The sequence below is a fragment of the Rhyacophila brunnea genome, unplaced genomic scaffold (genome assembly GCF_057557595.1).
Source record: "Rhyacophila brunnea isolate RB1 unplaced genomic scaffold, BYU_Rbru_1.0 scaffold_6, whole genome shotgun sequence".
NCBI classification, from domain to species: Eukaryota; Metazoa; Arthropoda; class Insecta; order Trichoptera; family Rhyacophilidae; genus Rhyacophila; species Rhyacophila brunnea.
The window spans coordinates 45,985,075-46,228,867 of record NW_028233276.1 but is presented as its reverse complement, the minus strand read 5'-3'; the positions used below and the strand labels follow the sequence as shown (position 1 = coordinate 46,228,867).

Here is a 243,793-nt window from a genome sequence, read left to right as displayed (position 1 = left end):
CGATAGATGGCTCTCATTTATATATATTTTTTAAATATTAATTATTATTCTGACGATATATTCAATTGGTTCCCGCACATAATTATTTAAGTATTTAAATTTAAATACTTTCTATCTATTTTTCTTAGAAAGCAGGCTTCAAATAATCGCCTACTATGGAGCCTTCACCACTGATACAAACCTCCACTGTGTGGAGGACCAGGTGATATTAGGATCGGACATGGTAAAAAAACTACTTTACCAATGATTGACTCAATCATGTCTATTCCAGATCAAGAAACACCTCGTCAGCTGAATTTGAATTTTTTTAGAAGGGAGTTTTTTGAAACAATCTACTTTTAATTATTTATCATTTATATAAATAAATGTACCTATACAGTATAAGTACATCATAATTTAGTAAAACTGTTGATGAAAAAAATGTGGTATAAATTTATAAATATAAGTAATAAATAACTCGACTATGTTATTTCAAAAAACCTTTTTGTAAAATATTTCATAATAAATGTGAGTTAGAATAGTCTGCATTCAGCGAAGACCTGTTCGTGAACAAATTATACAAATGTCTCTAAGCACCAGTCTTTCGATAACTATGATATTATAATGATAACACCTTTAATCAATAGAATAATAATTGATGACTGCTTTATTATTTCATAATAAATTATATTATTCGATGAAGTATGTATCTTAAATAATTAATGGTCTGTATTAATAATATTGGTAATAGTAGGCATGGATTCCACTATCGTCATCCCCAGATGGTGTCATGATGGTTTCGATCATTTTTCACATTCAATCAGCTTCTGGGCTTCACTCTGAAAATAGTAAAAAAAAAATGAATATTAATATACTTAGGGATGCAGTGCTATTAAGGACATCTAGACACATAATTACAAAACATTTAACTAAGTATTATAATAATACCTATGTAAGAAGAAAAAAAAATCAAAATTAAATTTACAATAGTCAATGAAATGTATTATAAACGCTTTCAGCTTAAACATATTTTTATCATTGAAATAATATGTTCCCCTTGAACGTGTGGGAGAGATTTTTTTTAAATAATCGAGATGCTGAGGATTAAACGAGTAGGTAGGTAGGGGAAAGGTGTAGAAAATGGCATAGTGGGGGAAAATGAACTTTTGCTCTACTGCCGAAATGGTGCAGTCGAATATGATGCAACTTGCACATGAACAACCCACGACACGTCTTTTAAATATTCAGCTATATTTAGTTCACTCAAAACAGCCGTCAACGAAGGTCATGTAGTGGAAAGATTTTTGAACCATACAAATATTTTTGTAGCTTGTAGTCAAAAGGATACAATATAAAAAGCAGATTTCGTAGCCGTTATTTTAGTGTTCATGTTCGATGTAAGTTTATTACGATTACTGAAGTATAAACTGCTTTTCTTTAATGAATTTCCAAAATCCGCTGTTTGGGGTCAAGTGGCATACACGATGGTGGGGTAAAACGGCATAGTGTTATTAACACATACATAAAGGGTATTGCTCAAGAAATATGCTAGATGACCAGGCCAGTATTTGTCAAATGGGTCTCGCATTTTCAAAATTATGTAAAATCGTCACCGAATGAGAAGGACCTACTTATTGTGGACGGGCACTGAGGTGTACACAAAATCTCAACCTGGTTGGCCAAGAAAGTGGGCTCATGCTGATTGTGCTGGTTTAGATATAAAAGCAAAACTATTTTTCTGCGAAGTTTGTTTTTCGTAAAGCATATTGTCATTTTTATTTGAAATTATACTTTTTTTCTATTTTTATATTTATATTGTATGCCATTTTCTACACCCTGTGGGATAAAATGGTTTTAAGCTACTCATTTTTTTTTTTACTATCACGTATGTAATATTTTGTTATTAAAAATATGCAAATATGTTAAAAATACGTCCCTAGGCAAAGTGCTGCTCTTGGCAGACTTGAATGCCAAATTATGTGCAATTTTTAAAAATACATGGGTACCCACCATATACTAAAAATTAGAGTATTTTCACGAAACCTACTTTCAAACAGCGGTGATTTTAGGTACGTGTATAAGGCCCCCTTGTGATTTTTATAAAACCAGCGCTCGAAATGGAAAAATTTACGCACCGGAGCGCTTGATAATTTTATGAAAATATTAACATAATTACATATTTAATTTTATATGTATTTTATAAAAATAAATGATTTTTTGTTATATGAGCTATCTAGCTCAGACCGTCAAATAATTTGTTCCAAGAGACGGAGCGATAGTTTCGGAGATTTTATGAACCAGAACAGCGCTCCGGTCCATTTCGAGCCCTGTATAAAACTAAGATCCCGGTACTTTATAATTAATATAATACACACCGTACGCTTCACAGAAAACCGCCACTGCTTTCAAAAGTTTAAACGATCGTATTCATGTCTTCATGTGCCTCCCCCTAAGCAACGCATCACATGCCTAGCCCCACAGGACGTCACTGGATATACGGATTTTATGTTGGAATTGGAGTAGGTGCTTCTCATGGAAATGATGTATAAATTAATGTCAACAGTATTTTCAATTTCCTTAGCAACCGTAGGTAACTATCAAACTTAGATGATTTGGTTCGATTTGTCATCCTTCAAACATTAATAAACATAGATTTACATCAATTTCTAGCAATAAAAGATTATTTGGGAACGAGAACTCATTTTCAGAATGCTGAGAACAGTTATCTATAATCATAATATATTTAAATTTAAACATAGTTTCCGATGTACTTTTATTACCGTCAATTCAGAATAATTTAGCTTCAATATTGACAATATTGGTGGTTGATTAGATATAAATTAAAAATATTTCAATTTAAAATAAAAAAAACGTCTTTATTTCCTAGAAAAATCATTATTTCAGCATGTGAATATGGGTAAAATATAGATAAGTTACCTATATTAAATTTTGCAGATAGCTATTTATAATAACGATTTTAAAATCAAAATAGTTATTGACTGATAAATCAATTTTCTGGAACTGAATTCAATAAAGTTTACCGAACGGTGATTTGTATTTTTATTATTAGTCGATTCAACAGCTTAACGCTGATTAAAGCATTTCCGGACTATGATTCCTCCATTATCTCAATCATATAAAAAAGAACCTACCTGTATTAATTTGTAAATCAGCATCAGCGAATCCACGGAAGTCTTGCAGGCTTGGTCGACGTTTCCAGATCCTGGTCCAGTAGCAGGTGCTCCTCTTTTCCCCCAGTTAGGAGTGAATGTCAACTGGGCAGAACACACTGCCAAAAGACAACACAGCAGGACTAAGCTGACAAAACGACCCATTTTTATTAATTAAAATAATTTTATTGTTCACAAGGACTAACTGAATCTTCGAACTGATTTTCCAGATCCCAACGGAGTCTTTTTATACGATTTTTCTTACTCCATTGCGTAAAATAAATACAGTGCATTTCAAAAGAAGCTTAGATATTGATAACTTTTTAATTTAACGTAGACATTCAAATTCTTCCTAAACTTCTTTTTGATCGTACCTTCATGGCTGAGGATCGTGACCACGTTTGAATTTTGTCATCCTTTGAGCGACCAAGTTTTTCCATCCCTCTCGATCTTCCGCTTCTCTCAGAGCAGAATGAATGGTGAGCTCCTTCACTTGGTTATTCCAGCACGCCGACGCTCATCCTCTGCTTCGCTTTCTTTGAAGGCCATCCAAAGTCCTCCTAGTCTCTCCAGGTTGTCCAGTCCGCACCGGACAAAATGTAAAAAAAGCTGCAGAATACGTCTCAGACATATTGTCGAGAGCCGTTCCTTTATTTGCAGTCTCTGGATGATTTACTGGTACTTCCTGTGCTCTGTCCAAGAAAAACGAGGCATTCGGCGCCAACACCACATCTCGAAGGCATCAATTGCCTTCCGCTCCCTTGCCCTAAGTATCCATGACTATAGAGAACACTAATGTTTGCACAAGCATCATTTTTGTGGCAATCGAAATTCCCCGATCATTCCATATAGTGGTAAGACGTGTACCAATACAAATATCAACGTCTTCTTGCAATAGGTATCCATTGTAATACAATATTATAATGGCGGTTTATCGCACAGGGAATTTTTTCACAGTGGCCTTACAAACTTGTCGGCGCCACAGGCATCCACGTACTTAAAATCACCACTGTTTGAGAGTAGGGTCCGTGGAAATGCTCTAGTTCTCAGTAGAAAGGTGTGTATGCCAATTTAAAGATTTTTAGTGTACGTATTTGTCATTCTAAGATTGCCAAAAATAAATAATAAAATAAGAAAGTAGATACCTTACGAATTTGCATACAATTTTAAGCTAAAAATGAAAGGGGACGGTATTCTAAGTCTGCACAAGGACTTCACTGAATAAGGGGGCTATAACCCAAGCCTTCTAATTGGCAAAGCCATAGAACCTAAAAAAATAATAATTGGTAAATGGAAAAGTCTTTTTCCAGATTCCCATGAATTAGGTTAGGTAACATTATCAACATATTATTTGCCTGATCCGCCAAAAAGTCCGTTTCCAGAAACTTGTAAGTTGCAGTTCGCCGTATCACACTTCACCGTGAAATGTTGTATCTGAAATATATGGCCGTAGGTATATTAAAGACTGTCCAACCTCTTTGGGTCATATAGAACCTACTGACATAAAATTCATGTCTAAATAAAACACGGTTCTCGTTGGTTTACACTTTACAGGAAGCCAGCAGCAAACCAATTTTGAAAATAGCTGATATACTGGATTATTTGTTAGGTTAGGTTTTCATTCTTGAATCCATGAATTTTGGCAAAATCAGCTATGGAAATTGAATTAATGTTCATATTAAATCAGCGTTCGAAATGGAAAAGTTTACGAACCGGAGCGCTCGACAATTTTCTGAAGATATATATAGAAAGTTATCTAAATTTATGTGTATTTTATAAAAATAAGTGTGTTAAAAGGCTTATCTATTTCAGACGATCAACATATTTTTTCCACGAGACAAAACGATGATTTTCCCAATTTCACGAAACGGAACGGCGCTCCGGTGCGTTCCGGTCCATTTCGAGCCCTGTACTAAATCTAATAAAATTGGAGACCGTATGGTACAACAGTGCTACAGTGATCTCTTTCCGATAGAAAGCTCACGGTGAAATGTTTTACGTACAATTTACATGTAATCCAAAAATACACGGGCTGATATTGAATGGAAGAGTTTCGAAATAAATTTTGATATCACGTTAATATGGAGAAAGGAAACCCATCCTTTCAGTAGGTTTGGCGAGTCAACTTGCAGGTGCAAAAGGCACATGTACATAATAAAGAAGGCAGGTAATTCGGCATGATACAGTTTATAATATAAACTAAATACCTACAATATTAAAAAATATATATAATCTATGAATTCCCTATACTGAAATCAAAATACTGCTACAATATGACGTTAAAAATAATTAATTATTGACGCTGTTGCTACCGTCAAGCCATTGAAGGGTTTCTATTCAGGAAATGAAGCTGTAGGCGGTTCTTTCGTTGTTCCAGGCGTTGTTTTGTGCCAGTGTTGATTATTACATTTTGTCATTAAACTTATAAAACCATTGTTTTTCAACTCTTTTATGCATAGGTACCTAGTTAACACTGCCGGACTCCTCTGGCACACAAGGATCAACATGGCACTCCCTCAAATAAATAATCTATATCTATACTTATACATTTTTCGTAAATCACTTAAAAAGTTTTGATTGTAGTAAGTGGCTGTTAATATTACTCTCGCAAATACATACCCACAGAACAGCTGACGGTAAATAGAATTCCGATTGACTATAATTCAAAACGCTGCATTTTGATACAGGGTTTTGAATGTGTGAGTGTCCTACGAAAATAAAACACGCATTATGCACGTGCAATAGTGTGTGTAATACACCAATATTAAATGAGCGTCAATGCATAAACCGAGAGCAGTTGCCAGTATTCGACGTATGTTTAATAGTTACGTTTGTGTTATAATAACATGCATTAGGTACAGCATGCATTATTTAAAAAATCATTTAGGCGTGCTTTGTATTTGTAGTGTTTTATGGTCGGACCGTCATTCAGTCGTAAATGTAAACTGGCTTCTAAGACGTAGTCCATGGCAACTAGCTCTCAGTCATTGTCAGTAAGATTACTCCAAACGCGCCAGTCGCGGTGTTAGCACTAAATCAGTTATTAATCTGCTTTGTGGTCTTGGCCCTTATGTAAATCAAAAAGCATGGTTGTCCAGTAGTTTTTGAGTTATAATGAAACAAGACAGACAGATCAAGAAAAAAACTATATAATATACAATTACCGAACGTGGGTCGCGGGTTCAAATCCCGGTTGATTAGCTGTTATTTTTCAATATGTGTTTGGACCCAGAGTATAGACCTAATAGCTTGAGCAAATGGTTAACATCAATTTCTCATAAAAACCTTTTAATGCAATACAACCTCCTCTCCATGGAGGCCCATATTATGATCGAATATGGCGATGTAATATAGAAAAATATGAAATAGTTAAAAAATGCTGATTAAAAAGAAAATATCTTTATATTACTGACAATATTTTCAATTGTACTCGTATTATTAGTACAGATAATACGTCGTGTAATCTGGAAATATAAATTCATAAAAAAAATAAATAGGCAGGGCCATTAATTAATTCACTATAGGTATTCTGTTAAAAGAAGGACAGAAAATATAATTTTAAATTATGAAACATTGAATGAAAATGTAATCAAAAATAATTGTTCACCTTCTAAATTATTTTGTATGACGTTTATGTTTTCTTTTTGTATTTTGTCTATTACCTACTGGAAAATCACGCATAGGTTAATCACTATCATTTTTGAATCCGCCATTTTGTCCATATAAATTGATGCCTGGCCGTCATTTACTTTATTATGATAAAATGAATTTAAACATCTACATAATTGATCGCTCGGGTTTTTTTAAAAACTATTTCAATAAAATGCAGGTACCTACCTACCATTTTAATGTATGTTCAAATTGTGCACACACAATAACCTTCTATTAAAATGCAAAATAATGTGCGTAATCATTTTTTTTATAATATTACCTGATTTACAAAAAAAAACGTGTGTTGGTAGATGTTAAATAATATTTCTGAAATTTTCATCAATTTAATTCAATTAAGTCGATGTCCTGTTTCGCGCGAAATTAAATTCTATTTTCTGACCTATTTCAAATATAACAATGGAACATTATTATATGATCATAAATTAAATAGTTAAAAATCATTTTTTTTATAAATATTGTACGCCTACCTACCCATAGAGGCACTTAGCGGAAAAATAAGCTTGCAATTTGAGACAATTTTATTGATAACTTGCATTTTCCATTGTTTTAATTAATCAATGCGTACCTAAAACATTAACAAGATTTTGTAACGTCACAGATAAGCTTATAGTTATTAAAAATCTTCTAAAACGTGAATTCGTTAAAGGATCCAAACCATTCAGGGCTATTAATTGCCAGCTGCACAATCGTCAATCGTTTAAACATATTATTTTGTTATTTCTTCGATTTTCCCTTCACCCTTCGGCAGTAGGTATGCAATACACTTAGGTACTAAATGATATTATAACTCAACATACAATTCGGTGCAGGTATGTAATTTAATCGAACACAGGTAGGTATTATATTTTTAATAATAAATATTAGATACCTATCCACCTAAAATAATTTGACACACTCGGGTAAAAAGTACAGGTGTTTATACTTTTCGCAGTATTTCAAAATAGCATTACCTACTTAATCTAAGCAAGGCATTTTTTTACAAATAATAAAAATGTAATTTAATTTAACATGTGGGCCCCGACGTTCAGGGGTACAACGATGACAATAATTACAATAATTCGATTGTTATCACGAAGAGACGATTTACGTGGCTGGGACACGTATTCCGGATGCCGCCAAAGAGTGCGGCACTTCGTACCCTTGTGGCACAGCCTCGAGGGTTCCGTCGCCGTGGCCGGCCCTCCCTCACCCTGCAGCGGTGCTACAAAAGCGACCTACGTGCTGCAGGTCTAACATGGCGGGAAGCGCAGGAGTTGGCGATGGACCAAGGGAAGTGACGCCAACTTGTGCTTGCCCTATGCCCCAATGTTGGGACGTGACAGGGTGGAAGAAGACCCACCTATTATAAAATAATGTATTTTCTGTGTATTTTGCCGCCCCTAGAATTATGCCGCCCGGATGCTGCGCACTCCCAACACCCCCGCTTGGCTTGTTCTTATTTATGTATCATATAGATAGTAGGTACGTAGTTAAGTAAAATTACAGATTACTTTTGTGTTCGCCGAGTGATATGGTGCATGTATCTATAAGACATCCAAAATTTAAAAAAAAATCACAGTAACACGGTATTGAAAATGCATGTTGGCTATAGCGTGAAAAGACATCAAAAGAAAGACGTAAGATAGTCTGGAAGTACGTAGCAGATATATTTATTTACTACATTGCAATACAAGTATTACTCATCATAATGCCTAACTGATTAAATGGTTTGAATCAATAAACAATCAGTTAGTACTTCAGTAGTCATCTAGAATCCTGGTCAATGATCAATCTCCTTGAGATTTTCCTCGTAAGCCATGACACATGATCTTAAAAAAAAATCGTTTCGGGGTTAACAATATTGAAATCAATACCTTATACTAATGTGACTCACTCTCAACGGATGCATTCTCTTGGCAATGGATGTGATTATTTCTCAGAAAACGGTAGCTGAGAATAATCGCTGATATTTCATAAAATTAAACCTCGTACATATAAAAATAAATTAGGAAGGCCTTCAAATATATTTTTTTAATTTATACCGAATTCATCCGGGGTCGATCGACTGCTAGATATAAGCTTCTCCAGATGCTTCCATCCTTCTTTATCCCTAGTCATTTCAGAGCCAGTATATCGTATGTGTTATTTTGTAGAAAATGATTTACGTAACTACAGATTTCGAATCTACGTAAAGTATCATATTATTTTTCAAGGCGAAATCTTTTTTCATCTATTCATAACAGTAAACTAAAATAAAACCCGAACATCCATAGATAGCAATTAGGTAAAAAACAGGTGGGAGATTTTCTCCTTTGATGCGGATCGACAGTTCAAAAGACAAATGCACTAATACAAAGAGTAAAAGATGTGAAGTTCTATAGTAGTTCCACTTTGCCTACAGTTTTTCCAATAGGTATGTGATGTCACTAGTGTGTCAAAATTGTGTATTTTAAATTACCTATTTATGTTTAATTTGTTTATGGTTAAATAATATTTTATTACCTTTCTAATATACCTACAATACTTCAGAGATTGAAGAAAGCCGTTTTCTATAAATATAGACACTAAACTTAAGAAAGTGATGCAAACAATGACTCCAATCTTCTAATTCGTATTATACAAACACTGAAAACGAAGAAGTAACAGATAATAAATAAAATTCCAGTAGGCTATACAGTATACACTAAGGAATCCAATCCCGAGCCATAATTCTGATCCCGGGATTTCGGGATTACAATTTGACAATCCCGGGATTGGCATTTTTTCCATTGTTAATATAAAATTTTTATATTTACAAATGACATTGATAAAATCGGTCAAAAATAAATCTAGTATAATTTATACTATTTAAGACATTTATTGTTAATATTGTATACGTTCAATCTTGGAAATACAGAAGTTTAACGGAGTAAATAATATTGTAATTTAAATAATAATGTGAGTTTAATAGGAGATTGCTGTTTCTGATAGTAAAAACTTAATGAATGTATTAGCGAGATTTAAAATAGTAAAGCAAATAATCATGGCGTACTTATGGCCTTTCCGCTTCATAAATCTAATTAGTCAGACAAATATGAAACTGCCGTAAAACGTATGATATCATGGTGGAATTACTTTTTTAAAAGTGCGAAGCATTGTTTTTTCCAACCTTTCCATTTTTAATAATCTATGTGAAAAAATAAAATGAATCGGCAACCTACACATGGGTATAAATCAAACTTCATTCAAACTCAGTTTATTTCTAATGTAGTTATTTTTTATTAAAAGTATTTTTTCTGTTATATTTTCGCTTTTATTTTATTTTCCATAAAAATTGATAAAAAAAATCAATCCCGAAATCCCGGGATTATGTTAATCAATCCCGGGATTCATAGGTATCGAAAATAGCTCGGGATCCCTAGTATACACCAATACAGTCATTTTTGACGTATGATTTTGAATGTGTAAGTGTCCTACGAAAATGAAGCACCCATTATAGACGTGTAAAAGTGTGTGTAATATACCAATATTAAATGAGCGTCAATATAGTCTAAGGCGTCAATGCATAAACCGAGAGCAGTTGTAAGTATTCGACGTATGATGTATTCTTGACACGTGTTTAAATTTATCCCGTATTCTTCCTTACTCGAGATCGGTTGCCTGCTTCTCTGTACCCGTTAGGTATTTCAGTTCCCATTATTTCTGAGTTCCCTGCGATTATTAGACAGATAGAAAAATAGTAATACTTAGTTATAATAAACTGGAACTTGATTTTTTTATGGAAACCAAGGAAGATTCTATATTTTTCATAATTATTATACATCATCTCTTGTTATCGAGTTAAATAAGTTGGAAGATTAGTAATAATAATTATAAGTAGTAATTTTTAATCAAATTGATGTCATATTAATATTTCATTTTACATAGTTTGTAAAACAGCGAAGCCAACAAGCAATAGTGAAATGAAGTAGGGTAATAATAATTAACATAGATTAATCATACACTTATTAGTTAGAGAACATAGCGCTGTCGTCCGAGTTATCGCAAGTTCACGTAGGACAAGTACGAATGATGGAAATTTAGTCAGTAGTAGGAAAATCAGTATTCTTTGTATGGGCATTAGTGCTCCGCACAAAGCAAATATAGGAAATTCGGGTATCAGATTGTTTCGCACTGTTAAACAATCACCATCGTCATTTTGTCATAGCCTGGCCGGCGATGCATGCAGGAGCCATGGTTCTGAAATTATTTATCATTGCACGACAAAATGTTACTACAATTTCTGACATTATTTTTATCGTAAATGCAACGATTGCGTCTGGGATATATTATTTTCCAGCGCGCAAAATATAGATTTTACGAACCGGAGCGCTCGAAAAAATTCCGAAAATATTAATTAGGTATAGTTTAATAATTTAGTTTAATATCTAATTTTATAATAATTACAAGATAAAAAGAATTTTCTGTTGAATTATTATGCTCAATATGCTCAAACGTGTACTTGATATGAAGTAAATAAAAAACAAACAAATATCGAAATACTGAATACTGTAATATCATTTTGATTTCCATAGTAACGCACGTATATTTTAATATTTAATAATTTAATTGCTAGGACCACCCCCTTAGCAACCAATACTAGTGGATTGAATTACGGATTTCTTCCGAAATAACTTTTCATACAAAACAGAATTAACTGAAAATGTATTCAATTCTACTTAAATATGGCTAAAAGTATTAAAAGAATGCATTGGTATGGTGTTCTGATATACTCTAACAGTTTCAAATATCTAGCTAGTCGGGAAGTTAGTTAAAATCGATTGCAAGATTTGTACCGGATAAACAACCACCGGGCAAATAAGAATACGAGCTAATAACAACGTTGTAAAAAAAATAAGTGTGTTCGATTTATTGTTATATGTCATGCATGGGCGTAGATGAGGTCAATGAGAGCCACATTCTGGATTTTCATATATTATATAAAGAGCCATAACTGAGTCACGTTCTTACGTAGTGTTAATTACACATATTCAAATTTAATACGCGCATATTGTCACTTACAACAATTAGAAAGGAAAACTCGCAAAACCACAAGAATAGTGGGGTAAGAAAATACCTATATTTTATCAAGAGATATTGAGAGCCGCATTTGGCCTAGTCTGTTATATTATGGCCTATCTACCTCAGACGGTCAAATTGATTTTTCCACGACACAACACGGTGCGATAATTTTGCCGCTTGCATGAACCGGAACGGCGCTCTGGTCCATTTCGAGCCCTATTATTTGCAAAAAAGAAACAAATAACTATGTACATACATAATTTGAAAACACCTGTGAGAAATACACAACTATTAGAAAAAATGTTTTTGAAAAAAATACGACAGCGAGATTCAAACCCGCGGGATTCGTCAATCTAATACAATTTACATCTGACACATTTTGTCTCGTGAGAGAAAAACATCTCAATGTGAATAGTTTCAATTGTCTCGTGTAGAAAATGCCAGTTGAAGAACCACTGGCGTGAGTGACATCGACATCCTGTCATTGAAAGCCAGTCGAGTGAAAAAAACACTATTTTTGTACATTCGAATAAAATAAAATCTCAACTCAATGAATCAGTTGTTAAACATAACCCAACACATCGAACCGGTTGTTAAAATCCACATATTAATATGAAGTATAAAAAAAGATTTGTAATTCATTGCCACAATAACCTGACCACCATTAAGAATATTCTTCATTATCTACTATTCTGTGCTGGTATCCTCGAATTGGAAGTTCCGGCTGCTCTGGCATTATTGATTACGTCATCGTCCACCCAGATAAACTTCGGATTGCCGTTTCATCTGCGTCTAATAAACTCTCAAATGGCTGTATAATATTTATCCGTGAAATACTGATCTGATGAATGTTTAGATTGGTTTCAATGGAAAATAGCTTATAGCCTGGGACCAAGGACGGATTTATCATTAAGTATTTTTTTGCTACAAAATATTCCGACCATGTCCGATCCTAATAAGATCATATAGGCCTCCACAAAGTGGAGGTTTGTATTAACAGATTTTGTTTTTACGAGAAATGGATGTTAGCCACTTGCTCAAACTATAGGTACATACTCTGATTCATACTCAAATTGAAAAACAATATGTGCACTTGCCAGATCCAGGATTCGAATCTGGGACCCACGACGTTATAGGCCGACGTTTAAGCTGCGCGGCCATCGTGGGTGTAACATAATGTGGGATAACATATTGGGAACGAAAAACGTATTTGATTAATAATTAAATATTTGTTTTATTCCAGACTGAATATGTAATAATATATTTTTTATTGGTACACTTGATATCACTTTAAGAAGATCTGGTGCCGCTATATGGTCAATAGGACAACGGGGTGATTGACATATTGGCGCTAGTCAGGGGCGGCTCTACCTTAAGGGTTCGTAGGGACCATCCCCACATCGTTATCATGTCAAAAATACACGTGAGATATTTTTATAGAGATATTTATTATTATTATACAAATAAATAAAGCAATGATTTAAAATTATGTAATAACACAATGATGATTACGCGGTATTAAAATAATTAAATGAATTTAATACGCCCTATTTTACGGTGACACCACTATGTACAAATTAAGAAAACCATGGCGTCTATTTTTCTCAGTTCTATCCCGTCGCTGCGGTGCAAATCTCGTTCTACAAAGAATGTGAATGCATTAGCGTTAGTATACGCATACAGGGGAGCGAATCAAATGACCCATATGTGAGTAAAAACGCTCGCTGTATGTCGTTGTTCAAAACTGATATATATATATATATATAATTATTAGTATTAATTAATTAAGTTAATATTTTTAAGCACGTTTTTAGATGTAATTAAGCAATGATTCAGATAATCAAATTATTTATTCTGAAAAATTACTCTTTTCTTCATTAATAGAGTCATAATATTACAAGTAGCTTAGTACATAATGTATAATATGAGAAAGTAGGTAGGTATGTATATTTAATAATTAATGGCTAAGCCCCACCACATAGAAAGTCGTCAAGCCACTGGCGCTAGTAAAAATGAATTATTATACGTATGGAATATACATTTTTAATATCTACAGTGCGCTCGCAATGGACGGGTGGTGACATCTCAGATAATAACATTTATAATATGTTGTTTTTTAATGTGTATGTTTACATAGAGTGTGGACCTTACAGATTGAGAGTGTGGCTAACATCCATCTCTATTTAAAATAAATCTATTAGGAAACGTCTTCGTAAGGCGACCATGTCCACATCGGATTGTAAAGCCAATGATAAAAAGTACATAATATTTAAAGTTTACTAAGTAAGTAGGTTTTAACATCAAAGGTCAAGAGCAGTCTATCTGGGAGTAATGTTGTCCCGAGTCAAAGGAAAACTTCGCACTAAAGAACGACTTGATGTCCCCGTTATTATTTCGATGTTAAACAAAATATCTATGTTTATTCTTGTAATATATCTATATTTTTTAATATTTTTTTGGTTGAAAGTTATAACCGCTTGACCGTGACACAGTAACATATCAATGAACTTACAAGGTAGCACACGCATGCTAGTTTGTTTGGTTTTTTATCGCTCAAAAGAAAGTGATAACAAATCGTTCATTGATTAAAAGTGTTGTAAGTATATTAAATAAAGCAGTCGGGAAATATGTATGCGTCATGTGCAATGGCTAGTACATATTTTTAATAAAAATAAAGTGTGTCCAAGGATATTTATTTCATTGTTGACGTCATATTAAAATAATTTACTATATTCTGCACCCGAGAGGCAAAGTAGGTTAATTAATCTACTTTAAATTTTTTTTTATTGTCGATGCATAAACGAAATTTGTTATTATTTTTGTTAGCCATTCGTTTATTTTGCGGTAAATATTTGTATGTGCTATGTCTTTTTGCCTTGGTTGAAAACATCGGTTTTTATTACCATTTCACCATTCAGCGCATCTTATTCTATACACAAAACTGCTATCGGCGGCTATCGAGGGTAGTTTTTCATATGTTTGTATCGAAGTATTATAATTGTTACAATACGTGCTAATTCTTCGATAAAAAACTAACCTCGATAGCTGCCGATAGCGGCCGATAGCAGTCTTGTGTATAATATAATATATGCGCAGGTTCTTGATAGTATGTATTATACTACCATTCGACCACAACTTGTAAACGTGTGAAAAAATACATACCTATACTTACAGATGTTATTGGTTGTTCGATTTATAGGAACCTAATTCTCGGCCACGCTTTACCTCATATTGTTACAAAATGATAGAAATGATAGAAATGATAGAAAATGAGAGATAAAAATCTATTCGAAATCTCCCTACCTTAGAGCATAGGTTATCGTGTTGCGTTTGTGATTTATGTATAGTTCATCTAATCGAATCATAATTCGCACCATCGCAACTAAGCTGCCATAATCCAAAAAACGTCAAACAGAGAAAATCAGCTTTGAAGTTTTTACCTTTCGTATTTTTGTACTGTGTTTTTGAAATATGTTTAGATATTGAATGAAAGTCAAAAGACTTGAATTTGATGACTTAGAGATATGAAATTTTCGGTACATATACCTACTATGAACGATAGACATAGAATTTATCGTTTCTCAATTTATGGCTACGGCCGTATGTTGTAGCTTAGCCACTGGGAAATGCCAATAGAAATGGCGTATTTCAAAAAAACACCACCTTATTCTTAGGTCAATAATTATTATAAAGCAATCATTATTCGTAGGATGTTTATCACACTTGAATGGTCAAAGACATAGCTTATAATTAATATCTTTTCAATTATCTTCAAATGTGTTAATCTTGCCCATTTTTTGAATAATAAAATGCCTAATTCTTGTCAAATTTGGGATCACAGAGATTATCAATATAATTTTTTATCGTAAATATTTCACTATAATAATATCGATATAAATTATACTGATGGTTTTATAAATGCGTTTAAAAATTAATAAATGTAAAAAATCTTAATACCACTGCACATTTATGTACTGAAATATGACTATATTCTAAAACATTAGAGCGAGAGGTTTAAAAGAATACTATTTTATGTAATAAAAATACTTTATGTAGTCATCAAATGTTATTAACTCAAAACACGTAAATTTGGACTTGTGGCGGTTTAGTTGCGAGGGTGCGAATTCTTCTCCCACTTCTGTGATACTCGATAGCTCGTAATTCACCGTACCCTTCCAGTTGTTCACTAGTAGCAGATCCATGGTATCTTTCTCCATAGTACTTCCTTATGTCTTGCTATTTCAATCATCAACCGTCGTCTTTAGGATTCGTGAGATTTGTTTCTAATGTTGCCAACACCAATTAATAGATTAATAGACGATAATGATTTCAGTCTATGAATATTAAGTTTGAAAAAAATAGTAACCTCTCTCTTTTATGAATTGAATGTTTCTTATATGAAAATATTAACGATTATAATTAACTTAAAGTGGGATATAATGAAAAAAATAGTTAGGGGTAATTTTCACACTACCACATATCTTTATGCGTGTAACAGAAATCAAACATGCTACAGCTGTATATGAAAAATATACAAGCATTTGATTCTCAATAATGGAGCATGTATATCCCATAGACATACATGTATATAATTATGTTTTGGCTTGACCTGTCATTTCTTCAAACACTAAAAACAAAGTAATAAATGATTATTTAAGATGGGAATTCATTAAAAGAAGGCTGAAGAATGCATCTGATGTAGAAATGACAATTACATATTTAACTTTGAAGTCGATTAACTCAATTTAGTCACCAGTTCACTTATATTTGTTCAATCTTTAACACCTCAATTATTATACGATACAAATAGAGGAACATCAATTATTATAACCAAGGACCTCCAAGGTAGAATGCAAGAACTCGCGGATGTCAGTCAAACGGTCGGCCTAAAGATAAATGTCTCAAAGACAAAAGTGATGAGGAACTGCTTTTCGGACCCTGCGATTATCTGTATTAATGGCACCTAACTCGAGCAAGTCAGCAACTACGTCTATCTCAGACAGCAGGTGCCCATAGACGGAAGCATGCACGATGGAATTGCTGCCAGAACAAAGCTGAGATGGAGTGCTTTCGGACGTCTAAATAGTATCTTCAAGAATGACCTACCGTTATGTCTTAAGCGTAGGGTGTTCAACCAATGTGTGCTGCCCGTGCTCACGTATGGCTGCGAGACGTGGACCCTCAACACGAGAGATGTCCAAACGCTAAGAGTCGCACAGCGAGGCATGGAGAGGTGTATATTGGGCATCACGCGAAAGAACCGTAAGAGAAACGAATGGGTTAGGAGGCAGACAGGAGTACGTGATGTAATAGACGTTGCCAAACGGCTGAAATGGAGACAAATGCCGTCATCCAGTGGTACCCAAGGGGCACAAAACGGTAACAGGATCGCCCTAAAAGCCGCTGGATTGACGGACTGATAAAGTTCGGCGGAAATACGTGGCAGCGAACGACACAGGACCGAGAGAGTTGGAGGAAACTTGGGGAGGCCTTCATCGAGCAGTGGATTGACCCCGGCTGATGATGATGAATAGCAATAAAATGTCCAATGTCATGAAACCGTACCTAGATTAAAAAAACGGTTTACAAAGGAAGCATCTAATTATTGTTATTCATTATTTTTTGTTTGTGAATACGTACCGGTAATGCTATTCACCAGTAGCAGATCCTTGGTTACCCATAGTACCTCAGCGAAGTCTTGTAAATTAAATAGTTTTTCCCTTCTTAAGTATTCATCAAATATCTTATTTAGGATTCACTTCAAAAATATGTTATCAATAGCAAATATTTTCTTTTTGTAAAAAAATACAGCGTTTGCTAATAGTTATATATTTTTGAGAGGTGTTTTCAAATTAAGTATGATCAATAAAAGAGTGTTACTTGGTGATTCATCAGTGAAACGGCAAATAATTTTCAACCATAGGCGCGACAAAATTTTGCACTCGCTCCCATTCGGAGAGAGAATGTAGAGCTGGAAACACGTCATTTTGCTTCGTGATGGCGACGGCCGTAATAATTCTTAAATCGTGTAAAGATGACTTAAAACGTTACCCATTTACTTTGAAAAGAAAACATGTCAATGAATATATTATTATTGTTACTGATAAAACAATAAACAGAACATTAAATGGACACATGTTGGATTTATAAGACAAATTATATTTGGTTTGACATGCCTCATTTGCACCCGCGACCCGCAATCCGCGCATCGCCTAGCGACGATCTTTTTAGACCGTGTCTCAACTGAGGTATGGCCTAAAATCTTAAGAATAATTATTCGTTGAATAAAAATATTCTCATTTTCTGTTCTATCTTAGATTACTCATAACATGTATAAATTTCAATAATTATTAACACATAATATTAAATAATATATTTTTTTTCTATTTCTATCTTATTAGGCTTTACTATATTATAATAATTTATATATGGAAACTTTGCTGGTTTCAATATCTTCCCTTTAATCTATTTTTAAACATATTTATAATCAATGCAACTAACTCTTTGTTTTCATTAATAAATGAAATGAAATAAAAATAAATAAATAAAAATATTACTATATGTAGATACTTACCTGATAAAGTATTATTATCTTGTAGTAAATTTTCATGCAAATTTGTAGAACAGAATGACACTGTCACTTGAAGGTTTTCCAAATAATATTCACCTACAGATGAAAAATAAGAGGAAATATCTGTAAAATATTATGACCTAAGGATTATATTGTATAAACTAAAAATAGGAATTCCAGTAAAAATTGCATTAACCATGGAAACTCTACTATTAACATTTGCTGAAGGCCCAGAATCTTTACCAATTTGACAGATTGCGTAGATTGTGGCGCCCTCATCAATGGTACTAACATTAATATTGTATCATATAAGATTTATTTTGCTTACCTATGAAGCCTATCATTATTTTTATTATTAATTTATTCCGATGTCTCACTGCATTGCAGTCGTGCTTGACCGGTCACACCTCCCCCCCACCGTGGTAAATTATCCTCACACCTCCCCACCCGCTCGCGGTGTTAATTTACCAACATTTTATTTAAACTATAAATATTTCATAAGAGTTAAATTCGCCTCATTGATGTCCAGTGTTGGTACGAGCGTGGTCAGCTGATTAAAGCCTTGACAATAAAGAACGTGAATGTTTTTTCGCGGTTATTTTTTGTGATATTAGTGTGAATCCGTGAACTGTGTCTTGTGGATTTGTTTATTCAAAGCCTCGGTTTTGACCCCGATTTAAATAAACTAATATCGTGTGAGTATTGAAGTATGTTTATTTATTTGGCAGGATTATTAGGTATATTTTAACAATGTTGTAGAGTTGAGTTAGATAAACAAAGCAAATCTGTTTGTAATGATACTTATAGGAGCTTCACATACAATTATTAACCTTAGCTGATATTATATTTTAATTACAGAATATTTTGTGTCATTTATTTGTCACTCTATAATTGGTGAATAAAATTATTTAAGAATTAATAATAACGTAAAATAAAAAAACACGTATTTAACATTCCCGTTATTGCAATGTCACCTTAGGTTACCCAATCCATTCAACTACAAATATTTCAGTTTATATGCATATCGTCATCTTCATATTTGGCTATTTGTAGAATCGTCAATATTACACATAATAAATGTTTTTATTTTCAAAATCGATGGCATTATCCAGTTAATACATATACCTAATTGATAGATATTCTTCAGATTTAATTCAACTGTCATAAATTTAAAAAAAAATAAATATAAATACACTTTGCAAAGAGACATAATATAGGTACTCAATTGTGAGAAAGAGATATTATGGAAATTAGAGGAGAGATCAAGATAGTATTATGACTTGTACACTGTAAGAATATATACACATACTCGTATGATTTTAATTGAGTTTTGATGCCTATTTAATCACTTTATAGGTAAAATAAACAGTGAATAAGGACGATGAAACCCTATTAGTTTTATTTATGTTGCCAAAATAGTCATTTCATTTTAACCAATTGTAATATTGTCAATCTTATATGGTAACCTACGGTGACATTATCGGAACAGTCGGAATTTATTAGATTTGTATAGAGAAGGTTAATTGAGTTTAAAATCGAACTATTGAAAACGATTGACCAATATGAATTACTAATTGTTATTTGTGATGAAATAGGTTAATACATAATTTTTTAGCATCATGGAGGTAATTATTGATTTTTTTTTAAATATCTATTCTATACAATTAGCTTGTGAATCTATCCGCGTGTACAAATTGTTCGGATATGAATTTTTATCTATGCTGGAAATTTATGTAAACAAGTTTAAAATAAAAAAATAAAATCACCGACTATTACAGTTATAATAACTAAACATAACACAGCGTTGTCAGAGTTGGCGGTATATATGTGAATTAAAAATCATAGTTTACAATTTACAGTGTTGTAGATAAACCGAAGTGAATATCTGCTATTTAGGCATTGATATTTGAATATATTGACATCAATGTATTTAGGTAATATCGTCACTGTACAGGCCAATTGCCGTAACCCTTACTTTGTACCAAAGTGTCATTTTGATGGTAATGGACTTATTGACACAGGGTCGTATGCATGAGATTCCCAAAAACCTTATAGGCTATATACTGCACGTTTGTATGCATGAGTACAAATGTAATTCGTTGTTAAGTTACTAGTAGATAATGGCAATCTTATAAAATTACATTCCCCGGTCAATGATTCAAAATTTTGAAATTGTAAATGTGTCTGAAAATGTGCGAACGGTACCATATAAATTTAATAATTATAAATGAATAATTATTATGAACTTTAAATAATTTATCAGTTATTTTATAATTCTACTGTACGAAAGGATAAAATATTGCCAGTAAACATTTCCATTTGGTGGCAATACTGAATATTATTATGACTAACTTCACTTCAATTATGAGATGTCAAAACAGAATAAGAATAAATGACAGAAATGCAAATGGATTTATATAATAATATGTAACGATCTATGTATAATATTATCATTTATACCAATCACCGTATGACACTAATGATGTATCCAATGTATTTGAGAGTTGTGCCTTGTTTATTACAGTTATCTTACAATATTAACTAGATAGGTAGGTACCATAATATTTTGAAGAATGCTTCCAATTGCATATTTTAATGCTAGATACAGAAGTAGGTACCTATTTTTGCGGTCGTTAAGCGGAGATATTTTATCGTAATCTTATGTAAATCCATCTTATCTCTCCATGAGAAATATTGCGCTTTGTAATCGAAATAGGTACGAGGCATTGTATCAGTTACCTACTAAAATGACATTTGAAAGTGACTATGAACAGTGCTGTACGCTATATGATGGAAAATCGGTTAAATAGCTTATAAAGAATTTAGGAATCTCATACATACGGCCCACAAACTGGCCAAGTATCATAAATCCCAAAAAAATATTTCATGTCAAAATAATTCAAAATTATTTTTTAAGCCATTTGTAACTTGACAAAAAATATTCCTGCCAAATGCTATAACCTTCTCTAAACGTAAGCCATATGGTAGGTACAGAGCAAGCCACTCAATTTGTAATAAAATAATAAATAAATATTATATAATATAATAAGTAAATCCAACGCGCACAGTTTTTTTCACTTTCTGAACAATTTGATATTTGAGGGTTAGGCTACTTGGCCTGTACAGTGACGGTATGTATTTAGATAGAGCAGGTGTTTTCATATAAAGATTGTGAAGTCTTGTTTTATCATTGCACATGGAAAACGCTACTTACCGAAGTGGAGTAGGATCAACAGAAACACGGAAAATTAGCCGAACAGTATCGTCTGTCAGGTGGTACTTACTTATTTTACATTTCCTTTGCTTACTTTAGGGTTGCTGCATTATTCAGGAATAAATAAAATATCTACTAATAATTAATTGGCTGCTAACTAGAAATGTTCATGTAAAGGAAACACTCACATATACGTAGATACTCGTATACTTACACATACATATTATTAAATGTTGTGTGCAGCGAATGGAGATTATCAATTCACACTTAAAATTCTTTTGTAATGTCATGATAAATATAAATTTTTCTTCAATATAACAGTGAGTTTTTTTAAAATTATTAATAAACATGTCCTTGCTTTTTCGTACAAGGTGGTTGTATTTTGAACAATCACAAACATCCAGGCTTGTGAATCTTGCAAATCACATAAACATATTGTGTCCTCACCGGGATCGAAACCAAAACTCCCAGATGGAAGGTCAGTGCCTTTCGCACTGCACCACGAGAGCCGCCTACAACATTTATTAGGCAATAATTTTTTGAACTGGTTTGTGAATCTATTCACGGCTGCAATTATCCGCGTATTGTATACGATCATAAAGTAATGCTTAAAACCTATATTTAAATTAAAATTGATTCCATAAAACTTACGATATAGGTACCTACCTATTATACAAAGAAATTCAACTATTTTGTGAACCTTGTATTTAAAGAATATTACGACGGCCCCAGGAAAAACCATGATAAGTCTGAAAATAGCGTTTTAAGTTTTATTAGCTTTTTATAATATCATATTTTTTGTGCATGTCCTGTAAAAATTTCAGGTCTCTAGCATAAAAATTGAGAAAGTTAGGTTTTCGACAATGGTGCTCTATATCTACATATCGCATCGACCAAATTTGTGTTCACATAAATATCCGAGGAGTATAGTCATATATCAATAAAAAAAGTGTACTGCGTTTTATTTTACGAGTAAGAGGGTTGTTATACTTGCTATAACAGTCTTTAACGGAGATCCTAATATACGGCATGGCTTATATTGACGTATCACATTAGTTTCGAAAAATATATTGGTTTATCTTCGGAAAATATTGGAATTTGCAGTAGGTAAATGCAGTTTTAGATAAAAAGATACTCATTAGTCACTAGTACTAGTGTTTTATTATCAAAATATTATATTATTGAATATGAAACAAACAAAATAGAAAAGAATTATTTTGTACTAATATAGGTAGGTACTTATACTATACTAGGACACAGTAATAATGTTTAAATATTAATTTTGATTCATCAGCCAATTTCAATCCACCGCAAAATAAAGACCTCCACAAGCTTTCTTCGACTATTTTCGGTTAATTACTCTTCTACTTAGACACCCAAAAAACAATGTTGTAGGTAATGTTTAAGTTTGAAATTGTTATATTATTTGATATTAAACAAATATCCAATAGAAAACGATATGGATATATCATTATAATAATTCACTGTTTCAATTATTTAGATGAGTAAAAAAAGTATGTAATTATAAATAAACTTAATTTAAATAAATACCCAGCAAAAAACGATTAATATCTTGTTGAATATATTATACTTTTATTTTATATGTAATTATATTCTTTATCACATATGAAATACGTAATGTAAATAAGGGTGGAGGTAGGCTGTAAGATTCGACATAAATAGTTCACACTAATCTTTGTCACTTCAACGTATTTGTTTTCATTGAACTAAGACTACATTGTGTAGGTAGTGTTGGTTAGTTTTTAAAATTCAATTAAACAATGACTAATCCAAGCCATAGTAGACAATAGTAAAAACATAATTTATCTCCAAAATATTTTTTATCAATTATAGTTTCGTATAGGCAAGGTTTATTTGAATTTTAAAAACTAACCAGCACCATCTGCAAATTGTATTATTAGTTCAAAGAAAACAAATAAGTATAACAGACAAAGTTTAGTGTGAACTCTTTGTGTCGAATCTTAACAGCCTACCTCCACCCCTCGCCACTGGTAAATAATATCTCAAAATAGGTAGCAACGTTACAATGTTCGTGATAATATTACAAAACACTACAAATTTCGGCAAAGTATTATTTATTTAGAGATTAAATTAAATTACTTATACAATAGTAAAATTCAATTTGTTTTTTTAAATAGCTAATTAAGTACTCACCTCTTATACAATAAAATTGACATATTCTATTCGATATAATAATCATAGTGTTTTTCCATCTATAATATTATTATCATAAACAGTTGACAGCATTAAAATAATCCATTTATATACATATTTACAATGTTTATATATTAATATTTTTTATAATAATTATAATAAATAACTAATTCCGGGATGTTTATAATAGAGGTTAAGTGCTTTAAATACACTGTGCACTCACCATTTGACCTATTGGAAATACATATTATTGAAATTTAGTATACTGGAATTATTCTGCAATGGCACCATGGGGTATATAAAGAAATATTCGTAATTGTATGCTACAATGACTATTTTAATGCTAACCAACAATATCAATATAATATTTTTCCATATTCACGGTACCACTGTACACTAATTTCAGTTTATGAATATTAAATCTCTTTGATTTATAGATCAAGTATTCATTTTGTTAAATCAAAATATCAACGATTATAAATATTACATCAAATGTGAGATAAAATGAAAAAAAAAATCATTTTGAGCAATTTTCACACCACCACATATACTCATATATATGCGTAAAACAGGAATCAAACATATTTATATTAAAATATATAAAGCATTTTATTCACAAAATTGGAGTAGGTATATCGCATGGATATGTAGCTACGTTGTTGGCTTGATCTGTCATTCCTTCAGATACTAAAAACATTAATAAACAAAAAGAAATATCAATATTTTTCTTGGAATAGTAATAATGAATTATTTAAGAACGAGAATTCATTATAAGAATGTTGAAAACAGTAATATAGAATTTAACATTGCTTATTTAATTTTGGTCACAGGTTCATTTATATTCTTTCAATCGTCAACACCTCAATTATACGATACGAATAGGGAAACATCACACACAACCAAATAGTAATAACATTTTCAATGCCATGGAACCGTACCTATAATGTAAAAAAAATGGTTTACAAAGGAAGTAACTAATTGTTATGCATTGTTTTTGTTGATGAACACTTAGAGGTTAATAGTTAGTTTAGAGTCAAAAAATACTACGTTAGTATACATTTAGCGACGTTTTTCTTGTCGTAGGATGATTCCTCACCAACTTTATTTAATGAATCACGGCTAATGGTGTATAGCAGGGCATAGAATTATACAATAATTACGAATATTTATGTGGATAGTTGCAATTTTAATTTATTTAAAACGTAGTATTATGTAAGTATAAATAAAACTATTAATCCACGACGTTGAAAACATAAACTTTAGATTACAAGACAACAAAACAGAGAGAAATACGAAGCAAATATTAATATGAGTACTATAAAACATTAAAATAAATAAAAAAAAACACGATACATGGCTGTTTGAAATTTTCTTCCTCTCTGAGTAGAACATTGTTTTTTTCTCACAGTCTTCACTAGCGGTGATTGATGCATGAGGAAACAGTTGGATGGAGAAAAGATCACGATTGCTATCACGCAGAAATTGACAAAAGTGTATAAGTACAAATTTGTTTTTTTTTCTTCAAAAAAATCAGGATTGGAATCCATACCTCGTGACAGTATTATAGATAGAATACATTTTTGTAACATAAGTATATTATGATCTATCTACAATATAAATGACAGGTTACAAGAAGAAGAAATAAAAACGCGTACCTATCAAATATTAGCACAAATTCACTAGAAAAAAGCCAGGTTATACAATAATAATATTTTAAATTTATATGAGTAGCAGATATTTATAATTTTATTTGTTACAATTCCTAATTCAAATAATAATTTGACATATTTAAACGAGATTTAAAAAAAACAAACGAACATTCATCTTAAGTCACTTGCATTATAATCTACATTTATATGACAATTCTAAATTCAAACCAAATGTTTTTTTTTCTTCAATAAAATAGTGTGTGGAACGGAAAATCTGAATAACTTATCTACAAATTACTTTTTAAACCCACTTTAATATTATTATATATTAAAATTAAAATTTTTTTACAATACCAATTTTATTTTTCACTACCAAATAGCAAATCATACATCACATTTACTCCCATAGAGACTAGTTCCGAGAAGCTAGTAGTTTCGTATTTTCAGAAGCTGTGACCAAGTAATAAGTCGTAAGATAAATACGGAAAATTAATTTAAAACAAAGATTGTCATCAGTGTCACACCGAAATTTTATAATATAATAACGGTTTGAGTAATTGAAAATACAGCACGTGCTAAAACTAGCTTTATCACTAACTTTCTAGCATGAGCCACAAAACCATATCCGGAGAAATTTATCGATATCTAAGACTGAGCTATTATTTTATTTTTTAAGGAAAACCACAAAAATCTCACCTGATCTTGACCTCTCTGTAAAGGTCAGTGATTTACAATAATATGCAGGCATTTAAAGCGTTCATTGCATATTATTTAAGGCGATATTTCAGTGAAACGGCAAATAATTTTCAACTATAGGCGCGACGAAATTATGGACTCGCTGGCACTCGGAGACCGAACGTCGAAGTGTGAATACGTCAATTTTTTTCGTGATGGCGACGGAGGTATTAATTCTTAAATCAAGTAAAGATGACTAAAAACGTTACCCATTTACTTTAAAAAGAAAACATGTCAATGAATATATTATTATTGTTACTAATAGAACAATAAACAGAACATTAAATGGACGCATGTTGGATTTATATGACAAAATTTCGTTTGGCATGCGTCATTTGCACCCGCGACCCGCAATCCGCGTATCGCATAGCCACGATCTTTTTCGACCATGCCTCAACTGAGGTATAGCCTTAAGTAGAGTTCATAGAGATAGCTAGTGATCCAAGCTCTGTCGGTTTATCCAAAACATAATATGAAAGTGAAAAAAGAAACGATTCTTGCAAGGCTATTCTAACATAACGGAAATTTGACGTTGACATTGACTCTATCTGATCATTATTTTCTTTTCGAAATTATCGATGGTTTTGTTGACTCGCCAAATCTACTCGAAAGGGTGGGTTTCCATTGTCCATCAAGATTTACGTGAAACCAAACCATGTCAGTCGCAGTGATTCTAATTATACACAAAACTCTCTTATTCGGGGCTCTTGCTTGAATTACAATATGTATTTCTCCACCGTTGATCCTGTCAATAATTCACCTGTTTCGTTTAAATGCGCTATCTCCAAAATTTTGGATAATGGAAATTAATCGAATTTTAAATTTATGTTTTTTTTCCTTTATTATTATTCTTTTTTTCTGTTCTATCTTAGATCACTGATATTATGTATACGTTTCAATAATTCTTAACACACATATTATAATATATCTATTATAGGTACTTATATATTAAAAAAATGTTACTTTTTTGTAAATAAATATTCAATATTCTTCCTTATTTTACAACGTTTTTATTAGGTCGTATTCTTATTTGTCCGGTGGTGGTTTGTCCTGTAGAAATCTTGCAATCGATTTTTAACTAGCTTCCCGACTAGCTAGACATTGAAACTTTTAGAATATACCAGAACACGATGCCAATGCATTTTTTAAATACTTTTAGCCATTTTTAAGTAGAATTAAATTCATTTTCAGTTAATTTTGTTTTGTATGAAAAGTTATTTCGGAAGAAATCCGTAATCCAATCCATTATTATTGGTTGCTAGGTCCTAACAACTAAATTATTAATATATACGTGCGTTACTATGGAAATCAATATGAGTGTCAAAATGACATTTCAGTATTATTTCTATCAAGTACATTTTTTTTTTGATCGTTTAAGCAAGTCAAGTCAAGTTTATATGATTCAATAGAAAATTTAAAAACGTTGTATATAAAAAGTTCTTTTTATCTTGTAATTATTATTTAAACATATTTTTGTTTTAAAAATGTAATTGTTTGTTTTCTTAAAAAATAAAATAAAATAAAAAGCAATTAACTCAAAAAAAATAAAAAAGTGATAAATTAGTATGATAATAATATGTTGTATTCAAGCAGTTAATTATTCCGGGAAGTTAACTGTCAGGTGTGATGTTTTCAACACGGCTGGTCATGACTGCATTAACAGCGAGCTGTCCAATGTCGTTGGATAGCACAATTAACACCTTGATCCCAAAGGATAAAATAGTTCAATTTGAGATTCTAATCAGATCCGTTTGGAATCAAGTAAGAAGTGTTAACTGTGCCAACAATATTATCGTAGATAACCGCCTTGTTTATAGAATTGCTCCGAGTGATATGCGTATTATTTTGGAGCAATAAAAAACGGAAACGTGTCACCGTGTTAACTATTTAGAATATCTACTAATTTTTATACAAACGCGATTATAGGAATTAGAAAGGTCTGTGGTTGATGATGTATATAAAAATCGCACTTAAGTATATTTGGAACTTTCTGATACGATTTTGAAAAAGGAAATTACTAAGGGTTTCTTCAATATTTGATTATGTGGTAAATTGTATGATGTACAGTGTACATCATTCTCTGGGAGTGTCCTCGTAAGTCGGTTAAAAGGGAAGAAGGAAAGGTCTTAGATGGACCGGTCGGCCATTGCAATCTGATTTTTATGAGAGAAAATTTATAGCTTTCAAAAACTTTGTGGCGTTTAGGACGAGTGAGGAGGAATCTTCTTATGAAGGCTTGACATTGAGGGAATACCTATATAGTTTTCAGAACATTTCAAAAGCATCTAGTCTCTTCATTTCTCGTGCCATTAACGTTTAAATTTTATAGGCCTATATATTTTCGGAATATGATAACTAGACTGATTTAAGTATTAACTAGATATATTTTTTAACATACATAGTATTAGCAAGTTCAATTAAGTTACAAAAAAAAATCTTGAAGTGATTCGTGACGTCGGCTAGTAATTAAAGTAATATCTACTTTGATTTAAAATACAAAAGCTAATCGCCAATAGTAACTCAATTTAGAAAGCGCTTCAGAGAGTATTACGAGCAATTAGTTAAAATTTGTCGCAATTAAGTATGGCACCTATAGCATAGTGGTTTATGTGCATGGGCGCGAAACACGATAGATGGAGGTTCGATTCCTGCTAAGTGTCTTACTTTTTTCAAAAAAGATTTTCTCTATCGGCTATAATATATTTTCTCAGAAGTGTTTTCAAAATTTTGTATTTTAATAATTAGAATGTTATATTCTTAAATATTGTGAATTATTCCTTGAATAAAAAAAATCGGTGTGTGTACTTAAGTACGCGCGTTAGAAGTTATACTTCTTTGGCGTAACAAAACAAAAACAAAACTTGTGATAAACTAGATTCTTTGACTAGCTCTTAATTATTTTGTTAAATTACACACCCAAGAAAAAGGACCGCGTATTGGAACGCCGTTGGTTTATTTCTATACACTTTAACTTATATTACTAAATTATATAACGGTTTGTCGTTGTTTTTATTTTTAAAGTACCAAATGTCACTCTGACGTTTAATAGTTTGTTTACGCAAGGAATTGTAAATGGCCGACAATAATAAATTCGCTGCCTAGGCAAAGGAACAATTCTAAACTATAATACTATTATACTGTATAATCGTCACTTTTGCAGTATCATACTGTAGCGTAAAGGTAGAGCGTTCGGCTGATAATCAAACAATCGGTGGTTCGAATCCAATCGAGTGCGTTTTTTTCTGTGAAAAAATAAATTATATGTTACGTGTCACACGCCAAAAATACACTCTGATCTGATTTTCCAAACGCGCCTAAAGAAGTATAACTTCAAAAAATAGTTAAATATATTTTTTTAACTGACACGACTAATTTAATTATATTAAATAAGAGAATGTGTATTAAGTAGGTATATATTAACTACATCGTACTCACTTATAAACTCTCTCACAAGAAATAGATAAATACTTACAAGGTGAGATAAATATAAATTTATCCTTGCGGATTTAAAATCGGTTAAGTTGGTCTGATAATTTTAAATTGACGCCATTGTTATTTTTTTTCGCTAAAAGGTTAGCGGATAATGAAACTTGACCGTGACTCTTTGTGTTATTTTATTATGACTGTAGTGAAAAATAAAATACATACTGATTTATTTATTTGTGGCTTATAAAAATATAGCATAAAAAAGGATAGCCACAATGATTTAATATACAATAATAATATTTATTTAATACTACTTTGTCATTGGGTCCGGTGTGGGTGCCCACGATGACCGAGCGGCACGCGTCGGCTTATAACATCGTTGGTCCCAGGTTTGAATCCTGGTTATGGAAAATATACATATTGTTATTGTTTGGTATGGACCTGGAATTTGTAATCACAATGACAATTTTATATTAATCACTTTCATTCGTGATAAAAAAAACCTTTATTATATATGTCTTTTGCTTTTTGGTAGTTGTGGCTTTTGTTAAGGGTAAGGTTAAGGGCAGTGTGATGGTTTACATCAGTGTTCCCCAAATGGTATTTCGTGTATTTTAGCGATTTTTTATATTTTTAAATAAATCCCCCTGAATTATTGAATTGTCGGCCATCGGTATCATAATTATCATGAACCACTGATCGCGACTCCCTCTTGTGGTAGGTAGCCAAGTAACATTCGACCCTTCGATATTGGATGAATAGCCATTTTGAATATTCCGGAAACACTAAAAATGATTATAATATAAAATAATACACATGTAAATTATCACATAGATATATCGATAATCATATCACATCAAATTTTATTGCACAAAAGTAAAATAGCGCCGCAGGTGGTTTTTTTATAATATAACAAATTTCTGGTGTGTGTTTATCTCACAACTGGTCGACCCGCCACGCTGGGCCCCCAGGTTGGAGCCCTGTCAGCCCCCTCCTTATGGGGGCCATGATTCCTACACTATATTGAATAATATATAAAACTCAAACTATTTTTTGTTTGATTTCCTTTTTCTACTTAGCCTCAACTGTTATCTATAAAATATACAAAATAGAAAGTTTGTTTTCTCAAACCTTTCCTTCTTGACAATTCTAATTTTGAATTTTTACGACAGTTAAAGTTTCCATACTATTTTGGATCCGATTAAAATTTTGTTTTGTTTGGTAGGTACCTCTGGTTGTCAGAATTGTTTTTATTTTGACATGTTGTTTGCCTATAGTAGACACAGATATTTTAACATTGGAGAATATAATTATTATTGTAATGTTAAGTAATATAAATGTATATCAATGAATGAAGCGATCTCGTGCAAAGCCTTGTACTTTAGCTAGTAGAATATAAAATAGTTACATAATTAAAGTAGATTCGAAAACGCTGATGATAAGATGGAATTATTCACCTCTATAGACAGGGTTCAAGATATTAATTGTAGGTAGGCATTATTGCAAATTTGAAAAACCTTAGTCGTATGACTTTTTTTACACCGGAACTGCGGCAAATTAAATGATTGTTAGGCCACTAAAATGATGTAGAGTATAATTGAGGTCGCCATGTTTCTTATATTATTCGAAATTGTGACGTGAATTTCAACGAATTAATCAATTTTTGCAAAATCTGTCAATATTGCACTCACTAATTTGTTCCAGTTCTGATCCACCGTAAAAACATGCCCGTGAAGATTAACACCCCGTTTACACGTGCATGGATGTACTGTGCACAGTAAGAAAATGTATGGGGAAACATGTATTATTCTGCAGTTTTTCAATACGACCTGTCAGATAGTAGTATAATAATTACAAGATAAAAAGAACTTTGTATATAAGTACAACGTTTTTAAATTTTCTGTTGAATCATATAAACTTGACTTGACTTGACTTAACGATCAAAAAAAAATTGTACTTGATAGAAATACTGAATAATGAAATGTCATTTCATACTGATTTCCATAGTAACGCACGCATATATTATTTATTAATTTAGTTGCTAGGACCCAGGGGTTATGGTATGGCAGGTAATAATGGTATCGAAATAACTTTTCATACAAAACAGAATTAATTGAAAATGAATTCAATTCTACCTAAAGATGGCTAAAAGTATTTAAAAATGCATTGGCATCGTGTTCTGACATATTCTAAAAGTTTAAAATATCTAGCTAGTCGGCAAGTTAGTTAAAAATCGATTGCAAGATTTGTACCGGACAAACAACCACTGGACAAATAAGAATACGACATAAGAAAAACGTTGTAATAAAATGACAACATTGCGTCTCGCTTACTCTTGAAGAATGAGATTGGAGAGACAGTCAGCACTTTTACGTGTAAACAGTTATTGTCATGACAGTTTAAAATAAGCACAATTGCCGACAGTAATTCCATGCATGTGTACGGGCGCTATAATATTCATTGCGTTTTGAAAAATATTAAATACAGGGTGGGGCGTGGGAAATTCCTTTTTTGAAAATGAAACAAAAGACTGTACAGGTTTCAAATTTTTTTATTCTTATTTTTCGCCTGTCATTTGATTTTAAACCATTTAAAAAAATAATAATATCTTGTAAATGTCGCCCTTCATTGTTAATACAGGTCAAACCATGTTTAGTAAAATCGCTTCGGATGTTGATATATTCCATCTACGTGAGGATGAGTATAGGTTGACGTTGTTTTAAAAATTCTTAAAATGGGTTCTGCTTCACTCATACGGTGTACTTCCTTGTACTTATCTAATTAATATTTTTTGTATTTACACTTTTCAACTGTTTGATAACTTAATACTGATTTATCTCTTTTTTATGTAATACTGTGTTAATACGTTGTGAATGTCTTAAATTAATAATTTATAATGTTCACTTTATGTAAAAGTAAATAACATTTGATTTGATTTGATTTGATTTGAATACACTGATTCAGTCGAATTGGGAAGTTTCGGTTCACTCTTTCAAGCATTCCGACCGGTATATTGGCAATTTCGGCTCAGATGTTATTCTGTAGGTCTTCAAGGGTCTGTGAACGATCGTTATAAACCAGGTATTTGAGATAACCCCATAAGAAATAATCACAGGGGACTAAATCAGGCGAGCGCGCAGGCCAGTTTACTGCTCTGAACTGCTCCCGGTTTATGCATTTACGCTCATTTAAGATTGGTGTAGTAAACACACTATTGCACGCCTATAATTCTTGGTTCATTTTCGTAGGACGCTCACACATTCAAAACCCTTTGTCAAAATTTACTATGTTGGTATATAACCTATCGGAATTCTATTTATTATCTGTTCTGTGATCTACACGTTACTGCATTATTTTAGATGTCTAATGTAGCGCAACGAACGAGAGGTGTCCTTCAAAGTTGTGCTGGGAGTTTAACAGCAAGATCTTCCAATGATCCCTTCTGTTAAAACATACGGTTAAAACCAGAAATATTTCTTCTAATATGTATGTTTTCTTTTGATTACAGACGGTGGTTCAAAATGGCGACTGGAGTAGAGAACGGTGTGCGGTGGGCTATAACTGTATGGTTTTCCATTTCTGCTCTATTATGCGTCGTTTCGATAACGCACGCTCAAGGTACGAACGCAATATGTACGTAACTAAGTAAATTCGTAGGTTTGTCGAGTTGTTTTGACAATAAAACCTTTTATATATCAATACTTCCAACAACTAGATTTACACACAATTTCGAACGGTATATTACGTATTAATAAAATAATCTAAACGCCTGCAATTATCGATTGCATTTAGGTAAATTTGCTCGAAATATATTTTAAACTTAATTATATAATATCTATGAGTATGAGTGTTAATAAGTAAGTGGTTATTTTTTTCAAAACTGGACATGTCCACTATTCACTCAGAGATAAATGAACTTTTCAAATAAAAACACGCACGCGACAAAAACCAAACTATCAGATTGTATGACAACATACTTGGTCACGTGACTCAATACAGTCCCGCCATTAACTGAAAGTGTCATGTCTCATTTTGAATGTCAACAACGTTGGACGTGTCCCTATTTGAATGTCAACCTACTTTTTGAAACCTCTTTTCAATATTAAATTAGTGTTTTGTGGCTATTTTTGAAAGTCAACAAAGTGTGTATAAGGTTTTAGATAATAATAACTCATTTTCGGCACATATTGGACATGTCCAGTTTTGAAAGTTAACCACTGAAATAGATGGAGCGTTTTTAGTTACCTATTAACTTCGACCAAATTAAACTTGATGTTAACTGATTATATTATTATCGTTAATACCTAATCGAAGAGATTTGTTTGTATAGATTTTGTTAAAGTGCTTTAAATTTAAAAATGTAATAAGTATTATTGTATAGAGTGTAATAAGTATTTGAGGCATGGAATTAAACACGCTTTATTTCGTTAACTGAAGGGAATTATAAAAATTAATTTATATAAAAGCGTGTTATATCATTTTTTTTTTCACTATATAAATAAGCATAAGAAATTAGTAGTATTATTTATAAAAATATTCAACGGATACTAAAAAAAATTGTCATAATTAAATATTAACGTATAATTTCATTTTATTTTCTATAGAATTGATATTTCGTAAATTTAAAACGTAGGTAATGCCGATATTCTAAAAAGTATGATAATATAAGGAAAAGTTATTAAACTATTTTTTTTAATATAAGTACATAAATTATATAGAAATGATAATAAAACAACCGTTCAATGAATCGTTGTATTTTAGCATCGTTTATCATGTATTTTGATACAAAATTATGAATAATTATTATGACACATTTAAATATATTTTTTTAGTAAATGATATCTAACTCGTAATTTCGTCTCTAATACTTATTACACTGTTGTTTTAAGTTTGTTAAACTTTTTTGTATAAGAATCTAATGTAATTTTTTTACGTTACTTAAATTTCCAACCGTTTTCAAAATAAATATAATAACATATTATAGTATCTTAGTTGTTGTGAGTATTGATATTTGCACGTTTTTTGAGTGGTTTAGTTGAAATACACTCGTGACGTTTATGATTTTTTCATATTTTTAGAAAATGTTGTCATTACCGACTACTAAAAAAGTCATAAATACCATTTGCTTTTAAAACCTGTCGATATGTGAAGAAGTATGTAAACATATCCATGAAGTATATATTGAATCATCTTCATATTCCGTTTATCGTAATAAATTCTCGATTGATTGATAACATCACTTATTTATAATCAATTCAATGTAAATGAGACAGCATGACTTCTTTGAAAAGTGATTTATACCATAGACGGTGTGGAAAATCGTTCTTCTATGAAGATAGACCTTTATTTGGACATGAAGATATTGTAAAATGCTACGGTCACTACAATTTGATTAATTATGTAAATTTGATTATTGTTTTTAGATATATAATTTGAAACTATTCTGTCATCAACAAGACATAGAATAGAAATATTATAACTATTATAGTCACTTCAATGAAAACCCTTTTCAATAGAGAAGGAAATCATACTATTACAGTTATGCTGGAGAGAAGTTTATTGATTAGTTTAGCTGCAAACCATATAACATTGTGGATTAATTTGTATCAGTGTTCACATAATATTATGTGGCAGTGGCGAAGGGTGGAGGTAGGCAGTTGAAATCCGACACAAATAGTGCACACTAAACTTTATCTATCATAATTACGTATTTGTTTTCATTGAAATATGACTATAAATTGCGGATAGTGTTGGATAGTTTTTAAAAACAAATTAAACCATAATAATATGGTTTACATATTATGGAAACCAAGTCATAATAGAAAATAGTCAAAAATATTCATATATTTATAAATTATCTAAAATTATGCTATTAAATCACACATCATACACTTATTATGCTTTAGGGTTGAGAAGGGAATATGAATTTAAAAACTATTCAGCACCATCTGCAATTTGTACTCTAGATTCAATGAACATAATTTAGTATCAATGGCAAAGTGTACACTATTAATTGTTATCGAATCTCCACAGTTTACCTCCATTATAATGATTTGGTTTAGGCAGAGTTTAATTGAATTTCAAAAACTAACCAGCACCATTCGTAATTTGTATTTTTAGTTCAGTGAAAACAAATAAGTATAGCTGACAAAGTTCAGTGTGCACTATTTATATCCGATCTCCATAGCCTACCTCCACCCTTCGCCACTGATTATGTGGTATGAAATTTATCTGATAAAAACCAAGGAACAAGGAAAAAATATTGTTTAGGTAGAGACATGGTTCATATAAAAAATAATATAATATATTATTTTTATCTATATATGTATTCTTTTGAATAAAAAGAATTTTGATTTTTATATAAGTAGTGGCAAATATAATCATATTATTAACGTTATGAAATCGCATGTAGTAGTATGTACAAAAATATCGTATTATTTATAATTATTGAAGTACATAGTATAGACTAGGTATATAATACCCTCCATTACAGCAGCCCAACCTCCTTAGTATACACTAATAATTATTACTATATATAAATGTATATATAAATAATTATATACGACAATTATTGTGCTGATTTTATCCTTACAACAAACAAACAAGTAAGTCGGTAGAGCGCAGTGTACTTTCAATTCAGTCTCAAATGATTTAATAATAAAGCAATTAATCATGAAAATTATACGATTTAAACAAAATCACCATTCATATGAATATCATTAAAAAATATATAATTTGCTTATTTGCATTATTTCACTAATTTCATACATTTTTCATTTTAACTCAAGATTTTTGATTTATTTTTTTACTAACTAAATTCTAACATTTTGAAATTAGTATTTAATGGAAATGTTTGCATGATGAACTAAAAATAATAATGCGGAGTAGGTGCATTAATACTGCCGATTTAGGAAAATTGGTAAACATCGATTTTAAATCCAACATTATTGAAAATTTAAATATCCATTATAGCGACATAAACTTGTATGTATCTTTCAAAAATCGAAGACGCTATTAAAAACATATGAAAATGAAATTACAAATAGGTATGCTGTATTTAAAGACGATTATATTAAATAAAAATTAAACAAAATACCTATATAGTATGTCAACATAATTTAATAATGATTAAGACCAGTTTCGTGCACTTAGAAGGACATTATCAACGAATCAGTAGAGAGTATCGTCTAATAGGATAACCATGGTCCTGATAGTTTTTAATGCATGTACCATTCGTGGTACAACACCTCAAGGTATGCGCTGGCCTTATTCAGTCGTCGTTTCTATTCCGGTATCTCCTCCGCTATCCTACGGTTTCCGTATCCTAGGTCACACCATCGGATCACTACAACTAGAGTCTCCAAACATTCTCCCGAATAGATAACTTTCCATCAAAAGCTTTCTGGGTGACAATGAAAGTCCATTCATTGGTCATATCCATCCCATTTTTGTCGGGAAATGTTGATGTTTAGGATTATGGTGGGTTTCCCGAATTCCTCGTTGACTTTCATTCTTGGCTTCATACATCTCGCTTACTTTTTTTACTTTAAAACGTTAAAACTTTAACGTTACTTTATCATATTTATATTTATTACAAATGTGTCAGAACTGGCCTCAGCGGTGGTTTGAATATGCATTATAATGGATTTAAGTTTTGTATTATTCTATTTGAAAACTTAAATCCATTAAAATTTAAATTCAAACTCAATCAAGTACCCTCGGTCGGTAGTATTTAATATATGCTATATTGCTTAAATTAAATTAATATAAAATCATTTTCTTTGATTCGTACCTATGAAAAACTTGTGAAGTCATTGCGACGTAGTCACGTATTTATAGCAATCGATGATCATAGTTATTATAGATGTCACACCTAATATGGAGGTCACAATTAATATGCAATTTAACAAGAATCATACGAACTTGAGAATCATTTCAAGATTTCAATGAACACATCAAGCATTACAATTAACTGTTGGTAGGTACATATTATTTACTTACGCATGAAACATTAGAATTATTATTATCTACAATTTACAGTGCGAAACGAAATAAGGAATGTACGTACCATCAACATAAATGAGTTCAAGTCATTTTAGTTAAGGCTATACCTCAGTTGAGGCATGGTCTAAAAAGATCGTGGGTAAGCGATGCGTGGATTGCGGGTCGCGGGTGCAAATGACGCATGCCGAACGAAATAAAATTTGTCATATAAATCCAACATGCGTCCATTCAATTTTCTGTTTATTGTTCTATCAGTAACAATAATAATATATTCATTGACATGTTTTCTTTTTAAAGTAAATGGGTAACGTTTTTAGTAATCTTTACACGATTTAAGAATTAATACCCCCGTCGCCATCACGAAACAAATTGACGTATTCATACCTCGATGTTCACTCTCAGACTGCCAGCGAGTCCAAAATTTCGTCGCGCCTATAGTTTTTTTTTTAGAATTATTAATAACCATGTCCTTGTTTTTTCGTATAAGGTGGTTGTTAGTAATTTTTAACAATCACAAACACCCAGGCTTTGAGAAAAACACATAAATGCTTTTGTCATGACCGGGAATCGAACCCAGAACTTTCGGGTGAAAGGTCAGCGCCTTACCCACTGCACCACGAGAGCCGCCTTGCGCCTATAGTTGAAAATTATTTGTCGTTTCACTGAAGTATCGCCTTAATATAGTAGTATAGGAAGTAGGTTTTGATAAATATTTTTTTATAACTAGGCATTCAGAGTCTTTTTTTAATATTGCAATCGCTGTTAATAATGTATGTGACGTTTACATGATCTTATCCTGGTTAAAATGATTGCTTTTTTAATGTGTGTTTGATCGAGTAAAAACCAACGGTTTGAGCGAATATCTAACAAACGTTTCACGTATAAAATGTCTGTTATTTTAACCTCCATAACTTCTGCTCTTAGAAACGTCAAAGTAATGAACTTTTTTTTAAATATACAAATAAAGTTATATACTTAAATCTATTTAACCAATATACTGACAGTATTTAGTAAATTACCTGTATTAGATCAGATTGTAGCTTGACAGTTGAAATCATTATCAGTAGACAAAAATAGTTTGTAACTTTCACAATCAATAGGTTTTTTTTTGATCCAGGACATGAACTGAGAAAATCTTCTACGTAAATTTATTTTAAGGTATAATATTATAGCATACAAGTCAATGTTTTACCTTGGAACGTGAATGATGATTTTTTTGAAAATTGACAATGGGTATTTATCATACTGAGGCATTTAAAAGAAATTCTAAATTAATTAATTAATTTCATGAGTTTGAATTAATTGTTAGTAAGGTATTTTAATTACTATTAACGAATTAGTTTAATTGTAATTGCATATTTTTCTCTATTCTTATAATGATATGTTAGGTGGGTTTATTCATATTCAAATTTATTTATTTTACATATAATGAACATAACAAATTATAAATTCAAAGCGTTCACGACATGACATAAAATAAGTGTTAATAATTTTTAAAAATAAAAATACAGAGAATAAGAAATAAAATAAGAAAATAAATAAGAAAATAAATAAAATAAGTAACAAAATAAAAGTAGATGGAAGCACACAGAGTGAACTTTGATAGACCCTATCTTAAAAACTTATAATACAACGTCCACCTAAATTCACCCTCACGTAAGTGGAATATATCAATATCCGAAGCGATTTCATTAAACATGGTTACTGCCCTCCCAATTGGCATTACTAATGACAGGTTAGTTCTGCACCGTGGGAGAACAAACAACGGATGCCCTCGATTCCTAAGGTAATTATCAGAGACACACAAGCCAACACCACCAAGAATGGCAGAGTTCACATTTACGCCGCGTATAAGTCTGAAAAAATATGTAGCTAAATAAAGATCCCTTCTAAATTTTAAGCTACAGTATGTAAGCATCCCTAAGAGAAAATCAGTCGGATAGAGCCACGGATAATATCTATACAGCCGAAAGTAAAGGAGTCTTAAAAATTTCTTTTGGACTCTCTCCACCATAAGGCCGTACTTCTTTATGCCTGTACCTACTTATAGAAATGAGCAAAACGAATAATAATTGTCTTTTTAATATTACAGTTTCTCAGTAAAAGTAATTTGAATTGCAATATATATACGTACTTATAGTTTTATAGTCCGGTTGTGTGGTAAAATTAATACATTATCGTAGAAACGTAGCTCAGAAAAACTGTCCAGTGTTGGTCGCTAAAACATCTGTCAATATTTGATGAAGATTTTGCTAATGTAATTTACCAACAGTCCACAACGGCAATACAAACGATTCGACTGTTGTGTTTGATTGCTAGAGTTAAAAGCCATGTTTTATTGCCTAAACACACAATTAGGTAAAAGGAATGATTCACATCTTTCGCTTAATTAAAACCATTCAAAATCACTCAGATAAAATACGTTGACATCGGAAAAGTTAAATCGTTATATTCTTCGATTTTTTTCTCAGACTGCGAATCCCAACTGATAGAAATAGGTGTATACTATTTATTTTATAGTATTAATTGAGGAGTATAGAAGCAAAACAGCAATCTTGGAAAAATTGGCAAAATAACCTATGAATGCAGAAATATAGAGCTGCTCATTATGCACATGGTAAAACAATATCTGAGGCGCAAAAAATTCATACAAAAATCACTTTAAACATTCACATTAGAAGCAAAGGCTGCATTCATCTATATTCAATATTATTCCCGTACAAAAAAGTCACGTGACAAAATGGTCGCTTGGTACAATTTGGGAGCAAACACAGCAAACTTTCAAATAGTTAGACGCAAACACAGCAATCTTATATATTTGGAAGTAAATGTAGCAATATTGACTTTTACAATTAAAATATCTTAATAAGTGTAGCGAAATTACTGATTTTTATTATACAGATTATATTTTCAACCTTAATTCTACATTGAAAAAAAAAAACAAAAAGGTCTGCATTAAACTTTTCTGCATTCAATTAGTTTTTTAGCCTTTTCTCCAAAACACTGTTTTGGTAGAAAGCTGACTTTGCTTCTATACCCCTCAATTGTTGATTCTTAGTAAAAAATACGTGTCAATTTAGTTGATTTATTTTTGAAAAAAGAATTTTTGGTACTGTTTGGTTATCAGGAATACAGCGGAAAACACATTTTGAAAATACTCGATATACTGGATTATTTGTTAGTTTGGGTTAGTTTAGGCTAGGTTAGGTTGGGTTAGGTTAGGTTAGGTTAGGTTTGGTTAGGTTAACCTAACAAATAATCCAGTTTATCGGGTATTTTCAAAATGTGTTTTCCACTGTATTCCTGATAACCGAACAGTACCGAATTTTTAAATAATTTTGCCGTTAAAATTTGCTAGTATGAATACATTATAATTATGTTGTACTAGTTGACGATGTCTCCCTGAAGCTAATAAAATCGGTCATGGCTATTATTAAAACCAAGTGGAATGCGTACTATATATATATTGCTTTATATACGTATATATTGTTTTAATTATGGAAATATCTCATAAAATATTAAAATTACGCGGGGTAATGTGTCTTCTGATTTCGCCCGGTTATCCTCGAGAGAATTTCAATATTGGATGACCCTTTCGAGATCATTATTTTTCCTCACCGGTTTCCTCATCATCCCTTTTACTGACGTGGTATATTCATTGTCATTAATTTAAGTCTGGCGATAAGATCGAGAGATTTCTCTATTTGATGATTTTAACCGTCAATATATTTTTTATCAATTATTTATTTCATCGCCCGCTGTGCTACTTAACAATTTGTGGAATATGCCAACCGTCAGAGTCAATGCCTCTGATTCACAATGTCATCACGGGGAGTACCAACACATTGATCGAAGATAATAATAAGTTTTCAGGCATTGCAGCAGATCGAAGATTATGTCATCTTTTCGTTGAATTTAATCATCCAAATAAGTATTTATATTAAATTTAGTTAACGATATTTTGAAAACACTTCTGGGAAAATATATTATAACCAATATAAAAAATCTTTTTGAAAAAAGTTAAGACTCCCCCGCAAGAATCGAACCTGCATCTCTAGGGTTTTGCGCCCATGCACATATACCACTATGCTAAAGGTACCATACTTAATTACGACAGATTTTAACTAATGGCCCTTATAGTACTTTCTGAAGCGTTTTCTAAATTGTGCTACTATTGGCTATCGGCGTTTGTATTTTAAATCAAAGTAGGTATTACTTTAATTACTAACCGACGTCACGGATCACTCCAAGATATTTTAGTGTTCTAGCTTCCTTGAACTTGCTGATAATTTTTAATTAATTACTTTTTTATTCAACAGATAATTCACAAGATTTAAGATAATAAAAAGAGAATATAATTAGAATATTACATTTCTTTTATAGTTAACTGTCAATTCATGGTGGAACTGCTTTGTATTATTTGATTAATTATTTGGTTAATTAAATAAAACACAATTTTATAGTACTTATTCCACTTTTTTACTTAAATTTTGGACCGGTTTCGTCCTCCTTAAAGGGACATTATCAACAATATTACATTCTAAATATTGTGAAGTATTCGTTGAATAAAAAAAGTAATTCATTAATAATATTTTAATTGCAAAGGCTGCGAAAAAAAATCTGGATATTCTTTAATCGTGAAATTGTAGCCAGGACGTGTGTTTTTACGATGAGAGTTAGTTGTTTTTATTTAACAACGCCATATTATTATATTATATTATTTTATGATATATAATGGAAAATGCAGTGCTTCGACGCTAGAATTGAATTATATAATTATTTAAAGAAATTAAGTAAAACTCCCATAAAACATCATTGATAATCAGAGCCCGATACATAATGATTGCTTTATTGGGTAATTATGATTCAACGGACTGGTTTGATATTTCGTGCATATTTTTTTGTAATAAAATACAGTACATTGATAATGACCAACAATTCGAATTCAGCGTTGAAAAATAACTCCAATTATTATGGAATATTAATTCCACAATGGTAGGAATTTTATAGACGACCTTGTAACGTTTAAAAAGGTCTGTTCATATTATGACGTCTCGAAAATGAAAAAGATTTCTCTTCTCATTACATAATATCATAATGGCTTATGCACTTATAGCAAGTAAAATCAAGTTTTGTAAGTGGGCAAGTATCTGAAGGTTTTAATAAGTAGGGTTGTCAGTTGTTGTCACATACGTTGTTTAATAGAATTATAATACTTATTTATCATTTTCATTGTGCATTATTTATATAAAATGAGCAATAATACATTCTGTCATTCTATAATAGATCAATCTCAGTTGACAATTTTATTTTTTAATCACGTTCGATCCTCAGAAGATCTTTTATAGACCTCCACAGAACAGATTTTGGTTTTTTACGAGAAATTAATGTTAGCCACTTGGTCAAACTATTAGGTCCAAACACACATTGAAAAATAAAATTTGCCAGAACCACGATTCGAACCCGGGACTCGCGACATTATATGCGTGACGCGTAACTGCTAGGCCATCGTGGGCATAGCATATATTGTAATAATTAATATGCATGCCTCATGATTATAATATATTATGTTGAATATATAAATGTCTACGAGAAAAATAGAACGGGTGTATTAATATTTTTGATCACTAGCCTGGAACAATCCACTGCTGGCTGAGCGTCTTTATTTTCGGATGTGAGTTGCTTTGCCACGTATTTCTGAAAAAATGAACAAGTTCTAGGACTAAAATGTCTTAAGGTTTACCTTTGGAATGTTTTACATCTTTAGGGTATCATCAGACGACTACATCAAGTGGTTGTCTATTCTTCGAGCTTTTTGTCCTGATCAATTAAGCTTATTACTAAACTTTATTACATCATATATTTACACTAAATTATTGTAGCATATCGTTGACATTTAAAAAATTCACAACATAATATTACGTAAGAAAACATACATCAAATTTTCATGCAGTGTGTATGTGATATAGGACAGATAAAAAACCTATGATGAGACTACGCCAATCTAAGCTGTTTCTAATGGATATGGAATATATAAATACTCGAAGAAATTTGCTTAAACATAGTCCCTGTAGTAGGTTAGATCTACACTACTTGAACAAAGGGGGTCTAATATTATAATGTACCTATCGCATTTTCCAGATATTTTTTTTTAAATACATTTAATTATACGGATAAACGTTCTCATATATTATTAAAGACAGAATCGTGGCTATTCTATACGCAAAGCAGCTATCGACAGCTAAAGTGATAAATATTATCACTTTATCATAATATTTAGGTATGTATTGCGCGGATAATTGTTACAAAAAGTTATCCGTCTAAACTGTCAAAACTGTCAAAACTGTCTAAAAGTTAACACAGCCAAAAGTGGGGCTGTTAAAACATAGCATTTTTGACAGTTTTTAGACGGTTAACTTATGTTTACAATTAACCGCTCAATACATATATATGATAAACTAATGTCGATAGCCACCTTGTGTATAGAATAGACCCGCATGCATGTTAATTTGGAATAATCACTCATACGTCAATGTGGTTAACGTTAAAGTTTATTCTTCATGTACATAGTAGAATAGTGCTGTAAATTCATAAACGCAGATTTGTGATAATGAGGCTTATTCCAATGTCAGTAAAGTTCATTATTCGACCACATTTACGACAAGAGTGTGATGTAAACGTTAGTAAATCTATTGTTATATGAGATATTTTTGCTTGTCCATGCTAATCACTAATCAGACTTATAGAATTAGTAGTTAAGTATTAGTCAAACGGGATGTTTATTACTATATAGAGAAGGTTTATTTAATGTCATTACTGCTATCGTATACCTTTATTATGAGTGCATTTTTTTCCTAATTAGTATTATACAATTATTGTAAAAAAACAAAGGAGGCTCAGAGCATTTTTTGTCGCAAATTTTTCATTCATTACCGTTAGTTATAAAATCATTTTTTTTCGGAAGACAACTTAACGCAAAAAAAAACGAAAGGCGCCAGATCGCATTCTTTGGTATGCATGCATTAAAACGCATCGAACCAAGGTCATGCATTGGATGTAAAGTTGATGCAACAACAACTAGTTATGTAGGTACTTGGTAGAGTTAAGTTGCATTATGAAATCGCCTGCTTCGCACTTCTTGGAAACATTAATGAGAATTTTATTCATCTCACATTTAGATCAATTTTATGAATCCGCCTCGAACACATTACACAATATAATATTATTTGTCATGTTAGTGCAAAAAGTTTATGTTTTAATGTAATACAAATAATAATTATTTCTTTTTTAACACTACAACAAGCAAAGAGGCCAAATGAAAGGAGTGCGGTGAAACAGTAGTGTAATTAAATTAGTAAAATAAGTGAAACAATCACAAACACACAGGCTTTGATGAAATCTCATAAATAGTGTGACCTCACCGATATTGAACTCGGAGTCTCCGATTGAAAAACCAGTGTCTTACGCATTGGACTACGAGGGAAACATAGAAAAAATATACTTGAAAAGCATTTGAACCGACGGGATTCGAACCTCCGTCAATCAGATTTCAATCAATGTGCTTAACTAATAATTATTAAGCAGTCTGCATAATATTAATAATGCTGAAATTCACTAACAGCTATGCGTCCGAGGTGTTGTATTATATACCGATAATATTGGCGATAATCTTTTGTGATTTTGAATCAAGATATTATTAACAATACATTTGTGCCTTGATATCTAGATGGCGTCAGGATTTCCCAAAATTTATAATTTGAACGTACTTAGGTACATATTACTTATATTTTATAATAGTATTAAAGTTAACTATTTTTTATTCAATGAATTGTACAGAAGATTAAAGAATTATAGCATGCGTTAATAAACATACAATTTGGAGAGATCCTGACGCCATCTAGGAATCAAATTCCCCAAAGATATGTCGCCACCATTATCGAAATTTAGCACAAAGTTACATATTGCCCAGAATCCTATAAATGCAGGATCGAGTCCCACTTGGTACAAATATTTTACAATATAAACTTAGTTCTAATTTATTTATGTTAAAAAAATGAATGCTACATTCTTAAATAAGTATTGCAAATAAAATTAAGTTTTAAGTAGTAGGTACCTACATGTTGAAGAATTGGTCATGGGTTCAAATCCTGCAGCTGGATTACATTCGCATATTTTTTTCAATTAAGACGATACATCAGTGAAACGGAAAATAATTTTCAACTATAGGCGCGACGAAATTTTGGACTCGCTGGCATTCAGGGAGCGAACGTCGAGGTGTGAATACGTCAATTTGTTTCGTGATGGCGACGGGAGTATTAATTCTTAAATTGTGTAAAGATGACTAAAAACGTTACCGATTTACTTGAAAAAGTGAATGAATATATTATTATTGCTACTAATAGAACATACGTTAAAGTTCCCACCACCACCCGTCATATATGCACAGCCGTAAACACTGCACGGACAAAATATAATATTATTATTATTAGGTTAGGTTAGGTTAAGTTTTTTAATTCTGAATTCAACTGAATGTTCATTTTGAGGTTAGCTAACAAGTGTCAACAAACTATACAAACATACAATCGACCATTGCACGATTGATACCCAAGCACGAATCAAATCGCGAAAATACCTTCTAATAAAATTCTTCCGTTATCATAATTATTATAGTTCTAAATTTTTTTGGGCATAGTAAATAGATATGAATATATCATAATATAGTTTTTATAATATATTTTGTATATTATAATCAATGACATTAGACACATTTGGTTAGTTTGATTAGTTGCAAAAAAACACCACCGGAGCGCGACCATCTATTTTGACCAATGCATGAGCACTTGACACATTTGGTTTAGTTGCAAAAAGCACCGCCATAGCGTTACTATCTAATTTGCCCAATGCATGAACTAGGCAGAAAAATTACTGCCGAATTCATGCACTCGGCAGATATTTTGTCTAATTCATGAATAAGGCAACGGGCTTGCATTTTTCATGATTTAGGCAAAATTTTGCCCATTTCATGTAATAGTAAATTTTGCACATTCGGCGTAACATATTATATATTCATATGATGTACAAAAATAGTAATATTATGCTGTATGTATGTACTTACGTTGATGTAACAAAGGTGATAATGTATTTTTCCTTGTAACTGACGAAGCACCTAGCACGGCAACGTTTATTCATGTAATAAATTAGTGAATCTGACCACAAGTCATAAATTTACGTTGTTATTGATGCGAAATCTACAATGCCATCGTTCAATAATTTATTAATAAGCAATGGGTATTATACTACATTATATTATTTCACATCAGATGTTTCAGATGGTTAAGCTGATAAATCTTGCAGAAAAGTTGACCTGGTTTTATAATAATGCATAATATATAATTGCAACTCGAATATAACCCAAATTTAATAAATTAGCAATATTATGTATTTGGAATCTATCAAATCGTCTATTGCTTATCTGACAATAATATCTAAAATTTGTGTACGAAAGGAAAAGGAAAATTATAGATCTGAAAATTTAGGAAAATAGGTTAAAAATGTCCATTTTTATAAAAAGGGTTTATCACTTGTAATTCACATCAAATCGAGCCTAAATATTGGGACCATACCTAAATAAGATTTCATATGAGTTGCCTAGAGTCATCTCACATATTTAAAAAATCGAGTTTTGAGATAATAGCAAAAAACCACCAAAGCACTGTTTTTTGTAATTAGAAGAAAAGTATTAAACTCCCTTGAGTATTAATGAGTGAGTGAGTCGATTTACATTATTTATATATAAAATGTATTATATAATACTCCTAAGGCTGTATACACATAGCACACTATGAGGAATAGAGCTCCCTGACAGAACTCACAGAATTCATAGAAAAATGTGAGTTGTGAACAGTCAACTTCATCAACGATTTTCACACGGTTTACAGTGACTTTTGATACCTAACTATTTTTCTTTATATATATTTATGCCCTTAGAATCTCTTGGTGTATTTAACTCAAAACTTACAAAAATGCAAAATGTGAGTTATGATTCTAGGCGACTCATATACATAAAAAGGATTTCAAGTTATATACATTTATATTATTATAAAAATCGATGTTTCTTAAAATAAATATAAAATCCACATGGTAAAAAATTGGAAACTTAATAAACTAAATGTTAGTAATAAATATGACCATAAAATATAATGTAATAATAACGTAACTCGTGACATAAATATGTAACAAATTCACATTTTTTACAATTATAAGTTTATCTTTGACTTAAAAAAAATCTTTTTAATGTTTTCAGATATAAATATTTATTAATTAATAGAGTTGAAATTGTAAATTATCAAAAAAATGTCTCAAATTGCAAGCCTAGTATTTTTCCGTTAGGTGCCTCTGCTAGTATAAGGATCCCCCTTAACATTAAAAATTGATAGATTTACTTTAAATCAATTCTCATTAAACTTATAAATTCTCAAAATTCTGATAAAAAGTTATATTTTGTTCTATTTATGAACAACAATTTTAATGAATTACGGTTTCTTTTATGTGTATAAAATTTGAAACTAAATGATATTAAACTAAAATAGACCAATTAGAGTTTGTCACATTAAAATGCTTACAATAGATCAGCGACCACTACGTTTTAACCATGATTTTTTGTTTAAATAATTATTTGACAACACTTATATAATAACAATTAATGCATCCACCCAAATAACAAGAGATAAAAATCAATTTGTGTCATTCAACTAATGGGACCGGCTTTGCTCTACTTACCAAATAAACCACAATTAAGCTATCTAACCCAAATCTTATCCTAGCAATTAAATTGATATTTATATATTTGTATAAAAGGCTCAATTCTTGCATATGGAAGGCTCAATCAGATATTTCGTGATGAAGTGAAGTGACAGTTCTTGTGAACGTTAATAGCCATCGTTGTGATACTTATTTACTTCGCACGTTAATCGTTTGAAATAGAATGGTTTTGAAATATAGAATATCTGGGAAAAGTTAAAATGTTTTAATTATATTAATAAAATAGTGTAGAAAGTAAAAATAAAAACTGCGATGTTGTTAGGTATTCAAAAAAAATATTAAATATGTTTAGATAATAACATAATAACGTATAATAAGTAATTTTAATGTTACGATTGTACGTATTTATTAACATTTGATGATTTGTGCTGGTTTTTTCTTACGGGAGAGATAATTTATTTGAATCAATAACAATTATTGTAATCAATTATTAAAAATGACAGTTGAGAAGTTATGCCTGTTATTAAAGACAATGCAATACATAATTGTGATAGCGTATAAGAAAAATATATGTGACGATATATGCCCGATGAGGTGTCAAAATTACCACCACGGTCATGGTCACGGCCATGGCCATAGTTACGGAGGTACCGGCTATCTATCCCAAGGAAACGACTTCAGTGTTGATGTGGAGAGTCTCGCCAGAGCTATGGGAGTGCCGAAGAATACGTTTTCTGATCTGATAACGAATACTTCGTCGTTTTTGTCGAGTATGGCAGGTTTGGATAGTGAAGAAGATACTAGGGATAGTCGAATTAAAAGCACAACTAGACGGCCTCCTTCCAAGAATAAGAACAAGGCTAATAGGTTGAGACCGGTTAATAAAGAGGCTGTACAGTTTTTTGATTCAGGTTTGTTTTTATGTGTTTCTACACTGTGTTATTTGTGATTGCACTAGTTTGGTTTTCGTATTGACGCACTATTTGAAATTTTGCACGAAAAAAGCTTAGTAAAAAGCTCACCAGTCCATCAATCACATTATGAAGACTGAATGATGTGCATTTTAAATACATTTAGCAAACAAAAAACCGTACTCTATTAACAAATATACAGACATTAAAATTAAATCATATACTTTTATTATAATGTAATTTTGGCACTTGTCAAAACTCGCGGAAGAAATAGTAGGACTAATCACGAAAGTAATTGTACAAAAAAATGAATATACATAAATGATTAGGTACGCTTTAGGTCGTTTGACTATATAGAGACGATAAGTAGCAGTATCAGGGAACTTTTTTGGGCATTGCCCAAAATTCTTGTATTTGATGTTTACCCCCCCCCTTAAACTTCAAAGTAAAGCAAAATAAGCTAATTGATCTTAAAATTTATAAAAACTTTACTTGATGTCAAGTTTTAATAAAAGACTAAATTAAAATAAGAATAGCATACATACATGATACATACAATGCGATTCTAAATGATAATTTTGTATTTTAATTATGGATACTTTTATAAGAAATTTTTCTGAGCTCATTGTGGTGATTTACCCCTGTTACATAACCTCTGACATATATAATAGAAATGTATGAAACTATATGAAAATAAGCTTGACTTAAGATACCAAATAATACTACTTACATAAAACTATTTCATTTTCATATTCATGTAAAAATTAAAGCATCTATATTTTCATATACGTGAGCAGAGGCTTTGTCAATCGTACACTAAATAGCTTTTGTGAAAAGTTACTTTATCAAACTTTTCACTGTGATTTGCACTGAAGAAAATTATACGCAAAATCAATTTATTTCAACGATGCAGGCATAGAGTTAGTTAGCCATTAAATATGTTTTAAATTTATATTAAATGCATATCCAAGATCTTTTATGGAAACTAGTCAGTATTAAATTGAATGTTAGTAACAAAGATGTTTTCGTAAATACGTGTTATTTTCATTAAGTAATAAACATTTTCTTACTGACAAATGATCCGATGGGTTTTCATTGTGGTTAATGTAAAGAAATAAATGACCATTAATAACGGTTGTTATTGCTTGGAAAAATAATGATAATTTTCCAGTATTATACTGTTAAGTGACTGATGATAATAACTGTCACTTTGCTATAAATGCATTAATTTATTAAAAGTGCTTTTTGTAATTAGATAGAGTTAGTTGTATTTCTATTAAATAAAATATTTAATAATAAACGATGTTCAATATTCAATAAGTTAATTTGAAAGAAAATATCGGACAATTTTTAACATAGTATTATTAAAGATATAATATATACATTTTTAATGTTCGGTGAAAATTTAAATTATTCGATTATTTATTACTATTAATAAAATACAAGGATTTGTCCATGATTTGAAAACATTTGCCTTGGATCAGCAAATTGACTATTTTCATGATTCCATGATACTTAAGCACAGAAATAAAGTTTTGTCATATTTGTCTATTTATCTGTCTGCTTCATAGTTAACAATTTTTTTTACCATGTCCGATCTAATAAGTTCATATGGCCCTCTACAAAGTGGAAGTTTGAATTAATAGATTTCTTTTTACGAGAAATGGATGTTAGTCACTTGCCCAACCTATTAGGTTCAGACTCATGCACAAATTGAAAAACAATTTGTGTACTTGTTAGACCCAGGATTTGAACCTAGAACCTACGACGTTATAGGCCGATACTTAAGCCGCTCGGCCATCGTGGTCGTTTTACTAATTACTGGACCAATATTGATGATAGGTTTTGGAGACAAATTATGCTTTTATTACAAAGTGGTCAGATATCGGCGAGGTCAAATATCAGAGGGGAGCGTGCCTAGAACATTCCTTTGTATATTTATAATTGATTTGAAAAAATAAATCGAATTCTTCATTTTGCATATCTAATATATTATGTAGGTACGTCTATTTTTTATTTCTGTATTTGACGCGGAAGAATTTACGGGCTATATTAAGTTTAAAATAAAATGCTAGTATTTTAATATTAAATTTTGTTTTTTCTGTCAATTGTTATTTCGATTTTAATACTATTATTAAAACAGTATGAATAATCGGCTTGCCTGTGCGTATATTATATGAATAATATATGGGATTCTATCACGTCAAATTTGTCTCTATTAGTAATTTTATATTATTGATCATTTACGAGGGTGGGTCAATAATTCCTTAGAAAAAAGCATTAAAACAGTTTTTATTTTTGTATTTTTTTTTTATTTCTCAACATAATCTCCTTGGAGCTCAATACACTTGGTTAGACGTTTCTCAATTTTTTTTAAACCGTCAGAAAAATAAGTTTTCGGAAGGTCCTCAAAATAAGCATTTGTCCGATCGATGACTTCTTCATTTGAAAAAAAACGTTGTCCACTTAGCCATTTTTTTAAGTTTGGGAGAAGGAAAAAGTCACTGGCGGCTAAATCTGGCGAATACGGTGGGTGGTCGACCAATTCGAACTTCAATTCTTCAATTTTAGCCATTGATCGTAAACATGTGTGAACACGGGCATTGTCCTGATGAAAGAGGATTTTTTTCCTGTTTAAATGAGGCCGTTTTTCTTCAATTTTGTTTTTTAGCTGGTCCAATAAAGATGCATAATAATCCCCTGTTATTGTTTTTCCTTTTTCCAAATAGTCAACGAAAATAATTCCACGTGCATCCCAAAATACAGTAGCCATAACCTTACCAGCTGATTTTACGGCTTTCGCCTTCTTTGGACATGGTTCGCCTTTCGAAATCCACTGCTTTGACTGTTCTTTCGTCTCGGGAGTATAGTGGTGTATCCATGTTTCATCTACAGTCACAAAGCGACGAAAAAATTCATCCGGATTGCGTTGCATGAGCGACAACAGGGCTTTAGAGGCCACCACCCTATTGCGTTTATTGTCGACTGTGAGCAAACGCGGCACCCATCTTGCAGAAATTTTTTTCATGCCCAATTTGTCATGTAAAATAGAAATGACGCTACCTTTTGAGATCCCTGTAACCTCAATTATCTCACTCAACTTTAATCTTCGGTCACTTAACACCATATCGTGGATTTTATTGATCATTTCTGGTGTAGTCACCTCTACAGGACGTCCTGAGCGTGGTTCATCCTTTGTTGATGAACGACCACGTTTAAATTCATTTAACCAGTTATAAATAGTTGCAAGTGAAGGAGCAGATATGCCGTGAACTAAATCCAACTCATTTTTTATTTCCTTTGCTTTTAACCCTTTTATATTAAAATGTTTAATAACAGCTCTAAACTCAATTTTCTCCAATTTCCATTTTTCCATTTTCCACAAGCAATTTTTTTTTTAAATGTACGAGAAACACACAACAACCCGACCAATCTGATTGAAACTTCGCAGCATACTGAATCGGTAGTGCCGCTGCACGAAAACAAACCGCTTACAGTACTAGTCGCGCCACCTGTCGGCTTTTCTAAGGACTTATTGACCCACCCTCGTATTATAAATGTGTTTTAATGCTCTTTGTTGATTTATGTATGGTGTTCTCTTATAAAATAAATGAATACATAATTCAACCAGTAGATTAGCGAACCATTTAAAGATACTCGACAATCGTAAATAAGCAATTACATATTTTAATTATACCAATAAAACGTGATCATTGTTTAAATTGTATACGTTTCGTACCTACCAGGGAAACAGGCAATATACGCTGGTAGAATTAAATACAAATTGTTTACCAAGAAAAATCGTATGAATAGTAATTGATTTTATCATAATAAATCAGTATTCCGTAGGTATTTAGAATTTTTTTTATTATTATTATCGTTGTAGAATTACTATAAGTACGTATGATATAACTATAATTATTATGTATAATAATTTATTCTGATGAAAATACAAGTTAATACATCTCCTTGCAAAGTTTAGTATTTTTATAATTCAGCAAATATTAATGTGTCATGCAATAATAGTAATGGTTTTGAAACATTATTTTTTATTATTGTTAATTTTACGATATCTGCGCATCTATTCTATACACAAGACTGCTATAGGCCGCTATTGGTAGGTATCGAGGGCAGTTTTTCATTTTTTGTATCGAAGTATTAGCATTTATTGTAATAATTACAATAGGTTAGCCGTCTAAACAGTCAAAACTGTCTATCTCGCTTTAAAATTTAACACAGCCAAGAGAGGTACTCTTAAAACATAGCACTTATTGTAACAATTACAACTAACTTATTGTAATCGTTACAATATACTTAGATATAAAAACTGAAAAAAACTACCCTCGATAGCTGCCGATAGCGGCCTAGTCTTGTTTATAGAATAGATGCTCTATGAATCCATCTTCAGGATGGTTGAATCATAAGCTATTATATACATTCAAAAAGTAATCTAAAGATCTTAGGCTATATTTATGTAATATTAAAAGTAGTTTGACTTTTAAAAACGACGTTTGAAAGACATCTGATGACGTAAATATTCGGTTTTATTCGCAAAAATCATGACCGATGAAATGATAAAAAATGTGAGAATTGAGTAAAATTTGGTTAACCCTCTTTTGAGAATTTATAGAATACATGTTTTTCTGATATTTTGAAAATGACGTATTTTTTAATAATAAGAATCTATCGTGTATATTTGGTTTTAAATAAAAAAATAATAATTAAATAAAGATGTAAGCAATTGAGCTATAAACTGTTTGAAGTTTGCATTCTAAAAAGAAAGACAGTTATATTTAAGCATATTATATAATATTAGATATGCCGCGAAAGAGACAAAAAGGAGTTTTCACCTAAAGGTCCTAAAGTAATATATTATGAATGCTATGATAGGTATATGATAAAGGGAAATAAACATGAATGAATCGAGTCATTTTCTTTATCTTCATTGCCTAATTAAGAGGTTTTTTTTAATTTTATCATACAGATACCGATTAAGAGATAATTAATAGGGTTAATTCAAAACTATTTCAGTAAAATCATAGAATAGTCTTACGGCGACAATCTTTATAATATTATGATAAAAAACATCTTACTAAATTTCACACGAAGAGTAAAATAGTTATTATTTCCAAGAAATATTAATAATTAATTATAATATTATAATAATTAATAATTGATAAAATCTAAATTATTATACACAATATGACATTATACGGCCTTATATTATCATAATGTGAATATTTTTCCTATCGAAAAGCTGATCATTTAATAAAGATATTTTTCTTTAGTTGACGGAATTAAGTTATTTTAAAAATCATTCAAACCTTATCCCAAAATTCTAGAATTAAAGAATTTTGGCATCAAACAATTAAGCAGGATTGCAAACTTATAACTGACAGAGAAAATCATATAAAGATTTCTAAGCAAAAGGGTGAAAATTTGCAACTTTACTAGAGAGCAATAAAAAAATAATTTTACTATTTTCGTAGTAAATTTTAAACTAACTACCCTATCAAAAATTTCTTTAATATTTTTTTAACGAAAACCGTTTATTTCATGTAGACAATTACATTAAATACCTTTTTCTGTCGAGCGCAGATGCTTTTCGATCCAATAATAATTGTTAATTTAAAATTTGAAATTTTCATACGTTTTTTGCATCATTATCACAAACTAAGATTATATTAGGTTGACGTAGGTTAGGTTTGGTTTGGTCTAAAAATAAAGTTCTAAAAATCTCATGCGGGCATCTGCGGCATATTTACCATAACTTTTTGAAAGAATTAATCTTATTACATAAATAACTCATTTTCGCCAAAATATCTCATACGACTTTTTGGATCAAACTCGAATTATCATGATGAGCTGCTTCTTTTGGCACTTCGGTGGTCGGTATTACCACAGAGTAACGTCGTTTGTGTGTGGCTTTGCGATTTGGACGGTCTGGGCGGTTTGGTTGAACGGTGCAGGCGGTGGGGGTGACTCTGGGCAGGCGAGTCCTACCGCTGACCGTTTGCCCGAATTTTCAGATTACCCACAAGAGTTTCATTTCCGTTACACAGAGGACCGGTGCGAGACGCCGGACGGACGTCGCGGCGCCTGTCTCAACATCAGATCCTGCGAGCCCCTCCTGGACCTGCTAAGGAACCTGCGGTCGAATCCCAGCGCTATATCTTATCTCAGAGATTCAGTATGCGGTTACGATGGATTAGATCCGATTGTGAGTATTTTTTCCACATTATCAATTATTTACTACAGTCGAACTTGGTTATTACGACCACGGAAATAGCGAGATCTCAGATGTAATGAGGAAACATTCGTTCAATTTTTAGTTTATCATTTTCTCCATACATTTATTCACTTTTATAACGAGCTACTTCTCGGGTATACCGAGTAAAACTGTTTAAAACAGCATTTTCGACCCTAGGCAATAAAATCCGACCGAGCAGTTAAATAGACCGATGCCGCTGGAATCGGATTACGTGTTTTCACCGACAACATAGAAAAAGTATCCACGCATATGGTTGAAATTGCATGTAAAAAATCCAAGCTTTGTGAAGTCAGTAGGTATCTGCCAGCGTTGTTTCGGGGATTTTTACGATGGTTTTCAGATTTTTTATATTCTACGCTTTAATAGAACGTCGCGCGAAAAATGTTATATAACAATATTACGAGTAATGCTTATAACGAGCAAATTCAGTCGGTCCCATCTTTCTCGAAATAACCAAGTTCGACTGTATACACATTTATACAGCCATAAATGTGTTATTGTTATTATATCATTTTTTATTTTACCTCTACGTGGTCGTCTTTCCCATGGATACTCTTAACTTAAAGTCATATAAATTCAGCCAAAGCACACTTGAGCGCATGTCTACCTCAGTCTTGGGTAACTGCTTAAGACCGGGTGTGATTTAATGTAGCCATTAACTTCAATATTGTCAGGCCTCGAAATGAACCGGAGCGCAGTACCGGTTCATGAAATTCCCGAGAAAAATTAAGTTAACCATCTGAGCTATCTTGGTAATATTATATTAAAAAATCTAGTATACCTACTTATTTTTATAAAATATGCATACATGTGTTGATATATCCGGAAAATTATCGAGAGCTCCGGTTCGTAAAATATTACATTTCAAGCGCTGATAAATGACATTTGGATTAATTAAAAAAAAACAGAATAAATTTAATAATATGTTCACTTTATCTATACATACTAATATAAAAATTGAAGTGTATATTGAATTAAGATATATTCCGAATTAAATAAATAAACGAAATATAGATAGAGTATGTATATGTATAATAAATTATGTGGTTTGCAGGTTATTATGTATTTTTTAAATACCTACATTAAATTACATCTACACGAGAAAAATCCTAAAAAGAATATAGGTACTGAATAATTATAGTCTCTCGAATTTCATATCTTTCACTCTTCGTGCTCTAATCAATGAAAGAAATGATTAGAAATGTGTGGTTCAAGTCCTACTTGGTCTACCTTTATCTTAGTATGATTGAGGTTTTACAATATTATCAATAATTAGAATCTAACATTCTTAAATTTTGTTTCTTTTCGATATAGAATAAAATTAATAATAAGTATTTTGTACATTTGCTAGTTATAATAATTGTTATTTTTAGTTGTCCTTGAGGACAAGAATAAAAAACACAACGATTACAATATTAGTATTTAATTTTTGAGAGAAAACAGGAAATATTGTGTTTTTTATAGCAAACTATTATTATTTCCGTATAAATCATATAATTATACGGGGTAAAACCACATTTTTTTGCATTTATTGAAGGTACCAATTTATTAGCTTTATTTGACGTATGCATTGGATGGCATTGTGTGGTTAGTTAAACGCAAATAATTGAAGACTTTAATTTATTATAACGTTTTGCTTCAGGTTTGCTGCCCAGATGATAATGGTAGAGGTGTTGACAGGCCACCAGAGCCTCAAGGCTATTACAGGCTCCCGACTCCTGACGATAACTGCGGAATGAACTTCAGCAATTTCACCAAGAAAGTTGTAGGTGGCTCTCCTGCGGCTTTAGGCAAGTAAAACCATTCATATTAAATTAATACACGAGTTTTATCAAGCGGATCCATTTTTTAGGTAAGTTAGGTGCACTATTAGACATCGACAATCATTAAATTTAGTCGATAAGTACCAGGTCCTGTTCAATGATTCATTTCCCAAAATAAGCAGAGACGCTGTAATGGTGTACTGTAATGTGGAGCTTTGCGTGGATATATTGTATTGATAGTCTTTGAAGATCGACTGAGACCTATTTGGTTAACGCTTTATACATAGAGTTGGGACATTTTTCACTACTAGTTTATCACATGGAAAGTCTAAGGGCCAAGACACACAGCAACATATACGGCGATGCGTCATCGCGGGTCTTAATTGATTGCAAATATATCTAATTGGAATAGTCAAGCTTGATTAAAATTATATATTATATTTTGAAATCAAGTAAAACCTACGTTGCCATGTGTCTTGGCTTAGTGTGAGGCCTCAGTGCCAGCGTTCGGCGCAGCGTTGAGCGTTCTGCGCAACGTATAACCGTATAAATGTATAGCCAAAAAAAGACATTGTCTACGAACATTTTCACACACGGTTATAAATACGTTTGAGTTGCGCAAAACGCTCAACGCTGCGCCGATCGCTGCCACTCAGGACGTACACTTAGGCTCAAATTTCAATTAATCAATGATTTTATAGTAATTTTTAAATGTTTTTAAACCCAAAACTGAATAAGACCTCATAACCATTGACTAAAGCTTGATTGAATGGCTGATTACTGCCAATATCCATGCGAAGGTTTTTAAGATACTTTTGCATTGAGGGTCCATAATGCAGCAATACCACTTCCAGTCTTAAGCGGAGGACATGAGCCTCCGCAAAGTGAAGATTATAATAACCATTTTTGAGGTTATTAGCAATTTAGTCATCGCTCTAGACTAGATCAAAAACACTAACATGACAATTTTATCAAACGAAGAGTTCAACCCACGTTCGTGGTCTCAGAAACGCTATCGAGGGACGAGAAATAGAATCTAATACCAAAAATCAATTATAATATTTTCATTTGTATGTAGGAGCATGGCCATGGCTTGCAGTGCTGGGGTACAGATCTCAAAGAACTCCTGGAAAGACTCTCTGGCAGTGTGGAGCGACTCTTATTACCTCAAGACACGTGATTACAGCGTCTCATTGTATACATGGACATGAGGATACTATGTGAGTTTATTTTTACAGATTTATACGACAGTGTTTTAAAACAGAACTATGTACTGATCTTTTCTAGGATGACCGTTGGCTATTACAATAAATAATTGTTATAAGAACCATACCGATTCCATGCGCAATGAAAATATATCACACTGTGCACGAAAATGCTATGTTATGAATATTTGGATCCGATTGTAATCATTATAATACATCACGTATTAAACAATCATTACTTATAGTGATTCATCAGTATTTCCCAGTTTCCGGATATGTATCCGACGCTGGACAATGGCTTTTTAGTTTAAAAATGTTAAAATTTCATTAGTACGTCCAAAATATTATAGTATTAATATTGTATGTAAATATTATATTTTAGAAATACATATAAAAACAAAATAATAAAAGTCAATTGCTTGCATTAATTGCACGATGGCTGTGAGGCTTAAACGTCGGCCTATAACGCCGTGGGTCCCAGGTTCGAATCCTGAGTCTGGTAAGTACGCATATTGTTTTTCAATTTGTGTATGAGTCAGAGTATGGACATAATAGGTTGAACAAGTGGCTGACATCCATTTCTCGTAAAAACAAAATCTGTTAATACAAACCTCCACTCTGTGGAGTGGTAATTGGACAAAATAGCGTACACAATTATTATTGTGATGCTAGAAAAAAAATTCACCTGTCAACTTATTGAATGTGGCGATATGTCATCACTGCGCTGTATGCATCTGTCAAATTATTATGAGATTATCATATCATTTGTTTTCTTTCACGACCCGATTAAAATAAAAGATTCATTTATTTTCGTGTCAGCTTATTTTTCAAATTTAAGATTTGCGTTTACGTCAGGGAATAATGGGAACTGAAATACATAACGGGTAAGGCGATAGCAGGCAACCGACTCGAGTAAGGAAGAATCCGGGTTAAACTTATACACGTGTCAAGAATACGTTTTACGTCGAAAACTGAAAACTGCTCTCGGTTTGCATAAACGCTCATTTAATGTTGATTTACACTATTGCACGTGCATAATGCTTGCTTCATTTTCATAGGACACTCACACATTCAAAACCCTGCATCAAGATGCGGCGTATTCAATAAAGCCTATCGGTATTCTATTTATTATCTGTTCTGTGGTTTACGTCTATCTCTATCTCTTTTCATCCACTTTATCCCATTTAATACGTATTCTTCTTGTCTTGCTCTCTCCTACATATTTAAATAATAATATATTATTTCCTCTCATGCGTTACAGATAAATCAATGAAAATTTAAGGCTTTGTAATAGTTAAAATAGGTAAAGGAACTGTACTAATTAGTGTAGACTTTTTGTAATACAAATTAAATAGCTGCAGATATCATTATTTTTAAAAAAAAATCATTCACCTTAGGAGTTATTCTATTGTATTTAATATTAATCAAAACGTTAACAAGAAGCTTAGATTTGTTGTAAATTTTAAAGCATTTTTGGAAAACAAAGAAAAAAAAATATCTTAATATTTTGGACCTAATAACTATGCAAAATTCTTAATATTTTTTTTCGAGGAATTAAAAATAATATGTTACAACAATAAATTGTAAAAATATATATTTGCTTATTGAAGAAAATTTTTCATATAAACAGATTGTCTAATAGCAGAATTAACATTTCGAAAACACTTACTTTGACAAATAAATGTGTTAGTTAGTTAGTGGCAAGCGTTTTATACTGTTTTCTGGGTGACAATGTCTACATTAAATTTATAGAAAGTCCAGTATCCAGAATTCATAGCCATCCCATATTCATCAAAACATTTGCCCTACCAATATTTATTTTAATAATTAATTAATGAAGTTCTCCTCGCTAAAATGTCTATAATATACCTATATGGAATGAAATGCAAAAATCAAATAAAGTATGTATAAATAATACTTAAAATACTAAAAATAGTACTTAAATCAGCTTTTCCGCATATTACTCAATTTCGCACTTGGCTTGTTTGTATTGTGTCATGTTTTAATGTACGTGTATACATTTTTGCAGTACACGGTTTTAAATAAACATTTTCCATATATGAAATCTATAAAAATGGATAAGAATCTATAAAACATGAATATATTATTATATTTACGAATATGAATATTCATTGTTTGGCATATGTACACATTACTTAGCCATCGACATTATATAAAGATATCCATTCAAACATTTTTAAAATAATTGTTTATGTAAACAAAATATTATAATATTTGAAGTGGTGAGGATTAAACAGGTAGGTACACGTGACATATAATCAACACATATAATAAATACAAGATTTATATTATTATTTAATAATTTTATTCCAAATATTTGAGTTTGTACCAATATCCCATAGACGTGATGTATAAAATGACGTTATTAATTTTAAGCATATTACATTAGAACGTTTTGTCTTGAAGGAAATATTACTATATTTCCATGGGATAGTAATAATATTATATGATTTGAGAACCAGCGCATCTATTCTATATACAAGACAGCTATCGGCCGATATCGGCAGCTATCGAGGGTAATTTTTCATATTTTTGTATCGGAGTAGCAGTTACAATAAGTTAGTTGTAATTGTTACAATAAGTGCTATGTTTTAACAGCACCTCTCCTGGCTGTGCTAAATTTTAGAGCGAGATAGATAGTTTTGACAGCTTAGAGTATTTAGACGGCTTACATACATTGATATACTACTGGATGAATCATATGCTTCTTAAAATGACACCCGATTTTCAGCGAGTCGGTCTTTGTTAAAACTTACTGAGTAAGCCCGGTCTAGCTTGCATCTTACTCTAACTAATAGTCAGCGCATGACGACTTGCTCTGTCTGTTTTGCGTTGCAGCACCCTTAGGTTCAATATTCCAAGAACGCAAATTTAGTTTTACAGCCAGGGCAATACGGGTGAAATTCGGGAATCCATGTTAACGGTCTTAACGCATTATAACTACAAGGAAATATTATAAGACGATATTCGTTATATCTTTTGTGGTACATTTTTAAAATGACACTTGTATGGGAACTGCTCATCTAGTAGTATATCAATGCTTACATATTATAATAATTATAATACTTCGATACGAACGTATAAAAAACTACCCTAGATTTATAGCTACCGATAGCAGTCTTGTGTATAGAATAGATGCGCCGGCCTCATTTACAAAATTATAATATTTGTTATTTTAGAATTCTATAATAATTGTAGGTATGTCGATTTTGTCAAATTAGTTACATAGTAATATGCTCTAGGATTTTCTTAAATTGTCAAATCCTCAATTTACAGATGTTTCGTTTAAAAATTCAAAATTCAATTAAATATCTTATTATTACTAAATGGATTCTCAGGTATTCTAATATCCCTCTATCGTTTATTGGATTTAAAAAACAAATGACGCAAAATTTGTAAAAATATGTCAATTGTAAATAGCTACGTCAACTTGACGCACAAAGACGTTTTAAATTTTAAATAAAAAGCCCACACTGACGTTATCTATTTGCTTACCTACGTATGTAAGAAATAAAAAATCATGGTGAGAGAATATGCCGTCAAGTAATTTTAACATGAGACCGGTTTTTGAGAAAAATCATATTATTTTATTACGGCTTTTATGGCTTTTATATTTTAATGAAATCAATTAATTACACAGTTATAATATACAAATTTATGATCATTCATTAGCCAACAATAAACGACACGCGATTCTCAGAGCTATTTCTATGAAGGATGCAATAAATACAATCGTATCTTGTACGTCATTTACCTATTTTTATAAACACACGATAAATAAATTACAGAGATGAGCAGGTAATAATATTTAAGTGAACAAGTCATTTTACTTTTATTTTTTATGCTAGAGTCATTGACCACATGATAAGTTTAATCTCGAATCTTTCAGATACACATTATTTGTCCTGATATATGTAAGCCGGTTCACTAGTAATTCCCGAAATATCGAAGCAAATTTAGCATTATCATATTAGTACCTACCTAATATGAGATATCATAATCTTATACCCTGTTTACACGTGCATGGATGTACTGCGCACAGTAAGAAAATGTATTATCCTGCAGTTGACAAGATTGCTTGCATAAATCAAACAAGATTGGAAGATTCCAAATAATTGTGATGATTTATTCCGCGCAAGTAAGATTATTTTCGATCTGCGCCTGCGCAGTAGAGCGATAAAGAGCGAGATAGCGATAGAGAACATGCCGGTAAAAAAACGAACTACTCATTTTCAGCTCCGATTTTCAATACGACCTGTCAGATAGTAGTATAAAATGACAACCTCGCGTCTCGCTTACTCTTGAAGAATGAGATTGGAGAGACAGTCAGCACTTTTACCTGTAAACAGTTATTGTCATGACAGTTTAAAATAAGCAAAATTGCTGACAGTAATTCCATGCATGTGTACAGGCGCTATTACCTAATATTATGATACAGAGTGTGTTTGTTTATTTGTTTCTTCTAATTTTGAATGTTTGGCATATATTATGTAAAGCTATATGGATTTGATTTTAATTTAATGTTCTTTTGTTTGACTTTCATTACTGTCAGAACTATTACTTTCATTTGAAAAATCCTACAAATTTATCTTCATGTTGAAAAATCTAATTATGTAAGTAGTAGGTATTATTGTTGTGTTAAGAACGATTAATATATATCGATCACCGAAGCAACTTCGTGCGAAGTCGGGTACTTCAACTAACGGTACCTATATTAAACAATGTTCTTTTGTCTTATAAGTCAATTTCTTATCGTTATTTTCGTGTCGGGATAAATTTAATATTCTTTGAAATATTTTTTTTTATAGTGTTAACTATAAATTCATGGTGGAACTGCTATTTGATTAATTATTTGTAATTAAATAAAACACAATTTACTTCTTGTACTTCTTCCACTTTTTAATTAAATTTGTACCGCTTTCATCCTCTTCAAGGGGACATTATCAACTCTATAAAATGATGCTTTATTTAATTACAAATAATTAATCAAATAATTTATTTTTAGCGCAAGCCTAACATTTTTAAAAATAATATTTTAGTAATATAAGCTAAACGAATTTTTAAGAATAGCATTTTTTTACCATGACCGAACCTAAGAAGATCATTATGGGCCTCCATTTTAAATAACTTAATTACATTTTTAATTACAATTTTGCTTATATACGAATCTGTTAAAGCCAAAAATGGGCCTCATCGTGAATCGATTTTCAAATTAAATTATGATACTCGTAGTTGATAGCGTTGTTCAAGCGTGACTCTATTCATGATGATTTTCCAGATTATTTTTTTGACCATGTCTGATTCTAATACGATCATATGCGCCTCCACATAGTGTAGGTTTGTATTTACAGATTTTTGTTTATAAAATAAATGGATGTTATCCACTTGCTCAACATATTAGATCCATACTCTGACTCATACACAAATTGAAAAACAAAATGTGTACTTGCCTGACCCAGGATACGAACTTGGGACCCACGAATCTATAGGCCGACGCTTAAGCCGCGCGGCCATCGTGAGTGTGATGAATATACACTGATTTTAAATTTTATTATGCAGTAGGTATAATACATTTTAAAAATTTCTCGTAAAAATCTGTTAATACAAACCTCCACCCTGTGGAGGCCCATATGATCCTATTAGGATCGGACATGGTCAGAAAAAAATGTCATTGATATACGATAATATAAAGTTCGTTTGCTCTCGCTATAATATGTAATGAATAAACTGGGGGGCTCACTGTATTAAAGCCAACTCATAAGTCCTAAAAATAATATTAAAAAAAAACGAGAAGACGATTTTATGACGGAGTTTTGTGTGGTTATTGCGGTTTTATAATATTGTATAAGATTAATTAATGTAAGTTTAACGTATTTATAATACTGAAAATACGTGTGGCATTATATTAAAAGATATTTGCGTGTTTGCTTGGCGCATTCAGCTAAATTCTTCTTATTTTATAAAAAGGGAATTTACAATAAAAATAATACATTTAGATTTATAGTTAGTAATGGGCTGGCTGATACTTTCATGGGGTGGCTTTGGGGACTTAAGGAAAAATTCTTGCGAGTTGAGATTCTGATAACAACAAGGCCAAAAATAAACTATTTAATTTTTTTACATTAATTTATTATATGTTTTAATGATAGCAATATGCGGATAGGCAAATTAAAAATTATATGTACCACAAATTTTACCTGACCACTGATTCGACATTAAATCGGTTTCATTATAAATATTTAGGACTGCTAAATAATAACATTAATTGAACAATTTTTATTCAGTTAGGTGCCGTCCATATATTATGACGTCACACGATTTTGGCTATTTTAAACCCCCTCCTCATTGTCTCATTTCGTCACATAAACTTTTATTCCCTATCTATATTACGTCACATTTTTAACACCCCCCCAAAACGTTAAAAAACAGAAAAAAAGTTTAGAAATTAAAGAAGATTAAAGAAATTTTAAGTACAGCATTTTCTTTACCATTCCCGATCCTATTAAGATCATAATATATGGGCCTCTACAGTAGCAGATTATGTTTTTACGAGAAATGGATGTCAGCCACTTTCTCAACCTATTAGGTCCATAGTCTGACTCATACATAAATTGAAAAACAGTATGTGTACTGAGAGAGCCAGGATTTGAACCTGGGACCCACGACATTATAAGCCAACGCTTAAGCCGCGCGGCCATCTTGGTTTATCCTTAAATCCCCTATCCTTGATCCCCAATATTGTGTTTTCAGATCCTTTTGTATTTTTTGTATAGTTTGCGACGTCACATTCTCTCTAACCCTACTTTCCCCCTAGAGTTTCAACTCATATATAGGCGACACCTTAGCCGAGCGAGACATGAAACCGCACCCATCGGATTCTGGCAAAGCCGTTCTCCGAAGACTGTGATTATTAGAATTAAATATATTTTTTTGTGTCATCTAAAGATACTTGGTGCGGCTTGGAGAGCTGGACCTCGAGAGAGACGATGATGGAGCGTCACCAATCGACGTTCCTATTGAGCAGTTAATAAAGCACAAGGATTATAACCCTACCAAGTACACCAACGACGTCGCGCTGGTCAAAATGGTTCAAGATGTAACTTTCAATCGTAAGTATTCAAAGTATTGTATTGTTTTTATAGTTTTATCATGCATAATGAGTATAATGACAATGGAAAAAATACCTACCTATACAATAATGAATTGTCACTATTTAAAGTGAAGTTTATTCGATGTCTGGGCGAAAGCATGTATTTTACCACGTTTTTATTAGCTCTTATTCTTGTTTGTCCAGTACAATTTTTTTCTTGTTTGTCCAAGATTTGTATTGGACGATTGAAGATTTTTAACTAACTTTCCGACTAGCTAGACATTTGAAACATTTAGAATATATCAGAACTCGACGACAATGCATTCTTTTAATACTTTTATCCATATTAAAGCAGAATTGAATTCATTTTCAGTTAATTCTGTTTTGTATGGAAAGTTGCAACTAAATTATTAATATATACGTGCGTAACTATGGAAATTAATATGAAATGTCGAAATGACATTTCATATTTTTCTTATGTCTTTATTTCAATTATAATTCAAACAAATAAATTGCTATTTATTAGTCATTTTCTTTTTTAATACTTTATAAATAGTAAATAATATTCTACATAAGTATTTATAAAACTACTGTTGTACCCCGTTTACACGTGCATATATTTACTGTTGAAAGTAAGTATTATCGCGGCCATAACAAGAAAATGTATAGGTAAACATGTATTTCCTGCAGTTGGCAAGATTGCATGCATGAATCAAAAAAGTTTGGAAGCCTCTGAATTTTCATGCGACAGTAGGGATTTTTTCGATCTACGCCTGCGCAGTAGAACGATAGTGGTGAACCTGCCGGTAAAAAAAACGAACTATACTAATTTTGAGGTTAACCGATATTTATCACTTGTCAAATAATACCATACTATGACAACATAGCGTCTCGCTTACTCTTGAAGAATGACGTTGGAGAGACAGTCAGCATTTTTAGGTGTAAATGGTTATTGTCACGATAGTTTCAAATACGCTCTATTGCTTGCCAATAAATCCATGCACGTGTACAGGCGCTATTATGTTCTAAAATATTTTACGCATACAAGTACGAAAACAGCTGTGTCTAGGATTACTGTAAACAGTAGATTTGTTAATAAATTTGATACAGTAAAAATAACCGTAAAATGTATCTTTTACAAGAAAATTTCGGCAGAAAATGGAAGAAACACATTTTTGTTAAAGCAGTGAAAAGGTGGGTGAATCGCCCTTTTTCGTACGAGTATCGTACCACAAGTATTGAATTTATTGTCATGTAGGCATAACAATTGTCATTCAAATTCATATTGAAACTTAAAGCTAATATTCGCTTGTTATAAATAACATGGCATATTCTGTATTATATTATGTCCAAACTGCTGGTATATAAAAAAAATGCTATGTCCAATATTAAAACATATAAAATATCATATTTGTTATAATATTTATTAAAAATTCTTTCCAGTAATATCTGAAAATTTAGGAGCTATCACTATATAAATTATCTATATATAATATATTTACTAATTTTTTAAAATTGTTATAGCATTGATGACACCCGTCTGTCTTCCAATATCTGGTGACTTGAGAGTGAAGACTTATGAAAGAAATAATCTATTTATCGCTGGGTGGGGAGCAATATCCTTCAGTAAGTATCCGTTTCATGGAAATCTATCTACATTTCTGATAATCCTTTGTTTAAAATACTTAATAGGTATAGCGACAATAGTGATTTTATGAAGGTGAAAGTAAAATAATGAAAGTAAATTTTTTCAGAGGGTCCAGCTTCTTCGCAATTATTGGAACTGATGATTCCCGTAGTGACGAATGATCAATGTAAGGAGGCCTACTCTAAGTTCAAGAACCAGGTGATCGACAAGCGTGTGCTCTGCGCAGGATATGCGGCTGGAGGCAAGGATGCTTGCCAGGGAGACAGCGGTGGACCAATCATGTACCCAGATGTAAGATTTTTTTGTTATTCATTTGTCATTGTTATAATATAAGTAAACATATTCGGATACCACTACTTACACCATTACGACAGCTATCAAAATAACTAAAGATTAGCCTTGTTTGTTAATTTCACAATGAATGGAAGTGTTACTGAATACTATAAAATTAGGTACCTACACTGAAAGTTAAATTCAACTACTAATAACATATTATACAATTATTAGGTCCACTAATTTTTGGTGAATAAATATTATTTATTTAGTTTTTACAGTAGATAATATATTATTTATCTATGGTGGACAAAAAATTATATATTTATGTTGCCTTTTCTTAAAAATGCGTTTTTAAAACTATTTGAGAGACATATTAAGTATGTCAACTGTTATTGGCGATAATTTAAGTGGACTGTAATTTATAGTTTGAATGGGTAGGGTGCACCTTGGAAACTAACTTTTCTCGCACTATTTGAGTCTCAAGTAACTCACAAACACACTGTTATGATTATGTAACTCGGGCTTTGGAGCGCACGGTATGTACAGGCGCGGTCACCCTGTATGTCTGTGTTTATTGGTTGTGATTAATTTAATGTTGAATGTTGTTAGTTTCACTGTTGATATGGTGTTCAGGATATACATACATTTGGAAGGCTGTGGGTGAGATTTTTGAGATTATTGGCGCAAACGGTACCTAATTAATTTTATACTGCTAAAAATTGATGTTAAATAATATCTACATACTTACACTAATTTACTAAATTAAAAAAATAATAATGTTCAGAATAGAGTTTTATGTAAGTATGTACTTTTAATAATATTATTTAATTTAGTTTTATTATTGTACTAGGATCACTGAAACATTATTTATTTTTCATACGTGCTCTCCTGTAAAGTCGATAATTTTGACCTGTTTTATCCAAACAACACAAATTTATAAATTCATTCATTTATATATAATACGTCAATGATCTTAATAGTGAATTAAACCAGAAGGTATCAGTTAGCAACAACTGGCGGTTATTTGTTTTTGTATTTTCTAGTTTAATTTAAAGTTCGTAGTAATACTTTGTATTGATAGCAATCGTAACTATTAATTATTTATTATTTTTATTCCAGTCCATGCCTGGAACTGACCTGATGAGATATTACTTGGTTGGAGTGGTGTCATATGGATTCAAGTGCGCCGAACCAGGTTTCCCAGGAGTCTACACAAGGCTGACTGAATTCATCCCTTGGATCGAAGAACAAATTAATGTGTAGATAATAAGAAATTTTCACATAGACTTACAAGTGAATACTTAGCTATATTAAAAATAAATCATATATATATTTTTTAGAAAGTCTTCCATTTAGGTATTATAAGATTCCGTAACTCAATTATAGACGTTAGAGGTTTGTAGCCTCACATATGAAAAACTTTTCCCCAGTTGTGACAGTTAGAATATTATAAAATAAATATCTATATTATTTCTCAAAAAGTGATAATGCGAACAACCTTCGAACAAAGTTTAAAGATTAAAATGGTTTGTAAGAATTTGTAAATATGATTTACAATATATTATATTTCAATTATAAACATATCCTCATTTTGAATACAAAAGAGCAGCATTTATTTTTTGTAGTCATCACATGGTGGAGGCAGTGAAAAACACATTTTCATATCATAAGTCGTTATAAAAATTAGGTAGATGATAAGAAAATATTTATTTCACATGGCAATATCATAATATACATTTTTGTATTAGATATTATTAGCTAAATAAATAGTGTTATATCCAGTATTATGGAATCAGTTTAATTATTATAAATTATTACAATGTATATTTTTATAGCGAATAAATTATTATTTATTATTAAACGTCCGTTTTTTACTTTCATTTTTCAGTCTCAACCATATTTATTTTAACAAAAACACATTAATAATGTTATTATACAAAAATAGTATTTAATTTATTTCATCATTTTTTTTTTCATAAGTTACACAATTTATTTTGTTATAATATAGACAATATCAAGGCTGCTACATCATAAGCGCTATTAATTTTTAAGTTATTAGCTATCCAGGTTATAGAAAAAAAAAATTATATACTTAACATATTGAAATTATAATTACTATTTACATTTAACTATTTTTATAGTAAAATTATCAGTCTAACGTTATAAGGAACTTTTGACTCGAATTATTTTGCTTATAATAGTCGTACAATTATTTATTACTCATAGTTAGCTTGAAATGTTATTAAAACTAATGTGTTTAAAGAGGAGTGTAGTTTTATAAGGGGCACCTAGCGGCAGAATATGAAATATATATATTATCCATTCGACGTTAATGAAAAACTATGTTAAACAGAACATTTTTTTACTTATTAGATGTTATCATTGCTAAATAACAAAAATGGATTAAAACTTAGAGAGGAAACGGAAATTCAATGACATGAATAATCATAAAAATGTAAAAATAATATTTTGAAAGCTTTAAATTTTATAATACTTTTTAAATTTTGATTTTTTTAAATTTTTTATTAATAATTTTACATAAGTAGACTCGTATGAATAAAATAAAAATATTTAAAATGAAAATTATTAGTAAATTGAATTGAATTAGTATTCTGTAGCAAGATGTCCCTGGTAGCACTACAGTACACCCCGCTTAGCCTCAATGATATCTTAATCATAAACATATGATTACCTATTTGATTATCTACAATATGAAGCAAATATATGAAGAGTAATATGAAATATGTACAATTTAGATTTAAATAACTATTTACATTGGTATATAAAAATAAGCCTCAATATATGTAAATACCATTAATGTATTGTATTTTAAGTGAATATAAAAAGGAAAGACGAGAATTAGTAGAATATTGTAAGTATTTGATTTATTTTAAAATGTGTTTACTGGGAATGGCCCTTCGGTAAATTAGATAAATGAATTTGATGTAAGTAAATAGATATTTAAATTATTGTTATTAGTAAACCTAAAATAAAAATCGACAGTATTTTTTTATGATATTTACTGTATTGTTTAATAAGAATTAGTAGAAAAAAACTAGAAATCATAAATAAACTGTGAGAAATATTAAAGGCATTCACAATAATTCAGTTCAAAACAAAAGTTGTAAATACATTTACAAAATCACAATAGATTGTTTTATGATTTTGTGATGAATAACTAGTTTACAGAGGAGTCAAAAAGTTATGATAGTGTCTACTTTTATATATCATGGGTATGGATATTTAGCAAGGTGGGTTTAATGGCTATTAAATAATTATGTAGATATTAAAATAATATAAAATTATATTCGATCCTTCAACAATGAAATTCACGACATTTAAAAAAATAGTTTTCAAAACATACAATGTTCGTGTGATTTTTATACAACGTACTTTTGGTTAGGTTACGTTGCATATAAGTATTCAAATTTAATGAATTTTCCGCGTGGACACATAACACTTTTTGTATTACATTATTTCATTAACCCTGGAATGTATATTATTATTCAATTATGGGTTTAGATCTTCTGAATTATTATTTACAAATAAATGTTTTTTTGTTTGGACTTCACATCATTTGTTTTTATAGTATAGTCCATAGCACAGTAGGTTTTATGGGTCCAATAAATTGTTATAGCAGATCGAAAAATATTTTTAAATAATCAGATAATTGAAATCAGTGTTTAATCGTCTACTGAGTAGTCCTTTCAATTATATCGAATAGTCCTTGCTCACTTTTTAACTTGCGATATCTAAGCGATGACTACACCCGAGCCGTTCTCAAGCCATGTCCTTCCAGGTCACTAGTTGTTATTATCTAATGGCGATGGGCACTCTCTCTTAGGGAGAAGGGTCCTGTGAATGGCAAGGGCTGGATTTGCAACAGCAATGATGTGATCGCCACTCGCGGCGACGATGCGTACCCGGGCGTCTCGGCAGGCGCCAGAATTCTCTGCTTCGGTCCTGTTTACATCGTCAGGCTCCTGGAAAAGTTGGAATTTAGTTAAGAGAATAAAACATTAAAGTTTTACAATCACTTATAATGTGAACATTGTTTTGTCAAGTGTATCAAAAGAAATCCATATAGTCATGTGAAGTGGTTCTTTCTTGTCCACATCCATCACACTAAGAAGTGGCGTTGTGACATCGCTGTACCAATTTCCACAAGATTTGGTGAAGATATCGATTCTTAAAACTTTGAGACTGTTCTTTCAAATACTATCTCAATTTCATACAGCAGCACATATCCGTTGAATAATCTACATTTAGTCACACAGAATACTGTGACGACTGGAAACCCCAATATAACAAAATTGTTGGTTGCAACTTCACCACGATCATGCGGAAACCATTGCAGTTAAGTATTTTAACTAAATTTATAGATTAGTATCACATTTCATTAGTCTGATACCGGCGTCGTTGCCGACTCTTTATCACTCTGTAATGTTATACGTATTGCTAGTATATAATGGTACTTGTGCTTTCCATATCCTTCGATACTTGAGCATAACAGGGCAAAGTATGTAAGCAGGCTAAAGGAAAATGTGCTGTAAGTTGTCAAGTTTGCGATGGATGGGACAATAATAATCCGAGAAATATCAGCCGACGGTTCAACAAAGTTCATGATCAAGAGGGTTGCTTAGAGAAAGCAAACTAGAGTAGATCGATAAAGAGGTTGACTTATTGCGTTGAATAAAATTGTAGCATGACATAATGTGGTGTACTAGTGTGTGTCCGGTAACTTGTACGTATGCAGTTCACCGTATTACACTTCACCGTAAAATGTTGTATCGGGAATATATATCCAACCTCTTTGGGTCGTATAGTACTGACATAAAATTCATGTCTAAATAAAATATGGTTTTTGTCCGCTTACACTTTACAGGAAGCCAGCAGCAAACAAATTTTGAAAATAGCCGATATACTTACTGGATTATTTGTTAGGTTAGGTTTTCATTCTTGGATTCATGAATTTTGCCAAAATCAACTATGAAAATCGAATGTTCATATTTTATTGAATCTAATAAAATTTAAGAACGTATAGTATACGATCATATTCTTTTTCCGATAGAAAGCTCACGGCGAACTGTGCCAAAGTTACATGTTTTACGTACAATTTATATGTAACCGTACTAGTGTTGTGGCCAAAGAATTCGAATTTGCATTTCGTCACGACAAGTAAGATTTCATTGATTTTTGGTGGATAGTTTTTTTTATAAACATACCATTTGCCAAAACAATGTGTAATTAAAAGTATTTATTATACATACTATCGTATGTTTAACTTACCTGAATAGGTGATGAGCTTGAGTTGCTAAAAGAATATCTTGAATCAGCGTCGTCAGATTCTACTCGACCCCACATCGACCTGAAAGAGTATTAAATTAATATATCCTCGTATTTGGGTGATTTTATATATATTTTTTTTATTGAATCAGGTATTTAGTTTTATTACTTATTATGTAGTTTATTTTTACTCAAAGATACGTCTCATACTCATATATATATATATCGGTGCGATACAGTAATATGAAAAGCTATATTTAAAATTATGACAAGTATTTATTATTGAAGGGAATTCACAAAAGATATTCAATTAAAACTATATTGAGATAAGTACATAATATATTATTTAACTTACGAATATGAATGATTTCTATCAGCCCCTTCTCCTTCGCCTCGCGTGAGCGTAAGAGACAGTGGCGGCTCGTCATCATCGAATTGTTTTTCCTAAGTGAAGAAAGACAGAAGATTAAAAAAAATATTATTTAAAAGATCGCTCATGCAAAGAATTAATACCTCAATTTTTCGGTTAATTGTTTTATTTAAATGATGTAGATATATAAAAAAAATACTAAATATACAGGTAATGTAATGTTAAAAGTTTAGTTTTTACACAAATATAAATTTTTAGAGTTATTTAATTTATTCTAAAAATAAGAAAATATTTTCAAAAATTCGCTAGGTGGGTGTAATTAATAAGATTGAAACTACATTTGGTTAGAGGATACTATGTATAAATATTCAATTGAGATTCGCAAATGTTTTTTCAAAACATAATGGAAAACCATATTTTGAATTTAAATAGTTACCACTACATGATTGAAATCATGTAACTTATCATTGTATAATGTAATTGTGGCTTGTTGGGAGAAAATACCGAATTTAGGAGGACTATCTTGGCCTTGCTCGCTCGCTTAGTCTTTAGGTTTTTTGTAATGAATTTCTTTTTTGCACTCATTTTAGAGCCCAGGTCATTAATTTAAGCCATCAAACACTAAAATAAGTTTACTTGTTTTTGTATAATTGCAGGGTTGAAAGCCTATAGGGTCTAACTGCCAAAAAAATCCATAACAAGTTTTTGACTTCAATACAATCTATATGGGAAGCCTAATGATATTCTGAAGGGTCTTAGTTCCTAATTATAGGTACAATTTTTGTCACATATACATTGGAATATGTGCGGGGTATACGTGCCCTTACATACCCCTATACATAGAACATTTCAATATTGTCCATGTTTAAATATTTTATTCTTACTTTGTTTATTTTATCTTTAGAATTATGTTAACTAATCAAATTATTTTAATAATGTTCTTCTGTAACTTTGTAAAAATAAGTTGTTAGTTTACATATATGTATGGTCTTATTCTTTTTTTTTTTTTGTTATATCTCAGTTTCACATTTGGTACTTAGACCATCTAGACTTTCAACCCTTCAATTTTATTTCAAATAGGTTTAATAGTGATTTTATATTTGTAATTTTGATTGATTTATGTTATTTTTCAATGTGTATTTGATCCAGTGCAAGGACCCAATGGGTTGAGCGAGTTGTTAATAACTATTATTCGTAAATTTGTCAGTTCATACAACATTCACTCTGCGGAGGTACATATGCGTGGCTTAGGATCAAACATTTTAATTTAAGCTATATAGTTTTGCCTATTATGACAGCCAGCTGGTGCGACTCGGCGCAACGGCCGGTGGGTGAGCATAACCACACACAATTCTTGTAGACAGTATAATATCTGGATTTGATGAGAAATAGCGGTAGTAATAAGGCGAAGTAAGATATGCACGAGGGTAAGAGAAATCACAGTGCATAAAAAAACATCGTTGATGGGCCGTTGCGTCGAGTTGCAGCGACTGGCTGGCATAATGGTCGCGCAGAATAAAATACAGAGATTTTTTTATAAGGTGCTACTTCACAGTAAATATGCTGTATAGTGTTATCTCATTTAAATAATTTTGTTATACTTATGATTTTTAAACCGATAAATTCAAGATCAAAGCAAGAAAATAATAAGATAAATAATAATATGCAAACTTACCTTTTTGAAGAAGTAGAAACGGTTAAGTTAGAAGAAAATAAACAGACAGTTAGTTAGGAGTGTTAATAATTTAAATTATTAATAAATTAAAATGGATTATTTTGGATTCTGTATTAAAAGCATTGTTACCATGCAAGCATAAACAATTTTTCTACATCTATGCGTTTACTGATAGAATCTTTTTAACTCTAATATAAAACTATGCATAGAAGTAGAGAAAATGCTTGGATTAGTAAAGTATGAAATTTAACAGTTTATTTTAACAATATTAGCAATATGCATTTGTGATGGAAAAAGCAAACTTGTCCCTAATTTAGCTTGAGGTAAAGTGCAGTGCTACTTTAGTGATAGAAATCTAGTGAAATAATATTGAAAATATAATTTAATAAAATGTAGGTACTGAAAATGAACATTTAAAAAAAATCAAAAATTAAATTACCTAACTGATTCAAAAATAACTTTATGAAAAGAGCTTTTGTAGAAGACTTTCATCCTGATATTATATGTTTTTTATGACTATTTTTGTCATTGAATTGTAGTTTGATTTTGAGTTTTCTCAAATGAACAAGAGACATTTAGGAATAATTCATATATTTATAATTTCTGATTTAATTTACAAAATACTTACTTATAGATTTTTCTAGAAAATAAAAATACCTTTGTGTAACATTTAGTCATTTAAATAGTTGATAAAAAAATCGATATTGTGATCATTCATTATAATATATGAAATATTCAAAAAGTTATCAAATTAATCATAAAAACATATACCTAAGTCATTAGTGATAGCAAGAAAAATTAAATTTATGACGCACATTTTACGAGTATATAAAATATTGAATTAAAAAATATCTATTTGTCTTTGTATCGTTTTTATAAAGGTGTGTATTATTTGTAAACAACAAACGCGGGCTGTCAGTTGCAATCTGTCGAATTTGGTAATCGGTTTGTTCAACTTATGGTAGAGAGGCATTCGGTGTACGGCCACGGTCATTATTTAAAAAATCTCGATGAACCCAAATCATACGTTCCGTATGCCGCGTGGCTTACTGCCGTATGCGGTTTGGTTGGATGAACAGGGCAGGGCTTAAGTTTGAATTATCAGTAAATTACATATTTGGTATTCCGTCGCTAGATGGATATAATTAAACTATCTATAGTAGCACTGCACTTCGCCTGAAACTAGTAATTGAGGACTATTATAGTATTATAGATATAGAGTCATGTTAAACTATCTAGGTCTAACTCAAACGTGATTTTGGTAATAATGGCGTAAATTATGGTTAAATTAATAATTATGAAGCGACATCTGAGGAACGATCGCTGAGAGCGTTTCTTCTTCTTGGGCTGACCTGTCCCACGTCGCGATCTGTTTCGCGTCGGGGCCGTTTGGCTCCTGGGGTACTCCCTGCTCCTGCGGCGCTGCCTACGCCACCTCCCTCCGAGTCCGATCTAGAACGATCTCCGCACGTAGAAGATATTCTGGAACACGAGTTACAGGTTATATTAATTTATTACAGTCGTATTTATAGATACAAAGTTGCTGTATCAATGAATTCGCATAATCGATTATAACCTTTTTGGCAATTTGGACATAACATTGCCATTTTTTAAATGAATCTATTATAATATAAGACATGTTGTTCAACACCATTTATTTTATGAAAACGGTAACTTTTGGAAGCAAACACTTACGTAATTATCGGTAAGTATGAAAAGTAAATATTTACATTGAAAAATTAATGAGAATATGTAAAACAATCCGCCTATTGAGGTCTACGATACGCGCGGCGTAAGCGTCGGCCTATAGCGTCGTGGGTCCCAGGTTTGAATCCTGGGTCTGGGAAGTATACATCATATTGTTTTTCAATTTGTGTATGAGTTATGGACAAATTACTAGACGAGAGTACGGTATGGACCTTTGGAGGCCCATATTATGATCTTATTAGGGCCGGACATGGTCGGGGGAAATTTAGATACAAAGATACTGTATCCATCATATTATTATTACATACAACTAATTAACCTTTGGGTTGTAAAATCGATTGCTACTCCCTTTGTGATAACGGTAATTTGTGGAAGTAATCACTTTAAATAATTCTCGGTAAGTATGAAAAGTAAATATTTACATTACAAGATTAATGAAAAGATATAAAATAATGATGTTTCTTTAGTATTACGATTGTTTTGTTGGTTGAAGTGAGATATTCAGAACTGGTCAGTTTTGATGGCGTTTCGGGTGTGGCCTGTGGGTAATCGTGTCCGGAAGCTTGTACGTATGCAATTCGCCGTATCACACTTCACCGAAAAATGTTCTATCGGAAAAATATGGTCGTATATTAAAGACCGTCCAACCTCTTTGGGTCGTATAGTACTGACATAAAATTAATGTCTAAATAAAACACAGTTCTTGTCGGTTTACACTTTACAGGAAGCCAGCAGCAAACAAAATGTAAAAATAGCTGATATACTAGATTATTTGTTAGGTTAGGTTAGGTTTTCATTCTTGAATTCATGAATTTTGCCTAAATCAGCTATGAAAATTGAATTAATGTTCATATTGAATCTAATAAAATTGGACACCGTATAATATACGGTCATCTCTTTCCGATAGAAAGCTCACGGTGAACTGTGCCAAGGTGACATGTTTTACGTCCAATTTACATGTAACTGTGGGTAATATAATCTTATGATAAGCAGGTTCATATATCAAACTATACATTTTATTATATATAATTAATTTAGTCCTCTGAGAGATATAGTTATTTTTTTTCTTTTATTTTGTTAACTGTCAATTCATGGTGGAGCTGCTTTGTATTGTTGTTTAATTTAATAAAACGCATTTTTTTTTGTAGTACTTATTCCACTTTTAATCAATAAATTAGGACCGGTTTCGTCCGCCTCAGAGGGACATTTTCAACTCAAAATGAATCAGCTCTATCATAATGTTGAAAATGTCCCTCTGAGGCAGACGAAACCAGTCCTAATTTATTGATTAAAAGTAGAATAAGTACTACAAAACAAAATTGCGTTTTGTTAAATTAAACAACAATAAGATATAGTTTAATATAATAAATGATTATACATTACTTACTGAGATTGTCCTTTGGAGTAGTGGAATCCTGACAGTCGAACAACTTGCCTTGCTAATGGAAAGAGTTCATCTCGTCGTGTCAGAAGAGCTGGCATTGCTCGACACATTTGTGCTGCTGCTTCGTTCACGGACACCTGGAAAACATTTCATTGAAACTTATCTCATTGTTTCCTACTTTAATTTTAGACATTTGATAATTAATTTATTTATCATTTGGCTAAGCCTTTCCCTGATAACTATCTTAGAAATAGAGAGCATCAGTTGTTTATTCTCCCAAGGTGCAGAACCAATCTGCTACTGGTAATGCCAATTGGTAGGGCGATAACTATGTTCAATCAAATTGCTTCGGGTGTTGATATATTCCACTTGCGAGAAAGTGAGTTTAGGTGGATGCTTTTTTATAGATTCTTAAAATAGGGTCTCCTTAGCAAACTCAGTGTACTTCTTTGAACTTCTATATATGTATAATTGTGTCGCTAGATTTCAAAATCAGCCACGTCCACCTTTAGGTATTTTTGACATTTTTGTGAATTGCTGAATAACTACTGCATTCTAACATTTCTGCATTATCGAGATGTGGAACTTATTCATTTTAAATATTCTATAATCGAAATAATATAAAATTTCACATTCGTGACTATGTACCTACTTGAGAAAACAAAAAAGCTGTTTTTCTCCTATTCATCCATTATGGACTTGGCTAATTTTGAAATCTAGCGACACAATTGTATATTCACTGCTTCTGTATGTTTATATTATATTCTCTTTTTATAATTTCATTTTTATCGCTTATATTACTTTTCTTCTTCTTTATAATAATGTTTCATGTCATGTTGTGAACATCTTAAACTTATAGTTTGTAATGTCCACAATATGTAACAAAATGAAATTGAATTAATTACCTCATGCAATGTCAGCGGTTTTTCTGGTTTTCTTTTACAATCAAATCTTCCATAGATGGCAGCATATTTTCTGATCTCATCCATTCTACGAGGATCATTCTCAGGCATTGCTATAACAGCTTCAAGATCTCTACACATCTTCTTCTTTGCGTTTTGGGGTCGTGGCTCTAATCGAGGTAAGTGCCGACTTATTCGTTCAGCTGCAGTAGCTAGCCTGCGCACATGGGCTTCTGGTAAACTTGGTGGTAGAGATGTGCCCCCAGAAAGAACCGGAGATCTACTAACTGAAGATGGACTTGACCCAGAAGATGCAGGTAAAGCAGTTCTCCTGGAAGGTGACACTGATCTTGATGGATTTGAAATTGGAGCAATACTACCACCGCTTGTTGTCGTAGACGTTGGAGCGGCAGAAAGTCTGGAATCCGGTGCTTCTCTTGCAGGACTAGCATTAGTCAATGAACAATCAGAAGCGCAGTTACTTTCTGGTACTCCAGGGGAGAGACTATCTCTTGGATCAGGACTCGGCGCTGTATGTCGTGATATTGGTATCGGTTGTCGTAAGGCACAATTTCCTACATATGATGTGTCTGGTGCTCGAGGAGCTATAGGCACTTGAAAGATTGCTGGATTAGTCACCCATTCCTGGAGAGCTTTTTGAAGTCTCCTGACGTGGAGTGGCTTTGATGCCATTCCTACCAGTGCCATTATTTCTAAAAATTCTTCTTCACCTGCATCACATAGTTGCTGAACATCATCGCCACCTGGAATTATTTTATTGGTAAATTTAGTAAAGCACCGTGAAAGTTTATATAGTTTGTCGTAAATGAAATATAAATAATTCTGAAATGCTTGAATTTTAAATAAGTTTCTTATTGGTTTCTTTTCATGGTTTAGTGATGCATAAGAAAATCATTCAATTTATATTGAAACTTTTCATTAAGTCAGCGTGTCCCCCATGAATATAATATTTAAAACAGTTTATACTTTATAGATAATATTAAACGATTTGACATTATTAGTTTGGTTTAAGGTCAAATTACTTTAAATTTACACATAAATTGCCATGTCTCTCTTAATTTTTTCTCGCTGAATATTGGCAAATATGATTTATATTATGTATAAAATTCACAGAATTTTTTCAATGTTTTAATATCAAACATATATCAACTTTCAATCGCTAGTATGAATTCATATTTTTTTTTATTTTTAGAGAAATCAGTTATCTTATATTACTATATTAGTATCAAAAATTTAAAGAAAATATATTATACGATAAGCCGATAACTAACATATCAATGACTTCTTTTATCATGCTAGGAAGAGATGCGTTTACATCAAAATTGTGCACAAATTAGATCAATCCCCTTAACAGATTTTATGATTGTAATATCAAAAGAGCATACCCATTTCTAGTAGAGTGTCATAGTAAGCTAGAAGACTGGCGCGTTGTAATACTCTGTATAACTGGAGTTCAGCTTCGTTTCCTGGAGGAGCTGTTACTACCACTGAAAAATAAAACATTTTTTTTTAAATATCTATACAATGAGATTGCTATATTTTTGCAATATTACAGGGTGAAAATTTTGAAATAAGAATTTTATTGATTTTGTAATACATTTTTTACACTAACCACCCTACCAAAAAATATTTCTTAAGAATAGTTTAAGCAAGTCGACACAATTCTGACATTATTAGATACATTTTATACATCCGCTACAATATAATAATCAAGGAAAGACAACTAGATACTTTAAATATAATAAAAATTGGCACATATTCAAGTAACAGAGTCTACTTAACATTAACCATATTTTACTGTCGATATTTACATTTTAAATTAAGCGGCTCGTAGGGATCAAAAAAATTCGTGCGTGTATGGCTTGGCAAAGATTTTAATACATTTTATTTACCCTCTAATAGCAATACGAATAAGCGAACGTCACTGTTTTCTACATTGGTATATGTGTAAATAAAAAAAATGGCGGATATGCTATTGTCGATTAGAGTCACAAAGGAAATTTGCATATTATAAAATAGCAGTGGGTCTAAATTTAAAAAAAAACTTGTCAGATGAATTTTTCAGTTAGGGTCTTTCTCTTTACCCTTCCGTGGGGGGAAGAAATCAAAACCAGTATGTAGGTAAATAATAATAGAGATAAAATGTTTTTATAGGTAATTTTTACGTGCCTACTATGATGTTTATAAAAATAACCGTCATTCTCAAGATATGGTATAGTCAATTTAAATATTTTTTTACCAGTCGGTAAAATATTTTTTAAATTGCAGATAATATTGAGTACAATTATTTTTCGATTGCTTTTTATTAACAATGAATTTATAAAAAATAATGTAGGTATTATAAATCGCATAACATTTTTAAGGTAGGCATATAAATCTATTAAAATATCTTTTATTGTGTTAACTGTCAATTCATAGTGGAACTGCATTTGATATTGATTAATTTAATAAACGCATTTTTTTAGTACTAAGTCCAGATTTATTAAATAATAAAAGTGGAATAAGCAAAAGTGGAATAAAAAAATCCGTTTTATTAAATTAATCAATAATATGAAAATATCATTTTTACTAATATACCTACATTTATATGAGATTTTATTTATAATATATATTATGGGTTTATAATGCACCTGCTTCTAATTATTAATTTTTCAACGCACTACGTAAAACGTTTTTTTGTTTTGTTTTTAAATCAAGTTTATATTCAGGACTGAAATATATTTACTTATAGACAAAATAATATAAGATTTGTTGTTTTTAAAATACATTATTCCGAAAAACAGAACTATGAATCATCAAAGTGATCGAGTGAAACTGTTTTGTTCTTTTGCCTCTTTTAAATTAAGTTACTTCAAAATTGACCACTCATTGGATAATCGTATTATTTTCTTAGATTGCCTGTCTACTCTGCGTATAATATACTTTTTATGTTTTTCAGTACCTATTTTATTTTTCACTCTCTTTAGTACTTTAGTAATTATGTTTTGTGTGTCAGTCTGTTATTGGGACCATCACTTATTATTTTTATTGACCTAAATCTAAACAAATAAAAAACTTCAAAATCAAAACTCACATCTTTTGCTTTTAGGGCGATAGCTATATCTATTAAACAACTGATCCAAACATTCTTCTTACGAATAATTATTACTAATGACTACGATGTCTGACGTCTTGTGCTTGCAAATAAATTGATATTTTTGTATTGAAAATTTTATTGTACAAACAGTAAAGTTACAGAATGGTAGTATATTGGATAGATCGTGAAAGACTTGGGTTCGAATACCATTCAGACCATTTTTTTCTGGAATTAATATTTATATGTATAGATTGTAGAATTTATACTCTGGACTATTATGAGTAACTTAATAATAAAAATAATGCTTAACTTTGAAAACAAATTATAAATTTTTACAAAATTCTTTCAATGTATTTCTTTCAAAGTACCTAAATAGTATTTTTTTCTTGAAATAGACCGTTTGGAATAAATTTATCACTGTAATTTAATGCTGGATGCTTTTAATGCAAGTATATAATATGCGTTGGGGAGAAGCATCTGCAGATTTTAATAATAGGGGTTGATATTAAATAAGCTCCCCATTGAATAGGGCACAGGTAAAAAAGGCAGTTATTCAAGGGTTGAAATACCTTTAACGTACTTTTCATTTGTCAAAACTCGTATCCCCAAAATCGACTCCACCAACCGTGAGATAGGTAAAATTTTTATCAAACATAAAAAAGGTCTGGGGTGGTGACGTATTGTATATAGAAAAAAAAGTTGAGGGGTGAGTTGCGCTAAACTCCACCTTTTCATATAAAAACTATTGTTAAAAAAATCTGGATACGCCTTCAATCTATTTTACCTGATCGATAAAGTTTTATTGATACTTCACAACAAAAGCTTTGAATTCACATGTTGCTGTTCTTATAAAAAAACATAATATACCCACCTAATATGCACTGAGTATATATATATTTGTAAGTGGTTAGTTATCTATTGATTAGAGACAGTTGAGTGCTTTAAAATTATTAGACATATATTTTGACACTTTTTGGCTCGACTGAAATAAAAATGATTGAGTTACATCCAAAATATAACATGAATTAGTTTTGTCGGCATAGAAATAATTTGGTACACGTCGGTTATGGGGAATACAGCGGCAAACATATTTTGAAAATAGCCGATATAAAGGATTATTTATTTTTATATTCATAATAGTTTGGTTTGGCATGGTATAACATGGCAAATATATGACAACTAGCATCGGAATTAGGGGTGGGCATTGAAAAGTCATGTTGATAAATCCTGGTATGAGAAATATCTTATTTGTATTTATATGTAGTACCTAGATATCAATTTTAATAATAATTAGCCGGATTACTTAGTTTTGCACGAGATCGCTTCGTTGATCGTGATACATTTATATTACTTAACAAAACAATAACAACATTATACAATATTAAAATATCTGTATCTAGGACACGAGACTTGTCGAATTGAAAATAATTCTGACAGCCAAGCCAAACAAAAGAAATTAAAATTGAATCCAAAATAATTACAAGATAAAAAGAACTTGTTATATACCTACAACGTTTGTTGAATCATATAAACTTGACTTGACTAGCTTAAACGATCAAAAAAAATGTATTTGATAGAAATAATACTGAAATGTCATTTTGACACTCATATTGATTTCCATAGTAACGCACGTATATATTAATAATTGCCTAGCAACCAATAACAGTGGATTGGATTACGGATTTCTTCCGAAATAACTTTTCATGAAAAACAGAATTAACTGAAAATGAATTTAATTCTACATAAAGATGGCTAAAAGTATTAAAAAAATGCATTGGCATCGTGTTCTGATATATTCTAAAAGTTTCAAATGTCTAGCTAGTCGGGAAGTTAATTAAAAATCGATTGTAAGATTTATACCGGACAAACAACCACCGGACAAATAAGAATACGACCTAATAAAAACGTTGTAATATGCAAACTTTATCTCTCATAAATTCAAAATTGGAATTGGCGGAAAAGATGCTCATAATTTGAACAAACAAACTTTTTATTATTTTTTAAAATTATGTAGATAATATTATGTATGTCCGTAGAGGTCAAGTAGGTAGGAAAACGAAATTAAACAAACATATTATTTTAACTTTAATATTTATATAGGTAGATAGATGTCACAATCAATAGATTATTGAATTACTTCAAGTTGAAATATAAGCAAGTAATTTTAAAATTCTAGCAATTAGGTATTATTAAATTATATATTTACCTATATTGTATAAAATAAAACAAAATTATTTAATCTACATATCTAATAATAATGTGTACGTTGTAGATATTTTTAGCAATGCATTATGTAGTTTGTTTTTAAAAATCTATTTTAATGTTGTTGTTTTCTATTTTATTTCTTTTCTTTAAAATTATTTTTTGCTTTGTTTTTTTTTGTCTACTAAGTTGATTTATCTGTAATTTTTATTCTAAATGTCATGTTGTAAACGTCTTGAATTAATAACTTGTCATGTTCTCAATGTGTCTTTTTAAAATAAATAAATAAATGACGGCGCAACTATACTGCGAATTATTGATCTGAAAATATTAACAATATGTATAATACATATTTATTGCACGTATGTATATATATTTAAGACACATATATGTATATATTATAATATTACATATATATCACTAGCTGGGGTCAATCTACTGCTGGATGAAGGTATCCCTTAACTGCGGCCACGTATTTTTACCAGGTGATTTCAGGAGTTTGTCGATTTAGCGGGCTTGTTTAGTGCTTCTATCACATTGCGTAATCTTGTATCTATTGGTTTATTTTGTTGTCTTTCCACGTCAATCCAAATATCCATAATTTATCATTTTATAACGAAAGTCTATTTAATTAAAGGGTTATTTGTTTATGAAAAAAATAAGATCGCACGGCCATTTTTACAATATTCTCACGTTTTTCGATGACTGTATAAAAAACCTATCATTTTAAAATGCTTGTGGATTACATCTTTTAAATTTCCTAGCAAAAAAATGTTCACAACAATTCATAATATAGGTACGCATTAAAAAAACCCTTCATGAATATTTAAAAAAAAGTTGTGAAAAAACAAAACGCGCTGATTAAAAAAATGCGTTGATATGCGAGCCGTTCAGTACCTCTAATATTACGAGGAAGACATTTGAATATTGAAACGAGGGGAATAATTTATTTGAAGCAATCTGGACAAGTTTCCTATCACCTGTACCGACTACCCCATGCACGGCATTCATTAAATAGGGGAAGACCGGTCAAAAAAACTCAGGTAAGACAAAAAAATACGAATACGCACTGGGTACTATCATTATGAGAAACTCGTCTTGGCCGCTTCAAAATCAGAAGTTGCTTGATAATATTTAATTTTTTGGAGGCAAAAAAAGTCTAAGAGGGATTTTTTGCTCATATACTAAGTTTTTTTAGAGAGTACCTTCATACAACCCTTTCGTGGGAATTATACTCCCGATGCCTATGGTATTATAAAATATATATTTTTTGTCTTTTCTGACGGTCCTTCTCATTTGAATAATTTTGGCTGAGATCTTAAAAAGAAAAACAGACGTGGAATATTTTATCAATTAATATACGTACGTTTATCTTTTAAATTGACAATATACCTACGTATTTAAATTGTTGGTGTCGATCGTTTTATTTATGTATTTACTTTATTTATATTTTATTATTAATTATATAATATTTAATTAGGTATTTTCATTATCATATTAATATTTTCATATAATCATTAATAAATATTAATATCTGGTACAAACATTATATTTTTGCTTTATATATATATATCATATTTATATTTTACAAATTGTATTTAATTATAAACAATTGCTTTTTTATAAATTTTAATATATTGTAAGTAGAAAAAAGTTTTCTTTCTACTCATTATGATTTTATTATAAAAATTAAAATATTAAAACTTAATTTTTTAATCAAAATTATTTCTATTCAAAATTAATTCTACAAGAATTACATTCTAAAATTATCATTAGAGATTTTGATTTTTTATTACTTGAGACTGTTTGATTGTTTATTATCGTTTTTGTATTTTAGGTATTCATAGTGTCTTTCTTCCCTTAATTCTATCTTACCTTATCTCTTGAGAATGTACTAAGCAACGCGCCCGAAACGTCGATGAAAGAAAGAGGAAGTAATATAACTTTCATTTACTTAATTGATTTTTTTTTCTAGAAATTAACAATAAGAAAATACGAAAATGAAATTAGTCAGACCCAAAATGTACTTAAATAAAAAATACCTCAGTATGAAAGCATACCAACAATCTTTTTACGAGAGTTGGTAATCTGCCATTCGCTCAAGTTATTGGGTATATACTTTTTATCCAAATCTGAATGTTTTTGATGTGAAGTCGATAGATTTTATTCTCCCAAGCGATGCACTTACGAGGTACAAAATTTTTATTTTAAAAATCCTGACTATCTGGATCAGTGAGTGTGGATTCTATTCCCGCCTTTGGCAAAAATCAAATATTGTTTTTTCAATGTGTGTTTGATCTAGATCCAGATGAAGGATGGAGAAGTTGTTGTTTTATAAATTCTTAAAATAGGGTCCGCTTAGCATATTCGGTGTGCTTCCATGCTTTACAATTTATATATTTTTTTTGTAATTTTTATACCTTTTACTTTACTTTTCATACTGTTTTTGTAATACTGCATATATTTATTTCTTATCTACACTGTTTCTTTGTTTTTAAATGTCATGTTGTGAACGTTGCCACGTCTTAAATTTATTATTTGTAATGTTCGTAGTAGGTAAATTTATTGGTGTATTGCTTATCTGGTCTTTTTATAAATATTGAATATAACCAACTAATACAATAATATACTATCGACCGAAGGTGCTTGATGGAGTTTGAATTTAAATTCTAATGGATTTAAGTTTTGTACTATTCCATTTAAGTCGTTTTTTGCGACCCAGGTTTCGCCTTTCGGTATCATCAGGCACTCACCAAACTGACACCGAATACTATTAAATTACTATAACTTATAATCAATAATAAAGTAGGTGAAAACTTATCAACTACCTATTAAGTCAAGGGTCACAATAAAAAATTATAACAAACAAATTATGAATATCGTAATGGATTTTTGGGTTTTCACCGTGTGTCCTCCTTTCTTCTGTCCTCGACGATTTAGGCTCGTTGCAGAGGCCATTATCAAGAGATAATATGACCTCTTGATAATGACCTCTGCAATGAGCCCGTAACGTCGAGGAAAGAAGGAAGAAAGACACACGGTGGAAACCAAAAAATCCACTACGATAAAGAACAACTGTGAAAGCCTAAAACATTATATAAATTGTGAATAGTTAAAGTGTTTGTAACAAAACCTTTTGCCTTATCAATAGTAAATATTACACCCGATAAGTGTATAAAAATCGTCAAAACCTAATAATAGATCATTACTAATTATAAACAATAAAAACTCTTAACTCAAGAGGTGTAAAATCATCCATTCTGGGAACAATGGTCACTAAAATGGAGTTAACTAATGAGATATATCTGTGATACTAATAACTTTTAAAGACTGACTAAAAAACGACTCAAATGGAATAATACACAACTTAAATCCATTCGAATTTAATACAATAATAATTATTTAGTATGCGAGACATCCTTGCTTTAAAAATTAACATTTCTCCACAAGAACACTGCTAATTCCTTTTTAACACATCGTTTTTGTATTCCGATCATTGTGTGAATATTCTCTTCTAGTATTATTCTATAGAAATCACGAAGGCAAGGTTACTTGCTTGCCTACTTAATGCAAATAAGTCGCAATATTTGATCACTTGATGAGATGCCGTGCCACACCCCGAAAACAACCGACTCGCTCGTCTGAGAGCCTGATACTTTTTTTTTTTAAATCGCAGTGCAAGAATTATATCGCAAATAATATTTAGAGTGGCACTATGCATTTTTTGATGAATACCTTTCGTAATAATTAGGTGTGCAGTATTTAATTTTGTTTGGCGTATTCCGCCCAGGTGATATTTGAATACCTTTGGTAGAGAATGAAAAAAATAATATTCCCACCACGGTGTTGTACTGTTTTTTTTTTATCTTATCGAATGAATAGACACTGTCTTTGAATATTATGGGATGCTAAAAAAATTATGTATATTTGAATGATTCATACATTTCTAATTAATTAGCAGGCAATGAAACGACGTCTATATTAGTACAAAATCTGTAGGTGGTAGTTTCCATTTAAAAAAAAAAACTAATAAACGTTATACATATATTATAGTTATTTAAGTTTCATTATTGTTTGGAGATATATACTTAAGTGAATAGAAGCATTTGTTTTTTTCATTTATGTTGGAAACATATTATATATGTAATATATGACATTTGTAATTTAAAATTCTAATGGATTTAAGTTTTGTACTATTCCATTTGAGTCGTTTTTTGCGTTGTGTCCTTTCATCTTCAGGAAAGATACCGAAAGGCGAAACCCAGGTCACAAAAACGACTCAAATGGAATAGTACAAAACTTAAATCCATTAGAATTTCAATTCAAATTCCATCAAGTACCTTCGGTCGATAATATTAATATTAATTTATAATTTTGTTAAAATAAATTAAAACAAAAACAATTAAATTTACCCTTAATGTAGATAAGACAAATCATAAATAACGAAAAATGTAATATAGCATAGAAACGTGTATGTTGGGTATAATGCATAACTACAAAATAAACTAACGGATAATGAGGTAAATGAGAGTACATGATGTGAAGGAGGTCGCCAAGCAGATGAAATAACTGGACATATCGATCGGTGAGTGGACAACAGTTGTAAAAATGAAATATAGGCGAAGAACCAGCGACTGATAAGAGTGGAAGGGTGGGGAGACATTCATCCGGCAGTTAAATTGCCATCTTAAAGTGTCTGAGGTGTGGAGATTATCTTAACACGGTTTGGATTATGACAATATGAGAAATGGTTGTTAGTAATGCGGGAAACTATAAATAATGGAACGATACGTGAATTTTGCGAACACTGGATTCAAATAGGCGATTCTCCGATATCGAAGCGGGCGTTATATTCATTAGGTAGGTACTCCATGAATATAGTAAGAAAATTTATGATAATGTTCTTTAATATAATAATTGTCATTGTGACACGACTTTTTTGGCCCGAGAATAAGTATGTAGTATTCTAGTAATACGGATTTAAAAAAAGGTATAAAATTATTTATAAAAGTATTATTTACATCACTTACAAGAGTATCATTTTGAAATTATAGTAAAATGATAAATCTTTATATGTATTTTAAATTTAGCAAAATAATTATTTATTTGGTAGTTATCACGTCCGTTATTCCATTAGCATTGTGTAAGCCTTTTATAATCACGTAAGTGTTTTTGTCTCGTCAGTTTGAGATATGAAAATATGGATTTAATACATTTTTACATTGTGAAAAAATAAATTTTATTTTAAAATTGTGTTCACCGTTCAGTGCGAAGGAGAAAATAAATAAGTAGGTACTTATACTTAATCAATAATAAATGTATGATTGAAATTTACAGTAGTAAAGAAATTTATTCGCCACATGAGTGCCAAAATACATAATAAAATTTGAAAACAGAATCTATTCACTCATAGACTATTAGTCGAGGGCATACGGCAGAAAAAAGGGGTACAAAACTTCTTCCTTTGATCGACTCACACGAAAGAAACTATTTTGCATAGCGCTTTCATGGCGTTTTTTTTCAGATCGCCCTTAAAATTTCGCGCAGGTCTCGCTAATCCCGATTATGTATGCAGATGAGCGGAGAGAAATCATTGTCTATGATAGACTACATAGCCATAAAACAGAATAATAATTATTGTGACCCTTAAGATTCAAAGCCGCGGGCTTTTAGGAGTATTGAAAAATAATGGTCTATTCATTTTTGAGAATAACTTATCGAGTTTTTTTTTTAAAACTAACGACGAAACAAAACAAAAATGTGTAGAGAATTTACGGTGAGAATGAAGATGGAATCGTTTTTGTTTTTGGCGAATAAAAAAATAATTTGCATGCGGCTTTCGCTTTTTTTAAACACGGTAAGTTTTTTTGTAGGATCTTAATTTTTTATGTCTGAGAATTTGAGTTTTGATGGGAAAGGATAAACTTCGCCGTGTCGATGCATATAATTTGCGATGTTTTGTCTTGTTTTTTATTACTGTATATTTTATGTATACTTAATATCAAAGATTTAATTATATTATATGTAGGTTATATGCTATGTTAACACTTAATATAGTTTTATTTAATTATAGGTAACACTTGTGGAATTTTAAATTTTAATTTAGATTTTGACATTCTTATTAAAAGTAAATCTATATATGTAATATATTTTCGATTCCGCGGTAAGAATTAATTTGTTAGATTAGTATGACATACTTAATTACTTTTTAAAATAAATAATATTGAAGTCATCAGAAATAAAATATATTAATATAAAATGGGAGTATTTAATTTAATTTTAAATGAAATAAGTGGTTCCAATGCAGTAAACCTTATAGTTTTTCGCTCATAGCCGAGAATATAGGCCTCCACGGCGTGAAGGTTATAATATTATTAATATAGCTTTTATGAGGAAAGGTTGTTAACTGTACTGTCAATCTGGGTCAAATACGCACTGAAGTAATAACATGTAATTTTTGGCGAGAGTGAATTTTTAACCCGCATCCACTACTTCAGAAACTCATGCCGCTACTGCACTGAGGACTTATATTTTATACTATACTATGTATTTATATAAAATTCTGTTTGCAGTAATGCAGTAAATGCAGTAAAAGATAATATTAATATATACTATTAATACTATCGACCGAGGGTACTTGAAGGAAATTGAATTAAAATTCTTATGTATTTAAGTTTTATACTATTTCATTTGAGTCGTTTTTTTGCGACCCGGGTTTTGCCTTTCGGAATCTTCAGGCACTATGAGCCCACACTAATGGCCAGTGTATTATTTAGATATACAGTGGTAAAAAAATATTAGAATTAATACATACGTTGTAAATGTTACTAAATGAAAATGAAAAGAATTAACTAGGTACTTTATTAACAAAGTACAAAATTACGAATATTTACAATAAATTTTAACAAATTATTGGTAATAAATGAATTGTTTTTTTGGTACTTAAGTAAATATAGAAGGTTCAGCGACCCGCTTGCAAGGTAGGGTGCATTTCAAATTATACACGTTGTTCAAGAATTCAATGGTACCTATAACAATATATTTTATTATGTTGATGATAAATTTTAAGTCGAATAAAAATAACGTTAATCGTTTAATCATACTTGGATCATTAGGTATATAACAAACCATATTAGATTGTTCAATTTATTGTCTTAAAGGTGTATTAGTCAGGTCAAACATATTTTATTTTTATATATTCACGTAAAATCATTTAAAATTACTTAATTAGCTTGTAGTCGCTCATATTTATTTATAATTTAAGTATTTTATCGTTCTTAATAAAAACAAAAAAAAATGTTATTCCTCTAAAATTAATAAAAAAACGAGATACAAATAAATTAGTAAGCTTGAGTTGATGCTTGAAAGCACATACTTAATCATTCCCAAATTCCCAATTCCAAATCAAGCTTCAATATTAGGACAATACATAAATAAAATTTGATATAAATAAAAAGGATTTCAAGTTATACACATTTATATTTTTTATAAAAATCGATGTTTTTTAAAATAGATATAAAAATATTAAAACTATGAAGTAGTCAAAAATCTCTTAAGTGATAGTCAGAAAACTTAATAAACTAAATTTTAATTATAAATATGACCATAAAATATATTGTTGTTTTTATTTAATAAAACGCAATTTTTTATAGTACTTATTCCACTTTAACTTTAATTAAAGTGGAATAAGTACTATAAAAAATTGCGTTTTATTAAATAAAAACAACAATACAATGCAGTTCCACCATGAATTGACAGTTAACAAAATAAAAGAAATCATAAAATATATGTAATAATAGGGTGCGATCCGATTCAACAAATTCACATTTTATTACATTTTTTACAATTGTAAGTTTATCTTTGACTTATTTTTCTTTTTAATGTTTTCAGATACATAAGTTGAAATTGTAAATTATCAAAAAAATGTCTCAAATTGCAAGCTTCGTATTTTTCCGCTAGGTGCTTCTTTGAAAAAGGCTCAGTGAAGACTTCGCCTTAACGCTAAACACATTTATATATCGAAATACAAAATGTCTAGAATAACTGTACGAAAAAATGCAGTTTGAAGAGTGTGGCATCCGTAAGGGTTTCATATATTTTTTATACTTTGGAATGTTAGATTCTGGAGAATCTGTGTACTTATTGAAAAAATATATGTAATATTTAAGTATACTTACTACTATATTCAAATAAATACAATACGTTTCCGTAATGTAATCATAATTTAAAACTTTACTGATTACTTTTAACCCATTGTTTTAAAGTTTAATAACAGAAAAATTTCCAAAAGTCACTATCAAAAAGTGGTACATAACGTAATTTTTCTACCACGGTGTAGTTTTTTCAAATGATGAGTCTTGTTTTGTGGTGAACATAATGCATGGCGTGACATGACTATGGTGACCATAAATATTTAAATACATTTCTGTACGTATTAACTTTTATATTATTAGTTATTCGTATGACATGGTACATAACATATGATCAGACAAAAGTAACGCAACCAGTATATTCTGTTAAGAATAAGAATTTTTGCTAACATCGGACGCCAACTATAATCATGTTAGTTATACAATCGATTTAATTTTTATGATATTATTTATTTTCATCGATTAAATTAAAATGGTCTTTTATTGGTGGATAACATAGTATTAGATTCAATTCGTATGAATCACAACCGAATCTATTGTAGACGATCAGCGCACTTATCCGGACAGTATTAGATGTGACTTAGAGTCTTTCTAGGTCAAAGTTTTTCTTGGATTTCTTTAATAGTTATAGTTCAATACGTAAGGCGCTGGTCTTTCATCCGGGAGCTCCGGGTTCGATTCCCTATGAGGTCACAATATATTTATGTGATTTTCTCAAAGCTTGAGTGTTAGTGATTGTTTCACTTATATTACTGTTTCACTACACTACCTACTGTTGTTGTTGGGCCACATGAACTACCGTAGTGTTAAATAATATATTATATATTTATTTATTCATTTACATACATTATTCATTCGAGCTTTATTACATCTTACATGAAATAATTATGTATTTTTATTGTGACTATTTAATTAAATATAAAAATAATAAAATTATTTGTGGAAAAAATGTATGGTTATAATACGGTTGGCCCAGTGTAGACAAAAAGAGAGCAGACAATATCCGAGCTTTTGGGCCATTGCATCGAGCTTTCCAGAGGTAGTAATAGTAATAGACCGAAGCAGGTGGGCGCGTACAATGTCACGGGGCGGATTAGGGCATAATAATAATACTTAATATGTATGTAGCTTTGACGAACGCCTAATACAAATACCTCATATTTGTTTTGAGTAGCAATATTCTGTGTTCATATTAAGATATTAATTTTTAATTGATGCAATGCATTTGCATACATACTTATCTACATTATTGAGATTTTACACAATATATAAACAAAAAAATATTTAAAAATGAATATGAAAACAGTTCAAGGTAATACATAATATTCAATATAATTTAATAAATTTCAGAATCGGTTTAATTTACTTCAGTTCAAGACATTCACAACCTTATTTCAGTTAAAAATTTGATTATATTTCTATTATAATATAACATGTTTTAATTATTAATACAATGGGTTTCAGTCAAGAATTTACACCATCAAAGTGATAAGAAATAATATTTATATTTATACCTATCAACATTATATTCTCATGCTTGTTCATAAACAAATCTACAGAAGTTTAAATAGATTATAACTATTGATTTCTAACTGATATGTCACAAACACGTGAATAAAAGATTTATTATTAAGACTTAATTAATAATAATTATTACTTTATGTTAGTATGTAATTATTTAGTAATGTACTAAGTAACTATTTTTAATTAAATATATGGAAACGGTTTAAGTGAATAGTAGGACTAATTTCTTAGTCACCAAAAAAAATTAAATCATAAATAATTATTATATATTACCTATAGGTACCCACCTATTTTTCGTGACAATTAATTGTGTTAAATAACGAAAGCGTTTTTCTTATAGCACGTGTATTATTCATTGAATAATAAAACAGTTTAATTAAAAAAATATATTTTTGTTCGAAATTATTCGGTTACGATAACTCAAATTGAAACTTTTAAAATTTGACCCTGCGTCATTTCTCACAGAAGGGTGCAACAAACCAGGAAGACGAATATAACCCATCTTCCGTGTTTTGTTATTGTAAAAAAATACGGCAAAGGGTTGAAATATCGTATTCCCTTTTTTATCACTTTCAGTTGCCAAACGAAAATCATCCCCCTGGCATCCATCCCTAAAGCTCAAAATTACAATTATATTTACACTAAACAATCACCGGTCTGTGTATCTACAGTGTTTTGTTTTGAAACGAAGTCTGGGTCAATAAAATAAAATAAATATCCAAATGTTTGACCCATGTCCGGCCAGTAGCAGAAAAAATATATTTATTGAGGGTTCGTTTACAAATGGTGTTTTAATGTTTTATCGCTTGAACAAGGGTGTATAATATATTAAGTATATTAAAATTTATGTTTCCGCTGAGTAAATGTCATGCTTCGTTTTATCAAAACTAGTCACATGAATAATGGTGGATTATAAGTCCAATATTAAGCTAAATGTGATGTTATGATATGGTGACCAAATGCATACCATATTGATATATAATTGTACTTAGTTACATATAATATATACATTTATAAATAATATGTTTAACGTTATAATATATTATATAACATACAATTAGAGTCTATTTCTTAGTATTTACCACGTATAAAAATGATTTAAAATATGTGTTTCGCTCACATGTTAAGCTTTATAAAATATAAAGCGTTTTTGATAATGTTCAGCAAATGAGCGAAATTGTTATGTGTGGTGAAACTTATTTTATGAATAATCATGAATAATCGGTTACCACCAAGTCTTGAAAATATTAATTTACTGAGTGCTTACGTAAGTTAATATTTTTTATAGTGTCTAAATTTGTCTCTTTGACCGAGTGGGATTCGAATTTAGAATTGCAAGTTTTTCACTATCCGGGAAAAAGCTCTAATTAATAAATTTTCAACCTAAGTATTTTCTACATCTCTGACAGTGGTGAAGACTCCATACTAGGCGATTATTGAAAACCACAGAACAGATAATAAATAGAATACCGATAGGCTATATTCAATACGCCGCATCTTGATGCAGGGTTTTGAATGTGTGAGTGTCCTACGAAAATGAAGCACGCTTTATGCAAGTGCAATAGTGTGTGTAATACACCAACATTAAATGAGCGTAAATGCATAAACCGAGAGCAGTTTTCAGTATTAGACGTAAAACGTATTCTTGACACGTGTGTAAGTTTAACTCGGATTCTTCCTTACTCGAGTCGGTTACCTGCTATCGCCTTACCCATTATGTATTTCAGTTTCCATTATTTCTGAGTTCCCTGTTTAAAACCTACCATCCTAATACATATAAAATATTATAAAATCAAATAACACAAAGACATTTCAAAGGTTAAAACAATCCAACAGAGTGGTTAAACGATTACTTTTGAAATATTGATATTCAATTTATTCATTTAAATTACATAAATGTAATATTATTCTCTGATAAGCTAGTTAAATGTATATTTCGTTTTATTTATGAATGTTTTATGTATTTTTAAATTTTTAGTATAAATGTCTGTTTGTTGTGCCTACATTCTTCACTAGTTGAAAATATCCCTCTGAGGCAAACGAAACCGGTCCAATTAATATTTAATGAAAGTGAAATAATTAGTAGGTACTATAAAATTGCGTTACTTATATTAAAATTAATAATTATGTACTTATATAATTTAATTTACATCTGATAAAGATCATTTTATTGTATTGTTTTATTATTATTATTATTGTTTACCTATTTTTTAATGATAATGTAATTTCTTTATTTTAATCTTTCTACCAATAATAAAAATAAGTTTGTGGAGTATTATTGATACATATATATAGTTTATGTTACTCACTATTACGCATTTTTACTAAATTGAAAGAAATACATTTAAAGTATTAGTTCCAACATAGTTGCGCCACTATAAAATACAGCCCCACAAAAAATTACCTGTCTAAAAAACAGTCTGAATTGGAGGGGTGAGATATAAAGGAATGAATATACTAACAACTCAAAGTTTGCTGTTTAATTTTAATACCAACTAGAAAGTAATGATCAGATTTAATTCGTATTGTAATTAAAAGCATTACGATGTATTGTTTATATGATTAAATATAATAATAAGTTTAAATTTGTTTAAACTGGCTGTTGTTTTCTCTGTAAAATAATAAATATGTAAGATTTAGTATAAATGTATCTTTATTTTGAAATATTTGATTTCCATTGTCTAACACTAATTGTCATTAAAAATATTGTTGTTTCGTCGTATTCAACTATTGTATTAGTAACGATTCACAAATTTAAGAGTGATTGATTTGTTTTTATTATGTTATTAATTAAGTTTATCAGGGTTTTCGGGTCAATAATAGTACTTTTTACTTTATGGAATATATTATTTCTCAAAAATCATGAAATTACACATAAAATGAACCAAAAAATATTACGCTCATATTATGATATTCAAACAATAATGATAAAAAATGCCGTGATTTTAACGAATAACAATATTTACAGGAGCCTTTTACTTAAAAAAACATAATTTTAGGAATAGAAAAAAATATTCTTTGCATTATGAGCATTCAATTGTTTGTACTTTTACATAAACAAAATGTTACTCTATTTTGACGTTTTGATTTGGTTAATTAATAAAGAAGTGCGTGTTATTTGCATTTTTGTTCTAAAATATCTAAATAATGATGGTTGATTGTATGATTTGTGATTCAATGTATATAAAAAAGCATGAATACATTGAATACTTGTAATCAGAGCGTTGGAGCAGAATTCTGAGCAGGAGCACGGAGCAGTGGAGCAATCGTGTTTTACCCGGTGCAGGAACACTGAACATTTGTAGTGCTCCTCTGCTTCGAATATTATTTTTATTATTATTAAATATTTGTGTTAACATCCAATGTAAATATTATATTTGAATTATTATTTTAAATACGGTGACACTGCCGAGTGATTAATAGTCTCACTAATGAAAATAGCGAGTAATAAACCTTGTTTTAAAACTACTTTAATATTTGTATACATATAGGTAATACCTATTAAAAGTTTTTACCCGGAGCGGAGCTGGAGCACGAGCAGGTAGTAGATCCCGGAGCGGAGCTGGAGTGGGGCAACTCAAACAAGGGTCCATTCCAACCCTCTGATTTCAATGCATTTTATTTCGTTACAGCCATGACATATATTTCAAAGCAGATATATTATATTTTATTTAAATGAATACATCTGCAATGTGAAATTACTAATTTTATTATAAGCCTTAGTAACTATTCTTTCAGATGACACTTTCATATATTGTATCTTTATCTGGATAAAATAAGATTTTCTTCAACATCTTTGTGTAAGTATTATAATAGAAAATAAAACTAAAAATAAAAACGGAGATAACTTGCACTGTAAGTGTATTTATGGGTATTACGCACATAGGCATAGGAGCAAATGTGGTCAGTTTGGATATTATTATTTTTCTTATGACGTGACGTTGGGGTATTTTTTAGATGGCCAGAAAAAAGTGATTACGTAGACAACAATTTTAGTGTTTTATTTGGGATCTATTTGAAGAAGGGGTTAATTTCCATATGGACTGACGGGAGATCCGTGATAGGTACTCCTTTGAGGAATAGTGTGGGAAATAAAGACGGCTGGTCATCACAATATTACTTTTGACTATACGAAACAATGCACCGACAAAAAACGCAGTCGAAAAAATATGTGATACACCACACGGGAAAGGTGACGTGATACTATTTTTTCGGTTTTATTGTTTTACGAACAGGTAATACGAAGGGAATAAGGGAATTAGGAAATGACACGGAAAAAAAACAAATTATAATATCAGGTATGCTAAATTACACTGTAAAACATATATCTTAACTTAATCATTTTTAATATTAATACTATCGACTGAAGGTACTTGATGAAATTTGAATTTAAATTCTAATGGATTCAAGCTCTCTACTATTCCATTTAAATCGTTTTTTGCGATCCGGGTTTCGCCTTTCGGCATCTTCAGGCGCCGTGTACACTCACCAAAGGTAAACACACACTGACTCGTCACACGACACGTCAGTGTGTGTTTACCTTTGGTGAGTGTACGCGGCGCCTGAAGATGCCGAAAGGCAAAACCCGGGTCGCAAAAAACGACTAAAATGGAATAGTACAGAGCTTGAATTCATTAGAATTTAATCATTTTTGTATGAACAGTTTATTTTGAATAGTAACTATATTTTATTATTATCTAAATTTGTGAAATGGAAAAAAACATGGTTTGGACACACTCCTTCGTATAAAAAGCATATATTTCTGTAAATTAACAGCATTTTTTTAGTATTTTAGTTTAGTTAAGTTGGTCAATCGGTTTCTTAATATGATAGATCGTCGATTCTACAATAGCGATTTACCTACTGCTAGCTTGCCCTATACTCGTAATAGCATACTATATTATACTAATACTATATTATAGTATTAGGGCGAAGTAAGTCAAGTTAAAAGATAATGAATGCATTATAGATGCAAGATGCAATACATTAGTAACTAATTTTTATGTTGTACTATGACTATTACTGATGATATGCGATTTGTTTGATTGCATATTATACAAAATTTTAAATTGTACATATATACATATATATTATGAATAAAAATTAACATCTGTTTTGTAAGATAAGGGGAGTGTGGAGTCTATAGTAATCAAAGAACTATCAAAAGATAGCCTAAACAGTGACAGGAAGACCTAGAATCGTTGTCCACAATAAAAATAAGAAGTGACTCAAACAATAATACAGACAGTCGCAACGATGATTCGATTTTAATTAATATAAATGATCGGAAACCGAAATGCCGGCAAGCATATGTCTCACGTCTTTTTCTTCACAACTTCCCCTCGCACCAACAGAAGGGATGACATAGTATAAAAGTAGACAGTAAAAAATGAACTATCATATTGTGAAAAAAGCTCACGTTAGCTTTTTATCTATGCAGCGAGTCAAAAAACTTGACGCGCTCATTCAAATTAGTAATTGAAAGTTACCTTAAAAATCCATTAGTGCTTTTATTAAAGGGTTAAGACGTCGGGTTGGTGCTCGGTCTACAAATGGGCAAGAATGGATGGTTTGAGTGAAAGCTTTCATACTGCGGTCACGGTATATCCACAATAAATTATTTAATATAACATACCAGTGGTTGCAAGATACTTATATAGTTTATTAGTTATTAATTAATACCACTATTAGGTATACCTACAGTTTATTATGTACAAATTCTCTGTATTATTTTAATACCTATCTAATTCCAAATGTGTATGTGTACTAAATGAAAGCTCACGTAAAAGCTTGGTCTCGCTATTGTATAAGTTTTCTAATATTTCTACAATTTCGATATAGGTATCTGAATGATATATTGAATAATTAAGCGCATGTTTGAGTTTATTCATTCAATCTAATATCGGCCAGGTACCTAGATATGATAATTATGTAGAAATATCCACAAAAAACGTAACATCGGATTTTCAATTATTTAGAGACCTTGCTAAAGAGGCTCAATCCATCTCAGCGCATTTTTATCAGCTTGGTGGATGCCGAAAATTTCCCCAGGAAAGCCACTCAGGACGCAATTTCAATGACGAGCTTAACGGTTTGGAATTCTCCACAATCGTGGAATAGTAAAAAAACTTAAAACAATTAGAATTTAAATTGTAATAAAAATACATCAATGAACTTTCAAGAGATGACATTTTTGTCATATGATTATAATAATATATTATGTTGTAAATGCGATATGATAGCTGGTCGTAGTCCCTCTGTAAAATTATATTTAAAAAAATCTAACAAATCTCGTAAAACCAAATGAAATCAGACCTTTTATATTTGTATAATTTCTGATGTCACTTCAGATTATCAATACTTGTTTTTATTCAAATTACACACATTTATCAGTTTCAAATTAACGTGGGTTGGATGCTTTCATCTGTTTCCTACAATATATTAAATTTAATATTTAAATCACAAAGTTGGTACTTTTTGATTTTCAAGTATTCAGTATTTTTATAATTCCGTTGAAATTTGTTTGTTTATTATTTTGAGTATTGATATAAATTATAAATCCTATATGTATAATTGCGTTATCAAATAAATAAATAAATACATTCCTTTTAATCAAAAATACAAATTTAATTAACATTAATTAAGTTTCATTGCCAATAAATGTAAATAGCCATAAAAAATATATATTATAAATATATTGTTGAGGTGGAGACCATTAAGATGGCTTCAAGGGTTTTTTTAACGACTCGAAATTTTAGAAGCGCTGGTGATAACGTGGTATCGTTATGATACTATGACAGATTGCATCTAAGCACACAAAATTGTATGGCTATTAAGTATGTATATTCGTTCCTTCATCACTGCGAAACTAATATAATGAGAAAGTGAAATATTGCTTTCGTTTCCTTTCAATAAATTAGATAATAAGGGAAAGTGGTCTACATAAATACGTCTTATGATGCATTTTTCCATTAAAAACGAAAGGTTTAAAAAATTATTTTACTCAATTAGATTATTTTAAACGTCTGTAACTAATATTTGTTATATTTCAAGTATATATTTATATTTTAATCGTTAATTATTTATTAGTATATCATCCAAATGTGTAGCTACTCTATTGGTAAAGCCATATCTCAAGGGTGAAAGACACCCACTCATTTAAGAGGCTCCTTTTCAAGGCAGAATAAGTATCGGGATTGTCAGTAGTAGGTAATAAGAGAAACACTATATAATTAGGCTAAAGCAGTAACAGTAGCTGACATTTGAATCAAGCGCCTAATTTGGTTAAATAATATTTAGATGGACTCGTATAAGATGATGAGAGATTAAGGGTCGTATGCATGAGATTCCCAAAAACCTTATAGGCTATATACTGCACGTTTGTATGCATGAGTACAAACGTAATTAGCTGTTAAGTGACGTCACGAATGTGACATCTCATGTGTCATGGTGTTCCTATTATGGCAATCTTAAAAAATTACATTCCCCGATAAATAATTCAAAATTTTGAAATTGTAAATGTGTCTGAAAGTGTGCGAACGGTACCATATAAATGAATAATTATTATGAACTTTAAATAATTTATCGGTTATTTTATCACATTTATTTTATAATTCAACTGTACGAAAGGATACAGTATTACCAGTAAAAATTTCCATATGGCAATACATACAGTTTTTGCCGGTAAAGCTTGACGTGAAAGTGACAGATTGAAGCAGTCATTTTGAATTTCGCGTAACGTCAGATTGCTTATGTCACAAACAGTGTTATACGTTATATGATGGAACATCGGTTAAATAGCTTATAAAGAATTGGGGAATCTCATACATACGGCCCTAAGATAAGACGCAATATGAGTACCGATTTAATCTACATAATATTCTTTTAATTATCTTTCGAATAGTTTTTCTTTTGGCATGTTCAATACCTACGTTCATGTACTTAAGCACTCTAAATAACACATTTTTTCCTTCTTCGTTGTATACCTACTCAACTTTGTTTTCATACAATTTTCTAATTTAAAGATACTACTCAACTTTGTTTTCATACAATTTTCTAATTTAAAGATAATTCTTTGTTTTGTTATTAATTATAATTTACCTGAATATGTAATAATAAGTATATTATTATTATTATTATTATGTATGCTCTTTTTATTGTATAAATTTCCTGTCATTTTATTGGTAAATCATTTATTATCGATCAGCGTCGGATTCGTTCTTTAAAATTGAGATATTTAATTGACGAAACCGATCCTGATTGATATACAACTGAATGGAATTCGAATTCGATTCTATTGATTGCAGGCTTGTATAGAACAGTTCCAATATATTTATTATTATAGCCATTACAATAAAGGTGATATTGCTATAATTATATGCCTTTTTACTATATTACATTGTGTTTTTATTTTAATTATTGTAAAATGCATTGTAGAATAGAAGACAGATAACACTATTAATTGAGTCAAACATATATGAGGGGGAGGGTGGATGATGAATTCAGAGTGTCTAGATACACCTATATCTTTCTTATTTATTTTATTTAATGCTATTTCGTCGTCAATCTATTAAAATCTCTCTCCGATGTCACATTTTTGTCATTTTTTTTTAATTTCTCCTCACTTATATTATATTACACTGCATTGTTTACTAAAACTCTGAATGTTTTATTTACCACCAAAGTTAAAATATTTTGATATTACCTAGCCATTTAGCCAGTTGTTAAGAAAAATTAACATAATATTTATAGACTTGTAACAAAAAAATATATAATTCTTTGACGTTTGTACCTATTTATAGAGAATTTTTATTCAACTAATAAATCACAAGATTTAAAAATGTAACATTCTAATAATTATTGAACATACATAATTTTGAAAACACAATATATTATAACCAATAGAAAAAATCTTTTTGAAAAAAACTTGGAGTGATCCGTGACGGTCGGTTAGTAATTAAAGTAATACCCACTTTGATTTAAAATATAAAAGCCGATCGCCAATGTAGCTCAATTTAGAAAGCGCTTCAGTGAGTATTCAAATTGGTTAAAATTCGTCGTAATTGTGGTCAATATGCGTGGGCGCGATACGCGAGAGATGCAGATTCGATCCTGCAGGGTGTTGTATCCAAAAGATTTTTTCTATTGGTTATAAAATATTTTCTGTCTTTTCTAAATTATGTATTTTTATAGAGAATTGTTTGTCGCTCTTGTGATGTTTTCAATTTTGTCGCATTGGTGATTTTAACTCTATAGCAACGCCGGTTTATCAGCGGAATGATAAAATAGTAATGTATGATAATATTATAATTAACACGAAACCGGTGTTGTATTTTAATATATTTAGTGTTTGTTATAATCATAATATCTATATTTAATTTTGCTTCTAATATCATTACAAAAATACACTTAAGAAAAAAGAGGTAGGCAGAATTTATAAACATTACTTTTATAAATAATTAGTTATTTTTGTAAAACATATTAATATCGTGCACACATTGTTGATGTACAAAATAAGATAGAATGATTACTGGGTAGGGCGTGCAGTATAGACGTATCTATATAAAATGAATTTATTGTTAATCATACTTAACCCTTTTGTAAATAGTTTACGTACACGAAATAAGAATGATGACTTCATGTTTGATGATTGAAGTTTTTCATCGATAAATTAAAATGCGTTCGTTGATTGTTATTATAGAAAACAGCTGCCGTTTTTCGATGCCTACCTTTGGTACTTAGATTACCTGTGTAATATATTACATAGGTATTAGTAATTACCGAGTCAGGGAATATTTTAGAATCGAAGCAATACAAAAGCACATTACCCTATGACTCACAATTTAACCCTTCATTGCTGTAGTTAACTACATAAATAATGTAAATGAAAAACTACATAAACAATTTTTGTTATAGGTGAACGGATAGGAGAGTATGACCATTTTACGAGAATTATTAAAATGTTGAATAGCACCATTTAACAATATACTTATGTACTCAGATAATAAAATTATTGGATCCGTAGGTATTATCCAAGTAAAACTATACCTTTACCATGAAAATTAAAAACACATTCACAAGCTTGTTCAAAAAACTATTATCCACCACTACTGTATTGAAAATAAAATTGAATTTGATGAAATTTTAATAGGTACTGTTTGTATACTTAATTTTATGATCTATTAATAGGTATATTAATAATTTAGTTATTTAACTATATAGACCTCGCGACCCAACATTGATTAGGTCGTTTGGTGTCGGGTCGCAGATAATTGTCAATAAGAATTTAAAAAATTAGGTAATAAATACCACACGATAGATTAACGCACTCGCTGCTGAATAGATAATGAGATTTTAATTGCCCCCTTTAAAATGCACGTTAATTACATCGATCGGCCGCCTGGTCATTACGCGCCGTGTGCGTCTTCCGCGTCTAAAGTATTAAAAAATGTAAGTTCAGATGAAGCTTCAATTGACGATGTCTCATTGAACCAGAAGAATATTTGGAATGAGTGCTACATAAATTATTGTCTATGATTTTTAATTAATATTTTCATATTGTGTAAGTTATATAGGTTCTTGTCGGTATAAGAGAAGTCTTCTTTTCTTTCGACCATGTCCGATCCTAATAGGATCATATGGGCCTCCACAGAGTGGAAGTTTGTATTTACAGATTTTTGTTTTTACGAGAAATGGATGTCAGCCACTTGCTCAACCTATTAGGTCCATACTCTGACTCACACACAAATTGAAAAATAATATGTGTACTTGCCAGACCAGGATTTTCAACCTGGGACCCACCCCTTAAGCCGCGCGGCCATCGTGGGTGTTGTAACGGAAGTCAGCGGCAAACAAATGTTGAAAATACCCGATACACTTGGTTATTTGTTAGGTTCGGTTAGGTTAGGTTAAGTTTTCATTCTTGAATTCATGAATTTCTCCAAAATCGGCAATGAAAATTGGCGCGAAAATTAAAATATTAAATTTTTTGTACTTTTTAGTAAATTTTTGACCAATTGAAAATGTACGTTAGGATAAAATCGATCTTGTGTTAAATTAAAATTGTAGAATTGGTACGAAAAAATCAACTTAAGTAGCGTATTAATTATGGTTATAACAATTTAATAGTAGAGTATGTTAGGACTGTTAGGACATCAGAATTCAGCCAGTAGTCCAACAGCGTCTAATGGTCGGTAGATTGGGGTAATTGCTCCAAATGCTCGGCCGTCGGCTATCTGATGCCCTGACAGATGCGCAGCGAACCTCATTTCTTCGTTTCTTTATTTTTATTTAGTCAGATTGTGCCACTGGAGCAATCATTAAACATGCAAGCAACTGTTTGTCTATGGTATTAAAGGAGTTGATGTACCCATTGTTTATTGGCCTCCTGCGATTTTAAAGATAATGTTCACTTATAATGTAGGTATATGAAAATAATGACGTATACGTGGGTCAGCGGTGACGAACGCACACAAAAGAATTTTAGATGGTATCAATGTAATAAATATAATATTTAGAAAATATTGCTTTGTCTTCATAACACTTGTAATAGGTACCGCATTTATTGATAGCCCGTCAGATGGTTGTCATGATATTATTATGTCATGCATCCAATGACATTAAACGAATCATCTGGGAATAAAAATGACACTCACTTTTTTGTCGGGTCTGCCGAATGGCATAATCTATCCTAACGCCATTACAATAAAGGTGATATTGCTATAAATTCCCGATGCTTTTAGTCGGGTCTGCCGAATGGTTCGGTTCGAACGGCTTCGCTCAAATGAACATTGGCACTAGAAACACTATCCTAACGCCATTAAAATAAAGGTGATATTGCTATAAATTCCCGATGCGTGATATCGCATAATAGAAATTGCGTGACGTCTACCTATACATGTGCGAATGTCGCTGTGCGTGAATTTAATTGCTAGCTACGGTATTGAGTGCGTTGTCCATTAATAATGTCATTGCATGCATCAGATTAAAATGGTTTTTCATTTATTAGTAAATGTTTTGGGTAGTCAAAGCGTCTACGTTCTACTTGTAAATGTATAAACATCGCACGTGTGATTTCTTCCTAGGATTTCTATATACACATAGTTCGTATTTAGCTTTTTTCTACTTGTTTTTTCACCAGTATGTGTAATTTTGTATGATTTTCTGATTGTATATTGAATTAATTATTTAGCATTATTTTCTATCATTTTACAAGCTATACAAACATGGTATGATTTCGAGTCCTACTCGGTCAAACTGTTTTTCTACAATTTTTTAATAGTGTATATTTCTGAGGCTTTTTAAAATTGTGTTTTTTCTTTATATGTAATGGTAGAAGTTTAGAATTTTAATATGATAATATACCTACTAATAATCGCTGAAAAAATAGTGTTCATGGAAAATGTACCTCTATGTATTACGAATCAGGAACCTATTGAACAAGTTCGTTTAACAAAATAAAATACATATTGACATTAGAAACATTCATAGTCATATACCGTGAGTAAGCATTTATATAAAGATGTTAATTTCAAACTCGGTAACCTCCATATTACGCCATTTTCAGATAATTGTAAAAAACCTTCAAGCACATTTAGTACAACAAATAGAATCTCTTTTTTTAAAAAACCATTAGTAAATAGAGAAACAAGACGTCTTTAATGTCATTAAAATTTGTAAAAAAATGTCAGTACAAAAATGGTGGCTCACCAATATAAACAAGTTTGGAATCAAACACCGGTTTAATTCTGTTTAACTAATAAACGGAGCTAAGTTTGATATTGTTTTATGAATATACATACGATGGAAAACTACTTAAGGGCGGACGTGCTCAGCGTGGGTCAAAATGGAGCTTTTTTTCTATTTTCAAAGCATGATCCTGGACATACCTTAAACGTTGTAGATAATCTATTTATATAATTTTGAAGCCTTATTATCAATTAAATTTATTTTAAACATTTGATGAGTGCATAAATAATTTTTTATTACATAAAATAGTATTCTTTTAAACCTCTCGCTCTAATGTTTTAGAATATAGTCATATTTCATTACATAAATGTGCAGTGGTGTTAAGATTTTATACATTTATTAATTTTTAAGCGCATTTATAAAACCATCAGTATAATTTATATCGACATTATTATATCGTAAATATTTCACTATAATAATGTCGATATAAATTATACTGATGGTTTTATAAATGCGTTTAAAAATTAATAAATGTAAAAAATCTTAACACCACTGCACATTTATGTACTGAAATATGACTTTATTCTAAAACATTAGAGCGAGAGGTTTAAAAGAATACTATTTTATGTAATAAAAATACTTTATGCAGTCATCAAATGTTTAAAATAAATATAAAAGATAATAAGGCTTCAAAATTATGTAAATAGATCATCTACAACGTTTAAGGAATGTCCAGGATCATGCTTTGAAAATAGAAAAATAGCTCCATTTTGACCCACGCTGAGCACATCCGCCCTTAAGAGTTTGTGAAAATGTCTTTTAAAAATCTAAATTATATGTCAAAAAAATATACCTCAATTTCATGAATATCGATTAATAAATTAAAGTTATGAAAAAAATATACCTATACTTATACAGTTCCATTCATTATTGCTGTGTGTGAAATTTGTGTGGCCAGAGAATAAAGTAACTTTGCCAAAACGAGTTTTTCGATTGGTCGATTTCGAAGGGTAGAGGGTTGGTCCTATCAAATATTTCGACTAGGGGAGAAAAAGTTTTTTAGGGTTCATGTTAGTTTGCACAACTTGCGATTAAGTCACTCACGATTTTTGGCGGTAAATGTTTCTTTAAAGAGTTGAATTAGGAAACATATATCTGTGTTCCTTGGCTCATTTATGATAAGTAGACGAGTTAGATTATATATTATATATTCGGAATAGAGCTTGCATAATTTTATAAAAGTAAGCATCGCAAAGTTTAGATTGATCAAACGGTATACTTAATATATATAAGTATACCACTGGTTCTACAAGTTTGTTAATATACAATGTAATATTTTAATGAAATATGTACCTATATCCTGTCACTCAAATCTTTATTTTTTCGCAGAAAACGTCTTGCCTACAATAAGGTATGTGCATAAGACTTGGGTTTTTAAACTTGAAACTAAAAGGTTACAAGAAAGTTAGGAAAATACACATGAGGAGATAGATACCGATAGTTGATTTACTCTAATGGAAACATAAATACCATGTTCTTACATAAAATTCTCATTATATTTAACTATGTATCTATATTATGTTAAATTTAATATTAGAAGGTAGGAATAGAAGGTAGGTAAGTAAGTATACTAACAAAAAAAAAAATGTTCTTATAATTATTGGTGTCTTGCACTAGTCTATTTTAGTCATTTTTTGTGTCCCGGGTTTTGCTTTTCGGTATCTACAGACATTATGCACACTCATCAATGGTAAATGCACACTGAAAAGTCAAATATGTAGTGGAGATTGTCTTTGACGTAGGTGACACAATCGATTCGTCATAAGATTCAAATCAGAGCCTCGAAACAATTCGGACCAGTCGTAAAATTATTAAATTGTAACAAAATTTTTAAAAGATGCGTATATCTTACGAGTTTAGTATGAATATTATCCAAGCATAACAAAATTCCTGCAACAAACATCAATATGGCTTATAAGATAATCACTCAAATAGAAGTAATAATTGTACACAAAAAATAATCATTAATATTGTTATGAGTATCATAACGATATGGTAATCTTTTATAATAATTCGTGAGCTGAATGCGACTATTTTAACTCACATTTTAAATAGTTTACAGAAGTGTTCATTGAAACATTCTATTTACGTTATTTATTATTTATATAGACAGCTATATGCATCACTATTTTCATCATTTTTTCCCCGACCATGTCCGATCCTAATAGATGGGCCTCCACAGAGTAGAGGTTTGTATTAACAGATTTTGTTTTTAACGAGAAATGGATGTCAGCCACTTGCTCAAGCTATCAGGTCCATACCCTGACTCACACAAATTGAAAAACAATATGTGTACTTGCCAGACCCAGGATTCGAACCTGAGACCCACGGCGTGATAGTCCAACGCTTAAGCCGCGCGGCCACCGTGGGTGTCATCTTCATCATTAGTCCTACTTAAATAAGATGCATACTTAACAAATAATTAATAATTTAAGTAGGTTGTTTTAAAGAACTCTCTTCTAAAATATTTGAAATGAGAGTTAGAATAGTTCTGCATTCAACTGACAAATTGTTTTTAGTGAGATTCTAAGAAAAAGATAAATAATTAGGTAGTTTATTTTTTTTAATCTCGGGAGGCCTCAAAATTATTAGGTACAACCAAATCCCTAAACTCGCCACTACAGTTAATATTCATAGGTGTAATATTTTTTTACTGTAATATAAATACATTAATTCGTCACTGGTCACTTTAAGTAGGTACTACCTACGTAAAAAATATTTAGAAGGGGGGCATATTAATTATATTCTTAAGTTCTCTGACTATGAAACGGGGAGCGACATTGTAAAAAATAGAATTCGCATTTTTTGCGAGTAGCCCTCAACAAAGGGCTTGAAAATTCAGCCGCACAGCGCACTCCCAAACGAACAACTCTTTTTTGCAATCATTCCTCCTCTCTCGTTTCAACCCCTTCTGTCTGCACTCCCCTGCATTTCTTATCAATGACACAGGGACGGCGCAGAAACAAATTCAATATAAGAATTCGCTCTAGAGCTGTAATGTAACAACAAATCCTAGATAACGAAAACTAATCAAAATGAGAGAATCATATTTATTAAATTTTCATAAAGTATACTCAGTCGACGTCATATTTGAGGATATTGAATGGGGTTTGTATTTTTGCGTTAAATGTCTTGCCCCTCATTAAGTCATAAACTAAAACTGCCGTTATTGGTCAATAGCGGCTGGCATTCGAATTTTAATGTTGTTGATCTATTATATGAAACTGTGGAGGTAGGCTGTTAAGATACGCCATACATAGTGAAGATTAAACTTTGTTAATCATACATATTTGTTTTTATTGAACTAAGACTACAATAATTATTAACAGATAGTGTTGGTTAGATTTTAAAAATCAATTAAACCCTGCTTAAACCAAACAATGATACTTTTGATATATTTTGGGCGATATGACAGAATTGTGCATACTTTTTCATACTTATTTGTTTTCGTTGGAAAGAATACATATACCTATTGTTGATTATTTTTTTTTTAAATTCATTTAGCCCTACCTAAACCAAATTATAATAGATAAAAAAACATTATTTTAGCCATAAAACGTCCAAAGTTATGTATTACATATTTAATTGCATAATCTTTGGTAATTTATAGATAGACGAGTATTTTTTGATTATTATCTATTACGGCTTGATTTTCGCAGGGCTTAATTAAATTTAAAAAACTAACCAACACCATCTTTAAATTGTAGTCTTATTTCAATGAAAATAAAATACGTATGACTGACAAAGTTAAGCCAGTGTGCACTATTTACGGCGAATCCTAACAGCCTACCTCCACCCCTCGCCATTGTAACATACCTGTTCATATCTTGATTGAAAATGTATGCATAGTTTCAGTATAAATTTCATGATAGTTCGTTATAAAAAGTTCTCTTTGAATATTAATAGTATATTAGTTTATATGAAGAACATTTCCTGAAATCCAATGTATGTAGGCTCAAGTCCAGTTCTGTAGAAATATTTTTCTAATATGCAATATGAAGCGTCATTAAAAAATATCGTCATAGGTATTGGAAAAGTTCCCATAGATAATTTTACCAGGATGGATTTATAAAAAGAAACACAGGTGAGTGGTAAGGTAGAACTTTGCGATATCAGTGGCCTCAGCATGTCTGGAATACATAATGATGATTAGGCAAAGGATGAAATCGAAAAAAATGTGATAAGTACGAATTAATTTTTGTTGTTGAACAGTTTAGCACGCGATCCGGAATGCATTTGTGTGCGTGTACTCTGCATGTGTGCGTGACGTCTCACCTGCACAATATGCTTGTCAAAGGTAGTACCTACCTAAAACGTTTTCTGAGAAATGCTTTCTATCCACCATCAATCTAACATAATATCAGTAGCGAATGGTGGTGGTAGGCTGTTAAGATCCGCCATAAATAATGCACTTGGAGATGATGTTGGCTTGTTTTTAAAAATCAATTAAGCCCTATCTAACCAAACCATAATAGTTTTGGTATACTTTCGGCGATACGACAAAATTGTGCACACTTTTTCATTCATAATTATTTGTTCTCGTCGGATTAAGAATACATATTATGCATATTTTTGGTTCATTTTTTAAATTCATTAAGCCCTGCCTTAAGCAAATTAATATAATAGATAGAAAATATTATTCTATCTATAAAATATTCAACGTTATGTATGATTTAATTACTTTTACATAATTTTAGATATTTTATAGATAGACGAGTATTTTCGAGGTTTTCGCAATTCAATTTGAAAAACTAACCAACACCACCTATACATTGTAGTCTTATTTCAATGAAAACAAATACGTATGACTGACAAAGTTTAGTGTGCACTATTTATGGCGGATCTTAACAGCTTACCCTTTGCCACTGCATAATATATAGCTATAAAAATATGATAACGTATTATTTTTAATAGAATTTGCATAATGTATCCTGAAATTTTTTAATGATCAGGCCCGGTTTCGTTTACGCAGCAAAATATTCCAAATATTATATCATATCGTCTCTGTTCTGGCAGAACACACTAACTGGAGAATACTAGTTTTGAGTAATTTGACTTTGAAGTTGTTAAAATGTTTGAAATGGTCTATCATGTGGGTTTATTAAGTAATCGTAAAAAGGTGACCTTAAAATAAAGACCATTTATTTATTAAGAAGGTTTCCAGACGGTAAAGTTTGAGATAAGGAACATTCTGGTAGAACTAACTCAATGTCATTTTTTTCGAATTAGTGTCTTCTGCCAGAACAGTGACGATATACAAAAAATATACTCAAATTTTAATAACATAATATTATTGAAGGTATGAAAACTAATTGAAAACCAACAAAATAGTTCTCTTTTCAAAAATTAATTTTTTTTTTTATTGTTCGATGATTGATATCTTTTACTTTTGATTGAATTATTTCACTGTATATAATACCATTAAGATTTAATAATTTAATTGTGGAATATTCTCCCATTTAAATTAATGGAATTTGTGAAAAAATAGCCTAAATAAAATAATTTATTTTTTTGAACAAAGAATTTTCAATATTGTCATCACAAAATTATTAGTATACAATGTCATAAACAATTATATTTTTCGTATCCTTTGAGACTGTTCTGCTACGCGGATGAAATCACCCTCGATCTTTATTTAATAAATATGGAACTATATTACATTGTGTTTTGTAATTTTGATTAAAATAAGATACGAGTATTATGACTTTTCAGCATGATTTGATAATAAAGTTGACACCATTAATATGAAGTATAATTCAGTTATATGGTGTATACCTACCGAAATACTTGACTTTGTGTGCGACTCACACTTATGGAGCCGCAGGAAAACGAAATTATTTGAATGGTGGTAAGTTTTTAGGGCACATATTGAATTCTGAGACGGCCGCGGCGGGCTCATGGTCCGCTAAACATTCCGCATATTTTACTTCCTCTTTTTACGGAATAGCCAAAAAATTAAAGAGGGACTGCAGACGCTGAGAACAGGGCTGAATCTAGGACCGCATTAAATTTGAGAGACTTGAAAAAATAGATCGAGATAATACATGTAACCAATAATATATTATATTATTACGTATTACATTTCACCGTAGCACAGTTTGCCGTGAGCTTTCTTATCGGAAAGAGATCGAATAAAGAGAGAAAAGAGAGAGAGAGAGACAAGAGAGAGAAAGACCGTATGGGTATCTCTATTTTTATAGCAGATTTTGGAAAAAATCATAAATTCGAGGATGAAAACCTAACCTAACCTAACTTATCTAACCTAACTAACATAACCTAACAAAAATAATCCAGTATATCGGCTATTTTCAAAATTTGTTTGCCGACCGACAAGAACCGTGTTTTATTTAGACATGAATTTTACCGCAGATACAACCCAAAGAGGTTGGACGGTCTTTAATATACGACCATGTATTTCCGATACAACATTTCACGGTGAAGCGTGATACGGCGAGCTGCATAGGTACGTACAAATTTCCAGACACGTATATTATTATGGTTACTAATAATATTAACGAATTAATTTTCATTCCGACCATTCCGACCATGTCCGATCCTAATAGGATCATATGGGTCTCCATATTAGAATTATTTTAAATTAAAAATTTGATGTCTTTATACAATCCAAAAAACTCAACAATTTTATTTAAAGAAGTACCTACTTATGGGGATTAAGAAATCAGAATAATGAAAGTTTATAAGAGAAATGATATTCAATATGCAATAACTATCTCAGAATAAATTTAGTCAAAATTGTGTGATCCTTAGTCAATACGTCATCATCATAGAGGAGATTTTTTATTTATTTATTATTACACCAGTTTTGGCTAAATATTATGACATAAAGATGTGGCACGTATATTAAATTCTTAATTTACGTAAGCATTACAACATATTATTACAAAATCGTAATTTTTCTTTACCCATAGAACAGATTAATACATATAATACCGATAGGCTATATTCAATACACTAAGTTTTGATGCAGGGTTTTGAATATATGAGTGTCATACGAAAATGAAACACGCATTATGCACGTGCAATAATGTTTGTAATACACCAATGTTAAATGAGCGTAAATTCATAAACCGAGAGCAGTTGTCAGTATTCGACGTATGACGTATTCTTGACACGTGTTTAAGTTTACCCTGGATTCTTCTTTACTCGACACCGGTTGCCTGCTACTCGTTAGGTATTTCAGTTTCCTTTATTTCTGAATTCCCTGGCATTGCCTAGCGGCCATGACATATATTGAGTTGTACCTAGTGCCAATGATGATACTGTCAAAAGATTTATGAACGTATATTGTTTGGTGCAGCTGTCAACAATTCATGCATAACAACGTGTACACACGATTCAAATCATTTTAAGAAAAACTTTTACCTTCCTTATAAGATTGTTATAATAATTATATTTACACATACAATATCTTTAATAAAAATAATGATGAAAAGGCTTGCGGCAAAGAACAGCTGCTCCCGTTGTATTAAAACACACAAATGCCGACCCGTTACCAGAGATAGTTCAAACAAAGACTAGTTTCGGACTGACAGACAATCAAATTTGTTATACAATTTGCATATTCCGTACGACTTGAATGAGAGACTTATTTACAGATCAAAGATGCATCTTTTTGAATCGAGCACAACCGAGCAGAAAAATGGATGCATTATTATTTATTTTAGATTCTCTTTTCTGTCTTAATCAAAAGAAACGTGACTTGCGTAATAAAAAAATGATTATTTTGTTAAAATATATATTTGAAATATAAATTTGCTTAACAATATCTTATTCAGTCATTAATATATATAACAATATAGGTTCAAATATGTTTTTTAACATGCCGATTATTCATGTTAATTGTTATGACATCGAATAGTAACTAATGCTTTGCTATTAATGAACTGTTTATTAGCAAACTGGAAAAATATATTGTTTGATATAAAAAAGCTATATATAAATACAACACATGAGTAGATTAAAAGCAAAAGGGCCTCTCCATCACTTCCACATTGAATTATGATTATCAAATAATGACATAGTTCTCACAGGTATTTAGGTATCTACATACATTAAAAATTATATTATATTAATAGAGTATATTGAGCTACTGTCTGACTTTAGTCTAATTTGAAAATGTCAGAGAGTGATTGTTATGAATTTCAAAAATTGAATCTCGCATCATTATATATGATTATACATTATATACATTAAAACTTATTTATACGTAATACATTAGTTAAAACTTGTTAGGATTAAGAGTGGGTCGATTTTTTGGGTCCCGTATTAGTTAAAGTACATCATTATAGTGGGGAGGGCTGTAAGGAAAATTTTGAGGCTTCTTTACGTGGACCTGCATGGATGTTATTCGTGGCTCTAGCTAACTAACTTTCTCTTGGGCATGTTTACATTACTATAGTGTAAAATTTAAAAGTGATATTTATTAGGTACTTAACGTGTTTTTTTTCCGAATTATACGTAGTGTAAATGAGAATTCTGCCACCATTGGTTTAATCTGTGTATATTTGATAAGTTGTCAAATAACTGTACAAAAAAGGAAGTATCAATTGTTTGTTCTCCCAAGGTGTATAAAGTAACCTGCCATTGGTAATACTAATTGAGATGGCGATATCTATATTCAACCATTCTGCTTCGGTCATTGACGCATTTGACCAACGTGAGAGTAAATAATTAAGGTAGATGTTTTAACTAATATCTTATATATGACATGTTTAACTCACAAGGTAGCCTTCTTAATTACTAGTATTTGTCACAATTATTAATTAATATTATATTAAACTAATTTCAGATGTCTACTATTATGGAAATTACGATGTCGGAGTATATTTTGGGCCTTTACAGAGTGTCAACCATCTTAACAGATTGATTTTTTTATTGCTATATCAGTTGTATATATTTTCTAGTATATCAGTTGAATTAAATATTAAATCATCCATTTTTATAGAGCAGCCTTTTGCGGTAATATTGTAAGATCAATACATACGTATTGCTATAACTATAAAACATGTTTGATTTATTTTTATTGGAAAATGCTTCACATGAAAAAACTCGGACAGGTATAATGTACGTATGCCGAGTCGACACATTACGCAAGTAGGCATAGGATCTGGTTTGTAAGAATATAATCAATCCGAGAGATAATTTCATAATAAAACATAATATTATGTACATAACTTATAAGGTATAGGTGCATATCTACTAACCAACTCACTTGGAGTCGATTTCTAAATATTGAGTCTAAAAATAAATGGGAAAACAATTACAACTAAGCTGTAACCGAAGGAAACCAAATTACGGGTATAGTTATATAGCGGTCAATGACCTCTGGCCTTGTCAGCATTATTTCATCTGTATTCGAATTAACAAGTCATTTAACTATCGAATAATCGTTATATTTACAGTCAGCATATTTTACATGTGTGACATTATTTGATGGCGTTCGACTACTTCGGGCTTGGTCATCGAAACCGCCCGAAGTTGCAACAATGCGGAGATTGGCAGAGTTCCCAATTGGAAACTACATCAACAATGACTATCGGAAAATTCCCGAATATTCATGTATATAAATAGCGAGTCATAGTTGATGTCTTAGCTCAGTCATGTCCGTAATCTCAGTACCACTCCGCACAGCATCTCTTCCATTCTTCGATAGGAAGCTCGAAGTTGCAATAATGCAGAGGTCAGCAGATTTCCCAATTGCTAACGTCATCAACAATGACTCGCAATTTACTAAATATTCATGTATATAAATAGCGTGCAGTTGATGGATTATTATTAGTATCTTAATTTCTGTCCGTTCATTAATATCCGTGTCAGTTAGATCTCAGTCTCTGTATCACTGCACACAGTATCTCATCTACCAAGTCTCAGACCTCGGACCAGTAACATAAATCTTGTAACATACTCTTGTACTGACTATTTACGCTGCAATACAAACTCACTCCTCCATTCATCGGAGCAATCTCGAAATACCGACTTTCATCTACAATTCCTGGTCATCCACTACAACGGTCTCGTCACTCTAAAACAAAACCTGTTATAACGTGACCCTGAAATCAATAGTTATATAGTAGGGTGTGCAAAATGAGACTGGTGTAGAAGCTAGAGAAAGCTTCCGAAGTATCGGATTCCAAAATATAATTCTCCGCATCCGTACGAACTTGACTCCTAGGCCACCCCAGAGGAGATGGCTGGACAATGAACAGAGAGACGTAGAGATTCCTGGAGGATGGTTGTGCAGTCAGTCATAACCTAATATAACCTAAATCCAAGTTATAATTGATATTTTCAAAAAAAATAATCTATCGATAGTTACCTGCTTAAAAACAACTCACTTTGAGACGTGACTTCGAAAATAATCCACCTGATTGAAAGTAATACTTAGGTACATGTTTCTTTTATAAATATTAATTTTAATAAGGTACATTTTCACTCCCCTACGATGGTCGAGCGGCTTACGCCGCGGCTTATAATTTCGTGGGTCCCAGGTTCGAACCCTGACTCTGGAAAATACACATATTGTATTTAACTTTATTTTTGGAGTTAGAGGATGGACCTGATAGGTGGAGCAAGTGGCCAACATCAGGGGGGACAGAAAGTACGTAATAAAAACAATATTTTAAACACCTCTCTAATCGATGAATCTGCTATCACTGGTTGTGAAATACGAAGTTTTAATTGCATGTTTGAAACCACGAGACCTACGAGTTTTTGTTTCAATTTGTCGATAGATGGACAGTATACTAGTCTAGAGAACCGAGTTTTGATATGATTTAAAATGTTTTTTGTATTTAAATTTTGTCGATCAAACTTCATTTTTCCATAATATCGGACTTACGAGATCTTTATAGTAAGGTGACAATACGTTTTATAAGTATTTATCAGCATTTTTTTTGTGAAATAGATACCCACCAATGCATATTCGACGCGTTCTTTAGTTATGGATATTGTTACCCTATTTTGCTTTTCTTACGATATGAAATATAGTATTATTGAGCGCATAGTCACCTGGTAAAAATACTAATAGTTCTGACACAGTTAACAGCATTTTGATGAAGTGACAAAAATTTATGGTCAGTATAATATACCTAGTGTGTATTTATTTCGTGCGTGGTCCCCGTATAACACGGTTTGCCTGTAAAAAGAGTAGAGAGGGGCAATGCGGTACATTCATAGCCAAGTGCATTACAGAAAGGTCCGCATCGCAATGGGCAAGTCGCCGCACCATTATCTATGAACTTTTTATCGCCCCGCAAAAAGATACAGTTTTTATATCTCCTGCATCGCCGCACACAGAAATGCGGTGATATGTATGTGCATACACATACTATTACGGTGTGCATGTTCGGAGGGGATGCTGGGGCATTTAGTGAGATTAACCACCAGTTCTAAGGGTTGACAAAGTTTAAAATTGGAATAATATACTTCTATCAGTATTATCTCCAAGAGGAAACTTTCCTAATGCATATTTTGCTAAAAGTCGGTTATGGGGAAGCCAGGCGGGAAACGCGCTAATTGTCATAGCCGATTTTGGCAAAAATCATGAATTCAAGAATGAAAACCTAACCTAACCTAACCTAACAAATAATCCAGTAGGTATATCGGCTATTTTCAAAATTACGTGTTTTGCCGCTGGCTTCCCCATAACCGACTTGTGCCCATATTTTTTTTACAGGAAACTGTATACGGTCACCACGTTTCGGTTACCACGTATCATAACCCAAACTGCACCAAGTGGGAGTATGCGGTGCATAGCACCCGGACGGGAGGAATCAGAGGGTAAGATAATATCCCTTTTTTAATAATATATATTGTCCCTCATAGTCCAGTCCATAAGGCGACGGACTCTTGCGGATAGCATAATTATTATAACAAAATATCTTGCAGAATATACCATCGTCATCAGACGTCCCGTTTTCATCCTACAGCAATGCTACAAGAACAATCTACGCACAGAGCAGCTGTGAGCCTCAGACTGAATTAATTATTTTATAATAAAACGTAATTGCTCTACAGCAATTAGTTTACTGTTCGACTATATTATTCTAACAAGCCGCAGGCCATAACGCATGCATGTTTTTTTGTGAGTTCAAGTCAGACCCAATGGAATAGAGGGTGGCCCTCGTAATCCAGTGCGTAAGTCGCTGGTCTTTCATTTGGAGGCTTCGGATTTGATTCCCGGTGAAGTGATTTTCTCAAAGGATGTGCGTTTGTGATTATTTTTCTTCTACTACAATGTACTATACTACTGTTTCACTAAACTATTGTCATTGGATCTAATGGACTGTTGTAAGTGTTAAAAAGAATGTATCTCTATATATATAAAAATCTCGTGTCACGATGTTTGTGGTCGCACTCCTCCGAAATGGCTCGACCGATTTTTATGAGTTTTTTTATGTATATTTGTTAGGTATGAGAATAGGTCAACAAGTATATTTCATACCGCTAAGTGATTAGGGTATCTCTATCCAGAAAAATTTTTCTTTTATTTTTTTGAAAATTTCTTTTTGTATTTTTTTTATTATTTTGCATCAAAAAATATTTATAACCCCAAATTTTCAGTCTCCAACCCCCACCCTCCCATTTTTTAATCGCGATTTTATTATTTTTGTATGAACAAATTTAACCGTCGTTCGTATTTCAAACAGAATGAAAATATTTGTTGTTGAATGACAGATGGTGCTACGTCTGAGAAGAATTCAAGGGAAGCGTCACGTCATTTTGACATTTCAATCGGCATATCACAACGCAGTGCGTGCAAAATTTTGTACGATTTATTTTAATTTATCTATTTTTGTGTGCGTGTATTATAGTGCACAATGCCAGCAAGACGCAAGGGGGGCCAATTGGGCCGTCGAACGAATAAAGCAACAAACATGCGAAACAGTAGAGCAGAAAGAACAGACGAACAAATCCAACAAGATAACAAAAACGTGCGTGTGAGCATGTCGCAATTGCGTGCATCTCAATCACAAGAGGCACGAGCTGAACGAAATCAATAACGACAATTGGAACGGAGCCAAGCGCGCCGGTTCATAGTTAACACACGCAGAGCAAATGACCGACAACGCCAACAAGTACATCGAGCATTTACATCCGTTTCGTTCCTTCGTCTCGCATTCGAGTACGAGCCAGATATTGAATATTCCGCTCATCCGAAAGTGCTGATTGGTGCGGTGCTATGGGCAATGAATGTCCCCATTGTCATGCGCTCAAATTCAAACATGAGTCAGCCGGGATGTGTTGCGCATCAGGAAAAGTGCAACTTCCAGAAATTGAGATACCACCAGAATCATTGAACGGCGTGCTCATCGGCACGGTTCCAAATTCAAACCTGTTCCTGAAGTCTATTCACACATTCAATTCATACTTCCAAATGACTTCGTTCGGAGCAACAGAAATAGTTCACAATAGTGCGGCAAATGGTCAACAATTCCATTCTACGTTCAAAATCAAAGGCCAAGTATACCACAAAGTAGGCTCATTCCTGCCAATGCCAAACGAACCACATAATTTTTTACAAATCTACTTCATGGGCGGTGAGGACATCAATCGTGTGGATGCAAGTTGCGGCTACAATAACCTCAATTCGCCTAATGCCAGGCGCATCGTCGGCAAACTGGACGCCCTATTGAATGAGCACAATGAATTATTGACATTCTTCAAAGCACACATGCACGAATTGCAAAGTGACAATCACGCTATTGTCATCAATCCCGATAAAACACTAGCTGGAGAGCACGTGCGTCGATTCAATGCGCCTGTTGTTGACGACATTGCTGGAATCATGGTTGGCGACCGCACATCGACGCGAGAAATCGTGATTCGAAGAAGAAAAATAATCTGGAGTTCATCGCTGACACACACCGTTCATACGACGCTCTCCAATATCCGCTAATTTTCTGGAAGGGACAAGACGGTTATTGCATAAACATTAAACAACGAGATCCTATCACAGGTAATTCATTCATTATGAATATCATTACTCATTTTGAATTGAGAAAATGAATGGTGGTTTTTGTTTTTATCGGCGGTCATCGTCTACAGCGCTCCATTCTTCTTTCTGTCATAGATCCCATCCCCACACACTTACTATACATTCGTTATTTTTATTTAACAACCAAAATATTCACTAGAAATAATTTATATGGCAGAACAACGTTTGCCGGGTCAGCTAGTAATATTATATAAACTGAATATAATGTTGCAATATATGGAGGGCGGTACTAACTAAGAGACATAATGAAATATGCTAAAAACATACACCAATACATATATACCATTGTCGAATGGGTTACGTAAATATATCGATATCACTAGAGTATTCGTGTTTGAACATGTTTCAATAATATGCATTAAATTTCAAGCCGACTAAAACCTGTTGTGAGTTAGCTATTGGGAACTTAACAGTCCGTGCACTTTGTCATACAAATGGGTGATTGAAATTTAGAGCAGAGTATTAACATAAAATTGTGTGTGATCATTGGATAAAGTACTACTGGAACGTCAAAACTATTTAAAGTATTATATTGTGAAAACTTGGGTACTTCGGTCGTAGAAAATGTGACGAATCATCCCAGAATGAGATGCGATACCGGTCGACAGAAGAAAAATCGTTTCGAAATCGAACTAGTTTTAACTTATTTATGCTGAGTATGGTATCAGTGTGTCTTAACCTAATTTTACTGTTAAATAATTGTTCGCTGATCAAAAATCAAAGGCGTGAGAAAACAAAAGGAATATAGAAAGGGCAACTGATTTTCAATTGATCTGGAACAGAAATCCGAAGTGAGGCAACAACTAGATTAATATCATGCCATTACTTTGTCTTTTTTCTAGACGGAATATTATAACATATAGATCTGACAATATGATGGCATATTAATAGTTTATTTTGTTAATTAAGAATATTGATTAATTGCAATTCGACGATGGAAAGAGAGAAGAGCGAGAAGAAAAGCTAGACATCACAAGCTTTCATATACTTATTGATTTTTTTTTAATTGAACTAAGATTGCTTAAGTACCAAGAAATTTTGCATGCTTGAATACTCTTATGCAATATAACCATTCGGTTATGGCGGCCAACATTATAACAAAAAATAATGCCTGTTCGATAATGCAACCTGAAATTCTAAAAACTCCCGCGAGTGTGTAGCCATATCATAATAATATAATAAAATGTGTTTATAGTGAATGCATGTGTGTGTATGTGTGTTGTGTTGTGGGGTGGTGTGCGAGTGCATTTCTCCACAAGGCTCCGTCTGGTCTGCGGACTGCAATAAAAACTGCAACGAGCGATAAAGAAAATAAAACATGGCCGCCGCCGTGCCACGGCACTTTCTTTTTTAAACTCGCCCGCGCTTTTTTCCCGCCCGTTCTGCAGGGCTGCCGCGAAAACTGCGCCCGTTGCCAACTTTTAAACGCGGAAACGAATGCAGGGTTGCCTTCGTAGAAATGTATATTTAGTATAATTATTATCACTATATTACCAGCCAGTAGTAATTATATAGCTAATATTATAGAAAAAAATGTGAAATAGGTGCCTACATAGGTAGGTAAACTGCAAATAAGTTATACTAACGGAATTTTTACGATAAATAGTTATAGTACGCCCTATTCAAAGATGGATGTCTTTGAGAGGAGACTCCTGAGAAGAATCTTTTGGACTGTAAAAGAATATGGCATCTATACTAGTCCAACAAGATCTTCTTAGCTACGTGTTAAAACTGTGAACTAACAAGCTCCTCCTACGTTTTACCGCACTAGCGACTTCCGTTTATTGCCTAAATCTTTTTGTCGGACTAGTAGGTCAATGTATAATGGGAAGCTGTATACTCTTTATAGGGGCGAAAAGATCACGTGATATATGCCAGCAAGACTGATTGTGTACGCATTCTCTAAAACCAAGAGGATAACTGGACGGCTAAAACTGAGATGGCTGGACTGCAGATTTTAGAATGCACGGTCAAACTAACTGGAAAGCTTTTGGGAGTGCCAACCGGGCCAAGGGCTGTAGTTCTATAAATGATTAATACCAGAGAAAAATAATTCAAACTTATTCTCTCGGGTATTAGTGCCGGGGTGGGTTCTGACCTTGAAACTGAAATTCAACACAACATAAATCACACATTAGGTATAGCTAAAATAATATTTTCATCATTTTCATGTTGACGTCATGACTTTATGTGTGGGTATATTGTAATCATAATATACCGAATATAAAAAAATGATAATGTATGAACCTCTTTTCCGTAGTACAACTATAGTTTGTGAGTCATATTAAAGAAAAAACTACACAAATCTAAATCTATATTAATAATAAATTAATTTGGATGTGTCGTCAGTTTGCTTGTTCGGTTATAACTGGAAAATTACTAGGTAGACCAATATTTTTGAAACTTCCACAACTTATAACATAATATATACATAATTTTGAAAAACACTTTCTGTATTATAACCAATAGAAAAAATCTTTTTTTGAAAAAAGTAAGCCACCCCGACGGGGAATCGAATCCTGTATCTCCCGGGTTTACGCCTCATCCGTCGCATTTACCAATATGCTACGCAGTGACATACTAATTACGACAAATTTTAACTGTTGGTCAATTTTAATACCTACTCATCAGCGCTCTTCCAAATCAAGCTACTTTTGGCATTTTTGGGCAACATAATATATTGTTACCTAGTATCAATTTAGCAAAGTTTTAATCGACTTTTATTTTGATTTATTTTCAATATGCCAATACAGACACACTTGCAACAGTATGAGGTTAGACGTGAAGTTAGGTAAGACGCGTCTTAATTGCATCGCGAGTAATCACTAGTATAAACTATACTATAGAACCAGCACATGGCATAAAACTGCACATAAAATAACTTTGTAACGTATGAATCTATGTGAAGTATTTCAGATTATTGGTAAAAGAAAATATTATTCTACATATTATTATCGTGAGCGTACAGGGAGAAGCTACTAACTCCAAATACACAGTTCTGAGATAATCACTATTTTGTGTTTTTGTTTTTCTTAAAATGGTTGTAAAATCTTTATTTTTTGAGTTCTTCATTACTTTTATTTTTTTATATGCTCAATAATCTTAAATCGTGACTTATGCCAGTCAAGCAGCATTACTTTTTCTATATAATGACAGTATAATCTCAATTTCGTCAAAACTGGAGTTAGTGACTTCTGCCTGTACGCCCACGATATTATCATTCAGTGCATACAAGAATATTATTGTTGAACTCCATTTGAATGATTTTCAAACAGTATTACACATTTTTGAATGTGACGTTGATAGACTGTCAGTGTCTGAATATGTTTACCAGAATTTGAAAAACTCTCCTTTCATGTAAGACTAAACATAAAAAGTAATATTCCTACCTGATTGGAGTGTGTAGAAACTACGTCTTTGAGTTGAGGCTAATCCAGTGGTGGAAAATTACGATTTTCATTATATTGTGTTTTATTGCTGATATCTACGTTTTGTTTGTACAAGAACAAACGTCGATTCTTTTTTTGCAATTTAATTTTGAGGTCACGTTATAGGATATAATATAATATTGTGTTCAAAAATAGGACGAAATTCCTTAAATATTTAGGATACTTTGATCTAGATCAGTGGTTCTCATGTGCGGCCACCAGCGCTCTACAGAATAATATTACAAAAATTTATTTATAAAATTATGAAAACTCATTACTTGTCTTAAATTTATTTTCACGCTTGAATGATCCATAATGACTGATATCATGTGTGAAATAGTCCGTTTCTTACGAATTTCTGCAGGTATACAATTTCACGCATTTGTTTAAATGTGGGACCAAATATGGAAAGAGTTACCACGGTTGAAAAGTTTTGGTCGAAGTTATATATTGACCAAGATTTGGCAATAATTGCTTTATCAATATTGTCGATTTTTCCTACTACTGTATACTGTAAAAGATCATTCAGTGTTTTGCAGGTGCTTCATAAAAAACAAATATCGAAGCCAGTTGACAGATGTAAACTTAGAAGCAGCCATGCGGCTCGCATTGGAAAAAAGGAGTATTGAGGAATTTTCATTTGCATTATTTTTAAATAAATAGATATGTAGGTACTCAGGAAATCAACAAGAGAATCATGTCTGCGAATAAATGCTACTTTGGTCTGTTAAGACATTTTAAGTCCCGCTTACTATCTCGTCGAACTAAAAGCACTCTTTACAAGACACTTGTAAAGCCAGTGCTCACCTACGCATCGGAAACCTGGACATTAACTCTGCGAAATGAACGATCCCTGAACATCTTTGAAAGAAAAATTCTCCGCCGTATATATGGACCGATCAGGGATGGCACCAATTGGAGGAGAAGATATAATGCTGAGCTCTACGGGCTGTACGAAGATTGCAGCGCAGTTCAATCAATTAAGATTGGGAGACTGCGATGGCTAGGGCATGTGCACCGTATGAATGACAATAAACCGGCAAAGAGAGTGATGTCCAGCAATCCAATATGACGTAGAAGAATAGTGAGGCTACAGATTCGCTGGTTAGATGGAGCTGCCAGTGACTGCCGTATTCTGGGTGTACCAAATTGGAAAGCGGCCACACTGGATAGGGACAGGTGGAGGGAGCTGTTGGAGGAAGCCAGGACCCACACCGAGTTGTCGCGCCCCTGATGTTGATGTAGGTACTAAAATATTCAAATGGCTTTTGTTAAATGGATTTGTCTATAAATAAATTGATCCATTTTTTTTAGTACTTAAATAAAATTTAGCTTTATTTTTTTAAATCATAACAAAGGTGAAATTTGGTGCGGATGTTTCCGTAGAACTGTCAATGTCAATTGTGCGGCCACAGATAAATTTCACGTGAGAACCACTGATCTAGATTGTTAATCGATATTAATTAAAATTATTTCCTAATTAAATGATGTGTATGAAACAGGATATTTAAGTTGATTCAACAATATTTTCAATTTACCCAACTCTATCGTTGTAGATTTTCGAAAATATAATTTTTCAGGCCCGTCTCATGCGCTTCATCTGCCAAAACCGTATTCCAGAAAGTGCTCGTTCGGACTCGCAAAATGGCGGGACTCGCCTCCTAGCCCAACATAAATATTGTTTATTGTTATTGCCGCTTCTTACGGGCGCGGGATAGATATCCTCTTTCCGTGCGGGAACTACCCGTTATGTGAAATTCGCGCCGTTAAAGTAACGAGAAAAATATATTTCCGCAAAACACTTTTATGGACGGCCAACGATACGAAAAACTTTATAAAAGCATTAATAATAATATTTCGGCGGGGATAATTAATGATTTATTGGACAAGGCTTCTAAATAATAAACTAATATTATTATAAACGTTTTCGTAAAATGAAGGCGTCCCCGGAAAAGGGGTCTATATCATACATCATGTCTAAAACATTGCTTACGATATTGGAAAGTTTTATTATTTTAACTGTCACACTTTTTGAGATATTCTTCTTTTTCGATGGCGCTACAGCTCAAGTCGAGACCTGGCCTCCTCTACCGCCGTCATCCAGCCGGAACGGTCCTCCGCATGTCTTTTCCAGTTCCTGATTTTTAGCAGCTGGTTGGCATCTTTTGTAATGACTTTCCCACTGGCCTTATCCCCCCTGGGTTTCCTTCGAGGATCTTCTTCGGTATCCGTGACTCTTTTTCTTTCGTCTCTTTGAGATATTAGCAACACTAAAATGCTTACCGTAGAAAAGGGGTCTATATGATTATTTTATTATACAATTTTTTTTTTTTTTTTTAATGATATAATATGATAAAGAGTGTTTTCATGAACATAATTATTATCACAGATAGACTCCAAAAGTCCGCATGATCGAATAAAACATTTTTTTCCACTCCTGAACAAATTTTGTTTTTGCATATAGACCCCTTTTCCGGGGACGCCTTCAAATATTGAGATAAGTAGGTATGAAAAGTAGATAAATCTAGCAATGTTTTATTTGGTTAAACATATTATGCTTACCTACTCGGTTAAAGATAATTGATACGCTTGATCATAGCCCCCACAAGGAGAGGCTGATAGGGCTCTAGCCTGGGGACCCGATATGGCGGGTTGACCAGTTTAGTGAGATAAACATACACCACAATTTTGCTCTAATAGTGAAAAAGTCGCCTGCGGCGCTATTTAACAAGCAATATTTTATTTCAACTATTTATTCAATATGGAGAAGGATCGCATGTTACTTGGCTATCATAAAAAGGGGTCGCGATCATTGCTTCATAATACGATACCGAGTGCTAACAGCTCAATAATTCAAGTGAATTTATTTTGAAATACAAAATATCACTGAAATACACGGAATACCCTTAAGTTTACCTCGCGGAACGCTGGGTTCCACGGAATACCATTTGGAGAACACCAATATAGAACATACCCTTAACCTTACCGATAGGTTGGAGCCCAGCCAAACATCGTGGCCTGGGGGCCTGCTTTAGGATGTGGGGCCCATGCTTTTGATCATGTCTGGCTACTGCTAGTAGAAACTTGAAGCAACCCCCCTGTAATTCAATGCGTAAGGCACTAGCTTCTCATACGGGGGCTCCGTATTAGATTCCCGCTGAGGTTATAAGATTTTCTCAGGGCATACATATTTGTGTGATTGTTTTAATACTAGTATTATTATACTACTGTTTCATTACTTATTACACTATTGTTACATAAAAAAAACACAACAAAAAACGTATGCGATGTAATAAAGTTTGTTAAAAACATTGAATGGAAGTGGAATGTCGAGTGAAATTTGTTAGGCAGATGTCTTTTTTCTACCAAAAATGTAGCGCCGATGCTATGTGCGGTTGCACATTAGGTTACATATGTTTTGTGAAAGACAACAAAATCACATCGACAAATTCGACGTGTTTCAGTCGAGGCGAGTTTCTATGTGCGAGGGGGCTAAGGCTATATCCAACAAAAATCGAAACACTGCAGAAATATCAGTAGATTAGTTAAAATGTTAACTCAATCCGTGGTAAACAAAATGAAACAAGAATATCGTGGAAAAGCGTTCTACCTTTTTGCCTGGTTTCTTGTTTAAAGAATTCATTAACATTTATTACGCCGTCTGCATTTAAATGGGGTAAACAATGGATTTACTTATTTCATCAAATGATAATCATAAAATATCAACATGATGACATGAGGTTGAACTGATTTAAAAAAAGAATTATGTATTCTTTTTCATCACTATTTTCTTATCCACCGCGCCATCGTTTTTAAATCATGTCTACACAGGCGCACACACAAAAGGGGGAGGGGGGGGGGGGGTTTCCTGGGTCCGGACAGTAAATAGAAAATTACTTCTTCTTATACTTCGTCAGGATCTCATGACTGAGTATCGTAACACGGATGATTTGGCTGTCGAACAACCTTCTGAACGGGTGGTTAGTTCCATTCCACTCGGCATTATACGACAAACAAGGTTTGTGGCCACTGAAATACCCATGGTTCTATTTAACAATTGTTTTAATATTATTCCGATGTAGCATACCTAAGAGACAAGACAGCGTGGACGACATACACGGACACCGACGATTATAAAAATTATTTCGATAACCTTTTATGTGTGCTTATGTGTGCTCGCAATACTTAGTAGATGATCACTCTTAGTTATACTTGCAGACCAAGTATTTATAGATACATTCAAAGTGCGGAGTGTCTGAGTATGGGGAATGTTGTTGTAATATATAGTTGAAGCGACGATAAGCTATAGGTAATAGGCGTGGCAAATGTTATGTCAGCACACACATCAGTAATACCAAAGACTACATAGTTTGAAATTAACAAACCCGAGTATCATGAAGATTTTTTGTGACCATACAGAGGAAACTCAGAGGAAAATTAATATTATTTACGTTGGCCGTATATAATGTATTATATACATTTATTATGTGAGATGTTTGTGGTTGTTTATCTAAATATTTTGAATAATTGATTCGATGATTTGGCTGCATTTTCATGTATTATTATAACAATTAGGTGGATAGGCAGCCAAATTATTGAGGTCTGTTCATTAGCTAAGTTTGTATTAAAAAGTGAATGCTTTAGTTCCGATTCGACGTGAGCATAATATTTCCTAAGAGAAATGGTAAATCGTTTGTGTACCATAATTCATTACCAATTCAAATTTCAGGGTTTATCTGGGCAATGTCTGCATATTAATTATTTATGGAATTAGCTGAATCTGATATTGTGTTGAAATGACTGATATTTTTGAAAGAAGCTGGCGATAATAGTGGGAAGTTTGCTACAAATGAATCTGCAATGCGAATTAACTTTCATGTATTTAGGAAACGTTTCTATAAAAAAAAGGTTTTCTTCGACGTATTTGGTTAATAATTATTTAATTTTATAATAACTGTACTAAACTTATGTACCTAGCTTTAATATAAAATATAATGTGTCATAATATGACAATATTATGTAAGATTGTGTTAATATGTGTACAAAAAGTGCATTTTTATACACTGCAAAGTATTGGAGTATTAAATGCAAAATTAACTATTTGTTAACACTTATTCTGGATCTCTTTTATAATATATTAAATTCACTCTACATTTACCACATATGAATAATTTTTAATTTACACGACACATGTTTCGTCTGAACAGTCGGTACACATTATCAGGTGTGAGTAAGTATTAACGATATAATATTATGTTAGAGTAAAGTTAGATTTGAGATATGGGTAATTCCTTCATTTCATCCCATCTGTATAATGAAATGCGTTCCCTTATTCCGGAAATCTAAATGCTTTTAAAAACGTACACAATCCAGATATTAATGAATAAAGAGTATTTTGTTCACCTTAAACTCCAATTAAAGAATGTTTTGTGTTCCACGTTAGATTCGCTATCACGTGATGTTTGCACTTTTTTATAATTATTTTCTTGAGATCGCGATGCAATGACTGGAGTTGCATCGTTGTTATTCTATAACGAGGTTAATTACATGAATAAATTTTGATATGAACTGACTCTACTAATCATATATCGTAATATTATATTGTAAACTGGATATTATATCCAGCCGCGTAAATTATTTTCGATTGAACATACATACTTTGGAAAATCTCTAGAATATATATATATATATATATATATATAACATATTTGTACAGAGTGGGTTTTTAACCCACATCTCTTGCATTCCAGGCAATGTGCTTTACCAACTTATTAAGCAATCAGTGAAATTAATAATAATTATACTGAAATTATATATCAATAAATTATGCGTTCGGGTTATTATATAAATAATTACAAGATAAAAAGAACTTTTCGTATACAACGTTTTTAAATTCTCTTGAACCATATAAACTTGACTTGACTAGCTTAAACGATCAAAAAAATTGTACTTGACATGTCATATTGATTTCCATAGTAACGCACGTACTTATATATTAATAATTTAGTTGCTAGGATCCCAAACCCCTAGTAACCGATAATGGTGTCGAAATAACTTTTCATACAAAACAGAATTAACTGAAAATGAATTCAATTCTACTTAAAGATGTCTAAAAGTATTTAAAAAATGCATTGGCATCGTTTTCTGATATATTCTACAAGTTTCAAATGTCTAGCTAGTCGGGAAGTTAGTTAAAAATCGATTGCAAGATTTGTACCGGACAAAGAACCACCGGACAAATAAGAATACGAGCCAAGAAAAACGTTTTAAAACCCATTAATTTAGACGATAACCTTTTATAATTTTGAATTCAGGCTTAGTTTAATCAACGGCTCTAGGATTTCTCTAAATTTTAGATTTAAACTGAGGTTTTCAAACTTTATGTTTCACACAGGGATCAAAAGGGATCGCACCGGAATGCCGTTCCGGGTCGTAAAATCGCTCCGTCTCGTGGAAAAAATAATTTTACCGTTTTAGCTAGAATGACTATAATATAACTAAAAATCTAACACACTTATTTTCATAAAACACACATATAATTAGATAACTATGTTAATATTTTCAGAAAATTATGGAGCGCTCCGGTTCGTAAAAATTTCTATTTCGAGCGCTGGTTTCACAGCACCTTTAGTATATAAAAAATAGTCCAGAGCATAGAATGGCTTACATGGTATTATATAAACTGGCACTCTGATATTATATAAACGTTCATAATACGCAATGTACAATATGGTTTTATGGACACAACATGGACAGCTCACAATAACTCGTAGGTGAAAACCCTTGGCAATAACTGCAGATCAGGTGTTTATCACTAGACTCAAAGTGAGGAGTGTCTGAGTATAAAGAATGTATCTGGAAATGTACAGTATTGCGCTGTTAAAGAAACGAGAATATAATATAATTAGTAGGCGGAGTAAATTTGAAAGTCAGTGCCACCTGATAGATTTTTTTAACCACGCCCCCTTCCACCGCCTTATAAATCAATAAAAAAATATTATGGATATTTTTCAAAATGGACCTCTCCATTTTATGTATACGCGCCTGACAGATTAGTAAAGCTTATGATATAATTTTTCTTTTTCACCTAAGTAGTTCATTCATACAGTTATTATACCAATGGTTGCAGTGGGTCTATTCTGTACTTATCGATCGCTAAAGTGATAACTATTATCAAACTTAGGGTAGTTTTGTATCAAAGTATTAGCACTGAGTGTAACAATCACAATAAGTTGGTTGTAATTGTTGCATTAAGTGCTATATTTTAACAGCACCTCTCTTGGCTGTAGTCAAATTTAGAGCAAGATAGACAGTTTTGACTGTTTAAACGGCTAACTTATTGTAACAATAATTATAATACCTCAATAAAAATATGTAATAAATACTATCACTTTAGCGGTCGATAGCCGCCTTGTGTATAGAATAGACCCGCAGGTCATTAATAACTTAGATTGCTATTTCTAAACAATATTCTACTAATGTAACATAATATTCTCTTACTAGTCCCGTTGGCGTTTCTCCCCAAGATCTTGGAGGCTCCATTCTGCGCCTCCCTGCTGATCTGAAGGACTGGCGACGCTGCTGGGATGACCGGCGGAGTGCGGATAGGGCGCGGCGGCGATCTTCGGGCGTCTGCGGGGTTAGGGCGCGGGCTGCCCTCCATGCCCGCCTCGAAGCGCACCATCCACCACAAACACGCGTTCTTTTATTTCAGACTTCTGGTATAATGATTCACTGCTATCTATTAGGCAGCACTCGGCACGACATTAACCTTAATGTATTTTGGAATGCTTGGCAAGACCTCGAATTGTTCTGAAATGTAATTGGAAATATCTATTAATGTATGAAATGTTGGTAGATGACTCAATTGATTCATAAAAAACGATACAAGTATTTTGGTAATTGACTGAAGTCTATCGTGACCTTATTATTAAAATCTCGTAAGTCTGTTTAAGAAGAATGTCGAGGGGAATGAAAACACGTAATAAAAACAACATTTTAAATACCGCTCTAATCGATGAATCTGCTAACACTGGTTGTGAAATACGATGTTTTAATTCCATGTTTGAAACCACGAGACCTACGAGTTTTTCAAATTTGTCGATGGATGGACGGCATACGAGTCTAGAGAACCGAGGTTTTGATATGATTTTATATGTTTTTTTGTTTACATTTCGTCAAACAAATTTCCATAATATCGGACTAACGAGGTCTTAATCGTAAGGTGACGATATGAAGAAGCGTTAATGGGATTTAATTTTCTACTTTTCTTCTTTTTTACGTATTTTTTATGTAGATCAAGTGTCCAATAGGTTGGACGAGTAGCTAACAATTGTTAACGTCTATTAATATAACCACAGAACAGATAATTTCGATAGGTTATATACCAATACAGTAATATTTGACGCAGGATTTTGAAAATGAGCTGTGGATTATAGACGTGTCTACCCGAAGAGTGATTGCTCTTTTAAAGCATTTCCTTTTACTTCTTCGTGGGTTCATTTACACTCAGTAGGTATATGGCAAATATTAATTTTCATGTTCCCACCAATATCACTCGTAACTCTACGGTCTTCATGATACCCTGTCGCAGGACAGATGTGATGTTTCATGATGCTGTGTATCGTGCGATTAACTTATTTGATGGCACCATAAAGGTTGATTTATTTTTTATTAACTATATCATGTTTGTGGACGTATTAAATAGGTTAAATTTATAATTGTATTAATCATTTTTCTTTAATATCTACATAAGAACATACTTTCTTGTTATATTGGTTGTTATTTGTAATTAGGTCATTTTTATAATTTGTATTTTATTATGTATTATGGCATATTGGCCAATCGCTGTAATGCCATAATACTCTTTTCTAAAAAAATAAATAAATGAATAGTGTGTGTAATACATCAATATTAATGAGCGTTAATGCATAAACCGAGAGCAGTTGTCAGTATTCGGCATATGAAGTATTCTTGACACGTGTTTAAATTTATCCAGTATTCTTCCTTACTCGAGATCGGTCGCCTGCTTCTCCTTATCCATTAGGTATTTAAGTTCCCTGAATATAACTCCCACCCTGTAGTATGGGATATAATATTATTATACATAGGTATATGACGTTTTCGTACGTATTGTAAAAAAATATAGCTATGAAAATAGGCGCAGGTTTTCAATAGATTTATCATGGGAAAAAATCTTGCCTTTCATCATCTACTAACCATTAAGTTTATTTGACAAATTGCACTTGCGACACGACTTCTGATCCATGTGTCGTACAAAGCTCTACTAAATTAGCCTATTTAAAAAAATGAGTTACGCACTAATGGATTCATAATATTAGACAAATTCTGAACCTATTAGTAAAGACAATTTTTCTGAAAAAAAAATCATTTTTCAAATAAAATTGCCTTTTAAAAATGTTTCTACATTGCTAAGAAGTCAATATAGTTTTGTGCCTAGTCTAGGCCAAGATAAATAATATACCTGCATATAAATTATATAGGTAGTGGTTTGTAAAACTTTTTCAGCTGAAGTAATAAACATGCGTCGTTGTGAAATATAAACATTTGTGTAGACATATTTAAAATGTATTTAAACAAATATTTGTTTTCTTGGTTTTGATCTGGACTAGGTATAATAAGTATGTATAAATCATCGAACATAAATTATTTACATATTATTATATAATGCTATGGGGTAGCTAATAACAGCTCTATGGCTACACAGTATTAAAAAATAATATTTTAAGGTCGTACTTTTTCCACGTCTACTACATTTTTACTTCGGTAGACGTGGAAAACTCTTATTTTATATTATTAACTGATTAAAATGGGTAGAGACAGCAGAGAGTGTAGATAAAACAGTGAAAGATGCTCCTCCCCTCGGGTGTATTATCTCAATAGTAATTATTGAGATTACCAATAATTATGACACAACAATTAATGTAGGGAGATGTAATAATCAACCTTTTACGTTGCCAAATAAAAGAATCACACCATTTTATTTAATTTAACTATTAAATTAATACTATGTGAAAATGAAGAACACTTCTAACATAATAATATTCTGTAAGTTTTATGTATGTTATTATATCTGACAGTAAACTTGAAATTTTAATATGTGTAGATAATCGTAAGTGATATCATTGGATGATATTAATGTGATAATTTAGCATAGTTTATAGTACTTACTGGTTTGGATTCAATTTCAATAAGTAATGAGAATAAAAAAAATACTAAATATAGGTACCTACAACAAAAGATCAATAGTTAAGTACCTAATTAATCGACCATATTTAATCATGATCAGGACTGGTTTCATTCGATTAAATGAACATTGTTAACTGATATCAAGTAGGTATTCTTACTACACCATTATTTACTTGATTGATACACTTACACAAATATTATATTTTTCCGATAATTTTTTAAAACTTCATTGGCATGTGTCATGATAATGTATGAAATTAAAAAAAAATCATAATATATGATAATGTTTATAGGTATGTATATTGCCGTTAATATATATCAGTAAAAAAATATTGAGGTAAGAGTAGTTAAACAATTAAATTTTCAAGGCAGACAAAATACAGGCCGGGGCACTGAATTTATTGTTATGATAGTAGTGCTGGTTATTGATTATTTTAGAATGCAATGCGGTAACCTGTTTGGATTAAGTATATGAAAATTTTCGATTGTCTATTTCATTTAAAACAATTATTGTATTAACATTTATTTTAATATAATACATTTTCGACAAACATATTACACTCGAAACATGAGCAATAACTAGCACTATGATCAAAATTTATAGTTACGTGTCACGGCCGTATTATGGTGGGCCCTGTTGTTAGTCAAACACATATAGGAAAAAATCAAAACAAAACATATTGACTTCGGTCTCATGTACAGATGGAAATTATTTCGTACTGCATTTAGACATAAAATATCTAAAAAAACTTGAATAATTAATATTAAGTTTATATTAAATCAATTAACTTACCTTTACAATATAACTGTTACTTATCCTTTATAGTTAAAACTATTTTAATATATTATTGAAAAATATGTGTTTATTTTGGTAACTACTACATTATATTTGTCATTAATATTATTTAAAATGAGATAAATTTGCTTATTTATTTTAATGATTAGATTTTTTGGTGTAATTAAGTAAAATGTTTTTTTATCACTTTAATTGATTATTAATTAATGTATACAGTCAAAATTTCCGAATATTAATGACAGTTGAATTGATGTATTGTTAACTTTTAAGCGTCACAACACAATTGGGGTGCCGCAATGTCTTTCGCCCGTGACAAAAACGCGGGAAAAGCGTTGCTCCGAAAATCGTGAAAAGCGAGTAGCCGTTCAAAAGTTGTCACGTGTGACGTCACGTAGCACGAGCGAACCCGATCGAGCGAGCGTACGACTTGCGACTAAACTGCATCGGCTGCCTTTCCAATTATCCCCCGCCCCCCGGATATATTCAACCCTCCTCTTTCTTCACGGATTTTATACGCGAACCCTTTTTCGAATTTGGAATATCGCATCCAACCCTTTTATCCGCGACGCGCTTTGCCGAGCCCACCATCTAGCGACGGACGCTTGAAACAGCCACATGCATTTTCCTGAAAAAAACACTTTTAATTTAATAGCTTTATATACCGATTTAAAATATAAACACCTTGTTGATATAAACTATAAAGTTGTGTAAATTTTTAATGTAGGGAGAAAAGTACAGATGCTGATATCTACTTTAATATAATAATTACGTTAATAGATTATTAGTGTAGGCTGCCTTCTACGCATTTCCTAGCGATCATTATTTAAAATATACACATATATATATATATATTACCATCATCATCATCAGCGTGAATCTATCCACTGCTGGATGAAGGCCTCTACACGCTGATTCCACTTCTCTCGGTCCTGTGCGTTGCGTTGCCACATACTTCCGCAGAACTTTATCATTTCATCGAGGCGTTTTGTACCTCTTGGATACCACTGAATTACTAAATTTGTCCAACAATTGGTTCCTTCTTCGATTTATGTGTCCAGCCCATTTCCATTTGAGGTTTTTAGCGAACTCTGCATATACTTATACATCTAATAGTCTTCATAATTAGAACCCTCACTTACACGATAACCACTCGTTGGTGCGACATATCGCAACGACAAGTAGGTGAGCATACCACCAGTGTTGTAGCTGCAGGTATGGTGTTATCGCTAGAATCGACGCGGAGAGTATCTGGGTATGGAGAACGTAAGCGGGAAAGTTTACGGATCCGCAATGGAAACGATGAGGCGCGGTAAGTAGGACGTGGGGTAAAAGCGAAAGTCAGTGGGTGGTACCTGTTGGCAGTGGAATTTTCACTCATTTGGCAGCTGGTCGTCTCAGCGGATTATTATATTATGGATATTTCTTTCGAAATGGATCAAAACCCATATAATTCCTTCTATGTGTACGTCATATTGTATTTATACGTAGTATTGTGGTACTATGGTTCGGAGACGTGGACATTAACAGTCAGTGATTCCGAGAGGTTGTAAGTGATTTGTGAAAAAACTTTGGCCTCGTCTGTGAGGATGGTATTTGATGACGTTGCTCAACAGATTTGTTAAAACCCACAAAGTGCCTTACAGTAGTGGACTAGAAGAAAAACGGGATGATCAAGGAGGAGAGGGGGGGGGATTCGGATCCGGACATATAACCTGGTTTTTTATTGCACTGAATTAGCATTTTTTTTTACCATATTGTGATATCAAAGTCAGTTTACACCTGATGCTTCTTGTGATGTCTTAAACCGCCACTAAGTACTTATTTATTCTTTGTAAGGATTTTATGATCGATAATCATGACCCAAATGATTTGGCCGTCAGGAAGTCTTCTACACGGCTTTGTACCACCCTTTTCGGCGTGAAATCATCAGCAACTTTGGCATTATTGATTTTGTCCATCTATCCGGAGGGAGCTCGTTCTTACCCTCTGACCGTCGACCAGTAGCGAATGGTGGAGGTATGCTTTTAAGATCCGCCATAAATAGTGCACTTGTTGTTAGTTATACGTATTTGTTTTTATTGAACTAAGACTACAATTTACAGATTCTGATAGTGTTGGTTAGTTTTTGAAAATCAATTAAACCCTGCCCAAACGAAACCATAATAGTTTTGGTATATTTTGGGCGATACACACTTTTTCATTCATACTTATTCATTTTCGTTTAATTAAGAATAAGTACATATTACACATATTGTTGTTTCATTTTTTTTAAATCAATTAAGCTCTGCTTAAACCAAACTATAATAATATATAAAACATATTATTCTATCTATAAAATATCCAAAGTTATGTATGATTTAATTGCATAACTTTAGATATTTTATAAATGGACGAGTATTTTTTTGACTATTATTTATTATGGTTTGGTTTCGCAGGGTTTAATTGAATTGAATTGAAATAACCAACACCAACCACACACAGTTCAACGAAAACAAATATGTATGACTGAAAAAGTTTAATATGCACTATTTATGACGGATCTTAACAGCCTACCTCTACCCTTCGCCACCGCCGTCGATCTGTTTTCAATGTTGTCATCCCCGCATTAAATTTGAGAGTCCGGTGCAAGAAAACTGAGGGGAGTCAGTCACGAATCTAGAGTCAGTCACGAATCTAGAGTTAGCTGACAATTAATTCATTTGAGCCATCCATCCACGAGACTCTCGGTTATATGCACATGCTATTTAAAATTCTAAAATCATAAAGTAAAATGTAATTAACATATTTTGATTCATATAAACGAATTCAAGATTAAAGTCTAGAAGTCACAATAATTGTGTAAGTTTAACAATTCAATTTATTTTATTCAAATTATTTATTTTACATATTGTGGACTTTACAAATTATAAGTTTAAGACGTTCACAACATGACATGAAACATTATTATAAAGAAGAAAGAAAAGTAATAAAAGAGACAAAAATAAAAATATAAAAAGAGAACATAATATAAACATACAAAAGCTGTGAAAATACAATTATGCATCTATTATAGTAGGTAGTTCAAAGAAGTACACCGAGTTTGCTAAGGAGACCCTATTTTAAGAATTTATAAAATAGCGTCCACCTAACTCACCCTTACGCAAGTGGAATATATCAACACCCGAAGTAATTTGGTTGAACATAGTTATCGCCCTCCCAATTGGCATTGCCAATGGCAGGTTGGTTCTGCACCTTGGGAGAATAAACCACTGATGCTCCCTATTTTTCTAAGATACCTAGTTATCAGGGACACACAATATGCCAACAATTAAAATTCAATATGAATTCTGTTTACCTGTTCATTTATAAGCGTCGTTGAACGATGGTGGCAAAAATGAGTCCACACAAAAACACTAAAAATTGCGATTGTCTTCATATTCATGGACTTTAAGGTTGGTCGAAAATATTTATTCGATTTTGCTGATGGTTAATTTTTTTCTTCCGCTCGTCAGATATAAGGCACGCAAACTCGCGAGGTGAAAAAAGTGCCGGCGGGATGCAACAGAAAGAATTTTATAAATAATAAGTGTGCATTGCTAAGGGCCGAATCCAGATTAAGGACAATTTAAAGTATTGAAAATCATTCAATACGAAAGACAAATCGAAAAATCCATATTAATCACCCACGATTTATTTTATTATACATCGTTCATATTTGTATCATCATTTTTGTCTCATTAGCAATCAGATTTATTATGCCATTGGTCAACACTAATTATTTTCACAATTCGATAATGTTAAATTTATTGGATTTTGATTATAATATTACACATATTGTTTTTCAATTTGTGTATGAGTCAGAGCATGGACCTAATAGGTTGAGCAAGTGGTTGACATCCATTTCTCGTAAAAAAACAAAATCTGTTAATACAAACTTCCACGCTGTGGAGGCCCGTATGATCTTATCGGACATGGTCGAAAAAAATAAAATAATTATTTTAGTGCAATACACTGAACTCCCTTTTTACACAATTTCGAAATAGCACGGTGCAAAGCCATCAACTCTGAATGCATGTTGGAGACCAATTTGGCCAGAATGTGTTAAAACATAGTAAATAATTTTTGTTATCTTTGATTTTTTAAAGTATTTTAGTGTATACGTTTTTCACACGTTTTTTTACACGGTATCGCGTGGAACGTATTTACCGTGTAAATGGGGAGTTCAGTGTACTACACTTTATTACATAAATTGATTTAATTTCAATATGGGAGGGAATTAAGGTGGTTTTTTATAATTTAGGATAAAATGTTAATTTTTTAGGATATTTACATAATAATAATATACAAAAATACTTTATAAAAATATATAATTACCCTCTTATTGGTATTTAAAAACTTTTACAGCTATTTTCTCCCAACAGGTTTTTGTCAAATAGTGTACCCACGTACTGAGGCAGCGATATTATATATAAATTGAATACTGTTAACCGAGGGTAATAGTAGTTAGGTATATTCTAATTGATTTATTTAACTACAAAACATGAAGAGTTTAATTAGCTAGCCACCCACAACTAACTTGGTATTTACACTGTATAATAGAGAAATAATGCTATCATAACTAACTAGACTAGAAAGAAAGAGATTTTAGAAAAAAAACTTTAGCAAATAGTTGTGGCCTATAAATGTGGCCATATCATTTTTATTTGGAGATTCGTTATTGCTAATCTAAACCGAATGATTCAGACATCGATTATGTAACCTTCCTTTTACCTCTCTCGGCAATCAGCGACACACAATGTTCATTTTGGTGAAACATCTGTAAAATGTTTGTTATGGTCAGTCCATGCTGATGACATTTCCTTCGTCCAAACTTCCTAGATTCCTACCAAGAGTTTCTGCAACCGATTGCACTCTCTGTACAAAGGCAAATCGAATACATAGGCAGAGGGAATTTTTTATCCTTTCATTGATCATGTTTTATTCACTGGATTGCCTTGTAAAAACAGAACTCGTCAACTCAATTTATGTGTCGATTGTTAGTCATATGAGAATAACGAACAGTATCCTATTTGTACTTACCTACTTATATTTCGGCTTGTCTTATCATTTCTGATTTCACTTGATCAATGCAATTGACCTTTAGAATATAATACTTATTTCAAATTCTTGTGTATTTACATAGCATAATGTTTTTAAAATATAACAATTCTTAATCCGCAGTTAGTAGCGTAGAATGTTTCGAAAGAAACTAAATAATTGTGAGTTAGGGTAGTATTATAATATGCGAATATGTTTAGAATATTATAATATATAGTAGGTATATTCGATTGATTTTCAGAATGAAATGTTTATAAAACAAATACTAATATTATGTAAATCTTTCTTTATTGAAAACAGATTTTTTCTAGTCATTAAAAACAAAATACTTTTTCTTTATTTTTCTTAAAATAGTTAGATATAGGGTAATAGTGGGCAAACGGACACCCTGGTGGGTTGTTTAGATATATTTAAGTCAAGCAAAATGATGGATCAAATTATTTTAGTTCATTCAGTAGCTCAATCATTAGTTCATACTCGTTCATAAAATCCAGACGAAAAAACGTGAAAAAATTAAAAAAGCTCTCAGGAAAATTAATCAAAAACTACACTAAGGTCGACTTGACCCACGGGTGTGGCGCAGATGGACATGTAAGATATGTATAATTATGAATTTTCACTCAATAATTCTTACAAATAAAATAACTGCCATCTTTATTTCGTCATTTTTATCAATTACACTTGTTGTTTTTAGACTTTACTTTTGCCGTACGAGGAATCCACCCAATTTAAAAAAAATGTTATTACCGGGGCCCATTCTCAGACCGCTTCTGCCCTCCGTTGCATCGCCCGCAGGGGGAGGCAAGGGGCGAGCCGCCGCCGACTGGCCGCCAAAAAAAGCGGCTCACTCGCTCGGCGCTCCGGTCACGAGTGTCGTGTCATGAGAACCCGCGTAAAAAACACCTGGAAAAGTCTGCAGAGGAAGCTTATGCGAGCCGCGTAGCGAGCCATGCCGAGTGGCGGAGTCCTCGGGAGCCACTTTTTGCGGAGGATTCCTCGCAGGCGGGGCAGGTCCTCTCTCTCGCTGCCAGTACGCGCGACGGTGATTCTCTCGTGAACTCATTTGGAGGCATTTTTGTGCCGGGACAGGTATTTCACAAGCGATTAGAGGTGGCGTAACTATTAACAGGCAAACAAAAATATAATATTTATTTATTAATTTAAAAAAAGACACGTTGAGCACATAACAAATTATTAATTCAAGACGTTCACAACATGATATTTAGAATAAAAAGTACAAGTAAATCAACTAAATAAAATTAACAAAGCAAAAAACAATTTTATAGAAAGAAAAAAAAATAAAAAAAAACAATAATTTAAAAAAATACAAATTAAACAATAAAATAGAATTTAAAAACAGAATACATAATGTATCGCTAAAAATGTCTACATCTCTAGGGAGTGCATTCACCATATAAATTGACCAACAAATAAAAAGGATTTCAAGTAATACACATTTATATTTTTATAAAAATCGATGTTTTTTAAAATAAATATAAAAAATATTAAAACGATGAATTAGTCAAAAATCTAAACGTTGAAAAATTGAAAACTTAATAAACTAAATTCTAATAATAAATATGTCTATAAAATATAATGCAATAATAAGATGTGACCCTGCAACAAATTCACATTTTTTTAAAATTTTAAGTTTATCTTTGACTTAAAAAAAATCTTTTTAATGTTTTCAGATACATACTATTTATTAGTTAATACAGTTGAAATTGTAAATTAGGTAAACTAGGTTCTCTGTTGGATCGCTCGTAAGTGGAGCTTATCGATCTCCACAGAATGGAGATTACATTAACACAGGTTTTTACGATGAATGGTTATTAACCATTCGCCCAACCCATTGATTCCGGTTGACTTATTCGTAATGAACTACTAACTAGGTACATTTCGACCATGTCCGATCCTAATAAGATCATATGGCCTTCACAGAATATAAGTTTGTATTAATAGATTTTGTTTTTACGAGAAACGGATGTCAGTCACTTGCTCAACCTATTAGGTCCATACCCTAACTCAAACACAAATTGAAAAACAACATATTATTTTTTGTCAGATCCAGGATTCGAACCTGGGACCCACGGCGCTATAGGCCGACGCTTAAGCCACGCGGCCATCGTGGAGAAAAGACAGTTACATAGCAATATAATAAAGCATGCTTGGGAAGGGTAGTTATGTTAAAAAAATATTAATTACAACATTCTATATAATCAACTTTACAAATTTACTAATTTCGATTAGATTTAGTAGCAATCGTGGATTTATTATCCATCCTCTTAAGGATATATTTTTAATGTAAAATCATTTTTATATCTGAGCCACGGGTCTTTTGATATTAATTTTATTATTTTATAATAATAATTAATTGTTAGAGAGTACCTAAGAAATCTTTTCATAAAAGCGCATTCAAGTATAAAAAGTTAACTCGTCAATCTGGTAGTACTTTGTGGGAACATTTCATAAGGTTCACCGTTTCCAAATAAGGATTCAACTTGATTCAATTGTCAACACTTTGCCTCTTTGCCCATCAAAGATATATTACAAATACAGGAGTCCGTGACAAAAAATCTCGAGAAATCAGTTGACAAGAATATGGTTTGACAGCCTGCTGACGTTCAGTCAAAATAATATTGTTGGTGTAAATATGTAGCATAAATCTTCCCAAATTTTTATTAACACTAGTATAACTTGCTGTAACAGTTATTTCTAACTGAGATTGAGATACTATTGAGGCAAACCAATGATTAACAAATCGTAAATACGCCATTGTCATAGATGAGGCGCTTAATTGTATTTTATATTTGGATATCTATATCGATATTATTATTAAAAAAATGTGTCTGTAACTGTAACTAGTGACGTCCCGTGGGGGTAGGCAGATTGACCGTCGCTTGGGGTCGGCAGTTACTCGAAGGGCGGCAAATCGAGAAGAAACAGGTACCTAGACTTAGTAACAACGGAAATATCTTTCCATTAAAAAAATCACCTCACTGTTTGGAAAAATGTATCAATTAACTTTTACAGAACTACATTTTTTGTCGGGTTTGCGATGTCTAGTTTACTTCCGTTGTTATTGGACATAACGTCCTTGATGACCAGCAATGACACGTGCAGATTTGGGAATCATATTTGAATTATAGGTAGGTAATTACATACTTCTTACTTAATTAATTTATCCGAATATTTTTGAGTCAGTCGCGAGTTTTGAAAGTTGTCGGTTGTATTTTTTAATGTACTTATCTGAAACCGTGGAGTCGCAATATTGTCTATTGTAGTAGAGATGACATTAAAATTAGATTTAGTGGTACGTATATATTTTGTTAGTAATATATCCATACAACACATTATTTTCTTAGATATTAGAGTCATGAAAGGATGATAAAATATACTGTATAAAAATGGGGCGACATTTTGGCGCTGCCTAGGGGCGGCATTTTGTCTAGGGACGTAACCAGTTTTTGGAAGTGCAAAAGTATTACCAACAAGACTAAAATGCGTCTAGTAATAAATTGTCTTCCAGATTTACATATTAATACCTACAATCATTCTGAGACTTGAAATGTAAAGGCAAAAAAAGACAGGGCTAGAAATGTGGTGCTGGAGCTCCTGGGACTCGTTTGATACAGGTTTTCTTCGGTTTTCCTTCGCTGGACTCTCAAGTTTTTTTGTCATAATATACCCGGCAAAGAAGATGACAACTTGGAAAAACTCGTGATGTTTTTCAAAGGTTGGAAGGAGCGAGGAACCGATTCATTCATATAAACAGACCAAAGCAAGGATATTATCATAGTTGTCAGAAGGTCCTGCGAGCTGCTGAATTTCCAGCGGGATGGAGCAAAGCCGTGGAGAAGACTCTCAGAAGTCCAAATCATCTGTATCACGATCCTCAGCCTGGAGGTCCCGTCAAAGAAAAATATCGATAAAGCTTCGGAGATCGATGTATAACAATTCCACTTACGTGAGGTGAATTTAAATGGACGTTCTAGTATAATATTAATTTCAATAGTCTCTGTTTAATTAACTTAATCCGCAGAGTCACGCTATTATCAGAACGGTGCTGTCATTGCTTGGATTCTTGTATTTTCAAATGTTTCTCTTCTTATCTTTTAATAATTTATACTTAGAGTTTTATAAAATAAAACATTATCACATTGTGAACGGTCTTGAATTCATTTTTCATGATAGGTATGGTAAATTATATGAAAAAGACTTTCTTCAGCATTTATTATGTTCGAATTATTTATTTATTTTATTTCATAACGGGGGGGCCTCCAAAACTGTCACAACAAACTAACATATTATTAGCGTTAATCTGTTTACGCAAACGAATTACATGCAATTCGTCTTCTTTCACCCTGTCACGACCCAGCATTGGGGCATAGGAAGGCATACAGCAATTATGAAACTCTAAGCCGGGAAACCGGGACAGGAACGGGTTATAGAGCAAAGCAACAAATTTTTACCACCGAAAATTGTTTTATTACCTATTAAAAGTACATACAAAAGAAGAATGCAGAAGGTCTGCTTCAGTAAAAATTTAAATAATTTTATTTATTTATTGTAGATAGGTACCAGTCGTACTTCTCGCTGGAATGAACTTTTTTCGCACCCTTCTCCGCTATCTCATCACATATACGCTACTACGGCCAATCATGACAATTTATTATTGCTCATACATATCATTCATACGCGGAACAACAGCCGGGACAAAATTCCAAACCGGCCGGGACCAATGTGTGAAACCGGGACAATCCCGGTCAAACCGGGACGTATGGTAAGCCTAGGCATAGGGCAAGCACAAGTTCGCGCCACTTCCCTCGCTACCTACATCGCCAACTCTTGCGCCTCCCGTCAGACCTGCAGAACGTAGGTCGCTTTTGTGGCACCGCTGCAGGGTGAGGGAGGGCCGGCCACGGCGATGGAATCCTTGAGGCTGTGCCACAGGGGTAGGAAGTGTCGCACTCTTTGGCGGCATCTGGAACGCGTGTCCCAGCCACGTAAAGCATCTTTAATTACTAAATGTTAACACATAAGTATTATGATATACAAAATAAGAAAAATATTTTAAATTTGAGGCGCCGAGTGCCAAAGGAGCTCAAGCGCCAACTTTACGATTTTTGACATTTGAATGTAGGTATTTTCTATAAATCGATATGTATCATGCCACAAAGTCTTATCGCTCAAATAATTATAGATATTTTACAAAAGAGATTTATTTTCTGTGGCATAATTGTTTTGGTCGTTATGTCGGCACGCCACAGAAGCTTATCCGCCATTATACTATGGAGAGCGCGAGACCAATACAGCTGTCAGATTTGTCTTATTGAATATACGTTCTCAACAGTGAAAAAAACTAAAAATGAGGTCAAGAAGGATTAGAAAAATAGTTTCGATGTGTGTTAAACCTGTAAACGAGGAAAATCGCGGTAAGTTTAACAAGTTTTATCCGTTTTACTTTCACATACGTTGTTGTTTAAAATATTTTAGATTACTTTTGAAATATGGTTATTAACGTCATTTTAGTAATTTTGTCCACTAAACTTTTACTTCCATGAAGAAAATAACTTCTATTTCCAATTTTCATCTTGTTTTATATCCAATTACGATTGATATACACTAAAAAAAGTATTTAAAAAATCACCCGAATCCTTGAGTAAAAAATGATGGTGTTAAATTTGAATAATGATTTTCTTATTTTGGTCAGTTTGGAGTAACGATTTGATTTAGTATTATTAATAATATTGGGTATATAGACGGTTATTACAAAAAAAACAATCCAAAGGCTTTGAAATCATTGCCGTAATGGCAAAAACGTATTTAATATTATAAGGCAAATTTTATGCCAAACAAACTCATGTAACAATCATAACAAATTTGACCATTTTTTCAGTGTTTAATTGGCATAAATTTTTTTTTTTATATCAAGATGTTTTTTTATTGCTATCCAAACCCTTACATTAAAACATTTTTTTAAATAATTGATTTTTTTAAATTAATGCCATTATTTGAGTTTGAAAATGTTAATGCCACAGAAGCTTATGCAACAAAAAAAAGTATCAAGTGCCACCTTTTTTCATTTTTCTATATGCCAAAGAGGCTCAAACACCATTTTTTTTGAAATCCAATAGATATTTTTCATTAAATATTATTGCAAATAAAACTTTGATTTTTTAAAATTTGCTTTGCTTAGAAAATAATTGTCCATTTCAACATTCAAGTTTAAAATTACAAAAATAAATTCACTGAAAACTTGTCGGCCATTTTGTAGCACTTTTGTTAAATGGTGCTTGAGCTCCTTTGGCGCTCGGCGCCTCATTTATGTTTTCAGCTGATCGGTTTAATTTCTATCATAGGCCTCATACTGGGGCCTTCGACTGTGTGTGTAGACCACAATTATTATTCAAAATAGATGAAGGTCCCTGGCGTAGACATTACTAAAATATTTTTTTATGCTGTAATTGGAAAATGTACCTACACAAATTTCGCGAATAAAAGATTCTATTTTATTTGGAATCTTATTGGAATTCTTTAAAATGTTTCTTATAAGAAATATATTTTTACATTCTAATAACGTTATTTTAAATCAATATGTTGTATAATGCCTAAATAGCTTTTCAATTAAATGAATTTATAAAATTTAATAGGTAAATAATTATTAATTAAAATTTATATTACCTGCAAATAAGATTATTATTTTATGAAGCAACGGCATCTGTACGCAGTTATTAAAATGTAGCTAGAAAAATATCTTTACAATAAAATATGTAGATGTCTCTATCTAGCTTCGAAAAATTCGAAAAAAAAAAATAAAAGTAGTAATTCTTCGATTACCTACTAATTTTAATATTAATACATGTAACAAAGGAAAAATTACGAACTGGACAGTTTTAATGATGGTGCTATCTAGGATATGCGTTATAATGGAATATATCAATAATGGTACTTACTAATGCCACCTGTTGAACGTTTGCATTCTGACATTGCTGCTTTATGGTAGCATGTCATGGTACCATACAAAAACACAGAGCAATCTTATGCTCAGTCTTGACTACAGTTTATTGCAGTGGATTGTGAGTATGCGTATCATCTAAAAATTAACGAACAAATGTAGAAGATGCAGCCCCTTTTCATTTCAAAGGTAAAGATATAACGTTGGGGTATGGACTACGAATGTCTAAAGGGTCACAACCTACCCTCTCTTTTCTTCTAGCCAACCAAATAACGGTGTGTATATAGTTGGGCTGCGAGATGCTGGAATGACCTGAGTAGATGTAAGATGACTGACAAGTAACAGAGATACTTAGAGGTTCCGCCTGGTGCCTGGTGGTGGATAAAGAAGACGGAAACCTTCTATAGAATTTATATCTTTTGAATAATAAATAGATACCTTATAATTGGAGTGTTGTCTGTACAATAGTGTCATGTCCACAATTGGTCAAAAATGAGATTTTGATGCAATTCTTTTACTATAACATAAATGTCCAATATTTTGCTATGACCAACTCCAAAACATCCATGAGACACTAGCATTCGGTTATATTGATAAAACAAATAATTACAAGATAAAAAGAACTTTTTATATACAACGTTATAAAATTTTCGGTTGAATTATTATGCTCAAACTTGTACTTGATAATATGAAGTAAATAAAAAACAAACAAATATAGAATACTGAAATGTCATTTTGATTTCCATAGTAACACACGTATATATTAATAATTTAGTTGCTAGGACCACCCCCTTAGCAACCAATAATAGTCTGTTACTTTTTACGGATTTTTCTGAAATAACTTTCCATACAAAACAGAATTAACTGAAAATGAATTCAATTCTGCTTAAAGATGGCTAAAAGTATTAAAATAATGCATTGGCATCGTGTTCTGATATATTCTAAAAGTTTCAAATGTCTACCTAGTCAGGAAGTCAGTTAAATATCTATTGCAAGATATGGACTGGACAAACAAGAATACGAGCCAATAAAAATGTTGTAAAATGATATATATTATGTTGAAATGTATAGGTAGGTAAGTACATAATTTTTCATTCTTTTTTCCATTTTTTCAAAAATACTCGGAATGTAAAATGTTTATTGTATGTATTGTACCTATGTAAATTTTTATTGTATGTGAAATACTGAATGTTTGAAAAACTACATACTTACGTAAATAGTTTTTTGGACATGTCACTATTGTTCAGACAGCACTCGATTATGTACATAAATGTTATCTGATAAAATTGATTATTCAACGAATAGTTCACAAGACTTAAGAATGTAACATTCTTTTTATTGAACATACATAATTTGAAAACTAAATCACTTGTAACTCAATTTAGAAAAAACTTCAGAGTATTGTAAGACCAATTAGTTAAAATTTGTCGCAATTAGATAAGATGCCTATAGCATTGTGGTCAATGTGCGTGGGCGCGAATACCGAGTTTTTTCCAAAAAAGGTTTTTTCTACTGGTTATATATTTTCTCAGAAGTGTTTTCAAATTGTGCATGTCGATAGAATTGAGTTCGTTAATGGTGTTAACTATCAATTCTTGGTGAAAAGAAAGTGTACCAGATTCTCCGCCGATTATAATGACTAGCTGCTGCAACACGATACAAAAGCTGATGGATAATCATATACACACACAGTAGATTGTGTATGAAGAGAGAGGAACAGGGCAAAGCGGGGGATCACTGTGGAAGTAATAAGGTGAGGTAAGGTATGAATACGTCATGAAGTAGGAATAATTGGATTGTTAATAATGAAAAAACGACTTTTCAGAATTAATTTATTTATAAAAAGCTACAAATACATGATGTTCGACCGGTACAAAACAATTACAAAGTATAAATTTACAATTTTTTTCATATATTGATTGATAAAATAAAAATACACATTATCAATGGTAATCTCATTATTTTATAGTAACAGCACAAATATATTGCTTATGATAAGTATAAAATCACATCAAACATTGCTATATGTATCTGCAATGAAATCTGTTTGGATGATCACTGTCGAAAAACATTATTTCTATTTTTTGGGCACATAACAATCAAGACATTACCCCGCACAAGTTAATCTAACCATATTATGTTTTTCTGTAATATTTTATAGATAACATTCATTGATTTCAATTCCTTAAAATATTGCAAACGATAGGTAATTAATTATAATAAGAATATTATTTATACATTATTGCTGTTTATTTTATGACAGTTATATTTTAGATATTATTGTCTGCACTAAATGGTATACATAATAGTAATATGATCTGAAAAATCAAACAGAGAAATGTATAAAAATTTGCAGTGTTTTGAGATACATATTTAGTTTTTTTTATAACGATACCCATAATAATTGACTTTTCACCGTATTTGTAAAAAAGGATTTGTCCTAATGCTTCTTCTATTAGATAAATACATATTATTATTGTAAAACTCTTAACAGTTATATTCACAGCTGTTTTATTGCCTAAATGTTTTTTTTTACTATCGAAATTGAGTGGTTCTTATAACTAAAAAATGAAAATAGTTTTAAAAACAGAATAGAATTGAGTTACAAATATTTTAGGTAGGTAGTACATAATCCTCTATCAAAATTCAGAGTTGTACAATGAAAAAAACAAATGAATAACCACAAACTAATATCATTTGGTAACAGGATAGCATATTAGAAGGTAAGTAAAAAAAAAAATATTGCAGAATATAACCATAACTACAATATAACTATTACTTTGTATCAAGTATCAATTTTTAAAAATCAATAACTTAAACAATTTCGATTGGTTAAAAGAGATTCAAAATGATTCAGAAGTTATAACATATTGAGAGCGTTGGTTTAAAATTAGAGATTAAGATAATAGGAATGTAATGAGTAATTTAGTAGTTAAATGTATTATTAATATTGGACGTCCTTCGGTATGCCGGCAGCGATTGAACTCTCGATGCTGCAGTGGTCTTCTCCGCGGAGAATCTTGAAGAAACCGTTATCGCCCCAATCATTGTTCCAGGAGTTGGCAATGAGCCAGTACGGAGTATCATTTTCGACTCCCCAACCCAAAATTTTGATGGCATGGCCGCCTGAAATTTAAACACACAAATACTGTTTATTATAATGTATTTCATTATAAGATACTTAATGTTACATTTAAGGTGGAAAAGAGGTGCATGCTGGGCATAATGCATTAAGACAAATCAAAATAATTGGATAAGGGAACAAAGCGATGGTATGCGATGTAAGCTCGAAGGAGAGACAATCGTTGCACAAATCTAGTCATCTAGTGGTACTGAAGAGGAAAAAAATATCAGAAAAATAGACCCAGTGGCTGGATCGATGAAATAGTTGGGTTCTGTGAAAGTATGTGGTGACACAGATAGGATAGACCTTCATCTAAAGCAGCATTTAGACCAAGCGAGCGAATGTTCGTTCTTCCCCACTCCAGCGAACGAGCATTCTTTTGGATTCCACAGAGATTCGCTGCATTTAGCTAGATTTCTCTAAGAATGCTCGTTCATTTGTTCTAAACACATGCTAGAGCGAGAGCACAGTCGCATTGAACATTCTTTCACCTTCGGTCGGACTTGCTGGTGGAGCGGTTTCATCAAAGTGTTCTTCGCTCGCTGCCGAACATACCTATACAATTACTAAAAATATTACATCACTTTTGTGTATTGTTACATGTTGCACGGGAATAAAAATTGACAAACCAAAAACGTGACTAAGCCGCGCACTCGCAAACAAACAAATGTGAGAGCCAGAGCATTCCCTCGCAGTGTTCTATATTCTAGCTCTTTTAGTTTAAGCTTATTTTGTGGATTTTGTTCACCAGGCGTTTACAGCAGAATGCTCTAGCTCTCGGTCTATGTTCTTGTTTGTTTGGTCTAATTCTAAATGCATGTTAATTTGCTTTAGGCAGAGTTTAATTGAATTTTATAACTAAACAATACCATCTGCAATTTGTATTCTTAGTTCAATCAAAACAAATAAGTATGCCTGATAAAGTTTAGTGTGCACTATTTATGTTGGATTTTCACAGAGTACCTCCACCCTTCACCCCTGCTGTCACCTGCACCCTGTCGCCATATAAGTGAACGAACTAATAGTATTATCAACTCAAATTAGATGTCCCATTTCAAAGCTGCGAACAGCTATCATGTAAAATTATAATATTGAAATTACTATATTTATTCAAACTTCACTAATAGGTACTAATTAGAAGAAAATATGTAAACAATAAGACTCAATAATAATTGTAATACGATTGATTGACTAATTGCGCACATAATTGCAGACTGAGCAATTACTTGAAAATAATTATTCACTAATCAAATAATACTGTGATTGAGTCATCCAAATACAAAAAAAAGTGATGTTTATTCAGTTGTCAACATTAGTATGTAATATTATTACAAAGCGATAATAAATAATCAAATTTTATTGAGAGTGATTAATATGTTTATGAGTAATTCATTGCTCACTGTATGTGGAACTAAGATTTTATTTATTTTCTTACCTACCTATTAAATCATTAATACTTTGGACGCTGAAGACGCACCTGGCGCGTAATGTCCAGGCGGCCGATCGATGTAATTGACGTGCATTTTAAAGGTGGTAATTAAAAAATCATTATCTAGTCAGCACTAAATGAGGTATTGACTCAATATTTTTTTGTAGTATGAAGTCAAAGAGGATGATGAAGAGAAACGACGCTTGCATTTTGACCCTGCTGCTTCACGGTAGCGAATCAAGGCACCTTATGAAGGCTCAGAGTAACCGTATACTGAGCTTTAAGAACAGATGTTTGCGGTGGATACTGCGTGTGCGCGGTAGTATAGTAGTAAGAGAGCGAACCAAACAATCTCTAATTAATCTAAGAGTGAAGAGGTGACGTTGGATCTGGTTTGTTTGTTCTTCAAGCCAACCATAAGATAAAGTATAAGAGATACGACGAAGCAACAATGATCTGGAATGACGCAAGAAGACTGGTGAGCGACAGAGATTCTCGGAGGCACCGTGTGGTGTCCATATGTTCCAGCTAAGGTCATGGCCGGAGAAGAAAAAGAATCATTTTTATAATCATGTATTTAATACAGAAGATACTCTTACCTGTGATTAATGTATTGAATATGAATGAGGTAGCGAGATGGAAAGCGTATTGATTGATCTAATATTTGTATACAATATCGGAAAGAGAAATTCTGTATCCTAAATAACTACTTACGGTGTAAAAATTCTATTTATTTTTTTAATTAATAGTATTTTTCATTGGAGTGACACATGCATTGATTACACATGAGTCACATCAGCTAAAATACATTATTGGATTTCTAGAAATTATGCGTATCTTTGGGAATATATTTTCGATATAATGTTGATTCACAGCCAATTGTCAATTTTCAATAAATAATATCGATAAACTAATTTTATATTAAACTATAAATTATTACTATACTACTACTGTGTCTGCAATATGCCGAGTGGTTACCGCGTTGTTTTTCAATGTGTGTTTGGACCTAGAGTATGAACCTAGTAGATTGAGCAAAGGGCTAACATCCATTTCTCATAGAAAAAAAAGATCTTCTTACGGACCGACACGCATAAAAAATTACATTTAAAATTATTTTTGTTTTATGATAAATATCGTCACCGTTCAGGCAAAAGTCACCAACCCTAAAAACATAGTTTTGAAATATCGCAATTTGAAAGTTTGAAAATGCAGGAAAAATCAGATTTTAATGTTTTTAAAGTTTTATCTACATTAAATTATTTTCTCATGTCTTCTTAATAATTTCTTTAAGGTAATTTTACTTTTTGATGCTAATTAAAACATCTGGACGGTTTTGAAGGAGGCAAGGTAGCTCAATTATGGTTTGGTGATTTTTGCTTGTTAATAATCTGAACAATGTTGGCCAAAAGAAGGATCAGTAAAACTCACCATCCATAGTATAGTGACTTTTGCTTGTATATTTATAACGAAGGATTTTTTTTTTATATAGTCAATAATGTCTATTCACCTATAATGACTTTTGCTTGTTAAGATTTTATCGAAAGTCATTTAGTGAAAAACAAATAATTCGGATTTAAGCAAAATTTTACTAACTAATGTAACGTGGTGAGTTTTGCATCTTAAAGAACATAATTTTACGCTTCGGGTGACATACTCAACTCAAAACTGCCATTTTCAGGGTTGGTGACTTTTGCCTGAACGGTGACGATATATGCTAGCCACTTGCTCAACCTATTTGGTTCATGCTCTGAGTCCAAGCACACATTGAAAATATATCGTGTGACATTGCCAGAGCTGCGGGTCTATGCTATACACAAGGCGACTATCGACCGCTAAAGTGGTAAAGTGATAGTATTTATTACATATTTGTATTGAGGTATTATAATTGTTACAATAAGTTAGCCGTCTAAACAGTCAAAACTGTCTATATCACTCGAAATTTTATCACAGCCAAAAGAGATTCTGTTAAAATATAGCACTTATTGCAACAATTACAATCAACTTATTGTAATTGTTACAATAAGTGCTAATACTTTGATACAAACCTACCCTAAAATTGGTAATATTTATCACTTTATCTTTTTAGCGGTCGATAAGTATAGAAGAATATGAAATAAAAAATGTGTCAAAATTTGGTTGAATGCTTGTGAATTTTAACAGATAAGATGAATGAATCCGCAATGAGTAATGACTTACAGATAATTTAAACCAAGTCCACCGTCCCTTTCATATATTTGAATGCTGTATTTCGAAAACGTTACATGTCACATTTAAAAAAGAGTGATATGAGTTGCAAAAATCTTCATATTACCTAAATACACAAATATAAGGCAACTTTTTTTGTAGTTTTTTGTAGACAACAGTTAACACTTACTGCAAAACGATATATTTTATATAAAAACTACTTATTTTTATATAGGTAAAAGATTTTTTTCACTATTTTAACTAAAACACAATAATTGTGACTTGTAACGTTTTCGAAATACAGCATTCATTCAAGCTCCATCTAGCAGAGATAGTTTTCTTTGAGATCTTTAGTTGCAACGTATTGGTTGAGTATCCATATTATTCAATTGAATGCCTTTTTTAAATAGAATAGGTATACCTACAAAGTTCAACATACTTTATAATGTACTCACGAATGCAGTAGATAATACTTTCATTGTGAACCAATAAAATAAATGATACACGTACCAAGCGCTTCTCCGGCGACGTGTTTATAGACACCAGATTTGTAGTTGAGAAGGTCAGCGTACACGGTGAAAGCACCTTCGACTGGCCCGTTGGTGAATATCTCATGTTTTATCTGTTTTTCATCTCCGTCAAGCGAGTAGGAAGATTTTCCGTAATGCTTGTCGTTTTCGTAAGACACAGCGTAATTGTCCTCACACGATTGAACGCACTGCGGAGTTACTCCTTCTATACAATCAAACCACAACAATCCGTTAGAAATTATTAGAAACATGTTTATGCCATCACACCAGAGCCAAGGGGTTTTTTTTTCGACTTCAAAGATAAATATGGGAGTGTTTTCAACATTCTGTAAATGAAAGGTTTTGTTCTCGAATGATCCATTACATATTACTATTCCAAAGATAAAGTTGTACTTAATATTTCTTTATAAAATAAAGATTTAAGAATGTAAAATTCTTTATTGAAAAAGCATAATTCGAAAACACCTCAGATACATACCTATTAGCAAAAATCTTGGAAAAGAGGGAGATCTAGACGTCAGCTAGGTATCAATACTTTTATTATAGGTATGTACCCTGATTCAAACCACAAAAGCCGGTCATCACGTTAATTAAATAGAAGAAATATTTCAGTTGCATGACTATTCCATAGTTAATAATGTCGTAATTAGGTAGGATGCAAGCGGCTAAATTCGTAAACCACATTGGCCGGAATCTAATAGATATGTTTCTGAGGTGTTTCATTGCATACACCGTAATATCTATGAGAAATCCAACATTAGGAATAAAATGTTTATAACTTTTCATACAAATCAGTTCCATGTTTGAATGACGCATAAATGAAACTTTCTTCAAAGTATAATATATTGTCATTTGTAGTTCTTTAATCGTTAATACTTCAATCAGATAGAAACATTGAGATAGAGATAGTGAACCACCATCTATCTCAGGTAACTGCATGTGACGTGATGGTAATGTGTTCGGGTCATAATGTGTGTGAATAGATTTTCTCTCGAGATTGGCCTCTGCAATGAACTCGAAATGTGAAACATTATTAAACAAACTCTTAATAAATTCACAATATAGCTTATTTAAAATGAAATAATATGTAATTGTCAGTCATATTTCACTGTTCAACAGTAAATAATTGATGTAGGTACATATTTGTTTTTTAAATGTTCAACTGAATATAAGGTGGCGAAAATGGAATATCTAATACATACATCATTAAACTATAGATAAAAACTAAAACTTTGAACTAGAGATGGCAAAATGTAATATATGTTTGAAATAATGAAATTATGGAATAAGTATTACAAGGTAAGAAAATTCCAAGAGTTATTAAAATAAAAAACAAGTACATAAATATAGAATGTACCTATGTAATAAGAATATTTTAAAACAGATTCTATACGAATAGGTAAAACTAACATTGATTTATGATTGAGGCATAAAATTTAGATAATATACCTTCTCCATTGCAAACTGGTCTTGTGCCATTGACGTGATGTTCACACGGCGCAATTTCGTATGGTTGGCAGCCCTGGCTAGAATTGTAACTGCCTCCAGAAACCAATCCTTTCTTCACCCAATAGTCCCAAGCAGAGCCTGTTTGAATTGTAATGTAAAATCTATGATACAATAAGATTATTTTTTGTATCCTTTTTACTATGTGAAGTAAATTTTATCATGTAAAATGTAATCGAATGTTTTGCTTGAAACATAGATATATTAGTATTAGACATATAGACAATAATGTTATAATATCATTTTATTGACTCAATTTGACAAAAAAGTAACATTGTCTATGTATATTAAAAATACTATTTCATAATTAAATAATAAGCACATAAACAAAATTGGAAGGTATTTTAAAATAAAGAATGTTGGAATCTTGAAACAAAGGAAGTGTTATACGATTTTATGGCAATGAGAAGCTATGTTATACAGTTAGTAGGTAAAGGATAATGGTTTGTTGGTAGTTACCTGGGAATCCACCGTTGCAACCGAATCCACAAGAAGCACAGCATGATAAGAGATCCTCAGCAGAGAAATGGATGTGAACCTTTCCCTTGGAGTGGATACATACTCTGTCTGACATGGCTTCTACAGCTCCAAATGCCCAGCAAGACCCACATGATCCCTAGTTGGAATTGAGAATATTATTATTAATACAATGGTAATTTGGTGTTACCAGTATGTAAATGATGATTCAATCAATAAGCTCTGATAGCAGCAATTGGTAATTTTAAGTTGCTACCTACACAATTCCATTAACTATTGTACTGCAACAAAAAATAGTTGTAAGGTCATCATGGAATAACTGTTCCTAAAGCGTCAATGACATTGAGCTACTTTACAAGCTGTTGGCGAATTTAAAAGCGGGCGATTCAGCTACTGCGATTGTGATGATGACACACAAAACTTTCCATTCGCTGAGAAGCCACAAGTCAGCGACTATTTTGACAGAACGTAGTTCGTTTTTTTACCGGGAGGTCGCTACTACGCTCTACTGCGCAGACGCAGTAGGCCCACACGCCGGCGTGTAGCGTGTAAAGTTGACCGGCTTTCAACTTTTCTCAGTAGATTGTTTACAATTTGCTTGTTAGCTTGTTCGATGATGACACTAGGCGACTTTACAGGCAGATTATAAATTCACCAACAAGCAGCTCGTAAAGTAGCTCAATGTCATTGACGCTTTACACACTTGAAGACTACAATCTAAATAATCTAGCCTTTTAAGTAATTCATAAGACCTATGACGCCTATAACACTCTTTTGGTTTAGCAACCTCAATTGTATTTTGAAAATATTTGAATAGTAAGATAAATTATTATGAAAGTAAGTAATAATTACATACTTGATCTCTTATTTCTTTGAGTGTAGGGCATTCAGGCCATGCCGTACGTCCATCAAAGTTCTCTGGTAGTTCAATGTTAACTTTATCAAGTTTATGAGAGAATTTTGCCAGCTTGTACTTCTGTGGAAGGGCACCCATCAACCTGACAAAGATAATATTTTTTTCAGGAATATTAAAAATTATTCTATGGGAAGTCGTAGCGCTTGGCCACAGTGACGGGCGGGCAACGGCGCGGCGGCGTCTTGCGCAACTCAAACATATAACTGTGTGTGATATGCCCCAAAAAAAGACACTATCTACGAACATTTTACACACGGTTATACGTTTGACTTGCGCAAGACGCCGCCCGCCGACCACTACGTTCTTGCACTCAATTTTCACATTGTTCAATGCACTCGTAAAATGCCGCCATATATTGTATGCCCACATAAGATAAGCATATAAGCGATTCTATATTGAATATGATTGTGTTTTACTTGTGCGTTGAATGCAGTGGCGGCATTATGGTTTAAATATTTAAAATATCAAATACAATTTTAAAATGTCCACAACAAAACTTATCAATGTTTGTTTTCTAAAGTTATGTGTAAAATAACAAAACAAAATAATTATTACACGTCGAAACCGATAAGAACTAAATCAGAGAATTTCTTTAGATTAGCAAATTATTGAGTATATTTAGTAGACTACTTCACCAAAAATATTGGAAAACATTATATTATAAAATATTGATAATAGTAAATTAGGTTGTCTATAAAATTAGACTTCAGATGATTTTGGGTTCTTTTTGATCCCCTTCCCATTGTCACATTTCGTCACAAAATCTTTTGCCTTCCTGTTGAGTTACGTTTCATTTTTATATTCTCTTCATTCATTATAAAATTAATTCCTTGAAAATTATCTATTTCAGTATAATATTCACATGGGATATATTTTACTCTCAGAAAAAAAATATTTTAAACTCTGACGGTTTTGTGATATCACATTTTATACAGCCCTCACTAAACATCTCATTATATCAGACACCCTCCCAACCCTTATGACATAATGTCATAATATGAATGACCGGTTTTTTATTATTTTGTAAGGGTAATAATAGGCGCTCTCTGTAATGAAGCATCTATGACATTTAGACATCATGAAATTATTAAGCACTTTCATTAGCGTACTACCCTTTGAATGCTACGCAACGATATATCGTTATTTTTAACAATGGTCAGGAATGTTAACAACGATCGTCGTTTTGCTTTTGATGCCTGAAATGTTAATTTAATTTGGTATCATACTGTACTGCACTAGTGGTACGAAACATTTTTTTATCTATTTAGTTTTATTGTTGTGTAATATAAACCGATTGATATTATGTTTTGTGACTGGGTAGGTTTAGAAATGATAACTAACTATTGTTTTTATTTTTGTGTGGTGGTATTTATAGGAATTTTATCGGCAAAATCTTGATCCAAAAACACTTCAGAAAACGCTTCTTCGATTTCAGGAATTAAAATAAACAAAAAATAAATTATAATACAAATGAGGAATTATTTTCACAATAATATGTTATGGGGAGTATGTGATCTTAGCTAACGCAATCGATTGTAATAAGAATAATATTTTGATGTAACCGATTGTTTCCAAGAGTTGGTAAAAATCAAAACTCTGTGGGCGGATAGTGCATTTCGCTCGCTCGCGCGATCGCCCGTATGACAGAGCGAGAAAGAGATTTGTCAATTACTTTTATCAGTACATGCAGTATGTCGACATCATTGCCATATCAGAATTGGCGCTGAAAAAGGCATTCACAGCACTAGAAGCCGCTGCCAAAAGAATGGGTTTACAAATAAACGAGGCAAAAACTAAATACATGCCTGTCTATGTCACACCACGAGAAGTCGCACCAAAGTTAGATATTGGTGCATACAAGTTTGATACGGTCGACAGTTTCATATACCTTGGATCTCTTGTAACTCGACATAATGATATTACATAAGAAATCAACAAGAGAATCATGTCTGCGAATAAATGCTACTTTGGTCTGTTAAGACATTTTAAGTCCCGCTTACTATCTCGTCGAACTAAAAGCACTCTTTACAAGACACTTGTAAAGCCAGTGCTCACCTACGCATCGGAAACCTGGACATTAACTTTGCGAAATGAACGAGCCCTGAACATCTTTGAAAGAAAAATTCTCCGGCGTATATATGGACCGATCAGGGATGGCACCAATTGGAGGAGAAGATATAATGCTGAGCCCTACGGGCTGTACGAATATTGCAGCGCAGTTCAATCAATTAAGATTGGGAGACTGCGACGGCTAGGTCTTGTGCACCGTATGAATGACAATGAACCGGCAAAGAGAGTGATGTCCAGCAATCCAATAGGACGTAGAAGAAGAGGGAGGCCAAAGATTCGCTGGTTAGATGGAGCTGCCAGTGACTGCCGTATTCTGGGGGTGCCAAATTGGAAAGCGGCCACACTGGATAGGTACAGGTGGAGGGAGCTGTTGGAGGAGGCCAAGACCCAAACCGGGTTGTCGTGCCCCTGATGATGATGATGATGATGTAGTACGAGATATCTAATTACCTTGTTGTCTATTCAAAACGATAAATTAATTATGAAAATGTTTTTATAATATACCGATTTCGCAGAATCAATTAAAGTGGTAAGGTGTCAAAAAAAATACAATATTTTCATATATTGACAATAATTGTTAGCAATCCCCGCCCGGATTTTGAAAAACATCATAGCAGCCAAAAGGTGTATTATTATAGAAATTTGTTTTTTGTTATCTTAATTATTACGATTTGATATTTTATGATTCATTCATAAAATTACATAATATAATAGGAAATTGACAAACAGGCACTTTGATAAATAATTCTTTGCAGGAAGTAAAAGAGGTAATGCATTATAATACATAACGCTATTATTATGTAGGTACTATAAACATACCACATAAGCGTGAAGTTTGATATGTCTGACAAAAAAATGATGGTTAGAGTGACACCGAACCAAAGAAAACGATACAATAGGATTCATCTAAGAGCAGTCGGAAATAATAAGGGTAACAATAATTCACTTAACCATATGTAATTCGTGCACAGTGGAGGAAATCACAATCTGCGCCATTTTAAGATTAAGTTGTTCCATTATAATCTTTTAAATGTTTTAGTAATATTAAAGCTTCATGGCCAACAAGTGTCGCTTCTTGAAAAGAAAAGAGTTTACCTTCTGATGTATGAAAAGTCGATATCTTTATGGAAGTTCCTCCCGGCTATCCATGTGTCAGCTTTATTGTTGATAGCGTTGATGAATTCATCCGATAATGGATGAGGCAGCTTCACCGACAGTGTGCATATTGCCATGCACAGCACAATAAATATATACTTAAAGAAGACTTCCATTGTAAATTATGTCTGTAAAAGAATATTAATATAACTTATATTATAAAATAAACATTTATGATGAAGCGGTTTCGGGTCCAAGTGAACACCTTTAGCTATAACTGCAGGCGAGCTGTTTATTACTAGACTCAAAGTGCGGAGAGTTTGGGTATGGGGAATGCATCTGGAAAAGTGCAATATTCTGCAGTTGAAATGACGAGAAGCTATTAAAAATTAATAAAAATATTAAGTATATTATCAATATTTTTTTTTAAATAGATACCCCCCCTAAACAATTTTTCTGTGTGTGCCTGATGAGCAATAAAGATTCAAGCATTGCGAATGGCAATTCAAACGTCTGTTTGAATAAAAATAAAAGATTGTCTTTTCATATATTTTAAATTAAATACATTTTTAATTTTTGATTACAATTATTGTCAAGATCACCTGAGTTTGGAACGAATACAGTCATATTATTATGCCGTTGAAATGAAGATTTGTTGATTTTACAATACGTGGTGGGTAGGTTGAAAATAATATCAAGAGAACATTGTTTAGTTCAAAGGTTATTCATTATCTAATTAAGTATAATATTATTCATTCCAAATAACAACTACGCTTATCAACAAGTTTAATAACATTAAAGTACGCCAATCAACTTCAATTATATTATTAAGTAGGTAGATACCTCGAAATATGATTCAAAAGAAAAAAATATTAGAATACCAAGAAAAGCAACACACGGTAGGTATTTCGTCCACCAAATCAATTACCAAGAATCTTATTATCAAAAAGCAGTAAGTATGGGTGGTATTTCCTTGCACATGATTTCAATAAGGAACGTAGCAGCACTTCTTTGTTGAAAAAACAATTAACAAGAGCGATGTGGACATTGAACAAGCACTTAAATAATAATGTAAAATTATTTAAAAATTAACTATGACATGTGAATTGAATTTGAAAACTTATATACGAGTGTGTGTTTTATTTGAATAACTATTTAAATTAATAAAAGTATGATTGTTTTATTACTGACCGTGTCTCGACGACCGAATAGGCAACTGAAGAACTACTCAGGATTCGCTAAAAACTTTCCTTTTATCTGCCTCTTGCCTTGTTTTGACACAAGGAATGACAGCTGAGACGACTAGTGCTGCCAGCTCGAGGAAAAAACACTAAAAAATCTTAGAGGTAAAAAGAATACTTTAAGATTTATAAAAACCATATAGGTAGGTACTTTCCATGATTATATATTTTTGAATGATTAGGTATTATGAGAAAGAAAAAATGAAAGGAGTTTTACCTACCAATAAAACTCTTATTATTCATGTTGACTTTGAAGTCCTTGAGATAGGGTTTGCTCTTTCTTCTTCGCGTGAGGTTATATTCTACTAATTTATTTTCCTTTTTCTTGTCGTTGGACATTCCTTCGTTTTTATTTACTGGTCATACCCGCGCGTCAATTTTTTATGTATGGATTTTGGGATCCTTTTGTCTTCATTATGATATGACTCAAGGAACCAGGTAGAAGTTACATGGACTTCAAAGTCAACATGAATAATAAGAGTTTTATTGGTAGGTAAAACTCCTTTCATTATTCGAATTTGACTTTGAAGTCTTTGAGATAAGGTGAGTCGGGGTAAGTGTGACATAGAATTTAATGAGATGAATTTCAACCTGGTTCATGATGAATGGGTATGTTTTAAACAGTTAAAAACTTTACCATATGATCTACAATATCATTACAATTAATATGTACAGAAGGAACCCACTGTATATCTTACTATAATACGACATTTTAATATTTTTTGATTACTAGTCAGTTTGTTACACTTACCCCAATATTGGGGTAAAAGTAACTAAATTCACCATTATTCCAAAAGTTCTTCAAAACCATAACGTATTACATGCATAGAAAGGTAATATATCATTTAATGGATATTGATTCTTAAATTAAAACTTTTGTAAGTATAGATTTTCAACAAAAATGATCTCTATCATTATTTTGGGGTAAGTGTGTCATACTAATGTATGTAGAGCTAGTGATGTCCCGAAACAAAAATGACGTTTTTTATTAGGTAGGTACTTAATTATTTAATGTGGTTATCTCAGCAACAGGAGTGGTAGGTAAATCAATCAAAGGCTATTGAAGATTAACTTATAATTTTATTCGTCTCGAAAGAGCACAAATACAAAGTATACAATACAGGAATGCAGAGTAACCCTAAAAATAGTCAGTACTTACGTCATGACAAAGACGTAAGCACCTACAGTAAAATCAAAACGATAAAGAGGATTGTCGATTGTGTGCGGCGTGAGAATAAGTGTACGAAAGAATGAGTTAAATTTGAAATGTTATAATAGCTTCACCAAGAATTAACATGGTAAAACATTATTTTTTTAGCTCGAAACAGTGAGCATTAACAAACAGTTGATGAAATTTAATATACCTAACATGATTATTTTCGTATTATTACAAAATTAAATAACAATCAGCAAAAATAAAATGTGGATACAAATAGAGAGTAAGATACAAAAGAAAAAAATAATAATTAATACACAAAAACATTAAATCTCTAGTAACGTTTTGGGTCTCATTCTCGAATCATTCTTTCGTTTTTACTGTACTTAAAATTCAAGTTAAGTGCTGTCACGACCTCGGACTTCGGGTCTTATACCTAGAGTACCTTTTAGGGGTGTAGAGTGGCCTGAACACGCCCTTGGCCTCGTAGTCAAATAAACTGCACCGAGCCGCACCCTTGACCACCCAGAGGGACGTTTCTTTCCAGAAATAAGTCCCACGGCCCGTGTCTTTGAGGCTGAGGACACGGTTCGTGGAAGACCAGGCCTGAATAAATAAGAAAGCATGCGAGACGACGAATGAAATTGGGCTTTTGCCACTTAAACATGTCAGTAGAATGTGTAGGCAAAACGCCAATAGATTGTAATAACTTGTATTGTGAATGAAAGAGAGGAATGTTAGGCAGTGCTAGGAGAAGAAAAAGAGTATTACGTCATAACTAAATCGTAAGATATGTAAAATTAAGATATATAAAAAAATCCGCAGTACGGACACTACGTTGTAATAACGCGTAAGTGTGCCGTACAAAATAAATGTAAACAATTTAACAGCGTTGATTCCGAAATAGAAAATAATGTTAAAAGTCGGCCGGCAACATTGTCTTTGACCGTTGGAGATATGCAACGTCGCCCAAGAAAAAAACCGTTGGGGATGAATTTCAAGATGGCTTGAGTATGACGAAAATAGTAAGATGCGGGACACGTATTTCGTACTCGGTAACATAAACTATAAAAAAAATTCGCGTGTCGATAGCATTTCGCGGCTATTGTATATTATAAGTAACCAGCTCGGGGATATAAAAATTTTGGAATCAATTGCGCTTATAAATTGTGTGTGATGAATAACCTATAATAATTCTTTAAAAAAAAGACATATTGTGTCCGTAAAACAAATTATAAAACTATATAATAATTATATGACATCGACGTAAATATACCCTGCCGTTATAAAATTAATTCCGGTGCGTTATTTTACCCAGCCCAAATCCTAAAAAAAAAAACCATACTAAGAATAAAAAGTGATCGTTTACCAGTTACTAACAAAAAATTGTGATACCAGGGTTCGAATTGAACTTTGTCTGAGCTAGACCGGAACCCTGGAGTTATCATGTGGCGCCCAACATATGCGGCTTGTGAATTGTACGGATTTGCCGATCCCGCAACCATGAGGACCGAAAAAAATTAAAATAAAAATATTTTTTTTTGTTGTTTTAAAAAAAAAAAAAAAAAAAACTAAACGAGTGCACATGTCAATGCGGACACGTTCGCAAACGAAGGCCGACACCAACAAGGAGACATCTGAAGACTCTTTAAACATGGCCGACCCGATTATCGACACGGAAGTGGCCTCCACGGACAACGCGTTCGCGACTAATTTCGAAACAATGCGACCATTTGTTAATGACAGTCCGCGCACCGAAGTGACCACACCTAGTATACCATGTGTACTTCCGATGGTAGTGCCCCGACCAGAACTACCATATAAACCGTGGACACATAAGCCAGAACTACAAGTGACGTTTGGGGGTAACCCCAAACATAGGGTGGCTACGTTTCTGGCCGGATGCGAAGAGTTCTTCCGGTTGGATAGAACCCCAGAGGATAACTGGACAGGACGTGCCTTGGGGCAGCTGAAAGGCGAAGCCAAGTCCTGGGCCAGAACAGTGTCTCCAGACGATGGGTGGGAGACCTTTACCAACCGACTCCGCCGTCACTTTGAGTCACCTGCCAGGACCAGAGAACAACAAGACGAACTGAAAACCACAGCACAGCGTCCTGAAGAAGACCCTTATGCTTTCCTCTTAAACAAGCGAGACCTCGCCAAGGCGTTAATGCCTACTGCAAGTAGTAAAGACCTCGCCGACATATTTTACGAACTTTTTACAGAAAGAGTACAATTGTGGGTTGGAGCGTGCAAGTGGCAGACACTCGAAGAACTACTAGAAGTCGTTCGTGACCTACGGATGATAAAAACAAACCCGACCATCGCCGTACCAACACCCACTCAAAGAAGCACACCTCAAACATGCAGTTGTCAGTGGCGAGGCGAGCAGACAAAACGAAGGGAACAAACCGGGGGACACGCGAAACCACGGTCCGCCGAGGTATCGCATACACGCCTCGCACCACTCGCTACAAAAACGGAGAACAAAGTGACCACTAATTATGAAGCACCGCCGGCTCAGACGAGTTACGGGTATAGAGGCCAATACCCTCGACGGGGTTCATTTGGAACTAGGGGCCGTGGAAGTTACTCAAATGCTAACGGAGCTCGGAAGTGTTACTATTGCCCTGAGTATCATGAACATTCCGAGTGCGAGGTACTGAAACGAAGGATCCAGCGAACACAGGAGACACCGAGGGAATGAAGATTAGATGCAGAACCCGACCACCGTCTGAGGCTCGCAGATGGCAGTCGACGTGCTGCATACGGCACTGGCAAAGGTACCGTCGCGCAGGACTCTCTTCAAGTGCTTGTGCAAAAGCCTGTGTTCAAAAGTGGAAAGAAGTGTAACGTTAGTCAGGACATCCTTCCGATAGCTGAAAAAGTTATGAAACAGGACCCTCTCCTAGGGGCTGTAAATGTAGCGTCTATATTCAAAAAAAATATTCGTGACGCACCGCCTGGTGATGTTTTCCGACCGATTCTGAATAAAACTTTAGCCATTTTCAAGCTAAACAATATAAATATTGCCGCACGCTGGTATAGAAAAGTTGGAAAACAACCGCAGGGCGAGCCAATCGAAGCTGTAAATATAATTAGTAGTAATAAAATAATAAATACTGTGTCTAAAAAGGCGATGAATGTTTGTGAGATTAAAAATACGAGGATCCATCGACAAGCAGTAAAAACAGCAGAGACACCAGTAAAAACCGTAAGTAGATTTAACGCTGACACTGGCAAAACTGTTATTGATAAATTCTGTATTACACCGGCTCAATTAAATAAGTCGGAACAAACCAGAAAAAATATTTATAATGATATTATGTTGGATGCCGGAAGAAAATATAACGCCATCATTTCAAATAAACACCGCGTACGATCATTTTATGCATCTCATCGTACGGGGCGGGGAGGCAACGGCAGCGTTAACGCAAGAGTACGGGGGGAATTATCTCCACGATACACGGGAACGAAATCAGCTGACTGCGCGGGGCAGGGAGACGGCACCGTTAACGCGGGGGTACAGCGGGTAATCTCGCCGCAACAAAGTACAAAGAAAACAGGTGCCCCTTCGGATATAAAAAAAATGCCCTTACTACGAAACACAGCTGATTTACTCTACACTACAAATACGCCGGAATTACCGGGAAGTATTATTGCTAAGAACGAAATAAACAGGAACGTTATTAACGAGATAAATGACTTTAATAAAACTCATCTAGCATATAAGGAGAATAAAAATACACATATTAAAAAAATAAATAAGGTAACGAATAGCGTATGTGCGACTTGTAAGAGTGACTTTTACAGTGTCGAAATGAATAAAATAGATGCTGTATGTCTAGTATGTAAGCATTTGCCTGCGGGTTTAAATGATATAAAAAGTGTTAGTAATAAGGAATTACGTAGCGATAGTAAAACTATTAACGGTTCGAGCACTCCAGTGTGCGTATTAACAGATACCTCGGCTATCACTGGTATATATCAGATCGGGGGGAAGTCAATGCCGCCATTGAATGTCGAGCATCTCATCAAGATACCTTTTCGTATAGAAGGAGTAAATGGCACATATGAAGCTGTGATCGATACCGGAGCGACTAATACCCTTATCCGAGGTGAATTAGTGTGCCCACCGTATACAACGAGCGGATCGTCACAAATACTTATTGCTGCGGGCGGCGCGAATCTTCGCACCAGAGGCGAAGTAGTTGTTAAAGGATTCTTGCGAGATAGTCCGTTGGAAATACGGGCCCTCGCTCTGGATGAATTACATATTGACTTACTTTTAGGCTTGGACTTTTTAAGCCAACAAAAAGCGGTAATCGACTTAAAACGTCGCTGTATACACTTCGGAGATAAAACAAGGCAGACACTTCATTGCTCGACGACACGGACACCGACGCCATGTGGCCCAATCGTATTGGCCGAGCTGGCTCCCGATATTCCTGATGCGGCTAGGTCCTCATTGATGAAGGTCATGGAGGACTTTAAGGATCGATTCGCAGCGACCGGGCCGCCGAGTAGAACGACCGAATATAAGATCTTTTTAAAGGATACGACGCCGTTCCACTTAGCACCGTATCGTCAATCAGAGGCAAGACGTAAACAGATTCAAGAGGACGTTGAAGAGATGCTAGCCGATAACATTATTGAGCCGAGCAATAGTCCGTATAGTAGCCCCGTCGTAATGGTCCCGAAAAAAGATGGCACTTCTCGTTTTTGTGTAGACTATAGAAGATTGAATTCTGTCTCCGCCGAGGAAACCACGACCTTGCCACTCATCCTGGAGACCCTTAAGGACCTGGGCACGGCAACCATATTCAGTTCCATCGATTTAAAAAGTGGGTACTGGCAATGTCCCCTACACCAGGATACCAAGCCACTGACTGCTTTCACCACAGCCGATGGGTGCCGTTATCAGTTTCGAAGACTCCCGTTTGGCCTCCGTGGCGCGCCATCTGCTTTTCAGAGGCTGATGAGCCAAGAGGTGCTGGTAGGCCTCATAAACCGCATCTGTTTGGTATATTTGGACGATATAATCGTTTACAGCCAAACGTGGGAGGATCACACGCGTCACTTACGCCTTGTAATGGAACGCCTACAATACCACGAGCTTAGAGTAGCCCCAGCGAAGTGCCAGATAGGTCGGAGAGAGGTGGAGTATCTGGGTCATCGGATAACTGAAAGGGGAAACGAACCTCAGACCCACCATCTTCGAGAAGTAGAGGCGGCGGCCGAACCAAAGACGCGAAGGGAGGTGAGGGCCTTCCTAGGACTCTGTAATTGGTTAAGAGAGTATGTACCGCGATTTGCAGAAATGGCAACACCCTTGACCCAACTCCTGAGGACTACTGTCAAATTCCAATGGACTCAAGCAGCCACAGAAGCATTCCGACGAATAAAAGAAGCTTTAGGCCGACCCTTAAGGCTGGCCCGACCGGACTTCTCGAGACCGTTTTGTCTCCAGACGGACGCCTCAGGACATGGAATTGCTGCCGTCCTCTTCCAGCCTAAGGATGATGGTGGAAGGGACGTCATAGCATATGCCAGTAAACGACTGAACGAAGTCGAAAGTCGATACCACTCTAACGAGCTAGAAACTATGGCTGCCGTCTGGGGTGTGACTAAATATCGAGGATTTTTGGAAGACAAGAAGTTTACCCTCATCACGGACAACCAAGCCCTTACATGGCTGAATACTGCGAAGAGTGGCAGAGGAAAATTGGCTCGGTGGGCAATGTTACTTTCCGAATTCACGTTTGATATCGTACACTGCTCGGGAGCTGAAAACTACTTAGCTGACCACCTTTCAAGGTTTCCTCAAAGTCCTGCCGGATCTACCATGAGTCCTGAAGAAGAGAGTAAACGCATGGCTGCTCCTACGAGACGACAAGAATGCCCAAGTGCCATGTTGATAACCATGGTAAACTTGCGACAGGCTATCATTGAGAAACAGAAAACCGACGAAAGAACGGTAACACTAATAAATCTATTAAACACAGATACCGGGCCGAATAGGAAACTCGCGGGCCTATCCGTACGAGATAATATGTTAATACGTAATAATGAAAGCCAAGACCCAACACTCGTCGTACCCGAATCACTCCGGAAAGACGTATTGCGACTTTTCCACGATGAAAGTGGGCATCCGGGAGCACTAGTAACGGACTTTGCTATTCGCGAGGACTATTTTTGGCCCAGACGAAAACGTCAAGTCGAGGCCTACGTTCGAGCATGTGAGATTTGCGCCACCCGAAAACGAGGTGGACTGCAACACAAGGCCCCTCAGACTTCGCACGTAGAAGCCAAAAGGCCCTGGGAAGTAATAGCGTTAGACTTTATGGGACCCTATCCCACTACACGTAGACGGAATAAATATATATTAGTCATCACAGACTTATTTTCACGGTGGGTCGAAGCATTCGCGATAAGGTCTGCGACGATAGCAATTACGTTACCCATAATACGCGAACAAATTATCCTACGATATGGGACACCGAGGGCACTTTTAACGGATAATGGGACACAGTTCAATCACCCGTCTTGGGCACTCGCTCTAGAAGCCTGGGGCGTACTTCATTGGACCACGGGTGTCTATTGCCCGAGAGCGAATCCCACTGAACGTAGAAACCAAGAGATAAAGAAAGGGATGCGAATCCGTTTGTCGGGCCCGAGCCAAGACCGCTGGGACGAAACCCTCGTAGACATTCTGGCCGACTTGCGCTGCAGACGAAATGAAGCGACTGGGTTTACACCCGCGGAAGTCTTGTGGGGATTCCGTATGTGTCGACCGGGATACTGGGATAACCCGTTGAGGACCAGTGCTAGCGACAGAGCAGCATTAAACAGAGAAGAAATGAACGAAGCAGTGATGGCCAACCAACAGGCATACTTCAGGCGACGCAGACCTGTCTCTGGACCAGGACCCCCCTCTTACGAGGTTGGCGAGATGGTATACACCAAGGAGCACCCTAACCAGAAACCTGGAATTTGCGTCGGTTTGTTACCAAGGTGGTCTGGTCCGCACCAGGTAATCTGGAAGGCTGGACGTGCCATGTACTACGTGGAACGACGGGGGCGACCATACAAGTTCCACGTAGACCAGATAAGGAAGCGATTTCCACTAGTAGAAACAGAAGGAGACGAAAACGCGGACGCTGGAGAAGGAAGCGATCCGACGGAGCCCAGGGTACCGCCTCCTCTAAACCCCAACCCTCGAGACGACGTCCTAGAACAACTCGGGTCAAAGACGCCTGATGTAGACATGAGAATTGATCACTCTCCGAATACGTCATCGCAACACGACCGACCTGAAAGCGACCCGTCACGAGTGGAACAGGAGATAACAGGAGGCTCGCCAAGAGCATTGCCGGTCGCTCGTAAGGGAGCGAAGAAAAGAAAGAAACGACAAGGTGCTAAATCAACGACGTCTGTGCCCTGCGAAGCTGATTCGATGATCGACGTTGCCAAGGTGACGTCCGTCGACGATCACGCCGCGCAAGCAACGTCTGACGGACTAGTGACGTACGATAGGATTGAAAACGTGTTAGATACTTTCGTTCAGGGGACGCCTTCAACAGAAGTCGAACACCAACCTATCAAAAAGCCACTTAAATGCCCTAGGAGCGGAAAGAAGGGGCGTGCTAGAAGGCCTCTCTCACCCCCCTCAGCTGGAAATGATCCGACAGTGGACACGACCACTTCGGACAATGAAAGGGCGGTTACAAGACATAGGTCTGTCGACCTAAACCCTCAAGAACTTAGACGTAGCGGGAGGCGCCGACTGCCGAAACGCTTTTTCCCTGCGGACCGTTCTACGTGAATCGACGTACCAAAAGGTCACTGAAACACGTACGAAATAACTAACAAAAACGAGTAATCAAAAAAATAAGAAATAAAAAGAAACGAAAGACGCGATACGTATTGTATGTAACCACATAAAATATAAAACCCGGACCCTCGTGTTGTGGCGTAGGACGCCGCGCACGAGGAAGATCAGAAACAAACTTATTACTATATCAGCATAATATAATATAAACTTAACTAATTTTACGAAAATAAATGCGGACTCTTGCATAGTGTCGTAAGACATCACGCGCGGGAACGAAAGGCGATTAAACTTAGAATTATGATAAAATAATATATTCTGCTAATACTTAACTTTATGAAAATGCATCCGGACCCACATATTATGACCAAAACCACAGGCTGTATATGTGGATGACTTAAAAAAAAAAAATACGCCCATTTGCGCCGACAACCTCCCAGTATCACGAGCTAGATATTGACAGGATTGTTCGGCCGTGAAAACAAAGAAAAATAAACAATATTCACCATCTGATACCCATATAAATAATATCAAAGAAACCATACTGAGATCGTCAAGACGATACCTACTTGTTAGTTAAAAAAAATATATATACTTAATTTAGATATAACATTAATAATATTATGCATAAACCACAAGTTAAAACTAGGTAAGCAAGTAATTGCCCCACGATTAGATGTTAAATTAGAATATTAAGCTAGATTCCTTTTAGTATCTATTTAGGTTCAATAGGTAACTATTATAATAGGTATCTTCTAGACTATCAGAGGGTAAGACGTGTGGCCACGTGATCAGATGAGAGCCGATGCCGTAGAAAGGGGGAATAAATTAGTTTGCAATTCTCACATCGGTCTAACTGATGCCTGCATATTAAATTCGGACGGATAAGCGAGTCCACTGATCACACGATATGGCTTAATAAAACATATAATCCGACACCCTGATAGCCTACCTGAGAATTAAGTTCGATTTGAATTTCTCTGTTGTATTTGCCAGATCTTTAGTAGATCTGGGAATATATAAATATGTAAACGAATGCATGTATATGTATCGTCACCCGAGCGAACTGGAAGTCCCGTCTAAACCCATGGATTGCGACCAATGCATTGGTAATAACCCTCTCCTCGATTGGGCGGACTAAAAAGGCGCATGCTGGTGTCTACATCGGTCCTTTAGGAGTGATGCTTGATTACAGGCCGAGATGACGTCTGCCTCCCTTTCCGGTTCCTGAGATTCGCGACTCACGGTCTAAATAGGTTGGATGTGGCGAGTCATAGCCCCGATCGTGTCACCCTCTAGAACGAACGCCTAGACCTTAGACACTCTGATTCTGGAGAAGTCTATTGACGAAATAACTTGTAGAATACTGAATAGAATAATAGAAACCTGATTAAAGTAAACATTCCGAGGCTGGAATATATGAGTCATTATTAAACCAAAAGTAATTAAAATAAATGTAAAACTAAACACTGTATACGATATTCCTATACCCAACGGTTTGTCAAGTCGTCGCTATAGGATTTGTTTCCCGAATATCCATTTTTGTCGAAATCGACATTTTAATGCAGTTCAATTTCTTTTATCGAACTCTACCGAAATCATTTATAAAAACAATATATTTTTATCTAGGAACAGAGATATTTTTTAAAAAAACCCGAATACGCCATGTTAAGTTACAATTACTCCGTGATTTTCTCCCGAATGTCCAACTATTCGTACCTGAATATCCAAGTTAATTTCGGTCGAAATATATCTCTGACTGAGTGTTTATTTCCCGAATATGACTTTATCCAATCAAACCGCGCTCACGCCGTGCATCTCGCTCCCACATTCACGCTGTCTAGCTCTAAAACAATCACGCCCACTTTCATATTTTTCCGCCGTCTGGAGACTTCTTTCAAATTTCGTCTTATTGATATTGTTTTTAACATTACTATTGTTTTAATAGTGAATTCATCAAATTTGAAGAGATCATTCATAGCTGATACACCACCAGTTCGCCCTGAACTTACAATAGAGTTGTGGAAGTGAGTATTTCAACCTAAATAACTGCATTTTGTTTTGATAAATGACACAAAATCCCAACGGTTATATGAATTCTACAGTATGACCCGGCAACTACTACGACGTAAAAAATAATTATTATTTCAAATTATTATTAATCAAACATTGTTTGTCTTTATTTTACTTTTAATCTAGGTATTTCTATGAAAATAAAGGCGATGCTATTATTTATTTTTGAATGCGCTGATAATTAATATTTTAATTTAATATGTATGTTAGTAACTATTTATTTGGTGGATATTATATACTTAGGATATTGGTACCTACCTAATATTAGCAGCCAATGGTAATTAATTTATACATGCTATTATTTTGTGTTGTTGTTCCTTACAATAGTAAATATATAATATTTATTTGGTGGTTTGTAATAAGTTTAATTGTCAATTATAGAAATATATATATATATAATAATATACAGATATATATAAATAGATTTTTTTTTTTTTGGAAAAAGTATTAATATAAAATTGTTAGCAAGTACGAGTAAGTACCATCATAAAATATTGGAGAAATGACCGTGACGTCGGATAGTAATTGAAGTAGTAGATACCTTATAATATATTTTCTCAGAAGTGATTTAAAAAAATATGTAAGTATGTTCAATTATTAGAATGGTACATTCTTAAATCTTGTGAAATATTCGTTCAATAAAAAAATAGTTAATTACTTAAAAACTATTTTATTACTTAATCCGAAAAAAAAAACCGAAAAAAGCGATTGCCGCGTGTTATTATTACATACGAACTTGGATAATTACGATCATTAAGTATTTAAATAGTAGAGGTAATTATTAACAATTATCGTGTAAATAAATATAACATTTGAGGCGCGTACTTTTTGACCACTCAGTAATCTGTGGGCCGTGCAGCAATACGCTACGGTCTTAAATCCCGAACGTCCATGTTTTGTCCCGAATATCCATTATTCTAAGAGAGCGCTAAAAAATTCCCGAATATCCACAGTGAGTACTTGTAAATAAAACGCATTTTCTGTGCATTTAATGATTTATACCAGTATATTATTCTTGGAATCTATTCTTAGATAATGTTGCAATCATACAGTATAGAAAGAATGATTGTTACATCTACTGATATTAAAATATACGACAGTGAAATTTGTTTTTCGTCTCCTGTAAAATTGACATTTGGTCTATTCGGGAAACAAATCCTATAGCGACGAAGTGGTGGGAACGGTGGCCTATTTGAGACCAAGGATTATGTTCACGCCAAAATCCAGAGAGGTCGAATTGTCACGACCTCGGACTTCGGGTCTTATACCTAGAGTACCTTTTAGGGGTGTAGAGTGGCCTGAACACGCCCTTGGCCTCGTAGTCAAATAAACTGCACCGAGCCGCACCCTTGACCACCCAGAGGGACGTTTCTTTCCAGAAATAAGTCCCACGGCCCGTGTCTTTGAGGCTGAGGACACGGTTCGTGGAAGACCAGGCCTGAATAAATAAGAAAGCATGCGAGACGACGAATGAAATTGGGCTTTTGCCACTTAAACATGTCAGTAGAATGTGTAGGCAAAACGCCAATAGATTGTAATAACTTGTATTGTGAATGAAAGAGAGGAATGTTAGGCAGTGCTAGGAGAAGAAAAAGAGTATTACGTCATAACTAAATCGTAAGATATGTAAAATTAAGATATATAAAAAAATCCGCAGTACGGACACTACGTTGTAATAACGCGTAAGTGTGCCGTACAAAATAAATGTAAACAATTTAACAGCGTTGATTCCGAAATAGAAAATAATGTTAAAAGTCGGCCGGCAACATTGTCTTTGACCGTTGGAGATATGCAACGTCGCCCAAGAAAAAAACCGTTGGGGATGAATTTCAAGATGGCTTGAGTATGACGAAAATAGTAAGATGCGGGACACGTATTTCGTACTCGGTAACATAAACTATAAAAAAAATTCGCGTGTCGATAGCATTTCGCGGCTATTGTATATTATAAGTAACCAGCTCGGGGATATAAAAATTTTGGAATCAATTGCGCTTATAAATTGTGTGTGATGAATAACCTATAATAATTCTTTAAAAAAAAGACATATTGTGTCCGTAAAACAAATTATAAAACTATATAATAATTATATGACATCGACGTAAATATACCCTGCCGTTATAAAATTAATTCCGGTGCGTTATTTTACCCAGCCCAAATCCTAAAAAAAAAAACCATACTAAGAATAAAAAGTGATCGTTTACCAGTTACTAACAAAAAATTGTGATACCAGGGTTCGAATTGAACTTTGTCTGAGCTAGACCGGAACCCTGGAGTTATCAGTGCTTACTTACAAAACTATTTATTCTAACTTAATTATTTCGAATTGCGATATTTGAAATTGCATGACTAGGTACCTACTGAATATTGTAACCAGAGATTTTTGTTTTGAAAATTATTTCGCCCCTTCGTCCAGTTATTGGTATTGGTTGAGGCAATATGCAGATGACATCCTCTTCTTTCACTTGGTAAATGTCTTCTACTCTTGGAAATGAAAACATAGTTTCGTTTTCTTTTTTAATCGTCTTAAGTTTTCGAGCAAACTTTGTCAGAATTCTGTCATCTTGCTCAAGTTTCATTATAACTCCGACAAAATGTTTCACAGATTTTTGTAGCAAATTGTACTACAATCCATTTTTCAATCTCTAACATTTCTGAATTAGATGCAACTGCAGTATCATCAAACTGATCAAACATTGATATATTAAGCATATTAATTGAAGGATCGTTTTCCTCATCGCCGAGCAAATCATTAATATAGTCTTCATATTATCTTATTACTATACTTTTATCGGTTCCAATACCTTCTTCTGCATGTTATTTTTGTCTTGCAATGGCTTTATTTTCTTTTCTATTGGGACATTATTTTTCATTCGCTCTATAACATCATAACATGTAATCACTTCTGCTCCTGGGGAAACCATTTTTCTCTTATTTTTTATAGGCGCCTTACTACTGATAGAATTCAGCAAAAGTGTTTCAAACAAAGTTTTTTCTGTATTTTCTGCAGGAAACTTTTGTAACAGTGGAATTTCTATCAAACTTTCGGTAACTTCTTTATTTGGTAATTGAACAACTTTGCAATCCAGAATTATAGGCTTAGAAGAACATTTTTGAGTCGAACAGTCCCCATACAAATAGACGATTTTTTTTCTTCTTCAGAAAATAAAATTTTCCCTTGGATTTCGAATTATCTAGGTTATACTGGTGTACAAATTATTACATATAAACATTCTATTTCAATTACGAACATTTTCGATCTTCGATACTCTGATCGATATAAATAATGCATCATGTCCCATCACTAGTTAAAATATTGACTTACCCCACGTGTTGACTTTCGTGGGGGAAGTGTGTCTACTTGATTAAAGGTTTCAAATGCTTACAATTCAGTAAAACGATAACACAACGTGAAGCAGCGTATCAAAACACATATACTCACCAATTTTTACAACCACAGTGTGCAGATTGCCGTGTTTAAAAAAATATTTTAGTTACAGCTACCATCTCACTCGTCGACTTCAAAATGTCGTCTGGAGAATAATCCATGCAGTCACCTCAAAAAACATGGTATCGACACCATTTCTGATTATTTTTATAAATCGGTGATTTTGCTATCACCTTTCCATAGATGGCATCATCCAATTTGTAGTAGATACTGAGATATATTAGTAGCTACACTTACCCCAAAGTTACACTTACCCCGACTTATCTTATATGTTTGTTATCACCTGGTGTTGGGTATGCCAAATTCCTGTATGTGACAATGATTCATTGACGAGGTATAGACCATCGTGACTTTCCATGTATATGGTTGAATAGAGAAGTTAATGGGTTCTTTTCCCCTTCTGATGGTGGTGTGTCCATCGTTCTCTGGTAGTTGTCGTGAAAAATGTCGACTCACTACGCCAGTTACCTCTCTTTAAGATATCATCTATTGGGTATATTTACAGTTTAAGGAAGCCACCACTGAGCGGACACTGCCTGGTGGTTTTTGTACACCTGCTTCCAACAGTACTGACCTTATCCAATTCCCTATAACTATCCTGGTAGCTGGTTTTGGTGATCCTCTTGAAGATATAAATAATTCCGAAATATCCCCACCTTCCCCTCTCCATGGGTTCGAGATGCAGACGAGTTTCCGTAACCAGAATACTGGGTCGATGTTTTGACACGTGGAAGCGCTTAGCTTCCATTCCGATTGACGATGCTTGGCGGTATCTGTATTTGAGCCAAACATTGGCCATACAATTATGTGGTCACTTTTTTCCACTAATCCATTGTCTACTATTACTGAGTAGTGTGAGGTCATGAACCCTTCGTCCCAATGCGAGAAGCAGCCGAGTAGGTAGCTGTCCTGCGAGAGGTTTCGAATAGGTTGTACTCCACCGGTGTTGTTTTCCTAAGATGATCTACCACTCGTCCTGGATCCCAAACCGGTGGTTTGACAGGTTTCGTTTTATGTACCGATATTGCCTGTAACGTATTGTGTTGTACTACCACGTTGATGCTGATATCTACAATGATAATCGGTTTGCAAAAAGTGGCTATGGCTGACTTATGCAGCAGGATGGTGTTGTACGACAAACCCTCCATGTTGTGCATGTAGCCTAGGTATCTGGCCAATTCCATTGGTTGAGGGCTATTATGATCCATTAGGTTCATGTTACCCATGTCATTGTTTTCCATTTGTTTCAAGCTGGTTTGTAAGTTTTTAGAGTCGAAGGCCGCCATCTGGAAGTAAGGAGTGCCCTTTCTTCCACTATTCAATTTGATGTTATTTCCACTCCACCCGAAATTATCCATTGTTAAAGGGACAGGTCCTGGGTCCTTGGAGGTTGACGGATGGTCTCCATACCTACTAGTGTCGTATGTAGGTGAGGCTTTGTATAAGGAGGTACTATCGGCATTTTTCGTAAGTCCACTCCCCAAAAGCATTGTTTCCAGCTCGGTGCCACTAGTAAGTACTTCCCTTTTTCTGAGTTCAGGTGCGCTAGGACCCGTGAAAGTAAGTTTGGTGGGGGAAATATCCACGCCAATTTGAAGTCCTACACTCAGCTGAAGGCGTCGTGAAACAGCGCGCCACTGTCTGTAACGTCTCGTGACACACACATTGCAATGACATGTGCTGTTTTGCTTGCGAATAAATCCACCTCGGGAACACCCCATCTTTGAAACAGGGGGGTGGTTGCGGTGTTGATGAGGTGCCATTCGGGAATGAGTTGTCTGCGGGAGAGATGATCTGCCACGCAGTTGTAATTTCTGCGGAAGTATTGTGCAGAATACGTGATGTTGGCTCGACTGGTAAATACTAGTATCTGTCGGCATAGGTTAAGGAGGGTGACAGATTTTGTGCCGCCCTCGTTGTTGATGTACTATGCCACCACTGTTTTGTTGTCTGTCTGCAGAAGCAGATCTGATCCTATGATTGATTGTACCTGAGATTGAATTGCAAACATTTCCTTCCTGTTGGAATGCCATGCCATGCTAACTAGTCTTGTTCCCACGTACCTGATAGGTGGTGTTCGTTTAGTTGGGCTCCCTAGCCTGTGTCAGCTGCGTCTGTCGTCAGGAAGTGATTGATGTGTGTCAACTCTGAGGAGCCTATCACCTGGAGCCACCACATGATGTCCTGTTAGGCCTGTGGTGGGATTGTCGTCTATTGGCGAGAATGGGACCTCGACAATATTAATGACTGGAGCTTTGTAGCCATCGGCAATGCAACCTTCCTCGTGGAGATAGGATGCGAAGTTAAGTCGCCCCAGAAGGGATTAAACATGTGCCTGCCTGAGGGACCAACTGCCTTTTTGTACCTGCGTTGTGTCAAATCTGAGGATCCTATCGCCTAGGGACACTACATGATGTCCTGTTGGGCCTGTGGTGGGATTATCATCAATTAGCGAGGATGGGACCTCGGCCATATTGATGACTGGAGCGTTGTAGCCGTCGGCAATACAACCTTCCTCGTTGAGGTAGGATGTGAAGTTGAGTCGTCCCAGAAGGGATTGGATATGTGCCTGTCTGAGAGACCAACTGCCTTTTTGTACCTGCGTTGTGTCAACTCTGAGGATCCTATCGCCTAGAGCCACCACATGATGTCCCGTTCAGCCTGTGGTGGGATTGTCATCAATTGGCGAGGATGGGACCTCGGCCCACTTCTCCGGCGACATAAACCTCCGCTTGTTATGTGTGTCCTACGTGATGTCCAGGAACCCTCATTGTTGGCTTGGGTTCAGACAGGATCTTTTAATATTTATTAACCACCTTAAAGACTGTAGGAAAGTTATCCTGTATTCCACCTGAACCGAGACTGTTTCTCGGATTGGTTGGCTACTAAGAAGTCGTCTAGGTAAATGAATAATCTCAGCCATTCTTTGGTAGGCGTTCGGCGACACAATTGGTCAGGGATGCCAACATAATCGGAGCGGTTGGCAGCACGAACGGGAGACACGTGAATTGTAGGAGCTCCCCTTGGTAGGCTAGTCGAACGAATCGACGATGTTGAGAAGCCATTGGTACCTGGAGGTACGCCTGGCTTAGATCTATTATTACTAGCCAGTCTTCTGTTTGTAAGATGGCTGGAACCTCGTAATGGTGAATTAGTTTGAATGGCTTTGGCTGTAGGAACGCATTAAAACGCTTTCGGTTGAAAACAGGGCATAGGGCCCGGTCTTCTTTCTTGATCAGAAACAGGGTTGAAAGCAAAACTGTGGGTTTGACCCGCTTCCTCTAGAACCCCTGAGTTCTTAAAGTCCTCGATCTCGAGAATGACCTCTGCTGATTGTTGCGTTTGAAATTCTTTCCGTAAAAGTAAAGAAGGACTTACCAATGGTGGTATCCGCACAAAAGGTATGCGGGCTACGGCTATTATTTTTACCCCAATGCTGGGGGGGAGGGGGCGTACACTACGCCATCCAGACTCCCAGAAAGTCTCTTAGGCGGCCCCCAATGTTGTTGGTCGTCCAGATGCGGTCACCTTCGCTTATAGTACGGATCCCTGGTGGAGCCCGTACCTCCGATGGAGAACTCCCTTCCCACAGGACGTCGCCCCTTGGGAGTACCCCGGCCATAATGTGAGTTCGAGGGCCTTCCGGGACTCTCAGCTCGGAGGAATCCTTGATAGTGCCTCCCGAGTGAAGGTATCCTTCCGGTAAGGATCTGAGTCATGTTCTCGCAAATATTGTTATGCGTTGTCCCCAAAACCCTCTTCGATTTTTTGGTACATGCTCATCGCTATTATGATGTTTTAAGGATTGGTTGCCCAATCCACTAACCCTTGCATACCCTTTCAGAAATTGTCCCGTTGGGAAAACATCGCATTATGGAGGGCCGCGATTGTCCTCTCCGTCAGATGGTTAGCTGATGACGAGTGGTCGCACCGACGCAACTTGTCATTTAGACCTAACTCTACGACCGTAGGGGCCGCCAAGAATTGTTTTTGGGCGTTGTGCCACTCCTTGCCGGTCCCCCTGCTGAAATAAGGTACGTAATGAGGATACCTCAAACATCAGCATCTTGATCGACGCTTGTACGTTGAACTTTTCCTCCTGTAGCAGTTCTGCTACGCCGTCTGGTGTCCATTGCTTTTAGAATATCTTCCTCACGGTCATTCAGATGTTGCGCCATAATCACTGATCACTTAACTATCACTTAACATTCGTCCAAGATAATTTTTTTGATAGTTAGAATGAACTGTCAGACGTAACATGTAAACAATAAGAAAGTCAAATCCTTAAAGAAGACAAAATGATCCCAAACTCTATACAAAAAAAAATTGACGCGCGGGTATGACCAGTAAATAAAAATGGAGGAATGACCAATGACAAGAAAAATGAAAATAAATTAGTAGAATATAACCTCACGCGAAGAAGAAAGAGCAAACCCTATCTCAAGGACTTCAAAGTGAAATTCGAATAATATTATATTTAGAAGCGTCTAGTTACAAAAGTGATAAAACCATATTTTGTCGAAATCGAGAAAATAAATACGTTCGTATTGTACGGGTAATTCTACACCATGTGTGAAAATTTTATGTTTCTAAACTCGATATAAACCTACAAAAAAAATATTTATATTCTTAGTTTGGTACAAAAAGCGATATAATCATAACATCGGAATATTTTAAGTCTGGTTGACTCCGCGCGCATTTAAGTAGACCAATCACCGAGCGGTAAATATTAAAAATGGCGTCAGAACAAGTTGTATGCTCAAGGTGACAGTTTGTTGTTCGTTGTACACCTATTCATTTTGTTTTACCACTATAAATAATGAGTGACTTACACCAAAATATAAAAAAGACCACTAATGGAGTGTCTAGAAAGCGAAGACAAAACAAAGATTCGTGGAAAAAAGAACAGAAGCGCCGTATAAAGTAAGTAAATTTTGTACGACATGCCATGTACAGTGTAACCGCTAAATATATATTTCCTAATTTTTAATTAGTTTTTTTTGTGTAATATTTTTGTCTATACGGAGTGTTATGTCAGTAAATGTTTGTTTTTAAATTTTTATATGAAATATATTTTTAGATTTTAATCGATTATAGTTTATGCATTTTCTTACGTTAAGCGTTTTCTATGAAAATAAGCATATCGAAACAATTTGTTGAAATGAAATTCCAGTGGAATCCAAATGCGGTTGGTGTTTATTATATTCTTTGTACTTACTCACTTTATAAATTGTATGTTTAAAATTAAACTCTTCCCATACATCTATATTAAATAAATTACTTTCTATTTTTTAGGTACATCCCCACTATTTTGCTTGGACTAACACCGTGCCGACATAATGCTAGTGCCTTAACTATGGACGACTTATCGGCGTTTCATTCCGCAATTTCTGTGAAAACCGAAAACCTATGGCAAGACAATTTTATTTTAAAATATTCGCGAGTAAATATATGCAGAAAGCATCGTGTCAGAAATCCTGATAGCAATACTCGAAGAAACGTATCGTGCAATTATTTTATCCCAAAATATGATTCGAAGTGTGAAGTAAAAGTGTGCAAATCAGCATTTATTTACGTATGTGGGATTAAAAAGGATCGGGTTTCAAGGGTCACGAAATAATCGTTTGGGACGAATGGATCTTTGGCAACTGAAAGACGTGGAGGAGACAACCGCTCTTACCATTCAAATGAAAAAAGAGCCAGCGTACATAGATTCATTGAATCGTTCAAAGCTTCAGAACCACATTATTGTCGCTCAAAAACTAGCCAAAAGGTTTACTTAAGTGCCGAACTAAATATAAAAAAATGTGGCGATTGTACAACAGTCAGACAGATGTTGATACTAAAGTTAAGGAGTTTTTTTCAACTGACATTATAATATTGGTTTTGACAGCCCAATGGTGGATGTATGCTGTCGTGCACCGAATATACCGAAAAAATTAAAACTGACATGAATTAAGAATGTCGCATTAATTTGATCACGGAGCATCGCATCCACATAAATTAAAGTCAAAGGCATTTTATAATACGCTAAAAGAAACCGATGACGGTATATTGATGATTTCTTTCGGTTGTCAAAAAAACATGGCATTGCCTAAGCTGCCCGATCAATCTACATACTTACTTCAGCCGTCAGTTTAATTTATATAATTTTACAGTTGTGATCGGTAGCTCAAAGTGCAAGCTAACGCGAAATCGCGTGCATACATTTTATTGGTATGAATCGGGGATACCTCAAACTGTCTGCCCTACGAAACAACGGCTTTCCATAAGTGATTGTGTTATAACCATGGTGTGTTTTTCACGATTTTCCATGTGATACTCTGTCAAGATTTACAAACATTGAACTTTGAACTCACCGTCTGCTGCCATTACAGCAACATTAAGAAGCAATCATCAAGAACACACAAGTGACTTCCAATCACCGATCAAGTCCGAAGATTAATCACCATCATTATCATGCTAACGAAATGAAGGCCAATACTGAGGAAGTAAGCAAAACAATTAAACCCCTTCCAAACTAATCCCATATTCCAAAATCCACGCCCACTTTTTGAATTTCTTGCGTCAGTCGCTTTTTGGCGGCCGACTAGAGCGGGCGGTCATTTCGCCCCACCCGCATCTAATTTCTGATTTCGATTTCGACTCGTAATTTTATTTTCTCACTCATCACACCTCCATACCTACATCAAGCCCATTTTGGACTTGTAATTTTTCTCAAATTTTTCATTTCAACTCAATACCTACGGCACTTAGCCAGACAACGTTTTTTCCCCCTTCATCTCATTTTTTCACCCTATACAGCATATACTCGCGCCAACTTCGACAACGTATTGTCTCTGAGGTCCGCTTTACCCCCCCCCCCGTGTCCCTGTCCAATTTTGGATCGAGACCATTTTTGGACCGCGGGCCCAACTTGACCTCCCCTGACCGGAAGTCAAGGGACCCCATTTGGACCCCGACTCCTGACTTGAACACCCCTGATAGCCAAGTAGGTATCCACTTTGTATACATAGCTACTGCTTCGCTTCGACCGCCCCCGACAAAGTGTTAAAACACTATCACTATCTAAACGTCAAGCTACCGGCCGTGTACCGGACAACCAAATCCAATATAATCTCCACTCGTCTTCTCTCTCCCTGCCTACACACCATCACGATACCGCAAGCCCAATATGATGCGCACTCCTCCCCAGGAGGGTCCTGATCCTCCCGAGACTGACAACTCCCCAACCCTCGCGGCATCCACTTCGGGATCCACAGCATACGCCCCATCTTCGACCAGAACTAGCAAAACCAAACAACGTTCGCCCAAATCACCAACAACAAAAAAAACATCAAAAATACTTCTCCGACAACAATCACAGAACCAGAGGCGAAAAAACCCAAATCCAGAAACCATCAGCCGCCCCCCCCCCCCACAAGAAGACGAAGACTCCTCCTCCTCTGGCGAGGATTACGAGGTGGACTTCTCCAGGATAGACCCCGACCAGCACGAGGACATATACACTGACGTTTCAACATGCCTGAACGAGGTTATTACGGCCTTCCGCGGCAAACAGGCCGGCGCCAAGGAGCGCATAACAAATGCCCTCCTGAGCATGTCGGAAGCCCACAGCCTACAAAATCTAGCCATGGCCAAGCTAGAGCGGAGATCAATCGTCCAAGAGGCTAGGATCCTGCACCTTGAAGGATTATTGAAAGACAGGACCTCCGGCCTCAACTTACAAAAAAAGGGTATCAAGGACCTGCATGGTCAGTCTAAAATATTAAAAACTATCCAGCCACAAGCGATCACAAACGCCCTACCTACCGCAACGACACCTGCAATGTCATGGGCCACACTTGCTCCACCCTCCACCTCAACATCCGCCAACCAACAGTTTCCGTCCCTGCTTCCCCTCGCCCCCAGACCGGGAGTTCTCTTCTTCCCGACCGGATCTGGGGAGAAGAAGTCGGATACCACGAAGGAGATCCTCAAGAAAGCCTTCGACCCAGGTCCCTTGGGGTTCAAATTACGGGTATCCGTAACATAAGGAACGGAGGTGTAATTGTTCACCCCCGTTCTGAAGTCGAGGCCATGGCCCTTATGAACGCCCTGGAGACCTCAGAGGCTGCCCTACAAGCCGAGCTCGCCGGGAAAAAACAGCCTCGTGTCATTATCTTTAACTTACCGTCGACTCTCACGGAACCACAACTCCGGGAAGCTATCTTCACCTCCACCAGGGAACAGACCGGCCTGCCAGAAAAGGCATACCAGGAAATAAGACTGAGCCACAAAGCCGGGCCAAGAACCGGCAGATGCCACTTTGTGGTCTTCGCCCCGGCGGCCATCTGGTCTGCCCTAATAACAGAAGACATACTCTACATGGGGTGGGAATCCTTCCCTCTTAGGGACTACGTTGGGGTAGTAAAGTGCAATATTTGCCACCTCTTCGGTCACATGGCCAAAGGTTGTTCTAACAAAACCCCGACGTGCAGCCACTGCGCCATCTCCGGCCACGACCACGAGGACTGCCCCAACAAAGGAAACCCACCCAAATGCGTGGCCTGCCATAAACACAAGCAGCCGTCTGATCACTCCACCGGCAGTCTCGATTGCCCAGCAAGGCTACACGCTGAGCTGCGCGAGAGGGCTATGGTGGACTACACTGCCACGCGATGATTACCTTCGCTCAGTTGAACGTCAACCTTAGCGACGCCGGCTCGGCGGAGTTAATTGAGACCATGCGGGCCACAGGCTTGTCTCTGGCGCTGGTGCAGGAACCGCACCACTGGGGCTCTAAAAGGGGCCCCAAGGCCACTGAAAAGGGACTCGGGTGCGCGGGCCTTGTCGTCAGCGCCAGGGGTGCAGAGCCAAAGGCCTGCGTCTTCGCTCTTGACCCTCGCCTTGGAGTGCTTTCGCTCTCGCACCTGTCAACTGAGCTAGTCGCGTGTGCAGACATAAGCTTTTCCGGAGGAGGCAGTGTGGTGGTTATCTCCGCCTACTTCAGCTTTAAGAGCACAAAGGAACCCGTGGCATCAGTGCTCGACGGCATCCTACGCGCAGTTGGTGGCAGGGATGTCATCATCTGTGCGGATGCAAACTCGCAATCCCCCCTCTGGGCGCCCGTGGATATCCCCCTGTTCGACGCAGACGTCATCGAGGAGCTGGTTCACCAGCACAACCTGGTCGTCCTCAACGACCCCAACAGCATGCCGACTTTCGTGTCGCACGCAAACTCCGGAAGCACCCACATCGACATCACCCTGGCCACTGAGTCCGTCGCGAGACGAATCAGCGGCTGGAGAGTCCATGAGAGCGCTTCCATGAGTGATCACCGGCTGATCACTTTTGAGCTGGCCACTGTCTCCTCGCACGATGGCGTCTCTGACGTATCCCCAACCCCGCCCACGCGATTTAGAACGCGCGACGGGAATTGGGAAAAGTTTGAAGAGGCGCTCTCCAAAAAGCTTGACAGGACATCTAGAACCCGATTTCCAGACCTGCACTCGGCCGCCTCACGACTGGCTGCAGACATCACCGGATCAGCCGAAGCTTCACTCGGACGCTGCAAGCCCAAGTCACCAAGCCAGTCGCCGTGGTGGACGCAGCATGTTTTGCGCCTGCGTGACCTTTTCAGAAAAGCGCGCAAGGTCCATCAACGTGCACACCTGCGCAAGCAACCACCTGCCTCCATCGATCCCCTTGCAACCATGGCCAAATCCTCCCGAATGAGATACAAGAAAGCGATTACTCAAGCCAAGAAAGACTACTGGCGTAACTTCGTCACCATTGAGGGAGGTTCGGACCCTTGAGGTCCTCCATATCGCGCATTGAGGCTGGGACTCAGACCGACGAGCCTCCTGTACGGCATCGAGAAACCGGGTGGCGGATTCACCAGTACCGAGTCTGAAACGGCTGCGGTCCTACTCGAGGCCCTCATCCCCCTGGATGACGAACCCAGGAATGGTGACGCCATGAGGATGGCCCGCTTTGAGGCTTCTCTTCCCATCGACACGGATCACTCATCGTTGCCTTCCGAACAGGAGATCAACCACATCATACGCACGTTGATTACTGGCAAGGCTCCGGGCCCGGACTGCATTGACAATTTACTTGTCAAACGCACATGGGCCATCGCCGCGCCAGAGATTACAGCCCTTCTCAGTGACTGCATCAGAAGCGGCACGTTCCCCGACTGCTGGAAGAGGGGCTTAATTAAGGTAATCCCCAAAACTAGCAGCCGAGAACCGTCTAACCCCAAAGCCTACCGCCCTCTAACATTTCTGCCCGCTCTGGGCAAAGTGCTGGAGAAGCTACTGTGCCACAGGATTGAAGCCCACCTGGAGACACACTCGCCGCTTTCTGATAAGCAGTTTGGATTCAGAAGAGGCAAATCGAAAGTCGACGCCATAAGGAACGTGATTGCCATTGCTGAAAATTCTCGCCGTAAATACGTCCTAGGAGTTTTCCTGGACATTGCAGGTGCATTTGATAGTGCGTCTTGGCCTCTTATACTTCGAAAGCTCCGGCTGAAGAGACTACCAGGAAATTTGTTCGCGTCAATTCAAAGTTATTTCACCAATAGATCGATCGAGTGTCGAGTTGGTTCAACCACAATAGAGAGGAACACCAGCATGGGATGTCCCCAGGGCTCAGTCCTCGGACCCCTTCTCTGGAACGTACTCTTCGACGATCTCCTTAGAATCCCGCTTCCAACCGACTGTACTGTCATTGCCTACGCAAACGATGCGCTGCTGCTGGTCGAGGCCGACAGCAGGGCGAAGATTGAGAGCACCGTTGGCGAAGCCTTAGCATCAATTGAGGCTTGGGGTAGATTAACTAGACTATCATTTGCACCTTCCAAGACAGAAGCCATTGTCCTCAAAGGACCGAGACGACTTAGCTGTTCGAGACTACCCACAGTCCGATTCGGTGACACGAGAGTGAAAGTGTCGAAGATCGTCACCTATCTAGGCGTCAAAATGGACACAATGTTTAATTTCCTACACCATGCCGAAACCCAAGTCCACAAGGCTGGGGTGGCCTTCCAGAGGATCGGCCACATGGCTGGTGAAGGATGGGGCTTAAAAGTAAGGGCGCTCAAGATCGCCTACGGCGCCATTTTTATGGGAATCGCGGCTTATGCCACCAGTGCTTGGTGCCCGCGCATTCCCAAAAGTGTCAAACTTAGAATCTCTCTTTTAAGAGGACAGCGCATCGCGCTTTTGTCCATTACCAAGGCCTACCGTACTACCTCTACTGACGCGCTTCCGGTCCTGGCCGGCATTCTCCCACTTGACCTGAATATTCAGGTCAGCGGCGCTTCAGTATTGCTCCTCAAGGGCGAGGAGGCCGACGTTGGTGATTTTCACCTCGTCCCCCCCCCTCGGCTAGCTGGCGAAGGAGTAGCATTATTGAGGCGCAGAATTAGACTCATGTCGCTCAATGCGGCCATTAAGACCTGGCAGCAAAAGTGGGACGAATCGACCAAGGGCCGGCACACATATACGTTTTTTCCAGACATACAGTGGCGAATGGAGATAACCAAATATCTGACCCCAGACCATTACACCAGTCAATTTGTGACTGGTCATGGTGGATTCGCTGGCAAGCTCTTCGAGCTTGGACTTGTAAGCCGTCCGACATGTCCCTGCGGAGGGGAAATACAGAATGCCAACCACATCCTATGGGAGTGTCTGAGTATGTGCTCTGAACGGGAAAAAATGCTCAGGTCGGTCCAACCAGCTGTTGGACCCATCGGCCCGTCCGACCTGGTTGCTACTAAGGCCAATTATCTTGTTTTAAAAAAATTTGCGGCGTCTTACTACGGTCGTGAAGATCCCCTCACATCAATTTTTCTGCCTGTATGATTAGCTTCGTTCTTTAATTTAATAAACAAGTAGGTTCGTTTTCTTTTTAGTAATTTGCATGTGCTTTTTCTCTCCCTGGTACTTTGCATTAGAGTAAACTCAGTCAGAGCTCACTTTGAGCGTAGCAATCTAAGTCTTGGGCATCTTCTCCCAGGACACTCCCAGGCCAATTCTTAGATGCCTCACATCACCAATTGACGGGTCCCGTGATACTCTCGATTAAGACCGAGGGTGGTACGGGGCGGGTTTGGTGGAGGGACTTTAACTTCAATGGTATGAATCGGAATCCCAAAAAGGACAAATGAGATAGCCAGTGCACTGTTTTTTTATTCGATAAATTAACACCGAATAAATTTACAGGATTGCATATGATACGGATGTTCGCTGACGGAAGTGGAGGACAAAATAAAGATAGCACATTGATCGGGATGTACATGAAATGGCTCATGAGCTTTGCTCCAATGGACATTAAAAAAATAGTTATTATATTATTTCCAATAGTCGGCCATTCGTTTCTGCCCCCTGATCGTGTCTTTGCCAAAATTGAAAAAGAATTGCGCAAAAAAGACAATTGATTCACCCATTGAATATATTGAGGTGCTACAACGTCATGGAACAGTTTGGCACCTTAGCACGTAAGTACCTATCTGGAACTGGAAGCAAGCGGTAGCTTCAATCATCAAACCCCCGGGGGAAATGGTATTTTGGCTTCAATCCCACAAAAAGATTCTTTCTCTATCGTCAAGAAAGTAATGTTGCAGTCCAAGGGGAAGAAAATTACAGGTCCGAATTAAATTCAAAAAAATATATAACCAAACCAGGTAAAACTTTAAATTTTGAACCAAATCTCGTCCGTGCCGGTGTTTGTGTCAAAGAAGAAAAGGTTAAAGACATCGCTAATTTACTCAAAAAACATTTTGGTGATGATTGGGGAAATCTTAATGTATTCAAATTTTATCTGGACATCGAAATGTCAAGTGGGCAAACATTTTTAGAAAACTTTGACAATGATCGTGAAATGTGTGAGCCAATGGAAGAAACTGAAGGATGGGTGTATTTGTTTTTAGAATTTTAATTGATATTTCCCCGTGAACTCATTTTCATTATCTTTCGTATTCTTTATTTCTTCCACTTTCTATGTTTTTATTGTATGTATTTGTTTTAATTTATTAGCATTTATGTATTTCATCTAAATATGATATTGTAAGTCATCTATGTTAAGTAAATATTATTTTAATCGTTATTTAATTTCATTACTTTTGTGTTTTTTATTTCATTCACTTTCTATGTTTTTCAATTTATTTATTTTTATTGAGTGTAATTGTTTTAATTTGTTGGCATTTATGTATTTCATCTAGATATATCATTCTTTTTATGTCATATATGTAAAATAAATATTATTTTAATCGTTAGGTATTTAATTTTATTATCTATTAATAGCCCATAAAATTTTGGTATTTTCTACCCTTCATATTCTGTACCCATCCTTTCCTCGATTAAGAGTTCAGGTGAAGCCCTAATCACGCTTAATTCCGTAAAAAAATATTAACATACATTTCATCCAAAATAATATACAATAAAATCTTCTGATCTACATTTACATGCTATTATATTTAAGCTTTTGTTTATTCTCAGTTCCAATTTATAATACATGTAGGTAAATCTTTAAAAATATTTGTGTTATCATGCTATTTTTTTAATTTAGAGAAAAATAGTTTTAGTACGAACTGTTTCCTAACCAGGCTGTAGCATCTCGTTGGCGCGTGCTGAATGAGAGGTGAGTTTGCGCCAATCCAAAAAGTTCGCTAGATACAAATCGCATCTATAAATAATACAGTCTTATTTTGCTAATATTTATTTGATTTTAGAGTTTATTGGCACTTACACATTGTTATTTTGTTCTAATTTAAACATACAATATGATGGAATAAAGAATCTTAACTTAAAATAACGATTTTTACCTTAAAACATAAAAACATGTTTCCCGCAAATATTCAATATGTTGACATAAATATCGCTTTTTGTAACTAGATGGAATTAATGATTTACCCAATAAAAATGATAATTTTCATCATTATTCTCCACTTATTTCTGTTTTTTTTTGTTAAAGTCTAAAACATAAAAGTAGGTCAAAGGCAAAAGGGCTTCTCTCCATCACTTACACATTGAGATATACGAATAAAATTATTAACGCAAATTTGATAGGTCTTTTTGGTACAAGTTAGGTAGGTAGATAATAAGTTTTATTATATAATATTAATAGAGTGTACTACATACTTTGATCATTGGTTAAATTAAAAATAATAAAGTCATTAATTGGTCTAATTTGAACATTACAAAGAGTCGCTGTTTTCAATATATAATAGACAATATAATAATACATAATAGACAAAACTGATAAACGATCGATAAAAAATAATTATTACCTAAGAACTAAAACATTATCGTAATCATGAATAACCATTCTTTAAATTTCTAAACAGCGCTCGAAATAAAAAAATCGAACCGCAGGGCTCGGACTTTTTTCGAAGATATTATCAAAGCGTGTTGGATTTTTTGGTAGGGGGCCGTCGACATATTATGACACACGATTTTGCCTATATCCATTTCCCTTTTCCCCTTTCCCCTATATTTCCATTTTGTTATACAACCTTTTATCCTCTTTCAATATTACGTCACATTTCTGGCACCCCACCTTAAACATTAATATTTATCCTTAAATCCCCGATTCCCAATATTGTGTTATCAGATCCTTTCATATTTTTTGTTTATTTTGTGACGTCACATTTTCTCTGACCCCACGTAGAGCGTGACGTCATATATGGACAGCCCCTAAGTACATTATTAGGGTCAAGCCACATTGCACTGCAAATGTACTTGGATCACTGTCTTTATGATTCCCATTTTTTTTGTTCTGTGGAACCCTTGGGACTTTTTGTAAATTGTGGAAGAAGCCCTTTCTGGGCGATATATAATATTAAGGTCCAGATTTGACAAATACATGTCATGCAGTAGGTAGTGGCATACCAAGGCAAAGTGCCACTCAGTAACCCTTTATGAAAACAAATAACACCGTCTCTTACTATATTATTAGTCACGTAGGTATATAGCGTATTAGCGCTGGAGGCAAAAATTTTGATTGGATGGTTATTTTAACATAAGTTTTGTCCAAATCTACACATACACCTAATAATAAAATACTATAGCAATAAATTTTATAATATCAAATTAATATTTAAGATTTTGGTATCGTTTAATAATTATATAACTGATTTGAGGCTTCCTTTTAAATCTTATAATGAATGAATGAATTTGCGTTACAGAAACGCGCCACTGATGAGGCATCTTCACCAAATTGCCTGCATATTGTCATGCACAATACTGATAATTAATTATTAACTCATTTAGTGCTGGCGCGTTTGGCGTGACTGGCCATTAGATAAAGTTAACATTTTAAATGCCATCATCATCGAGGGCGCGACAACCCGGTGTGGGTCCTGGCCCCCTCCAACAGCTCCCTCTACCTGTCCCTATCCAGTGTGGCAGCTTTCCAATTCGGTACCCCCAGAATACGGCAATCACTGGCAGCTCCATCCAACCAGCGAATCTTTAGCCTGCCTCTTCTTCTACGTCCTATTGGATTGCTGGACATCACTCTCTTTGCCGGTTCATTGTCATTCATACGGTGCACATGACCTAGCCATCGATTGATTGAACTGCGCTGCAATCTTATTTGATATTTAAATGTTGTAATTAAATATTAATTAACAGGTCAACAGTGATCGTGAGCATATTATTTAGAGAAGACTTCCATTAAAATTATGCCTGTAAAGCATATTTGCATAATATTAATTAAAAACAAGCATGATCAAATGGTTTGTGAAAAAATATATGTTTTGGGCTTTGGCTAACATTCTATTAACTAATTAACGGCCCACATGCCTATTAATAAGGTTTCAAAATTATGTAAATAGATTATCTACAACGTTTAAGGAATGTCCAGGATCATGCTTTGAAAATAGCATAAAAGCTCCATTTTGACGTATGCTGAGCATGTACCCCCTTAAATGTTTCTATATACCTAATCAATGTAGTTCCACATATTTCTTATCTCGACGGTCTCTACGTAAACTCGGATATCTAACAAAAAAGCATTTTTTTTACTTTTTTTATGCCAAACACTTAAAATAACTTCCCCCTTGATATAAAATTAAGAGAAAAAAAAATCTCACTTAATTTCAGAAAAAAATGTAAAAACGGACAAATACTGTAATTTTATTAAATGAACCGCGTAAACATGGATATGTTAATTTGTCCGTATTTACATCGGACACCAGACACTTACTTAGGGTATAAGCGTATTTCATGAGGGATGCCTGACGGTTTTTTAAGCGTCTACTCCCGCAATATCTAGTGCCTATCTGTGCGGGCGCTTGATTGTTGTTAGTTGAGGGGACCCGGCCTCGGTGGCTTCGCGACCGAGCGAGGCCGGGTTGGAGATCTCAGTGAGATGATCTGGATGATGAAAAAAGTAAAGCAAACTTCACGCAGGCGTCCGTCGATTTCTTCGCACACCTCTTGCTGCTTTGGCTCGTATTCTTCACTTCCGGTCGTTGCCATAGCCTGGAAGAGCTCCGAGTATCGCCGCTCGGAGCTCTGCTTCTTGGCGGTTGGCAGGGTTGGGCTGGGTCCTGATTCTTGCGTGTGGTCTGGAGGCTTACTTCTTTTTCAGGAAGTAGGCGCGTTGGGTGGTCTCTTGGTGGTGGTCTTGGTTTTTGTCGGATTTTGGCGTCTTTTTCTTCTTGTTTTTCCTGTTTTTTTCGGTTGGTCGGGAATGGGCGATGCAGGGTTTGGGATATTATTTGAGTCCTGTGATTCATCGTGGTGCTTTGGATGGAGTTCGTTAGATATACTCTGTTCCAGTAGGTCAAGTTGGTGGGATTTTTCGGCGACGTAGTCTGGGTCTGGGTTGCGGGAAATTTGGTTCCGGCAGATCTCGATGAGGCCATTGTAGAATGCGGCTTTCGTGTCGGAGTCTTCGATGTCAGTGGGCAGTGCTTCCTTTAGTTTGTCGACGAGTTCAGCATAGCCAACGGGAGCTTGTTCGTGGTCGTCCAGGGTGTCTAGAAACTCCTCGGTTTCGGATGACGGGGTCTCTGGCCTTTCTGCTTCCGGGGACTCTGTCGTTTCTGCATATGAGTTGTTGGCAGAGTCGGGAATCAGGGGCTCAGGTGTTGTGGTTGCGGCCGGTTGTGTTTCCGGGGTTCCGGGTTCGGCCAGAGCGAAGGAGACATCAACTTCCGTCGAGGTCTCCTTGTGAAGTCGAACGTCTGGGATTGATGCTTGTGTCTGGGTCTGGGAAGACGTCGTTGCATAGCCTTGGTTTGTGTTGCGGTGAGGGATGGCGGTGGTGTTGATCTTCCTCGGTGTTTCGATTGTAATGCTTCGGTGAAGTGCGTGTTTCAGTGCGTGGATTTGCCTCCCTCTGTCATTGTCCAGGAGTTTGACCTGGACAAGGGGCATTTGATGCCGGCCCCTGCCCCGCGTCATTCTCCGGACGCTGATGATCGGGAGGCCTCTCCGAAGAAGATCGTTAGTGATGTCCTCAGTGTGCGTGCCGATCTGGAAGCCCCTGATAACGACCGATAGATGGTCGATATCGTGTCCTGAATGAGTGGCTGGGTGTGCCTCCTTGATCGGCGCGCTGTTGTGATGTGATGATGTGTGATGGTGAAGAGTGGTCCTTGTCCAAGTATGCGGTGATGGTCGTCTTGGCGGGTTGATGTTTTTCCTCCAGGTAGGAGGAGGGCGGGCGGGTATCGCCGACTGGGCCTGCTCTTGATATGCCGTCAAGAGCAGGAAGTGCAGCGTCATGAGGTCCCTCAGTTTGGTCGGCCTGAATGCGGCGAGTCTGCATATTTCAATTTGTATATGCTCCATCTTGTCGTGGCGGATGATCGGAATTGCTTGCGGTGGTGAGCAAAATGGGTAATTTGCTCGGTCGGCAGGTAGCGGCAAAAAAGTAGGTAGTACTTTGTTGGTCGGCAGGCGGTGGCAAGAGTAGGTAATTCTTTGCGGGTCGGCAGGTAGCGGCAAAAAGTAGGTAGCTTTGTTGCTGTTTGGCAGGATGTAGCAAAGTAGGTATTCGCTATGTCGGCTGGTTCTGCGGGTAGATTGAAGGTCTTGATTCGGTTGATTATCTCAGCTGGAGTCGGAGCGCACGGAAAGGCGACTGCTCGCGACGGGTGCTAGACCGCAAGTGGACACCAGACAATCGCTTCCGGTCACATAAACAGATAAATGCCAGTTGTCTTTATGTACGTCGTGCAGGTGGCCAGTTGTCTTTATATACTCCGTGCAGATGGCCTAAACAAAGTACATTAGAAACGCACGTATATTATTTTGACTATTTTCGTTCGTTATATTAGAGAATGGGTATTTTTAAATGAGCAGTCACAATATAACAAAAAAAGTAGAAAGAAGTCGAAAATAAAAAATCTGAAAACCATCGTAAAAATCCCCGAAACAAGCATGGCCTTCATAAACTACAAAAGATGTTGCTTATTGTAATGAACGCTGGTAGGTACTTACGGACTTCACAAACCTTGGATTTTTCAATCATAATATGCGTAGATACTTTTTCATTATTGTCGGCGAAAACAACAATTAGGTGGGTACTTAGACACTTAACTAGTGTTATAAATGTAATCTGTCCCTGGCGGCATCCTGTCCGATCGGATTTTATTGCTTAGGGTCGAAATGTTTTTAAACGATCAACACATTAACATTATTTTAGCTCGGTATAAATATCCGATAAGTTGATCGTTAAAACAGTGAATAAATGTATGGAGAAAATCATAAACCAAAATGTCAACGAATGTTTCCTCATTACATCCGAGATCTCGCTATGTCCGAGATCGTAATAACCGAGTTCGACTGTATTCGAGTGATTATTGTTTTATTCGCTGAATGATACCAGTCTCAAATTTTGTTAAATAAAAAATGTTAGTTGATAGGAAGATAATAATATTCTTCTAAATAGTTAAAATTATGAGGATTTCAATAGTAATAAGTAAAGTTGCTAATAATTGATATGAATTCATTCCCACGTAAAGTGAGACATGTGGTAGGTGTCTCATTAACGGATGTTTGGAAGTCGACGTAAAGTTGGACGACTACAGTACTACCAAAAGTATATAATTTAGAAAGAATGTAATAATGAGTAAATAAACTGTGTATAGTATTTATAATACTCCCTGAATTTCAGGTGCCTAGTAATAAAAACATAAAAGTTCAGTAGAAAACAAACTATTTTTACTTCAAATAGCTCTCCTGTAAAATTACGTTTTTGTAGATGTCCAAGTTTACGTAGGGACCGTCGATCTACTAGCGATATCACTTAAAGTAGGAAAATAAAAAGTAGATACGTACATACAGAATGAGCAAATATAGTGGCATGATTTAATTTTCTTCAAATCAATGGCATATCAATCCATGGACTTTGGCGCATGCCAAAAAAATGATTTGTAATAATTCTCCAGCACCCTTTTGAGAAAAAAATTTTAGATTTTAATTTCTAACACAAAAATTTTGAAACACTAATGTCAGGTTTTTTTTAGAAACCCAATCCCTAATGGAACTGTCAAAAAATTCTCGGTGTCCACCCGAATTCCGGAGTGGTGTAGGTCATGGCTGGGGGGGGCTGACAGGGCTCTAGCCTGGGGGCCCGGGCTGTGGGGGGCCCGGCGTGTCGGGTTGACCATATAAGTGAGATAAACACACATCATAAATTAGCTTTAATAGGAAAAAAAATGTCGCCTGCGGCGCTATTATACTTCATGGCTATGAACATTTTCAATTATATAATTATGCAATATATTATTCAAATTCGGCAATAATTCACTGTATGAGTACCCTTAATTTGAACTAAAACACAATTTGAAAAACGTTAATGTAGTGTTTCACACTGCCTTTAATCTTGGCGGTAGGTAGGGGGCCCGCCAAATATCCTAGCCTAAGGGCCCGTTTCAGGATGTGGGGACCATGGTGTAGGTACACCGAGTGCAATAGACAAAAGGGCGATAAACGAGAAATTAGGCTGTGAAGAAGAAAAGATCGTATTGGACTAATTTACATTCTCCTCCTTGGGCCCCCCCCAATATTAAACCCTGGGTGCGCCAATGGTGTAGGTACATGGTAAAATTAAGGTGTATTTTAGCGATTTTTTGTATTTTTAATATGTACATCCATTTGAATTATGGAGTTGTCGAATATCGGCACACAGTTAAAGATTGCACCGTACAACTAAATATTATTATTATTGAAGTAAAATAGCGCCGCAGGCGATAGGTAAGGGGATCCGCCAAATATCCTAGCCTGGGGGCTTGTTTCAGGATGTGGGGGCCATGATCTCACCACTCCACTTCTGCTATCTGACCACGAGTAGGCTCGGGAATTATTATGAAAATCATTACGTTAGTTTACATTTTTTTTAATAAAGTTTAAACTTGACTTGTCGTCTAGCTAGAGTCATTGAGTATAGTGATAAATTTATTGTTGTACTCTTGTTGCAATGCATATTTTTATTTGGATTTTGACACATTATAATTTATAATGCTATTCTGCCTTAATTACCCGATAAAATTTAATGACTATAATAATTATAAAAATTGAATTCCTTGAAAAACTATGTATCGATTGAAGACTTTTGACATCACAACTGTGGTTCGGAGGATTTAAAATGAAAACTTCAAAGATATCGGTCAAATAATAACGAATATAATATTAGCCCTGCTGGCCATAATAGCATAATAGCCAGCTGCCTCGCTAGACCTTGTAGCCAGCTTGGTGTTCTAACTACATAGTGGCGGATTTCAATGTAATTAGGTACCTAACAATATACTTACAAAAGGATGTCGTGACTTGGGCCAGATCATCAACGCCATGAAAGTAATTCTAATTAAACATAATATACCTACATTCCACAAGACTGGATAAAAAGTTTACATTTTGTATAATGCATTTCGATTCTATACGTGTGATATCGATTACAGATTAAATAAAAATGTACTCGTAAAATAGAACAAGCAAATGATAATTACCGATAAACATTTCTTTGCCAATTTTCGGGATTGATTGGTTAATCACAATAAAAGTTTGTGGCATTCATGATACTTTAATGAATTTAATGTATTTTTATTAATATATAAGTCAATGACGTATTTATCTCGTACTACTTAGTTTGATTGTCCAGAAAAATAGACTCAGTAATATTATCTACTAATTAAAACAGTATATAAGCCAAAGCAATATATTTAAAATTATTCAGCATTACACAAGTCGTTAATTCTTCAGTGCTGGTGTAAGCCATCTTATACATTTTTTTTAATAAGTCTGAAATGTCTGTGTGTTGTCAATTTCCCACATGTAACGTGTCGTTAAAATATGATTAAGCTTAATATCAAACCTGTAGTTAGAACTGAAAGGATTCAAAATCATAAATTATTAATTTATTTACTTACTATTTTGCTGCCACTATAATCAATTCCGATGACCTCGATTCCTAAAATAGTTACCAGAGACACACAAGCCAACACCATCAAGAATGGCCGAGTTTCCATTAACGTCGCGTATAAGTCTGAAAAAAATATGTAGCTAAATAAAGATCCCTTCTAAATTTTAAGCTACAGTATGTAAGCATACCTAAGAGAAAGTCAGTCGGATAGAGCCACAGATAATATCCATACAGCCGAAAGTAAAGGAGTCTCAAAAATTTCTTCTGGACCCTCCCACCCACTTAATCGTAAATGATTATTTTATGATAGGTAATACGAATGAGTTTTCTTTTACAGGCTTAATTAAAAATGGAAGTCTCCTTTAAATGTTTATTTATTATTGTGTTGTGCATGGTAATATGCACACTGTCGGAGAAGCTTCCTCATCCATTATCGGATGAATTCATCGACCTAATTAACACAAAAGCCGTCACATGGAAAGCCAAGAGGAACTTCCATCAGGACATTGATTTTTCATATATCAGAAGGTGAAGATTTCATATATAAATTTATCTTAATTTATTGAATACGATATTATACTTTAATTCTCTATCAAGGTACCTTTTTGTAAATATTATTAATCACACCATTTCCGAATTCAAAATTTAAATGATTTAAATGATATGATAAAAAAAATAAAGATTATATATATTTTTTTTTTGTCTTAGTACTGTAAATGCTCCATTACAAAAAAAAACAATTTATTACACAATTAAAGAATAATTGGTAGCTACCAATAAACAAAACAAAATGAATAACATAGTACTTACTATCAATCAATAGGATTTTATGAATTATTTTACATCATTCCATCAGAAATACTTAAGAAACTAACTTTTTAAAAATAATCTTCATTGAATTTCGTCCAATGTGCTCTAATATATTTAGCCATCTGAACCCTGCCTAAAGACAAAGAGACCTGCCTTGAATACTTTCTTTTGTACTAGCAACACAGTTAAATATAAACATGGTTTCGTTGACTAGCTGAATATGTATAAAATTTGAACTCCTTCTCGACGCATGAAAATTGATAATTATTACGCAACCCGGGGTCTGCCTGGGACAATGGGCCCCTGCCTCCCTTGCTTAGCTACTGGGTCCATTATCTGGGTCTAAAAAAGACCCACGGCTTAATAAGAAGACACGTTATAAATAGCTCGGCCAATCGCGGAATTATAATTATTCAATTAATATTGTTACTTATATAATATTATTCTTGAATTTTCTAAACCTTTATCAGGTTGATGGGTGTCCTTCCGCAGAAATACGGGATTCCAAGGCTTTCTCGTGAACTTGATGTTGATTTACCAGATACTTTCGATTCACGTACAGCGTGGCCAAACTGTCCCACACTCAACGACATAAGAGATCAAGTATGTAACGTCATAAAATATTGAGCTTTCATGATGGTGGCCTTCACCGTGAGCTGTATTATAGGAAAGAGATGGGCGTATCGTAATGATATCAAAAAATTACGCGTTGCTGATTAATGTAATGTTTCTATTTTATTAGATTCATTACTTAATTTTGATATTGGTTGCAATCAAATATTTGATAATAATGGCAGTGTCATTCATTATCACATATTTGATAATATAAACTTTTCTTGATATTTACGTGCACCCACCAGAATTTTATATAAATTATACGATATGAGTGATTTTCTAATAATTTATTTACCTACCTATTTTCTTGTGTCTTTCTCGTGTATTATTTAGACAAGAATTTGATTTCAATACTATACGGCAATATATTTCCCATACAGCATCTCAAGGTGAATTATGATACGGTCAACTGTATACGTACAAATTTCCGGAGACGCTTAACACCACGTTATCTTTTGTTAAATACATAATAATATTGTTATTCTAACTAGGGAGGATGTGGGTCTTGCTGGGCATTTGGAGCTGTAGAAGCAATGACAGACAGAATGTGCATACATTCCAAAGGAAAGGTTAATTTCTATTTCTCTGCTGAAGATCTTTTAACATGCTGTGATAACTGCGGAAGTGGTTGTGATGGTGGAGGCCCATGTAATTATAAACAATCTTTTAATATTATTAACGTAGTTATCTACCATTTATTTTGCAATAAAACTGCATACCAAAATAAAAACAACTCAATTATTTCGAGTTTCCTGTTCTTCATTTAAAAATAGCTTTAAATGGTGTGTCTATAGTTCTTTTGAAATATTCACTAAAAAGACACTATAATAATATTAACTGTTTACCAAAGCATTAGATTTTCGATGGAAGATTTCACATTGATAGTAACCCTAGTAAAGGGTTACAAAAGTCGAATCCCAACATCTCATTATTAGTTTCAAATAGATTTTATTTTAAGGTTATAATCGGATTATTTTTTCTTTGTCAGACGAAGCTTGGGATTATTGGGCGACGGAAGGCTTGGTTTCTGGAGGTGATTTCAATTCTCACCAGGGCTGTCGGCCATACGAGTTTGAGCCGTGTGAACACCGCGGTAATGGTACAATACCAGCATGCAAGCCAGGAGGTATTCTTAAAAAAAAATACAATTTAAAGGCAAATTTTTACGACAGTTTTACTTATAGCTATACTGATTAGATACATTCATAATAAAGTTAATAATTGTATTTGATTTTAACAGCTCTCAGAATTGTCCTAACTTTAGCTCTCGAAATGGAAAATTTTACGAACCGGAGCACTCGATAATTCTCCAAAAATATTACAGTTATCTAATTTTGTTTTTTTATACAAGTGTTAGATTTTTGTTACATGGCCTATCTAGTTCAGACAGTTAAATTATTTTTACACGAGACCTAGCGACAATTTTTTGGATTTCATGAACCATTTAGAGCCTTGCTTACCTTGCATAACCGATCCAATGTTTTAAATATCATGATTTATTTTTTCAAATAGCCGTCTTAAGATATATGTGTTCATAATATTTCCTATCATCAATAATTATTGTTATGATATTTTGACCTGTCATAAATAATTATTATAGAATATTTTGTGTAGACCTATTTACATTTTAACTATGACAATTTATTTTACTTTAAGAATGATACATTTTGTTTTTATTATTTTTTAATATAGTATTTTTGTATTCATATTTTTAGTATTTATCCATGCATAAATAATGATTAATACTTTTTAGAACTCAGGTGAACTCAGAATCTCCTATCTTCGCAGGCGACTCCGTACTGCTGAATTATTTTCAACATATCTACCTCCTCGTAAAGTGCGGGGAGAGGGGTAGAAATTTCAACTTTTTAGAAATTCATCGGTAATATTTTGCATGGGCCGAAGGGCAATAAATACCTATCCTCGGTTTAGGGTAATTTCATTTGTGACCGTCGGACTTAGAAATTCGCCTCTCGCAAGATCGTTTGTGAAATGTTATTTTAGTTATAATATTATTTAATATTTACAGAGGTTGCGAACATTTGCAGGGCTGGTCATTTTACGGGACGGTAGGCGTTGTTTTATGTAAGGTTCCTGATATGGGATCGGCGACGTCTCTTCGCGAGGGGTTGCATTTGGTATCATTATGACGTATTACAAATTCGATTCCGCCTGGTCAATTTACAGTTGAACAGTAACATTATGACCAAGAATTTATTATATTATATTCAATCATTATCATCATCATCACTTCCTAGTTCTTTGCTGTTACGTAGATCCGCCGAACTTTATGAGTTCGTCTATTCAGCGGGGTTTAGGGCGTTCTTGTGGGCGTCGTGTCTATTTATGATGATTTTGCTTATTTATTTTTAATGATAGATTTTTTCAAATTTATAATGGTGACATGTAAAGATGATTCATACCTTTCAGATCCAGTGACTGCAATCATAATATAAGATAGGATAAGTATATACTTGGAATATCAGTCCTATGCGACATTTCTTTTACCACGGGAAAAAACTCGACTACAAATCGCAGTCCTCAGTTCCCAATGAATACGACAAAATATTCATCAGAATCACCTCCGCCTTGCGCTACTAAGAATTTTCCAGGGTTTTTGCAAGGCGGTTTCATAGGCCCTGGCCGAATTCAAATTAGCAATACCCGATGCGGGTAGAAGAACAGTTTTCAATAAGGCATATTCTCTCAGCCGGCACAATTTTCATTTGACTAGCATCAAGTAGAGTAGTTTGCGTGCCAAAGTCCTTAAGAAACCTCGATAGTAAATGCGAGGTATCCATAAAGGCATCTAGAAAAAAAAAAAAATAAACAAAAAGATTTAAGTCCTGGGGTTTAAAAGAGCACAAGTGACATAATAATAATAAACGAGGATTTCATATTATCACCATCACCACATACGTAAATATTATATAGGTCACCGTGAAATAGAAATGTTTTCAATTATTTTTAATAGTTTGTTGTGCTTTTATTGTATGGTGATATTTTATATATTATATTTCATGAAGCAACATAAACAAAATGATTGAGTTCTGGGGGTTAAAAGAGCACAAGCGACATCATACGAGTAATATATTGAACGAAGATTTTATATCACCACATATACACATACATACCTATACCTATGTAAATATTATATACTTACGAGTAAAATAGACTTAAAACATTTCTAATAGTTTATTGTAATTTTATTGTATGGTGATAGATACTCCGTCGTGCCTTAAAACGTGCGAAGATAATTATCCCGTGACATACGAAAACGACAAGCATCGTGGCCAACCCCCTTATGTTCTCGAGCAAGATGAAACACAGATACGACAGGAGATATTTACCAACGGACCAGTTGAAGCCGTATTCAGCGTGTACGAAGACTTCCTCAGCTACACAACTGGTGTATATCAATACCGTGTCGGGGATGTGTTGGGTAAGTGACAAGTGTTAATAATGACGTATGTAATATACCAATTCTAACTGCCCGGAACTACTTCCCAAGTCAGCAAATAATATGACGTGTGGTGAGGGATTTGGTATTTGGTATTGAAAAATAAAATTGGTCTACCTAGTTAAAATTTCAATTTGTATTATTACATAGATATTTCGGCAAAAAACCGAATGAAAATTTATCATAAGTCGACAGAGAAAATATTTTTTTGAAATGAACACCGAAGTTGTTCTGCTGGACTTCAATACTACCATTATATGCCTTCAAGGCGGTCCGAGCACGTCAACGTAGTCGCATTAGCCGCTGAAAGCCAGCAGTAGATCCACTCAGTGTAAACGGACTATTTCGAAATAAAGCAGTTTAAAATAATTGGAATGGTTACATATATATATATATAAATACCCATTACCAATTTAATATTTATAATTATTATGTCAACATCATCATCAGCCTGAATCTATCCACATGAAGGCCTCTTTAAGCTGCTTCCAAATCTCATGATCCTGTGCAATGCGTTGCCACTTACTTCCGCAGAACTTTATCATTTCATCGATCCAGCGGCCTCTAGGTCTATCTTGCGGACGTTTTGTACTTCTTGGATATCATTGGATGACTAGATTTGTCCAACGATTGTCTTTTCTTCGAGCTATGTGTCCAGCCCATCTCCATTTAAAGCTTTTAATAAACTCTATTACATCGAATACCCTTGTTTGCTTCCTTATGCACTCATTCGTCTTTTTGTCCTTTCGCGTTATGCCCAGCATGCACCTCTCCAAACCACGTTGTGCTACTCTAAGTTTCTGGATCTCTCTTTTACTAAAGGTCCATGTTTCTGATCACGGGAAGCACACACTGGCTGAACACTTTGCGCTTTAGGCACAGTGGATGGTCACTTTTGAAGACATCGTTCAGGCGGCCAAAAGTACTCCACCCTAGCTTTACTCTGCGAACAATTTCATTAAATATACATCCATCCATAGACACTTGTTGTCCCAGATAGTTGTAGCTTTTCACCTGTTCGAACTGAGTGCCATTGACGAGGATCTCCTTTTGGCCCGCAAAGCAGTTGAACATGACTTTCGTCTCTGTTACATTTATTTTCAAACCTAATTTGTTGCTTACTTCAGCAAGTTCCTGCATTCTGCTTTGGAGGTCTTCTAAGTCTTACGAGAAAATTATATGTCATCGGCAACTTAATTTGTTGCTTACTTCAGCAAGTTCCTGCATTCTGCTTTGAAGGTCTTCTAAGTCTTGCGAGAAAATTCTATGTAATCGGCAAAGCGCAGATAACTCAGGTATTCTCCATTTATGGGGATTTCTTTGTCATTCCAGCCAAGTTGCCTGAATAAGTCTTCAAGGGTAGCTGTAAATAGTTTGGGTGAGATTGTATCACCTTGTTGGACTCATTTGCTGATAGGAAATCTGCGCGATGGGTTATGGAGATTGACAGATGCTGTTGCGCTACTGTATATATTAGTGAAAATATTTATATAGCGGCCATGGATTCCTTGTTTTCTGAGTGCGTCGAGTATTGAACATTTCTTTATCGAATCGAACGCCCATAATTATGTATTCTAATCGAAAGAGTGTGTCTGTTTTTAATCAATTTTAGGCCTCCATGCTGTCAAAATCTTAGGATGGGGGATCGAAAATAACACCTTGTATTGGCTCGTTGCAAACTCCTGGAATACCGATTGGGGTGACAAGGGATTCTTCAAGATTCTTCGCGGGGTAAATCATTGCAACATTGAAAGCAATGTCATTGCCGGCTTGCCGAAAGACATCGATTATTAATAATGCATTCAACTATTTTATAACTCAATATTATGTTCTACTTATTTTAGACTTACATTTTCAATTAATGCCACTATGAATTTTTTAACCGAACGAAACTATTTAAATTATGGAATAAAAATATAATATGTATAATGAAGAAATTGATGTTTAATATAAAATAAAAATGGTATTATATGTATTTATACAAAAATATTAACAAATTTAAAAAAATAAGTAGTTTTAAAATAAGGCTTATTATTCTTCCATTTCATTATTAATTCTATTAAACAAAATTACTGACATCAAATCGTCTTTCATTATCTGCCTTCAACACAATGGATATAAGTAGAATACAAAATATGTTAAATAAGCAAGCCTTGTAGGTGTATATATCAGTAATTTGGGCACCAATTGTGATCTAAATAATATGTAGATAGATATTAAATACTGTAAAAGTAAAGAAAATAATGTGATTTAGAGAGTTATCAATTGTTTATTAAAAGCAACAAATAGTTATCTTATTAAAGTAAAAAAAAAAGAAAGACACGGTATTGACTATAATGGAGACCCGTGACCAATGTGTGCAATGGCAGATAAATTATAAAACATTATATATGGATACTCATCTGTACGTCCTTTGGTATTCACTGATCTTATAAAAAAAGGCCAAATAAAGCTACTTGACATACTGAATTTAAAATTGGTCACCGTCCGAGCGGTAACCGTCAAGGTAAACCATTTTATCAACGAGATCTGTCCATCCGTGCTGCCGAGGTGAAATTAACTGAGTCATATGAATGTGAAGCTCACCTCTTCTGCTATAGGTTGCAGTTGGTGTAAAAGAGAAAACCAATCGTATGTCTTTTTCCAATTGCACATCACTATAATATTTTTTATTATGTATATTTGCAACGTGATACATATTTTCTACAACCCCCACTAATCATCAGTCACAAATCATTATCTAATGACGTGATGTCATATATGAGTGACCCCTTTCAAATTACTTTGTAAGAGTAATAATGGGGAAGCATTTTTGATGTTTAGACACCATGAAATTATTATGGATTTTTTTGAGCATATTACGTATTACTGTAGAAATATGTTTTTTGCGATTTTAACTATTATGATTTGATATTTTATGGTTTTCTCATAAATGAATACATAATAATATAATAGGAAATTCACAAAAAGATAAATGACTTCGATAAATAAATCTTAGCGGTACGTGAAAGAGGTAATGAATGCTATAAGGCTATTGCATACACAAACGTATTTTCATTAATTAGTATCGTTGAAATGTTTTAGTAATATTAAAGCTTGATGTTCAACAAAAGTGACCATTGAAAAGAAAATAGTTTACCTTCTGATGTATGGAAAGTCGATATCCTGATGAAAATTCCTCCCGGCTATCCATGTAATGATAATTTTTGTCCACTTTGTTGTGTCGAATGAAAGACGATTTGATGACGTAATTTTGTTTAATAGAATTAATAAAGAAATGGAAGAATAATCGCCTTATATTTAAACTACTTATTTTGTTAATTTGTTAACATTTTTGTATAATATATATAATACAATTTTTATTTTATATCAAACATCAAATTCGTCATTTTACATATATTTCAATTCCATAATTTAAATAGTTTCATTCGGTTAAAAAAGATTCAACAATGCTAATTATTTAATAGTGGCATTGATTGAAAATTGAAGTCTAAAATAAGGAGAGCATAGTGTTGAGTTATTAAATAGTTGCATGCATTATTAATAATCGATGTCCTTCGGCAAACCGGCAACGACATCTTCTTCGATGTTGCAGTGATTTTCCCCGCGAAGATTGAAAGAATATTGAAAATGTTGACATATCGCTTTTTGTAACTAGATGAAATTAGTGATTTACCTAATAAAAATGATAATTTTCATCATTATTCTCGACTGATCTCTGTTTTTTTTTTTAGTTAAAGTCTTAAATATAAAAGTAGGTCAAAAGCAAAAGAGCTTTTCTCCTTCATTTACACGAGATATTAATATACCTACGAGTAAAATTAATAACGCAATTTTAAAAAAGATTTCAAGTTATACACATTTATATTTTTATAAAAATGGATGTTTTTTTAAAATAAATATAAAACATATTACAACGATGAATAATTAGTCAAATATCTACACGACGAAACATTGAAAACTTAATAAACTAACTTTTAATAATAAATATGATCAAAAAATATAATCTCATACTTAATAAGATGTGACCCTGCAAAAAATTCACATTTTATTAATTTTTTTACAATTGTAAGTTTATTTTTGAATTACAAAAAAAAATAAAAAATCTTTTTAATGTTTTCAGATACATATTTATTAAATAATACAGTTGAAATTGTAAATTATCAGAAAAAAATCTCAAATTGCAAGCTTCGTATTTTTCCGCTAGGTTCTCTACTGGCATGCGTCTAAAATATAAAAGTAAGTCAAAAGCAAAAGGGCTTCTCTCCACCATTTTACACGTTGAGATATTATTATACCTACGAATAAAATTAATAACGCAATTTTTATAGGTCTTTTAGGGACAAGTTAGGTAGGTAAATTATAAGTTTTATTATATAATATCAGTAGAGTGTACTACATACTTTGATCATTGGTTAAATTAAAAATAATCAAGTCATTAATTGGTCTAATTTGAACATTTCAAAGAGTGGCTGTTTTCAATAATACATAATAGACAAAACTGATAAACGATCGACAAAAAATAATTATTAAGTACCTAAGAACTAAAATATTATCGTAATGAGTCATGAATGACCGTTCTTTAAATTTTTAACCAGTGCTCGAAATAAAAAAAAGGAATGAACCGCAGGGCTCGGACTTTTTTCGAAGATATCAAAGCGTGTTAGATTTTTTGGCAGGGGGCCGTCCCTATTCCCCTATAGTTCCATTTTGTTATATAACCTTTTATCCCCTTTCAATATTACGTCACATTTTTGGCAACCCCACCTTAAACATTAATATTTATCCTTTTGATTATCCTTTTGACCTCCAAAAGCTTCACGAAGTACTAAGCAATAGAACAACACAAGAACACTACACAAAATATTTAATCCTGGCCACAAAGAAAATTAAAGATATAAATGGGGGCACCTAATTACCCCCAGATCAATGCAACTAACCCACCCAACCACCTTGTACGAAAAAGCAAGAGCATGGTTATTAATATTAAAAAAAATATTTATCCTTAAATCCCCGATTTCCAATATTGTGTTATCAGATCCTTTCATATTTTTTTGTTTATTTTGTGACGTCACATTTTCTCTGACTCCACGTAGAGCGTGACGTCATATATGGACAGCCCCTAAGTAAATTATTAGGGTCAAGACACATTGCACTGCAAATGTACTTGGATCACTGTCTTCATGATTCCCATTTTTTTTGTTTTGTGGAACCTTTGGGACTTGAGATTAATTTTACCGCATACACAATTTGGAAAACGCTACTATAGAGCGTCACACTGCCTTTATCCTTAGCGATAAGTAAGGGGGCCCGCCAAAGATCCTTGCCTGGGGGCTCGTTTCAGGATGTGGGGGACCATGATCTCAATACTCCACTTCTGCTATCTGACTACGAGTAGGTTCGGGAATTATTATGAAAATCATTACGTTAGTTTACATATTTAAAATAAAGTTTAAACTTGACATGTCGCTTAGAGTCATTGAGTATAGTGATAAATTTATTGTTGTGTTCTTGTTGCAATGCATATTTTTATTTGGATTTTGACACATTATAATTTATAATGCTATTCTGCCTTAATTACCCGATAAAATTTAATGACTATAATAATTATAAAAATAATAAAAATTAAATTCCTGCAAAAACTATGTATCGATTGAAGACTTTTGACATCACAACTGTGGTTCGGGGGATTAAAATTAAAAACTTCAAATATATCGGTCAAAATAATGACGAATATAATATTAGCCCTTCTGGCCATAATAGCATAATAGCCAGCTGCCTCGCTAGACCTTGTAGCCAGCTTGGTGTTCTAACTACATAGTGGCGGATTTCAATGTAATAAGGTACCTAACAATATACTAACAAAAGGATATCGTGACTTGGGCCAGATCATCAACGCCTTGAAAGTAATTCTAATCAAACATAATGTAATATAATGTATTAAAATATACAAAAAACATATAAAATATAGAAATACATTAATATGGCCCCCGCATCCTGAAGCGGGCCCTCAGACCATGATGTTTGGCGGCCCCCCTATCTATTGCTAAGGGTAAATGCAGTTTGACGTACTGCAGTAGCGTTTTCCAATTGGTGTAGGTAGGTACATGGTAATATTAAGGTGTATTTTACCAATTTTTTGTATTTTTAATATGTAGATCCATTTGAATTATGGAGTTGTCGAATATAGGCACACAATTAAAGATTGCATCGTACAACCAAATATTAATAATATCATTGAAGTAAAATAGCGCCGCGGGCGACTTCTTTTTACTATAAAAGCAAATTTGTGATCTGTGTTTATCTCACTTATCTGATCGACTCGCCATGCCAGGCCCTTTCTTAGCCCGGGCCCCCAAGCTAGAGACCTGTCACCCCCCCCCCCACCCTTGTGGGGGCCATGCACATTAATTTTACCGCATACACCATTTGGAAAACGCTACTGTAGAGCGTCACTCTGCCTTTATCTTTAGCGAGAGGTAAGGGGGCCCACCAAAGATCCTAGCCTGGGGGCTCGTTTCAGGAACTGGGGGGCGATGATCTCACCACTCCACTTCTGCTATCTGACCACCAGTAGGTTCGGGAATTATTATGAAAATCATTACATTAGTTTACATTTTTTTTAAATGAAGTTTAAACTTGACATATTGTCATATCGACATATCGTCGAGTCATTGAGTATAGTGATAAATTTATTGTTGTGTTCTTGTTGCAATGCATATTTTTATTTGGATTTTGACACATTATAATTTATAATGCTATTTTGCCTTAATTACCCGATAAAATTTAATGACTATAATAATTATAAAAATAATAAAAATTGAATTCCTGCAAAAACTATGTATCGATTGAAGACTTGTGACATCACAACTGTGGTTCGGGGGAATAAAATTAAAAACTTCAAATATATCGGTCAAATAATAACGAATATAATATTAGCCCTGTTGGCCATAATATCATAATAGCCAGATGCCTCGCTAGACCTCGTATCCATTTTGGTGTCCTTACTACATAGTGGCGGATTTCAATGTAATTAGATACCTAACAATATACTAACAAAAGGATGTCGTTACTTAGGCCAGATCATCAACGCCATGAAAGTAATTCTAATAAAATATAATATACCTAGATTCCACAAGACTGGATAACAAGTTTACATTTTGTATAATGCATTTCGATTCAAAACGTGTGATATCGATGACAGATTAAATAAAAATGTCCTCGTAAAATAGAACAAGTAAATGATAATTACTGATAAACATTTCTTTGTCAATTTTCGGGATTGATTGTTTAATCACAATAAAAGTTTGTAGCATTCATGATATTTTAATGAATTTAATGTATTTTTAATAATATATAAGTCAATGACGTTTTTATCTAGTACTACTTAGTTTGATTTTCCAGAAAAATATACTCAGTAATATTATATACTAATTAGAACAGTATATAAGCCAAAGCAATATATTTAATATTATTCAGTATTTCACAAGTCGTTAATTCTCCAGTGCTGGTGTAAGCCATCTTATACATTTTTTTTAATAAGTCTAAAATGTCTGTGTGTTGTCAATTTCCCACATGTAACGTGTCGTTAAAATATGATTAAGCTTAATATCAAACCTGTAGTTAGAACTGAAAGGATTCAAAATCATAAATTAATAATTTATTTACTTACTATTTTGCTGCCACTATAATCAATTCCGATGACCTCGATTCCTAAAATAGTTACCAGAGACACACAAGCCAACACCATCAAGAATGGCCGAGTTTCCATTAACGTCGCGTATAAGTCTGAAAAAAATATGTAGCTAAATAAAGATCCCTTCTAAATTTTAAGCTACAGTATGTAAGCATACCTAAGAGAAAGTCAGTCGGATAGAGCCACAGATAATATCCATACAGCCGAAAGTAAAGGAGTCTCAAAAATTTCTTCTGGACCCTCCCACCCACTTAATCGTAAATGATTATTTTATGATAGGTAATACGAATGAGTTTTCTTTTACAGGCTTAATTAAAAATGGAAGTCTCCTTTAAATGTTTATTTATTATTGTGTTGTGCATGGTAATATGCACACTGTCGGAGAAGCTTCCTCATCCATTATCGGACGAATTCATCGACCTAATAAACACCAAAGCCGTCACATGGAAAGCCAAGAGGAACTTCCATCAGAACATTGATTTTTCATATATCAGAAGGTGAAGATTTCATATACAAATTTATCTTAATTTATTAAATATGTACCATATTATATTTTAATTCTTTATCAAGGTACCTTTATGCAAATATTATTAATCACACCATTTTCCGAATTCAAAATTTAAATGAAATGATATGATATCGTCGTTGAAACTAGAAAATTGTGTAACTCCAAAAACACTACTTTGCAGGAGAGACAAAAAACAGTTTAATTCTGTCAATAATATATTTAAATAAAATAAAACATATAGAGAATATTACAAATAGTTGAAGAAACATAAAACGAATATAAAATTTTGAAAAATTACTCAAAATGTCATTAAAACTGGAGATACACATTTTTCGCAACTTAAAATGCGTATTTCTAAGGAGATACACATATTTCTTATAGTGGGTACATTATTAAACATAAACTTTTTAAAATATTTTTTATTACAAAACTGACGCTATTACGTTTAAAAATGATGCATACTTAACATTTACGAAAGTCTTTAAAATAAAATTTAACGGTAGGTAGTTATTTACTCAAATTAACAGCTAAACACTAAAAATATAATACTGCAATGAAATAATAAGTTGTTAACATTATTAATATGTATGATAATCATTCGTGAGGTAGTTTATCATAAAAATCATAATAATCAGAGTGCAAACTATGTTTTAGTGTTTGCAAATCTTGAAACTTTGCTGTTTTTATCTTCCGTCTTTGACTATACAGTGGTGGTAAAATGTCCATAGCCTGGATATTATTCAATGTTCTTCTGGTTCCATAATGTTGCCATTCTTCAGTGTGTCTTAGTTTATATGTTATTGTTCCATTCGGACTATAATTGAGAGCTTTCAAATGGGTTACTTGCGGGTCACCCACTTTCCGGCCAGGTCTTATCGACGAGTAATATTTTATTTTGGAAAAATCTTTGAAAAAAGTGTAGTTAAGATATTCAACTTTATATGGCGGAGATCGAGCAGTTTTGCAGTAATCAACATAATCAGCAGGTACGTTGATGTTATGGTGACGAATACGTTTCTCAATAGTCGAGTGCATTGAGTCTGCTTCCATTTGTGTATGTCCTTTAAGGAGATACTTTTGAAGAATGGTTATGTTGTTTTTAACTGCCACGTTTAATAGAGCATTTGAAAGTGTAGTGTTTCTATTTTGTGCGGAACAACCGTCACTCCAAAAACATATTGTCTTAGATAAAACATCCGTTATTTTTGGAATAATTTCATTTTCAATGAAATATACAAGTTTTGAAGCAAACTCATTAGCTGTGACTGCACCTTCAGTTTCATTCCACAGAAAACAGTATCCTTCTTTTGTTTTTATATTGTAAATTGTAAAGTTATGTACTATTAATTTTGTTTTGTAGTACATTGCTGACACTTTAGACTTTGGAGCCAAAAGCACAGATTGTAAATCCATCGTAAATACAAAGTCTAGAAGTTCAGATACTTTATCGTTGCTTTTTTCGCATCTTGCTTCTTCTTTTAAATTGACGTGATTCGTGTAATCGTTATCTGTTATATTTTTCAATTTATATGATGCGCACGTATCACATTCATCCTTCTTTGGACGATATAATGATATTTTTTCATTTTCAAGTAATTCGTTGAATTTAGTGGATGATACAGGCTCAACACATTCTGAAATACAAAAGTTTTGGCTGTAAAAGTTATATAAAGCTCTTTTAGATTGCCAAATTGGTTCAAGGTAGAGTCGTTCGGAGGATGTACGACAATAATGCGATTCCATTTTAGGAAGTGACTGTAAAAATGCTTGTAATTTATCATTCTTTTCTTTGAAAAATTGTTGTCTGGCTTGACTAGGGCTTAATTTTATATTTGTATCATTACTTTCTTCAGTATCCGGAAAAGCCAAATCTTTTTTTATCCAGTTCAATACAGAGTTTTGATTGGTTCCCAATGTACCAATAAACATCTTTTTACATACTCTGTACATAGTCATGTCAAATTTTAAATGATATTTGACAGAGAACTCTCTCCTACTAATATCATTTGACCCCCGTCTTCTAGAAACCGTATCTATTTTTGCTAGGCCCCGTATATATTCGCGTTTTTCTGGCCAGGTTTTTTTCCAAAATAATTGGAATAATTGATGGCGTTGATTTTCTGTTAGTTTTTGACACTGCAATGCAGTGTTCGATGTTCCTAATTTGCACGAACATGGATCAATTAAAAACTTTCCTGTCTTGTTTATTTTATAATCCCAGGTACCATCGTTAAGTTTTTTCTTTCCTTCATATGATAATCCAAGTTCACGTCTTTTTTTGTTTGCTAAGCATGAAGAATTATTTTTAATATGAAGCTTTTTTCGCTTTTGTTTCACCTCGATTTGGGTATTAGTGTGTTCACCGTTATTGGGATTATTTTCAATATCATTGTCACTGGTCGAAATAGTACATTGAATACTATTTGGATAACTTTGTTCGATCTCCTCCGAATTATTGATAGCAGTCGGTAACGTCATATCGAAATCAATTATCTGCGATTCTTCAGTATGTTCATCGTGGTAATCATAAAATTGTGAAGAATCAGTTGGAGGCCCGGCGGATATTTCTTGAAGTATTAATATTTGGATGTCATTCAATAATATATTTTCTTGTATCTTAATCTTTTCTGGCGAACGATTATTTGGTTTGAGTGGTTCCGGGGAAACACTATCTACAGGCGTAGACAAATCTCTTTTTTTATTGTTCATCACATTCTCTTCGTTTGAATGTAATTTAGTACTTTTATTTAAGCATTGGCCTTAAATAAAATATCCAATATTTTTTGTGCTCGGGACATATTTTTCAATGTAGGCACCTATAAAGAAAAAAAGAGATTTGTTAGCTTCGGTATAACATTAACTTAATTAAACATGTCTACTGGCGATATAGGTAAATACCAAATAACATAACACGCGCATTTCATCAGCTTACAATATTAGGCAAGAAATTCATGTAACTCCATACAAGATTACATCAGAAAAATGTGTATATCCAAGAGGTGAATTTAAAGTAAATTTTATGAAATAAAATACAACAATATTAAACAATACTAATAAATAACACTGATATAACACTTACCCAACAATTTGTGTCGTAATCTTTGTTGTTAACTGTTCATAAAATGTAGAAAAACGAATGTAAACTAACGCACGCCACGCATCATGTCCACCGCTATGACAATACTGGAGATACACAAATTGCGTGTACAAATCTATGGCCGTGGAGTTAAATCATTTGCAACATCTATGATTTAACAATGTTACAATTTTTTTGGAATTACATCATTTGCAAGACAGCTAGATATTAACAATGGCCACTAGATGGCATTCAAAGTCGATTTTCGGTTAAAACGGAGTTACACAATTTTCTAGTTTCAACGACGATATGATAAAAAAATTAAAATTATAATTTTTTCATGTTAGTCTTAATACTGTAAATGCTCCATTACAGAAAATAGAATTTATTACACAGTTAAAAAATAATTGGTAGCTACCAATAAACAAAATAAAATAAATAACTTAGTACTTACTATCAATCAATAGGATGTATGAATTATTTTACATCATACCATCAGAAATACTTAAGAAACTAACCTTTAAAAAAAGTTCTTCTTTGGATTTCGTCCAATGTGCTTTCCTAATTTAACCACCTGTACCCTGCCTAAAGACAAAGCGACCTGCCTTGAATACTTTCTTTTTTACTAGCAACACAGTTAAATATAAACATGGTTTCGTTGACTAGATGAATACGTATAAAATTTGAACTAATTCTCGAGGTATGAAAATTGATAATTATTACGCAACCCGAGGTCTGCCCGGGACAATGGGCCACTGCCTCCCTTGCTTAGCCACTGGGTCTATTCTCTGGGTCTAAAAAAGACCCACGGCCTAATAAGAAAACACATTATAAATAGCTCGGCCAATCGCAGAATTATAATTATTCAATTAATATTGTTACTTATATAATATTATTTTTGAATTTTCTAAACCTTTATCAGGTTGATGGGTGTCCTTCCGCAGAAATACGAGATTCCAAGGCTTTCTCGTGAACTTGATGTTGATTTACCAGATACTTTCGATTCACGTACAGCGTGGCCAAACTGTCCCACACTCAACGACATAAGAGATCAAGTATGTAACGTCATAAAATATTGAGCTTTCATGATGGTGGCCTTCACCGTGAGCAGTATTATTGGAAAGAGATGGCCGTATCATAATGATATCAAAAAATTGCTGGAGTTGCAAAGTTGAGGAGCAAAGAGTTGCTGATTAATGTAATGTTCCTATTTTATTAGATTCAATAGGAACATTACTTAATTTTGATATTGGTTATTATCACATATTTGATAATAAGTATATACTTTTCTTGATATTTACGTGCACCCACCAGAATTTTATATAAATTATACGATATAAGTGATTTTCTAATAATTTATTTACTACCTATTTTCTTCTATCTTTCTCGTGTATTATTTAGACAAGAATTTGATCTCAATAGTATACAGCAATATATTTCCCATACAGCATCTTACGGTGAATAATGTTACGGTCAACTGTATAAGTACAAATTTTCGGAGACGGTTAACACCACGTTACCTTTTGTTAAATACATAATAATATTATTATTCTAACTAGGGAGGGTGTGGGTCTTGCTGGGCATTTGGAGCTGTAGAAGCAATGACAGACAGAATGTGCATACACTCCAAAGGAAAGGTTAATTTCTATTTCTCTGCTGAAGATCTATTAACATGCTGTGGTAACTGCGGATATGGTTGCGATGGTGGATACTCATGTAATTATAAACAATCTTTTAATATTATTAGCGTAGGTATCTACCATATATTTTGCCATAAAACTGCACACCAAAATTAAAACAACTCATTTAATTCGAGTTTCTCGTTGTTTTTCATTTAAAAATAGCTTTAAATGTAGTGTCTATAGTTCTTTTGAAATAGTCACTAAAAAGATACTATAATAATATTATATGTTTGCCAAAGCATTAGATTTTCGATGGAAGATTTCACATTGATAGTAACCCCAGTAAAGGGGTACAAAAGTCGAACCCCAACATCTCATTATTAGTTTCAAACAGATTTCATTTTAAGGTTATAATTGGATTATTTTTTCCTTGTCAGACGAAGCTTGGGATTATTGGGCGACGGAAGGCTTGGTTTCTGGAGGCGATTTCAATTCTCACCAGGGCTGTCGGCCATACGAGTTTGAGCCGTGTGAACACCGCGGTAATGGTACAAGACCAGCATGCAAGCCAGGAGGTATTCTTAAAAAAAATACAATTTAAAGGCAAATTTTTACGACAGTTTTACTTATAGCTATACTGATTTGATACAGTCATAATTAATTTAATAATTGTATTTGATTTTAACAGCTCTCAGAATTGTCCTAACTTCAGCTCTCGAAATGGAAAATTTTACGAACCGGAGCACTCGATAATTCTCCAAAAATATTAAACACAGATCTAATTTAATGTTATTTTTATACAATTGCTAGATTTTTGTTACATGGCCTATCTAGTTCAGACAGTCAAATTATTTTTACACGAGACGGAGCGACAATTTTTCAGATTTCATGAACCGAAATGCGCTTCGATGCGCTTCGGTCTATTTAGAGTCCTGCTTACGTTGCATAACCGATCCAATGTTTTAAATATCATGATTTATTTTTTCAAATAGCTGTCTTAAGATATATTTGTTCATCAATGCTTCAAAGTTTTAGTATTTATCCATGCCTAAATAATGATTAATACTTTTTAGAACTCAGGTGAGTGTTCTAGAGTCCTTCATTCGGGCATTTTTGATGTTTTGGGAGTGAGGTAATGTCCCTCGGGCACAATTAGTATATTACAGAAGTTTATTTTATAATTCCGCGCATAACTATGTTTTATTGCAATTAGGCATGGACAAGCACTGGTCTTATTACATTGGTGTTATTTCAAGGGATCTTACATTAGGCACGATACTGACGTTATTTTAGGGGTTGATCTCACGGTAGGCATTCATTTTTATTTTAGGCTTACTTTCGTTCGATTAATTTTTAACACGAGAATACTACGGAAGTACACTTTTATAATATCGAGACGGGTGGAGTTTACTTTTTACTGAGACCCCCGCAAGGACAGGGGAGCGCGGGAGACGCATTTCCTATCTTCGCGGGCGACTCCGTACTGCTGAATTATTTTCAAAATGTCTACCTTCTCGTAAGGTGCGGGAAGAAGGGTAGAAATTTCAACTTTTGAGATATCTATCGGTAATATTTCGCTTGGGCAGAAGGGCAATAAATACCCTCGGCTTAGGGTAATTTATTTGTGACCGTCGGACTTCGAAATTTGCCTCACAAGATCGTTTGTGAAATGTTATTTTAGTTATAATATTATTTAATATTTACAGAGGTTGCGAACATTTGCTGGGCTGGTCATTTTACGGGAGGGTAGGCATTGTTTTATGTAAGGTTCCTGATATGGGATCGGCGACGTCTCTTCGCGAGGGGTCGCATTTGGTATCATTATGACGTATTACATATTCGATTCCGCCTGGTCAATTTACAGTTGAACAGTAACATTATGACCAAGAATTTATTATATTATATTCAATCATTATCATCATCATCACTTCCTAGTTCTTTGCTGTTACGTAGATCCGCCGAACTTTATGAGTTCGTCTATTCAGCGGGGTTTAGGGCGTTCTTGTGGGCGTCGTGTCTATTTATGATGGTTTTGCTTATTTATTTTTAATGATAGATTTTTTCAAATTTATTTATTATATTTAATCAAAAAAAAAACAAAATGACAAAAAAAGTAATTAACGAAGAATTCTTATTATCACCATCGCCACATACGTAAATATTATATAGGCCCTCGCTTACCAAAGCCTATCGCACAACTTCTACTGACGCGCTTGCCGTACTCGCAGGGGTGCTACCCTTCGATCTGCACATCCAAGTCAGAGAATCGATCACCCTCCTTTTGAGGGGGATCAGCACAACACTCGCCGGTGTCCATCTGACACCACCGCAGAGATCAGAAGACGTTCCTTACAGGAATAATGTAAGTGGCATTGTGTACAAGACCGCATTTGCGGCATGGCAGGCGAGGTGAACCGCCCCCCCCAAGGGGCGGCACACTTACCGTTTTTTTCCAGACGTATTCTGCAGGCACCAAACTAGAAGACTCCAACATTTGCATTGGATTAGCCAGTTTCTCAACGGCCATGGCAACTTCGCCGCCAGACTCCACGAGTTTGGCTTGATAGTAGATGGGCCGAGCTGTACCTGCGGGCATGACCACCAAGATGTTGAACACATCCTCTGGGATTGCCCGCTTATGGAACTCGTAAGAGCGAAGCTGTTTGCCAGAGTCCATCCTCACACGGGCCCAATTGGTCATGGAGATCTGATAGCAACCGAGGCCAACTTTGCGGCATTCGAGAAATCTGCAGCGTCTTATGGGGAGCGGGATAGTCTCGACTCTTCTGTAGACTCATCCATTTCAATTCGTGACACTCAGTATGCGGGTACACAAAGCGCTTAACGTCAGCGGACAGCAGAGCCAGTCTAGGTCCCCTTGAAATAGAAATGTTTTCAATTATTTCTAATAGTTTTTTGTATGGTGATAGATTCTCCATCGTGCCTTAGAACGTGCGAAGATAATTATCCCGTGACATACGAAAACGACAAGCATCGTGGCCAAACCCCTTACGGTCTCGACCAAGATGAAGAACAGATACGACAGGAGATATTTACCAACGGACCAGTTGAAGCCGGATTCACCGTGTACGAAGACTTACTCAGCTACACAACTGGTGTATATCAATACCGTGTCGGGGATGTGTTGGGTAAGTGACAAGTGTTAATAATGACGTATGTAATATACCAATTCTAACTGCCCAGAACTACTTCCCAGTCAGCAAATAATATAATGTGTGGTGTGGGATTTGCTATTTGGTATTGAAAAATAAAATTGGTGTACCTTGTTAAAATTTTAATTTGTATTATTACATAGATATTTCGGCAAAAAACCGAATGAAAATTTCGACAGAGAAAATATTTTTTATGAAATGAGCACCGAACTTGTTCTGCTGGACTTCAATACTACCATCACATGCCTTCAAGTCGGTCCGAACACCTCAACGAAGTCGCATAAGCTGCTGAAAGTCAGTAGTATATCCACTCAGTGTAAACGGACTATTTCGAAATAAAGCAGTTTAAAATAATTGGAATGGTTACAGATATATATATATATATATATGAAAATACCCATTACCAATTTAATATTTATAATTATGTCTTCATCAGCCTGAATCTATCCACATGAAGACCTCTTTAAACTGCTTCTACTTCTCTTGGTCCTGTTCATTGCGTTGCCTCGTACTTCCGCAGAACTTTATCATTTCATCGACCCATCGGCCTCTAGGTCTACTTTGCGGACGTTTTGTACTTCTTGGATATCACTGGATGGCTAGATTTGTCCAACGATTGTCTTTTCTTCGAGCTATGTGTCCAGCCCATCTCCATTTAAGGCTTTTAATAAACTCTTTTACATCGAAAACCCTTGTCTGCTTCCTTATGCACTCATTTCTCTTTTTGTCCTTTCGCGTTATGCCCAGCATGCACCTCACCATACCACGTTGTGCTATTCTAAGTTTCCGGATCTCTCTTTTACTAAGGGTCTATGTTTAATATGCATATGTGATCACGGTAAGCACACACTGGCTGAACACTTTGCGCTTTAGGCACAGTGGATGGTCACTTTTGAAAACATTATTCAGGCGGCCAAATGCACTCCAGCCTAGCTTTACTCTGCGACCGATTTCATCAAATATACATCCATCTATAGACACTTGTTGTCCCAGATAGTTGTAGCTTTTCACCTGTTCGAGTTGAGTGCCATTGGCGAGGATCTCTTTTTGGCCCGCAAAGCAGTTGACCATGACTTTTGTCTTTGTTACATTGATTTTCAAACCTTATTTGTTGCTTACTTCAGCAAGTTCCTGCATTCTGCTTTGGAGGTCTTCTAAGTCTTGCGATAAAATTTTATCTCAACGGCAAAGCGCAGATGATTTAGGTATTCTCCATTTATGGGGATCCCTTTGTCATTCCAGCCAAGTTGCCTGAATAAGTCTTCAAGGGTAGCTGTAAATAGTTTGGGTGAGATTGTATCACCTTGTTGGACTCATTTTTTGATAGGAAATCTGCGCGATGGTTTATGGAGTTTGACAGCTGATGCTGTTGCGCTACTGTATATATTATTGAAAATATTTATAAAGCGGCCAGGGATTCCTTGTTTTCTGAGTGCGTCGAGTATTGAACATTTCTTTATCGAATCGAACGCCTATATTTATGTATTCTAATGGAAAGAGTGTGTCTGTTTTTAATCAATTTCAGGCGGCCATGCTGTCAAAATCTTAGGATGGGGGGTCGAAAATAACACCTTGTATTGGCTCGTTGCAAACTCCTGGAATACCGATTGGGGTGACAAGGGATTCTTCAAGATTCTTCGCGGGGAAAATCATTGCAACATTGAAAGCAATGTCATTGCCGGCTTGCCGAAAGACATCAATTATTAATAATGCATTCAACTATTTTATAACTCAATATTATGTTCTACTTATTTTACACTTAAATTTTCAATTAATGCCACTATGAAATAATTAGCATTTTTGAACTTTTTTAACCGAACAAAACTATTTAAATTATGGAATAAAAATATAATATGTATAATGAAGTAATTGATGTTAAATAAAAAATAAAAATGGTATTATATGTATACAAAAATGTTAACAGATTAAAAAAAATAAGTAGTTTAAAAATAAGTCTTATTATTCTTCCATTTCATTATTAATTCTATTAAACATAATTACTGACATCAAATCGTCTTTCATTATCTGCCTTCAACACAACAAAGTGGACAAAAAATTTAAGTTATTTATCACTCGAAAGTGTTGACGTGTTTAAAATAATTAAAGTATTGCAAAGTGTCAAATATAATATTGTCATTGGATTTTAGGACCAAAATTTAATAGCAAACAAAAAACATCCGGAGCAGTGGAGTACTACAAATTTTCAATACTTGGGCTCCGCTCCTGTTTCAGGTAAAACCTAATTCCTCCACTGCTCCAACGCTCTGGCTATTATCGCAATAGTTTTATTTACACGGTCACGTGTACAGGTGCTATTACTATCAGCAATACCAATTTAAAAACAAATTCTACACAAATATCTAAAATTTGCAAAGAATTTATGACTGAGGTGGAAAATTTAGATTATAATATAATACACCGTTTCCAGTACAAACTGGTCCGTAGTGTTCACACGGTGGAATATCGTATGGCTGGAAGCACTGGCTAGAATTGTAACTGATTCCAGAAACCAATTTTTTCTTCAGATGACTTTGGATTTTTTTTTGTCCCGTTCCCATTGTCATATTTCGTCACAAAATCTTTTGCCTTCATGTCTAAATTCCGTTTCATTTTTCCCCATAATAATTCATTTCCCCATAATTCTCTACATTCGTTATAAAAATGAATTTTTTGAAAAATATCGATTTCAGTAAGTATATTATTTTACTCCCAGACAAAAAATATTTAATATTTTGATGGTTTTGTGATGTCACAAGAGTAATAGTAAAAGTTGATATTGAACTAGAAAAGAGATAATATCTAATACATATTGGCTGAAAAGTGTAATGCTGCAAAGTGTAGAACCAGAATTAAATTGATCAGGTTGCGATCGCGCTGTTACGTGGATCTGACTATCAGTGAAACTTGAATCTGTAGGGCTTATAAAATGGATATAAGTGGAATACAAAGATGTTAAATAAGCAAGCCTTGTAGGCTGTGTTTATATCAGTAATATCGGAAGTGGGATGGAATAAGGAACAGGCATGGTAGGTTGGTTTGACTCCAATAATAAGAAGATTGATGCGTGAATGAAACGAACCCTGGTTTTATTATCTCCTTCCAAATAAATATTAATTTAATTATTACAGGTACGTTTACAGATTATAATTTAGCTGAGTGAAATCACGAGTATGCGTTCTGATGAATTTACGAAATCGATCGGGCGGAGCGTAACGATAACCTTACGGTTAAATCTTTGATAACTGAATTGTTTTCTCCTACTGAGTGTTTTATACAGAATCGATACAATAGAAAATGCTGCTATCAACTAGGTACTTGCATATTTTGATAATCATGCTTATTAGGTTTATTGTGTAATGCATGCCTCGTTTGTAAATTATAAATAATTGATATTATTTTGAACAATTATGCAGTTTTTAATAATTAAGCAAGATTGATTTTATACAAATAACTTTTGTGCATATCATAGCAAACTTAAATAGCATTATTTATTAATTTGCCATATTATTGATTAATTGAATTATTGAATTATTTTTGCTAAATTAGCTTTCTGTTGAAATTTTGATCGCATAACTACATGATGTTTTAAAACCATAATCAACATTAACATATTAATCAAATTAGCGCTGCAGGCGACTTTTTTACTATTAGGGTCAATTTTGTGATGTGTATTTATCTCACTTATCTGGCTGATCCACCACGCCGGGCCCCTTCTGAGCCCGTGCTCCCAGTCTAGAGCCCTGCCAGCCCCTTCCTTGTTGGGCCCATGGTCTGTAACGAAGCTTCTTTGATATTTAGACATCTTCAAATTATTATGGATTTTTATTAGCGTATTACGTATTACTGTAGAAATTTGTTTTTTGTCATATTAACTATTATGATTTGATATTTTATGGTTCAGTCATAAATAATTACATAATATTATAATAGAAAATTCACAAACGGATAAGTAAATGACTTTGATCAATAATTCTTAGCAGGAAGTGAAAGAGGTAATGAAAGCATTATAAGATTATTGCAAGCAAAAACGTATTTTAATTCATTAGTTTCTTTTAAATGTTTAGTAACATTAACGTTTGATGTTCAACAAAAGTAACATTTACCTTCTGATGTATGAAAAGTCGATATCCTGATGGAAGTAAGTTCTTCTCAGCTGTCCATATATCAGCTTAGGCTGGCTCTTACTTTTAAACTCGTCTCGTCTGCCGCACAGCCAAAAATCAAACCTTCTAATAGCGTCGATCCGATGTTGCATGTTATGAAGACCGCGCACATCTATTTAGCGACAGTCGCACGTAACCTCTCGAAACATATAGATATTTTGATGCGGCGACCGGCGAGCCGGTATAAGAATTACATTACACGAACATAAAACACGTTGTAAATATACCTAATAAAAATATTATAGAGATGAGCAATCGGAAAAAGACACACGATTGGTTTTCTCTTTTACACCAATTGCAACGCTGCAGCAGATAGAGATATACAAGTGATGGGCTTCACATTCCTATGACTCGGTTACTTTAACCTCGGCAGCACGGATGGACGAATCTCTTTGATAAACAGTTTACCTTGACGATTGCCGCTCGGACAGTAACCAATTTTAAATTCAGTATGTCAAGTAGCTTCATTTAGACTTTTTTATAGAATCAGACGAGTATCCATATTTATATTAAGTATAATGTTTTATAATTTATCTCTCATTGCAAACATTGCTCACGAGTCTCCATTGTTAGTAAATATCATGTCTCCATTTTTCATTTATTTTAATTAGACTAATATTTATTAAAGCTTTTAATAAACAATTGTTGACCCTCTAAATTACAGTGTTTTCTTTACATCTACAGTATTTAATCATGAATATTATACTGAAATTGATATTTTTCAACAAATTAATTTTATAACGCATGGGGAGAATTTAAATATTAAATGTAATTAGACATGAAGGCAAAAGATTTTGTGACGAAATGTGATAATGGGAAGGGTTACAAGTCTTATATATCTCTATCTAGATAGGTTCTAGAAGCAGTTACAATTCTAGCCGGGGCTGCCAGCCATACGAAATTCCACCGTGTGAACACAACATTAATGGCACACGACCAGTTAGTACATGAGAGAGTATATTATATTATAATCTCAATTTTCCACCTCAGTCATAAATTCTATGCAAATTTTAGATATTTGTGTAGAATTTGTTTTTAAATTGCTATTGCTGATAGTAATTGCACCTGTACACGTGACCGTGAAAATTAAACTATTGCGATAATAGCCAGAGCGTTGGAGCGGAGCTCGGAGCAGTGGACCAATGAGGTTTTACCTGGAACAGGAGCGGAGCCCGAGTATTGAAAATTTGTAGTGCTCCACTATAAAGTTTCGTCCTAAAATCCAATGACAATATTATATTTGACACTTTGCAATACTTTAATTATTTTAAATACGGTAACACTTTCGAGTGATAAATAGCTTCACTTGTTTGTCCACTTTGTTGTGTTGAAAGCAGTGATAATGAAAGACGATTTGATATCAGTAATTTTGTTTAATAGAATTAATAATGAAATGGATGAATAATAAGCCTTATTTTAAAACCACTTATTTTTTTAAATTTGTTAACATTTTTGTATAAGTACATATAATACCATTTTTATTTTATATTAAACATCAATTTCTTCATTATACCTACGTCATATTATATTTTTATTCCATAATTTAAATAGTTTCGTTCGGTTAAAAAAGTTCAAAAATGCTAATTATTTCATAGTGGCATTAATTGAAAATGTATGTCTAAAATAAGTAGAACATAATATTGAGTTATTAAATAGTTGAATGTATTATTAATAATCGATGTCTTTCGGCAAGCCAGCAATGACATTGCTTTCAATGTTGCAATGATTTTTCCCGCGAAGTATCTTGAAGAATCCCTTGTCACCCCAATCGGTATTCCAGGAGTTTGCAACGAGCCAATACATGGTGTTATTCTCGACCCCCCATCCTAAGATTTTGACCGCATGGCTGCCTGAAATTGATTAAAAACAGACACACTCTTTCTATTAGAATACATGTATATTAAATTGGTAATGGGTATTTTCATATATATATATATATATATATATTATATGAGTCGTATAGTTCTTATATACGATAAGTCCACTTTTGGTCAAAATTGATATAATGATGACATTTTTTACTACCGCCAGCGCTCCGCAATTTGGTTCAGTTGATCGGTTCCTAAAGGCTATAAATTCATATGAAAAGAGAGTTTCAAAATCACGATGAATTCCTATCGGCGATAAATACACGGTGCGGTTTGTTCCAAAGGCCGATAAGTCCATGCGACCTTGTAGACAGCCAATTAGCATCGAGTATTTGCTAAATTCAACATGGCCGTTGTAGCAGTTCGCGTTATCAAAAGTGTCTCAAGTTTTTAGTAGAAATACAACGAAATAATGTCTGATCTTACCCAAAATGTTGCTAAAGTGGAAGAAAATACATCAAGGAAACGATTCATTTATTAGGAATTATGGAAAAAGAACGTGGATCATCGGGAAAGGTATTTAAAATACGATTATTTTGCATTAAAAGTTGGCAAATACTGGATGATTGAGAATTTCTCTCGAATTAAACAATTGTTTTATTTTAGTTATTTCCGTATTTTTTGTAAATGTTCTACCTGCACAAAATAAAATCTGTGTGAATATAAAATTCCCTCGTTTCAAATAAAGATTTTTTTATAACATTTTTTTCTGTTAAAAATTACTCGGACTACGTTTATTTAAAAAAAAATATTGTGATTACATTATTGATAGTAAGTAAGTGTCAATATTATACATAATAGGTACATTTGTGTAAAAGTGCATATTGTTTTTTCAATGTATGCTTGATCCCGTGCAAGGGCCCAATGGGTTGGGCGAATGGCTAACAACCATTCCTCGAAAAAAAGGGTGTGTTAATATAATCTTCAGTCTGTGGAGGTTCATATGCTCTGCTTAGGAGCGAAGACGGTAATTACATTTGTGTATTTTTTTCTACTATCACTTACCTAAAAAATCTTTTAAAGTCACCTAACCATGTTAATATTTTTTTGATTTTATTTTAATAATCATTTGTCTATTAGATGAAGAGAAGACAAAACTTATGTTCGATTCGTTCTAATGTATTAGGTTTTATGATAATAAATAAATTAAAAAAAATACGATTTTTAATTTACTGACGAAAATTCTCAAATCACCAATGAATGAAATCATTCTAACAAATTATTTTTGTATTTATTGAAATAATAATTGTTTTTTATTTACCCTATACTTGTCAACCACTTATTGTTAGTGTTGAGAAACAAAGACCGATAAGTCATACCTACTGGGTTCCTAAATACGATAAATTTGACAGTTAGTTTCAAATGCCGATAAGTCCATCACTCTTTTGTCAATTTCTCCTTTACTGCTGCGAAAATGATTAATTTTATTGTGAATATTTGTATAAAAACAACACACCACCATAATATAAATTCAATCATAGGTTTTCATAAGAAGAAGTAGTATTACATGAAAATATTTAGTTTGCCAACATTTCATCAAAGTGGACTTATCGTATATAGTAACTATACGACTCATATGTAAGCATTCCAATTATTTTAAACTGATTTATTTTGCAATAGTCCGTTTACACTGAGTAGATCTACTGCTGGCTTTCAGCAGCTTATATGACTACGTTGAGGTGCTCGTACCACCTTGAAGGCATGTGATGGTAGTATTGAAGTCCAGCAGAACAACTTCGGTGCTCATTTCAAAAATATATTTTCTCTGTCGACTTATGATAATTTTCATTCGGTTTTTTGCCGAGTATAAAAATTTATCATCTAATAAAAGTGCGTGTAGAGTGGGCAAGCTAAACGTTATTAACTTATATACAAATATAGAGACATAGAATTACAAATTAAATATCTATTTTTTATAGTGTCAAATTATAGCAAACTCGGTAAGGAGCTGACCTCAATAATAAATTCTGCATATCCATTTTTTACTTAGTCAGTCATCCGACGTCCGAGTCATTGACGGAAACGCCAGATAGTAGCTGACTTGATTATTTCAATAAAAAGAATATTATTTTGTTTGTATTGTAGTGTATAATAATTCATCGGAAATGCCACTCGAATAATAGAATAAGTTCCCGGCCTGTTAGAATCTCAATCTCCGCATCGTCCCGCACAACATCTCATTGTATCGAGATTCGGACCTCGGAACACTATCATAGGTATTGTAACACGACTACTGTAACACACTATTGTACCGACCGTTACACCGCAAATAAAACTCGCTCCTGCATCCATCTTCGACTTCGTCATCATCATCCTCAATATCATGACCTACGACACGCCGACGACTCCCACAGTGGTAACTCAATCGAACCCCACACAAATATATTTTTTAATTTAATTTAAGTACCTATCTATGTAATAATACAAATTTAAATTTTAACTAGTTATACCAAATATCATAATGCCTAAATTCCCCATCAAAATGTTCCAATCGACAGAGTTGGGAATATAATGATATTATTGTAACTGTAAATGAGTTAAGGCTAGACCAGGATGCACAGCGAAACAAACAAAAAGAAAGTTACCGTTATCTGTTTTCTGGGTGGACGAAGGATCAAAAGTAGGTACGGGCAGTCGGTGACCTACCCTTGAGTCGCGAACGTCGCCTCTAAAAATACAACTTGCCCTCTTTTCGCGTCAAAGGGTGCGTTTACAAAATAATGTTATTAATAATTAATTGTTACTTGTCAAGCGAGATATACTTACAATGTCCCTGAATCAGTGTTTTTAATAAGTGAAAAGTATAAATCAACACCCTACGTAAACCCATACCCATCACTAGGTACATCAATTTTATTTTTCAATACCGAATAGAAAACCCTCACCACACATCATATTATTTTCTGACTTGGGAAGTAGTTCCGGGCAGTTAGAATTGGTATATTACATACGTCATTATTAACACTTGTCACTTACCCAACTCATCCCCGACACGGTATTGATATACACCAGTTGAGTAGCTGAGGAAGTCTTCGTACACGCTGAATGCGGCTTCAACTGGTCCGTTGGTAAATATGTCCTGTCGTATCTGTTTTTCATCTTCAGTGAGGAAGTAAGGGGCTTGGCCACGTCGCTTGTCGTTTACGTATGTCACGGGATAATTATCTTCGCATTTTCTAAGGCACGACGGAGTTGCTATCACCATACAATAAAAACACGTCATAAACTATTAAAAATAATTTGATACATTTCGTTCATACGAAGATGTTTTAAGGGGGGGGCTTCAACCTCCCAGAGGCAGCTAGCGGAAAAATACAAAGCTTGCAATTTGAGTCATTTTTTTGATAATTTACAATTTCAACTGTAGTAATTAATAAATATGTATTTGAAAACATTATCTCTCATGATCTCTTCTCTCTCATGATCTCTTTTCAAAAAGATTTTTTCTATTGGTTATAATATATTCTCTCAGAAAGTGTTTTTCAAAATTATTTATGTTGAATAAATATATCTTAAGACGGCTAGGTATTTGAAAAAAATAAATCATGACATTTAAAAGATTGGATCGGTTCTGAAAGGTAAGACAGCTGTTAATATCAAATACCTATATTTAGTATGTATCTAATAAGTCTAGCAATAAGTAAAACTGTAGTGAATTGAATTGTATTTTTTTTAAGAATACCTCCTGACTTGCATGGTGGTCTTGTGCCATTAACGTGGTGTTCACACGGCTCAATGTCGTATGGCCGACAACCCTGGTGAGAATTGTAATCGCCTCCAGAAACCAAGCCTTCCGCCGCCCAATACTGCCAAGTATTGACTGACAAAAAAAAATAATCCAATCATAACCTTAAAATAAAATCTCTTAATATAACTAACAATGATATATTGGGATTTGACTTTTGTATCCCTTTAATTGGGGTTACTATCAATGTGAAATCTTCCTTCTAAAATCGTGTTTTGGCAAACGGTTAATATTATAATAATATCCTTTTAGTGACCATTTCAAAATAACTATAGACACATCATTTTAAGGTATTTTTAGATAAAGAGCAACAGGAAACTCGAAATAAATGAGTTGCTTTTATTTTGGTATGCAGTTTTATTCAGTGACGTCCCGTAGGGGTAGGCAGATTACCCAAAGGGCGGCAAACTAAGGAGAATCATATAAATATAAATAGCTACCAAAACTTAGTAATAACAGAAATATCTTTCCAATAAAAAAATCATCTCACCGGTTGGAAACAAAATGTATTAATTAAGTACTATATAAGTTTTAACAGGACTTTATTTTTTTTGTTGGATTATCGATGTCTAGTTTACTTCTGTTGTTCAAGGACGTCACGTTATTCGTAAGCAGCAATGACACGTGGAGATTTGCGAATTATATTTGAATTATAGGTAGGTACATACTTACCTAATTTAAAATTTATCCAAATATGTTTGCCAGTCACTCGCGAGTTTTGAAAGTTGTCAGGTGTATTTTTAAATGTACCTATCTGAAACCGTAGCCTCGTAATATTGTCTATTGAAGCAGAGAGGGCATTTAAATTAGATTTAGTGGTATTATATTATATCTTGTTAGTAATGTATCCATATCCTGCCTGTTTGCATTTGCATTTTAACACTGCCTTCATTTTGTCTAGGGACGTCACTGGTTTTATGGCAAAATATATGGTAGATACCTACGTTAATAATTAATAATAAAAGATTGTTTATAATTACACAAGTATCCACCATTGCAACCATGCCCGCAAAAGTTACCACAGCATGCTAAAAGATCTTCAGCAGAGAAATAGAAATTAACCTTTCCTTTGGAGTGTATGCACATTCTGTCTGTCATTGCTTCTACAGCTCCAAATGCCCAGCAAGACCCACACCCTCCCTAGTTAGAATAACAATATTATTATGAATTTAACAAAAGATAACGTGGTGTTAACCGTGTCCGGATTTTTTTACGTACACAGTTGACCTTATCATAGTTCACTGTGAGATGTTGTATGGGAAATATATTGCTGTATAGTATTGCGATCAAATTCTTGTCTAAATAATACACGAGAAAGACAGAAGAAAATAGGTAGGTAAATAAATTAGAAAATCACTCATATCGTATAATTTATATAAAATTATGCTGGGTGTACGTAAATATATATTATCAAATATGTGATAATAACGCTACCATTATTATCAAATATTTGATAGCAACCAATATCAAAATTAAGTAATGTTCTTACTGAATCTAATAAAATAGGAACATTACATTAATCAGCAAACTCGTAATTTTTTGATATCATTACGATTCGGCCATCTCTTTCCTATAATACAGCTCACGGTGAAGGCCACCATCACGAAAGCTCAATATTTTATGACGTTACATACTTGATCTCTTATGTCGTTGAGTGTGGGACAGTTTGGCCACGCTGTACGTGAATCGAAAGTATCTGGTAAATCAACATCAAGTTCACGAGAGAGCCTTGGAATCTCGTATTTCTGTGGAAGGACACCCATCAACCTGATAAGGGTTTAAAAAAAATCAAGAATAATAATATTATATAACAATATTAATTAAATAATTATAATTCCGTGATTGTCCGAGCTATAACATATCTTCGTAGAAGTAGTTCAAATTGTATACATATTCAGAACCACTGATCAACGAAACCATGTTTATATTTAACTGTGTTGCTTTGCTACTAAATAAGAAAGAATTCAAGTGAGGTCTCTTTGTTTTTGGACGGGGTTCAGATGGCATGGCTAAGATGGTAAAGCACATTGGCCGAAATCCGATGGATACGGGTTTGAGTCCCGGCTGGCTCAATATTTTACCACGTTTTTATTAGCTCGTATTCTTTTTTGTCCGGTACAGATTTTTTCTTGTGTGTCCAGTATAATTTTTTTCTTGTTTATCCAAGATTTGTATTGGACGATTGAAGATTTTTTCCTAACTAAACTTTAACTTCCCGACTAGCTAGACATTTGAAACTTTTAGAATATATCAGAACACGACGACAATGCATTCTTTTAATACTTTTAGCCATTTTTAAGGAGAATTGAATTCATTTTCAGTTCATTCTGTTTTGTATGGAAAGTTATTATTGCCGGTTGCTAAGGGGGTCTTAGCAACTAAATTATTAATATATACGTGCGTTACAATGGAAATCAATATGAAATGTCTAAATGACGGATTTATTATATTAATTTATTTTATTATATTATATTAATTATTTTTTAACTACATTTATGTAATAAATTCTATAATCTGTAATGGAGCATTTACATTATTTAGACGTAGATAATAATCTATATTTTAGTAGAATATTATAAATAGAAATTGGTTTCTTTTAAATTTTGAATTCGGAAAATGGTGTGATTAATAATATTTACAAAAAGGTACCTTGATAAAGAAATTAAATATAATATGATATTTGATAGATAAAGATAAATTAATATATGAAATCTTCACCCTTTGATATATGAAAAGTCAATATTCTCATGGAAGTTCCTCTTGGCTTTCCATGTGACGGCCTTGGTGTTGATTAGGTTGATGAATTCGTCCGATAATGGATGAGGAAGCTTCTCCGACAGTGTGCATATTACCATGCACAACACAATAATAAATAAACATTTAAAGGAGACTTCCATTTTTAATTTAGTCTGTAAAAGAAAACGCATTCGTATTATTATAAATTAATAAACATTTACAATCAAGTCGGTTATAAAAAAAAATAACTAAGATTCACAACTAATTAAATGGTTCAAATAATAGTTACACACATTTATTATAATATATTATACAGTTAATATAAACGTGATTCTCTTTTTCACGATTTTGAAATAACACGGTCCAAGAATTTTTATTTCAAATAACAACTATTGGGCTTGTTGAGCCCTCGAATTAGGAGATTGAAATTTCACAGGAATAGAGCACTTTTACGGAATTGAACCTTGTTTAAATATAAGGGACAAAGAAAAAATACCGACTTTATTTGAAACAAAAACGGGTTTTAACGGCTATATTCATACCAAATTGGAGATTCGCCGTCGTTAAAAGATTCAGGAATGTATTCTCATAATCTTAAAGTATTGTATTATCTGGATGGAAATTTAAATGAACGATTAGTTTAGTGAATAAATATAATACAAAATATTGCTTTCTGTTCTACGAATTTCATAAATTCCATTAATAAAGTTTTTCTTTATCCCTCATTATTGCAATAATAGGTACCTACTGTTCGGTTATCAGGAATCCAGCGAAAAAAAACACATTTTGAAAAATCCCGATATACTGGATTATTTGTTAGTTTGGGTTAGTTTAGGTTAGGTTGGGTTAGGTTAGGTTAGATTAGGTGAGGTTAGGTTTGGTTAGGTTAACCTAACAAATAATCCAGTTTATCGGCTATTTTCAAAATGTGTTTTCTGCTGTATTCCTGATAACCGAATAGTACCCAATAATATATTATTACATGTCATGTTTTCGGTTGAATGATTGCGTACCTAGTCATATTTATTATAGCTTATGAAATGAATCGTAAATAATTTTAGTGGAAGCAAAATTAATCGTAACTTTACTATTCATTAATGATCAGAATCCTTTCACTTCTAACTACAGATCGATGGTGAGCTTAACCATATTTTAACTACACGTCGTTATTCGCGGAAAATTTCCAACCCGTGCGCATTAAAGGCTTACATGATAAAAAAAAAACACATATATAATATTGTTGGGAATAGTGGATTGTTTTGAGGATCGTAAATAAGCAGCGTAGTTTTAATATACGATTAACTTTATTTATATTAAACTGCATGAATATTATTATACAGAATTATTATAACAGATTACATTTTAATGCGCGCGTTACAATTAACCGAAGAGAACTAACTAGTATCACGCCGACACACACAGGTGTGGCGTAATAGTGGGAAGTAGAATCTGTCTCCCTTTTACAAACAATAGTCGGTATCTAGCATCGGCGCAGCGAGTGCTAGGTCTTGATACGTACTTCTTTTTTCTTATATTATTAATTATATTATTTAATTATATTATTAAATTATATTGTTATATTATTCTATTAGACGGCTATCTCTCAACAAATATATATTATATAAGATGGCTTACATCAGTACTGAAGAATTAACGATTTGTGTAATACTAAATAATTTTAAATATATTGCTTTGGTATATATACTGTTCTAATTAGTAGATAATATTACTGAGTCTATTTTTCTGGATGATCAAACTAAGTAGTACGAGATAAATACGTCATTGACTTATATATTATTAAAAATACATTAAATTCATTAGGGTATCATGAATGCCACAAGCTTTTAATAACCAATCAGTACTGAAAATTAGCAAAAAAACGTTTATCAATGATTATTATTTGTTTGTTCATCATTGTTTTTCGTTTGATTTAATCTTCAATTAACATCAGACGTATTGATTCAAAATGCATTATACAAAAGATAAACTCTTCATCTAGTAATTTGTGATGTGGGTATATTATAATTTTATTTATTTGAATTACTTTCATGGCGTTGATGATCTGATCCATATTTCCATATTTTTTTTTTTACTGTTAGGTAATTAGGTACATTGAAATCCGACACTATGTGGTTATAATGCCAAGCTGGCTACAAGCCCTAGCGAGACAGCTGGCTGTCGATAGCTGGGCTAGTATATTCGTTATTATTTGACCGATGTTGTAACTTTGTACGCTACATACAACAAAGTATTTGTTGTTTCATTGATTTCCATGATATTTATTGCACTGGCAACTCTAATGTAATGTTCTAATTTTTGCTACCGATTCCATATTATAAAACCACGACAACATGACGTATAAAAAATTTACACTTACAGGCAACCATTGGTTAATTATGGTTATAAATGCTATTTTGTGGAACATGAGACTCTCAGTGGTAAGACTCGGGCTATCTACTACAACAGTCCCAACCACGCTAGGTGATCTGAAACCCCAGAACCTAGGGTTCTGGGATATGTTCAGCGGGCTTTTCCCACATTACCTACAACTCTTACACAGAAAGGGCGCCAGCTCCTTAACTTTAAACTGAAAAGGAAATATTATATTAGGTAAGTACGAATAAGATAAGAAAACTCAATAATTCACTGTTATTTACATGTAAAAACTTATAAACATAATAAAATAAGTACGGTGAATCAGAGACTAATAACAAATAAAGATTAATTGGTAATATGAAACATTATTTTATAAACGTCAGTTGATTGCAAATATAAATAACTAGAATATTATACGAAGGTGTAAGTTATCAATTGTATCCCCTCGAACCACAGTTGTAATGTCAGATTTTTTTTTCAATTAGTACATAGTTTTTGCAGGAATTTACTATTTTTATAATGAGAATTTGTCATAAAATTTTATCGGGTAATTAATGCAGAATATTATAGAATGTTGGAATATAAATTATAATGTGTCAAAATCCACATAAAAATACGCGTTTCAATAAGAAAACAATAACGATAAATTTATTGTTATCTAATTTTATTATACTGTAAGTAATTAATGTATTTTTAAGACCTACGATACCCGCGCGGCCTATAGCGTCGTGGGTCCCAGGTTCATATCCTGGGTTTGACCAGCACACCTAATATTGTTTTTCGATTTGTGTATTAGTTGGAGTATGGACGTAATAGGTTGAGCAAGTGGCTGACATCCATTTTTTGTAAAAGCAAAATCTGTTAACAAACCTCCAATCTATGGAGGCCCATTTGATCCTATTAGGATCGGACATGGTCGAAGAAGATGTATTTTTATTAGTCCATCTTTATACATTATTGTTTTATCATTATCGTTGATGTAATATTATGGAAAATGGGGAATTACCTATGCCAAACATAAAATTCGATTGTCTTTGGAGCAAAGCTTTATTTCCTATATTGTTTACTTTCTCATTCTAATCATAAGGTACCACACACTTTTCTCAATATTTTACGTTTTATTCACATTAAATTTACGGTGATACGTTAAGTACCGGATAGATAGGGATATGAGTTAACAATAATGATAAATGTGTATATTTTGACATCACAACTGTGGTTCGAGGGATTACAATTGATAACTTATACATTGGTCAAATAATAACGAATATACTAGCCTCTCTGGCGATAGTCAGCTACCTCGCTAGGCCTTATAACAAGCTTGGTATTCTAATCACATAGTGTTGGATTTCAATGTATCTAATTACCAAACATATACTGTAAAAAAAGAATTTGGAAATATGGAGCAGATCATCAACGCCATGAAAATAATTCAAATAAAACATATATACCTACTTACATCGCGCATGTCTGTATGAGAAGTTTACATTTTGTATAATGCATTTCGATTCGACTTAATTAAAAATGGAAGTTTCCTTTAAATGTTTATTTATTATTGTGTTGTGCATGGTACGAGTAATATGCACACTGTCGGAGAAGCTTCCTCACCCATTATCGGATGAATTCATCGACTTAATCAACACCAAGGCCATCACATGGAAAGCTAAGAGGAACTTTCATAAGGATATTGATTTTTCATATATCAGAAGGTGAAGATTACATAATATATAAATTTATCTTTATCTATCAAATATCATATTATATTTAATTTCTTTATCAAGGTACCTTTTTGTAAAAATTATTGATCACACCATTTTCCGAATTCAAAATTTAAATGAAACCAATTTCTATTAATTATAATATTCTACTAAAATATAGATTATCATTTACGTCTAAATACTGTAAATGCTCCATTACAGATTATAGAATTTATTACACACTTATAAAATAAATCGTACCAATAAACAGAATAAAATGAATAACTTATTACTATCAATCAATATTTAATGAATTATTGTACATCAATCAATCATAAATAACTAAAAAAAATCTTTTAAAATAATCTACGTTTTTAAATTTTCTTTTGTTGTTCAGCAAAACTTTACTTACCCAGAGTATGTCCGGCACAAATGCCCGCTGTCCCCCTTGCTTAGCCACTGGGTCCATACTGTGGGTCTGTAAAAGACCCACGGCCTAATACGAAGACACGTATAGCTCGGCCAATCGCAAAATTAGAATTATTATTCAATAATTAATATTGTCATATAATATTATTCTTGATTTTTTTAAAACATTTTTCAGGTTGATGGGCGTCCTTCCGCCAAAATACGAGATTCCACGGCTCTCTCGTGAACTTCATGTTAATTTACCGGATGCTTTCGATTCACGTACAGCGTGGCCCAACTGTCCCACACTCAACGAAATAAGAGATCAAGTATGTAACGCCATAAGATATTGAGCTTCACGATTTCAATTCAAATTTTATTTATTTTTACATATATACTATAGTGAACATTATGAATTATTAATTTAAGGCGTTCACAACATGACATTAAGAAACAAAGAAATAATAATATTAAAACAATATTACATAATTATATAAAAAAAGAAGTATATCAGTATTATTAAGTTATTAAACTGTAGAAAAATTTAAATACAAAAATTATAAATAAGATACAAGGAAGTAAATCTAATAAGCTAAGTAGACCTTTAGAAATTTATGGAACAGTACCGACCTATTTATACTCATCTCACGCAGGTGGAATATGACAATATACGAAGTGATTTGGTAGAACAGAGTTATTGCCCTCCCAATTGGCATTACCAAATGGCAGGTCAGATTTGCACCTTGGTAGAACAAACAACTGATGCTTTAAGATAGTTTTCAGGGACACACAGGTTAATACTATCAAGAATGGCAGAATTCTCATTTTCACCGCGTATAAGTCAGAAAAAATTCGTGGCCAATAATAAATATCGTCTAGTGTTTAAACTACAGTATGTAAGCATTAGTAAGGAAGCCAGTTGGATAAGTCACGGATAGTATCCATACAACCTCATTTAAAGTAGTCTCAAAAATTTCTTTTGAACTCACTCCGTCATAAGGTCGTATTTCAACTGATGCGGAGCCTAAAAAATCGACCCACTCTCAAACCGGCTTCTAACTAAGGAGATATAGAGAATTTTTTATACCATAACATCCGAAAATACCTGGGAAGTACGCAAGACGAAGCCCAACATTTGTAGTGCCTTTTTACAAATGACAGCCATTCAGCTTATATCAAACGCAATGTCATTACTATATAGTATTCGCGAAAGAACTCTGCCGTGCACCGAATATTGAAATAATAATACTCGCGGGGCTATTTTAGTAAACGACAAAATTTTATCAATATTGATGTCCAGTTGGTTACGGCTGCCCAATGACATTAATATGGACGAAGCATCTGGAAAAAAAATGACAGTCACTTTTTTGTCGGGTCTGCCGAATGGCATAATCTGTGCTAACGCCATTACAATAAAGGTGATATTGCTATAAATTCCCAATGCTTTTTGTCGGGTCTGCCGAATGGTTCGGTTCGAACGGGTTCGCTCAAATGAATATTGACACTAGAAACACTGTTCTAACGCCAATACAATAAAGGTTATATTACTATAAATTCCCGATGCGTGATATCATATAATGGGAATTGCGTGACGTCTACCTATGCATGTGCGAATGTTGCTATGCGCGAATTTACTTGCTAGCTAATGTATTCAGTGCGTTGTCCATTAATAATGTCATTGCGGCTGCCCCAATCTAATATAATATAATGTTGATGACAATCGTCCACGGTGACAACCCCCATGAAAATTTTTAAGTCATCAGCGAACAACAAACACATAGCATTATAAATGAAGATTGCTATATCATTTATAAAAATCGTGAACAACAATGGCTCCAAGTTTGAGCCCAGACGGAAACTAGAAAATGATGGTGGACTTCAGCTGTCTTATCGGAAAGAGATGGCCGTATCGTAATGATATTAAAAATTACGTGTTGCTCGTGAAGCATTGCAGACAGTAATGAACCAATTTTATTAGATTCAATAAGAACATTACTTTATTTTGATATTGGTTGGTATTAAATATTTGATAATAATGACAGCATTATTATCAAATATATTTTGATATACCTACCTATGACTTAAAATTTACGAACATCTACCAGAATTTTATACAAATTATTTACGATATGAGTGATTTTCTAATTTATTTACCTACCTATTTTCTTCTGTCTTTCTCACAGAACTGATAATAAATAGAATACCGATAGGCCATATTCAATACACCGTATGTTGATGCAGGGTTTTTGAATGTGTGAGTGTCCTAAGAAAATGAAGCACGCATTATGCACGTGCAATAGTGTGTGTAATACACCAACATTAAATGAGCGTAAATGCATTAACCGAGAGCAGTTTTCAGTATTCGACGTATAACGTATTCTTGACACGTGTGTAAGTTTAACCCCGATTCTTCCTTACTTGAGTAGGTTACCTGCTATCGCCTTACCCGTTAGATATTTCAGTTCCCACTATTTCTGAGTTCCTTGGTCTTTCTCGTATATTATTTGGACGGGATTTTGATCTCAATACTATACGGCCATATATTACCAATACAGAGTTTTAGAGGTTTACTCAACCCTACAACTGACGCTTTATTGCCTATGGTCATTTGTATAGCATAAACAATAATACGAACAGGAAATTACACGTAATAAATTAGTTGCATTTCGGCTCTTCAACGGCGTTGCCAAATTATGGGCGCAACTCCTTCAACTTAAAATCAATTTTAAAATTACAATGTTAACATATCAACTCAACATAAAAAACTAATGTGACAGTTTTGTATATTGCCGTGTGTATCCAAACTTATTATCTACAATACAAACCCAAGAAATGCAACCACTGTGTATAATTCCTCACTACCCGAAGTACCATATCACGCACACTCAACGCAAACTTCCAGAATAGATAATAATAACATCGAGGCTACAACGGCATCCAATAGAACCCCCGATAGCATCTTAACTCCATAAGTATAAATTTCCGGACACGGCAAACACCAAGTTACCATTTGTTAAATAAATAATATTTTTATTCTAACTAGGGAGGTTGTTCGTCTGGCTGGGCATTTGGAGCTGTAGAAGCAATGACAGACAGAATGTGCATACGCACCAATGGGACAGCTGATTTCTATTTCTCTGCTGAAGATCTGTTAGCATGCTGTGGTTTTGATTGTGGACCCGGTTGCAAGGGAGGATACATATGTAATTACAAACAAACTTTTATTAGTCTTAACGGCCCACATGTCAGTGTACGTCAAAATGGAGCTATTATGCTATTTTCAAAGCATGATCCTGGACATTCCTTAAATGTTGTAGATAATCTATTTACATAATTTTGAAGCCTTATTATCCTTTTTATTTATTTTAAATATTTGATGACTGCGTAAAGTATTTTTATTACATGAAATAGAATTCTTTTAAACCTCTCGCTCTAATGTTATAGAATATAGTCGTATATGGTCACGCGCGTTAACATGATCTTACTGCCTACTTCATTTATCGTTTGTCAATTTATGGCTACGGCCGTATGTTGTAGCTTAACCACTGGGGAATGCCAAAAGAAATGGCGTATTTCAAAAAAACACTACCTTATTCTTAGGTCAATAATTATTATAAAGCAATCATTATTCGTTGGATGTTTATCACACTTGAATGGTCAAAGACATAACTTATAATAAGTATCTTTAGAATTATCTTCAAATGTGTTAATCTTGCCCATTTTTTGAATAATAAAATGCCCAATTCTTGTCAAATTTGGCATCACAGAGATTATCAATATAGTTTTTTATTGTAAATATTTCACTATAATAATGTCGACATAAATTTTACTAATGGTTTTATAAATGCTTTTAAAAATTAATAAATATAAAAAATCTTAACACCACTTCACATGGACGCACTGAAATATGACTATATTCTAAAACATTAGAGCGAAAGGTTTAAAAGAATACTATTTTATGTAATAAAAATACTGTATGCAGTCATCAAATGTTTAAAATAAATATAAAGGATAATTAGGCTTCAAAATTATGTAATTAGATTACCTATATACAACGTTTAAGGAATATCCAGGATCATGCTTTGAAAATAGCATAAAAGCTCCATTTTGACGTAAGCTGAGCATGTACCCCCTTAATGTATGTAGCTACCATATATTTTGCCATAAAACTGCATACCAAAATAAAAACAACTGATTAATTTCGAGTTTCCCGTTGTTCTTTATTTGAAAAATAGCTTAAAATTATGTTTCTATGTTTTTTTGGAAATATAATATTATTACTTATATTCATAGACTAGATCAGGGGATCACAAACTTTTTCATCAAACGGACAATTTTAAATTCAAAAATATTTGGCAGCACGCCCTTTGTAAATATTTTCTGTTTTTAAAAAACATAAAGCAACAAAATAAAAAAAAAATATTGTGCAATCATATATTTTAACTAAACATGCATTATAATTACTCTTATTAATATACTAAAAAATAATATTTAATTTTTTTCACCATGTGATTTATGCAATTGTTTGTTTGAGACTAAATCTTGCAATCTAGTCTCAAATTTTGTGGTGTGAATACGCAAAACAGATGCGATATGTTTGTCTATTATCTGTAATTTTGATGTTAAGTTTGATTAATTAACGCTAAAAATATTTTTTCACAAATATAAATGTACTTCCAAATAAAGAAGCCATTATTTGATGAGCATCTTTGACTATATTTGGATATATCTCAAATAAAAGTCCTCATTCTTGCCAGAGGATATTTAATATTAAACGTAATTTTTAATATTCGATATGAAGAATAAAAAATAATACAGATTTAACATAAATCTTGCGGGGTACATCAAAAAGTCACCCGGGACATAATTGGCCCGCGGGACACACTTTATGAACCCCTGTACTAGATAATGTTTATTTTTCAAACAAATTGAGTCATTAAAAACATTACTTATAATATTATTAATTTGTCTATGTTTTTCTGAAACATTCGATTTCAGATGGAAGATTTCATATTTATTGTAACCCCAGTAAAGGGGTACAAAAATCTAGTTGTAACATCTCATTATTATACCCCGTTTATACGTACTGCTGACAGTACGTATTAACGTGGCCATAACAAGAAAATGCACGTGTAAACACGTATTGTCATGCAAGTTGCAAGATTCCACGCATGAATCAAAATAGTTCGGTAGCTTATGAATTGTCATGCGTCTGATGGAACTTTTCCGATCTGCGCCTGCGCAGTAGAACGACAGTAGTGAACACGCCGGCAAAAAAACGAACTACATCGCGTAGAGACTCATTTTGAGGTTAACCAATTTTTACGACGTGTCAAATAGTAGCATAAAATGAAAACGTCGCGTCTCGCCCACTCTTGAAGAATGAGATTGGAGAGACAGTCAGCACTTTTACGTGAACACAGTTATTGTCACGATAGTTTAAAATACTCATTATTGCTGCAAATAAATCCATGCACGTGTACAGGCTCTATTAGTTTCACATTAGAGATTTTATTCTAAGGTTATGTTAAGATATTTTTTTTCTTGTCAGACGACGCTTGGGAGTTTTGGGCGTCAGACGGTTTGGTTTCTGGAGGCGATTACAATTCTAACCGGGGCTGTCGCCCATACGACATTAAGCCGTGTGAACATCACGTTAATGGCACAAGACCAGAATGCAAGCAAGAAGGTATTTTTTCTGCTAAAATTTACTAATTAATTCGAAGTAATATTTTCACGACAGTTTTATTTATTAATATACTTATTATATACACACTTAATATATTTAATAATTGTATTTTTTTGAGCAGCTCTCTTACCTATTATGTATCACATATTCCATTTTCATTCAGTATTTTTTCAGTTAAAATTTAAAAAAATATATAACATATATGGCGTCGCATATGATAGCAACAGGCTATCCACCAAAATAGGCTCTCGAATGCCGTTTATTACCATATACAAACTAGTCGAGCGTTCACCCAACTGCGTGCGAGTCTGTATACTCGTGTGCCGTCATGTTCAATTATGCTCCATTCAAATAACGGTGATTGAACGTGTTCGTATATTTGGATCAAGTCTAGCATTCCTTGTACGAAAAGAGAAGAATATTTTTCGTATGGTCTTTTTTTTTAAAGTTTGATTTCAAAAACGATATACGTCGTAATTTTTGCATTTTGCCGCTAGATACCCCTAGTAGTTACAGTGCTCGAAACGGATAATTTTACGAACCGGAGCGCTCGATAACTTTCCGAAAATATTATTATATTTATGTAATAATTTTATGTATTATATAAAAATAAGTGTATTAGATTTTTTTATATACCTGCCAAAACCAGACAGTCAAATGGGATAAAAATCTTGTGGCATGCAAGACTAGGGCATAATGTTGTCGGCGCTGCAGATGAAAATAAATTGAGGATAACCTCACGTCATAAAAACATTTTTTAATATGATTCCGATAAGTTTCATATAAACTTTCAAAAAAATATATTTAAAGTGAATGATTTATTACTTTTCATTATTCCACGAACAGAGACTGTGCTCTGGTGCGTTCCGGTCCATTTCGAGTACTAGTAGTAATTTATAATGGCAATGAAAGATGTTAAAATCGTTATGTATCACATAATATATACTTATTATATGACCCAAATCATACGTTCCGTATGCCGTGTGGCTTACAGCCGTATGTGGTTTGGTTGGATGAACAGGGTCTTAGTTATACCTTCTTTAGCTCCCCCTACTCTTCTCGGTCCCTACTTCTTTGCTGCCATGTACATCCACCGAACTTTGAGTTCGTCTATCCAGCGGGTTTAAGGCGAAGTCTTCACTGAGCCTTTTTAAAGAGGCACCTAGCGGAAAAATTCGAAGCTTGCAATTTGAGACATTTTTTTGATATATTTACAATTTCAACTATATTGATGAACACATATGTATCTGAAAACATTAAAAATAAAAATATTTTTTATTTTAAGTCAAAGACGAACTTACAATTGTAAAAAATGTAATAAAATGTGAATTTGTTCTATCGGTCCGCACCCTATTATTACATATATTTTATGGTCATATTTATTATTAAAATTTAGTTTATTAAGTTTTCTAAGCATCGCCTAAGCGATTTTTGACATTTTCATAGTTTTAATATTTTTTATATCTATTTTAAAAAACATCAATTTTTATAAAAAATATAAATGTGTATAACTTGAAATCCTTTTTATTTATATTAATATAAATATTTTATTTATATTTATAAAAATAATTTATTTGATATAAATAAAAAGGATTTCAAGTTATACACATTTATATTTTTTATAAAAATTGATGTTTTTTAAAATAGATATAAAAAATATTAAAACTATGAAAATGTCAAAAATCGCTTAGGCGATGCTTAGAAAACTTAATAAACTAAATTTTAATAATAAATATGACCATAAAATATATGTAATAATAGGGTGCGGACCGATAGAACAAATTCACATTTTATTACATTTTTTACAATTGTAAGTTTGTCTTTGACTTAAAATAAAAAATATTTTTATTTTTAATGTTTTCAGATACATATTTATTCATTAATATAGTTGAAATTGTAAATTATCAAAAAAATGTCTCAAATTGCAAGCTTCGTATTTTTCCGCTAGGTGCCTCTTTAAAAAAGGCTCAGTGAAGACTTCGCCTTAAGGGCGTCCCTGTGGGCGTTTTGTCGTGTCTATTTAAAAAGATTTTGTTTATCTTAATGATAGATATTTTTAATTTATATTATATTATAATTTAAGGGTTAAAAAGTGACATCATAATAATATTATAAACGAAGATTTTATATTATCACCACACATACACATTATTACTACGATGGAAAAACTCTGGTGTATGAATAATTATTTTCTTCAGTGGGTCTATTCTATACCTATCGACCGCTAAAGTGATAAAGTGATAAATATTATCAAACTTAGGGTAGGTTTGTATCAAAATATTAGCACTTATTGTAACAATTACACGAAGTTGGTTTTTATTGTTGCAATAAGTGCTATATTTTAACAGCACCTATCTTATTGCTGTTAAAATAGAGCACTTATTGCAACAATAAACACCAACTTCGTGTAATTGTTACAATAAGTGCTAATATTTTGATACAAACCTACCCTAAGTTTAATACTATTTATCACTTTAGCGTTCGATAAGTATAGAATAGACCCACAGGTCATGCATTTTTGTGTGGAGAGAGGCATTGCGGGGATTTGTGTTACACATTATGATATTGGCAAAAGTATAAAATAATAACACAAAACTTAATTCGATAACTCCCGCAC

General features: G+C 33.5%; 7 protein-coding genes across 14 annotated transcripts in view; 4 read left to right on the top strand and 3 right to left on the bottom strand.

Annotated features, from left to right (window-relative positions):
- Positions 1 to 18,912: 18,912 nt before the first annotated feature.
- LOC147065735 (venom protease-like) lies at positions 18,913 to 69,400 on the top strand. Of its 2 annotated transcripts, none has more exons than XM_085956749.1 (9): positions 18,913 to 19,106; positions 33,119 to 33,228; positions 55,349 to 55,506; positions 57,200 to 57,347; positions 58,399 to 58,540; positions 65,492 to 65,655; positions 67,161 to 67,262; positions 67,391 to 67,575; positions 68,680 to 69,400. In XM_085956749.1, exons 2-9 carry the CDS (start codon positions 33,132 to 33,134, stop codon positions 68,821 to 68,823), a joined length of 1,140 nt encoding a protein of 379 aa, XP_085812875.1. In that variant the 5' UTR covers positions 18,913 to 19,106; positions 33,119 to 33,131; the 3' UTR covers positions 68,824 to 69,400. The 2 variants fall into 2 exon arrangements, with proteins under 2 accessions (XP_085812875.1, XP_085812874.1); XM_085956748.1 differs by having other exon boundaries at positions 55,316 to 55,506.
- A 1,264-nt stretch (positions 69,401 to 70,664) lies between these two features.
- LOC147065734 (NGFI-A-binding protein homolog) lies at positions 70,665 to 135,437 on the bottom strand. The gene is made up of 9 exons (XM_085957282.1): positions 135,052 to 135,437; positions 131,550 to 131,861; positions 80,291 to 80,392; positions 78,888 to 79,648; positions 77,986 to 78,119; positions 76,244 to 76,373; positions 73,202 to 73,290; positions 72,850 to 72,928; positions 70,665 to 71,543 (listed from the first exon to the last, which is right to left on the bottom strand). Exons 2-9 carry the CDS (start codon positions 131,731 to 131,733, stop codon positions 71,364 to 71,366), a joined length of 1,659 nt encoding a protein of 552 aa, XP_085813408.1. The 5' UTR covers positions 131,734 to 131,861; positions 135,052 to 135,437; the 3' UTR covers positions 70,665 to 71,363.
- Positions 135,438 to 148,906: 13,469 nt separating this feature from the next.
- CtsB (Cathepsin B) lies at positions 148,907 to 161,647 on the bottom strand. Of its 7 annotated transcripts, none has more exons than XR_015071766.1 (8): positions 161,611 to 161,647; positions 160,420 to 160,607; positions 157,195 to 157,336; positions 156,321 to 156,477; positions 155,805 to 155,942; positions 154,336 to 154,560; positions 149,327 to 150,214; positions 148,907 to 149,233 (listed from the first exon to the last, which is right to left on the bottom strand). XR_015071766.1 is itself a non-coding variant. In XM_085956692.1 (7 exons), the coding sequence occupies exons 2-7, from the start codon at positions 160,593 to 160,595 to the stop codon at positions 150,033 to 150,035; spliced, it is 1,020 nt and encodes a 339-aa protein (XP_085812818.1). In that variant the 5' UTR covers positions 160,596 to 160,607; positions 161,611 to 161,647; the 3' UTR covers positions 148,907 to 150,032. The 7 variants fall into 7 exon arrangements, 1 of the variants encoding a protein (XP_085812818.1); XR_015071768.1 differs by having other exon boundaries at positions 148,907 to 149,131; positions 149,379 to 150,214; XR_015071769.1 differs by having other exon boundaries at positions 148,907 to 149,109; positions 149,379 to 150,214.
- Positions 161,648 to 197,952: 36,305 nt separating this feature from the next.
- Positions 197,953 to 204,213, top strand: LOC147065732 (cathepsin B-like). Its single transcript, XM_085957287.1, has 6 exons — positions 197,953 to 198,062; positions 198,815 to 198,947; positions 199,451 to 199,607; positions 199,948 to 200,085; positions 202,183 to 202,401; positions 204,032 to 204,213. Exons 2-6 carry the CDS (start codon positions 198,819 to 198,821, stop codon positions 204,211 to 204,213), a joined length of 825 nt encoding a protein of 274 aa, XP_085813413.1. The 5' UTR covers positions 197,953 to 198,062; positions 198,815 to 198,818.
- Positions 204,214 to 210,433: 6,220 nt separating this feature from the next.
- On the top strand, positions 210,434 to 220,201 carry LOC147065731 (cathepsin B-like). The gene is made up of 6 exons (XM_085957286.1): positions 210,434 to 210,612; positions 214,622 to 214,754; positions 215,259 to 215,415; positions 215,759 to 215,896; positions 218,252 to 218,470; positions 220,020 to 220,201. Exons 1-6 carry the CDS (start codon positions 210,434 to 210,436, stop codon positions 220,199 to 220,201), a joined length of 1,008 nt encoding a protein of 335 aa, XP_085813412.1.
- A 4,124-nt stretch (positions 220,202 to 224,325) lies between these two features.
- On the bottom strand, positions 224,326 to 231,140 carry LOC147065730 (cathepsin B-like). The gene is made up of 6 exons (XM_085957285.1): positions 230,989 to 231,140; positions 229,905 to 230,037; positions 229,251 to 229,410; positions 228,208 to 228,345; positions 227,502 to 227,720; positions 224,326 to 224,507 (listed from the first exon to the last, which is right to left on the bottom strand). Exons 1-6 carry the CDS (start codon positions 231,123 to 231,125, stop codon positions 224,326 to 224,328), a joined length of 969 nt encoding a protein of 322 aa, XP_085813411.1. The 5' UTR covers positions 231,126 to 231,140.
- A 3,760-nt stretch (positions 231,141 to 234,900) lies between these two features.
- The window catches only part of LOC147065729 (cathepsin B-like), a 14,378-nt gene continuing 5,485 nt past the window's right edge, over positions 234,901 to 243,793 (top strand). Inside the window, exons 1-4 of the mRNA XM_085957289.1 lie at positions 234,901 to 235,091; positions 235,684 to 235,816; positions 238,531 to 238,690; positions 241,039 to 241,176. Of these exons, the coding sequence (XP_085813415.1) occupies positions 234,907 to 235,091; positions 235,684 to 235,816; positions 238,531 to 238,690; positions 241,039 to 241,176 (616 nt within the window). The 5' untranslated portion in view covers positions 234,901 to 234,906. The remainder of the gene's footprint in view (positions 235,092 to 235,683; positions 235,817 to 238,530; positions 238,691 to 241,038; positions 241,177 to 243,793) is intronic.

Excerpts from the sequence above, each read along its gene's own strand:
- LOC147065735 (XM_085956748.1), top strand. The coding sequence starts at position 33,132 with ATGGCGACTGGAGTAGAGAACGGTGTGCGGTGGGCTATAACTGTATGG. Across the intron at positions 57,348-58,398 it reads TGGCTCTCCTGCGGCTTTAG|GAGCATGGCCATGGCTTGCA; the intron begins GCAAGTAAAACC and ends ATTTGTATGTAG. Across the intron at positions 65,656-67,160 it reads TCAAGATGTAACTTTCAATC|CATTGATGACACCCGTCTGT; the intron begins GTAAGTATTCAA and ends AAATTGTTATAG.
- LOC147065734 (XM_085957282.1), bottom strand. The coding sequence starts at position 131,733 with ATGGTGCGCTTCGAGGCGGGCATGGAGGGCAGCCCGCGCCCTAACCCC. Across the intron at positions 73,291-76,243 it reads CAGATCGCGACGTGGGACAG|GAAAAACAATTCGATGATGA; the intron begins GTCAGCCCAAGA and ends TTCTTCACTTAG. Across the intron at positions 71,544-72,849 it reads CAAGCTCATCACCTATTCAG|GAGCCTGACGATGTAAACAG; the intron begins GTAAGTTAAACA and ends CAACTTTTCCAG.
- CtsB (XM_085956692.1), bottom strand. The coding sequence starts at position 160,595 with ATGGAAGTCTTCTTTAAGTATATATTTATTGTGCTGTGCATGGCAATA. Across the intron at positions 156,478-157,194 it reads TCAAAGAAATAAGAGATCAA|GGATCATGTGGGTCTTGCTG; the intron begins GTATGTAATTAT and ends AATTCCAACTAG. Across the intron at positions 150,215-154,335 it reads CGTCGCCGGAGAAGCGCTTG|GCGGCCATGCCATCAAAATT; the intron begins GTACGTGTATCA and ends TTTAAATTTCAG.
- LOC147065732 (XM_085957287.1), top strand. The coding sequence starts at position 198,819 with ATGGGTGTCCTTCCGCAGAAATACGGGATTCCAAGGCTTTCTCGTGAA. Across the intron at positions 198,948-199,450 it reads TCAACGACATAAGAGATCAA|GGAGGATGTGGGTCTTGCTG; the intron begins GTATGTAACGTC and ends TATTCTAACTAG. Across the intron at positions 202,402-204,031 it reads CCGTGTCGGGGATGTGTTGG|GCCTCCATGCTGTCAAAATC; the intron begins GTAAGTGACAAG and ends AATCAATTTTAG.
- LOC147065731 (XM_085957286.1), top strand. The coding sequence starts at position 210,434 with ATGGAAGTCTCCTTTAAATGTTTATTTATTATTGTGTTGTGCATGGTA. Across the intron at positions 210,613-214,621 it reads GATTTTTCATATATCAGAAG|GTTGATGGGTGTCCTTCCGC; the intron begins GTGAAGATTTCA and ends AACCTTTATCAG. Across the intron at positions 215,897-218,251 it reads ACCAGCATGCAAGCCAGGAG|ATTCTCCATCGTGCCTTAGA; the intron begins GTATTCTTAAAA and ends GTATGGTGATAG.
- LOC147065730 (XM_085957285.1), bottom strand. The coding sequence starts at position 231,125 with ATGGTAATATGCACACTGTCGGAGAAGCTTCCTCATCCATTATCGGAC. Across the intron at positions 229,411-229,904 it reads TCAACGACATAAGAGATCAA|GGAGGGTGTGGGTCTTGCTG; the intron begins GTATGTAACGTC and ends TATTCTAACTAG. Across the intron at positions 228,346-229,250 it reads TTGCAATGGTGGATACTTGT|TCAATACTTGGCAGTATTGG; the intron begins GTAATTATAAAC and ends TTTTTTTGTCAG.